Consider the following 254,881-nt stretch of genomic DNA (forward strand, 5'->3'; position numbering starts at 1 on the left):
GTGGGGAGGGCAGGGAAGGGTAGAGAGACAGAATCCCAAGCAGGCTCCGAGCTGTAAATGCAGAGCCTGATGTGGAGTTCAATCTCAAGAACCATGAGATCATGATCTGAGTAGAAATCAACTGACTGAGCCACCCACGCACCCCAAACACATATTTTTAATGTACAAAAAATTATGCCTCCCAAAGTAACTTTTTTTTTTTTTAGCATTTATTAGAATAGTATGTATGTTCATGTACCATGAGTTCTAGGATACTTCAACATATACTTGTATTTTGCTAATCCCTAAAGCTTGTACATATATGAACAAAAAAACTGCTACATATACATAAAATCTGACTTTAAAATTCAATTTTCAATTTCAATTGGAATATGGACTCCTAAATTACTTGCAAAAACTGCCCCCCAACCTCACCCAATCCTGATGACCCACAAGTCAGGAAGTACTACTATAAGATATTTAGAAACACTGAAATAGATGGAGACTGACATGATCAGATTCAGAGTTTAAAAAATACTTTGGTGGCAGTGTTAAGGATGGATTAGAGCAAGGTGAGACTGGATACACAATGGTCACTTAAAAGACTGTAGTAGACTACTAGTTATTTTTAAAAAACTATTATTTTGTTTTGTACACATGGCTGCTCAACTGCAGACTATTATTTCTTATCTTCTTTGTAACTAAAGCCATGTGACTAAAGTCACCAGTGTGTATATATGTAACATGAGCAGCTTCCACCTTACTTGGTTAAAATCCCTTCCACCTGCCCTGATTTAATTTTCTCTTTTCCTGTAAATAGAAACACAGATTACCCAGAGACCCAACTTTGACTATGCAAATGAGTACAAAGCTCTAGGACAGAGGTTCTTTACCTGCAGGGGTGGTCCCCATGTTCCCAAGGGATCCACAGACAGAATTAAGGGGGGGGGCAGTGTTTTAAATTAACCTTTAACTAAAAGTTAACATTTGTTTCAATCATGAATATAGGCACAAATCACTGAAGTATTAATAGTACGTGATTTTTCCCAGCAATAGAAATCAGATATTTGCATACATTATAACTGTTGGATATATAATTTCAAACATTTATGGACATCAATACTATGAAATTATGGTAATTATTAGACCACTGTACCTTGTTATGTGTTAAAAAGAAGCACCTATTTCTATATCACAAATTTGTACTTTTATATATTTTAATAACCATATTTCAAATACTGTTTCCTTTGTAATTCTGTGTATTGTATTTTATTCATTTAACAGTATTACAAGGGATCCACAGGCTTTAGATTGCCAAAGGTATCCACAGCATAAAATGGTTAAGAATCCCTGTTCTAAGATATCAGAGCAAAAAGTCTGAAGGAAGGTGGGTCTCTAAAGGAGTTCATAGACCAGATACCCTGATGCTTACACTGCTCCCCTCCAAACTATTATTTAAGAGAAACACTTGTCTTGCTTAAACCACTATATTTTTGAGTCTTTGTTACAGAATCTTTGCCTTTACCCTCACTAAGCTTATTAAAATATCTTGCATTAGTGACAATAAGTCCTCAATTAAGGAAATGACAGTCAAAATGGAAAGAAAATAAAAACGTACAATTTTTAGTAAGTAGATTTCATAAGAGCAAGTGATCTATTTCGTGTTTGAACTGAAGTAGAAGGTGGTAACCAGGTTTCTAGTGTGGGAGACTGAGTAGAATTGGTATGTACTGTTAAGATAGGGCTTATGGAAAGAGAAGTCAGTGTGATTTGAAGCAGTGAGTTAGGTTTTAGAAATGTTGGATTAGAGAAATCAGTGGTACAGAGAGAAAGGGGTACAACAGACAGAATTGCATCTGGAAACTCCAAAGAGGAATCTGGGTCAGGCTAAAGAGAAAATCTTGACTGTAACTGGCATACAAATGGTATTTGAAACTAAAGACACAGAAGAAATGAACTAGGAAACCCATATAAAGTAAGAAAAGAGCTTTGGACTGGCCCCTGGAGAATACTGACATTTAAGATATGGTGGAAGAAAAGGAGCCCCTTTGAATTTACATTTAAGTCAATCAGCTAAAGAGGAACAAAGGTATTACTTCTTATTTACATAGCACAACTTTCATTTATAAACAAAGGAACTATTTCAGAAGTTTTATTCAAGCATACCAAAGTTCTATTAATGAAAAGCATCAATCCAGAGTAGGAATATAAAGTAGTAAAAATTTCTTCAGGGCCTTCATGATTCTTACTTAGTACATATTTTTTGTTGCTTATTTTGTCTTTTTTTTTTCCTTCTCTAACAAAACCTGCTGTGAGAAAAAAAATGTAAAATTCACCAAAATAGATGTTTCATTAAATATAAAGGACTACAAATTTAAAAGGTTATCTTTTGTAAGGAGGATGTTATTTTAATGAAATAAGTAAAGATGAACTAAAAGAATGTAGCTTTAAGGATGAAATTTTAAGTATTATTTGGACATAGTTTCAGAGTGGGAAATTAAAACTCCTACCCAAGACGACTCTCTATGCAAGGAGATGCAGCACTAGTAATTTAAGATGGAAAATCGTACACATTTTATGTATTTATTTTTTTAAACGGTTTTTAAGTTTTAAATTTTTTTGAGGGGGGGCAAGGGTAGAGGGAAAGAGAATCTTAAGCAGGCTCCACGCCCAGTGTGGAGCCTCATGTAGGGCTCCATCCCATGACTGTGAGATCATGACCTGAGCTGAAATCAAAAGAGTTGAAAGACTGACACTAACCAGCTGAGCCACCCAGACACCCCTGTACATGTTTTAAATATACTTTAGCTTTGTACTTTTCCAACATTAACATTGTAAAAATTATTTCCTTATGAAATCTCCATTATGATTTTGCTTACTTTAAATCACTAGCAGCTTAACGTAATATACGGTTTTCATTCAGTCCAGAATAAGTAACATTTAACTTCCTTTTGTCCTAAGTATACATCTTCCCGACTTCAAAAAATAGACTTTCTGCGGCACCTAGGTAGCTCAGTCGGTTGAGCATACAGCTTCAGCTCAGGTCATGATCTCGCGGTTCGTGGGTTTGAGCCCCGCGTCAGGCTCTGTGCTGACAGCTCAGAGCCTGGAGCCTGCTTCGGATTCTGTGTCTCCCTCTCTCTCTTCCCTACCCACACTCACACTCTGTCTCCCTCTCTCTCTCTCTCTCAAAAATAAACATTAAAAAAAATATACTTTCTGGTCTAGTGATTTAATAATTAAATTTTTTTAAATTTTATTGATTTATTTTGAGAGAGAGAGAGAGAGGGGGAGATGGAGGGAGAGAGAGGGAGAGAACATGAGCAGGGGAGGGGAATCCTGAGAGAATCCCCAGCAAGCTCTGCACTGCCAGTGTGGATTCTGACATGGGGCTTGAACTCACAAACCATGAGATCATGATCTGAGCTGAAATCAAGAGTTGGACACTTAATTGACTGAGCCACCCAGGTGTCCCTAATAATTAAATTCCTGTTTGCCTTCTATTCAAACCATTCAGGATTTTAAAGACTTTCTTTCCTCTAAGCATGTCTCTGTACAAACTGAAAACTTTTACAGGGAAGACTATTCCTAATATTTGATTATTTTAGTTGTTTTTCTGTGGGCCATCTTTTATCTTCCTTTTGTTATGGCAAACACAACTAGCAAAAGTGTAGAAGGAAAGGAAGATATTTTCTACTTTGTTTCTATAACCTTCTATGTTATGTTGACCACTGCAAGAAATCATGTTGAGAGTTTTCAAGAATATTTTTTTTCCTCATGTGATAACACCAAAATATTCAAAAAGTATAGTCTGGATTATTTTCCTCGAAATGTACTTTTTGCCTTTGTGCAGGAGGAAGTTCACCTACTCCATTTCTGCCCATTCACAGCCTCTCAAAAATCTCTCGACAGTTTATCCCCTCTAGCTTAACATTCCTTTACCCACTAAAACTTTAAAATCCTGGGGATTTCAAATGTACTATCTTCTACGACATTTCTGAAAAACAAGACAGACTCTTATACAAAACCTTGGAAACCCTGTCTTCTGTCTTTAAGTCAGTTCCAAATTCTGACAAAAATTTTATTATTCTTTGCTTATTAATAAAGTTAGAATCAAGGGGAAAAAAGCTCATATGTAACAGTTTTAAGCTTTCTTTATTATCAATACAGAGTACACAAACTAATTTTTAAGAGTATATATTTTGTTCCAAGATATATTCACATTAGCCAGATTTTATTTAAAGACAAAAGCAGACATGCCATTTTATATCTTTTCTTTTACAACTACATGTTTATAGAGTCATAAAGTCATCAATTTTTTATGATCAGATCTAGAAAGTGTACTTATAACAGCTATATGATAACATAAATATACACAATACCTGAGCTGTCTTAATAGAGATGTTATAGAAGAAAGTTTACTTATACCCATAAATATGACATCTCCTGAGAAGCTTTTAAGAAATACTTAATATATCATATGATTTTAAATGGGAAGACAGTTATATTAAGAGAATAGCATTTAAAAAGAATAAACTTGCATATCTTAGATTTTAGCATTACACTTTTTAATTTTTCATCATAAAAGAAAAGAATTTTAAACACTGAAATAACATACTACTTATAAGTAAAATGTCACATTGAGTTTGAGTCTAAGTAAGTAGGAAGGAAACCCACATTTATCTGATTTTTAAAGCATATGCTTTATTGTAGAATTAGTACTCTAAAAAATACTGACAGTAATAACACACTATCAAATTGTATACAAATGGCAGCTATATAATTTGTATGTTTAACAACTTAAATATATGCATTTCTTAATTTAATCTCCTGATGAACTACCTCCAATATCAATATTAAGGAGTTCTTTAATTTTATCATATAGTACTAACACCAAAGCACCCCCTGTACCACGAAGGATATTGGAGAAGGCACCACGAAAAAATGCATTGATTCCTTCATGTTGGTATATCTTCACAAAGCAGTCTAAAGTTCCTTTATATTGCCGTTCAGCCTCACCACTCTATGTAAAGAAAGACAAATAATTTGTCATTTTAATATCTTTCGTCTTTAAAAAATTTTTTTTTAATGTGTATGTTAGAGAGAGACAGAGCAAGCAGGGGAGAGGCAGAGAGAGAGGGAGACACAGAATGGAAGCAGGCTCCAGGCTGTGAGCTGTCAGCACAGAGCCAGATGTGGGGCTCGAACCCACGAACTGTGAGATCATGACCTGAGCCAAAGTCAGCTGCTCAACCAAGCCACCCAGGTGGCCCAATATCTTTCATTTGAAGACATATTTTTTTCAGCATTAAGGATAGATTAAATTAACACTGTATTGAGTAAGTATGTTGAGTCAATGGGCATATACTGAATACTGTACCCAGTGGTTTGAGAATTCTCATCTTGAAAACTGACCATATGTTAGGCTTCACAAAGTTCAAAAGATGACATCACATACTATGATTTACCCTCTCACTACTTTGCAATTAAGTGAGAAATCGATAGCAAAAAAGATAACTAGAAAAATATCAAATGTTTGGCTATTAAGAAAAACACATCTGAGAAAATATTTAAAGCCTCATAATAACTACCAAACTCCTTAACTAAAATTAAGCTTGGGTAGTAACTTATAAGGAAATTAATGACTTTGAAATATCAGAAAGGAAAGGCTGAAAATTAATGAACAATCTAAACATTTTTAGAAAATAAACCTAGAGAAAGTAGAAATAAGAACACAGCCCAAAGAAATAAAGGAAATAGGAAATAAATGTAACAGAAAGTATACAAAGTCAAAGTTATTTACTTGAAATATTTTACTGAAAAATTTCTAGAAACACTATTTGAGGAAAAACAAGAAAGTCTCTAAATTTCTTAGAAACATCAAATGTAACATCACTGCAGATGATCCAGAGATTAAGAAAAAGCAAGATGATATTACAAACAATTTCATGATAATTGAAAACTCAGAAGAAATAGACAAACTCCTAAAAAAGCATAATTTACCAACAGAATAAAAAATAAAACATTGGAATAATACATGAAATTCATTAAAGTAATCCAATTAGTTGCTGAACATCCTCTCTTAGAGAAAACCATGTGTCCAGATGGCTTCAAATGTGATCCCTACTAAATATTCAATGAACATTTAATTCCAATCTTATGGAAGTTATTCTAGAGAAGAGAACAAGTGGAAGACTCCACATGTTTTATGAGGCCTGCATAACCCTGGTATCAAAATTAGACTAGGACAGTACACGAAGGAAAAATTACAAGACCAAATCACTGAAAAAATGCAAAACTCCTAAACAAAAACTAGCAAATCAAACCCAGCTAGAAATATAATACATAATGACCAAGCTGGGTTTATCCCAGGCAGATAAGATTTGTTTAGCTCTGGAAAACAGATTAATGTAATATAATAGGTTAACATATAAAAAATGAAATCATCTTAATAGATATAGAAAAACATGACCACCACTCATGATTAAAAACTACTACAACCCAAAACAGAAAAGAACAGCCATAATATGATAAAGGATAACTACAAAATCCCACAGGTAACATTTTTAAAAATTTTAAACAAATTTACTTTATTTTTTAAATGTTTATTTCTGAGAGACAGAGAGGGCATTCACATGTACATGAATGGGGGAGGGGCAGAGAGAGAGGAAGACAAAGGATCCGAAGCAGGCTCTGCACTAAGAGTAGGGAGCCTGATGTGGGGCTCAAATTCACGAACCTGAGCCAAAGTCAGATGCTGAAATGATTGAGCCACGCAGGTTCCCCCAGCTAACATTAATTTATGTAACACTGAAGAATTCAATAAAGGCATAAGATTAGCAAAAAAAGGTTGACAGTTATTACTTCTTTAGTATAACACTAAAACAGAAGTCTCAGCCAGTGCAGAAAGGCAAGAAAAGGAAATAAAAAGTGCAAGAATTGGGACACCTGGGTGGCTCAGCTGGTTAAGTGGCTAACTCTTGGTTTCGGCTCAAGTCATGATCTCACGATTTGTGGGATGGAGCCCTGCATCAGGCTCTGTGCTGGTGGCATGGAGGCTGCTTGGGATTCTGTCTCTCTCTCTCTCTCTCAAAATAAATAAATAAACACCAAAAAATTTTTTTAAAGTGCAAGAATTGATAAGGGGAAGAAACACAGTATTATTCACAGATATACACCTACATTTAAAAAAATACAACTTCAGAGTGTAGATATAGACTAGTATTTGTAATAGGGTTTAACAAAGTTGTAGAATATAAATGAAAATACAAAAATTAAAGAGTACTATTATAGGCTGCGCTGTGTCCCCACAAAATTAATATACTGAAGTCCTAATCCTCAGTACCTCAGAATGTGACTAAATTTGGATATGGAATCTTTATAAAGGTAATTAAGATTAAATGAGCTTATTAGGGTAGGGCCTAATCCAATTTGCCCATCCTTATCAGAAGAGAAACAGAAAAAAGACCATAGGAAGACACAAGGAAAAAGACAGCCATCTATAAACCAAGGAGAAAGGTCATCAGAAGAAATCAGCCCTGCTGGACTCTTTGATTCAGACTTCTAGCCTCCAGAACTGTGAGAAAATAAATTTCTATCATTTAAGCTACCCAGTCTCTAGTACTTTGTTATGGCAGTTCTAGCAATACACACACATATACCTAAAACCCCTAGGGGTGCCTGGGTGGCTCGGTTGGTTAAGCGTCCGAATATGGCTCAGGTCATGATCTCATGGTTCATGAGTTCAAACCCCACATTGGGCTCTCTGCCGTCAGTGCAGAGCCTGCTTTGGATCCTCTGTCTCCATCTTTCCATGCCCCTCCACGGCCTCTTCTTTCTGTTTCAAAAAATAAATAAAAATTAAAAAAAAAAAGCTTTAAAACTCCATACACCCACAATTTTTTTCTGAATTATTGTGAGAGTAAGTGGCAGATTATCATGTCCCTTACCTTCAAACACTTCTATGCGTATTTTCTAAGAATAAGAATATTTTCTTGCATATCCAAAGTACAGTTATCAAAATCAGAAAATATAACATTGATACAGTACTATTTACCTAATCCATAGTCTATATGCAAATTAACTTTCCATTTAAAAAAGTTTTTCAATGTATTAAACTACAGCTAGATATATCAAGAGGAAACACAGGAGTAAAAATAGTCTGTGAGTGAAGTAATAATAGGTATGCTTTACTTTTTCAGGTGGCCTAAAGGATTTGTAGACATAAAATGAAGATAATGATAGTAACTACACCTCATGGCATTGTTCTGTCAATTAAATGAGTTAAAGTGCAAAATGCTTAGGACAGTATCTGGGACACAATAAGCACTCTATTACTATTCTAGCTTTCTGGGCTCATTATTTTTTAACTGCCCTCATGAAACCTATCATCTAGGTATACTGAACTACTTCTCAAGCCATACCTCTACATATGTTTCCCCTCCTCTGTTTAGAATGTTCTCTCATTATCTAGAGAAAAAAAATCTATTTACAGACATTTAGCTCTCCAAGGGGTCACATCTGATCACTTTAAATATTTAGATATCCATCCCTCTGTTGCATTCCTGGAACCTATGCACATTCAATTTATACCATTAACTGTATGCATTTAATACTATGCTATTAATTTGGAAGCAGATTCTACCTTATTTTGTGTCACCATAACGTAGCATAGATTAGGCACTCAAATATTTGCTAAACAAATGAATGTAGCAAGTAACATCAATAAGCTGGATGTACCAAAATTTTGATTTGGAGATTTATATTTAGAACATAGATCATTAAAACAAGTTTTCATCCTCAGAGTTAAAAATTATTTCCTTTATTAAAATATACTACAACAAATAATAACATGTCAATGGCTTGTGACAGGGCTTACTGCACTTAACCTAATATTCATTTAAGATAGACATACTCATCCAATCTGTGCCATCCTCCTCCAATCCCTGCCATCCCCCTCCACCTTTCAGATATGTTATAGGAGTGGAAAGAATTTCTATTTTGATAACAAAAGAGGAAGAAACTTTTGCTGGATGAAGTTTGTTTGGAGATAAGAAAGGATACAAGAACACATCATACATTTATTTTTAGTAAATAAAACAGACATCCTGCCTTTCGGCCACAATTTCTCTAAAATTTGAGTAAGTTTATATTTGAATAGCAAAGATATTAGAAAATTCAATTAGGTTCACAAATAATAATATAATACCTGCATCATCATGCGTCTTCTAACTGTGTCAAAGGGGTAAGAGAGAATTCCAGAGCATGTGGTCACAACTTGAGCAATGAAAAAGGAGACAAGAAACGGGGTTTCCTTTGGTTTTGGTAATAAGCCCTAGAAAAGAAAAACATGTCAAGTAACCATCTAAATTTCCAAAATACCTTAAATTCTTAAGTCAAAGAGTAACTCCTATAATGAGAGAGGGTTCAATTATACTTCAAATGCAACAAAACACAGTTTGATTTAATGTGGAAAGATTAATATTAGGAGATCAATAAGAAAGAAGTATGCCCTACATGGCTTCACTTTAAAAGCATACCTGAAAGAAAAAAAGCATACTTGCTATTATCAGAGATTTGTTATTAATGGCAAACACTAGGAGAGATAGCAGCCAGTGACCAAAAAAGTTCTTCCATGGCTCTTCCTCATAGAGTTAAAAATTAAAGAATGCCTGATATTATCATCAACAGTATTTGATAAGCAGCTTTAAAACTCTAAGCTAGTGAAGAAACACTCCTACATTTCACAACTACTACAGGTGATGATAGAGAAAAGCAGAGGAAGAACACACATAAAATTTTCCATTACTAAATAAACATACATAAAAGCATGTTAATTTCCATTAATTTAATCTGTCTAAAAAATACACACCAAATTAAAAGTAACATGTCCAGACCACAATAAAAATGACCTTCAGAACTGCTGGGTGGTTCAGTCGGTTAAGCGTCATGACTCTTGACTTTGCCTCAGGTCACCATCTCATGATTCATGAAGTGGAGCCCTGAGTCAGGCTCTGGGCTCCATGCTGACAGTGCTAAGCCTGCTTGGGATTCTCTCTCTCTCCCTCTCTGCCCCTCCCTAACTCACACTTGCTCGCTCTCAAAAGAAACTTCAAAAAAAAAATGACCTTCAACAATTATATTTATACTAATGAGGGAAAGCAGAAACAATATGTAAAACAAAATTTCTCTGAAGTCTTCATCTTATTTAGTAAGTAATACTGATATTAATTTCATTGCTTCCTTTTGGAAGTGACTGAGAACATGGGATTTTTGCCACTTAACATAAATTACTTAATGATTTCTAGATTGTTTATCTTCAATATGGGGATATTAAAAGCTACCCTAGGAAATTGCAAGAAAACACTTAACAAAGTTCCTAGAACTAAGTAGTAACTCAAAAAATGGTAGCTATAATTACAATCTTCCTCTTTCCTACTTTATGATAAGTGATAATAAAGTGAATGTAAAATCAGAAAACCTGTTAGAAGGTGTCTTTCTATATGCTAAAGATTTGATTATGATGTAAGCCTAATTAGCAGGTTTTCTATTTGTAACACAATATACAGTGAGTTGTTCAGTTGCAAACAGCACAAAAACTTAATGTTTGGGTTTATGCTTTATATGTAAAGTGAGATCCATAATCAAGTTATAATTTAATAAGGTTATGGCAAAGTCATGATTAAACAAAATTCTATGTCTCTTATTTCATCATTTATTTTCATTTCCATAATTAAAAGTAAACATATCTGCTGAACAAACTACTCATTAAAACAATAAAAAGAAACAAACCAGGTATTTAATATACAGCAGCTAAAGCCTCAAATTACCTTAACGGTGTCATATGCTCCAAAATAGGAGGCTCGGTACACAATGATGCCCTGAACTGAAACACCAAACCCTTGGTACAAACCAACAATTCCATCCGATTTTGCTATTTTTATAATACAGTCACCTAAACCCTTGAATTGCCGCTCTTCAGGACCTAAAATAAAACCATTTAAAATGTATTAGCAACGTTACATATCAGATAAACACTTTAATCAAAGTAATTAATCTTACAGACTTAAATGATCTGAAACTGCCATTTAGAAATCTTTCTAATAAAAAAGGACACAAATGAAAATCCTCTCATTTGTTTACAGAGAATTAATATTTCAAATAGTATCTTAAAATATTTTAACTGAAAATATTAATCTCTTATAAAAGCAATCTAGGGGTGCCTGGGTGGCTCAGTTAGTTAAGCGTTGGGCTCTTGATTTCAGTTCAGGTCATAATCTCACAGTTCATAGGATCCATCCCCACATTAGACTCTGTGCTGACAGCTTGGAACCTGCCTGGGATATTCTTTCTTTCTTTCTCTCTCTCTCTCTCTCTCTCTCTCTCTCTCTCTCTCTCCCTCCCCTTCTCATACACACTCTCTCTCTCTCAAAATAAATAAACTTAAAAAAAAAAAAGCAAATAAAAGCAATATATTTCAACCAATTTGACTTGCCTAAAACATTTCAACAAAATTACCAGAAGCTACTAACTAGGGTTCAGAAAAATAAAATAAAAATACTCCACAACTTACTTAAGTTGAAAAGCAGAAAGACAGACACAGCAAAAAGACAAAGCCAAGAACTAGCAATTTTAAGGATTAATAGTTTAGATGAATTATCATATTTTTCTAGTGTTTGCTGGTTTCATTTTTATTTTCCCTTCACCTAGAACTCCTTTACAATATTTTAAAGTAATATGTATATAGAATATAATCTTTCAAAATAAACTAAATTCTCCCAATTTTGAGAGAAAAATATTACAGAACTGAACTAAAAATAAGAGTTTTTTTTTCACTTTCTTAGCAATAACAAGAAAATTTGGACTGCCAGTTAAACATGATAGTTGGAACTCATATTTTCATCTTTATTCAAACTGCTACCCCTTCTGAGACATTTTCTCTGATCATTTATATAAAACTGATGTCACTCCCTGCTCCCTCAATATTTTTTCATGTCGTTTATTGCTAAATGACAGTATATTTTAGTCATTTATTCATTTTTTTTTTTTTACTTGTGTTTTCCCCTTGACCATGAGGTACATGGGCCATGTACCATGAGCTCCATGTTTTATGTGGGGTATCTATATGTGTGTCTCTAATCTCATATCTGAGGCAGGGCCTTGATCACAGAGGTACTCAATAAGTATTTGTCAAATGAATCTCTTGCTTTGAGAAATTCTACTAAAATGGTAATAAAAGAATAAAACAGGTTTAAAGGTATATAGGCAAGAACAGTACATGACACAGAATGAAATCCACAAATATCAGCAAGATGGAAAGGAGATGGAAGAGTGGTAACTCACTCAGTAGAGCAGAAAAAGTTGAAACTTACTTTCTTGCAGAGAGAAAAGCAAGCTGTTTTACCCCAATAACCTCAGAAAGACTTAGAAATTAGAGTATTGCTCTTGAGGTGAAAGCAATGTAACATATGAATGCTCAAAACCTCACCCCCAAGAAGCCAAGTGCCTTACTCCTCTGCCATCCTCAGAACTGAACACAAGGCTCCAGACTGAATGGGGCCAATTGATAGCCCCTACTGGGGCCAGTTCTTCCACAACTGCAGAAAAAAGCCTCACACAAAGATGTATCATTGTGAAATGTCAAGATCATTAGGGACAAAAGGTAATTAAAAAGAAAAGTCACATACAAAAGGATCGGCAGTTAAGAGATTGGTTTCTTAAGAGCAATATTAGAAATAACAGTCCAGAGAAATGTTTTCAAAATTGTGAAAGTGACTTTATTTTTATTTTTTTTTAATTTTTTTAATGTAAATAAACATTAAGTAAGTAAATAAATAAATTTTTGAGACAGAGCACTAGCAGGGGAGGGGCAGAGAGAGAGGGGGACACAGAATCTGAAGCGGGCTCCAGGCTCTGAGCTGTCAGCACAGAACCCGACACAGGGCTTAAACCCACAAACCGCGAGATCATGAGCTGAAGTCGGACACTTACCAACTCAGCCACACAGGCGCCCCAAGAAAGTTACTTTAACCTAGAATTGTAAATATGGTCAAATATTAAGTAAAAGGGTAAAAACAGAGATATTTTTAGACATTCAAGATCCCAATATATCTCCTATCTGCTCAAAAAGCTCAGGAGACTATATAAGAATATATCTACCAAAATAAGAGTGTAACAAAAACAGAGGAAGGTATGATGAATAAGGACAGAGGCAAAGGGAATCTCTGGGATTAGAACTGTACATGTAACCTAGAGAGGAGCCATAGTTGAAACAGGAATAAATTCAGGGAGGGATCTAAGAGATGGCTCTCTAGGAAAAAACTGGAAGTTACGAGCCATCTTCATATCTGCTCTTTTGTTACTGCAGTAATGGCCTTCTCCTTCCTTCTTTTGAGGGAAAAGAAAAAAGTAGTAATCTTTAGGCCCTATTATTCTACCATTTGGTTGAGATAAGATTTTTAGAATGTATTTCACGTTGCTACAGTATAACTCTACAATAAATAATACTTCACTCAAAACGCAAATAAGGAAGAGTAGTATTTTTGAAAATTCTATACCTTTTCCAATATCAGCACCTAATCGGGTTCGGGCAAAGTCTAATGGATAAACTACACATAAGGATGTTGCTCCAGCAGCTCCACCAGAGGCCAGGTTTGCCAAAAACCACCTCCAGAACTGAAACATATTAATTAAAAAGTGGTTATTAAACTATAGAATCTGTTTAAAATTTTTATTTTTATGAAGGTTAAAAAGTCAGATTTTCAAAATGCTTTTATAAAGTAAACATCCATGATAATGCATATCATATTGTGCAAAATATTTCCCTTCATGTTCACAAAGCCTGTTTCTTTCCAGGTAGTCTGGGAGATACAGTTTAAATGCTGATACACAGAAATTCCAAGACATTTTAATGGCCTCCAGCAAAAGTAGTCCAAATTAACAAGAGGCCACATAAGATAATTATCTCTTTAGACTATATAAATTTTTTGTCAATAACAGTATTAAGGGGCGCCTGGGTGATTCACTTTGTTGAGCACCTGATGCTTGATTTCGGCTCACATGATTCCAGGGTTGGGGGATTGAGCCCTATGTTGGGCTCTGCGCTGAGCGTTGAGCCTGCTTATGATTTTCTCAATCTCCCCCTCTGCCCTTCTCCCCTGCTCACACAGGTGCTCTAACATACATACATGAATGAATGAATCAATCAATGAATCAATGAATAAATAAATATTAGTGTTAGCTATGGCTAACATAGGTACCTATGGAGGCTTTAGTTATATTCTTTTTTGGTATTGGGGGGGGCAATAATACTTTATAATGCCACAATTTCACTTTGTAATTTTAGTTGATATTAAACAGCTCAAAAGTTAACAGCTCAAAAATATATTACGTTCAACTGCTGACATGAAAACTGGCAGAAACCAATTATAATATAGTTGAGTGGCATGTAAGTTAGGCCTTACTGATCTGGTTCACTTGGGCTATTGAGGTTCTTTTTTTTTAAAGTTTACTTATTTGGAGAGAAAGTACATTGGCATGCATATGCAAGCGGGGGAGGGTCAGAGAGAGGGAGAAAGAGAATCCCAAGCAGGCTCCATGCTATCAGCACAGAGCCCAACACAAAGCCCAAACTCATGAACTGTGAGATCATGACTTGATCACTGAGCCACTCAGGTGCCCTAAGCTATTGAGGTTCTTTTTGATAAACATTTAAAATGTGCCCTGCTTAGGTCCAGTAAACTTCTTTTTAACATCTAGAGCTTACTGGAGAAGAAAAGAATATTTGAATTGGAGTGGTTATAGAAAACCTAGGGTCCAAGGCCACTGTAACCATTTAAAATACATTAAAATGAATAATATTCTAGTCAGGTTCAGTTTTTTGCTTTATTCTCTGGCTTTTATTTCTAACAATAGTTTTAAGTCTCAGACAGCTTTGGAACTCTTGGCCTAGAAGGACCTTCCCATCATTTTTTTCCTATTTTTTTAAATACAAAAGTTACTGATTTATACTCTAATTCAAATTCAACTTCTTCCATGAAACTTCTGATCTCCAAACCCATTCAAAACTGTATGTAATCATCTCTCTCTCTCCATATACTTCAGCTCTCAGAGAATTAAAGGTGAATCCTATGACCAGTATGTAAAATATGTCAACATGTTCCAGATTCTCACTTAAATAGTATTTACAATCACTTTATTCTATTTGTAAGTATTTGTACTCATCTTACCTCCTACAGACTATAAATTTATTGAAGTCAGGATTATTATTTAACAGCTTTATTAAAATATAATACAATTTACCAATATAAATTCACCATACAATTCAATGGATTGATAGTATGTATATTCATTCAGAACTGTGCAACCATCAGCAGCTTTAGAACATTTTTATCACCCCAAATGCTATACCCATTAGCAGTCACTCCACATCCAACCCATCTCCCTGGGTCCTAGGTAACCATTAAGCCCCTCTCTGTCTCTATAGATTTGTCTATTATAGATACTTCCTACACAAAGAATAACACAGTAGATAGTCTTTCATGACTGGCTTCTTTCATTTAACATAATGTTTTTCAAGGTTCTTCCATGTGGTAGCAAGTATTAGCACTTCATTCTTTTTTATTGACAAATAATATTCCAGTATATGGATTTACATTTTATTTATCCATTCTTCAGTTCATGGACATTTTGGTTGTTTGTATTTTTTTGTGGCCAGAATTTTTTTTTAATGTTTATTCATTTATTTTGAGAGAGTGTGTATGTGCACATCCATGGGGCAGGGCAGAGACAGAAGGAGAGGGAGAGAATCCCCTCCCCGCACATAGTCCGATGTGGGGGTTGAACCCAGGAACCATGAGATCATGACCTGAACCGAGATCAAGAGTCTGAGTCTCACCCAACTGAGCCACCCAGGTGCCCTGATGCCAGGATTCTGAATTTACCTGTTTATTTCACAATACAAGTCATAGGACCTTACCCAGAATAATAGTAATATATTCAATAAATATTTGTTTAATGAGGTACTAGGAATGCCACATACTATCCTCAGACCCCTATGGCTCCTTTGCAGCAAAACTTACTAAGTTTTGTATGGGTAGCCCTGTTTCCTAATCACCCAGAGACAGTTAGATCAGGAGATTGCATTTGACCCCAAGGTAGCTAATCTATAATCTAGAAGATAATCTGTAACCTGGTAGAAAAAGATGAACAGGGCCAGAGTCTATTTCTTGGGAATGTGACTTTACAGTTCCATGCCAGTTAGCAGTAAGGACAAAAATGGAAAAGTTATTAAATAGCTCTTTTTTTGTCTTTTTTGAGACTGTTTCAAGTTATAGATCCTCTTCCAATAAAAATCACCTATGTATAAACACACTGTTAGTGGTTTAAAGTATTTGTCAAACATGCATGGATCTTAGGAAGGCAGACTGATGTGTTTCTGGGTGGATGATCATATAATTTATTATCCAAACCATGATACTTCTGACAGTGGAAGTGGGGCCTTTGAAAAAATGACACAGACAGACACAACATGGATAAATAGTGTGGCCAACCTTCTGATGGAAGAAAGAAAGAGAGAAGGAGGGAAGAATGAAAGAAGCAAGGAGGAGAAAAGAAGTATCTATGTTGAATGATAATCCTGCAAGTGTTCGTGTAACAAAATCTATAGAGGGATAGATTAAGCTAGTTAAGCTTGAAAATAAAATAGACCCAGAGGAGGTAATTTATTGATTTAAATGAGGGTTTCAGTTATTATAAATTAATAAATTCAGATATTACTATATTGTAAAAGGAGAGGGCAAGGAGAGGAATCAGGTTTAGACAAGAAGATGAAATAATCTGAAGGTTCTAGAGGAAAATAATCTTGTTTCTTTTCTCTCTCTCAAGTTTATTTATTTTTTTTTATTTCGAGAGAGAGATAGCACAAGTAGGGGAGGAAAGAGGAGGGAGAGAGAGAGAATCCCAAGTAGACTCTGTGCTGTCAGGGCAGAGCCCAATGTGGGGCTTGAACTAATGAACCTTGAGATCATGACCAAAATCAAGAGTTGAATGCTCAACTGACTGAGCCACCCCAGTGCCCCAATCTTGTTTATTTTCAACTGTTGACAAATAGATATTGTGTGACCAGACTCAATGATGCACTGAAGAACAAATGCCCTGGAACCAAAGTTCTTTCTAACAGAGCTTGTCTGGGCATGAAGGAAAGCTGGGAGAAGTTCTAATCTTCCCTGTTGATGGTTGTGCTGGAAGCTGCTAAAAGGGGGCAGAGAAACATTCTGTACCCAGGTTCAGCTAAGGTTCACCAAGTCTAGTCACCTTAGCTCAGAGAGGAGTAGAGTTCAATTGAAGAATCTGAATTTGGGAGCGAGGAAGACCTGAACAAATGACTTGGTCAAGTGCTCTCAGCTCTGAGTCTTGCTTTCCTTACCTGTACAGTTAGGATAAAAATACCTCAAAAGGTGAGGGGAACATTCAATGAAACAATATAGAGCTGAGCTCAATATAGGTGCATAGCTCCCCACAATGGTTATTTTTAAAAAAATTTTTATTTTAAAACAATAGCAGAATGTAATGTGTGAATCTGTTACAGATTACAGAGAGAATCTGTAAACTCTCCAACTAATTTCCCCCAATGGTAGTATTCAGCATAACTACAGTAGAGGAAATCAACATTGATAAAAACTTAGACCTTATTCAGATTTCACCCATTTTGCATGCATTCATTTGTGTGTGTACTTAGTTTTATTCGGTGTTATCACATATCCAGTTTCCTGTGACCATCACCAGTCAACAGTTCCATGATAAAGATCCCTCAATGCTATCCTTTTACAGCCACAGCCACCTACCTCAATCCTGGCAACCACTAATATGTTTTCCATCTCAATGATTTTGATATTTCAAGAATTTTATATAAATGGAATCACAGAACAAATAACTCAAGATTGTTTTCTTTCATCCAAAGTTCATGCATGTATCAAAAGTTTACTCTTCTTTAAAAATTTGTTGTAAAATATATGTAACATAAAATTTACCATTTTAGCTATTTTTAAGAGTATAATTCAGTGACACTAAGTACATTCACAATATCAAAAATATTTCTACTCTCTACTTCCAGAACTTCATCATCCCAAAATAGAAACTCTGTACCCATTAGATAAAACTCCCCATTTTCTTTCCTCCTGGCCCCTTAATTCTATTTCTTGTCTACGAATTTAATTTGCCTATTCTAGATACCTAAGTGGGATAATACAATATATGTTTTATCAACAGTTTGTTTCTCTTTATTGCTGAGAAGTATTCCATGGTGTGATGTACCATAGTTTTAACTATTCACCTGTTGAAGGACATCTGGGTTAATTCTAGATTTTGATCTATTATGAAATAAGCTTCTGTGAACATGTGCACGCTAGTTTTTGTGTGAATGTAAGTTTTTATTTTCTGGGATAATGCCCAAGGGTATAACTGCTGGGATGTATGATAAGCACATGTTCAGTTTGTAAGAAACTATTGTTCTCTTTTCTAGAGTGGCAGTTATCATTTACATTCCCACCAGCAATATAGGAATGATCTAGCTTCTCTACATCTTCACCAACATCTGGGGTTGTCACTATTTTAGCCATTCTGATAGGTGTGTAGTGCTATCTCATTGTGGTAGATCGATCACTTTAACGTTTATTTATTTTTGAAAGAGAGAGAGAGAGAAAGAGAGAGACAGAGAGAGAGAGAGAGAGAGAGAGAGAGAGAGAGAACGAGTGGGGGAGGGGCAGAGAGCGAGAGGGAGACACAGAATCTGAAGCAGGCTCCAGGCTCTGAGCTGTCAGTGCAGAGCCCGACAAGGGGATCGAGCCCACGAGCCATGAGCCGAAGTCAAGACACTCAACCAAGTGAGCCACCCAGGCGTCCCACAAAAATCACTTTTAAACTCATATACTATATTTGTTTTTTCTATCTTCCCTACTTCTTTTAAAACCAGGTAAAAAAACCAAAAATACTGATTTTTCTATTTTAATTATTCTTCTTCACTTTAGAGGGGTGGGCAAAGATGAAATAAAATTTTGATGTCCAAAGTCAGAAGTAAAAGGGTTATTAATATCCAAATTTAGTAAATAATACATATTACATTCTTACGTGTGACTGAATACCTTTACAATATAAATAAGATAGGATGTCTTTATAGAAATACTAAAGATGTTCTTACCTCAATTTCTAATAATTTGAAATTTATTATAAATACTTAGCAAAGATCAAAGTTAACTTTAAAACTTGTAATGAGATGTTATTTATACTGCTAGGAATAGATGTTAGTAACAAATATTCTGGTTAACTCAGGAGTTAAATTCTCCATTTGGCTTAGTCTTACAGAAATTATCTTTTGGGGGAGGTGGGGTGGGAAGTGTTCAGTAAAGACTTAACTCAGCAGGCCTGCACTGTCCAAACCATTTATATACTGAGATCTTCAGGACCCATCCTTGACCAGTTTCTTCAAGATAACATCTAAGCCCTTAGAAAATTCTGATTAGTTTCTTTGTATGAAAGAAAGCCTTAGGCTTTGGGCCACACCAGACAGTTTATGCTAATATGTGAATTTATGGTGAACACCTGTTTTGTATGCTCGGAACATTGGGCTAACTTATATGAGTTTGATCTCTTGGGTTAGGGAGTAGTGGCTAGAGTCTGAGTAGTTAAGGACACTCACATTCCTTGCCTATGCAACTGATCTCTCCAAAAAATCCTGGACTCCAATGCTCAAGTGAGCAATCCTATTTGACAACACATCATGTGTATTGTCACACATTGCTACTGGGAGAATTAAGTGCTGTCCATGTGACTCTACTAGGAGAAGACCACTAAAAGCTTGCATCTGGTTTCTCCCAGACTCTATCTGCCTTTTCCCTTTGTTGATTTTAACTATATCCTTTTTGCTGTAAAAAAAAAAAAACAAACAAAAAAAACAACCAACTCATGAGCATAATAGCTTTTCTGTGTTCTCTGAGTCCTAGTTAATCACTAAAAGTGAAGGTGATCTTGGGGACCTCTGATACAGGTTCTGAGTCAAGAAAAGTTCTAATTATTATAGCTAGCAGCTAAGAAAGACAGGGATATTTTTCTGAGTGCCTATCATCAAGCACAGTACTATGATAATAAGCACTTTATAAGTAATGTCATCTAAACTTCACCAATTATGAGGGAGGTATTATTATGTCCAATTTTTAGATGAGGAAAATAAGGATCAGAGACGTGACTTTCAAAAACCCACAAAGCTAAATAACACAGTGCCAGGATCCAAATCCAGACATTCTAAGCCTAAAGAATTTTCTTCATTACCTTTATATTTCCCACTACATATTAGATGGTGCAAAGTACTCCATAAACATTTCTTAATGAAATATAGACTGTGAAAAAAGGGGAATAAAGGATATACAAGGAAATTAAAGAAGACAGCAACAAACAAATATTCCACAAACAGTTGCTTTTATAAAGAACCCACTAGAGGGCGCCTAGGTGGCTCAGTAGATTAAGCATCTAACTTCAGCTCAAGTCATGATATCACCATTTGTGGATTTGAGCCCCACGTCAGGCTCTGTGCTGACAGCTCAGAGCCTGGAGCCTGTTTCAGATTCTGAGACTCCGAGTCTCAAACTTGTGCTCTGTCTCTGTCTCTCTTTCTCTCAAAAATAAGTAAACATTAAAAAAAATTTAAGATTCTCCCTCTCCCCCCTGCCCCTTTCTCCTACTCTCTAAATAGATAGATAGATAGATAGATAGATAGATAGATAGATAGATAAAAATAAAAAGAATCTGCTAGGACAGCTAGATTGGTTGGTTGGCTTTGGCTGGTTGGGGGAAAAAGAAAAAGAGAAAGGATGAAGGCAAAGATAGACTGTGTAAGGGCAAGGGGAAGACTTTGTAAGGTATTTAAAAGGGAGACCTTAAGAGTAATATAGGTGGTTTAGTGTATACAGAGGCAACAAAACAAACAGAAACCAAAACAAATGACATATAGCTCATATGAATAGGCAATTTTAAAACTGAAATTTTATAACCAAGGGAGTGATTATCTTGAAAAGAAAAAGCACTTTTTCAATTCAAAAAACAAAGGGGGAGGGTGCCTAAGTTGCTTAGTCGGTAAGCGTCTGACACTTGATTTCAGCTCAGGTCATGATCTCATGGTTGTGAGAGCAAGCACTGCACCAGGTTCTGCGCTAGGCATGGAGCCTGCTTAAAATTCTCTCTCTCCTTCTTACTCTACCCCTCCCCAGCTCAAGATTTCATGTGCTCTCTCAAAAAAACCCCAAAAACCAAAAACTAAAAGAAAAAAAAAAGAATTTTCTACCTTCAATTTATTGCTTCCTGTTTTTGTTTGATTTTCTTCCTATGCATTTTAATCTCAACTAGAGACTTAGTCATAAAAAAGAAAAAAGAAACAATGTACTTCTTTAAGAAATTAAATACCTCAGATATGTAGGAATACATACCTGTCCACTGCTTTAAAATTTTTTTTAATGTTTATTCATTGTTTGAGAGAGATAGAGAGAGAGATGGATTGTGAATGGGGGAAGGGCAGAGAGAGAGAGGGAGACACAGAATCTGAAGCAGGCTCCAGGATCCAAGCTATCAGCACAGAGCCTGACACGGGGCTTGAACTCATAAACTGAGAGATCATGATCTGAGCTAAAGTCATATGCTTAACTGACTGAGCCACCCAGGCACCCCTTTTATTAGAGGGAGAGAGATAAAGGGAGAGGGCACACATGCATGCAAGCTGGGGAGAGGGGCAGAGGGAGAAAGAGAGAGAACCTTAGGCAGGCTCCATGCTCAGTGCAGAGCCTGATGTGGGGTTTGATCCCAGGACCCTGGGATCACGACCTGACCCAAAAATCAAGAGTTGGATGCTCAACTAACTGAGCCACCCAGGAACCCCTGTTGACTACTTTTTTTTGCTGAACTTTCCTAATGCAGTAGAACAGTGATTATACCATGTAAGTTATATTAAAATTAACACTTATTCAGACAAATATTATCTTGGGACAAAAGATCCTTTAGTTATTAAAATCGTGTTAAGAGATTTAGAGAAACTTGTAAAAAATGTAATTCTATGTTTCTCAAATATAGTTTCTATAACATAATGCATATTGATATGTTAAAAGTTACTATGTCTTAATTACTATTTCTTCTACCACTTTAGCATCTCCTCCCCAAGTAAAATATCACAGGTTAAGACAAATGCAACTATTTCTTAGAAAATGATAGATATTAAAATGTCCTTACTGAGCGCCTGGGTAGCTCAGCTGGCTAAGCATCTTACTCTTGATTTTGGCTCAGGTCATGATCTCAAGGTTTGTGACATTAAGCCCAGCATCAGGCTCCAGTGCAAAGCCCGCTTGGGATTCTCTCCCTCTACCCTTCCCTGTTCACACTCTTGTGTACACGCTTTCTCTCAAAAATAAATAAATAAATAAACCTAAAAAAATGTACTTACCTGTTTTTCTTTATTAACTCCAGACATGAAAAGTTGTTTGTATTTGTCCTTAAAAGCAAAGTTTAGAGCTTGTGTTGGAAAATACCGGATAACATTTGCCAAATTGCCACGCCAATAACTGAAGAAACCTACCAAAAAACAAAAACAAAAACAAACAAAAAACATACTAAATATAAACTTGTATTATTTAAAAATTCCCATAGTTTTAACAAACTTAGTTATTTGAACTATCTAAAATTTATACTCTTTCTCATGAGAGAAAATTAAGTTTATGTGTGAATCCACTGAAGAAAACAGGCAGTGTTAACTCCATGTGCCCCATTCCAATTTTGTTAATTTCCAATAAAAAGCCTTAAATACCCCAAAACCTATGGAAAGTATTATCAGTTGAATACAGGGCTTTCTCCTAGTAGAAAAACAGAGCTCACCAGTATTTGTCAGAGAAGCTAGTAACCCTTAGCCTCATTTCCAAATCATGACATACAATTCCTATTATTAGAACAGAATTGGTTTGTATACATACATATGAGAATGAGAAAGCTGTTAAGAGTCTAAAGTATCCTCACCTTTATGTTCTGGAACCTAGCCAGAAAAGGGATCAATTTACAATTCAAGGCAGTCTCCAGAGGCCTGATGGAGAGGTTAGAGGAAACTTTCCAGGCCAATAATCTTCCCACTTCAAATCTCCATGGATTGACCAATCCTTAAAATTCAGTCATTGTGTTACCCCTATAATTCGCAACTACCTTTAAAATCCAGAACTGATCTAGAATACAATAGGCTATCTCTTAAGTAGCCATAGTTGTGTCTACTAGATTACAAATTGTCCAATGGTTTGATTCTGCTACTTTGAATAGGATACCTCTAGTCCAAACTTGGAGAATACCCAGAATCAGTCTTCTAAAGATAAAGATTCAAATGAAAATAATCTCTGTTGACTGGGCTGATGTTCAGAAACTGAAAGTTGTATTTATTTGCTAAATAAGAAAGTCTGCTTTGTGGGGGAAAAAAAAAGAATCTTGGTGAGTCCCAAACTGCATATAAAGCAATTACACAAAGATAATTAAGAAACATATTTAATAGCTAAGAAATAATCTGAGTATTCACAATTGATTCAGTCTCTACTAGGACATTTAACATGTAATGGTACTGAGTGCTTCCTAAGTACTTAGTATGTGCTGGCACAGGACAAAGGCTGTATATTTCATTTAATCACCACATTATGCTTATGATATAGACTCTCCTACAGTACCCATTTTATACATGCACAAAGTGAAGCTTTAAAAGCTTAAAAACTAAGGGGGCACCTAGTGACTCAGTCGGTTAAGCGTCTCTTGATTTCGGCTCAGGTCATGATCTCACAGTTCGTGAGGTAGAGCACTGCACTGGGCTCTGTGGTGATAGTGCGGAACCTGGTTGGGATTCTCTCTCTCTCTCCTTCTCTCTCCGGGATTTAAATTGAAAAAAAAATTATTTGTTTAAAAAAAAAAACTGAGTTTAGAAAAAGTGTCATATACCCAAAGATATTAGAATTTCCATTTTATACATGGTCCTTAAATATTAATAGTCATTTTGAAAATGGTTGACCCATGGGCGCCTGAGTGGCTCAGTCGGTTGAGCGTCCAACTTCGGCTCAGGTCATGATCTCACAGTGTGTGGGTTTGAGCCCCGTGTCGGGCTCTGGGCTGACAGCTCAGAGCCTGGAGCCTGCTTCAGATTCTGTGTCTCCCTCTCTCTCTGCCTCTCCCCCACTCATGCTCTGTCTCTCTGTCAAAAATAAATAAACATTAAAAAAAAAATTTTAGGAAATGGTTGACCCAGCTGAATGGTACTGAAATATTATGGGTTTTAGATTATAAGTTATTAGTCATAATTCTATAATTATGATTATAGTCTGAATTAATACCTCACAAAACAGTGTCATATTTAAGAGCAGTATAAAGGATTGTAACTTTGGCTAATGAATTGTATATAAATGGAAGATTTTGGAAAGACATCTGGAAATTAACATGAAAGCATAACATAGCACTGGATTTATGATTAAAAAGGTTTGTTACAGTTGGCTGAAGAATATTCTTTTTAGGAACCCTTTTGTACTGCTGGTAGGAATGCAAACTGGTACAGCCACTCTGGACAGTATGGAGGTTCCTAAAAAAATTAAAAACAGAACTACCCTACGACCCAGGAACTGCACTACTAGGTATTTATCCAAAGGATACAGGAGTGCTGATTCGAAGGGGCACATGCACCCCAATGTTTACAGCAGCACTATCAACAATTGTCAAAGTATGGACAGAGCCCAAATGTCCACCAACTGATGAATGGATAAAGAAGATGTGGTATAGAGATACAATGGAATATTATTTGGCAATCAAAAAGAATGAAATCTAGGGGCGCCTGGGTGGCGCAGTCGGTTAAGCGTCCGGCTTCAGCCAGGTCACGATCTCGTGGTCCGTGAGTTCGAGCCCCGCGTCAGGCTCTGGGCTGATGGCTCAGAGCCTGGAGCCTGTTTCCGATTCTGTGTCTCCCTCTCTCACTGCCCCTCCCCCGTTCATGCTCTGTCTCTCTCTGTCCCAAAAATAAATAAACATTGAAAAAAGAATGAAATCTTGCCATTTGCAATAATGTGGATGGAACTAGAATGTATTATGCTAAGCAAAATAGGTCAGAGAAAGACAAATATCATGATTTCACTCATGTGGAATTTAAGATACAAAACAGATGAACATAAGGAAAGGGAAGCAAAAATAATACAAAAACAGAGAGGGAGACAAACCATAGAGTCTCTTAATGATAGAGAACAAACTGAGGGTTGCTGGCAGGGTGCTGGGTGGGGGGGAAGGGCTAAAGGGGTGAGGGTCATTAAGGAGGACACTTGCTGGGATGAGCACTGGGTGTTATATGTAAGTGATGAATCACTGAATTCCATTCCTGAAATTATTACACTATATGTTAACTAATTTGGATTTAAATTTTTAAAAAAAGGAATACATCCTTTTTAGCAAAATTGCATTTGCATGAAAAAAACCTAGAAAATTCATCAAAACACAGGCCAATGTCTCAATGAAAATCTAGAAACAAATAAATCCCTAGAAGTATACCAGGAAAACTGGCAGCTCTTAACAGGTTATATCTGAAAAAAAATATAATCTCACATACATAAAATACTTTTGCATTATTTCACAGAACTCATGGATTCCTTGAAGCTACAGTGTCAGGTTAAGAACTCCTGTTTTAATCTTTTTCCATAGATCACCCTTAAAAACTTTATTCTTATTCCTTTCTTTGCATTTCACTGCTGTACCATGCTTTTAGGAACTTCAGTGTCCCTGCTAAGAGTGCAAAGGGAGAGAAACCTCGAAGTGAAATTCTGAATGCATTTTCTATAGGAATGTTATTTCCGGGGGCTAGGTTTCAGGGTTTTATTCATCTATAGTACACTAGGTACCTACACTAGGTAAGTTTCCTCAGAAAGATTACAAAAACCTACTCTATGTATAATGCAAGTTTATATCAAAGATACTCCTTTATAAATGAATACCAGGAATACATGCTTGTAAATTTAGGGAAGTATACATACTGATTAAAGAGTTAAAACTTATTGAGCACTAACTGCAACAGACACATGGTTGAATATTTTACAGGCATGATTTTGTTTAACTCTCACAACTATCATATCAGGTAGGTACTATTATTATACCCAGTATATAACTGGGGTGATTGAGGCTGAGATAGGTTAAATAAAAACTGCTGAAGGTCACAAGGTGAGGAAAAGGCTGGGACTTGATTCCAGAATCCAACTCCAAACCTAGATCTATTAAGTTTCTACTGCCTCTCTATAAAAATCCATTCTGGATAAAAATAGTATTTTTTGGTCAGATAATCCATTCTAGATAAAAACCAGTATTTTTGGTCAGAAAAAAACAAGAGAAAAGGATGATGTAAATGTAGGAGTATTTTGATACTCTCTAGTCATACAGAATAAAAGGGCAATTTCCTAAGATATAATCACAAAATTGGTAGGGAAAAACATAGTGATTGTGGTATCTTTCTTTGCTAATAACAAAATATCTAAGTTTTTGACTTAATTGCTAAGAAAAAAATAATTTCTTCAAAATTTAAGGCTGAGAGGGGCACCTGGGTGGCTCAGTCAGTTAAGTGGCTGACTTCAGCTCAGGTCATGATTTCACAGTCTGTGAGTTCGAGCCCCGTGCGAGGCTCTGTGCTGACAGCTCAGAGCCTGGAGCCTGTTTCAGATTCTGTGTCTCCCTCTCTCTCTGACCCTCCCCCGTTCATGCTCTGTCTCTCTCTGTCTCAAAATAAATAAATGTTTAAAAAAAAATTTAAGGCTGAGAAAAAACCATCATGAACTTAATTCTGAGAAAATAATTAAGAATTAAAATGGAACAGGGGCACCTGACTTCGGTTCAGGTCATGATCTCACAGTTTGTGAGTTCAAGCCCTTCATCAGGCTCTGTGCTGATCGCTCAGAGCCTGGAGCCTGTTTCAGATTCTGTGTCTCCCTCTCTCTCTGCCCCTCTTCTGCTCACACTCTGTCAATCTCTCTCAAAAATAAATAAACATTAAAAAAACACATTTAAATAAAAGAATTAAAATGGAACAAACAAATGAACTTGGGGGAAAAGAGAAGGAGAGGCAAACCATAAAACAGATTCAACTATCGAGAAAAAGCTAGTCATGGTGGGGGGATGGGTTAAATGGGAGTTGGGTATTAAGGAGGGCCCTTGTTGTGATGAACACTGGGTAGTGTATGTAATTCTACACCTGAAACTAATATTACACTGCATGTTAATAAACTGGAATTTAAGTAAATACTTGAAACAAACAAAAGAATTAAAATATAGACCTGATGGGAAAATGAGAAAAAGTTACTGGTCAACTTATTAGCCAAGCCATGATAATGCTAAACATGTTTGGGTATATATATTCTAGACTGGTGTGCTACTACATGTTTTGACAATATGCCTATCAGTAAAAACTATGTAAGGCTGACTCTCAAATATGTACACATTAAAAAGATTATATATATTTTCTACTATACTACTCTGCTATGCACATTTGTAAAAATACCCAAAATAGAAATTAAAGGATGTAAAGATTCTTCATTTAAAAACCTTTTATTTGGTACCTAGTACATAGTGGACCTGCTAGGGATAGCACTAAGGACCAAATTTCTTGGGTTTATGGAGCTTATATTTTAAGGGAGAGAGACCAGGGAGACAGACTATGAACAGATAAATATGTCAAGTAGCTTTAAGAACAAAAATAATATGTGGACATGGAGATTGAGGAAGGGCTATTTACATAGGGCAGTTGGAGAAAAAACTTCTAGATAGGAGATATTAGAGAATAACTTAGCATTCATTTGAACAATTAAACAATATATTTAGATATCTTGCTAATCATGATGTTTTCACACCATTATTTGCTATTATCTCAAAGCACCCTTGAGGTGAGGTTCATTCTTAAGAATAAAATAAAATAAAATATTTTTAAAAATGTTAAAGAATAGTGTACATGAATATATATTTCAAATAGTCTTCTTGATACTTTCAAATATTCAAACAGTCTTCTTGTCTCTATAAATCCAACTGAGCAAACATAAACTATGTTTATTACATAATAATTGAGAAAGGGTGCCTGTCAGCCCCTCTTTAGTATGCAATTCATTTTCTTTTTTTCAGAATGCCTTAGTGTCTTAGGATTTCTAACTGACATTTGGCCCAAGCATAGATACCAGTGCCAATTCATATACCAAATATTAGTAATGTTTATGTTTACTTTCCTATTTTATTTAAAATGATGTCTAGTATTTTCTTTCCATATCCCAAACCACTGTCTTCAAGATATAAAAAACCTCATAGCCAGAAACTCCTAAAAGAGGAAAGAGAGATCTGGTAGATGCTTAAAAATGAGCTGCCTAGATCAGATCTTTAAAATATTTGTTTACCATATATGAAATAAAACAATTTTTTAAAAAACAATTACTTTAAAATATTCTTACATATATGCCTATTGTGCCCAGTGAAAAATTATAGCACAGACACCAAAATGTTACCTGTGGGGATTTCAGTGGTGAGTTGTTTTACTTTTTGATTCTTTATATTTTCTAATTTTCTATAACATGAATTTTTCATGTAATAAAGGTTTAAACAGTACTAAATAAGAGTATGCATACAAAGTTTGAAGGTCCCACAAACAACTAAAGCATAGAATAAATCTTTAAGAACAGCATCAGTCAAGATAAATCCAGAAGCTTTTACAAGCCAAGGAAAGCTTATAGGGTGTATGAAAGATACCCAAAGAGATGTTGAAAGCTAAGTCCAGAGATTTAAAATGAAGAGATCTATCCTTGGTGTAGAAAGAAAGCAGAGATAAGTAAGAAGATAGTGAGAGACCATCTACTTGTGCCTTATGGGTTCATGTCTCTCAAGTTCATTTCATGTTGCCTAAAGAAAGGAAAAATTATCAGTAAAATTAGAGGAAACATGAAACACAAGAGAAACCTCAGAGCATTTGAGATGAGGATGTGCCTTGACTTTCAAAAAAGGGACAGGAGGTAAATTCCAGAAAATAACAATTTCAGAACTTCATTGCCCAGTAAAATTCCAGAATGATCTACCCTAGTGATTCTCAACCTTACCAGGCTCAAGTCCTCTATATAGAATAAATACTTAACATTACTTCCTTTAGGATCTAGAAATAGAAGTCAAAGACTGTGACTTCTTCAACAATTTTTTAAAAATCCATATAATGCCCTCTCTACCACACAGGAAGAGAAAATAAACGCATTTTAAATAAAATAGGGATTATATTTTATTTTTTAAATGTTTACTTATTTTGAAAGAAAGAATTGTACTGAGAGCTGTTCACCATTGTGAAAGCTCATGTCACCATGAATGCTTACACACGAGTGGGGGAGGAGCAGAGAGGGAGAGAGAGAAGCCCAAGCAAGCTCCACACTCATTTAGTTCCTGACGTGGGGCTCCATCCCACAACCATGCGATCATGACCTGGACCAAAATCAAGTGTCGGACACTTAAACGACTAAGCCACCCAGGTGCCCCTAAAATAGGCATTTTAATTAGTAAATTGGTGAGGCATGAACACACCACAAAATTGTCAGATGCTTGCTTTCACTTAATAATGAATGTTATACTTTAGATACCATTAACATTTCTTTTAAAAGGGCTTAATAAATATATTTGTGTATATGTATATATAATGATCATGAATTCAGTAGTTACAAATGAAGATGATGCTTAAGTGGTGATCAAATATCACAAGAATTGGTAACTAAGTTTTTACAATGGTGAACACCTTTCAGTACAATTCTTTAAAAAATTTTTTTATTGTTTGTTTGTTTTTGAGAGACATAGAGAGAGAGAGATCAAGTGCAAGCAGGGAGAGACAGAGGGAGACACAGAATCCAAAGCAGGCTCAAGGCTCTGACCTGTCAGCACAGAGCCCAACGCAGGGCTCAAACTCACAAACTATGAGTTCATGACCTGAGCTGAAGTTGACAATGGACTGAGTCACCCAGGCACCCCCTCTCAGTACAATTCTTAACAAAACAAAATACAATAGTCTTTCTACTCACAAGGTAGTTGAATTACTCAATCAGTATATATGGAAACTATGTCCCAGACAGTTTGTGTTTATGAGTAAATGAGAGTTAGGTTCTAAGCTTAGAAAATCATAAACAGGTTTTACTACTACATGAATGTCTAGTGGGAGAAGTGAGCCATTTAGGTTGCAGAATAAGTGTTTGTTGCACAGGACTGGCCATGTACAGCAGCAGAATGTTTAGCATCCCTGGATTTTGCCTTTTATATCATTGCAATTATGTATTATACCCTTCTATCTTTGTGCTAAACAAAGAATTCCCTCCAAGTTTGTAAAAATGCCCCTAGATGGCAATATTATCCTTGTTGTGAATTACTAGTCTCTTAGCATAGGATATACCATGGAGTGTGTATTCATAACAAGGCCTTGTTTATAGGAACATAAAACATCTTAAAGTTCTGCTTATGATCATCTCATTGGAGGGTAAAGAAAGCAAGCACTAGAATACTATTTAGAATGATCTCAATTTACAAGAGCCATATTGAATATGTTTAGGTTTAAATATTCTTTAAAACAGTTAAAATATAAAATAAATTAGCACTGATCAGCACAACCTGACTAGAATATTTAACTTTACCTGACTAAATATTTAAAGCAGATTAGCTAATAATAAAGAGTCCCCTACTTCTGTGAAGAAGTCTTAGAATATAAACCAAGTGGAGATAGGTTCCTACCTTTCCTGTAAAAACCTTGGGGGAAACGGGAAGCTTACAAATGGGAGTGGAGAAATGTGAAACACTATGAAAGATCTGAGCTCAGCTCTCCAGGTGAGTATCCTAAATTTACAGCTTAGATGATGCCTTAAGAGTTACACACCAAAAAAACCCAAAAAACAAAAAAAAACAGAAACAAAAAACAGTTCCACTCCACCCTAAATACCACACCCAACAGGCCTAGAGGAGTTGTAACTACATCTCTGGGGAGAGAATGGTTTTCTCATGGGAGAGTAACCTGGCATAGACTTAGGAGTAGAAGAAAGGGCAGGCCCTGGAGTTGAAGCCACTCCTTGTTCAGGCTACACAATAAACAGGCCTATTGCCTTTTTAAAGTTCTTGTTGAGTTTTCAACTGAATACAACTACATGGGTGATTTATAGAAGATTTTTGATAAATTTATCCTCTTATCTACTTAGCTAACTTAAGAGCAATTCTGCAACAGAAGGGTATTTAATGGTTAACAAAACGCTTTATTTATCCCTTGAAATCATTTCGGTATCACTGGAAAAAAACCTTTACAATGAAAAAAAAAATCATAATTTTAATTAAGGCAGGGCTGATACAAAAAGAAAAACTGGTAATGTTATTCTCGTCTTTATTTAAAATTTTGATATTTTGCTCACTTTGGATTTTTCAAATTAACTTTGATTTTTTAAAATACTGCACTAAAATATCATTTGTCTTTACTGAGTTTTGGGGTACCCTCCTCCAATTTGTGCACGGGTGAATGCCTCTTTAGTTTCAGCCCTGGTCTTCAGTAGTTCTGAAGAATGAACAGAACCTCTTTTCACTCAATAGGTAGCAGAGTATTGGGAGGCTCCTACACTACCATATTTGGAGTACTTCTAAGAATATTATTTCAACAAATATTTAAGCAACTTAAAGCGCCTGTTAACATGCCTAATGGCATCTCCCTCAATCCTGGGAGGTCAACCATTTTCCTTCTGACCTAGGCACAACTACAGCAAGGTGTAAATCCCGATGTGAAGGAGAAACTTAAGCGAAAGAAGAGAATGTGGTGGCCTCTCCTACCCAGGACTGGTCACGTTACAGGCCTTCCTGTCTCTGGAAAGGGGAGCCTCTTAGGTTAGCTAAGAAACTGAACTGTCAACGGTATAGAAACAAACGCATCACGGACAGGCACATCTGTGGTGCAGTTACCCACTCCCGCCCCTCTCCCCTTTTCTGACAAGCTGACCCAGACCGGGAAAGGTTGGCATGGTGGCCTCTGGTACGCACCCTGCTCGCGGGGAATCCGCACCAGGCAATCCACCATGCCTTTGTACTGAGACTCGGCGCTGATCTGCCGGGACGACGCCTGCACCTGCAGCAGCAGCTTCACCCGCTCGATGGGCGCCACGGCTGTCTTGGACACAGCCGCTGCGACCCCGCCGGCCAGTAGGTCCTTCCCGAAGGACACGGGGTCAAAGAGCCGCTTTTCCGACTTCTTCCCCTGCCTCCCCTTCGGAGGTTCACGCTGCATGGTGGGAGGACGGCGGTAAAAATGGGCAGCTGCACAAGGAAAAAAGCCTGAGAGAATCTACGAAGGGAAGCCTAAAACCGCTTCAGCTTCGTCCTGGCGGGAAAGCGACGCTCAGGTTGCCGCGAGATGCGCGCGCCAGGGCCTGGGGGAATTCGCCGAGCTGCGCAGGCGCCTCCAACCGCCTCCCGCCTTCTGGCACCAGCCACGTGACTCCCAACACGTGTCTCCTCAGCGCTGAGCGCTGCCTTTGACAAACCCGGGTCTGGGTTTTCCTTGCTGCCCGCAGTGTTAGCAGGCGATGGGTACTGAACCGCGGAGGTGCAGGAAGGGAGAGTGCGGTACTAGTCCAGTATAAAGATATTTAGTAGGCAAAACTAGAACATAGTAGAGTAAGCCAACGTGTGGGGTTAATCAAGTTTTAAAGTTTGGTTCCCAGAGTTACCCTTTCATTTTCTCTTAAAAGTTGCTTTATTTCTGCTCCTTGAATTTAGCAGGGCTTGTTTATCTAGTCACATTTTCAGTCTGGCTTTGCTGATTGCACCCCAATAGCTTAATTCGACGTGTTCCTCTTTCTTTTGGATTTTATTTAAATTGGTAATTTCATCTGGAGCAGTGTTTCTCAATCCAGACAGCCGAAAGAAGACAGGGCTATGCTGTTTTAACTAATGCTTGGGTTTGGGGAGGCTGAGAACCAAGGACCTATTCTAGAACAGTACCTCACAAACTTAATTTAGGATCGCTTTTCACTTTAAAAAAACTAAGACCACTAGGAAGCTTTTGTTTTTCTTATATATTGATACCATTTCAGAAACTGAAACTGCAAATTAAAAAATATTAATTCACTTAAAATAGCCCATATAAAAATAACATTTTTAAATAAAAAGTAACTGTTTTTCAAAACAAATGAGAATAGCCTTGTTTTTTATTTTTGAAAATCTCTTTAATTCCTGCCGTAATAAACGACAGCTGGATTTACATGGCTGCTTTTGTACCCAGTCTACTGCAATACCACACATCGTGGGGCTGTTGGAAAACTCCACTATGCACTGAGAGAATCAGAGTGAAACAGACAAGTAACGTCTTAGTATTATAAAGAAGAGTTCTTAGGGGCGCCTGGGGCTCAGTCCATTCAGCCTCGGACTTTGGTTTAGGTCATGAACTCGTGGTTCATGAGTTTGAGCCCGGTGTCCGGCTCTGTGCTGACAGCTCAGAGCTTGGAGTCGGTTTCTGATTCTGTGTCTCCCTCGCTTTCTCTGCCCCTCCCTCGCTCATTCTCTGTCTCCAAAAATAAATAAATGATGAAAAAAAATTTTTTTAAGTAAAGTTTTTATCTCATGGTGTCTCCGAGGAGGTCTTGGTGACATCTATATGCATACCACAGTTTTGAGAATTCATCTGGAGTGTTACCAGGTTCAGGTCTGACTCTGGGCAAGTATATGCAGTAGACATACATCTATCCTGGACATGAGGTCTTGCTGTATTTTCTTTCACCTTGCTTTTTTTCACTTTGTACATCCTGGAAATCTTTCTGTAGTAGCATCTAATATACTCCTGATTTCTTTCTTTATAGCTTATTTGATGGTTTCTAATAAAGAGATCCTATTTTATCATCTCTTACTCTGTAGGAGTTAGTTGTTTGAACTTGAGGTTCTAGTTTTTTATCTTATGTGTGCTATCACACTTTTAATACTACTTGTCACTAGTACAAAACCATATTTAGGCCAGGGTTCCAGAGCAGGAATTTTGTTTATATTTTGATTACCTCATACAAAAGCAGGTGGCAAGTCCTGCTGGTACCATTTTGGTGCTACCTTCCTTTCCATGGCAGCTTATTCAACCCTTAACTGGTTTTACGGCCAAATCTCTCCATTTTACATGCTGCTACCAGATTAAGCTTTCTGAAGCAATTGCATTAATTGTTCCTAGGCTTAAAAGATTTAAAGTTTTCTCATTGCACGGATTTCAAAACCCTTTGTGAAATCCATGCAAATTCAAGACGTGATTGATGTTTTATCTGCAAAAATATGAATAATAAAAGAGGTTTCGGTCTCCTTTATAGGATATTAAAGTATTAACAAGCACACAGGGAGAAATTTAAGGGGGCACAGGGAATGCTTGAATCACATTCCAGGCAAGATTGTGTTCTTAAGGTGCCAAGAGAGGTCAAAGGAAGATCGCCGGTCCCAAGGAACATATATATATCTCAGACAGAAAAGCAAGTGTTCTGTTGTTCCCCAGGCAAATTTTCTCTTCCTTCCTTTCTTGACTCCCTTTCTCCTGAAACCCCATTTTTGACCTTATAGTTGACAATGTTTATAGCACACTGATTTATCATATCCTCAAGCTTATTTCTGACATATATTCATTGACAGAAGATAGCAAAAGTGAAAATACTTAGAAATGTAGCTTTTTACCTTAAGAGCTGTGGATCAGCTCTTTTCTAAAGTCTGAGCTTAAAATGTTTCACCAGCTGCATTGCATTTTATTTACTGATTTGGGGATCAAAAAAAGTTCTGGTGGTTTACATGTTGATATAAAAGTACAGCATCTCAGGGCCTTTGAGCTGTTCACTCTGCTTTCCTTAGAAATCAGCATGGTTAGTTTCCTCTTAGTTCAGGTCTAGGGTCACCTCAGTAACCCTTTTTCTGGCTACCCTATTTCTCACACTTCCTATCCAATTTCTTCCTTCACTTTTTTTTCCCTCTTAGCTTTTATCAACATATTTTACTTATTTGTGGCCTTCCTCTTCCACTGGAACATCAGGTCCATGAACGTCCGTTTTTAGCTGTTTTGTTCACCGCTTTACCCCTGGCATCCAGAACAGGGCGTGGCACAGAGTAGAAAGTCAATAAATATTTGTTGGCTGAATGCGTGAAAGGACAACACAACTGCAAACATACCTCCAAACCATCTTTATTTAAGACTATCAATATAAAAATAGCTTCATTATATAGAGAAATATAACTCTAGAAAATTAAATCATTTTCACACAGTTTAGTGTATAGATTAAAGTTTTAATAACATTTAATAATGTATTTTAGAATATCCAAAGTATACATCCTTGTTCTCAAAGTGTTCAGTGCTGAATTTTTTTCTCAGATTTTTCCCAACACTTTGTACAGCAGCAGGTATGATTTAGCTGGCTCCTGGGTTTTCAACCAATGGATAATAATAATAGATGGTGGTGGTAGTAGTAGTAGCTAACACTTTTACAGCGTGTGCACCGTGCAGGCACTATTTAGGGGGAACTTACACAGATAACAAGTAGTTATTCACAATATTATTTCCAAGAATTTTCAAAGCAGACAAACCTACTAAATTGGTTTCACAACTTCTCCCATTTTTGTCAGAAATATAAAAAAGCAGGCACTGCAAATTTACTATCTTGCCAGTATGCATCATCATCAACAGTTTCTTGGCACAAATAAGAAACTCTCCTTTGCTAAGTACAGTTCTCTAACCCGACAGAAAGAAAACAAACGAAGAAAGGGGAGGAGGGTGAAGGGTGGAAGGTGTAGAATCTAAAACATAATTTTGGGGGGGCTACAAGATATATGGTGATGATAAAATAGTACCTGGTATTTCCCAAAATTGATAGTTCTATAGTCTTTTGCATTCATAGTCTGGTAAAAGGGAACATTTGCAGGATGCTAATAATAAAATCCAACTTAAGAATGTTTTTGTATCTGCTAAAACATACCTCTGGGGTATCTGCACTTTTACTTTGTCCCTTTTTTTAAAATAAAGTGGTAGATAGGCAGTCATTGGCCAATAGTCAGATTGATCTTTCAGATGTGCATCTCAATAAATCTGGAAAATGGGCAGCTAGATTTAGTTACAATGCTTACTTCAATATCCATTTAGAGATGACAACCACAATGTTTGGTTTTATTTCCTAAAAATGCAATGTCTCTGCAACATGAACATTATGCTATACATCTACAATGTAGCAAAGGATTTTCCTCTTATTAAGGTAAGTAGACTACTTTGTCTTTTTATTTTAGTTATTGAGTGGTGGTCTCAAGATTCTTTGACACCATTAAAGCAGTTCAAAAGACCAAAATTTCATTAAATGAAATTAAAAAAATTCCCTTATAATAAAACCTGAGATATTTTAGTTCAGTCTGTTTGAAAAGCTGAGGGGATTAATAGCTGCATTTATTAATACATCTCAGTATTGAAAATAGCACATGGTGTTTGGGGGACATATTAAGAAATTTAAGACATTTAATAAATACTTATAAACAAAGTTCCTTAAACTAATGCAGTGGTAAAGAGTCTACCATTCTGACCAATACTGTGATCTTAAGGGGAGGATATTTTAAGCCATTTTGTACATTTCAAGAACCAAAGTTTCTTGCCTTGATTTCAATGTTAAATTTAAGGCCCACAAGTCACTAATAGGACAAATATAGTCATTTGCACTTTAAATACCTGGGTGAAAATTTCTCAAACTGATTACAGAAAGGTAACAGTGTTTCTTTTAAGACCAAATATTTCAGGGGCGCCTGGGTGGCTCAGTCGGTTGAGCGGCTGACTTCGGCTCAGGTCATGATCTTGCGGTCCGTGAGTTCAAGCCCCGCGTCGGGCTCTGTGCTGACAGCTCAGACCTGGAGCCTGTTTCAGATTCTGTGTCTCCCTCTCTGACCCTCCCCTGTTCATGCTCTGTCTCTCTCTGTCTCAAAAATAAATAAACGTTAAAAAAAAAAATTAAAAAAAAAAGACCAAATATTTCAAATGGTGCACCCACTATGTTTTACAGTTAATTCTAACCTGGAGGGCTCATGTTCCAGGCGTCTGAGGGGAAGGAAAGAGAAACTGATTTTACATGTGTTGGCATAATTTTCCTTCCAAATCTTAAGTCCTGAAGAAGAAAAAACCCAGTATTGTAGTCTTAAGGGCATCTGAGACTTCAGGAGGATCCATTAGGTAAATAATAATAAAAAATGCAGTTATTATGTTTTTCCTTCCTTCTCAATCTACCAAATTGTCACAGTCAAAGAAAATTCTTATCTCATTAGTTTTCTTTCTCTACTAAAGGTCAAGTAAACTTTTGCTCATTAAGGTACCTCCCTCTGGGAAAACCCCACACATAATGAGACATATTTGTAAGGCAAAAATTAGTACTTAACAAGTCACCATAGGATTACTTTAATCCAAGTTTTTCAGTGTTTTTTAACATGATTAGGTTCATAAAAAGATTTACATACAGCTGTCTTGAAATTCATGAACTATATAAAATGTGTGTGCATACCTGAATATATTTCAACAAAAAGAAAAATAATAAGAGTTTATGGACACTAAATAGTTTAAAAACTATATTCTGGACAAAACAGAGCTGATCTGAAAGAGTAAAGAGAATCAAATAAATAGAGAAAAAAGTTTAATTTTCATTCCTTAGTTCTTCTACCCCACAGTGAGGTATCTATTAAAGCACTTAAACTAAAGAAAAGTATTTGATCTAATAAGGAGTCAGTACTTGGACATTACAAATTTAGATACTGATGAGTAGGCAAGAAGAAAAAAATTGCACATGTTACTTAAGAGGGACTTTAGAAGTCTCAATGCAGTCATCTCATTTATACATGAAGATTCTGAGCTCAGAGAGGTACAAAAACTTGTTCATGGTCACAGCACTAATTAGTTACAGGACCTGGTCACATCCTCCAGTTTTGTGATTCTTTCACCAGATATCCTCATTAGTCTTAAGAAAAATACACAAGTGAATTTACTTATGAACTGTGTATTTTTCCAAGATAAATAGTTCCTCAAGATAAATATTTCCTCTATTAATTTTATATAAAACTTCACATTATTTCAAACTAGTCAATAAATTAACATTACATACAAAAATGGAAATAAGTTAAAAATCCCTTCTTATTTTGATCAAGTATCTTTTCAAAAGTCTGACAATACTACGTAAGATTTAGTGCATCAAACCCAAGAGCATATCATCTCAATATTTAACATTATTATGTTCAAAACTGAACAGTTAAAAGAAGCTAAACCTTATCTTCTTGTGTATGTTTTCAGCAATCCTAACACTGTTCAATGTTCCATGCATAGTTGCTATGCATTAAGAAAACACAGCTACAAGGTTAATCCAAAGAACAATTTAAAAGCCATTTCTATGGCAATTTCTGTGACTGAATCATGAAAACAGACGTAAAGTTCTTGAAGTTTGGGACGAAGAAAGAGTCTCCTATAGAGGAAAAGAACACACTCATTTCAGAAATCAAAAAACAAAAATCAAAGGTAAAAACCTCCAATCTTTTAATATATCTTATTTTTGTTTTTGAAAGAATTACTAGTGAATTAAAAACCACTAGTCTAAATCTATAGTAGGGGGAAATATAGCTAGATTAATTTTTAAATAAATAATATATGTCTTAGGTCAATTATTTCTATTTTTCCAGAGTGTAAAAAGCCTATTTCATCAATATGTAATTACCATATCCCTCAGTTTTAAAATATTAAATGTAGTCATTATTATTACAACAAAGCCAATTGATGTTAACATCATTAAGTACAATAGTTACTGAACACTGCCATTTACTTTCTAAATGTTAATTATTATTAAAACATTTTAAATATATGATTTGTTTTTGGAGATAGTATTCAATTGGAAATACCATTGAAACTTTGATTTTTTTAGAGAGTTAAATTTTTGATATATTTATGGGGCACCTAGGTGACTCAGTTGGTTAAGTGCCCGACTTCAGCTAAGGTCATGATCTCATGGCCTATAAATTTGAGCCTTGCATCAGGCTCTGTGCTGACAGCTCAGGGCCTGGAACCTCCTTCTGATTCTGTGTCTCTATCTCTCTCTGCCCCTAGCCCTCTCACACTCTGTTGCTGTCTCTCTCTCTCAAAAATAAATGAACATTAAAAAAATTAAAAAAAATTTGTTTTGATACATTTAGTGGACATTAGTATATACAAATCAAACTATTTAAATCAGAGATAGTTTGCCTGACTTCCTTAAATTTCTCTATTCTTTTTTTTTTTAATGTTTATTTATTTTTGAGAGAGACAGAGTGCAAGCGAAGGAGGGGCAGAGAGAGAGACACAAAATCTGAAGCAGGCTCCAGATTCTGAGCTGTCAGCGCAGAGCCTTATGTGGGGCTCGAACTCACGAACTGTGAAATCTTGACCTGATCCCAAGTTGGACGCTTAACTGAGTAAGCCACCCAGGTGCTCCAAATTTATCTAGTATCTACATATCTGCATCATCATAATTCAATACCTCTTGATTCTTTCTATTCCAATTGTTGTGAATGTAGTTAAGGCTCCACTGCACATGTGCATGTATGCCTAACTGTTCTTATCTCTGTTCTCTGTGTCTACACTACTCCCTTTCCTGCTCCTAGTGTAATCTTACAGTAGCACATCTCTAATCAGACTACACAGAGTTGAGCTTATGCTGATGCTCCTCCCAACTTTGGTTGATTACACATCACAATCACAAGGAGTTTACTAAAAATATAGAGTCCCGCTATCCTAGATTCTGTTAGTGGGTCTGGGGTGGGCCACAGGCATCTCTGATTTTAATAAGTGACTCAGGTGATTCTAAATCTTATGGACCAATACACAGGATTACTTCTTCCACCAATTTTTTTTAGGTTAAATTTCGTTTTTTATTTATTATTTATTAATTTAAATATAATTTATGTTTAAGTTAGCTAACATACAGTGTATACAGGGTACTCTTGGCTTCGGGAGTAAATTCACATGATTCATTGCTTACATACAACACCCAGTGCTCATCCCAACAAGTGCCCTCCTCAATGACCATCACCCATTTTCCCCTCTCCCCCGCCCCTGTCAACCCTCAGTTTGTTCTCTGCATTTATGAGTCTCTTGTGGTTTGCCTCCCTCCCTCTCTGTTTGTAACTATTTTTTTCCCCTTCCTTCCCCATGGTCTTCTGTTAAGTTTCTCAAATTCCACATATGAGTGAAAACACATGATATGTTTCTCTGACTTATTTCACTTAGCATAATACTCTCCAGTTCCATCCACATTGTTGCAAATGGCAAAATTTCATTCTTTCTCATTGCTGAGTAGTATTCCATTGTATATATATATACCACATCTTCTTTATCCATTCATCAGTTGATGAACATTTGGGCTCTTTCCATAATTTGGCTATTGTTGATAGTGCTGCTATAAACATTGGGATGCATGTGCCCCTGTGAATCAGCACTCTGTATCCTGTGGATAAATTCCTAGTGGTGCTATTGCTGGGGTGTAGGGTAATTCTGTTTTTAATTTTTTGAGGAAACTCTACACTGTTTCTAGAATGGCTGTACCAGATTGCATTTGCACCAGCAGTACAAGAGGGTTCCTGATTCTCCACATCCTTGTCAACATCTGTTGTTTCCTGAGTTGTTAATTTTAGCCATTCTGACCGGTGTAAGGTGGTATCTCAGTGTGGTTTTGATTTGTATTTCCATGATGATGAGTGATGTTGAGCATTTTTTCATGTGTCTGTTGGCCATCTGGATGTCTTCTTTGTAAAAGTGTCTAGTCATGTCTTCTGCCCAATTCTTCACTGGATTATTTGTTTTTCCAGCGTTGAGTTTGGTAAGTTCTTTATAGATTTTTAATAATAACCTTTATCTGGTATGTCATTAGCAAATATCTTCTCCTATTCTGTCATTTGCCTTTTAGTTTTGTTGATTGTTTCCTTTGCTATGCAGAAGCTTTTTATCTTGAAGAGGTCCCAATAGTTGATTTTTGCTTTTATTTCCCTTGCCTGCAGAGATGTGCTGAGTAAGAAGTTGCTGCAACCTCAGTTGCAAAGGTCAAAGAGGTTGTTGCCTGTCGTTGCCCTCCTCTAGGGTATTGATGGTCTCCTGTCTCACATTAGGTCTTACATCCATTTTGAGTTTATTTTTGTGTATGGTGTAAGAAAGTGGCCCAGGTCCATTCTTCTGCATGTTGCTGTCCAGTTCTACCAGCACCATTTGCTAAAGAGACTGTCTTTTTTCCATTGGATACTCTTTCCTGCTTTGTTGAAGATTAGCTAGCCATATATTTGTGGGTTCAATTCTGGGTTCTCAATTCTATTCCATTGCTCTATGTGTCTATTTTTGTTCCAATACCATGCTGTCTTGATGATTACAGCTTTGTAGCACAGGCTAAAGTCTGGGATGGTGATGCCTCCAGCTTTGGTTTTCTTTTTCAACATTATTCTAGCTATTCAGGGTCTTTTGTGGTTCCATACAAATTTTAGGATTGTTTATTCTAGTTCTGAGAATAATGCTGGTGCAATTTTAACTGGAATTGAATTGAACGTGTAGATTGCTTTGGGTAGTATCGACATTTTAACAATATTTATTCTTCCATTCCATGAGCATGGAATGTTTTCCCATTTCTTTGTGTCTTCTTCAATTTCTTTCTTAAGTTTTCTATAGTTTTTAGCATACAGATCTTTTACGTCTTTGGTTAGGTTTATTCCTAGGTATTTTATGATTCTTGGTGCAACTGTAAATGGGACTGATTTCTTGATTTCTCTTTCTGTTGCTTCATTATTGGTGTATAGGAATGCAACTGATCTGTACATTGATTGTACATCCTGTGACTTTTCTGAATTCATGGATCAGTTCTAGCAGTTTTTTGGTGGAGTGTTTTGGGTTTTACATGTAGAGTATCATGTCATCTACAAAAAATGAAAGTTTGACTTCTTCCTTGCCAATTTGGATGCCTTTTGTTTCAATTTTTTGTCTAACTGCTGAGGCTAGGACTTCCAACAGTATGTTAAACAACAGTGGTGAGAATGGACATCTCCACTGTGTTCCTGATCTCAGGGGGAAAGCTTTTAGGTTTTCTCTATTGAGGGTGATATTAGCTGTAGGCCTTTCATATATGGCTTTTATGATGTTAAGGTATACTCCTTCTATCCCAACTTTCTTGAGGGTTTTTATTAAGAAAGGATGCTGTATTTTGTCAAATGCTTTTTCCGCATCTATTGACAGGATCATATGGTTCTTATCTTTTCTTCTATTAATATGATGTATCACATTGATTGATTTGCAAATATTTAACCAGCCCTGCAGCCCAGGAATGAATCCCACTTGATCATGGTGAATCATTCTTTTAATATACTCTTGAATTAGATTTGCTAGTATCTTGTTGAGAATTTTTGCATCCATGTTCATCAGGAATATTGGCCTGTAATTCTCCTTTTTTAGTGGGATCTTTGGTTTGGGAATAAAGGAATGCTGGCTTCATAGAATGAGTCTGAAAGCTTTCCTTCTGTTTCTATTTTTTGGAAAAACTTGAAAAGAATAGGTATTAATTCTGCTTTAAATGTCTGGTAGAATTCCCCTGGGAAGCTATCTGGCCCAGGACTCTTATTTGCTGGGAGATTTTTGATAACCGATTCAATTTCTTTGCTGGTTATAGGTCTGTTTAAATTTTCTATTTCTTCCTGTTTGAGTTTTAGGTATCTAGGAATTTGTCCATTTCTTCCAGATTGTCCAGTTTCTTGGCGTATAATTTTTCACAGTATTCTCTAATAACTGTATTTCTGTGGTGTTGGTTGTGATCTTTCCTCTTTCATTCATGATTTTATCTATTTGGGTTCTCTCTTTTCTTTTGGAGAGAGGACTGGCTAGGGTTTTATCAATTTTGTTTATTCTTTCAAAAAACCAGCTCTTAGATTCATTGATCTGTTTTCACTGTTTGTTTTTTTTTTAATTCTATATTGTTTATTTCTGCTTTAATCTTTATTATTTCTCTTCTGCTGGCTTTAGGGTTTCTTTGCTGCTCTGTTTCTAGTTCCTTTAAGTGTGAAGTTAGGTTTTGTATTTGGGATTTTTCTTGTTTCTTGAGATAGTCCTGGATTGCAAGGTATTTTCCTCTTAGGACTATCTTTGCTGCATCCTAAAGTCTTTGGACTGTCATGTTTTCATTTTCATTTGCTTCCATATATTTTTAAATTTCTCCTTTAATTGGCTGGTTGACCCATTCATTCTTTAGTACAATATTCTTTAACCTCCATGCATTTGGAGGCTTTCCAAATTTTTTCTTGTGGTTGATTTCAAGTTTCATAGCATCGTGGTCTGAAAATACACATGGTATGATCTCAATTCTTTTATATTTATTGAGGGCTGTTTTGTGACCCAGTGTATGATCTATTTTGGAGAATGTTCCATGTGCAGTTGAGAAGAATGTGTATACTGCTACGTTGGGATGAAAAGTTCTGAATATATTTGTCAAGTCCATCTAATCCTGTGTATAATTCAAAGACATTGTGTCTTTATTGATTTTTCTGCCTATATGATCTGTCCATTGCTGTAAGGGGAGTATTAACATCACCTACAATTACCATATTGTTATCAATAAGATTGCTTATGTTTGTGATTAACTGATATATATATATATATTTAGGTGCTCTCAAGTAGAGGACACAAACATTTACAACTGTTAGCTCTTCTTGATGGACAGACCCCTTAATTATGATAGAATGCCCTTCTTCATCTCTTTTTACAGTCTTTAGTTTAAAATCTAGTTTGTCTGAGACAAATATGGCTACTCCAGCTTTCTTTGGACTTCCAGTAGCATAATAGATGGCTCTCTATCCCCTCACTTTCAATCTGAAGGTGCCTCAGGTCTAAAATGAGTCTCTTGTAGACAGTATGTAGATGGATCTTGGTTTCTTATCCATTATGATATCCTATGTCTTTTGATTGGGGCACTTAGTCCATTTACATTCAGAGTGATTATTGAAAAATATGGATTTAGTGTCTTTGTGTTATCTGTAGGTTTCGTGCCTGTGGTGATGTCTCTGGTCCTTTGTAGTCTTTGTAGCATTCCACTCAGAGTCCCCCTTAGGATCTCCTGCAGATCTGGTTTAGTGGTCATTAACTCCTTCAGTTTTTGTTTGTCTGGGAAAGCCTTTATCTCTCCTTCTGTTCTGAAAGACAGCCTTGCTGAATAAAGGATTCTTGGATGCATATTTTATATTTCAGCACATTGAATATTTCCTGCCACTCTCTTCTGGACTGCCAAGTTTCAGCGGACAGGTCTGCTACTACCCTTATGTGTCTACCCTTGTAGGTTAAGACCCATTTGTCCCTAGCTGCTTAAAGAATTCTCTCTTTATCTTTGCATATTGCCAGTTTCACTATGATATTACATGATGAAGACCTGTTCTTGTTTATTCTGAAGGGAGTTCTCTGTGCTTCCTGAACTTGGATGTCTGCTTCCTTCCCCAGATTAGGGAAGTTCTCAGCTATAATTTGTTCAAATAAACCTTCTGCCCCTTTCTCTCTCTCTTTTTCCTCTGGAACTCCTATGATATGGATAGATATTATTATATTTCATTGAATCATTTAGGTCTCTAAATCCCCCCTCGTGGCCTACTATTTTCTTATTCTCTTTTTCTTGGCTTCATCATTTTCCATAATTTATCTTCTATTTCAGTTATTCTCTCCTCTCCTTTCTCCATCCTTGCTGTCACTGTATCTAGTTTATTTTGCACCTCATTTACAGCATTTCTTAATTAATTGTGACTATTAGTTCCTTGATCTCTGCAGCAATAGATTCTCTGCTGTCTTCTATGCTTTTTTCAAGCCCAGCTATTAATCTTATGACTATTATTCTAAATTCTGCTCAGATATATTGTTTATATCTATTTTGAGCAATTCTCTGGCTGTCACTTCTTCCTGGAATTTTTCTTAAGGAAAATCCTTCTGTTTCATAATTTTGGTTAGTTTTCTGCCTTTTACATGTTTTAATAGTTTGTTATGTGTCCTGCATCTGTGAGTACTACTATATCAAAAAGGGGTCATACACTGTCCAGGGCCTGGCCCTTCAGGAGGTGTTTTTGGAGTGTGTTGAGTGTTGTCTGTTGTTGTGACTCTGGTTGCTTTATCTTCCTATTTGTAGTGGTGGTTTGGACCTTCCACCAGGTGTGCTTTGATTTGTTCATTGAAATAACGTGGAAAAAATTAAGAAAGGGGGTGGTGGTGAAAGAAGCCTTATTTCATACAAAGAGAGAAATGACAGGGGTGGGGAAAAAAAAATGACCAGGCAGAGGTTCTGAGAAACTACATGGCTTAATCCAGAGAGAGAGAGAGAGAGAGAGAGAGAGAGAGAGGAAAATAAAGAGGAAGGAGATACAGAAGAGGTATAAAAAGAATAGATTAAAAATGTCGTTGTCTGATGGTGCCTTGGAACTGGCAGCTGTGCTGGTCTAGAGGAGGGGCCTTCTGGTTCAGTCAGTGTCAGTCTCGCTCTGGTAGATATGCAGTTGCCAGGCACGGAGGGGTGGGATTTGGTATAAACAGGTCCCGCCTCCACTGGGGGGGCGGTGGGTGCTGTCTTGTTCCCTGAGGCCCCACCAAGTTGGTGATGGGGAGAAAAACGGTAACACCCCAATCTCCGCTCCCCTGCCGGGTGTCACAAACCACACTGTTCAGACAATCCTCATAGCACCGTGCAGGTGCGAGCAGCCTGTTTGTCCCACTCCGCAGTCTCCAACGCCTCTGAGGCACTTGGCTGGGATTCAAACTCCAATGTCTGAAAGGATCCTGCTCCATGTGCCCCATAGTGCCACTCCACCCAGCTGACGAAAGGTCTCTGGCTGGTGCCTGCAGTCATTTGTCTTTGGAGTGGCAATATATCTTCTTCCCACAGCACTCGAAGGAGGGGACTACTCTCCCAATGCACCTCTGAGTTCACTACCTAGTCAGGGCTGGCTCCCCTACCCCCAGGGGCCAGGTGCAGGTACCACACCAGTAGCCAGGTCTTCCATCAATTCTTTACTGCAACTCAAAGAATGTTTAGTGGTTCAATATTTCGCTCAAAACTGAATTCCTGGGTCAGAAATTGGAGGCTCTTTGCAGTGGTCCTAACTTAGCTTTCCAGTCGATCTTTCATTTTATCTTTGTATATATCATTCCTTTACCATCCTGGCAAATCAGTCTACTCACTGTATGCCTTATGATTTCCCTTGTTTCGGTCTTTCTTCATCCCATCCTTTTCCTAGAATGTTCTATCCAAATCCAATTCATTTTCAAACTAGGCCAAATGGAATCTATAAGCCTTTCTTTGTAATCCCAACATAGGTTTTCACCCCTTCCTCAGAACTCCCATAGTGTTTGGTTGTATCAACTAATTCATTCTATCTATCTAAAAAAAATCTATATATCCATAAATAAATAAATAAATATATATATATGTTTGAGCATATTTTGTATTTCTTCTTCTAGATGTAAGACTGCTGATAGCTGTAACTTTATCTTCGTGTTTGCCATACCACCCTCCCACTACCACATTTTGCCAAGCACAACTCCATTTACTCAATTGTTACATATTTATCAAGTGACTATGTACAATGCTGTTGCAGGCACCAGTAGTGGACAAGACGGATACAATTCCTGACCTCATAAAGCTAATTTTCTAGTGAAGGGGAGGAAGACCATATACAAACAAGAAAACAAACAATAACTGAGAGGGAGGGAAACCATAAGAGACTTCAAAATACAGAGAGCAAACTGAGGGTTGATGGGGGTGGGGTAAATGGGTGATGGGCATCAAGGAGAGAACTTGTTGGGATGAGCACTGGGTGTTATATGTAAGTGATGAATCACTGGGTTCTACTCCTGAAACACACTACACTTTATGTTAACTAACTTGAGAATAAAACCCATGGATCCTCTTTTTGAGGCCAACATTGATCTGAATATCAAGGAGCCAGACATACAAAGGTTAAGAGGTAGAACATTTCACACAGAAGGACTAGCAGGAACGAGATTCAACGGATGCCAGTGAGGCTGTGCACAGTGGGCAGAGAAGGAATGATAGATGGAAACAAGTGGGCAGGAGCTACGTCAGGCAGGGTCTTGTTGTTGGTGGGTGGGGTGGGGAGAAAGAAGAAGGAAGAGGTAAAGAAAGGAGGAGACAGGGAAGAAAAGAAGTAGGGATGGATAGAAGGAAATAGTAAAATTGTGGAATCATTATCTTTTAGTGTATTAGTAGCATAATTTTATAAGATAACAAAATCAGCTTTTTTTAATAGAAAAAGACAACAGTCAGAAAGACAAATACCACATGATTTCACTTAAATGTAGAATTTAAGAAACAAAACAAAGAAGAAAAAGAGACAAACTGAAAAACAGTCTCTTAAATACAGAGAACAAATTGGTGGTTGAGTGAGGGGAGGTGGGTGGGAGATGGGTGAGATAGGTAAAGGGGATGAGGAGTACACTTATGATGAACACTGAGTAATGTATACAATTGTTGAATCATTATATTGTATGCCTAAAACTAATATAACATTGTGTGTTAATTATATTTGAATTTAAAAATACATTAACAAAAAGAAAGAGTAAAAAGAGAAATTCTTGGGAGGAATTTAAGGAGACGGTAAATAAAGCAAAATTCTAAAGTCTATTAAAATATTATAGTTGGATTAATAATTCCATGCCTACATCTTTTTTTTTTTTTTAATTTTTTTTTTAACGTTTATTTATTCTTGAGACAGAGAGAGACAGAGCATGAACGAGGGAGGGTCAGAAAGAGGGAGACACAGAATCCGAAACAGGCTCCAGGCTCTGAGCTGTCAGCACAGAGCCCGACGCGGGGCTCGAACTCATGGACCGTGAGATCATGACCTGAGCCGAAGTCGGCCACTTAACTGACTAAGCCACCTAGGCGCCCTGTCCACGCCTACATCTTAAAATGCTTATCTCTTTTACTGCTTTTCTAACATTTTACTTCACTTTCAAATACTTTTTTTCCCCACTTACCCTACTACCCAGTAAGCCATAACTGGTGGTGTTTTTCTCTGATCTGTCCACTTTTCAGGTGAGCATTCAAACAACACACCATGTTCTTTCACAGGGTGAAGAGAAGATACTGAATTTGTAGAACCTGAATGATCTTCACCATTTAGTGCTTTCTTTTTCTGTAAATTAAATAAGTATTATTAGTATTCACAGGTATTAATGTTACTTTAAAATGTTTTCACACAGAGATTTGAATTGACTGATCCTAATACTTAAGTGCCTAGAATGACACTCTTCTCATCGGTGGGAAAATTTTTATTCTTCTTCATACTTAGTATAAATACCATTTCCTAAAAAAGACTTTATAGATAAAGTGTCCTTGAAATCTCCCAGAAAACATTTTGCTCACAGCCCTATTTTATTAGTATTTATATTAATTATATTAGCAGTTTATAGATCTGTCTTCTCCAGTAGACTATATGCTTTTTGCTAGGGCACAGACAATATGATATTCATATTTGTATGTTTTGAAGCAGTAGGGCCAGGTACATAGTAGGTGCTTAATAAATAGATTACTAATGAATAGGTTACTAAATTAGTAGATGATTTTGTAATATACTTAGAACAGTATTGTCTCTTCCTTTCTTAAAGTTTATTTATTTATTTTTTAGAGAGAAAGCAAGAACGCATGCATGAGCCGGGTAAGGGCGGACAGAGAGAGAGAGAGAGAGAGAGAGAGAGAGAGAGAGAGAGAATCCCAAGCAGGCTGCAGGCTGTCTGCATGGAACCCAACATGGGACTCAATCTCACAAATTATAGGATCATGACCTGAGCCCAAGTCAAGAGATGGCTGCCTAACCCACAGAGCTACCTAGGTGCCTGTGGTCTCTTCTTTCATGCATACTCTAAATTTCCCATTGATTAAATCATTAGCAAAAGAATGACTCATTTGGAAAAAAAAAAAAAAAGACTCTTTGTAAGGCTCAGGCTAAAATCATGGAGTGATCCTTGATTCTTCTCTTTCTCTGAAAATCCTTACCTAATCTGTCAACAGATCCTTTTGGCTCACCCTCCAAAATACATCCAGAATCCAGAAGCCACTATCATCTTGCTTTGAGAATTTCTATAGCCTCCTAATGGAAATTCCTGGTCCCTGCCTCTACCCTTGCTACACTACAGAGCTTGTTCTTGGTACAGTAGTAGCTCAAGTGATCCTTTCAAAAATTTAGGATCATGTCCTTCCTCTGCTTAGAACTGAGAGCTTCCTATCTCCTTCAGAGCAACCCCAAAGTCCCTAAATATATCAGGCCATGTGCGATTTGGCCCTGCTAACCTTTGCCATCTCAACTCCTACCACCCTCCTCCCCAATGGCTCCAGCATTCTCAGCCACTCCTGCTTCTGTGGCTTTGCAATTGCACTCGTACTTGTTTTCTCTGTCTGGAAGCCCTGCCTTCAGATCGTTTCCTCACTTCATTCAGGTCTTTGTTCAAATATTACCTATCTTATTATTCCTGTTAAACTTATCCTACCTGACATATTATACAACTTGCCAATTAATTCGTCTTCTCCATTAGATATAGGTTTTGGTAGGATAGGCAGTTAGTTAAACGTGAGCAGGAGGCAAAGGCCTTGATAAATAGGTGACACATTAGAAGCCTAAGGGCATCACATCCTGACTTGTTGGCTTTTAATATCCTGGCCTTAAATTAAGGCATCCAATGCCCAGGAGCTGATAGACCAAGAGCCAAAGCTCTCCTCTTCCACCTCCCTCTGCCCCAGGGTAACCTACAGCTTCATTATAATATATTTACATTGTGGTTTCAACCTCTACACTCCCCACCAAGGAGGAAGATGGCCATGACAGTTGTGGCAAGAACCCTGCAGAGCCCAAAACTCCCCTTTCCAACCAGAGACTGTCCCGGCTATGACCTGTAACCTACACAAACATAAAAACAAAAGAGACCCCTAACCCAGGTGCAGCTACCACCTCTGGGCCTGCCCACTCTCCCACCTTGCCAGTGTACTGTCCTTAATAAACTGTTTTAAATAAATAAATAAATAAATAAATAAGCAAACTGTTTTATGCTTGCTACCTTCCTCCTTGGTGTCTTTATTTGAACACGGATCCTCATGTAAATCTTTCTGGAATACAAGAACCCAGACCTCCCTTCACACAATGTAGACTCTTCCACTGGTAATAGCTTCATGAAGAAAGGGACTTTGTTCACTGCTGTATCCCCAGCACCAGAACAGTGTCTGGTACATAGTAGATACCTCAATAGTTCAGTAATATGGAAAAGGCTAATTTACATTAGTAAGCATTGTAATACATTGCATTACTAAGCGTACTTACGCAAATGCTTATGCGTAATATTTATATTACATAAGACATAATAGTGTATAGTCGTACATAATATTAGTTCTAGGACTAATCCTCTATGGACCTCAACTGTCCGAAAGAGCTTAATCACCAAGCCTTGAGAAACCAGCAACCATTGCCTGAACTTGTACCTCTTCTCACACCGGGCCCATCTTAACCTGGGGGTTTCTATTGTGAAACTATACCTGGCATCTGGTTCTTACCTCAGGGCCATCAAATTCTTGACTCCAATCCTTCAACCCTCTCAAATGGGACATCTCGATGGACTAATGACTAATCAGCCCATGATCACACATAACTGTGGTGTCATGCACTTGGTATTTTTTAATTTTTAGGAGGGGAACTTGCTATGACTCAGCTATGACCGACCGTAAAGGTCTCGATGCAGTCAAATATCTTGTAGCTGGGCTTATTCTCTATGCGGGGTCTCCACACACATACAAATAAGGTGCAATTCAGTCAATGGTTACAGGACATACACTCCAATACCTGACGTCTCACGGAACACAGCGTGCATGCACCCACGTATACGCACACACGCATACACGTATACACGTACACTCACGTTTCCACATACGCATATATGCATTACACATGCACTTTAATTTAGTAAATAACTAGCTTAACCAAATCCCCCTTACCCCCCCCCCCGTTAACCTTATTAGTAAAAATACGCGTTTATTACTGTCCTACCAAACCCAAAAAACAAGACTAAACCTGTACCTAAATATAAGGCCTAAGAAGCAACATTTATAAATTCACCAAATCCCTGTTATTACTACTAATACTAATTTATATCTCTGTTCGCAGCTATCTATAGATACACTAACCTAAGCTCTAATTCGTCCCTATCGAGCAATATTTTTCCCACACCTAATCAACTTAATACAATACTTCCTCCCCGTTAATGTAGCTTAAATATACAAAGCAAGGCACTGAAAATGCCTAGATGAGTCGTCAGACTCCATAAACACAAAGGTTTGGTCCTGGCCTTTCCATCAGTTATTAATAAGATTACACATGCAAGCCTCCGTACCCCGGTGAAAATGCCCTCGAGGTCACTCAGCGACCTAAAGGAGCTGGTATCAAGCACACAACCACTTAACTCATGACACCTTGCTCAGCCACACCCCCACGGGATACAGCAGTGATAAAAATTAAGCTATGAATGAAAGTTCGACTAAGCTATATTAAACAAGGGTTGGTAAATTTCGTGCCAGCCACCGCGGTCATACGATTAACCCAAACTAATAGACCCACGGCGTAAAGCGTGTTATAGAGAAAAACTCATACTAAAGTTAAACCTTAACTAGGCTGTAAAAAGCTACAATTAACGTAAAAATACAGCACGAAAGTAACTTTAACATCTCCGACCACACGATAGCTAAGACCCAAACTGGGATTAGATACCCCACTATGCTTAGCCCTAAACCTAGATAGTTTAACTAAACAAAACTATCCACCAGAGAACTACTAGCAACAGCTTAAAATTCAAAGGACTTGGCGGTGCTTTATATCCCTCTAGAGGAGCCCGTTCTATAATCGATAAACCCCAATATACCTCACCATCTCTTGCTAAATCAGCCTATATACCGCCATCTTCAGCAAACCCTAAAAAGGGAAGAAAAGTAAGCACAAGTATCTTAACCCAAAATAGTTAGGTCAATGTGTAGCCCATGAGATGGGAAGCAATGGGCTACATTTTCTATAACTAGAATACCCACGAAAATCCTTATGAAACTAAGGACTAAAGGAGGATTTAGTAGTAAATTGAGAATAGAGAGCTCAATTGAATTGGGCCATGAAGCACGCACACACCGCCTGTCACCCTCCTCAAGTGACAAAAACCCTTAAAAAAAAAACTATTCAAACTACTAAACCCACAAGAGGAGACAAGTCGTAACAAGGTAAGCATACTGGCAAGTGTGCTTGGATAAACAAGATGTAGCTTAAACAAAGCATCTGGCTTACACCCAGAAGATTTCATATTAAACTGACCATCTTGAGCCAAAGCTAGCCCAAACACCCATAAATTCAATTAACTTTAGACAATAAAATAAAACAGTTACCCTTAAAAGTATAGGAGATAGAAATTTAACTTGCCGCTATAGAGAGAGTACTGCAAGGGAAAGATGAAAGAAAAATTAAAAGCACTACACAGCAAAGATTACCCCTTGTACCTTTTGCATAATGAATTAGCTAGAACAACCTAACAAAGAGAACTTTAGCTAGGTCCCCCGAAACCAGACGAGCTACCCATGAACAATCTTTACGGGATGAACTTGTCTATGTTGCAAAATGGTGAGATTTGTGGGTAGAAGTGAAAAGCCTAACAAGCCTGGTGATAGCTGGTTACCCAGAACAGAATTTTAGTTCAACTTTAAACTTACCCCAAAAACCTCCTAAAATTCTAATGTAAGTTTAAAATATAATCTAAAAAGGTACAGCTTTTTAGAACTAGGATACAGCCTTCCTTAGAGAGTAAGCATAAACATAAACCATAGTTGGCTTAAAAGCAGCCATCAATTAAGAAAGTGTTCAAGCTCAACAATCAAAACACCTTAATGTCAAAAAATGCAACCAACTCCTAACTCAATACTGGGTCAATCTATTCAACAATAGAAGCAATAATGCTAATATAAGTAACAAGAAATACTTCTCCTTGCATAAGCTTATATCAGAGCGGATAACCACTGATAGTTAACGACAAGATAAATATAACCTAACCATAAACCAAATATCAAACCAATTGTTAACCCAACACAGGTATGCAAATAAGGAAAGATTAAAAGTAAAAGGAACTCGGCAAACACAAGCCCCGCCTGTATACCAAAAACATCACCTCTAGCAATTCTAGTATTAGAGGCAGTGCCTGCCTGGTGACATTAGTTAAACGGCCGCGGTATCCTGACCGTGCAAAGGTAGCATAATCACTTGTTCCCTAAATAGGGACTTGTACAAATGGCCACAGGAGGGCTTTACTGTCTCTTACTTCCAATCCGTGAAATTGACCTTCCCGTGAAGAGGTGGGAATATAACAATAAGACGAGAAGACCCTTATGGAGCTTTAATTAACTGGCTCAAAGAGACCTCATCAATCAACCGACAGGGACAACAGACCTCTACATGAGTAATATTTATTTTGCGTCATGAGTATTACATGAATAAATTAATGAGACATTCCTTTATAGAATCAAGCAGTTATGTTACAAGGAAAGGGGGATCGTAAGACCACAAAGCACACAGAGATATATGGTCAGACATAACATTTTGCTGAATACTAATTTCTGATAGCTCAAAGAAGAAATCCTATCAGACACAGAATTAATTTATTGCTGAACAAGTTCTAAGACATAATTCAGCCCACTTACTTTACAGTAAGGAAGTAGGAAGAGTTGAGGCTCAGTCCAGGATTCCTTATTCCCAGTCCAATGTTCTACTTTAAACCCAAGTTCTTCACAAACTTAGCATTCTTAACACACATATTGCTGTATACATTACTAGCATCTTCAGAGAGGGTTTTGTGGTTTTTTATTTTTTAATTTTTTTTGGCTGTATGATATTTGACCACTGACAAGTGAATTTCTGTATGTTTATCCTTTTCCAGAAATCAACACATACTTTTCCCTGCCATTAAGATAATCTAATTGATTTTTTAATTATATACAACATTACTACTTTCCAGAGGTATAATATTAAATGAAACTTCATCCTGGATTAAAAAGCAAGCAAGCAAGCAAGAAATGAAACAAGTGGCTGAAACATTTACAACAGTCTTGTGTCTACTGCTATATTTTACCCTATTATATTACAAAATACCTTATATTACTGATGGAATACTTAAAGAATTATCAGAGTTACCAACGGGTAGATACTACTGTGCAAGTAATGGTTGACTCACAAATGTCAAATGTGGAGGCTAATTTACATTACAAACTACCATATATTCTACTTTGCTATAGAAGAACACAGGTCCACCATTTTCTGAAATAGTAATCCAGGACATCAAACTCAGTATTATGAAACAAAGCTTTGAAGTTAAATATGGTGAGTATAATCCTTTGGGCACTCAAGTTAGATTGGGTGCTCTAGTTAGATTGGGTGATTGTTACAAAATTTTTAAATAAAAACTGTAATTATTGGGCATACTGATTAAAGACCTTTTAGAGATAATATTTAGAGATCTGGGAACAAAACAGAAAAGTATACTTATGGCAGTATCCTACCTCTTCTACCAATGTCTGTTGGAAAATTGCACGAATGGAGAGACAACACTGATGGAAATTCTTTATTAGTTGAGGGTGGATAGAGCCACTTAGCTGTGCCACTTCTTCATGGGTAGGAGTAATAAAGATCCCTTGCACAGTTTCTAAGGCAACATAGTGGAAAAGTGTGTTCTCAGGACCAGATGTCAATCTTGAAAAGAACAAAAGAAAGAAAAAAAAATATTTAAGTAAGCTTAAAAATATTCCTTCATTTTGAATGTTTATAGACTCCTAAGTTTTTATCTACAATATAATATTAGGAGTGTAATTAGGACAGGGAAACTAGTACAAATATTTAATTCCCATTTCCTCCTTAACTAAAGTACAGCTAGGGTTATTATCAATTCGTTAATGGAGGCAAATACTACATGGTATGTGAGGATAAACACCAATTGCAAACCACTTAATTATTCCTTTGCTAAACAACCCAAATTGGCTAAACCCTTCTTTTTCCATGGTTGGTAATAAATAACTCAGCCCCTGTCTGGCCCAGATACCTACAAGTCATAAATAAGGTATCAGTCCAGAGTGGACCACATACAAGAACACCTTCCAACAAAATGAACACATTTAAGTTTGTAGCATAACAGTCAGACTGATGATCCTGAAGAAAAATAAAATTATTATTAGTGACTGCAAAACTGGGTTAATAATCTAGAATACTATGACAATTACTGGTAGTATTCTACTATTCACCATCACTGCCTTCCTTCCCTTACATGTTCTCTTACTATTTTCATTTCTCCATTCTTTCTTCCCCTATTTAGGTCTCAGACAAGTCAGTAGAATCTATAAATATTTATTTCTACCAATGGTAAGAAGAGCTGAAGAATAACAATGATAGCAACAACAAAATACTAATAGTATCACATACTGAATGCCCTCTCTGTGCCTGGGGTGGGAGGGGGGCTTTAAAATACCTTAGTCTTAATTTTCACAATGATCTTGTGAGATATTAAATAGTATTACTCCCCTCATTTTAACCACGAGGAAATCAGTGTTCAGAGATCTCAGATTAACTTGCTTGAGGTCACACAGGTAAGTGGCTGAGCTAAGCTAACTCTGAAGCTTACTCCACTATCCCTTACTTTTTCCTTTCTACTGATGACTTCTGACGGGCAATCTTTAAACATATGGACAGCAATTCTCCATTTGCATTTCAAACACTCAAGCTGCCCCCATTCTAATTCTGATGTCTATTTTTAAAACATTGTCTCAGTTGATTTTTTTTCCAGCCATAAGCACAGAGGCAGAGAAAAGGCATGTAACATCTCTTAGCCTGGATACTGCCTTTGATCATCCATGCTAGTTAAAATCCTGTTAAACTCTTAATTAGGAGGCATGATCAGAATAATTTCTCCTTCTTATTAGTGATTTATGGCTTTGGTTCTTTTTTCAGACCAGGGATAGACCGGAAAGGAGATCATCTGCAAATTTTTCTCATACTTTTCTAGAAGGTGGCTGGCTCATTAACAACTCAACTGGTGGCTGATCTTTTTCAATTAGTAACTCAAATAATCAAGAAGAGAGGAATTTTGATTATTCAAAAAGGAAAATAAATTAAAACATACATTTTATTTTAGAGGTCTTCAAAATTAAGAAAAGGTACAGAACAGAAACAATTCTTTAAAAAGAGAAATTAATAAGATTCCTTTTTAGGGAGGTTTAGAATCAACATTTTTGTTGTCTTTTTTAACTTTCTCTCTCTCAAAAAAAAAAAAAATCCACAACACAGTGAGGAAATTTAGCTCTTGAAAATCATAAACTCATTCAGAGTATATTAACTCAGTGGATACACTGCAAGTTTAAAAATCATCAAACAATTGCCCAATGGGAAGACAAAATATTTGTGAAAGCATAGATTAAGTCATTTATTATAGAGAAAGGTCACTCCTGCAGCAGAAAATGGATTCATGGTAGGCTGGGAGTTGGGAGACTGTTGCAGTAAAACAGGTAAGACAATGGGAGCCTGATCTACAGTAGGAACAATAGGGGTTGAATGGAATAAATAATTATTAGAATGTAGAGTATAGGACTTGGTTATTAAATGAACTGTTTTGTGTATATTATTTTTAATATGTTATATATTTTTATTTTACAAAAGTGTATACACAGAAATTAGGATAATCTACACTGGCTTATTTCATACTTTTAAAATTAACTACATAGTATGAACATTTTTCATGTCAATAAAGAAAATAAATATGCATCTGTAGCATCTTTAAAAAAATTTTTTTTAATGTTTCATTTTTTTATTTTGAGAGAGAGAGAGAGTACGAGTGGGAGAGGAGCAGGGGGAGAGGGAGAGAGAGAATCCCAAGCAGACTCCATGCTCAGCACGGAGCCCCAGGCAGGGCTCGATCTCATGACCCGGAGATCATGACCTAAGCCAATATCAAGAGTCTGATGCTTAACCAACTGAGCCACCCAGGCACCTCTGTAGGATCTTTTTAAATAGACAGCCTATGATTTACATTGTATATGAATTTATGTTCAAGCCTGAACTTGTAAAACATTTTCTTTTACTAGAGATAAGGTAAAAATAACACACACACATTTAAAAAGTAAGATGTGGGGGTAATAAAATTTCAGAGTGGTAGTTGTTAAATAGAAGACGAGGGTTTGGGAAAGTATTTCAAAGCTCTACAAAAGGTTTGATTTAGATTTGCTTAAAAAACATTTTTAACTATTAAAAAACTAACCATAGTTTTTGAAGGCATTAAATTTAACACATTAGATTCCCATTACATTATTTTATGCAGACAAGTTACCTTGTTTTTGCTCTAACGTCAGGAAAAAAAAGCCATTTCTGACAACTCTGTGACATATATATTTGAACTTATTATAAAATGTTTTGGGGTGCCTGGGTGATTCAGTTGATTAAGCGTCCAACTCTTGATTTCGGCTCAGGTCATTATCTCATGGTTTGTGAGTTTGAGCCCTACGTCCAGCTCTATGCTGACTATGTAGAGCCTGCTTGGGATTCTCTTTCTCCCCCTCTCTTTCTGTCTCTCCCTCTCTCTCTCTCTCTCTCTCAAAGATAAATCAATAAACATAAAAAATAAATAAACATTAACAAAAAAATAAACATTCATAATCTTTAAAAAGATGTTTCATGATTAAGAAAGTAATAGTGCTGAGCTTTTTTTGTGTGATTTATGTCTGCTTATTCAAATAGAAGTGTGCAATGGAGTTTGTTATACTAACTGATCCCACACATGACATCATAATTAAACATCAGGCAAAGCTCAGACAGCTCATCACCACATAATAGTTGCACAAGAAGTGAATACGTAACATTTTACATTTTAATAATTACAGAGTTTAATAATTATAGACATTTTATGTTTTAATAATTATAGACAAGCTCTTCTCACTCCGTTCCTTTTACTTCAGAATTCCTACTTAATGTAAGTTTGAGGTTTCATTTCTTTCCTAAAATGGGTGTTATAGGCTCAGTTCCTACCCCCGGACTCAGAGGGAGATGCAGCAAGGAAGTTTACTAGGGAGAACTCTGGGGAACAACACTTGTGGGAGGAAGTCCCACAAGTGTGGGAGGAAGCAGGATTGAGCAGAGGGAAAAGCTGAACCACACTGCAGTTGAAACAAAATCTCAGCAGATACCACTTGGAACTATGAGATTGGATGGCCTTTTAGAGTTGTCTCGAATTTAGGCCAAGTCTTTGTTCAACTTATCTATTAGTCCTTAGATGTGGGCTATTCCTAGGGAGAAATTGTCATCTTGGCTGAGTCAATAAACTTCCAAACAGAACAAGAGACTCAGCTGTGAGTAGTTAGCAGCCATTATCCCCAAACACTGGAAGGAGTACCCTGGGCTATGGAATATCTGTGCAGCAGACTGCAGCATCCACCAAAGTCTAAAAACAGTAAATACTATAATAAAAAAATTAGACATACAAAAGGGAGGTTACCTGTGGAAAAGAGATAAGAGGGGACTTTCACATTTTGAAACATCACTCTGTTTTTTTATCTCTTATAATAGGAGTACAGGTTCCCTATTGTATAATGAAAAACATTAGTGAATTAGCATAGACATTACCTTTAATATGTAAGATATATCACAATTACATTTTTGAGTTAAATCTCTATATGTTATGGATTTGTACTTTCTTACTGTAAAGTTTGCTTGAAGACACATGTTTTAAAAAAAAAAGAATACAAGGATGCTTCTTACTTCATTGTGTTATATATTGCCAGTTCTTTATCTGAAAAGTCCTTTTTCAAGTTCCCCAAATGAAATGGATTTGGAAGAGCAGACTTCCATTTAGTGACCTGAAAAATGCAGTTAAGTAGATCAGTTTGCATCTAAGAATGGAATCAAACAGCAGAAGTAATGTAAAAACTGAAAACTTTCTAAGAGAACTATTTAGTATTTTGCAATGTTTCCTTTAAATATGTTTGAGGCTAACTTATACCTCCTGGCTTATTCTTCGCTAACAGTGACCTAGGGCTATGTCATAGAAGGATGTCATAGTTCTTCCTGAAAATCTACCAGAGCCACTATCAAGTTTTGTTACACTTTTTTTTTCATTTTTTTTTCTTTTCTTTATCTTAGAGAGAGAGAAAGAGAGTGTGAGAGGGGAAGAGGGGCAGAGGGAGAAAGAAAATCTCAAGTAGGCTCCATCCATGTTCAGTACAGAGCCCAATGTGGGGCTTGATCCCACAACCCTGGGGTCATGACTTGTGCCAAAACCAATCAAATGAGCTGCCTATGTGCCCCAAGTTTTGTTATATTTTATGTGTAAATGTGCTTGTCTCCCTCTCTAGACTTTGCACTCCTCAAAGGCAGGGGCTATGTCTTACCCATCTTTGTATTTCTTCTGTATAGCATGGCCCTTGGCACATAATAGGTGTTCAATCAAATTTGTTGAATGGCTCGATTATAGAGATTATTTAATTTCTCTTCAGAGTTATTCATGGCTTCTTAAGCCTACTACTTCTTAAACTATGTTTCCTACCAATTTCACCAACTGGGACAATGAATATATAGGACGAATGCGGGTATTTTCTAAATATATCCACTTCAGACACCAAGACTGCTGTATTGTTTGGAATTAGAAGATGGAAGCTATGGCTATTTATGCCATGACACTCAGAATCTCATATTTTATTGGTGCCCCTTCTCAGATTCTATTTTATTCATGTCTTGTCTGACATCACTTCCAACAATCCAAATGACAAGCAAGTTTCAAAAGTGTTCTGAAAGTAGAGCATCACTAGAATAGTAGAAGACCTCCCGGGGTGATTACTTTGATGATCATTTGGATACATTATTGTATCCAAAAACATGGAAAAAGGATAAAAATAAACAATCTGAAAAATGAACATTCTCTTTGTTTTATAATCACATTTTAAATTATTGACAATGGAGACCAGCCTTTATAGATTCAGATAAAAACAAAATAAAACAAAAAAAAAAAACTATAAAAACCTATAGAATAACATGTATATACACATATATTTACATAAATATATTTTTTTAGGTTTCTGATTCTCTGTTTCTGCTGAATATTTTATTGCTTATTTAGTTAAATCAGGCATCTAAAATCCCACACAACTAGGATGTTCTCTGTTAACCTTGTGACAGAAGAAAGATGAACAGGGAAAGCAGGAAGGATTAAAGAATTTTCCTACTTGTAAGTAGTGTCAAGCAGTTGTCCTGGATGCTACCATTTTATTACTTGATATTTCTTTCTCTTTTTGGTTCTTTCTTTATTTTTTTTTTTATTCTTTTATTTAAAAAAATTTTTTTTTAACGTTTTATTTATTTTTGAGACAGGGAGAGACAAAGCATGAACAGGGGAGGGTCAGAGAGAGGGAGACACAGAATCTGAAACAGGCTCCAGGCTCTGAGCTGTCAGCACAGAGCCCGACACGGGGCTCGAACCCACGGACCGCAAGATCATGACCTGAGCCGAAGTCGGCTGCTTAACCGACTGAGCCACCCAGGCGCCCCTCTCTTTTTTGGTTCTAAATCACTGGTTTGCTAACAATAACCAAAACAAACACTAGATCAAATGAAGAATGATTTGCCATTAAAAATTTTCTTGCAATTATAAAATAAGAACTGGAAAGACAGTAGCTCCCAAATGTACACACTCAAATGAACACACACCTTAAGCAAGGCCCCACTTTCTTCTGAACCATCAGAGCCCTGAGGTTCTCTTTGTTGTTTCCGTACTGTATCTGGTGTAGAGTGGGGACTCAGGTGAATACCTTCTCCACCTTCACAACCATTGTCAGATCCTCCACTGCTTTGGGAAGGACTGGGCTTACGTGTCTTTAAGGAATAGTCACCAAAAAGAATTCTTCTGCATGTTGGAGAGGTTGCTACTTTGGAAGTACCTGGAAGCTTACTGAGAATAGGTGAGGTTGTCAAACTATCTAATTTTTCATGTGATCCAGTAAGGAACCAGTCAGCACAAGACAAACAGGGGCTTGGAGATGTTAGCCGTTCATTTATGCGACAATCTATTCCTTCCAGCTGGTGAAGAGTTGTTTTGACCTGATCCACATATATACAGTCTGGTCCAGGATTCCCAATAGCTTTGGATGCACAGCCTCCAGCTTCTAATAGTACACATAACATATAATGCTTCTATAAGACAAAAATATTAATAGAGATTTAGCTACATGAAAATGTTTATATGTAGTGTGCATGCATAAATTTATAAGTACGAAAAACATGGTATAATCATATGATTATTAAAAACTGCCTGTTTCTTAGTTACTCTCAATGCTTCCTGATCATCCTTGAAAACAAATCTCATATTGCCTTCTCTTGGTATACCATCAAAGACTACTTTCTGGTACATGGAATTCCCTAAGGTAGCTTTCAAAGAGCCACGGTGATTAGAAGTCCTTTTATCTACAATCACATGTTTTTTCTGATTCTATATTCTTTTCATGTCTCTCTTTCCCAAGACAAACCAGAGGATAAAACCACTACAGAAATGAGAACAAAAGATCTTAAGAACGTGATAAAATCTTATTCTGGGCTTCATTAATATTTCTTCACGAGTATTAAATGGATGTAAAAGAAAAGGAGTAAGGGACATATAACATTTTCTTGAATACTGGTATCTGGCACGCTCATAATTTTAAACTGTCATATTTGTTTGTGTATTTTAAGATAGTAAATGGCCAAAAAAAAAAAAAAAGCCACCCCAAAACGCACACACAGAAACCAAAGTAAACTTACCAAGCCAACAATTAGCAAAAAATATCTTCCTTCAGGTTCCTGAAAGACTTCAGTGTTTGAGTCTGTAGAAGGTTGGAGGTGATGTTGAGGAAACACTTCTCTCCATATAACCAACTGACCAATTCTTTGTTTTGCTGCTAACGGCAGTAGGCAATAGTGGCGACAGTATATGGCAATATCAATAAGGTCATCCTTAGGCAAATGACTGCAGATCAAATAACCCTTGAATTTAACCACAAAGAACAGAAGTCAACTATGTCATAATATATTTCTAAGAATTTTACAGGTACTTCAGTTAGCTTAAAATATTCCAGTTTCAAATAGAATAAAGACATAGCAAAGATAAATGTTCTTTTTCTGAGGTCAATTAGAGATCAAATATTTATGATAAGTTAAGTCTACCACAGACTTTAGCACAAAGCAAGATGGCCTGAGTAGTATAAACCTGACTATTTGGCAAAGTTAGAAAAGAACTGAATTTTGAGCACGGAAAGTGGAGAAGAGAAGTTACAGTGAGGACAGACTTACTTTTCACTGTGTACCATTCTGTACTGTCTGATTCTTTTTTAGATATGTTTTAAATCATGTTTAAAAATCTTCTTGAAGTGCCAAAACACTTAAATTCATTTGATGCTTAATTTGCTTTGCATGGAAGTCAATGAAATGTTAGAAGATATACTAAAAAGATATATGGTTATGTCTGAGGATAAGAAAAAAAGTGCACTGCTGCAAAAAGAAACCGAGAGAGTATTGCTCTTCTCTCCTACGCACTTGGTTCCTCCATTACTGTTTCTGCTTATACATCTGCAAATGCAATATATGTAATGAATGTAATAATATCAAAAATATTGTATTTGTAAATCTGTAGGTACTGGGCTTTTTTGAAGACCTTAATTTTATGGTAACTACATTCAAAGGAAAAGAGAGAAATGTATTTTTCATGTTTGTAGAAGTTTGAGAAAATTTACTTGAGGTCTCTTTATATGGCAGTTGGACATTTATAAAAATTTCAGCCTTCAACTTACCTTGTAAAATAGAGAAGATCCTAAAATTGTATACAGCCGCCTCATGTCATAGTAGTCCTCAGACTGGGGGAGCAAAACCACAGTGGATTTATATTCTTTGTTTTTCATGATTAAAAAAATCCTAGTAAAGCTATAATAATTAAAAATGGCAATTATATTCTTTAGTAACTGAACTTTTCATAGTGCCTTCTTTAGAAATGAACATACTAGGGTATTAGGGTGAAAAATAATGTGCATATATTTTTGACTGAAAGCGATCTTATTTTTTATTCTTATAAGATACTGTTGATTAGAGACATTTAAGAACAGAACATAAGTGGGGCGCCTGGGTGGCTCAGTCAATTAAGCATTCAGCTCTTGATTTCAGCTCAGGTCATGATCTCATGGTCCATGGATTTGAGCCCTGTGTCAGGCTCTGTGCTGACAGCTCGGAGCCTGAAGCCTACTTTGGATTCTGTGTCTCCCTCTCTCTCTGCCCCTCCCCTGCTCTCTCTCAAAAATAAATAAACATCAAAATAAATAAATACATACATACATACATACATAAAAATTAAATAAATAAGAAGTTTTTTAAGGCAAGGAAAATAAATTTTGTTCATGTCAAAATAGAGATCCAATGCTACGTATTTCAAGATTATTACATGCCCACTTGAAAAATATTTAGAATAATGGCTGATTTACAATATATGAAATCAACATTAAGCCTAAAATCCACTGGCTTTCTTACCAGTTCAGCAAAATCTGCAGACTCTAAGTCACTCAATGCTGTGTCTAGTTCCATCTATGTGGGAAAAAAACAAAAAACAAAAAACAAAAAACCACAACCATTTAACTCGGTTATTGTTTAGTAATGGCCTCATAAAAGTGCTTAATAATTACTTGAAGAATTGAATAAGTATCTTTCTCCTTTGTGATATTTAAGAAATGTCCGAAAATAGAACATGTTGTTTTAAGCTTTGCAATTACATGGAAAAAAATTATTTAACATATTGTCATTTTTCAATTAAATCTCAATTATTACAAAATGAACTTCACTCTGTATTCAATGCAAAATAACTTATGAAAGCAATTAAAAAATTGCTTTCTAGTTTTGAATTAGGAAATTTTTGAACCTATCAAAATTCTTACAGGAAAATAACCCATCTTAATGTACCCAATCTATTTTGAGGTTTTTTTTTCCCCCTTTATTGCTGTATATTTCTCAACAGTTAGATCCCCGGAAAATAAACATTCTTCCCTGTCTCTTTCCTAAGTTCTATATAAAAGGACTTTTAATCTTTATTTATGGATTAAAACATGAAGAAAAGTGTTCCCCTGGAACCTGGCACAGTTTAGCTTCCCTACAGGGTTATTAGAAAAATCTTACTTCGGATTTAGCTTTTGTTTCTATGGAAATTTCCCGAACTCTTTCATGTGTTTGTTCTTCCATGAAACATTCAAAATTTAAAAACAGAATAAATTTAATCTGTAGTTTAATCTGTAATACATATATATAAATTGAAAACTAGGCAGTTAAAGCTTGTGGCATAAATGCGATTTGTGGAAAAGAATCCTTTTTTTTCCTTTTCCTTTTCTTTTTAAAGGCCAAGGCACTCTCTGCAGGACTATTTCACAAACTGTGTCTTACTGAGATGACAAAAGCTTTGGAAACATTAGTCATGCCTTTCAATACTTTTCACACTCTATGACTTATTACTCATTTGTGACCTGCATTTTTCTGTATCTAGCAAATATTTCATGTACTCCTTTTTGTGGCTTTGGTGCTCTTGTAAAAAATAATAGACAACAAGAAAAGTACTCACTTGTTAATTCTGATCTCACAAATATTAATGCTTCCAGGTTGCTATTCCTGCTACTGAACTCTGTAGGCTAACGTACAAGGTTACAATAATTGTTTCTTCACATTCCTTAAGAGAACAAAGTATCTACTCTCTTAATTATTCCAGTGTACCTTAAGAAAAATGACATTAAAAAAAAAAAAAAAAAACATCTGGGGCGCCTGGGTGGCTCAGTCGGTTGAGCGTCTGACTTCAGCTCAGGTCATGATCTCGCAGTTCATGAGTTTGAGCCCCACGTTGGGCTCTGTGCTGACAGCTCAGAGCCTGAAGCCTGTTTCAGATTCTGTGTCTCCCTCTCTCTGCCCCTTCCCCGCTCATGCTGTCTCTCTCTGTCTCTCAAAAATGAATAAAGGTTAAAAAAAAAATTTTTTTTTTAAAAAGAACATCTGATAAACAAACAAAAGCAAGTCACACCATATAATTATGATTTCTGAGAAGTATTACAAATTTAGAAAATGCTTAAATGTTATAGTAAGATGAGAGAGCTAATTTCTGTTTAGAAAGAAATATTTGTCTAAGTTCACTGTACTGGATCACCTACTTCATCAATCAATGGCTTCAACTCTTACCCACAATCCTGAAAATACAAAAAGGCTAAAAAAGAGAGAAGATAAAAAATTACAAGGCAACTGGTTCTGATTTTTATTTACGACACCCAGGATTACCTTGATTTCCTGTGGAAGTGTGAGCCACCGAACTCCGGGGAGACTGTCTAAAAGCACTGCACTGGAAGCATCATATTGTTGTGCGTACAAACTGGCACTGGAATGCAGTTTAGTAGGCTGAAGTGCTCTTTGAAAGAACAAGATGAAAAAATGATCCAGACGAGGAACATTCTCAACCTGGCAAAAGGCACTGAAGAAACAACAGCTGTAAGTCAGAAAAACATATGGAAATAGTGGTCATCTTTTGTATGTCCCTAGGAGAGTGGATCTTTCCCACATACATAGGCTCTCTTCCTTCCTCCTCTCCCTTATGAAGAATTACTGCTTGGGGCGCCTGGGTGGCTCGGTCGGTTAAGCATCTGACTTCAGCTCAGGTCACGATCTCGCGGTCCGTGAGTTCGAGCCCCGCGTTGGGCTCTGGGCTGATGGCTCAGAGCCTGGAGCCTGCTTCCGATTCTGTGTCTCCCTCTCTCTCTGCCCCTCCCCGTTCATGCTCTGTGTCTGTCTCATAAATAAATAAAAACGTTAAAAAAAAATTAAAAAAAAATAAAAAGAATTACTGCTATAATGTTATTGCACCGAAAACCTACTTTCAAATGCACTGAACAGATGGTATTATGGAAGAACCACAGGGCTAACACAAGCGGTATATCTACAACAAAATGGACTGAAGTAACCTTTTTGTAAAAAAATGTAAGTTGCTTTTACCTTATCTCTTAACCATTTAACCTCTCAGTATCTTTCAGGCAGGATGGAATAATAAAGAAATTTTGAGCTTTGTAATAGAACATATTTGTCTTTGAATCTTATCATTGCTTTTACCAGGTAGTTATCTCAGGAAAAGTTCTTTGAACTTTTGTTTCCAACTCTAAAAATGGGGATAATACAATCTGACTTGCATGCAAAGTACTTAGTACTTTATTTATTTATTTATTTATTATACTTATTGCTTACTGAACACAGTAAGCACATAATTAGCCTAAGTTATTTTTCCCCTCTTCACTAATGTAGGCAACACTACTGAAGAACCAAAAAAGAGATAGAGAGACACACACACTAAACACTTGACTTTAGTTATGTAAAAATAATAGAGCATTGCCTGCAACTATTCATTGGAATAGCCTGCTTGATAACACAATAGCTAGTATATGTACCATTAATACATCAGAATAATATTCATGGATTCATTCAACAAATTGCTTGAGTGCCAACTATGTTCTAGGCACTATTCTCATTGCTGGAGGTACCGCAGTAAAAATATCAAGACAAAAGACAAGGTCTCTGCTTCTGTGGAGCTCATGTTCTAATGGAGAAAGACAACTAATGAACAAAGAGTAAAAACATGAGCTTGTACAAAGAGATATACAGAGAACAAGATCATGTGAATGGGTGATGTAACTGGTTGGTTATTTTACATCAAAAGTTGGGGAAGAGTCTTTGAGAATGGACATTTAGCTGAGATCCCAATGTCAAGAAGATCTAGGGACAGAAAAGAGCGCAAAAGCCCTAGTGTGGAACAAGTGTGGCCAGGGTGTCTACAGACCAGCCAGAGGGGAAATGTGGTTTGAGATCTGAAATCAGAAAGATATGTAGGAGCCACATTATAATGTAAAAAGACTGCTTTAACCGCATTTGGAATTTTTTTTTTAATAAACATAGTTTATTGTCAAACTGGTTTCCATACAACACCTAGTGCTCATCCCAACAGGTGCCCTCCTAAATGCCCATCACCCACTTTCCCCTCTCCCCCACTCCCCATCAACCCTCAGTTCGTTCTCAGTATTTAAGAGTCTCTTATGGTTTGCCTTCTTCCCTCTCTGTAACTCCCCTACCCCCTTCCTCTCCCCCGTGGTCTTCTGTTAAGTTTCTCAGGATCCACATCAGAGTGAAAACATATGGCATCTGTCTTTCTCTGCCTGACTTATTTCACTTAGCATAATACTTTCCAGTTCCATCCACATTGCTACAAATGGTCAGATTTCATTCTTTCTCATTGTCAAGTAGTATTCCATTGTATATATAAACCACAACTTTTTTATCAATTCGTCAGCTGATGGACATTTAGGCTCTTTCCATAATTTGGCTATTGCTGAAAGTGCTGCTATAAACATTGGGGTACAAGTGCCCCTATGCACCAGAACTCCTGTATCCCTTGGGTAAATTCCTAGCAGTGCTACTGCTGGGTCATAGGGTAGGTCTATTTTTAATTTTCTGAGGAACCTCCACACTGTTTTCCAGAGTGGCTACACCAGTTTGCATTCCCACCAACAGTGCAAGAGGGTTCCCGTTTCTCCACATCCTCTCCAGCATCCACAGTCTCCTGATTTGTTCATTTTAGCCACTGTGACCAGAGTGAGGTGGTATCTCAGTGTGGTTTTGATTTATATTTCCCTGATAAGGAGTGATGTTGAGCATCTTTTCATGTCCTGTTGGTCCTTTGGATGTCTTCTTTAGAAAAGTGTCTATTCGTGTTTTCTGCCCATTTCTTCACTGGATTATTTGTTTTTTGGGTGTGCAGTTTGGAGAGTTCTTTATAAATTTTGGATACTAGCTCTTTGTCTATATGTCATTTGCAAATATCTTTTCCCATTTCATCAGTTGCCTTTTACTTTTATCAATTGTTTCCTTTGCTGTGCAGAAGCTTTTTACCATGAAGAGGTCCCAATAGTTCATTTTTGCGTTTAATTCCCTTGCCTTTGGAGATGTGTCAAGTAAGAAATTGCTGCGGCTGAGGTCAGAGAGGTTTTTTCCTGCTTTCTCCTCTAGAGTTTTGATAGTTTCCTGTCTCACATTCAGGTCCTTCATCCATTTTGAGTTTATTTTTGTGAATGGTGTAAGAAAGTGGTCTAGTTTCATTCTTCCGCATGTTGCTGTCCAGTTCTCCCAGCACCATTTGTTAAAGAGACTGTCTTTTTTCCATTGGATGTTCTTTCCTGCTTTGTCAAAGATTAGTTGGCCATACTTTTGTGGGTCCAATTCCGGAGTCTCTATTCTATTCCATTGGTCTATGTGTCTGTTTTTGTGCCAATACCATACTGTCTTGATGATTACAGCTTTGTAGTAAAGGCTAAAGTCTGGGATGGTGATGCCTCCTGCTTTGGTTTTCTTCTTCAATATTACTTTGGCTATTTGGGGTCTTTTGTGGTTCCATACAAATTTTAGGATTGCTTGTTTCTAGATTCGAGAAGAATGCTGGTGCAATTTTGATGGGGATTACATTGAATGTGTAGATTGCTTTGGGTAGTATTGACATTTAAAAAAATTTTTTTTTTAAATTCACATCCAAATTAGTTAGCATATGGTGCAACAATGATTTCAGGAGTAGATTCCTTAGTGCCCCTTACCCATTTAGCCCATCCCTCTCCCACAACCCTCCAGTAACCCTCAGTTTGTTCTCCATATTTATGAGTCTCTTTTGTTTTGTCCCCCTCCCTATCATTATAATATAATTTTTATATTATTTTTGTTTCCCTTCCCTTATGTTCATCTGTTTTGTCTCTTAAAGTCCTCATATGAGTGAAGTCCTATGAATTTTGTCTTTCTCTGACTAATTTCACTTAGCATAATGCCCTCCAGTTCCATCCACGTAGTTGCAAATGGCAAGGGTTCATTCTTTTTCATTGCCAAGTAATACTCCATTGTATAGATATACCACCTCTTCTTTATCCATTCATCCATTGATGGACATTTGGGCTCTTTCCATACTTTGGCTATTGTTGATAGTGGAGTATTGACATTTTAACAATATTTATTCTTCCAACCCATGAGTATGGAATGTTTTTCCATTTCTTTGTATCTTCTTCAATTTCCTTCATACGTTTTCTTTAGTTTTCAGCATACAGATCTTTTACATCTTTGGTTAGGTTTATTCCTAGGTATTTTATGAATCTTGGTGCAATTGTGAATGGGATCAGCTTCTTTATTTGTCTTTCTGTTGCTTCATTATTGGTGTATAAAAATACAACTGATTTTGTACATTAATTTAGTATCCTACAACTTTGCTGAATTCATGTATCAGTTCTAGCAGACTTTTGGTGGAGTCTATCAGGTTTTCCATGTATAGTATCATGTCATCTGCAAAAAGTGAAAGGCTTGACTTCATCTTTGTCAATTATGATGCCTTTGATTTCCTTTTGTTGTCTGATGGCTGATGCTAGAACTTCCAACACTACGTTAAACAACAGCGGTGAGAGTGGACATCCTGTTGTGTTCCTGACCTCAGGGGGAAAGCTCTCAGTTTTTCCCCATTGAGGATGATATTAGCTGTGGGCTTTTCATAAATGGCTTTTATGATGTTTAAGTATGTTCCTTCTATCCCGACTTTCTCGAGGGTCTTCATTAAGAAAGAATGCTGAATTTTTCAAATGCTTTTTCTGCATTGATTGACAGGATCACATGGCTCTTATCTTTTCTTTTATTAATGTGATGTATCAAATTGATTGATTTGCGAATATTGACCCAGCCCTGCAGCCCAGGAATGAATCCCACTTGATCATGGTGAATAATTCTTTTTATATGCTGTTGAATTCAATTTGCTAGTATCTTGTTGAGAATTTTTGCATCCATATTCATCAGGGATATTGGCCTGTAGTTCCAAAACTCAAACGGGAAGTACTTCCAAAACTCAAGTACTTCCAAAACTCAAATGGGAAGAAACAAAATTTTAACAGACCCATAACTAGTGAAGAAATTGAATCAGTTATCAAACATCTTCCAAATAAGAGTCCAGGACCAGATGGCTTCCCTGGGGAATTCTACCAGATATCTAAAGCAGAGATAATACCTTTCCTTCTCAAGTTGCTCCAAAAAATAGAAAGGGAAGGAAAACGTCCCGACTCATTCTATGAAGCCAGCATTACTTTGATTCCCAAACCAGACAGAGACCAAGCAAAAAAAGAGAACTACAGGCCAATATCCCTGGAAATTTATTAAAGTGGCAAGAATGGAGATTGTTATAGCAGTGAGAGATGGTGGTGGCTGTACAAGGTGATAGTGAGGATGGAGAGAAATGAATGGATTTGAGATATGTTTTGGAGACAGACTATTTAGAGTCTGCTGATAGTTTTGCTAGGAATACTGGAGGAAATCTATCTTTAATATGATCACAATACTAAACTTTTTTTTTTTTTTTGGAGAGAGAGCATGAGTAGGGGAGGGGTAAAAGGAGAGGAAGAGAGAGAATCTTAAGCAGGCTCCACACCCAGCACGGAGTCCAATGCAGGGCTTGATCTCATGACCATGAGATCATGACCCAAGCAGAAATCAAGAGTCAGAGATTTAACCCACTGAGCCACAAAGGTGCCCCTAAACTTGTTAATACATAATCACTTTTCTGTGGCTCACAGGAACTAAACAGCTCACAACTTAAAAAAATAAAAAAATTAACTCTTTGGACTTCTTAATCTTTTCATAATTTTTCATAATGGGCCTTTAATATCTTTCATAATTAGAAAAAACCTTATTAAAAATTACTACAAAATGACTATTAACAACATCTTGGATCCATACTGCTTCTTGGTTGTAAGAACTCAATGGATCGTCACATTCATTATCTTAGTTTGTCTTTCCAATTCTCACTAGAACAAGAAGAAACTAAAATTCGCTGCCAATTTGGTAATACTTCCAAGTAAAAGAAAGCTAAATTTCAAAATGAAATTCACAGAAATGAAGAGTCCCTCTGCTCATAACCTCGTCCATTTGGAATTTGCAGAACAACCCCAAATGATTGTCTTAAGTTATGAAATTCATCTCAGGAATTTAATCTTTAATTATCTCTGTTTTTATGAAAACATGAAGCTTCAGTTAAGGTAAAACATAGCACGGTTTGCTACCCAGTGTAAATTTAAGGAAGTAGTTTACAACCATATCCTTACTGTTCATTGGTTAAAAGTTTCCTTATTAGTAAAAGTTAAAAACAATGTTGGTGGCTGCTTGGCCTTTTGTAGTTCACACATTTGGAAAAGTCTCACCAGTAATTAGGTTTGAGAGGGATGTGTCTCCTAAGAGGCTTGTTGAGGAGAATTCTGTACACTACACAGTCCCAATGTCACAGAAAGTTATTTCAGGCTGCTTTGAGAACAGTGGTAACAAAGATCCATAAGAGATAAACAGAGAGCCAATACCACTGTGGTTTGGAAAGACATATAAACTGTTTTGGATCTTTATACTTATATACTCTTAAGGCTTTGAAAGCAAAGGTATCATTTTAGCTCTCTGAAGTACTGGAACTTAGAAAATATCCCACAAACAGAAAAATCTTTTTTTCATCCATAATTTCATGTGTTCAAATCCTGAAGTTACCTCAAATTGCCTCCTTTAGATCAAGAAAGATGCATCATATTTTACTGTAATGTTAAAAAAACAAGAAGCAGGAAAATAGGCATAACATGAGCCCACACATATTTTAAAAGGGAATATATATACTGTATTCATATTGTATAGGAAACATATGACACACATGAAACTAAATATCTTTACTGTGTCATTTATATATTTTAATAGTGCTTTTTTTTTAATTTAAAAATTGGCTTAAGAAAGAAGAATCACATTTTAGGACAGTGCATTTGACACTGGTCTTATAATGAGAGAACAACACAACTTAAAATCTTCTTACTCCTTTTTGTATTTGTTTTGAAGAAATGCCCTTATATTTGCTTCTATAGAAATATATCAAGTCAGAATATAATTATGGTTTTATCACTATTTTACTTTATTTTGTTAAACTAACATGAGACCAAAAATGAAAAAGCAATGAATAGATCAAGTGAAAAAGTGCCTAGAACTGTAAAATGAAGCCAGTAATAAAAGATGAGAAAATCAGAGAAAGAAAGAAAAAAACAAAACAAAACAAATAACTAACTTGCCAAACAAGGAAAAGTATTAAATGCAAAAGGTGATTTGGAATCCTGTGCTTAAACTTGAGGTTCATTTTTTTAGGAGCACTGGTATCTTTATTATTTTTAATATTATTTTTTATTAAGTTATTTTAATTCCAGTATAGTTAACACTCTTTTATATTAATTTCAGGTATGCAATATAGTGATACGACACTTTCCTACATCACCCAGTGCTTATCACAGCAAGTGCACTCCTTAATCCCAGTCATCTATTTTACCCATCCTCCCACCTCCCTTCCCTCTGATAACCATCAGTTTGTTCTCTATGGTTAAAAGTTTTTTTTTTTTAAACAAACAAACAAAAAACTTGAGATTCAATTCATACTTACCTATCTAAAGAACCATACATAAATGTTAAGGTTTGGGCAACATCTTTTATCATACTCCTTAGCTGAGGGAGAGGAACTCTAAAAAGAAGAAAAATACATTTGTTCATTTATAACATAACCAAGTGATACATATCTAAAAGAAGCAGAACATCGTTCCATTTTATATATAAGGAATGTGAAAAGTCTGTGTCAACTGCGAGTATGGCTGTGTAAAATGGTTCACTGAATTAGCAACTGAAGACTCTGATATCTAGACTTGGAGTTCTAGCATGGGTCAAGTAAGGACTTTTATATCACTACCTACGTGGAAATTGTTTATACCTCCTTAGGGTTCGGTTTCCTCATGTATAAAATGGGGGAATAATCACTAAGCCCTTCTCAGGTTCATTTTGAGGGTTAAATTGATGCATATAAAGTAGTGCAGTATCTGAGCTCAGAAAAAAATGCTAAATTCTTGACACTTTCCAGTGTTACCCAGATCTCAACCGAACCTCCAACTTCTGTGACAAAAGACACCCCTAAACAAATGGGAGAAGGGAAAGAGAGTAGAGGAAAGAAATGGAATTAAATGTTTTCTTGGTAGCCTGATAAAAATTCTACAAAGTAGATCTGATTATTGCTATTATAGCAGTGGGTAAACTGAGGTCCAAGAAGTTAAGCAACTTGTACAAGGACTTAAAGGGAGTAGAACCTGCCTGTGGACATCCATCTTCTTAGCTCTAAAGTTACTCTCTCTACTACCTCACAATGACTTCCTGGTTGGGTCCCCACTATTCACTGCAGCCATCACAGGAAGATGATCTCCCCTCTGAAAACACATGTTCCTGGATTATACACCTGACCTGATCTTCTGTGGGGTGGCACTTTTCTCATTTTGCTCGTAAAAGGCATAGTGGCAAAGAAGGAAATGCATAGACTGGCATTTAAGACAAATGAGAGAAAAATCCCAGGCCTGCCACTTCCATTACAAACCACATGCACAGTGTTAGAGATACAAAGACCTATTAATTGACACTGAGGAGGTGCTTGTGCATGATCTCTCATACTCTATTTCTCAGTTTGAACAAAGTAGAATAATTCCTATCTTGCATGGCTATGTGAAACAAGATGGGATGAGGAAAAGAATCTGGTACAGAGTAGAATAAAGGGGATCTTCAAATTCATTCTAATTTATCAAACCAAGTTCCCCAGGATAGGAATGACTAATATTTAGGGTAGACACTTTCTATCCCCATCACCCAGTAATAAAGACTGGGAAATTGGCTAGAGCAGCACAACCTTAATTCAGAGCTCAGCTCAGCTGGGACAGCCTTTTTTTTTTTTTTTTTGGCTTCAGGGTAAAACCTTGCCTGGAAACTGTCTCTATCTGCATAATTAATTTGGCTGATAGCATCAGAATGTGGCTGAGCAGCCTCTGCTCAGTTCCTTAGCAGGGCCTTCCTTTTCCCTGTGTCTGTCTACACTACCTTCAGCTTACCATTGTATTTTCTGTTTTCTTTCTTTTGCTGTTTGGGCCACTATAAAAGTCTAAGCATAATTATTTTATCCTAAAGTAATTTATAATAAGTGTTCTCCAATTCCTGTAAACCCATACTTTCAAAACAACTCAGTTTTTTCATAATCCGACCCATTGACATAAGGCAGTATTCTAGCAGGGTTCATCATAGTCTCTTTTGAGTCAGAAAAATACAAATTAGCTGGTTAAGGGAGTCACCATGCAGTATATGTCACAGCACCATTATCCTTCAAGTTAAACATTTTGAAACACACAGGAAATACATGGAGACAAATGAAAATGAAAACACAATGGTCAAAATCTTGGGGATGCAGCAAAGGCTGTTCTAGGAGGGAAATTTATAGCAATACAGGCCTACTTTGATAACTAAAAAAGTATCAAATAACAACCTAACCTTACATCCTAAAGGAACTAGAAAAAGAAGAACAAAGCCCGAAGTCAACAGAAGGAAAAAAAAAAATAAAGACTAGAACAGAAATAAATGAAATTAAAAAATTTTTTGAATCATACATTCATGACAGATCATATAACCTTTTGTCCAAAATTAGACATGTTTAAAGCACAATCATTTGGATAATTTTTCACGATAGTCTCCTTTGGAGTTCCTGTTTGTGGTATGAAAACATGTCAACAGATTGTTCACTACTCTTCCTCTCAAGAGGTAGAGCTTAATTGCCCTTCCCTTGAGTGTGGGCTGGACTTAGCAACTTACTCCTAACAAATAGTATATAGTGGAAATGACTGCATCATTTATAAGACTAAGTCAGCTTCCCCTCTTTCTCTGTTTTGGAGAAATCTATTTCTCCATAACTTGCTTTGGGGGAAGCCAGCTGACATGTGAGGACATTCCAACAGCTCTACAGGAGAGACCCATTTGGCAAGGAACGAAGGTCTCTCAACAATGGCTATGTGTGTAAGCCATCTTGGAAGCAGATGCTCTAGCTTCAGTTTAGCCTTCAAATAACTGTATCCCTGGACAACATTTTGACTGCAAACTCAAGACAGATCCTGAGTCAGAACTACCCAGCTAAGTCGTTCATGAATTCCTGACTCACAGGGACACCTATGAGATAATAAATGTCTGCTGTTTTAAGTCCCTAAATTTTGGTGTAATTTGTTACCTAGGAATAGATAACTAATACACTGTTATATAATGAAAGAAATCTTGTTAACAAAATCATCAATAATAGAAAATAGTCATATTCATGTCTAGAGTAGCTGTATAATGCATTTTTTTGAGGTCTACTTTTTTCTTCCTTGGGAAGCATAAGGCAACACCAAAAGAAAAGTTATCTAAACTAGTATTCTCTAACGTTGTGTCAGTCACATAATATAGTATTTATTTTGATATTTGATTACTATTTGGTAGATAATATATGATAGTTCTATGCACCAAAAGGTTAAAACTAAAATGTGTTAATAGTTTAATAGAAGTTGTCCATTTTTTTTTTTTTAAAAAGCAGGGAAGAATCTAAATTACAAGTTTTAAAAAATCATTGAACAGGGACATAAGACTAGTCTAACAATAATTAAAAACCTCTCCTTGGGGGCAGTTCTCCATATTCCTACCCCATCCCCCCCCCCCCCCCCCAGCTTTTAATGTCTTATGACATTAGGGAAGCAATGTAGTTTCAGAAATAATTCAGAAAGACTCTCCTTCAATTTCCAATTCTGCTTCTTGTTAGTTTTGTGATCTTTAGCAAGTTATTTAATCTTCTCTTGGTTTCACTTTCCTCATTTATAAAACGGGGCCAGAGATCATGACGTACATCTGGAGCTGATTTTGAAGATTAAATGAGATTAATGAATGTAAAATACCTAACGTAGTCCCTGGGTTCACATTCTACTCATAAACATCAATCCAGCTCTTATGTCCAACTATAAAAATAATATATACATTAAAATTAAAAGTTAAGAAGGTGAAAATAATAATATAAAACATACCATTAGAGAAGTCACTTTAAAGTTAAATATTCATTACAGTTGACCTTTGAACAATGCAGAGGTTAGGAGTCCCTACACCCCAGGCAATTGAAAATCAGGTATAAATTTTAACTTCCCCAAAACTTAAATAATAGCCTACTGTTGACTGGAAGCCTTATGATAACAGTTAATTAACACATATCTTGTATGTATTATATACTGTATTCTTACAATAAAGCAAGCTAGAGGAAAGAAAATGTTATTAAGAAAATCATAAGAAGAGAAATTGATACCATAAGTTTGTATCATCTGTTTACAAGATGAATCATCTGTCAGTACCTACATCAATACGGTCTTATGCGATACAGAACACTGTAGATTTACACATATTACTAACACTAGACACCCAAAATGAAAAGATGTTAAAAAGAAATTCATATTTATTTACAGACAACTTATGTGTTGATAATGAAGAAAGAGCAATATGATTTCTTTATGGTAGCCTAGTATAATTGATAGTATTACTTCATGGTAGCCTAGCCTATAGACTAGAGTAAATCATTAAAAATTTTTTAGGGCACACTGTATTATATTCATAACACAATACTGGAAACACTGCTGCAGAAAAGCAAAAAGCAAAGTTATAAAGCAGTAAGAAAACTAACACGTTATTAATTTTATATTAAATATCAATCATCTTATGCCTCTATAAGGATAGACTATTCCCTTCCACAGAAATCTTGCACACGATGTTCTACAAGATGAATACTTATACAACGATGATGATGATACAGTTCTTGCTGTACAATTATTAGATTTTTGCAAATATTGATTTGCACGAAGACACACAAATGCACAACAGATAAGTTTATTAACTGTATGGCATAATGATTATCTACTATTCATTAAGTGGAAGTGGATCATCATAAAGGTCTTCATCCTCCTCATCTTCATATTGAATAGGCGGAGAAGGAGGAGGAAGAGGAGGGGTTGGTCTTGCTGTCTCAGGAGTGGCATAAGCAGATGTGGAGGTGCAAGGGGAGGCGGGAGAGGCAGGCACACTTGGTGTAACTTTACAGAAATATATCGTAATTTCTTTCTGACTTTTCTGCTTTTTCGTTTCTCTAAAAATATTCCTATATGTTATCAAAACTTCTTCCACCATTTGCTTTATTATTAGTGCCCATATCATAGAAGGGTTTGTGTCATAAAAGAGGTCAAAAGCAGTCCTGAATAATTAGAACGTTACGGCCGGATTGTCTACTGTCAATTTGTTTGCTGGCACTGGATGTGGCCATGTGTGGAGATGGCACATCTCCATTAAGTCATCTTCTGTTCATTCCTCAGGTGTGGTGTCTATTAGCTCTTGAAATTTTGTAAGATCTTTATATTGAAACCCTTCACTTCCCTGCCCTGCCACCTTTTTGCCAGATCCACAATCTCTTTCATGATTTCCCTAATTGGCTCTGTCATAAATCTTGTGAAGTCATGCACAACATCTGGACACAATTTTCTCCAGCAAGAATTTATTGTTTCAGGACTGATGACTTTTGTGGCTTTTTCTATAACAACAATGGCATCTTCAGTGGTGTAGTCCTTCCAGACTTTCATGATGTTCTATTGGGGTCCCCCTCCACGGCATTGACAATCCTTTCCATAGAGTACCATGTGTAATGATGTCTAAAGGCCCTTGTGACCCCTTGATCTAGAGGTTAAATTGGAGATGTTTTGTTTGGGGGCAATTAGACTGACATCTTTGGTACTGAACTCATGGGGTTCTGGGTGGCCAGGGGCATTGTCCAATATCAAAAGAACTTTCAAAGGCAGTCCCTTACTGGTGAAGTACTTCCTGACTTCAGGGGCAAAGCATCAACAGAACCAGTCCAGAAAAAGGATTCTCATTACCCAGGCCTTCTTGTTGTACAACCAAAAGACTGGAAACTGGTGTTTATCTTTTCCTTTCAAGGTTTGGGGCTTAGCAGCTTTATACATAAGGGCAGTCCTAATCATAAACCTGACTGTGTCTTCACAAAACAGAGTTAGCCTATTCCTTCCCACCTTAAATTCTGGTGCTCACTTTTCTTCTTAACTAATGTCCTATGCAACATTTTTCTTTCACCCAGAATAGGGCACTTTTGTCTGTATTAAAAACCTTGAGGCGCACCTGGATGGCTCAGTTGGTTGAGTGTCTGACTTCAGCTCAGGTCATGATCTTGGGGTTCATGAGTTCAAGCCCCACATTGGGCTTGCTGATGTCATTGCAGGACCCGCTTCAGATCCTCTGTCCCCCTCTCTCTGCCCCTCTCCCACTTGCACTCTCTCAAAAATAAATAAACATTAAAAAACAAAAAACAAAAAACCTTGAGGCAGATATCCTTCCTCCTCACTAATTTTTTTAATGACATCTGGGAAGTCATCTGCAGTCTCTTAGCAGAATCTGCTTCTCCTGATATCTTGACATTTTTAAAGCTAAACCTGCTTCTAAAATAGTCAGACCATCCTTTGTGCTGGCATTAAATTCTCCTGCTTTAGATCCTTAACCTTCCCTTTGCCTTAAGTTGTCATATCATGACCGCTTTTTCTTAAATCATATTAGTCTATAGGTATGCCTTCCTTCTAGCAATCCTGCACCTACATAAAAATTGCTTTTTCAATACGAGATAAAAAGATCTTTTCACAAAAAGTGCAATGTTTTTGCACGTGCTGGCCTAACTGTAGTGATAGCTTCAGGAATTTCCTTTCCTTTTTTACAATGGCCCTCATGCAGGATTTATTTATGTTGAAATGGTGGCCAATTGCAGCTGCAGATCTCAATCAATAGTACATATCAAGCAATTTAACTTTTTCTTGTAATGTCCTAACTTTTGTCTGCTTCTTGGGAGCATTTCCAGCATTACTAGTGGCATTTCATATGGGTCCCACGGTGTTATTCAAGGTTTACACTATTGCACGAAGAAAAATATGCAAGAACTGCAAGAAATCACTTTTTACTGCAATTTACTGGAAAGACAAACTGCTCACACAGAGATGATTAACGTCACGGGGGGTTGTAAGTAGGTAACACTTGAGGTCACTGCAACAGCAACAATAGGAGATAGCAATAAGATTATTCCAGTAGTACAGTATGTGCTATGGTTAATTTTATGCAGTTATGATTTAATAATGCAGCTTTACATTTGTTTACACTTCTCTCAATTGCGAATAGCTCCATGTAAGTATTTGTTTAAGTTTTGATAAATTTTAACTTTTAATAATAGATCTGTGTATATTTTATGGTAGTAAATGATAAAACAGACTGTATCTACACATATTTTATGCATTCATGACGTATGTAACTTTTTCTCAAAATTTTCAATATTTCTAGACTATGTAGTTCATCTGTGAGCTTTTTCATACTGTCACAAATCTCCAAAAAACCTTCTAATATATTTATTGAAAACAACCCACATATAAGTGGATCAGCACAATTCAAATCCACGTTGTTTAAGGGTCAACTGTATTTTGTCAAAGGTGCTCAACATCAGGGCCAAACACCTTTTTCCTTGACTTTTAATTTTCCAAAATCTCCAACAGTAAAAAACCGAACACACAAAATCCAAACCACGATCTTGTCAAAAGTTTGAGCAGAGAAGGTCATCTCTCAGCCACCTTCACACTGGCCACATCTCATAAGAAAGTGTGTTGAAAGTCCTTCTTCTTACTAATTGGTCTAGCTGGGTGTTCCCAGCGCTTTTTATATTTTTAATATCAAATTAACATAGGTAGCTATTGCACTAGTGGAACAGATATTTAAAACATAAGACTATTTTTTTATTAAAAAATTTTTTTAATGTTTATTCATTTTTGAGAGAGAGAGAGAGACAGAGCACAAGCAGGGGAGGGTCTGAGAGAGAGGGAGACACAGAATCTGAAGCAGGTTCCAGGCTCTGAGCTGACAGCACAGAGCCCGATGCAGGACTCAAACCCACCAACCATGAGATCATGACCTGAGCTGAAGTTGGAGGTTTAACCAGACTGAGCCAGCTAGGTGCCCCAACATAAGACTGTTTAAAGGAGTTTGCCTTTTGACAAAAATGTCATACTTTTAATGAAACAGATTTTGTTAGCAATATATTAGAAAAGATTTTAAGGTAAACAAAGATCTCAACTTACTCTTCAGCAGGCAGGCCAATTAACAACAACTTGTCAGATTCTTTCCAATAAGCCACATGGATTTGTTTCCCATTTAAAAGAAGGGATGAGCTAAGAAAAAATAGAGTGAAAATAACGTCAGAATATCTTTAAATGTCATAAAATTATAAACAGTCACTCATAAAAGATTACACATGGTATGATTTAAGAACCGCATGCTTAATAAGCAAGTTTCTTGGCATTTATCTGTCACACAAAAAAGGCAAGGAATTGTATAACAACAATAATGTACTCTGAAATATTCTTTTAAATATCTATAAAAAGCTCCAGGTCAAACAAAAGTAGTCACATTACAGTAAAAGGTATTGAAATTCTTTTGCTAAATTAAGTGACTACACATTATTTTTTTCCCAAAAGAAAGCTTCCATTACTGTGCTAATTTACCAAATCTTTTCTGATTGCCTATTTATTAAGAGAATTTATTAAGAGAAATTTCTATTTGTTAAGAGAAATTACAAAGAAAGGACAACATGGTTCCAGCTCACAAGTGATAATTCAATATGGGGCCCATGTACTTAAACAAAGAACCAAAATATAAGTCAGATTTAAACATGTACTCAAGGAAACTTTTGGGATAATGTATATATTCATTGTGGTAATGGTCTCAGGGTCATACACCTCTGTCAAAACTGATCAAATTGTATATTTTACATATATGCAATTTACTCTACTTCAATCAAGTTGGAAAACATATTAAATGTGTTCTAAAAAGAGATATAATAAAGAACTATGAAAGCAGAGTATGATCCTTCTTGTAATGCGGGTAGATGGTGTGAAGAAAATATATTCAGTGTTTGTTTTTGCTTTAAAGTTTATTGATTTTTGAGAGGGAGAGAGCATGTGCATGTGTGCAAGCAGGGAAGGGGCAGAGAGAGAGAGAGGGAGAAAGAGAACCTCAAGCAGGCTCTGCGCTGTCAGCACAGGGCCCAATGGGGGGTTTGATCTCACGAACAATGAGGTTATGACCTTAGCCAAAATCAAGAGTCACACACTTAACTGACTAAGTCGCCTAGATGTACCCCTTCCTTTTTTTTTCTTTAGTATTTTTTTTTCTTTAAGTGAGAATACACACATCAGTTTTCATTGGTTGAGTCCTTGGAATATAATGTATATTCTATACTACAATAGAGATAAGTGTGTGGGATTTTAAACATCAATTGCTAAATAGATTTTTTTCAAAAGAAATATTACTTTTGTCTTAATAAAGTTTAAAAATATATATGCTTTTTGACAAATATTAGATTCTTTTTATACTCAGACATTAATATCACTATAGTTTTAAAACTGTGTATACAAGACGTACATGTTGCTAAGGAATCCCTGAAATAATAATCATTTTCATATTTACTGTTTTACAAAAAAGTTTTTCTACCTACATTTACTGTTTTCCACATGTTTAATCCATATCTTATCATTAATAACAAGATCTAAACATCAAGTAAAATAACATCTATCCTTTAGAGTAAAAAGAAAAAATCAAATCCACATGGAGAAACTTAAAACAAAATTTCTTTCTAATAAGATTAAAAAGGAGGCCTGAACTTTGAAAACATTATCCTAAGAAGCCAGTCATAAATAAGCATGTATTATGATTTCATTCACATGAAATGTCCAGTATAGGTTTTTATTTGGGTATCATGAAAATATTCTAAAATTGACTGTGGTGATGGTTGCCAAATTGTATGCTTTAAATGGGCAAATTGTATGATAAATGAATGATGTCTCAATAAAGCTGTTTAAAAAAAATAAAAGGAGGGCACCTGGGTGACTCAGTCAGTTAAGCAACTGACTCTTGATGTCGGCTCAGGTTGTGATCTCATGGTCGTGAAATTGAGCCCTGTGCTGGGCGCCATGCTGAACATGGAGCCTGCTTGGGATTCTCTCTCTCCCTCTCTCTTTCTGCCCCTCCCTATGGGCATCCTCTTTCTCTCTCTCTCTCAAAAAAAATAAAGAAACATTTAAAAAGTAAAAATAAAAAATAAAAGGAGGCCTGCAACATATTTTTTCATATCATTATTTTAATTTTTTCTCTAATGTTTAATACATACTATTTGTTATTGTTATTATTTTTTATTATAATCAAGTGCATACTATTTGCTAGACATTATATTTTTTAATCTTTTTAACATCGTCTTCAGGCATTACTATCATTATATTTTTTAAATTTTTGTTAAGTTTTATTTAAATTCCAGTTAGTTGGGGCTCCTGGGTGGTTCAGATGGTTAAGTGTCCACCTCTTGATTCAGCTCAGGTCATGATCTCATTGTTCGTCGATCGTGGGATCGAGCAATGTGTCGGGTTCTTCACTGACAGCACAGAGCCTGCTGGGATTCTCTCTCTCCCTCTCTCTCTGCCCCTCCTCCACTTGTGCTTTGTGTCTCTCTCAAAATTAAATAACTATTTATAAAGACATAAAATAAATTTTAAAAATCCTTTAAATTCCAATTAAACATACAGTGTAATATTAGTTTCAGGTGTATAATACAGTGATTCAACACTTCCATACATCACCCAGCGTTCATCACAGCAAGTGCATTCCTTAATCCCGATCATCTATTTTACCTATTCTCCCACCAACTTCCCACCTGGTAACCAGCAGTTTGTTCTCTATAGTTAAAAGTCTGTTTCTTAGTTTGCCTAGCTCTCTCATTTTATTTTCTCTTTGCTAACTTGTTTTGTTTCTTAAATTCCAAATATGAGTGAAATCGTTTGGTATTTGTCTTTCTCTGACTTATTTAGCTTAGCATAATACTCTCTAGCTCCATCTGTGTTGTTGCAAAGATAAAGACTCCACTAAAAAAGAGAACATTAGGCCAATATCTCTGATGAACGTGTATGCAAAAATTCTCAATAAACTACTAGCAAACTGAATCCAACAACACATTAAAAAAAATCATTCATGGGGCACCTGCATTGCCTCAACTCAGTTGGTTGAGTGTCTGACTTTGGCTCAGATCATGATCTCCCAGTTCATTGGTTCAAGCACCACATTGGGCTCGCTGATGTCAGCGTCTGTCTGTCCCTCTTTCTCTCTGCCCCTCCCCCCTTTCTTTCTCTCTCTCTCTCTCTCTCTCTCTGAAAAATAAACAAACATTACAAAGAAATCATTCACCACAATCAAGTGGGATTTATTCCTGAGTTGCAAGGGAGGTTCAGTATTTGCAAATCAATCAACGTGACACACCACATTAATAAAAATTAAAAAATATCATTTCAATAGAGGAGGAAAAAGCATTTGACAAAGTACAACATTCACTCATGATAAAAATCCTCAACAAAGCAGGTTTATAGAGAACATATCTCAACATAATAAAGGCCTTATATGAGAAACCTGCAGTTAATATCATCCTCAGTGGGGAAAAACTAGAGATTTGCCTCTATGGTCAGGAACAAGACAAGGTCTTGCTGAGCTGTCAGCACAGACCCCGACACAGGGCTCAAACTCACGGACCGTGAGATCATGACCTGAGCCGAAGTCGGACGCTTAACAGACTGAGCCACCCAGGCACCCCTAAAGTAATCTTGAAAAAGAAAAGCAAAGCTAGAGACATCACAATTCTAGACTTTAAGTTTTATTACAAAGCTGTAGTGATCAAGACAGTTTGGTATAGGCATAAAAACAGACACATAGATCAACGGCACAGAATAGAAAAACCAGAAACAAACCCAAACCTATATGGTCAATTAATCTCCAACAAAGAGGAAAAAAAGAATATCCAATGGGAAAAAAGACTGTTTCTTCAACAAATGGTGTTGGGAAAACTGGACAGCAACATGGAGAAGAATGAAACTGGACCACTTTCTTACACCATACACAAAAATAAACTCAAAATGGATGAAAGATCTAAATGTGAGACAGGAAACCATTAAAATCCTAAAGGAGAACACAGGCAGTAACTTCTTTGACATTGGCTGTAGCAACTTACTTCTAGATATGTCTCCTAAGGCAACGAAAACAAAAGCAAAAATAAACTACTGGGACATCATCAAAATAAGCTTCTGCACAGTGAAGGAAACAGTCAACAAAACTAAAAGGCAATCTATGGAATGGGAGGAGATATTTGCAAATTACGTATCTGATAAAGGGTTAGTATCCAAAATACATAAAGAACTTATAAAACTCAATGACCAAAAAACAAATAATCCAACTAAAAAAATGGGCAGAAGACATGAATAGACATTTTTCCAAAGAAGACATACAGATGGCCAACAGACACATGAGAAGATGTTCAACATCACTCATTACCAGGGAAATGCAAATCAATACTATAATGAGGTATGACCTCATACCTATCAGAATGGCTAAAACCAACAGTACAAGACACAATAGGTGCTGGCAGAGAAAAGGGAACCCTCTTGCATTGTTGGGGGGAATGCAAACTGGTGCAGATGCTCTGGAAAACAGTAGGAAAGGTCCTCAAAAAGTTAAAAATAGAACTACCCTACCATCTAGCAATTGCACTAAGTATTTTCCCAAAGATTACTAAAACACTAATTCAAAGGGATATATACACCTCAATGTTTATAGCAACATTATCTACAAGCAACATTATCTACAACAACTAAATCATGGCAAGAGCCTAAATGTCCACTGACTGATGAATGGATAAAGAAGAGGTGGTATATATATACACAATGGAATATTACTCAGCCATAAAAAAAAAGAAATCTTGCCATTTGCAATGACATATATGGAGCTAGAGTATTATGATAAGTGAAATAAGTCAGAGAAAGACAAATACCATATGATTTTACTCAACATGTGTTTTTGAATGCAAATTTATATATTAAATATAGCCTCAGTTACTAGTGTCTGGAAAATGAGTCCCAGAATTAAACATGACTTTTATTTAGAAAACAAGGAAATTCTTCTTGCTATTATCCTGCAGATCTTATCTTTTAGAATCTTGGAGGTGTCATTTTTACCAAAAGATGGGAAAAGTTCCTTAGAAAATCCAACTTTATATTTCTAAAACTTTTGAAATATTAAGAAAGAAAAATGGTTTGTAATCCCTAGATTTATTTTATTAAAAAAACAAAAAACAAAACTCAACCAAGTTTTGAGCATCCTCCTCCCATAAGTTAACTGTGGCATTTCAAAGTCAGGGCTTACTAAATCGACTTTGAATGGGATGTGTGGCTCTATAACTGAGTATATGGTATATTTTATTTTTCAAAAAATTATTTCACATCAGTCTTGTTTATTCATCAAGTTAACTTGCACAGATGATACAAGGAACATTCTGGCTCCTCTTCTTAAAGTGTATGTGTATTGTGTTTTTTTCTGTCATTGTTGTAGAACAGACTATTTTGAACTACATGAAAAATGCAGTGTTCAGTCATTCTTACCAACCACAGGAGTATTGCCTAGCAAATTAATAATCAAGACAAAAACATGAAAGAGCCCAGACTCAACATAATGTCATGCTTAAGAAATACCACCTTCATGAATAAATGCTACAATATACGTCATTAGTCCAAATTTGTTATTTAAAGTATGCCAAACACCCAGATCTACAGCTGTATTGAGAACTTACACCTTATAGGTGACCAGTAGAAATGTTAGGTAAGAAACAAAATATCTGCAGACATCATATCTACTATGTAGATATCTACATTATAGATACAAATATATTTGTATAATAAGTACTTGTATTAGTATTTTGTCAGAACCAAGGTACAGAACTTGCAAGAAATAGAATAAAAGCTAAATAAAAATCAATTCTTACCTAGTAACTTGAGTCCCAGTTACATTTTCCAACATGTCACAGAGTGTGAGAAATATCCCTCTCACACTTTTCAGTTTCTGAGATGCATCAGAAACTGGATAATGATAAAGAATTTCCTGCTGTTAAATGAAAAGAAAGAGAAGTGATCAACCCCCCCCCCCCCCCCCCCCCCCCCCCGCAACTTTTCCAACCATTACTTTTGTCATGGAAACTTCAGGCTTTGCACTATTAAGAAAAGAACAAAAAAATGAATCCTTTCAGCTTCAGGGGAAGTTTCATTCAAACAAACACAAGAAAGGAAGTATGTCTGGAATTTTAACACATTACCTACTATTTAAAACACTACATTTGGAAGTCAGTTACAAACTGTCAAAATTGGTCATAATACCAAAATATATACTGAGTAGGACACTCATTAGTTAGAATAATTACAATTAATTTCAATGTTTTAAACTTTAATCTCCTTTACAATAAATTCTAATAATAATATTTTATTATATTTAATTACTCAAATTTTCTGATCTCCTGTGGTAGTGTATCTGTATGGATACCACATGTAGCTTGTAAGAGTCTTTAATTTTAATTACTTTCATTACTGACATTTAAAAGATAATCATCATCTTTGGTGAAATCATTAAATCCTTATTCAAACATAAGACGGTACTACAATTAAATTTACAAAGTAAGAATACAAAATGAAAGTAGTGCAAGTAGAGAGAAAGCAGTATTATAAAATTATAATATCTTATCTGTCTTAAATGTAAAAGGGTTTGCCCACCACAAATTAAACTTTAAAAGAAAGCACATTTTAAATTATGGAAAAAACTAGATCTATAAGATAATTCACAAAATGCTTAATATATATTTTTTTTCTTTCAAGAAAAGCATGTTCCCAAGAAACAAACAGTTTTCATAAAATAAAATAAATTTCAAAATCAGGATAGGCATTGTGCTAGACCTTTTACACAAAGGAATGAATCATTCTGTACCTCACTTTTTTGTTGTTAAAACAACATGCTATTTTCCTCACAGGTTAAATTAAAAGCAGGCAAAATAAAAATTTCTATATGAAATCATAGAGAATTCAAAGTAGCTCCCAGTTATGCTATTTAATATTTAATATCTGTAAATATTAATACAGTCACTATTGAAAAGCCAAACTCCTAACTTGGATCTTTTCCTTGATCCTCTCTCTAAAGAGTGTTCTACATCTTATTTTGATCTCTCGTTACAAGAAATAATTATGTGACTTAGAGTCCATGTCTTGGCAACTTTTACATCATGACAAATACAAATAATTAATAAACTGGACACACCTTTTTTTATACTTATTAAGCACATTCAATATATGCGAATTGCTATAGAATATGTTGGCCAAATACACTCTGCCTAACCCTCAAATTTTCTTGCAATATTTCTACTGTAAAACAGTTACAAAAATCCTATCTTTAAAAATTAAGCCAAACATCAGTTAAGCTCTTCTGTTATGCTTACTTAGTAAAGTTAAACCTTGACTAGTAAATACACTTATTGCATTTGGTCAAATACCAAACACCACTTTAAACAAATAACCATATACTCTTTGATTAAGTTTTTGAAATTTTCAAATCTTATAACTTGGAGAATACAAGTTATTAACTATGTAACTCACATGAAAACTAAATGACCCTATGACATTTTATTGTATGCTAAGTCATATTAGTAAAAAAAGTCATTTGAAAAAGTCTCTATTCCAACCTCTGCAGCAACCAGCCCAGAAAGCCTCACTGTTAAGGACCTGGCAAACTCAACAGTTTCTAACCAGTTTAATTAGCTGTCTTTTTAGGCACTTGCTAGTGGCATGCATTTGCAGCAGCTTCCACTCTGTTCAGTAAGAATAAAAAGCCTCTCCTAATTACAGTGTTGATACAAGGCTGTCAACAGACAGAAACTTGTTCATTTGAGAGACATCTACACACTTTCCCATGGAAAGAAAGGCAAAGATGACAAAAGGCCTCAGCAGTATTCTACTCCAGGATGACCTAGAAAGTTTCAGAGTGTTAGCATCCCAGGATTTTGTTGTGTGTTTTTATATAATAAATGGTTAAATTTCTCATTTAACTAGTAATACATGTAAGAAATCAGAATAATTAACTTTAGGTCTTTCTGTTTTCAGAACACAGAAAATTATAAAAAATACACATAAGTAAATCCTTTCTTTTCCATTTCAATTATTGACTAAATTTTGATATACAAAGAAGCAACACTTTTGAAAAAAATTTAAAAAAAAGAGAAGACGCAAGACGAGGAAACACACTCCTTGGATAAAATGGCTTTGGCAGTGAGAATATAGGCTGCAAGGATTTCAAAAGCAAAGAAATGTAAATTAGGTAAAAACTTTTTAGATCTCCCTTGTGCTTGAAGCATTATGGTAAACTAGATGCTTTGAGAGACCCTTACGCTGTAAAACAAGTAGAGTTACGGCTCGAACATAACTTGTTGAACTGCTAGATATATAAGAAGGACATCTTCTCCATACCCTTTCAAGCCCCTTCCCAGAACTGCAAAGTTCTGGGAGTGGTGGGAGTGGTGAGTGGTGGGTCGAAGGACAGAGGCAGGGTTGCTTTGAGGGTTGATGCCTACAATAGTGTCAGTCAGGACACTGAGTATTGAGCTAGTGGCTAGGTAGGTAAGCTGAACTTAGCACCATTGTGTTAAACCCGGATTCTTGAGTAAGGCTGAAGTACCCTAGGTCAGTGGCAGAAGCAGAAGCAGCAAATTCTCTCTGGAGGAAGGCATTCCCACTTTTAAACCACAGGACTCCCAAAGATAAAAATCAAGCAGTTAAGTTTAGTCAGTGAGCACCAAGGACACAAGAAGGCAAACCACCACAAGTCTTAGGACGTAGAGGACTCAGAGTTGGTAGAATGGGCAGGTAAAGGATACAGAAGAACACAGAATATACATGAAATACTTACAGAAATAAAGTATAAAATCACTAAGACAAGACTACCAGTAGAGAAAATAACTTTCTACCTGAATGAAATAAGCAATAGTATGCGTTAACTTCATCTTCTTCTCAGCCACATAGAAAAACTACATTTTCTTACCTCCTTGCATTGGGAGAGACTAGTTCTAGACACTGGAACATGGGCAGAAGTGATGTTCTAATTTTTAAGCTAGGACTCGGAAATGTCCCATGAGATATTAAATGCTTTCTCTCTTCTTTCATTGGTGAACTAGATGCAAAATGATCTACGGCTCTGAAGTCTTTGGAAATCATGGAACCACTAGATGAAGGGCTCTGACCACCGAGCAACATGAGCAGGAACATTTATATTGAAATAAGAAACAAACTATTATGTTAAGCCACTAAGACATCAGAGTTGCTACAACGATTGGCCTATTTTGACTAACACAATGTAGTAATAATTATAAAGCACCTTTCAAGAGGAGGTGAAAACAACATCATCAGATAAATAACAACAAAAAGTATTTATCATCAAGAGACTTTTACTAAAAAGAAATACCTAAAATATATGTCTTAAGAAGAAGAAAAATGATCAAATAAGGACAGCTAGAGACAGAAGAAAGATAGTAAAGAAAGTGGTAAGCATTTATGTAAATTTAAAGAAGGTCCATTTGTATGGAATACAATGTATAAAATATGCATTTTTATAATGTATTACTTACATATTTTATAATATATAAAATGTCACAATAATTAATAGTAGTAACACTAGTATAATTACACCCAATTTCTGGAATTTTTTAAAAAGTGATAGCATGAAAATACTGAGGAAAATAGCACGTATGTGAAGAGGGGAAATTGGAATTAAGGTGTACCAAGGGCCTTGAATTATTTTAAAAAAGAGTTAAGGTACTGCTTTAGAGTCTGCTAAAATAAACATGACAAAATTTTAAGAGCAATTACTAAAAAAATAGAAATAAAGACTACAGCAACCAATAACAGGTAAGAAAATATTATGGAAAAAATAGTTCAAATAGAAATTTTTAAAGAAGATGGTAGAAACAAATTCAAATATTTCAGTAATCTATAAATGGACTCATTAGGTTTGTCAATTAGAAGATTGTGTAAGAGACATACCAAAACCATAAAGACACAGAATGACTGAAAAAAGTGCTTATTATTCACCTGGAAGACTATAAAAGGAAAAGACTTATTCTTTTCCTTTGCACTTTTGAGAAGGCACTCACCTCTTCCTTTGATGTTTCCGAGTCAAGCTGTAGTGTGAGATACATAATGATATGAGGAGTGTTTAGGATATTTTGCTGGATCCCTTCAACCTCTTCTCCCCACAGAAGTTTGACTAAATCACTTGTGTTCGACTGTGTCTTTTTCTGTTTTGGTTGAGTTGTTTCCTTTTTCACAGCATATGCATTCTCAAATGTCAGTTTTACCTTTAACAATTAAACAATGTGTTGATTTTTCAACAAGGGAAAGTCAGCTGCAGTTTTCACAAAAAAGGGTCTGTACATGCATATATATTCAGGTACACACAGTATATCTAAATATCATCCTAGAATGTGAGCTCTTTACGGAAGGGACTATGTAGTCTATTTACATTTCTATCTCTAGCTCCTAGCCTAGCACATATTATTACAAATATTTATTGAGTAAGAATTTATAATTACGTGTACAAAAATTCATTTATTTAGTCACTGTATTCTAAGATACTGACAACAAAAGGAAATGCTATGGAAAAACAAGAATTCATATGATCTCATAATTTCAAAAACAGCAACACTATTACTATGAATGCTGATAGCACTGATTCATCTGGAGAAGGGAAAAAAGAAGATTTAGGATTAAAAGGAACTTCATAAAACCAGATTAGCTTTCCTTTCAAGCGAGGTGATAGTCAAACATTTTTCTTAGACATTCTTTGAGGTCCTTTAAATTGAAGACCAAGGAGGGGCGCCTAGGTGGCTCAGTTGGTTAAGTGTCCGACTTGGGCTCAGGTCATGATCTCATGGGTTTGAGCCCAGTGTTGGGCTCTGTGCTGACAGCTAAGAGCCGGGAGCCTGCTTCAGATTCTGTATCTCCCCTTCTCTCTGCCCCTCCCATGCTCATGCTCTGTCTCTCTCTGTTTCTTAATAATAAATAAATGTTAAAAAAAATTGTTTTAAAATAAAGACCAAGGAAAACTATCAATGTGCTGGATCTCGGACCATGACCTTGAGAAGATTATCAGTTTTATCAAGACAGTTTTATTTTCATGGTTGACAAGATTGGTAAGAGCCAGAATGTGGCCATCCATATTCCAGTTGCTGAAAGGAAGCTTCCACTTCTCAATTACCTTTCCTTGAAAAAGGAGATGTAGATAGTTGAGTTTGGCCATGAGTTGGCCAAAGATAACTCATTCATTTTAAAGAAGCACCAGTGTGTATCTTGACTAAAAGAAGTTTTCACTAGAGATAGCTAATTTGGTATAGTAAGGACATCATCATAAGCTATATAACCACAAAGTATTCCTGTGTTTAAAATCTTATCAGAATATAGATGAGTAAAACAGGATATTCTAACTGTAATAATCCATAAAGTTTCAAATTTAAACATTAAAGTGTAATGACTCTTTTAAAATTAGGTTAAATTTGAAGTCAGACGATAAATTCATGCTTGATCAAGAATAAAGAAGTCTGCTTAACATACTTTAATATGTATATTAAATCATCACACTGCATCCTTTAAAAGAAATCATGCACAACCTAAATATATACAATTTTTGTCAATCAAACCCAAATAAAGCAGGGGGAATGTCTAGCCAATATTTAAAAGCAGATAAAATTGTACACATTAAGTTATATTTTGAGGGGAAATCTTTAAAAGCTATTATCAAGATAGTAATATATCAAGATAGTAATAAATAATCTCTAATTTTTAATAATTTATTATAAGAGTTACCATTTTTAAGGCCAACTTTAAATACATGATGAATACCAACATATGTAGTCATTCTTTTTAAAAGTGAGCTTTATATATTTATGTTTTCATAAAAAATATTACGCATATTATTTTTAAAAACTCATTCATAATCACACCAGCCCATCTAATTATTGTTAGTATTAGACTATACAATAAATTTGTCCTGATGAATAAAACCTTCCAAAAGAAAAATGTCCTTTTTTGTTAGCAAGGAGGGACTATTTATGATTGTATTCCATTTTGCTTATCTGTAATTGTCTGTCTGTGGCATTTCAGGGGCACCATCTCTGTCTACCTAACGTGGATTTAGTTAAATAAACATCTTTTCTAAAATAAATCTCAGATTTATGGTATTGAGTAGAAAAGAGACATGAGGTGTAAATTCATCAATATGTATATATTTAAGGTAAACAGAAACTAGGTCAAGATCAGCAGTAGTCTGTATTGAAAGTAGGAGGGGAGAAATTCTTCATAAAATTTTCCTGAGGCCTGATAATCATGGTTTTCTTTACAAAACATGTAATTGTATTCCAAACAGAAAAGATAAACCTTTACTAAATTTTTCATGTTTGCCATAAACCTATGTTGAAAAATGGGCTCTTGATATTACAACACTGTGTCCAAAAAAGGCTGAATAGAAAATTGGTATATTTGGGGCGAGGGGTGGGGGTGGGGGGGGGAAATATTAGGCAAACTAAATAAAAATATAAAAAATTAGAGATCCTATATGGGAACAATCAAGCATTATCTGATGAAACTTAAGATGACGGTGAGAGATAGCTGAAGAGATGTTGCTTTAGAAAAGATCTTAGAAGGATGTGAAAAAGAATATTTGGTGTGAGAGGTCTTTTTTTTATGTTTATTCATTTTTAAAAGACAGAGAAAGACAGAGCACAAGCAGGGGTGGGGTGGAGTGGGGTGGGCACAGAATCTGAAGCAGGCTCCAAGCTCTGAGCTGTCGGCACAGAGCCCAACACGGGGCTCGAACTCACAAACCGCGAGATCATGACCTGAACCAAAGTCGGACGCTCAACCAACTGAACCACCCAGGCACCCCTTTGGTGTGAGGTTTTGATCCAAAAAAGCAACAGGTAAGCATTAGATGGCCTGAAAGACTATGTTCTGAGAGTTGCATCTGTAGTAGAGGGCAATGCTCAACATATGTCTGCATAAACAGAAATACAAACATAAGCATAGACATATAAAATCCTTGAACAAGGATCTCATGAAGTGAATGGCTTGGTGGTTGAGGGTCCTTTTATCTGAGAATGAGAATTTAAGTGTGTCCAAAAGAAAATATATGGAGCCTTTGGTGGTGTTCCTTGAAAATGTGAGAAATCCTAATTTGGGGGAATTCAGAACCTAGACCTTATGACAGGATAGATGGGAGATTTGAGATTGTCCCCAGCAGTGGGCTTTGGCGAGGAACCATATATATAAGTGGAGTGGGGGAGGAGAAATCTGACTGCAGGGAGCACATGATGAGTGACATCCTAGGGAAATAGGTGTCAGAGAGACAGGCTGGGTTTGTGTTGGGAGTGTCTGTAAGAGATATGCATACCAGTGGTGAACAAAGAGAAAGGTGGTCTTCAGAGAAAGAAACATGCTTCAGCACAGGGAGGGCATCTTTTCCAGCTGAGATTCTTGTGGGTGGAGAGGTCAAAAAACCAGGTGTAACTAACCAAAAATGATAAAAGGAAATGAGGTGGTAAACTCAAAATGAAAATTCACTAATTTTACTTGAGGCAGCAACAACAACCTAAAATTTAAGACTAGTTTGCTATGCTTAGTGAAAAATGACATACTTGAAAACGAATGTTATACTTGGCAAACAACTGCACTTCTTTTCGGTGGTGTAAGGACGTTTTCCCCTCACCATGTCACAAACTCAAACAAATACACAGACCGCAGAACCATCCATTAAAATTCTTTTAAGAACTATTTTAGCCACCATTCTTCTGATTTAAGTAAAGTTAGCTTCAAGTGCAAAGATAATTACACTTTGGCCAGACATTTTGAAAAGCTTACATGTTAGGTAGCTCTAAAATGTCAGGATATCTGGTTGCCTTGATAAAATGAAAATGGGTGAGACAACTAAATTAAAAGGTAAGTGCTATTTTTAAAAAGGGGTTGATATACATAGAATTTTTTATAGAAAAAAACTTTTATTAAGAAACATCTAATGTAAAATAGTTTACATGAAACTTCCTATAAAAGGGTTTTCATGTCTGTTGTTCCTTCCTAGATGTTAACCTGTGACATGTTTTATCATTCCTTGTTGTGGGTCTCTCTCAAAACATTTTTGTGTGTGTGTGCAATTTGCCCATTCTTTCTTTCTTCCTCTCCTTCCAGTTCAGGAGATGATGTGCCTTTCCTCAGGGTCTAAGGACATGCTCTCTATAACTCATCACTTCCAAAATCTTGTTTCCTTAATTACCCCCTCTCTACTTCTATCTTTAACCCTTCCATGTAACCAGCAATGTCTCTTCAGCCTCTGTCAAACAAGCAAATTCTTTCTTTCCATGCCATCCTCTTCAGAAATGGGAACAAGAGAGGTTGTCAGAATCTGAAGCAGCTCCAAGAGCTGACCAGTCTCTCACTTCTGCCTTATGGCCCTCACAGTCTCTCTCACAACACCTGGCTAGTATCTGCATGTCTGATCCTTTCTCCTTTGTCTGACAGAAGCTTTGAAAGTTCCTCCATCAAAATTCTGAAGGAATTGAGTCTATCTGAGTCAGCAAATTCTCTCCGCTTGATCCTCTTCTCTTTTGGACAATCTCATTGAGTTACTCAAGACAAAACCTGGAAGGCACCTTGGACTTCCTTTTATTCTGCAGGAAGTATCCTCTTCAATTCACATTATCTTAAATGTAATCTACTCCTTCTTCCATATCCACAGCCAAAACCTTGCTCAGGCCTTTATCACCTCTCTTCTGACTGCTGTGAAGCCAGTCACCTGGTTTCCCAAACTCCAGTCCCATTCAGAGTGAAATATTCCTAAAATGCAAATCTGACCAAGTCAGTCCTCCACTTTAAAAATATCAAGACTGGGTAGCTCGGTTGGTTAAGCATCTGACTTCAGCTCAGATCACGATCTCACGGTTTGTGAGTTAAATCAAACCCCGCATAGGGCTCTCTGCTGTCAGGGCGGAGCTTGCTTCAGATAATTTGTCTCCCACTCTCTGCTCCTCCCTATTCATACTCTCTCTCTCTCTCTCTCAGAAATAAATGAAAACATTAACAAATTTAAAAATAAAATATCAACACAGATGGTTACTTCTGGGTTCTGAAACAGAGAAGGTTTACACTTTTTTAAAAAATTTATTTATTTATTCTGAGAGAGAGAGAGAGAGAGAGAGAGAGAGAGGGAGCCAGCATGCTAGCTAGGGACGGATAGAGAAGGAGAAGGAGAATCCCAAGCAGGTTCTGGGCTGTCACTGCAGAGCGTGACTCAGGGCTTGATTTCATGAACTGTGAGATCATGAACTGAGTCGAAACCAAGAGTTGGACACTTAACTGACTGAGCCACCCAGGAGCCCCCAAATACATATTTTTAAAAATTTTGCCAGTCAATTTCCTAATCTTTCCACAGCATATATGAATATCATTTTTGTGTAACAAGAAAATAATAAAAGTTAAAAAATTCCACCCAAATATCATCTCCTTTAAGAAAACTTTTCCCCCCTCTCTTGGTCCTAAGAAGTACTTGAGAGGTAAGAGTCTGGGACTAATGTTCCACAGGCCGATCTCCTTAAAAGGAGTTGGCTCCCTCCAAATCTCCAGGAAAATGAACTATGGCCCAGTACTTAATGCAATCAACCCTGGTCAACTGCAAAATGTGGACACAAAAACCCTGATCAAGCCAGGAGTGGGTGGTATACTACCTGCACAATTATGTGCTTGTAGAATAAATGAGTGCACAGAGCTGTGGCAGGAGATCAAAATCACAAAAGTAGGTAATTAGAAGGGTACTTGCACCTTTGTTGTCATTTTAAATACCTAAAACCTCTTTTTTTCAAACCTACAACTTCTTAATTTAAAACATTTCAAACCTACAGAAAAGTTGCAAGAATATAATAATTACCCATGTATTATTCCTCATCCAGTTTTAACAATGCTTAACATTTTGTTACATTTCCTTTCTCCTTCTCTTCACTGTCATATTCCTCTCTCCTTCCATCCTCACTCCCACTCTATGTACTAAAAAAATATTGACTGGAACACCTGGGTGGCTCAGTCAGTTGAGCATCCAACTTTGGCTCAGGTTATGATCTCGTGGTTTGTGGGTTCAAGTCCCACATCAGGCTTAATGCTATCGGTGCAGGGCTTGCTTCAGATCCTCTGTTCCCCTCTCTCTGTTCCTCCCCTCTGTGCACTCTCTCAAAAATAAATAAAACATTAAAAAAAATTGACTGAATCACTTCAGAATTATCTGCAGACATTTTAATGTTTCATTGCTAAATACTTGAGCATGTATGTACTAAGGACTGAGGCATTCTCTTACACAACCAAATATAATGATCACATTTAGGAATCTGAATATTCAATACAATATTGTTCTCAAAGTCTGTGTCCAAATTTTCCCAATTGTCCCAATATGACTATTTCCCACTGCAATCCAGGATCAATTAAGGATTAGCCACTGTATTTAGTTATATGTCACTTCAGTCTGCCTTAGTCTATAATAGTTCTCCAGCCTTTTTTTCCTTTCATGATAGTTAAATTTTTGGACACTCTAAGACAACTGTTTTTGCAGAATGTTAAAACTTGGCTTTGAAAGAAAATGATTTGGGCTTTTTATATCTTACCTAGCGTATAGGCTTCACCTCTGGATCTCATTCTGGTATTTGGAATCTATTTGTAACAGAACTTATTCAAAAACCAAACACAGAACTGCAGAGTTGGAACTGGGCTCAGATATATTTGCTCAAATCTACTCTGATTATAGATGAGAAAACTGAAGCCCTGAAGAATCTGGCAAATTGCTCAGAGCAGGGTTTTAAAATGGAGATCTGACCTCATCCTACCACATTACCACATTGTAGGTATCTCCCAGGCCATATTCTGTCACATGAAGCCTTCAGACCATTTTTATACCCTGAGTAGAAGCTGAAAATGTTGCTGTTAGATATTTTCAAATTTAAATGCTAAAAAGTCTCCTATGGTATTCTTTATAAATTAGCATTCCTCTCCTCTTATTGCTTAAATAACTGTTTTAGATGCCATAGATACAAAGCAGGTAAAACAACTTTTTCTGGGATAAGTTCACCTCAGTTAGTTCTGACCCAGTAGGAGTGAAGACCCACCCAGGCTTTGTGACAAAGGGAAGGATTGTGCACTGGAGTCAGTTTCAGTTCCTTGAGTTATTAATTCTACTACCTAGGAGAAATCATTAAATCTCTCTTAGATTCTTTTTCTTCACATGTAAAATAGAAATACAATTACTGGCATCTTACAGACTGTTATAAAGAATAAGTGAAACGATATTAGCAAAACACCGACATATGCCTGGCACGTACAAACACTAGTTCCCTTCCCAGGCCTACTCTTACCCTCCCTGAGCCTCCTAGTTTACATGGCTGGTATAGAGAAGCTTATAGTTTTCCCCACTTTCAATACTAATGATGTAAGAAAAACGTGGTTTACCAATTAAACATTATTTCTAGTTAAAAGAATTTTAACTATGTTCTAAATCATTATTCAAGACATGTTGTCCCAAATGCTGGTGCCTGCTTTTGACTATGACACAGCTATAATACCGATTCTGCTAGTAAAGCAAACAAATGTATACATGTTTATACTCAAGGGGTTAAATTAGAATAAAGTATTCCAAAATATTAATACTAGATATCCTCAGGTGGCAGGATTTTAAAAGATTTTGTCCCTTACGTTTTCTTTTTTTACAGTGAACATGTATTACCTTTATAATAAGAAAAAATTATTTCCTTAAATAATAAAAAGATTTTAATAATACACATCTTAATCTTATATTTTCAAATTATATAGTGTCAAAATCACTTTCAATTTACATTAGGAAAGGCAAGAATGTGCTAGAGTACTGGAGCATTAACATATTCTCTCAATATGATAAATTCAAGCAACTCAAAACAGTTTTTCTTCCATCTTCAAAACAAACTGCTATTTCTTCATTTAGGTACAAGATGTACATATTGGCACATAAAAGCTGTGTGTGTGTGTGTGTGTGTGTGTGTGTGTGTGTTTAAATCCAGAACCACACTTCATGCAGCAAGATGCTCACGCTGTAAAACGCAAACTGGGCAAGGAGCAGATAAACGACTCCTACTTCACACTTAACGAGGACATGTAAATGGTGGGTGGAACTGGACCAAAATATTTAACATTACTTCTTCCTCTTCTTTTTCTTCTGAGTGCACATAGCTGAATTTGCAAATGACAATTAAACATAAGTATAATGTGACTCCACTGTAAACATAATTTTTCTTTTTTGGAAGACTGAAGAGACATGGTTGAACTGTGGCAAGACTGGCAGACACTAGCAACTGACAGAGGCAAGAAAGGAGAAGCCCTTACCCAGGGCTGACATACAGCCAGTTTACATGGGTGAAGCTGGTTCAGTTGTTAAAATACATAATTCTTCATTACTGATTGGTAAGTAGCTGCTATCTGAGCACCCTGAGGAACCACAGTACCTTGGCTGACCTCTCCACATCTGGCAACTAAAGGAGACAACAGTATACACTATTTCAGCAGTATGGCTGGTGTCTGCCTGATTGTTAATATTTTGAACACCACCTTGTCTCCATCGATATCTCTCTATCCATTCCTAAGCACTGCTGGTCACTAGCTACCATACTTATTCCAGCACTTTCATTTTGCATTTCCAAAGATAGCTACTTTTACAGAGCATCCATGTATATGTTTGGTGTGTGTGTGCTTTAAGAGAAAAAAGTGAAATAAGGGAAATGTTATTTCTTAGAAAATAAAGAATTTCATCGTGGGTGCCAATATTTCAGAATCTCAAATCATCCTGATCAATCCAGAAAGTTGCTTCATTCTCCCACAGTCTAACTTTAAAAAAAAAAAGTTTATTTATTTTTGAGACAGAGAGACAGAGAGAGAGAAACACAGAGAGAGAGAGAGAGAGAGAGAGAGAGAGAGAGAGAATCCCAAGCAGGCTCTACACTGTCAGCATAGAGCCCAATGTGGAGCTTGAACTCACAAACTGTGAGATCATGACCTGAGCTGAAACCAAGAGATGGACACTTAACTGACTGAGCCATCCAGGCACCCCAGCTAATTACTGATACTAACAAGAGCAAAGCATTCATAAATAGAAAGTATAGCACTTTAAAAATTCATCTAAGGACCTAAAAATGTCATCTATGATACAAAATGTCAATGCTTAGACTATCAAAATAACTATTATGAAAGAGATTTATTTTTACCTACAAGGAATGAAAAATAATTCACTAAATACCTAAATAAGAGCTTGGGAATAAGGTTAAACTAGATAACAGAAAAAAATCAACAAAATGGTATAGTTTTTAAAATAAACAAAACCACATTTTAAAAAACTTAATAGTGATTTTAATAAATTAGAGAAAAGAAAATTCCATGACTGTTCAAAATGACTTTTCTAGGAACTGGATTTTCATCAACATATATGGTAGTTATAATGACAGGTTAGTCATTATAGATCTTTTTATTATTGTCCTTGTTCCTGCTTACTTAGGATAAGTTTTTTTGTTTTTTTTAAGTTTATTTATTTATTTTGAGAAAGAATGAGCAAGCACGAGCCAGGGAGGGGCAAAGAGCGAGGGAAAGAGAGAATCCCAAGCAGGCTCAATGCTCAGCACTGAGCCCAATGTTGGGCTTGAACCCATGAACCATGAGATCATAACCTGAGTGGAAATCAAGGGTCAGACACTTAACTGATTGAGCCACCCAGGCACCCCAGGAGGAGTTTTATTTGTAGATATTTCTCCTCTATTTAGAATCATCTCCAAAAGCTAAAAATGTTAACAAGAGCCAAATTTTTTTAAATAGTCAAGTATGTAGGGGCGTCTGGGTGACTCAGTCAGTTGAGCTTCTGACTTCAGCTCAGGTCATCATCACATGGTTCATCAGTTCAAGTCCTGTGTTGGGCTCTGTGCTAACAGCTCAGAGCATGGAGTATGCTTCAGATTCTGTGTCTCCCTCTCTGTCTGTCCTTCCCCTGCTCACACTCTCTCTCTCTCAAAAATAAACATTAAAAAAAAAAACCCTCAGTCAAGTATGTAAGTGCAATTCACGTTATACATGGTCATTTTCAGAATCTTAAAAAAAGAAAACAGTACAAGATGTCCTTATTTTTAATTCATCAAAGAATATAGAAAAAGATTGTCCATACCTGCATGGGTCCAGGAATGCAAGACAGAACCCTTTCTATGTTTTCAGAAGTCACATCCACGTCATTCACAGCAACAAGGACATCACCTGAAAACACAGTAACAAAGGTGGTTGTATGAATATACAAAACCCAAAAAGATCTAGAATTAGAACATTAAAAAGCATCTATTCTGACCTCTTCAAAGTCTATGGAACTCATTATGTATTTTTATACACTTCATTAGCAGCAGAGGTAAGCTCCCACTCCACTCTTTTCTGACATAACACAGCCCAACACAGTGTCATAACTAAATACAACCTATGGAGATTTAAAGAGATGAATATTCTCATTTTGAATATAATTTGAGAGCATTATGTAAACTCAAAGGACAAGTACTGCACTTAGCAAAACTGAATCTATTCACTTAAACCCACAGTGAAAAAATTTAGCTAAAATTTTAATTCAATCCATGTGGCATAACTCAGTATGCTGCAGGATTTGCTGTTATTGATCTATGCCTTTGTTTCAAAGGCCCCAATCATAACAAAATGCACAGCACGTTTTGGTAAAAATCGCCTTCTCCATGGCTTTTCTTTAAATGTGTATGTTTATTAAATTTGGTGGCTTTCATAAAGTAAAGATCAATGTTAAAATGGAAATTTACTTTTACAACATAATTAGAGGTAATATCAAAATACCAATGAGCTTTATTAATAGAAATATATACATACAAGGGTTATTTTTTATCATTTCTAATCAATCATATCATTAGGAAATGGACCAAATAATTAATATTCATCCAACAGATATTTATTGAGCACCTACTATGTACCATTTACTGTTCTAGGCACTACAGATAGAGAATTGAATAAAACAGACAAAAATCTCTACCCTCATGGAACTTCATATGCTTTGGGGAAGACAGATAATAAACATGTATATAGATAATAGCGTTGGTAAACAATTCTCCATCAATCTCTCATGTTTTTGTATATCTTGTAAGCTAAGGCACTGAAAGTCCTTGCTCTGAATTATTTTTTCAAGGATGTTTATGTAGTGAACAGCCTTGGACAACATTGATAATGTTACAGGGAGTAATCATCTGAAAACATGTTTAACAAAGCTCTAAAAGTAGGAACCATACATATATCATCATAACAGGTATGAAAATTAATTTTAGAGTGAGTGTAGTATACAAAATATTTTTAAAAGTTTAGTAGAAAAATTTCTTTTTTTCTTTTTTTTTTTTTTTAATTTTTGAGACAGAAAGAGAGACAGAGTGATAGCAGGGGAGGGGCAGAGAGAGAGGGAGACACAGAATCTAAAGCAGGCTCCAGGCTCTGAGCTGTTTGCACAGAGCCCAATGCAGGGCTCAAACTCATGAATGGCAAGATAATGACCTGAGCCAAAGTTGGACACTTAACTGACTGAACCATGAAGTCGCCCTAAAAAATTTGTGTTTCTATAACAGAAGAGTTATATCCACTTTTCATTCTCCCAGATATTTGTTTGCCTCAAGTTTTTCTCAGCATCTCTGTGACTCAGAAATGGCAGGCTTCCTGGACATCGTATCACTACAGTGGGCAGTATACACTCCAGGAAAGTTCTTTCTCAACAAGGACACAGAAGTCATTAGTATGCACTGTCAAAGGCTAAAAGGAAATGAATTGCATGAATTAGTTTGAATTGTTAGGTAAGAAATGGTGTGTGCTGGTGGAAAATTTTATCGAGATACATTCAAAGTCAAATAAAATATAAAGAGGTAAAATCAGTTTATCACAGTGCTTAAATCTGTTCCTCAATGTAAAATTAATCATTTGAGAAAATCCATCAATTTCTCAGCATCTACTTAATATCAAATGTGTACTGAAGGGTACCAAGGCCCATGAAAAACTAAATGCCAAAGTTTGTTTACTGTTCTATTTATACTATATACAAAATGAATATACAGGTTAAGAAATTATTTTTAATACAAAACTATTACACATAAATACAGGAAAAAGAAAAGCTACATATAAAAATTTTGCCTTTGGGTGTATGTGCTTTTTCTCTTTTTGCTTAATTATATTTTCTAAACTGTCTACATTAAACAAATACTACCATTACAAAAAGAAAAAATTAAAACTCATTATTTTACCTAACAATCCCCACTGTGGTAGGTAGATTAGTGGTCTCCCAAAGTTGTCCACATCTTAATCACTGAAATCTGTGAATGTTACCTTACATGGCAAAAAGGACTTTGCAGATGTATTCAAGTTAAGGATGTTGACATTGGGAGATTATCTAAGTGGGCCCAATGTAATCAGAGGGTATTTATAAGAAAGGAGGCAGGAGGGTCAGAGGCAGAGAGAGACTTGAGGATACTATACTGTTGGCTTTGAAGTTGGAGGAAAGGACCACAAGGCAAGGAATTCCAGTGGCCTCTGAATGCTGGCCAAGGAAAGGGACTCTAGAGAATTCAGAGGAATGTAGTCCTACGGATACTTTGATTTTAGTGCAAGAGGACACATCTTAGACTTCTGACTTCCAGAACTGCAAGATGATAAATTTGTGTTGTTTTAAACCACTAAGTTTGTGGTAATTTGTCACAGCACAAATTACCTGCTTAACAATACAAAATGAAAATGAATACACCTGCCTAACAATACAAAGCAGTCTTGGCTAAGCACCAAATGAGAATCAGGAACTATAAATAATAAAGAACAGATCTGGATACACAGGTACATAGAGGTTGCTGGAGAAAAATAAATCTTGTTAGAGGAGAAAGACTGGGAAATATGTATGTGCCAGCGGTGTGGGACCAGACTGTGAATTTAAATTGGTTATTTAAATTAGGCTGAATCTGACTTCAGGGAGAAGAGAATCTGGCTTTTCAAACATAGTTACCATACTGCCATTTTACACTTTCAAGTTAATGTATTTACCATCAAGGCATTTATTGAAAAATTCTTAAGTTTTGAGAGAATTAACTTTATTATGTATTTTTTGAGCTTCAATACCAATCCTTCATTTATAATATGCAGGCATAAGCAGAAAATTAAGGTCCCTCCTAACCTATCATCCTAGAAATCCTTAAATAATGGTGACTCATATACTGTAACTATCATTCAAAAAGTTTGATTAAGTAAAATATCACATTACCTGATGAGGCTGGAAAAGAAATAGTGCAAGGTTTTTATTTCTCATTAAAATAGAAAATAATAATACAGAAATGTTGGAAAAGTTGTTGATGACCCCAGCATTGTAACCATAATTATTTTTGCAAATTATTTTTAGTCTTTACCTATATTGGCACAAATGAGATATAAAGGAATTTCATCCTTTTAAACCTCTCAAGTCGTAAGAATTCTGATGTTAGTTCGTTGTTTTTATTTATTTTTAATTTATTTTTAATGTTTGTTTATTTTTGAGAGACAGAGAGACAGAGCACCAGTGGTGAGAGGCGGGGAGGGGTGGGGACCAGAGAGAGAGGGAGACACACAATGCGAAGCAGGCTGTCAGCATAGTGCCCAATGCGGGGCTCAAACCCATGAACTGTGAGATCATGACCTGAGCTGAAGTTGGCACTTAACCGACTGAGCCACCCAGGTGCCCCACACTGTTTTTAGATTATAATTTTAATAGTCAAATAACACATGCATTTATTAAATTATAATTCAAATAACCATACTCCAGTTTGACATTTTCATGCTTTTTTATTTTTTACTACTAAAAAATGTTTAAGTAAATGTTTTTTTACGTTTTTTACCTTTTTTAAAGTTTATTAATTTTGAGAGACAGAGACAGAGACAGAGAGCATGAGCGGGGCAGGGGCAGAGAGAGAGACACACACACACAAAATCTGCAGCAGGCTCCAGGCTCTGAGCTGTCAGCAGAACCCGACACGGGACTTGAACCCACAAACCATGAGCTGAAGTTGAACGCTTAACCAATTAGCCACCCAGGTGCCCCTTAAATAAATGTTTTCATGTGCATAGTTTTTCCTTCTTTTACATTTGGGGTCAGCAAACTTCTGTAAAGGGCAAGATAAGTAAATACTTTTGGTTCTGCAGGCCATATGGTTTTGTTGCAGCAACTACTCAAATTTGCAACTGTAGCTTGAAAGCAGCAATAAACAATAAACGAATGTGGCTGTGTTCCAATACAATTTTATTTATAAACATTAATATCTGACTTTCATAAAGTTTTCTTATGTAATAAAATATTGTTCTTTTGATTTTTTTTTTAATCATTGAAAAAGTGAAAGCCATTCTTAGTTTGCAGACTGTACAAAAATGGGTGGTAGGCGTGATATGACATGCAGGCCATGGTTTACAGATCTGTTTTAGGTTCTTTTGGATAAGTGTCTCAAAATGGATTAATTGGTTTAAAAAGTACATTGTTGTAGCTTAATCCTTATTTCCAAATTACATTTTGAAAGGATTAAATAATTTCTTTTCTTTTTCTTCAAAGAGAAATCCTTTGGCACTTCCCCACCCCTTCAAGTGAACACTACAGCAAGTAAAAGAACTTTGTGAATGGAAATCAGAACTTGTAGGTCACAGCTTTATCACTGACTGCCCTTGTTCCTGGGTAAATCATGTAATCCCTTTGGTACTCAGCTGTAGAAGGAATTAACTGCATGAGAAGGTCTCTAGGAAGGCCTAAAAACTCTAAAATTCTATCTTTCCAATGAACTCACTGCTTCAGTTTCTTTCCTTTACTGCTGAGTCGAGTACCACAGGCAAAATGTGGGAAAGAAATGTGAGGAAGGAGAGACAAACACAGGAGAGTTCCCTTCAATGAGAAAATTGAAATGTTGCAAGTATTACAGAAGGTGAAAATAAAAATGTGTATCAAATAACAACATGCAAAATATTAAAGAATAAAACCATCCATTATATACTCATAAAAAAAATCCATCTTTTTTAAAAAAGCACATCAGGGGTGCCTGGGTAGCTCAGTTGGCTAGGTGTCTGACTTTTGATTTTGGCTCAGATCACGATCTCATGGTTCATGAGATCGAGCTCCACGTGGGGCTCTGACAGTGCAGAGCCTGCTTGGGATTTTCTCTCTCCTTCTCTGCCTTTCCTCCCCTGTTCATGTGCACTAACATACTCTCTTTCTCTCACTCTCAAAATAAACAAATAAACATTAAAAAAAACTGTTTGGTTTAAAAAACAAAAAAAGTACTTCAAATGTTTTAACTGGAAACAACCAGAATGTCCATCAACAGTGAAATGGAAATATAATAGTGTACATTCCAATGGGATACTATATAGCAACAACTTGGATATTTCTCACAGATTATAATAAAGAAAATAAACACATGGGAATGCACACCATATATTTCTATTTATATGAAGTTCAAGAAGAGGCAAAATAAAACAATAAGAAAAGAGGAGGAGGTAAAATCAACTCTATTGATAGAAAACTTGACTTTCACATTACCTTTGGGAGAGGGTATTAACTGGGAGGAGGCACCATGGAGACTTCTGGGTACTGGAAATGTTCTATATCTTGATCTGGGTGGCAGTTACACAGGTACATACATATGACAAAATTTGCTGAATGTACACTTAAGATTTGTCCATCTTATGAATGTATGTTATACCTCAAAAAGATTTTTAAAAAGCAAAAAAGAAAACTTCAAAAAATTTAAAAGAGAAATAGCACAATATGTCATATAAAAAAAGCTATTCAGTGATCACAGGTGAGAACATTAGAAGTTACATAATAAGAGCTTAAAATAAAAATTTTAGGGATACCTGATTGGCTCAGTCAGTACAGCATGTGACCTTTGATCTTGGGGTTGTAAGTTTTTTTTTTAATTTTTTTTCAATGTTTATTTATTTTTGACAGAGAGAGAGTGAGAGAGAGAGAGAAAGAGAGAGAGAGAGAGAGACTGAGCATGAGTGGGGGAGGGGCAGAGACAGAGGGAGACACAGAATCAGAAGCAGGCTCCAGGCTCTGAGCTTTCAGCACAGAGCCTGAAGCGGGGCTCAAACTCACGATTTGTGAAATCATGACCTGAGCCGATGTTGGGACACCTAACCAACTGAGCCACCCAGGTACCCCTCGGGGTTGTAAGTTTGAGTCCCATATTGGGTAGAGAGATTATTTAAAAATAAAATCTTTGAAATAAAAAAATAAAAACTTTGTGTTATTGTTGAACTGAAACAATCTGCTGGGGGTGTATGTGTCTAGAATATTAATGTGTGATTTCTCTAACCCTATTCTTCCTAATCCTTAAAAAAACACCTAGTTAAACAAAAATGGGTCATCTTGAAGAAGAAAAAGTCACCAAGGTGACATGCAGTTTCTAGGGTGTAGGCAAAAAGAGGATTTGCTTTGGTCTGGGGATGGAGGCTGGTACTGGTAGTCAAGAAGCAATCAGCTATCAAACTTTAAGAAAAACTCAGAAATAAAAATAAAAAATAAATATGCAAGTCGGTAGTAAGAAGAGCAAAAATGGCACTGAAAAATGCAGCAAAATCCCCAAAATCCAGGTACAGAAGAATCAGAATAGAATAGAGGTCTGCTGTCTTGAAAGGACAGAATGAAAAGAGTCACCAGTCTCACTGTCTTGGCTAATGGACTTTAGGCAAAGGAGGGTCATCCTCCAGCTAGACAATAGCAGAAGTCACCCCAGCAAACTGCGTTACCAGGACAAAGTTTTCATGATCCTCCTGCCTATAGGGTTACCTCAGAGCTCACCCACAGACTTCAGTGTGAAATGAAAGTATGAAAGAAACAAATGAGAAATTCCATTTTGTGGAATTATCAAACTGACCATGACATTAAAATAGTCCATTATTTATTCCCAAAGTATCAACTTTATTTTTTTTGTAACTTTAAAAATATATAACATAATCATAAAATTAAAAATCTGAAAAAATAGAGAAACAAATCAACCATAATGTATCCACACTAACCCAACACTATTAGCATTTTGCTGTATTTCTATTTACATCTAATTGTTTTCCTTACACATATTTTTTAGTTTATGCATTTATTCAGTAAATGTTTTTGAGGGCTTATTTATCAACCAAGTGTTTTGCCATGCACCAAAGATGAAATAATCATTTTATTCTGACAATTTTTTAACCTATTAGTAAGTCATAAATGCTTCCATTATGGAAATGAAATCATGAACCTCATTTTTCTAACTTTTCATTGTTATTCAATACACATGCAGAAAAGTGCACAAATTGTAGTGTTACAACAATAAATGATCAAAAACTGAACACATCCATGTAACCACATTCAGGTCAGAAAGTACACTACCAGCATCCTGGGTATCTTTAATTATTTTAAAGATTAACAACAGGACTACCTAGTAGTTTCTTCCTCTCTATAGTTCATTCTCTTTCTTCCCATACAGTTGGTGCAGAAAGATCAGGCCTAGAGGTAAGGCCTAGGTATTAGGAGTGAAGATCAGGGGAAAGAAAACATGGAAGTGCATGCTCACTGACCATAACCACCTCTCTACTAGGTTTCAAGAGGGATGAGTAAAAAGAATCTTAGAGATTTGTCTATAAATCAGTCCAAGTAGGTCCCGAGCAGAGGCCCCAGATAAATACAGACAGTACATTAGCTGGAGTTTCCCATCACGTGGTACCTAGAATTACGGTGGTTGGCACGACCAAGCAGGATTTCATAAGCATGAATCCTGGCCTCCTCTGATAGAATGAAAAGAATAAAACTTAGACATATTTTACAAAAAAGAAAGCTGAGGACCTGAGAGAATGTAAGCATGCATTAGCTTCTTTTCCAGCTATCCGTTGCTGCATAATGAATGACCCCAAAACTAAGTTGTTTAAAACAACAACCACCATTTATTATCTTTCCTGGTTCTGGGGTTGACTAGCCAAGGGTCTCACTCAGGGTTCCTCACAAAGTTGCAGCCAGCTGGAGCTGGAGTCATCCAGAAGACTTCTTCACTCATGTGTGGTAGCTGATGTTGCAGGGTGGCTGAGGCCTCAGCCAGAGTACTACTCATGGCCTCTTTATGTACACCGGCCTTGCTCCTGTACAGAATGGCAACTAGATTCCAAGAATACAAGGCAGAGGCTGCATCACCTTTTATGATCCTACCTCTGAAATCACATAATACTATTTGAGCTGTAGTCACAGGCCCATGACACGCGCCAGGGGGTATAGGCGGTGACACAAACACTGTAACTCTCCATGGGAGGAGTATCAACATTACTTTGTAAGATGAGAACGTGGAGATCTTGTTGCAACCATTTGGAACACACACTGCACAGATGCTCATCCTACATGATTCATCCTCGTAAACCCCCATGATGGCACTTATCATACTATGTGAAACTGTCTGCCTGTTTCTGACTCATCTCTTCCACCAGAGTATGAGCTTCCTAAGAGGAGTAACTAGATCATTAGAGTAATCTTTGTATTCCTGACACTTAGCAGATGCTCAAAAATTTAATGAATCAATGAACAAACAAATGCAACTCAGACTTAAAGAAATATTTTTTAGGTGCGCCTGGGTGGCTCAGTCAGTTAAGCGTCCTACTTCAGTTCAGGTCATGATCTCGTGGCTCGTGGGTTCAAATCCCGCATCGGCCTCTGTGCTGACAGCTTGGAGCCTGGAGCCTGCTTCGGATTCTGTGTCTCCCTTTTTTTTTGCTCCTCCCCTACTTGTGCTGTTTCTCTCTCTCTCTCTCTCTGTCTCTGTCTGTCTCTCTCAAAAATAAACATTAAAATTTTTTTTTAATATTTTAAAAACATGTTTCTAAAGTATCTATAAAAGTTCCTTTATCTAAATCTTATAGGCTGAGTCAACCTAAAAAACTGTCAGCTTTTAGATTTATTAATAATTTTTAAGTTTCATTAAGAATATATTCTCACATCTGACTAATATAGCTTTCCCTAAGTAATAAAGTTGCTACTGATGCAACCATTATATCCAACAGCTAAAAATGTATTAGCAACACAAAATGCTCACTTTAATATACATTCAGAATAACTTCGGGATTTATTTTTTTCCCTTGAAATTGATGAGATATTTTATGACAAGCACCCTTGAAAGGAAATTTACGTACAACATCACTGTGGCTAAATATGCCAAATGAAACAATTTAAAACCACTCCAAGAACTTAGTGTACTCAAGTACAAACATACAATTTAAAAGTATTTTTATTCATAAATTACATATTATTTTATGCTATTGGGTATAGGTCATTCAAATCTAACTTATCACTGTAAAATCAACTTATTTTCTTTTTCTTGTCAGGAAATATAACCAAGATGAAATAAAATTATATAATTCAAAACTCAAAAATTAGTTAAGCTATTCCTTGGCCTAAACAAGGCACACACACATTCAACTCACCAAAGTACTTATTTAAAGAACACTATGCCTTGCAGTATACCAATGCTTAAACAATTTCACTGCTGTCCCAAATATCATCAAGCAGTCCTTAATCTGTTGAGACTTTGGATATAATTCTGTTTTGATCACATGTCTCAAAAGGCATTACTAATCATGAATCTCTGCAAACAAGAACAGATGTTCACCAACAACACTTACCAATTAATATCTGACCACTCTTCATAGCAGATCCTCCTGGCAACAGGCCATGGACCACAAGTCTCTCTCCACTGCCCTGTTTTCCAGTTTTTTTCCAGCTCCACTTGGTCTGATGAATAATCCCAACCAGTACTTCCAGAAGCTTCAGCTGCTCTTTGGCTTTGGTCACAGTTAACTTTTTGGGGTTTACATAAATATTCACGTCTTTGTATCGCTGTTGGACAACCACTCCTGTTTTCTGGTTGGACTGATGCTTTAGAATGGACACTGGTTCATTGTCATTGCTATTTTTTTTATTGTAGCGCTTGGGTAAAAGGCTTTTACTTTTTAAAATTTTCGTAAACCGCTTGAGTTTAGGTTCATACTTTTTTCCTTCTTTGTAATCATCCTCTTCAATTATAATCTCATTTTCACTAAACCTGACATGGTTCACAGTAGGAGTCTCAGGAAGAAGGCTTTCTTCTTCATCCTCACTCAATTCCAAATAAAATAATTCTCCATTTTTCCGCACACTGTCCAGCCATTCAGGTTCAACATCACTATGAAAAAGAGAAAAGATAATCTGAATAGCAGCCAACATAAGAAAAATAGCTACGTCTTTTGGGCACAGGTGGTACAGAGAGGTGGGAGGTGGTGAAAATTCTTTGATTCTTTCAAAGTCTCCTTGCTATTTCTAATTTATTGTAAACATCAACATTATTTCCTAGGATACTTTTTGTAGAGTCTTGAAGAAGTGGGGTTGGAGGACAGGGATCAAAAAGGCACCAGTGATAGAAAAAAAAAAATAAAAAGGAAATGGCCTCCTTCTAGAATCTAAGGGTATCTTTTATTATTATTTTAATTCAGCCTCTGTATGGTTATTGTTCACTTTAGACATTTCACTGGATAATAATTTACATTAATAGTTGATTATGCAATTATATCCAGACATAAGCCATTTGGAAACTGGACACAAAAACATCGTATTTGCACAGAAATAATTCATCGTGGCTGTCATGTTAAATGAAAGCTAAAGCCTACCACTATTAATAAGATTTGTTTATACAATAAACTTCCAAAAAAAGAAACATTCACCTCACCATAAAATCCTTGCTCAAAATGACCAGTTTATAATCACAGTTAGTAACGATTGCTTCCATAACTTATAATTTCTGTAAAACTCCTTTTTGTGAATAATTGTAGTAAGAAAAGTAAACCACATATTACATAATTTGTCACGTGATTGCTTAAAAAAAAAAACCTTTTAACTGGGAAGTAGGCCACCGAAAAAAAGCAAAAGTATTGCTATTAAAATGACTGAAACAGCGTTAAAAAACAAAATGCTCATCTTAAGGTAACAAACCTAATCATGAACTCTACCCTGCCTGTTCAATGTTACGAACACCCTACCTTTCAAACTGCTATTTTTAAAAGCAAAACTGGTTACAGTGAAAAATATAATATGTAAAGAGAGTCTTTCCGAAACATCAGCTGTAATATCCTGATGTAAAAGGGTATAATTTGTGTTCTAATCATTCCATCAAACAGACATTTCTGTTTCTGCAGTGTTTATTAGCAACTCTGGTTCTTTTAAAAGTTAGCTATCTCTCTAAAAACTATGAAAATTAACCTCCTAAAAATGTACTCTTCTATTACGCAACTCTGAAACTAACCACTGATCTTGTTTGTGGTTGGTCATTAATACATAATTTTCAACTATATACTAATGGCTAAAAAAAGGCATAACTAGTCCCAAATATCAAATGTGTGGCATCATTTTGGCACCACTTAGCACCAGGTATTAACCATTTATCAGTTGGTTTAACCACATCTATCTGCATCCACAGAAATTAGTATTTAATAACTCTGCAATTCTACTCTGAAGATTCTAAATAAATGTCTCCAATCATAAAAAACTTAGATAACCATGTATCATAATTTAAAATGGCACAATGTACATATCATGATTATATACAATTACTTATGAAGATATGTATCAATTTAAAAAAATGAATGAAATTATTTGCTTTATAATCTCACTCTTTTAATTTGGTATGTTATTTGTATTAGAACATGTGACCCCAAAGAAATATTTTTCTCCCTATGCTAAACATGAAAATGTTTCATCTTAATCTCTAAAATTTGAATGTGAAACCATTTTTAGGCTATAACTTAAAGACCTTTTTAGGTGGGGGACAGGGGGCACAGGGCATTTCATCATGAGCAAATTAACAGTGCCAGGCGCTTGTAAAGTACTAGAATTATAATGATTAAAACATCAGTTCCTTCCCTTGTCTTGTGGGGAAGAGGAAGTGAGAAAGAATTCACAACAATACATAAGGTAGATGCAAGATGGAGGTCACCCAGTTTAGCCTGGGAAGGAGGGTGAGGTTGGGGAGAATTTCTAGCAGAGGAAACACAGAAGTTAAGTCCTAAAAGAGTAAGTTGCTGGGAGGAGGTATGGTGGGGGTTAAGGGGAAGAGGAAAAGAGAATTCCAAGCAGAAGTAACAGCATAAGCAGAAGCCTTGAGGGACAGTCTCCATGGCCTATGTGGACAACTAAAGCTTGTTGATGGTTGCCAGAGTAAGGATAGAGGGAACATACCTCAGCATCATAAAGGCCTTATATTAAAAACCCACGCTAATATCATCCTCAATGGGGAAAAACTGAGAGCTTTCCCTCTACAGTCAGGGACAAAACAGGGGAATGCCCACTCTCACCATTGTTATTTGACAATGTAGTGGAAGTTATAGCCTCAGTAATCAGACAACAAAAAGAAATAAAACGCATCCAAATCAGCGAAGAAGTCAAACTTTCACTATTTGTAGACATGATACTCTATGTAGAAAACCTGAAAGACCACCAAAAATTGCTAGAACTGATTACAGTAAAGTCATAGGATACAAAACCACTGTACAGAAATCTTTTGCATTTCTATACACCAAATGAAGTAGCAAAAAGAGAAATCAAGGAATTAATTCTATTTACAATTGCACCAAAAACCATAAGATACCTAGGAATAAACCTAACCAAAGAGATAAGAGATCTGTATGCTGAAAACTATAGAAAGCTTATGAAAGAAATTGAAGAAGACACAAAGAAATGGAAAAACACTCCATGATCATGGATTGGAAGAACAAATATTGTTAAAATGTCTGCACTACCCAAAGCAATCTATAATGCAATTCCTATCAAAATACCACCAGCATTTTTCACAGAGCTACAATAAACAATCCTAAAATTTGTATGGAACCACAAGACTACCCGAATAGCCAAAGCAATCTTAAAAAAGAAAAGCAAAGGTGGAGGCACCACAATTCCAGACTTCAAGATTTATTACAAAGCTGTAGTGATCAAGACAGTATGGTACTGGCATAAAAACAGACACAGAGATTAATGGAACAGAACAGAGAACCCAGAAATGGACCCACTATTATACAGTCAACTAATTTTTGACAAAGCAGTAAAGAATATCCAATGGAAAAAAGACAGCCTCTCCAACAAATGGTGTTGGAATAACTGGACAGCAACATGGAAAAGAATGAAACCAGACCACTTTCTCACACCATACATAAAAATAAATTCAAAATGGTTGAAAGACCTCAATGTGAGACAGGAAACCATCAAAATCCTAAAGGAGAACACAGGCAGCAACCTCTTTGATCTGTGTCATAACAACTTTCTCCTGAGGCAAGGGAAACAAAAGCAAAAATGAACTATTGAGACTTCATCAAGATAAAAAATCTTTACAGCAAAGGAAACAATCAACAAAACTAAAAGGCACCCTTCTGAATGGGAGAAGATATTTGTAAGTGACATATCAGGTAAAAGGTTAGTATCCAAAACCTATAAAGAACTTAACCGAACTCAACACCCAAAAAACAAATAATCCAGTTAAAAGTGGGCAGAAGACATGAATAGACATTTTTCCAAGGAAGACATACAGATGACCAACAGACACATGAAAAGATGCTTGATATCACTCATCATCAGGGAAATACAAATCAAAACTACAATGAGATATTCTTCACACCTGTTAGAATGGCTAACATTAACAACACAGGAAAATAATAGATGTTGGCGAGGATATGGAGAAAGGGGAACCCTCTTACACGGTTGGTGGATGCAAATTGGTACATCCACTCTGGAAAACAGTGTGGAGGTTCCTCAAGTTAAAAACAGAATTACCCTACAATACAGCAACTGCACTACTCGGTATTAACCCAAAGGATACAAAAATGCAGATTTGAAGGGATATATGCACCCCAATGTTTATAGCAGCATTATCAACAATAGCCAAATTATGTAGAGTCCAAATGTCCATCAACCAATAAGTGGATAAAGAAGATGTGGTGTATATGTATGTATATGTGTGTGTGTGTGTGTGTGTGTGTGTGTGTGTGTGTGTATATATATATATATATATATAATATGGAATATTACTCAGCCATCAAAAAGAATGAAATCTTGCCATTTGCAATGATGTGGATGGAGCTAGGTATTATGCCCAGCAAAATAAATCAGTCAGAAAAAGACAAATACCATATGATTTCACTCATATGTGGAATTTAAGAAACAAAACAGATAAACACACGGGGAAAGGAAGAGAGAGGGAAATCATAAAACAGACTCTTAACTATAGAGAACAAACTGAAGGTTGCTGGAGGAAAGGTGGGTGGGGAGTGGGCTAAATTGGTGATGGGTATTAAGGAGGGAACTTGTGATGAGCACTGGGTGTTGTATGTAAGTGATGAATCACTAAATTCTACTCCTGAAACTACTATTACGTATACTGTATGTTAACTAACCAGAATTTTAGTAAAATCTTGTACACAAAACAAAACAAAGCTAGTCAATTGTTGCCAAAGGTGGGGCGTGACAGGAAAAGTAGTCAAGTCCTCATTTTGCAAGACCTTTTAGACCATAGCAAGGGGTTTGGATTTTGTAGCATAAGTAAGAGGGCATCAATGAAGAGTTTTAGGTAGAGATTTAGGTGTCAGATATCCCTGGATAGATCTACTTTGACAAGAGAATGGAAGAAGAATTTAGGTAGTTAAGACTCAAGTCAAGAGAATGGTTAGGGAACTGTTTTAGTAGTCCAGGCCAAGATGGTACCTAAAGCAATGGCAGAAAACATGGAAAGTAAGAAAAACATTTGAGAAATGCTTAAAAATCACTGGACTTTGAGACTGTTTACATGAGATGATGAGAGAAGGAAGGAATTAATGTCGACTAGATTTCTAGTTGGTGACTTTATTTTCATGCATCTTTTTATACGTACATATGCACAGACTCATTTTATATAAATGTGACCATAACTATAATACATGTTATCTTCCCTACCTACTTTTTACTGACATAAACAATATATCCACGATACCCATGTTCTTAAAATCATAAAATCATATAAAAACATAAAGAGGATTATTCTGTTATTGTTTTTGAAAAACCAGAATTATTATATACTCTTTATATATGATTGCAATTGCATACATTTTTCAAAAGTGTACATACATATGTATATGTATATGTATATGTATATATACATACATACCTTTATCATTTATCACTGAACACTACAGTTTAGAAACCCCTAATGGCTGCATTAAACCCTATCAAGGATGTAACACTTCTGGTCATTCACCTCCTGATTAGCTTTGTGTTCAGTTTTTGTTTTGCTCTTATGGATGATGATACAGCAACCACATATTTATATTTATATTATTTATATTTATATTTATGCTTATACTTATATTTATACTTATATGTTTTTACCCAAAGACCATATCAATTCACATTTCCACCAGCAATGAATGAGATCCTTTTTCCTCACCTCTAAATTTAAATAACACTTCACTTTAAGAGGAAGAAGAAATTAAAAGAAGAGAGATAAGTGGAACAGGAATAAAGACAAGGAAATGAATGTATGAGACTCTGAAAACAGAAGGCAACATGTATAGTAAAAAGAAAATGAACTGAGAAGTCACAAAGACCTGGATTCAAATTCTGTTCTATTGACAATTTTTTACTTCTCTAAGCTTTACTTCATCTCTTCTAGAAAACAGATTATAGCAACTTCACATGGCTGTTACTAACAGTAAATTAAAAAATGTTAGTTCCTTTCCTCTTGCTTGGCAGAGTCAAAAATGTAGAGAAACTTACAACTTTATTAGATACAGCACTCATACTTCTGCACTCTTCCAACCCCTGGCAATAAATGAAGATGTCTCCAGTGATCTCTACTTGCTGGGTTCCAGCCTAAGTGCTGTTGGCATAAAAAGCAAAAGATGCTGCCTCTATGGCTCCCATAGTTCAGTATTCCTGGAAAGCTCCTTATTCCTACTCTGAATGATTAATTCCTATTTAGATGCATCAAGAGCATAACTAATTAAGTGCTAGAAAGCTTAACAGAGTTGTAAAGACTGTACTCCAAACTAGTTCTAACAGGAGAGGGTATATTAAAAACAACTACAAGGAAAACCCAACCTTTCACTGCAACTATTATTCATAACAAAATTAAAGAAATTATTGTTATATGTTTATACTCCCTACTCCAGGAGATGGAGCTTAATCTTTTCTCCCCTTTAACGTGAACAGGACTTAGTGACATGCTTCCAAAGAAGAGAGTATGGAAAGTGAGAAATAGTAACTTCACAGTGATGAAACCTTGCAGACATTACCTTAACCAAGTGATCCAGGTTATGAAAAACAAGGAACAACTAAGAAACTGTCACAGACCAAAAGAAACTAGGGACACTTAATAACTAAATGCAATATGCTACCCTGGATTAGATCCTAGAACAGAAAAAGGACATAAGTAGAGAAATGGTGAAATCCAAATAAAGTCTGGAGTTTATTTAACAGTACTGTACTAACGTTAATTAATTTCTTAGTTTTGGCAAATATACCATAGTTGTGTAAGATGTTAACATCAGGGGAAACTGGGTGAAGGATATATGGGAACTCTGTACTATGTTTGCAACTTTTCTGAAAATTTAAATTTATTCCAAAAAAATGTTTATTTTTAAAAAGGCATTAACTCTAGCTGCTTTAATTCAGATTTTTATAATATAAGAATGCTTTAATCTCTTTTCTGAGATCCTATGGTACAAGCTGCAAAGTTGTCATTGTGTAAGTGTCTTTCAGTGAGATTACTTTGTTTATTCTACTTGTTTTCTAAACAGAAATAACTGTATATTCAGTCTGCTCACAAAGTTTGAGAACACTTTAATTGGTTTTCAAGGCTCGGATGTAGTAAACATGAGTAGAATCCTTCTTCCCAAAGACAGACTTGCTAATTTGCAAATAAACAAGTTCACTTACATAAACTGTAACATAACTATATTAAAGAAAATGAACTTCAGATAATGCAAATAAGTTTCTCAATTCATATTCAAGAATTCTATACTAATACTAATTTTTTTCTTCTAAATTATTGAATCTCTCAGGTCTTTATGTTGTCAGTATTTTTCATCAATTGGTAATATTAGAATTTTCTTAGCCATTACAAGAAAAGTTATGAATAGTCAAACCTACTGGTTCATTTCCTGAAGGAAAACAGACTTTTGCTACTACTCCAACCCTGTTACAGAATTTTTTTTTTCCTTTTTAGTAGGCAAAAGCACACCAAAGTGGCCAACACACATAGTTACATGGTGCTAATATGCACAGCAGGACAATTCTAGGGACAGAGAAAAACCACACACAATAAAAACATCATGACAAATGAATACCGTTTCTCTCTGGTGTTTGTTCAGTACTGGTCTATCCATGCTTTTCTGTGCTCTGCCTACCAGCAATATCTAATTTTCACCTATGAAGTCTTTTGATTGTTTTCTAAAAGAAAGCCATAATTTTAATGGTTAAAATCTGTCATAGCAGCTTGAGGGGTGGGGAACCTGGGATGGGCTGGTATTCTTTCTAGCCTAGCCACAGTCACCATTTATAAACGTAAAGCATATTAGAGAAAAGGAGGGGATCAATCAGTAAACTAGTCACTGTGTACTCACTGCACGAAATAAATTTTTACATCATGAACACATCTCCATTGGAACTATGCTAATGACCCTGTTCCCAGGACCACATTCCCTACCTCCAACTCTTTCAGCTTAATGGAGCATGTTACATATCACTAAGTTTAGAGATAAGATCTGACCCTGAAATCATAGACCAACAAAAACATTTTTTGATAGGGCATTTTTGCCCTTTTAAAGATGTCAGACAGACAGAAGGCTCATCACCTAGCTTAAATGCAAGTGCCAAAACAGAGGAACAAAAACTGCTATAAGAAAGTTTGGAGAAATTAAGTCTAAGAGGTATCAAAAAAGGCTGTAGGAGAAGGTAGCACTTAAGTGGGACACTGGATGATTTTGAAAAGATAGGAAGCAAAGGTCTTTCAGAGAAAACAAAGTAGGTAAAAGTGTAGGTGTGAAAGTATACAATAGGTATGAGAGAGGGTGTATATTTCCATGTAGTAATGTTATGTACTGAATGTTTGTGTCCTCAAAATATGTATGTTGAAACCCCACCACTCAATGTGATGGTATAGAGATGGGACCTTTGGGAAGTAATGAGGATTAGATGAAGCCATGAGGATGGAGCCTCGTGAATGGGATATGCTCTCCTAAGAGTCTTGAGAAAGCTTGTTCATTCCCTCTGCTCTTTGCCATGTGGGGGTACAAATAGAAGTCATCAATCCACAACTTGGAGGAGGGTTCTGACCAGAACCTGACCGTACTGGAACAGTGATCTAGGACTTCCAGCCTCCAGAACTGTGAGAAATAAATTTCTGTTGTTTATAATCTACTCAGCCTAGGGGCACCTGAGTGGTTCAGTCAGTTAAGTGTCTGACTTCAGCTCAGGTCATGATCTCACAGTTCATGGGTTCGAGCTCCGTGTCGGGCTCTGTGGTGACAGCTCAGAGCCTGGAGCCTGCTTTGAATTCTGTGTCTCCCTCTCTCTGCCCCTTCCCTACTCACACTCTGTCTCTCTCTGTCTCTCAAAAATAAATAAACATTGAAAAAATAATTTAAGCTACTCAGTCTATGCTCTTTTTAAAATAGCAGCCCCAGGTAAGACAAGTAAGAATACAGGTAGCTTTAAAGAAGGAAGATCATCAAAACTGAGATCAGAGAGGCTTGGGACAGATCTAAAACAGCTTTAAAAGAAAATATGGAATTTATTTGGGAGGCCACCAAGCTTTTGAGTACTATAGAAAAATGATTTAATATACTCTTTTTTTTAGAACCATTTTAAGTTCATAGCAAAATTGAGCTAACGGTACAGAGATTTCCAATATACTTTCTTCCTCCTACATGCACAGCCTCCTCCATTATCAACATCCCCCACCAGAGGGATACATTTGTTACAACAGATAAACCTATATTCATACATTATAATTACCCCAAATCCACAGTTTACATTAAAGTTCATTCTTGGTGGTGTATATTCTATGGGCTTAGGGAAATGAATAATGACATGTATCATCCATCACTACAGTATCATACAGAGTAGTATCACTACCCTAACACAATTATCCTATTATTTTAAATTTTAAAATAAAAACCAGAATAAATGAAGGCCCGTAAAGCTTCTCAATACCAGGAAGACAGTTTTCATGTTAAAGGAAAGCACATAGGGGACTTCTTTCTTCTTTTGTGCATATTTGAAAATTTTCAGGAAAAAAAGGTTTGATTAAAAGGAGGAAAAGCATGTCTTTAATAGGTCACCTACACAAAGATTTCATAGAAATGCTTGCACATTCAGGCTTTAGCTTTCTCTTTAGCCACACTGGCCCTTAGAATACATAGCATTTTCCATCCTGGAGATATGGAGGACGTTGGGAAACCTCTGATGAAGACGAGAAAACTTGCTACAAGAGGCAACTCTGGAGCACCTGGGTGGTTCAGCTGGTTGAGCATCTGACTCTTGATGTTGGCTCAGGTCATGATCTCACTGTTGTGAGACTGAGCCCCACATTGGGTTCGAGACTGAGCCCCACAATGGGTTCTACACTGACAGTGCACAGCCTGCTGGGAGAGTGGGAGAGACAGAGAGAGAGAGAGAGAGAGAGAGAGAGAGAGAGAGAGAGAGAGTCTTAAAGCAGGCTCCAAGCTTAGCACAGAGCCTGACAGGGGACTCAATCACACGACACTCAGATCATGACCTGAGTGGAAGTCAAGAGTTGGACACTCAACCAACTGAGCCTTTCAGGCACTCCTGTACACTTTAAATACATGAAGTTTATTGTATGGTAAAAAATCTCAGAAAAAAACTGTAAAGGACATATTTCCCTTCTCCAGTTATTCTTATTTTCAGTGGAAGTTCCTTAGCTTTGTATAGCTAAATTCTCTTGTTAAATTATCCCTCTTTCTACAAGTCAAGCTTTTAAAAAATCTAGCAACAACAAAAAATTCACTTTGAAAAAACAAATATCTAGGTTATAAAATTGAGACTCTGACCAATCTATACTAACCAATGTTGCCTCAAAAGTTGAATAACTGGAAAACCACAGCAAAGGATGCCAACCACAAACCTAAACCCTAACCTTAACCCTGACCCTAAACCTAACTCTACCCCTAACTAGTAACCCCTAAATTCTACCCTAATCCTAACTGTAACACCAAATCTAACCTCTGGAGAGGTCTCTGAACTGCAGGGTATGAGGCATATACTCTCACCCTAAACCTAACCCTAGCTCTAAACCTAATTCTAACCCAAACCTGAACACTAACCCTAACCCTAACCCTACCTCTAAAGCCATTCCTCTGGAGAGATCTCTGACCTGCAAGATAACAGGCACATAACCTCACCCTGGCCCTAACCCTAACCCTTATTTTAGCCCTAAACTGAACCCTAATCCTAGATCTGAGGGGAAAAAAAGAGTTGGTATATACACACACATACACATCCACAATGGAATAGTATTACTCAGCCATAAAAAAGAATGAAATCCAATGACATGGATGGAACTAGAGAGTATTATTCTAAGTGAAGTAAGTCAGGGAAAGACAGATACCGTAAGATTTCAGTCATATGTGGAATTTAAGAAACAAAACAAATAAGCCAAATGAAAAGAAGGAAACAGAATTTTTAGTATTTCTGAAAATAGGTGTGTACAGATCAAAACAGTTAAAAGAGAAGAAAACCACAGGAAAGGAACTTGGCATTATTAAAAGTAAATGTATGATTTCCATTGTTTCAATACCAAAACTAGTCATTGATTTCCTCAACTCATCTACCAGTATTATCTCTGAAGTATCCCCAGGGACTTGTCAATGTGTTTTCTAATCTAAAATTGTCCTCTTATATAAGTCTTAAACAAACTTACTAAAAGTACTTCACCAGAACATACCCTAAAGTAATTTTATCCCCAAAATGATCACCTTATTCTGTATTGACAATCACATGCAGCTCAAACTGGTTTTTGGTTAGAAAGCATGTATGAAATAATAATTACCAGAAAAAATATGCAATAATTAACTATTAGGACACTGAAAGTTAAGAATATTTTATATGAATAAACAACTAGCATAAACTTCCTTTGAAAAAAAATTTTTTTAATGTTTATTATTTATTTTTGAGAGAAAGAGAGATAGAGCGTGAGCAGGGGAGGGGCAGAGAGAGAGGGAGACACAGAATCCAAAGCAGGCTCCAGGCTCTGAGCTGTCAGCTCAGAGACCGATGCAGGGCTCGAGCTCAGGAACTGCGAGATCATTACCTGAGCCGAAGTCAGATGCTTTAACCAACTGGGCCACCCAGGCACCCCTAGCATACTTCTTCAATATCATCCATGTAGGCAATGAAAAACAATGGGCAATTCGTATCTCTTAGCTTCGATGAGAACGATTAAGTTCACATCCCAATGCCTTTGATCAAAAAGTGATCTTGTCCTTGGGACGCCTAGGTCGCTCAGTTGGTTAGGCATCTGACTTTGGCTGAGGTCATGATCTTGCGGTTTGTGAGGTGAGTTCTGCATTGGGCTCTGTGCTGACAGCTCAGAGCCTGGAGCCTGCTTTGGATTCAGTTGTCTCCCTCTTTCTCTCTGCCCCTCGCCTGCTTGTGCTCCGTCTCGCTCTCTCTCTCAAAAATAAATAAACATTAAAAAAAAAAAAAAAAAAGAAGTGATCTTGTCCAAACTGGGAAGATCACCTCTGCATTGCTGACTCTGCAGATTAGATAGGTAAATAGGAGCAGAACAGAAGCCTACCTGGTCAGATCAGCAAATCAATTCCCATGACCTACACATCAAGAAGGGGTAGACATAAAATCTGAATCTTGATAGGACTTGAAACATAGACCAGCAAAACATTTTACAAAAGGGACTTACTGTACTTTTACTATTAGGAGGATAAAGACACTGGAACATCTGGAGTGATGAGTGAATGACTAATGTAGAAAGCTTAATGACCATTTAAATATATATATATGAAATACACACATGTATTTTGATTTACAAAATGCTTTGAATTAACAAGCTTTCCTAACACAAGGTCTCCAGATTACTCATTTCCTAGGAATTTAAGTGAGGACTAGCTCATTTGTCTTCATTCTATTAAAATCAAGGTACTACATTCGAAATGAGGCCTCCTAAATCTCTACACTGATTTAGCTGTGTGACCATGGGCAAATTACAGATTCCCTCTGGGCTAAAAGTGTGTGATTCTAAGATGTAGAGAAATCAAGAGCTTGAGTCTCACAAGATCTATGACTCCCACAGCAAGACCAAATAAGGTTTCCCATAATCTATATTTCCTTCCAGTGCCTCTCTTGATAACCATAATTTTGTAATTATTTTTTAAATGACCACAGCAGATTACACAAAATACTTGACCCTCTAAAATCTGTTCAAGTCTTCAAGAATATAATCTGTCCTCATTGAGTCTCTAGAGTATGGTAAGCAGCCATTAGTGACTGCTCTTCCCCTATGCTTTTAACGATAATGGTAAAATTTTTTTACATACCCATAGGTGAAAATAATTGCCAAGTAACTTTTAGTCCTAAATACACATTAAATACTTGTAACCATTTATTCCTAAATACACTTAAAATGTCATCCTAAAACTGAATGTGCATGGTAGTCTATTATGGGATTGCTTGATGTTTTGGCACCTAAACCTTTTCACTATTAGTCATTTATTTCAAGCTACCACTAATTTACTTTTCCAAAAAGGTCTTAATCCATAGCAGTAAGGGATAGATTCCTTCAAAATTAAAGAGACACTGGGTCTTATGAATCAAAATAATTTTTTCATTATTATTAAAGATTAAAAAGTGGAAAATAATATTTAGATATTTTGTATTTTAAAAATTATGTTATGACATTAAGTAGAAAACCAGAAAACCATGAGAACGTGTAGGAAAATACAGCAGAAATACCCCAAAATGATGAGAGGTTGTCCTTGACGGTGAAGACTATCAGTGGATTTTAGTTCTTTTATATATATACATTTTTATAACAGGGAAAAAAAATCTAAATAAATAGTTGACTTATAAAACGTGTAGGGTATCCCTCCACTAAAGTCACAAAGATTATAACACCAGAGAAGAAGACACTGACATAGGAACGAAGAGTTTTGTGAACATTCTAACAGATATACAGTTAAATATTACAGAACACTCCACAAAGAGGAGAACCTTATCTGATAATCATAAAAAACCTACAACAGCAAAGAACGGCACGTCATTTCGGCTCACGTCCCTCACAATTGGAACGTGGCTCAAATAAATCCCACTAATTATAGAACCTCAAACACTCAATCCCAACTACTCCAACACTCTGGCAGGCCGGCCCCCCCCCCCCCTCGCCGCCGCCGCCCAAGTATACACTCTGGATTGAAAGAATGGACTTAATTGTCCCTCTTAAAGAATCTTACTCATAATCACTACTGGTTGAGGAATATGAACCCGAGTCGTTGACCCGATCTTCATAATCGCAATCCTCATCTTCTTGTGAAGAATGGTCTCCAGGGAGCTCATCTGGGCTCTGACGGGAACCATACGAAACCGGAGACGCCATCATCAAGGATGCAGTAGTTACTAGTAGTGTTAATTCAAACCTCGCAGCAATGGCTCGCCGTAGCCGCCATGTTGTCTCCGCTAGGGAAAGGGCAAAGGCCACGTGACCGCCAATCCTTGGCTGCAATTGGTGGCTGCTTGAGTTGCCAGGGAGACTAGGAAGCTTTCCCGAGAGAGAGAGAGAGAGAGAGAGAGAGAGAGAGAGAGAGAGAGAGAGAGAGAGGGAGCTAGCTACTGAAAGAAGCCAACGAGATGAAACTTCCAGGAGGGCGTCTCAGTTGGAGGAATATAAGTAGTTAAAAACTTCACCACTTAGAGTCTCCTAAACGCACTCCTTTAGAGTACTATAGTTTATTAACAGCGGAGACCCATTTTTTTCTTCCCTTTTTCTAGTTTGCACTTTGCCCTATGTTTCTAAGCCGAACAGCTGCCCAAAGCCTTAGAGGCACTCAGCTTGGGGTTCCCATGAAGTAAAGGAAACTCCTCCGTACCTTTCCCCAGGGCCTCTGCATCTGTGCTGGGAAGGGAAGCTTTTAAGCAAAGTCCACTAGGTGTAAATGTAAATACGCTCCAATGTTTCTTTGGTTTTCTTACTGTTTCACAGTTGCAAACATTTGTATAGTTTTCCCTAGCAAATGTTGTAAATTGCTTAAAATAAGAGGCAATGTGAAATCAACTGCACATTCATTTTGTAATTTTATAATTTGATGAAGTATTATCACTGAAATTGGAAATGTAAACTGGTAAATTTTATCGGTAATTTACGAATACCTACAAGTATTTTTTTCTAAGTACAAAATAATAGCTAGCCTTTATTGAGAGTCAGCCATTTCTCAAATTACTTGTTCTATTGATATACTATACTACGTATTCACATACTATGAAGTAAAGATCCTTATACTAAAATAAGGAAACTGAAGCTTGGGTTATTCATCTTAATGGTCACATGGCTAGAAGGCAGCCAAGCCACACAAAAATTGAACCTGTCATTAACTACTTGATTATATTTCATCCTCAGGATCTAGTAATTCAACTATTACAGATCTATTCTAAGAAAATAAAGGTTGTAAAAACAATTATAAAGTTTATGAAATTGGAAAGCTGAAAGCAATCTAAATATTCAACAATAGGGGAAAGTTAAATAATACACTTTTCTATATGAAATATAAATATTATGATAGAAGTATTTTTAAAGAATAATGCAAGGGGGAATATTCATGTTACAACAAGTTAAAGGATATAATATTTTATGATCTCAATGGATGAGTGCTGGAGATTCAACTTAAATTACATTAATTCTAAATGTGTTTTTTTCATAGTTGTATAGCAGCTATTGAATATTGTTTTGTCTTAATTTGAATCAATTTATAAAATTGTTTTTATCTTATATGAGAGCTATAGAGCATAGAGCTTATAACTGTTTATTTACATTATAATTTTAAAAAGTTTAATTCATTCCTGGAAGTCCACAACAGATTTTTCTTTTTTACTTAAAAGAGGTCTATCTATCATTCAGACTGGAGCACAGGGGACTAGTTCATAACAGGATAATGGGGCAAAAGAGGTCCTTGAGGTAGCAGGAGAATCTGGTGTCTACCAGACAGATGGAAGGACATGACCTTGCTGACATGTCTTCTTTAAAACTGGATCCTAAATGAAGGTGCAGGTGTGGATGCTGATTTGCCAGTTTTAGTCAGGAAGTTGAGACACTCTCCATACATAATGGTGTTTATTTTCTCAGGTAAGTAGAAGGTAACCTTGCCAGGTGAAAACGAAGGAGGGCAATGGAGTTAGAAGTTTGAAGAGAATGGATCCCCAAAGGAAGGGAAACAAATATTTCCATCAGCACTGAGGTCCAAAAATGTAGTTACTTTTAAAATCAGAGAAACAATATTATTTTTTAAAAAGTTGGAATCAATATAATAGTTATACTTGTTTCATGTTAAAATATACATACTTATTCTCACCACAATCTCCAGTGATAAAAATGTTAATATTTTAAAAGCATCTTTTTGGAAGTAAAAAAAAAAAAGACATTCTAAATATTAACAAAAAAACCCACATTTCTGCATATAAATGACACTCTTTTTTTTCTCTATAAACAGCTAATGATTTCATGCGCTGCTCAAAAACCTTCAACGCCACCCCATTAGAGAATAAATTCCAAACTAGGTAGTCTCTTAAAAAAAAAAAAAAGATGCCAATTCTACAAACAATTGAGCACCAATTAGGAATTAGATGCTTTATTTCCTGCATTAATCAAGTTAATCAAGTGTGCCCAACTTACCAGATCAAAAGAACCCCTGGGGTTCTTGTTAAACATAGAGATTTTAAGACCTGTCCCACCTCAAAAGGATCAGAATCTCCAGGGAAGTTGCCCTAGAAATCTCTGTTTTAAACAAATGCTCTCACCCCTCAATGATCCCTAGATTAAGGTAAACTTGGGAAACACTGCCCCAAGCCTCCCCTCAGTTCTAATTCTTCATATCTGCAGGCCCACTGACCGTTTCCACAATAGGCTAGAAACCACTCCCACCTCCTGATTTTGAGCCTGGCAGACAGAGCAAATCAACCTCTCCAAGCTTCACTTTCTTTACTGGTAAATTCAGATATTGATATGTACTTCATAGGACTGTTTGGAGGTCTAATAAGTCAATGTATGTAAGATACCTAGCACATAAAGTATCAATATAACTTAAAACTATTTTATGGATCATTTATTTTACTCATGCAGTTCTCTCATTGTGAAATGCTACATTTTCCTTCAAGACCCAATTCTAATAGTACCTTTTTCAAGAAGATTTCTCACACTCTTTTCCTATCTCAGTGACAATTCTTCTTTCCACCTTCCCCTCATATCTAATAAAGTTTTATAACGAGTATGTCTGCCTAATGTCTAAATTATTTAGGAATCTTTGCTACCAAACGACAAATTCCTGGAAGTTATAACTGGGTCTTTTTTGCTGTTGTTTTCAATCTTTCATCTTACATAAGGTTGAACAAGAGCAAGAGGTGCCACATAAAAGTATCTTTTACGAAATCTTCACACTAGATATGTCTCTGAGTTAACTTCCTTGGCCAGTCTACTTCCATATGTTAGATTAAAAGACAAAATCTGCACCCCCAGAAGGATATCACTTTCCTGATCTTTCACAAAAGAAAAAATAAGAGCAATCATTTTATATTCTTATTTAAATCTTCAGGGTGTGAAGCTTATCAGATTTCTAACTTTATATGTCATATTTGTACTAAATTAATATTTAACAACCTTAGATATACTAGAGAGGATGGAGAATGGAAAAGATTAACTTGCTATTTTCAGGGCCTTTTAAAAAATACTGACTTTGTTTTATACTTAGCAATTGCTGGTGACTTACAAGAGACTGGGGTATATTCTCCATTTTTATTTTCCATTACACAGATGGCCAGCCATCTCTGAGAACTAAGTATGTTTAGTTTAATATATATATATATGACATAAAGTCCTTATTTTCATATTTTACTCCCTCAATTAGGCAAACAACACAACTCTGACATAAAATACACCAGATAAGAACATAATTAAATATTTAGTATTTTTGGCAGGTTCAAGAGTTCTTTGCCTGGTGGTAACGGAAGCTAGCAATGAGATGTAAATGAAAACAGGGCCACATGAGGTCATGTCCATTAAAAAATTTTAAACTGCAAGGTAAAAATTTACAGAACTTAGCATTGTTAGAAACTAATACCATCTTAACTATGAACGTCGAAACAATTCATGAGGGATGTGGTAATCCTGACAACCCCAATCATTTAAAAAATGATGAATAATAATTTGGTAGACCAGCAAAACAGCATTTTAAAAACTGAGGCATCGTAATGTAGGATTTTTAAAATTTGAGATAGTCATAAATGAATAACATTTCAGCAATCCAATGTTTATAGAATTGGATTATGATCTAAGATTCTAATTTTCCTTTATAAAAATTGAATTGCCTGTTAAAATGTTTAGAACTTGTTCCATAGAAATCATGCATTCTCTATTTGAATAATAATGAAATACAGATGAGAACACAGAGGTAAACATAAAAGTAACTGAGGTAGATGGCACAAAGCTCAACCCCAAACCCTTCATTTACTCCTAGTTATTCTCATTTTATACTTTCATTTACAAATTGTAAAAAGTTGATGAAATGTTCTACCACCATAGATCAGTAGCTGCCAACCAGAAGGAAGGGAGGCCTCCTTAAAACGGGAATACAATAGCAGCAGAAATTGTTGATGGCTGACAATCTGCCAATGAAGAGCAAAGTCAGAAACAAAAAGCAGACACAAGAATTACAAAAAACCAACTCCCCCCCAAACTCATAGCGTATAAATGAGTGCCAAGTGCCCTCAATAGCATCTAAAATAAAAAAAGAAGAAAGAAACAAAATTACTGCATTGTCGAACCCTACAGTAATTTGATAAGACCGTGAAAATGCTTGATATTCCCTAAGTGCCATGCATCCTCCAGTCAGAGAATCCACATTCTCATCCTGATTTTGGTACTAATAACCAAGTGAATATGGACAAAGTCAGTTTCATCTTCTGAAAACTACAATAATAATCCCCGTGTACTGTACAGGGTTGCTAAGAACCAAATGTCCTTGGAATCTAATGTCCCACACTTTAAGAAATAGAGGAGTGTGTGTTATATGCTATATTTAAATGTTTTTGATTTTGGGGCACCTGGGTGGCTCAGTTGGTTAAGCATCTGACTCCTGATTTCAGCTAAGGTCACAATCTCGAGGTGTTCGTGGGATCAAGCCCTGTGTTGGGCTCTGTGCTGACAGTTAGGAGCCTGCTTGGGATTCTCTCTCCCTCTTTCTCTGCCCCTCCTCCTGCCTCATGTGTGCCACTGTCTCTCTCTCTCAGTAAACTTAAAAAAAAATAATAAAATGTTTTTTATTTCAGTATTTTTTTTTAGTTTTTACTTTTTGAACTTATTAAAGGATATTTTATTCATCAGGACTATTATCTAATGGGGCACATCTTTACCCCTGAGGCTTCTGGATATTTGAGATATTTTAAATATGCTATTTTGCTATTGGCAAAAGTATGAAGTTTAGGTTATCAAACATTTTCAGAGACTCACCTCTTGCTCATTTTCTTTGCTGGCTTAGATGTTAAAACACACTAGCACTCTGGCCTGGACCAGCCCCATATATTAGCCATTAGGCTTTGGGCAAAACTCACTTAGCTGAATTTTCTCAGAGTCTCTAAGAATACCTATTGTTCTGTGTTTTGTTTTAATTTTTTAGGACACTGGTTAACATAATCCTTTGTATTTTACAGATCTTTAGTTTTTTACAGCACTTACATATCTGAAATTCACACCACCACCCAATGAAGTGGGTATTATCCCTTTATATTACAGGAAGAACAGGAAAATATAAACAAATCAAAAGTCTTGTAAGTCACACAACTAGTGCACAACAGAAATAGGACTCCAAGGGAATGTTTAAACTGCAATAGCTTTGTACCTAGTTTTTTGTTTTTTTTTTAAGTCTGCAAAAATACTAATGAGCCCTAATATGATCATTTGGGTACTTCTTATAATCAAGATGATACAAATATGTGTTAATTTACTTAAAGTAAAAGTAAGTGAGAGACAATCTTGAAGCTTTTCCCTGACTCTGACAACCTATATGTAACTTTTAATCAAAAAGCAGGATGGTCTTTTATCCCAGCTATTGTTATTTTAGTCTTGACCATATTTTGTAGCTAACACTTTACTCATGCAGAGAAAAGTTTGCAACTTTGCTTCACTTTGGGTTTGGCTGAAGTATCTTTTTAAACGCACAGCAATCTAAGGGCACCTGGGTGGCTCAGTCAGTTGGGTGGCTGACTTTGGCTCAGGTCATGATCTCACAATTTGTGAGTTCAAGCCCTGTGTCTGGCGTGCTGTGCTGACAGCTCAGAGCCTGGAGCCTGCTTTGGATTCTATTTCTCCCTCTCTCCCTGCCCCTCCCCCATTCAAGCTCGCGTGCTCTCTCTCTCTCTCTCTCTCAAAAATAAACAAACATTAAAAAAAAGCACAGCAGTTTAATGCTTTACATTTTGAAAACCATATTCACAACAGAACATACATAATTAAAAAAACACTCAGAAGATTTATCCTTTAAAATAAGATGTAAAAACAAAATAGAATCATCTTGCTATTTTTCTCTTGTCTATACATTTCCTATGGCTCAAGGCTATTGTTTTCTTTAATGCAATTGCCAGAATTTTGTGGATATCTTACAAGGGACATTTTAAAGGAAAAACATAAAAATTTTATAAAACTGATATAAAAAAAATAGGCCATGCTCTGGACTAGTCAATGAGAGCTATAGTGAGTAGATAAACATGATTTAAAAGTTATCCGGTTTCTCTAAGTTCTATTACACTATGTCTAAATTTATATATACAAGTAAAAGACATTTGATGAAATAGGAACTTGTATGATAATATAGCTTCATTAAATGAAAGAGAAACCTCTACAGATGTCTCATATTTTTTAATAAGTATGTTTGAAAACATTAAATAATAACCACTAATGAAAATGACACATTGCAAAAGCAAAAAGACTTTCACACCATGTTAAAAATAAAGCGCCATTAGCCATGATACTGACAAACACGTTTATAGTTTCAGATTCCATTGGTTCCTATACCATGTGGGAGCAGTTATTTGTAATTCAGATAGAGTAGTAGAGTAGTTTTTCATATGAGCAGGTTTATTCCAGAAACACTCCACTATTTACTTCTGAAATAATCATTTCAGTCTTAATGACTATAGTTTAAACATATTCTTTCACAGTGGTTCATTCAGATGCATTTGTGCTTTGGATCTGACACCCTGTAGTGTTAATCAGTTTGGAATTTTTTGGCACCTGACATTTAAAATATGAAATTCTGTTGCAACAGGGTCTTAAGCATTTAAAACAAAAACCCGTCCCTGCTTTATCAAAGTCATGCTGTGAATGAGGTTCTAGTTAATGTTTTGGGGGATTACTGCTGGACTGTAATTTTATCAAATGTAGGGGGGATCTGTCTTTGGGAAGTTAGCAGAAACCCCTTTTAGCTACTCATTTAACAATATTTTATAGTATATGGCAGGGGCTCTCTTGGGGGAGGGATGAAGGAAATCAACTGTGGAAAATTGCAGGTTTCAGAAGACGGTTTTTAAATCGAAGAGACCCAATTTCTTTCTTGCACAATGTCTTTTTTTACTCACACTTCCAACAGAACAGGATTTCTACAGCTCATATGGTTTTGTACAAAGACTTAAAAGGGTCACATGAAACGTTTACAGATGAGAGAACTCACATAAACCTCCCCCTGACAGATATGTACTAAGGGCCACTTACTCTTTCTCACCACAAAAGTATTCAAGAGATACTTTTGATATATTTCTAAAAGTTTTCCCCATATTATGTCTTAAGAAGGCCCGGCTTTCCTGGACTTAAAGCAGCATTAAGTGCCTGACATTTCATCCATCCTCTCTTAACCTTAAAATGGAAAGAAAATTTGCTCTCCATGTGGATTCTTACTTCTTTCTGCTCTATAAACGCATCATAGTTACCATGTAATTTAATATTCTTTGGTCTATTTTGCATAAAGTATACGGTTGGACGAAGGTACCAGCAGTAAGTTAATACACTAACAGTTTACGGAAAGTTGGGGTTCTTATCCTTCTTAGAGGAACTCTTAAATTTCCTTTGTGTAGTTTTGCGTGTAGACGCGCGGGCGCGCGTGTGTGTGTGCGCTAACGATTTAGATTTGTTAAAAAGTGACTCATTCTAACTCCAATCACAACCAAAGTCCAAACGAAACTCTCAGCTATTTTTTCCTGGAGAAAGTGTAGAGGTGTTTAAAGAACAGCTTTGCTTGTTTTTTCTCTTCTTTAGAAAGTGGTGTTTTCTGGAGGAGGGTGGATAACCCGGTACCGGGACCAGACTCCCAGCGGCGAGACCGGCTGGATCCGGAGCATCCAACTATGGAAAAGGTGGGGGTGCATGTCCCAACGGCTTCCCGCGGCTAGCAGCACAGCAGGAAGAATCCCAAGACTCTTCCCGCAGGACCGCCCCCCCCCCCCCCACCCCGAGCCCTGCAGGAAAGTTGCCCCTCCCCTCGCCATAATCCCCCGGACCAGAGGGCAGTCTTTCCCGGGCCCAGCACTGACCTGTGTAAGAGGACGCGCTGTACAGAGTCCAGGTCCTCCAGGTTCCGGGGGGCAGGTTTGGGGATGCTGGACCTGCCCACCTGAAACATGCCCACTTGAGACTCGCTGCAAAAAGCGTACAATAGGTCACAGGCGAGGTCTCTCCCGCGGCACTCGCAGCGCCGCCTGCCTCGGGCACAGCTGGGGACGCTGCTGGGGAACCCCGAGCTGAAAGAAAAGGCTGTCAGCTTTGGACACTCAAAAACCTGAGACTGAAAGGCAGCGGTGTGCAGCGACGGCTGTCCCCGTCCTTCGCCCTCTTGGTAACCCGCGCGGGTCTTGGAGCCCCGAGGCGGGCTGCGCGGCCACCCTGGCGCTGAGGCCCCGGGGGCAGGTGGGTGCTCTGTCGGCCGCCACCTCGGCCGGGGCTGGCCAAGCCCTCGGTCCCCCTCTTCCGCGTCCTGGTTCCTCCACCCCTCCAACTTGTCGGACCACGCTTCGAGGTCCCTTGCACGCGCGACGAGCCGGCCAGTGCCTCCGGCCCGGCTGTCCAAGGCTGAGCTCTTTCGCCGCCTAGTGCTCTTCACTCCCCCTTCCTGGACAGTAAGGCTGTCCCGGGCGAGGGACACCGGTGTCCAGGCACCGCCCCCAGAAAAGGAAGCTACCACCTGCAGCTTGGAGGACCATGAGCAGAGGAGGAGTGGAGGAGGCAATTAAAGGCTCCCCGTGGCTCTGGCTGCCCAAGGAAGAGTGGAAAGGGAGTGGGAAAAAGAGGCGAGTTAGGTTTCAGTTGTTGGTGGGAATTTAAATTCTGCCTAAAGAAGCGACATACGTTCATAAATCTTGGTAAACATATTGGTTACCTGTGATGTGCCAGGCTGAGTTCTAGTCTTCAGAGATAAAAGGACGAATAAAAAGTGGCTGCTGTCCAATCTATGTCCATATTCTCTTTTGTGATCTGTGAGCTTTAAAAATACACTTCACCCTGGAATATAACAGGGGAAAAATGTAGGTGACCTTGGATATGGCGATTTTTAAATGCAACACCAAAAGCATGAGTCATGAAAAAAAATTGATAAATTGGACTTCAATAAAATGAAAAACTCTGCAAAATATGCTGTCAAGATAATGAGAGGACAAGCCACAGACTGGGAGGAAATATTTGCTACAGACATATCAGAAAGAGGACTCTTATCCAAAATACACAAAGAACTCTTAAAATTCAACAATAAGAAAAGGGATAACCTGATTTAAAAAATGGCAGAAGACCTGACGTGCACCTCGCCAAAGAAGATATACAGATGTTAAATAAATGTATGAAAAGATGAGCCACAGCGTATGTCATTAGCAAATTGCAAATTATCACAATGAGATACCACTATACACCTATTAGAATGGCTAAAATCCAAAACACTGGCAACACCATACTGATGAGGATGTGTAGCAACAGGAGTGTTCACTCATTGGTGGTGGGAATAAAAGATGGTAAAGCCACTCTGGAAGAGAGTTTGGAAGTTTCTTACAAAACTAAATATGGTTTTACCATATAATCCAGCAATCACATTCTTCAGTATTTACCCAAATGAATTGAAAACTTATGTTCACAAAAAAAGCCTGCGCGTGGATGCTTATAGCAGCTTTATTCTTAATTGCCGAAACTGGGAATCAACCAAAATGTCCTTCAGTAGGTGAATGGATAAACTGTGGTATATCCAGACAATGGAATATAATTCATTGATAAAAGGAAACGAGCTATGAAGCTGTGAAAAGACATGGAGGGATCTTTTTTTAAATTTTGTTAATGTTTTATTTTAATTTTTGAGAGATAGAGCATAAGCAGGGGAGGGGCAGAGAGGGAGGGAGACACAGAATTCAAAACAGGCTCCAGGCTTTGAGCTGTCAGGCTCAGGGCTTGAACCCATGAACACGATATCATGACCTAAGCCAAAGTTGGACACTCAATCGGCTGAGCCACCCAGGAGCCCCAAGACATGGAGGAATCTTAAATACATATTATTAAGTGAAAAAGCCAATTTGAAAAGGCAACATACTGAATGATGCAGCTGTATGACATTCCGGAAAAGGCAAAGCTATGATGGAAGTAAAAAGATGTGATGTTTATAGGAGTTTTATTCATGATTGCCAAAACTGAGAATCAGTGATTTCCAGGGAGAGTGGGGGGAGATGAATAGGCAGAGCACAGAGGATTTTTAGGTCTGTGAAATTATTCTGTCTGATACCATAATGGTGGATAAATCACTGGTTATAGATTATAGATTGCAGATTAATTATTAAGTAGTGATAGACTTTAAGATGTAGGGTTATTAGTTAGGACTTGGCTATTTGTTGTAGGATTTCCAAATGTCACTATATGTAGGACTTTTCTCTTGGGTTAGGTTTTTGAATCCTGGCTGCCAGTGTTCTGGGAACCAAGTGGATAAAGAGGATGAGCGATGGCAATCTCATCTCTTAATAAATACAGACTTTCACTTAATCCTTCTGTCTTAAATACATACTTTGTCTTGTTTCACCTCTGCTCTACACTCTGCCTGGTCCAAGAGTTTCAAGAATCTAGAAATGTCTTTTGATTCAGAAATTAATCTTTTTTTAAAGGTTTATTTTATTTGTTTTTGAGACAGAAAATGTGAGCGAGGGAGGGACAGAAAGAGAGGAGGATAGAGGATCTGAAGCTGGCTGCGTGTTGACAGCAGCAAGCCCAGTGTGGGGCTGGAACTCATGAACTGAGAGATCATGACCTGAGCCAAAGTTGGATGCTCAACCAACTGAGACGCCCAGGTGCCCTGATTCAGAAGTTAATCTTAAAGAAATAATAAAAAAATGAAGATCATGATGTTCATTACTGTATGTCACCATAACAAATATGTAAAAGGTATGAGTATGCAAAACTAGTGTAATACTTAAATAGGTTAAAGTCCATTCATACAATGAAACATATGTATTTACTAAAATGAAATTTAGGGGCGCCTGGGTGGCTCAGTCGGTTAAGCGGCCGACTTTAGCTCAGGTCACGATCTCGCGGTCCGTGAGTTTGAGCCCCGCGTCGGGCTCTGGGCTGATGGCTCAGAGCCTGGAGCCTGCTTCCGATTCTGTGTCTCCCTCTCTCTCTGCGCCTCCCCCGTTCATGCTCTGTCTCTCTCTGTCTCAAAAATAAATAAAATGTTAAAAAAATTTTTATATGAAATTTAAATAGAATGCTTAATGGCGTGAGAAAATATTTATGATTTAAACTTTAGCAAATATTTAGGAGACAAAACCATATATTCAGACTTTGTTAACTATGTAAAAATTAGGAAATTGGATGGATATTCACCAAATCTTAAAAATGATTGCATCTGGAAGTAGAATTGTGATTTTAATTTTCTCCTTAATGCTTTTCTGTATTTTTCAAAGTTTTATGCAGTAAATATATATTACTTTTAGAATCAGGAGGTCGTCCCATATAAATATGTAAAATGAATCATTTGAAGAAAATTTAGTAACTGAATTCTACCGGTGAGAATTTTCAGTGATCTCTTTTAGATTTCCATTCTCAGATATACATAAGTGGTTTTGCAGAATATTGTACTATTTAAGGATACATGGATAACCTGTTTTTTAAAAAGGCCCATTACAAATCTTTTATATAAGAATAATTATTGTGTAACTATACTGGATAATTACTTCTTTATCTTAAGGTTTTAGTAATTTATCTTTTGTTTGTAATTATTAGATAACTTTTCCCTCCTTTTTAAAAAAAAATTTTTTTTTAACGTTTATTTTTGAGACAGAGAGAGACAGAGCATGAACAGGGGAGGGGCAGAGAGAGAGGAAGACACAGAATCGGAAACAGGCTCCAGGCTCTGAGCTGTCAGCACAGAGCCCGATGCGGGGCTTGAACTCACGGACCGTGAGATCATGACCTGAGCCGAAGTCGGATACTTAACCGACTGAGCCACCCAGGCGCCCCTTCCTCCTTTATGAGAAGTCTATAGTGTTACAGATCACTATTCAATTATGTTTTCATAATAAATCTGGGTTTACATATGTTATACTCTCTTAAAGTGAGATGTACCTGTAGCTACTTGTTTGCTCTTAAAAGCAAAAAGCTCTCTCTGACTGATGGCAGAAGAGGAAGTTAGAGAGTTCCACATGAGAAGAACTGTCCAAGACATCGCTCATTTAGAGACGGAAGGGACTATTCACGAAGGAAAGTGGGGACCTCTAGAAGCACAAAGTGGCCCTGGCTGACTGTCAGCAAGGAAATGGGAACCTTGGCCCTACAAGCAACTAAACTCTGCCAATAACCTGAATAAACTTGGAACAAGATGTTTTCCCAGGCCCTCCTGTTAAGATTTTACCCAAAAGAAATCCTGATTTTGCTTTTGTGAAACACAAACAGAGAACCTGGTTGAGCCCTCCTGGACTTCTGATCTACAGCATGGTGAGCTGATAAATGAGTGTTGTTTTAAGGACACCAAGTTTATGGTAATTTTTTTAATGCAGGAACTGTTTGCATAATAGAAAACTAATGCAAAGCGTTTTCAAGGTTGGTTATGAGAAATTGTCTATGGAACCCGTGGGTCCTGTGGGTGGAAATATCTCTAGCAGTACTTGGCAGCTCAGATGCAGGCATGCTCTCCCAGACACTACACTCTCCTGGCTTTCGTCTTGTTTTATCATCAGATTCCTCTGCCTTCTCACAAACTCTAAAGGTTGGAGTGCTCCCCTCAAGACATACAATAAATGCCTTCAAATATCTGAAAGGCCATTATGTGGAACAGTGATTGTTTTATCCAGTACAGCTTCTGAGGTTAGAATTAGGATATGGAGAATTTTTTATATGAAGGCGGATTTATACTTAATATATACTGCAAGCTGGGATTCTTGGGAAGCTGACTCTGAGATGGAGATTTCCATGTAGGAAGTTTACTGGAAAGTGCTGTTGGGATCAACAGTGGGGAGAGTGAAGGGAGCAGGACTGGGCAGAGGAAGAAGTTGAACTTCAGTGCAGCGTCAACAAGGGCCACACTCAATCCTGTGGGCTTGATACGGGATTATCCTTCAGAGTTGCCCTGAGTTTAGGCAAAAGGGATAGGCTTTTTTAAATCTTCTTATCATTTCAGAAAAGAGATATGATGTTGGGCAAAGTGACTCTCCAGCTGAGGGCAGTTTCTGAAGAGGGACTCAGCTGAGAGTCTCACCAGTCAGCATTCCCAGCAGGGTGGAGAATGAATGCCTTCCTCCTAAAAGGGGCAGAGAGGGTGTGGAAAGAGGATTGTGGTGGTGCATCACAGCATCTAATACAATATAACACACTCACTAGAGTGACAGGGCCCTCCATCACTGGAGGAGTTATCAATGGAGGCTGCAGGGTCCTTGCAGCTTTGAGGTGGTGACCATTTGTGTACTCTCTGACTTAGGAAAAAGACATAACATGGGTGAAAGCATAAAGTGGAGTCTTACTTCGACTCCCTCAGACATTACAAACATAAGATGTTTAGATTTTTTAAATTATAGAAATATCTCGATCTTCACCTGGAGAGATTAGCTTTCTTAGTCTTTTCTAATTGGCAGAACAGGTTCCTCTATTTTCTTTTACACCTTATCATTTAGGAGGAGTCTTTTAGCTTAAAGATAGATTGAAATTATTTTCAATTATCAGGACAGTTTTATTTGTTGACTAATTTGTTGACTAATAACTAATAGTTGACTAATAAGTCAACTAATAAGTTCTTTATGGAGAACTTGAGAATCTACTATTGCACTAGAAAGTGGAACAAAAAAAAAAAACTTTGCAAGCCCTGATCACAAAAGACACCAGAAGGATGGGTCCCTGGTAGGGAAAGGATGCAATAGGTGAGAAGTGACAGGGAGGCTGGGTAGGAATAAGGAAGAAAAATAGGCTTCTGGGTACACACCAGCCTATCTTAGATAGTAAAAAAATGTTTTGTACCCTTTGGACTCTATGTGTGTTTATGATTGAATTGTAAGATTGTCTTCTTTCTGCTAATGACTGATACCTGTTTATATTTCTTCCAGACATTAAGGGGGCAGAATGGGAAAGTTATAACAATTTAGCATTTCTGACTTTTTTTCATTTATTTAACAAATATTTAATGAGTACTCCTAAATGAATATGACTGTGTTGTCATTTGAAGATCCCTTAAAAACTTTCTATCACTTGGTTCCTTTTTCATCTTCTTAACTAGTGGAGGCATCTTGTTTGATGCTCAGCAGGCATCCTGGCCGCTTTTTAAGGAATTGGCTCTATGCTCAAACCTACCATGTTGTGCCCTGTCTCAGGCTGTTCCCACTGCTCTCCTACTCCTAGTAGGAACATCTATCTATACTTCCATTATATGACATTCTATTGATACACACTTGCCATTCCCCAAACCACTGAAACCACATTTAGGCTTTCTCATCCAACACATTTAATAAATGTGTGGAGAGATAGACAGAATGATAGGCAGGTAGATAAAGCTTCATTTGCCTGGATCCAAATCCTTTTTGTGTGCAAGCCCTCAGAACAAAATAGGTGGGAAGAACTCCTCTCACCTGTTCCTCTCCCTGGGGTCTGGCGTATACTTCCCTCTTCAGGAGCTGGGGATCATCTGAGTGGTAGAAAAACTGCTAGTGATACCCCTACCTTCTTGAGTTGGAAGATATAACTCAGTCTTGGAATATGGGAAAGGGTTTTGAACATGCTCGTGGGTTCTCTGTGTGTTTGTGTGAGCCTCTGACAGTAATGTTGTTTAATAATGGACTGTACCACTCTTCACTCTACTTTTAAGGGCTCCACAGAGATGAGGGTGAGGTTAGCCGTAAGAATGTGTAAGAACCTGTGTGGGAAGAATAGACAGGGAAGTGCTACAAAACCCCTGTGCCTTTGTGAAGTACCTTTTAGTCAGTCATGGTCCAAATACAAATAATGACAGGGTAAAGTGGTAAAAATAAAGATGATGTGTCCACATAACTGAGAATTAAGGAAATGAGATGAAATCTAAAGGGAAATAAGGCAATGGCCACACAGAAAGCTGGTGGTTATCACATCCAGCTCATGTTTATTTTGGGGGCACATTTATGAATGAAGACAGATAAAAACAATATACTGAGTTGAGGAGACAGAGTTAGAATTTGGGGAGGTGAGGGTGGGACAGGAGTACCAGAGAAGAGAAAGATGCTTGGAGAGGAGAGGGCTGTGCAGCTATTACCAATGCAGTCTCTCTTTGCCCTCTGTGTACAGGGGCCAGTTTATAAACCAACAGGTATTCATTGATGATTCATATTTATTTTCTCATTCTTTCATTGCTTATTCATTTATTAGCTGGCATTCTTCTGTAAAAATGAGCTCCCTCCACCACATTTTCAAAGGATTACTGTGTCCTTGTGGATTTTTTTTTAAATATTTAATGTCTTATAATCTATTCTATAATTGCTGTGTCTGTGTCTCTCTCTCTCTCTCTCTCTGTTTCTCCCCAGCTTGTACTCTGTCTCTCTCTTTCTCTAAAATAAATAAAGATTAAAAAAATTTTAAATAAAATTTTTGTTGTAGAGAGAGAGAGTAAGCAGGGGAGAGAGAGAGAGAGAGGTGGAGGGAGAGAAAGAGAATCTTAAGCAGGCCCTATGTTCAGCACAGGGCCTAATCCCATGACCCTGGGATCATGACCTGAGCCGAAATCAAGAATTGGATGCTCAACTGACTGAACCACCCAGGTGCTCCTGTACTCACTCTTTTTTTTTTTTTTTTTAATTTTTTAAAAAAATTTATCTTTGACAGAGAGAGAGAGAGAGAGAGAGAGAGAGAGAGAGAGAGAATGAGTGGGGGAGGGGCAGAGAGAGAGGGAGACACAGAATCTGAAGCAGGCTCCAGGCTCCAAGCTGTCAGCACAGAGCCCCACGCAGGGTTTGAACTCACGGACAGTGAGATAATGACCTGAGCCAAAGTCGGATGATCAACTGACTGAGCCACCCAGGTGCCCCTGTACTTACTCTTTTTGATGCTCAAATTGTCTTAGCTCCTGTGTTCCTTTGAATGTATTCATCAGTTTTTCAGCCTTCCCTTACTTTCTGACACACTAAGACATTCCAGACTCACCTGCGCTTTTCCTGCCCCAAACTTATAATCAGCCATTTATCAAAGTGGTCTTTTTTTTTTAAAGTGGGGAGTGACATTTAGACAGCAAGATCTGGGTGTTGGGAGACAATTCTCCATGGTTCTCTCATGTTTCTGTACATCTTGTGAGTGATGCTGTAATTGCCTTTTGTTCTAGACTCTTTTTTCAAGGATGTTTATGTAGTGAACAGCCTTAGAAGGTAGAGATAAAGACTAGTTTGCTTACTGTCCAATATAGTAAAACTAATGTCCTCTGGGGTGAATTATGTAGAATGGAATGGAAATATCTGCAAGATAGCCTTCTCATTCTATAATATTTGGATTCCTTAGGTTCAGGGTCCTTTTGCAACAGAATCCATTGCATGTACAGACATCACCTGGTTCTTTCCATCTTGTCCTGTGGGAATTGGGGCTGGGGAGCTGGCACAAATGCTGATACTCTGGTGATTGCTATTTCTGTGATAAATCGTCTGTTGCTAACCCAAGAGTTCCTTGTGTTCTGCTAGCATTCGTGAAACTATGGCAGGCTAGTTTATTAAGTTGTAAGTAAGACAAAATCTCACACCCTGTACAGTTCTCGAGATGGGGAATAGGTGTATTCACTGACACTATTGCTTCTACACCCTTTCAATGGGAGAACAGGAAATATATTGAAAAAATAAGTTGATATATTAATACCTCCTATTCCAAAACAGTGCCACAAGGCTCTTCCTCTCCTTCCTCTAACCCATATTTACAGTTTTCTTCTTCCACAGAGAGAGAACTTCAGTTCCCAAAATATCAATATATTCACTCCTTTGTTCTCTCCTACAATTAGGATATGATATAAATTCAGATTAGAATTATTATGCCAACTAAAACTAAATCTTCTAAGCAGTTCTTTTTGTCCTTGGAGTATGTCAACTAAGGATACATTCAGATTACTATATTTTATTTTATTTTTAAAAATTTTTTAGGGGCGCCTGGGTGGCTCAGTCGGTTGAGCGTCCGACTTCAGCTCAGGTCACGATCTCACAGTTCGTGAGTTCGAGCCTCGCATCAGGCTCTGGGCTGACGGCTCAGAGCCTGGAGCCTGCTTCCCATTCTGTGTCTCCCTCTCTCTCTGCCCCTCCCCCATTCATGCTCTGTCGCTCTCTGTCTCAAAAATAAATAAACATTAAAAAAAATTTTTTTTAAATTTTATTTTAGAAGAGAGATGTAAGCATGAGAGAGGAGCAGAGGGAGAGAGAGAGAGAGAGAGAGAATCTCAAAAAAGTTCCATGCTCAGCACGGAGCCCAATCTGTGGTTCAATCCTGCGACTTGGGGTCATGACCTGAGCCAAAATCAGGAGTTAGATGCTCAACCTACTGAGGCATGCAGGCACTCCAGATTACTATATTTTAAAGATACTCTAATTAATTCTCTTTTTCTGTGATTATGTTATCAATTCAATGTATAATTAGGTTCATTTGCTTTTATTGAAATACAACTTTAGAGCTACTCAGTTGTATGGATGTTCAATAGTTTATTCAACCAGACTCCTATGGATGTGCATTTAGAGCATTCCAAATATTTTGCTATTACCAGTAATGCCACATTGAATAAACTCTTTTTTGTGAGGGGTGTATCTTCAGAGTAATTCCTAGAAGTGAGAATGCTGAAACAAAAAATAAATGCACATACAGGTTTGGCAGACAGTGCCAGTCCCCACCCAATGGATTATACCATTTTGTACTACCACCTAGCAAGTTTATGAATTCTTGTTTCTTCGTAATTTCAAGTGTGTATTGAAAAGGTCCTAGGGCATCCGGGTGGCTCAGTCAGTTGAGTGTCTGATTCTTGATTTGGGCTCTGGTGATGATCTCATGGTTCATGACGTTGAGCCCTGCATGAAGCTCCACACTGGGCATGGAGACTGCTTGGGATTCTCTCTCTCTGTCTCTCTCTGGCCCTCCTCTCTCACATTCTCTCTCTCTTTCTCAAAATAAATAAATAAACTCTAAAAAATAAAGAAAAAGAAGAGCTCCTCAATGTTTGCCAATATGAAAGGTAAAAATGACATCAGTATTGTGCATTTCTTTTATTATTGGTGAAAATTATGCATTTTTAAATATGCTTGAAAGGGTATTTATTTTTCTTTCTTTTCTTTTGGGTTTTCTCTCCCTCTTATTTTTTAAAAATTTATTTAAGACTTATGGTCTTATTGAGGTATAATTGATATACAATAAACTGCACACATTTAAAATATCCAATTCGTTGGGGGTCTGGGTGGCTCAGTTGGTTGAGCATCCGACTTCAGCTCAGGTCATGATCTCACAGCTCGTGGGTTCGAGCCCTGAGTCAGGCTCTGTGCTGACAGCTCAGAGCCTGGAGCCTGCTTCGGATTCTGTGTCTCCCTCTCTCTCTGCCCCTAACCCACTCGCATTCTGTCTGTCTCTCTCAAAAATAAATAAACATTGAAAGAAAAATTTTAACAATATCCAACTTGCTGAGTTTTAACCTATGTATATGTATAATGAATAGTCTAATTACCCTGAAAAGTTTTGTCTTTGTAATCCATCTCTTTTTCATCCCTTATTCCCATCCCTGGGCAAGCACTGACCTCCCTTCTGTAACTTACAGATTCTTATTCTACCAGATTTCCCACTTACTTTGAGGTTTCTTTGCTCTGGCTAGTGGGGACATAAGCTATTCCCAGGGCTGTAAAAGCTCTGAGTAATGTTCCATCTGCTCCTTTCCAGTGGTTCCTTCTCTGGCCTCAGGAGTTTCCCTCACATGCATGTTATTCCTAGTACTTAGTTAAGACTCAAGAGGAATCTTCTTTAGATCCCTGGACTTCTCTAGCTACACAGCCCTCTCCTCTCCATGCATCTTCTCCTCTTCAGTACTCTGCCCCATCGTCACCTCCCCAAATTCTAACTCTGTTTCCTCAACTCAATAGACACAGCTTGGCTCTGTTTGGGCTCCCCCTCTCTTTGTTGTGGCCTGGAAACTCTTCAGGCAGAAGCTGGGGCCATCAAAGGCATGACTTCATTTGTTTTGCTTCTCTCAGGGATCATGCCTTATGCTGCTTGTGGTCCAGTGTCTGAAAACCATTCTTTTATGTGTTTTGTCTGATTTTCAGCTGTTTCAGATATAACAGTAATCTAGTCTCTGCTACTCCATTATGGCTATGGTCGTAAGGTTCCCCTCATTTTTATGAATTTTTTACATATTGGAGAGATCAGTCATTTATATATACTATTTGTTCAAATATTTTCTCCTAGTTTGTCATTTATCCTTTGACTTTGTTTACAGTGGTTTATTTTTCATGAAAAAGCTTTTTTTTTGAATGCAGTCAAATTTATTTAACATTTTCTTTTGTTGCATCTGCGTTTCAGATCACCTTCACATTTTGTTCTTTTTAGGGGTGCCTGGGTGGCTCAGTCAGTTAAGCGTCTGACTTCCGCTCAGGTCAAGATCTCAAGATTCGTAGGTTTGAGCCCTGCATCAGGCTCTCTGCTGTCAGCACAGAACCCACTTTGAATTCTCTGTCCCTCTCTGTGCTCCTCTCTCCACTCATTCTCCCTCTCTCTCCCAAAATAAATAAATAAACTTAAAAAATATTGTTTTATTTTGAGAGAGAGACAGAGACAGAGACAGAGACAGAGGGAGAGATAGTGTGAGTGGAAATGGGCAGAGACAGAGGGAGAGACAGAATCCCAAGCAGGCTCTGCACTGACAGCATGGAACCTGATGCGGGATCCGAGCTCATGAACCCTGAGATCATGACCTGAGCAGAAATCAAGAGTCTGATGCTTAATTAACCTACTGAGCCACCCAAGTGCCTGCAGGTCACTTTTAGACAGCTTTTCCCACACTCAGATTATATAAGATTTTCCCTTATTTTTCTACTCCTTATATGGTTTCTTTTCCTTTTCTTTTTATATATGAGTTGATTTTATCCATTTGGAATTTATTATGGTGTATGGTGAAAAGTATGTATCTAATTTTATCTTCTTCCAAATGATTATACAGGACAGCATTTATTAAAAATCTTATCCTTTCCTTGTGATTTGAGATGCTACCTATGTTACAGTAACAAAATAACTTTCATATATACATGGGTCCATTTCTGGAATTTCTGTTCTTTTCTACTGGTCTACTTCTCATTAGCATCATGCTCTTTTCATTCTAAAACTTTTTATTATATTTCAGTTTCTGGTAGAGCTATTCTCTTCTTATGGTGGTTACTTTTCAGGATTTCCTAGATATTCTTCCATGTTTATTTTTCCACATGATGCTGGAGACCAGCTCCAGCAACCAGGGGTTTCTGAAGGAAGAACGGCGTCGGTGAAAATAAAATAAAACTAAAATAAAAAAAACTAAAATATAAAAAACTAAAGTAAAAAACTAAAACTAAAATAATAATGGACACAGACAACAGCAGTGTGTTCAACTGGCCGATTTATTGTAGTAAATGTGGCATTTTATATGCTAGCGATTTCCTTGTAGCATACATCATCTATGTTTTTCTAACATTACCTAATTTTGAAAATGTTCCTATGTGTAAACAACCTTTAAGAAATAACATGGCGATTTTCCCCTAATTTTCCTGCATACCCTTTGATTATTGATTAATTTCTTACATTATTCCATTATGCATCTGCGTTTATCTATAATCTGCGTTTGCTGTTCTCATGAAAGGCCCTCCATTTCTCAACACCTCAAGCGGAACAGTTACAGGGACATGACCTCCTAACCACATGAGGCCAGAAGAACAATGTGTTTGCCTCAGTCCGAGGCGCCAGGAAGGGGCCGAAAAAGTCTTAGAAACCCATGCTTCACACATTCTCAGAGAGACAATGCACCTAGGAACCAATGAATCATTCTGTACATTAACCGACTAGGTTCAGTCATCATCTGGAATGCCTCCGGGGGGGCCAGGTGGGCCTAGGGGTTGAAGTCACCTGTGCCCAGAGATACACTCCTTAGTTACCGGAGTGGGGCTTTCAAACCCATATGTCTCTCCTTTACTGGCCTAGGTAAATTTCCCAGGAAATTATTCAGTTCTTCTAGTTCACATTCATTTACAAAGTTATCTCTTATAACTTTAAAATTACCCTGTTTTAATGGTTATTTCCCTGTTATAATTTCTTATTTTGTGGAAGCTTAGTTACATTTATTGACATGTCTTCAGCATTGGCGATACTATTTAATTCCTGAAATCCCTACCATAAAACATACCATAGTGGGTGGTGGAAGAGGGTGCAAAACAGTCATTCTTAGAAAGGTGCATTCTTTCTACACGATCTTCATCAGTTTTACCTGAAGAAGCTTCATGATTATTTTGCACTTAAAAATAAAGTTATAGCAATTGAAAACAACTTCAGGGCAAGATAAAGCATTAGAGAGCTTTGAAACACATGGAAATAGCTGACAAACTACAGAGCACAGATCTTTTGGCATACAGAGGTCTGCTTAGCAAAATGTTGGATCCTCCAGACGTGGAGCTCAATTCAAATGCACTCCATTTGCAATGTCCCAACCAGAAATGTATTGAGTAAACTAGTGACTGTCTTTCTAAAACTGAAACATTGAAATATCACTATTTACAGTGAATTTAATTAGCATGGGTTGGGAATAAATATAATTATAACAAGAAAAAAGAGTCTGAAAAGCAATATAACTTTTTAAGAGTTGTTATGATAAAAAGTCATTGAAACCATCAGTCATTATATGAATTGAGTCTGTATTTCAATGTTATTGCCCTAATGGATTAGAAACGTGAAAATGACCACATCTAAGTAGTTTATTTTGTTAGAGATATTGATCATTCATCCAACATACTGCTCCTTTAGACACTGAACATTTCTTAGCCTGGTTATCACATCCTTTAAAGTTGTAACTTAGAACCTTGATTTATACTTCCAATTGTTCTCGGATAAAATTCCCATTTCTTAATTCATTTAACAGATCTTACAATCCAGTTCTCACAAATCTTTCCAAATCTTTGGTTTTTCTCCCTTCCCCCAAGAACCTTGTGTTTTAGCTATGCTGAAATGCTCTATCTCATCCCCAGGACTTTGTAAAAGCTGTTTCTTCACCTTAAACATCCTTAAAACCTTTGGTTTTCCACCTCATTTTCTCTTACAGAGGAGTCTCAGCTTAAATTTCACTTATTTGGGAAGGTCTTCCTCTGTCTCTTAGATCAGGTCAGCCATTAAGTTCCCTTGCTCTGTGATCCGCTAGTACTCTGTTTTTTTTTCTCTTAATTACAATAGCCTATATTATAACTGCTTGCTTCATTGTATGTCTTCTGAACTCTCATGCTCCAAGACAGCAGGCACTGTTTGTCTTTTTCCTCCCTATCTCTTCAGCATATGGCAAGCTCCCTATAAGTATTTCTTGAATGGATGAGAGAATAAATAGATATATAAACTACTGCAGCAAATATGTTCCTTTAAAGGTATGTTAACTTTACCATTAAAAAATTACTTTTTGATTGCAAAGACTCATTTATTTGTATCTGTATTTGTTGCCCTGCAATGAATATGAAAGAACTCTGAAGCACAGGCACAGAGTAATGCCTCCCAGGTGTCACAAGTTACTGGTGAAACAGCATGTCTACAGTAGAAACATAGCTAATTTAATCCTTTAGGTTCTTCTGAGAATTGGCATAGGAAAGTTGTGAAAATATTATACTTTATCTTTATAATCTAAAACCTGCTTAGTATCTGTCCTATGGAGAAGGTATTTTGCATAAAAAGAGAATGATTATGGAGCAACTTGAAGACTTGGGAGAGGATTTGCAGTAGCTGTTGATTTGTTTAAAGATTGACTATGAGATTTAAATTAGGTTCTTAACTTTCTTTTAGAAGAATGTAGACATTTGAAGTGGTATTATTTACAACTTTCTTTTAGAGATTTAACAGTATTTTTAGCCTTAGTGGCCTTATTTTAGTAACATTGTAGTTTGATCTAGTCTGTGGTATTTGGAAAAAAGATCAGATTTACAATGGTGACATATATGGTGTGAAAGCACTCACATGATTTTAAAAGATGACTTCAGAGGTATGCATAATCAGCCTAAACCTGTATTAAATTAAGAAAAAAAAAATTCTCTTTCACTGTTTTAAAAAGCAAAAGAGCTCCACCTGGTGTTGAACAAAACTATTGAACAATTTTTATTTGATGATTTAGAATTTTTCATTTTCTACAAATTATAATTCAGAATGCTTTGCTCAGTATTCTATTCTATTTATAGTAATGCTAAATATTGTTCCTAAACTAATTCATTTCTTACAAAAATGGGCTTCCTCTAATGTTTCTTTTTTTAAGTTTATTTATTTATTTTGAGAGAGAGAGAGAGAGAGAGAGAGAGAGAGAGAGAGAAAGTGTGTGGGGGAGGGGCAGAGAGAGAGGGAGAGAAAGAATCCCCAGCAGGCTGCACGCTGTCAGCACAGAGCCCAGTGTGGGCTTGAACCCATGAACCATGAAATCATGACTTTAGCTGAAACCAAGAGTCAGATGCTCAACCAACTGAGCAGCCCAGGCACCCCTTCCCTCTAATGTTTTAAAAAGTTTTAGAAAAGTTTCTCTCCTAAGCGTGTCCTTTATATCTATCTGTGGTAGAAGAGTAACAATGCCTCTCACAGAGGGAGGGCCCCAGCAACTACTATTTGAGATCCATCCACCCCTTGGTTTGCTCCAGGCTATACTTCTCATTGGTTGCTCCATCCAAGGACTGAATACAGTGATGTATTGAGCCCCATTCTCAGTTCTGGAAGATAGGTGTGATTCCTTTATTGGCCCACTTTGACTCCAGTACTTCCCTAGGGTTTTGCCAAACCTTCCTTAGACTGCACAGCAGTCTCAGATGTGTCCATTCAACCATTCAACCATCTCTTAATCTTATTCTTAAAAAAAAATTTTTTTTAATGTTTATTTTTGAGAGAGACAGAGTGTGAGTGGGGGAGGGACAGAAAGAGAGGGAGACACAGAATCTGAAGTAGGCTCCAGGCTCTGAACTGTCAGCACAGAGCTGGAGGTTGTGCCTGAACTCACGAACCACCAGATCATGACCTGAGCCAAAGTTGGACACTTATCCGACTGAACCACATAGGCGACCCCCTGCAATCTTATTCTTTCAGATTAAACTTGCATACAGTCTGACAGCTCTCCCAGCTTTCTCCAGCTCCCTCCTTATTTCTTTACACACAGGCATTTCCTTCTAATAAAATCCTTGCATTTTTTCATTTATTTATGCATTTTAAATAAAGATTGTGTATAACTTAAGGTGTACAACATGGTGGTTTGATACATATATGCATGGTGGCATGACCAGAGTCAGGCTAATTAACATTTCACCTCCTCCTCATACAGCTACTATTTTGTGTGTGTGAGTGCCCCTGAAATCTGTTCTCTTAGCGTATTTCCAGTAATCAGTACAGTAACATTAAATATAGTCATCTGCCTGTACATTAGATCTCTGGCTTATTCATCTTACATAACTGCATATTTGTACTCTTTGACCAATGTCTTCCTATTTCCTCAGCCCCTGATAACCACTCTTCTACTATCTGCTTCTATGAGTTCTACTTAAAAAAAATTATTGAAGTATAGTTGACATACATTATATTAGCTTCAGTATATATCAATATATGCAATATATTGATCAGACAATTCTATGCATTACTCAGTGCTCACCATGGTAAGTATAGTCAGTCACCATTTGTCACCATACAATGCTATTACAATATTATTGACTATGTTTCCTCTGTTAACTTAGCTCTGTAACTTATTTACTTTATACCTGGAAATTTGTACTTCTTAATCCCCTTCATTTATTTTGCCTATCCTCCTACCCACCTCCCATCTAGCAACCACCAGTTCTCTGTATTTAAGAGTCTGTTATTTCATTTGTTTTTGTTTTTTTGTTTTTTTATGTTTCACGTATAAGTGAACTTATATGGTATTCTTCTTTCTCTACCTTATTTCACTTAGTATAATACCCTCTAGGGGCATCCATGTTGTCACAAATGGTGAGATATTATTCTTTTTTTTATGACTGAGTCATATTCCATTTTGTCTGTGTGTCTCTCTCTGTGTGTGTATACCACATTTTCTTTATCTATTCATCTATCAAAAAATACCTTGAAGATACTTCAGTTGCTTCCATATAAATAATGCTGCAATAAAGATAGAAGGGCATATATCATTTTGAATTACTGTTTTTGTTTCCTTTGGGTAAATACCCCATAGTGGAATTAGTGGGTCATATGCTATTTCTCTCTTTAATTTTTTGAGGAAACTTCATACTGTTTTCCACAATCATTGCAACAATTTACATTCCTACCCATAGTTCATGAGGATTCCCATTTCTCCACATTCTTACCAACACCTGTTGTTTCTGTGTTGTTGATTTTAGCCATTTTGACTGGTATGAGGTGATATCTCATTGCAGTTTTAATGTACATTTCCCTGATGATGAATGATGTTGAGCATCTTTTCATGTGTCTATTAGCACATGTATGTTTTTGGGTAGTATGGACATTTAAACAATATTAATTCTTTGAATCCATGAGCATGATATATCTTTCCATTTGTTTGTGATGTCTTCAGTTACTTTCATCAATGTCTATCCTTGCATGTTTTTCAATGTTTGTTTTTGAGAGAGAGAGAGACAGGGTGGGAGTGGGAGAGAGGCAAAGAGAGAGGGAGACACAGAATCTGAAGCAGGCTCCACGCTCTGAGCTGTCAGCACAGAGCCCGATGTGGGGCTCGAACCCACGAACTATGTGATCATGACCTGAGTTGAAGTCGAATGCTTACCCGACTGAGCCACCCAGCTGCCCCTATCTTTGCATGTTTAATCCTGTCTTGGTCTTGCTTCTTAGAGATTCTGGACTAACACAATACCACTCCTGGAAGTTTTGTGGAAAATATGAAAGTGGAGCCATATCTATGAATACCTAATGTTAATAATAATATTATCTAATATGTAATATTCTAGTGGCTGGGTTGTCTAAAATCTGGTTCTTATGTATTAAATTAGATTTTGACATCTTAAAATCAGGTCTGGGTCTCTCCTAGCTTGGTTAATTAGTGTATGTAAGGAAAAGGGCATGTGTCCTTTGAGGACACTCAGCTTTGAGATTCCATGGCCACATGTTGGATTTCTAAGTTAACCAACAGTCTCATTGTTTGTATCAGTCAAAATGGCATTTGGGCAAGAGTGATGATTAATTCAGGCAAATCCAACACCTCTTCTAGAAAAATACCTTCAAAGATTTTTTTTTAATGTATGGAGGGAAGGACTTTAACATCATCTTTGTACTCACACAATCAATTATATTCAGTATTACAATTTAATATTAAGTGCTGGTGATGATTCAAATGTGGATTCAGATTTGTTTCGCTTTATCATTGAAAGGGGGCATACATTATTGGAATATTCTGAAGAATAATCAATGTTATAGAGTGAAAAACATTGCAGTTTTGATAGAAAGGCACTGGGCACTGGAAACTTACAACTCCTGGAAACTGCCCAGGGGTCTTGTGTCATGGCTATGTCCTTGGTTTACTTTTGACTCACTGATACTAAGTATTACTGATGGTAAGTATAGTGATAGTATCACTAAGAGGTAATACAACTCTAGGAAAATAAAACTTTACACTACTTTGTAGCGTGGCATAATGGAAAGAACCATAGCCTGAGAGATAGAATATCTGGATTCGAGTTGGCTTCACTACATGATAACTCTCAAGTTTGGGTAAGCCACTTGCCTTCTTTTGGCCTCAGTTTCCTTATCTGTAAGATGGTGGTACAAATCTTTGACTCACATAGTCATTAGACTTAAATGAAATAATTCACACGGAAACATTTGGGAAACCAAAACACCATATTAAAGTTATACTATTGTTGTTTAATTGTATTTCTTTCTTTTTCTTTCTTTCTTTCTTTTTAAAGATTTTATTTTTAAGTAATCTCTACACTGACCGTGGGGCTCAAACTCATAACCCAGAGATCAATAATCGTATGCTTTACTAAGTCAGCAGGGCACCACTGTTGAATGGTATTTTTCTTTTTCTTTCTTTCTTTTATTTTCAATGTTTATTTTTGAGAGAGAGAAACAGATAGAGTGCGAGCCAGGGAGGGACAGAGAGAGACGGAGACACAGAAATTGAAGCAGTCTCCAGGCTCTGAGCTGTCAGTACACAGCCTGACGTGGGGCTTGAACCCATGAACTGTGAGATCATGACCTGAGCTGAAGTTGAGCGCTTAACCAGCTGAGCCACATGGGTGCCCCCTTTGAATTGTATTTCTAATGAAAATATCTGCTAAAGAAGGCCGGTAGGTATTCTGACCTTTTATAGGAGATATGGACTTTATAGTCCATGCTAAGAGATTTCTTAAATAAAAATGTTCTTAACTATTTAAATAAAAAAATTTAATTAAAGTATAATTAACACACATAAACAGTTTAAATAAACAAAAGTGGCCTTATTTTGCTTTGCTTCTGTCACATAAAATATATGAATTATTTAGTAATGAAGAAAAAATTTTATCATGGAACTACCCTTTGAAAAGCTAAAAATGTAAACAAAAGTGAGTATAAATTTAAACTGAGTGAATGATTTGGATGATATTGAGAAATAATTCTCTTAAAGTTTGAATCGTAGTGATGGAAGAAGGAGGACATATTTATACCTCCTGACAACTAAAGCAAAGAATGAAAGAAGGCATTTTTATTTATTTGCAAATATGAGCATAAAAAATATTTTTGCTCTAATATTTTTTTATTGTGCTTTTTTGGGAGGTTTTCATGAAAGTATATTGATAGTGTAACTTATCTCCACAAACTCTGTTTTAAAAATTTTTTAACGTTTATTTATTATTGAGAGACAGAGAGACACAGAGCGTGAGCACGGGAGGGGTAGAGAGAGGGGGAGACATAGAATCTGAAGTAGGCTCGAGGCTCTGAGCTGTCAGCACAGAGCCTGACGCGGCACTCAAACTCACAAACTGTGAGATCATGACCTGAGCCAAAGTTGGTCGCTTAACCAACTGAGCCACGCAGGCACCCCTCACAAACTCTGTTTTAAACTGTAGCTGACAATGTTATTCTATAATAATACAATATTGCCTATGAATTATTCATTTATAGTTAAAACACAGTTCTACCACTTTATTCTTTATATTTTTTGCAACCTAAATGTGATAAGTGTAACATTATTATTATGAAGTAGTTCTCTTAGAAATTCTTATTCTGGTTAACATAAGGAAAATGAGAAATTAATAAGATACAGGTATCTCACACAGATTCCAAGGAAAACTTGACCATCTGTGCCTTATGATGTGCAGGAATAGGCAGCTCTGGAGATCTAAGGAGCAATTTTGCATCCTCTTTTTGTTCTAAGATTCATATTTCTCAAGTTAAAGTCTGGTAAAGGTTGCATTCTGTGCCCACCTCTTAGCCCTGTGAAGGTAAAATATCCTCCATGCAATATCAGACCCATGCACCAGAGAGGGGTGGTGCCCCCCAAAAGGCAAAGAGATACCGGGAAAAGAAAAAAATAACAAATACCAATGCTTGATGTGTTCAACTCAAATGTTTTCTAATGTTTTTTTGTTTGTTTGCTTGTCTGTGGTAGTAATAATCATTTTCCTTAGTTACAGAGATAAGAATGCAGTAATCTGTTAAGTTGTGACGAACTCAGGTATCCACCAACATGCTTTTTTGGTGCATTTGCTCCTTCTCTCTAAGCAAATACTGCATTAGATAGATCAGAGACTGGCTCTTGACCACTGAGGCATTGGCATTTTTTTAATTTTTGGTATGAGTGCCATTGTGTAAAGTTAAGGCAAGGTACACTGAAACATTGCAGGTTTTACACATGCCCAAGTAAATTGTGTTCCTTTGCTCCTTTCTATTTTCATCGTGGCCATTACCAACAGGGGGACAAGAGCACAGGCAGAAGATGGTCATGGAAACAGTGTTTCATCTCCAGGGTTAGAAGCTCTGTATAGGCATGCCCATGGACAGGGCACAAGTGTGGCTTTTGGGACTAATTACTTGTATATTGCTGTTTTAAAAAATAAGTCCTGTAATGACTTTAGTTTGGAGTTAGCTAGAAAGGCATTAGAAGAAAGGCAGGATATGTGTTTCAGGAGTGTCAGCTGCCCCATATCTGAGTAACTCTCAGAACAGCTGTGATTTCTGTCACCCTTCTGTATGCAATATAATGATCTATTCTTTACTTAAGACACCTTTTAACTAAATGTCTAGCCACTCCATTTTTGGTGAAATTTAAAGCATTATACACATTCAGATTCTATTGTTTGTGAGTTTACTTTTTAAGTAGCTATAAAAATATCATATACGTATTCAATTTATCTTATCAAAACTGATATTCTAACAAGAAACACTAGGGGGCATTCATTGCTCTGTTCAAAGACATTTGTATGCTTTATTTTTATACTTTCCAATGCAATTTGTTCATACGCTTGAGAAATAGAATATGAAAATTTTCATTTTCTAAAATATGTCAGCATACGGAATATTGATAGTAATTACTAGCAGGGCAATTTAAAAATAATATGTGTTAGAAAATGTAAAAATGTTGGTTACTGAATTTGTATTTTAAAATAGTTTAGATTTATATAAAATCAGCAAAGCCAGGAGTTTACAGAAATAGCATACCACTGAATACTAAACAAACAAACAAAAGCAAAAACAAAAAATGGATGAGTGGGCAATAGGGCACAAGAATACTCAATATATACTGAAGTTTATAATGGAAACAAAGCCTTAAATAATTTGACAGTCTCTCTTAAAATATATCAACAAATAATGCAAAATATCATTTTCAGAATTGCCAGCATAGAAAAACAAACCTGACATAACATTTGTCTTACCTTTACTTAAATGCATATGGAATTTAAAAATATAAACATAAATTATGATGTAGAAGTAACATCAATGAGTTAAATGAATTTATGCACTCTTCAATTGTCATTTTAATATAAAGTATCACTGAAGTTGCCCCACTTTTATTTACATTCTAAATCCTCCTTATTTAAAAAATATTTTTTTAATGATTTATTATTTATTTTTGAGAGAGAGAGGCAGAGCATGAGGAGCAGAGAGAGAGGGAGACAGAATCTGAAGCAGCTCACAGAGCCTGTCCCGGGGCTCGAACTCACGAAATGTGAGATCATGACCTCAGGTGAAGTCAGAAGCTTAATCGATTGAGCCACCCAGCCACCCCTGAATCTTCCTTATTTTATTTTCCTATTCTTGGCGCCTTATACCATTTAACTTGTTCATTTATGAATGCAACTATTTTTTAGGGTACATTCTGCATTCACAAGGTATTGTGGTATTGTGTTGGGTATCGCAATTCTCAAATATTGTGTGTATGTCACAGCAAAATGTGTTCAAATAATTTGAGGATAAGTATAAATCCTCGCAGATTTTGCCTTGAAATGACCGAAAAAAGTAGTGATTTCTTTTAGCCTCGATTTTTTTGGACTAGTCATATGATTAAATATTTATTTGCTTGATTTTAGACCACAATAGGTAAAGTCACACTAACAATTTTATATACAGGTAACTTTATAAAACTACATGGTTTAACAAGAATCCAAAGAAACAAACATTGTCTTAACATTTTCAGATTATGCCATAAATTATGCATTTTAAATAAAATTTAATTTATTTATTAAAATTTATTAACTTTAATTTAATAAAATTATTTAATTCAATAAACTTAACATTTATGCCATAAATTTTGCATATATATGAAAAATTTTTTGACTCCAAGTGTCATAAACATGAATCTTAACATGTCTCACCCCTGCCTTTAGAAACTCATTTTTTTTCAGATCAAGGAGGAGTCTACTGAAAGTTAAATAAATTGAAATAATACGTAGAAAGTCCCTTTAAAATTATAAAGTGCTCTTTAACTGCACAACGTTGCCACTTTGGGGTTTGAATTCTGACTTTGATATTTATTAGGTAACTGTTTTTATCTGTAAAAAACAGGGATGATAACTCATTTTATGACTTCTTCCCTCCTTTTTGCTTCACTGCTTTCCTGAGAAATGACAATCTAGTTGATGGATAGTTTCTAGGTACATCAGAAGGTGGAAGAGAAAGGCAAAGATAAAAACAAGGGAAAATTATGTCAAATGAGGGAAAATTACAGAACTATAAAAATGATTTTTTCAATTGTCTTGTAATGCTACCAACCTACAGGATGAGAAAAAGATGGCAAAAAGTTATTTCCATTTTTTAAGTCACTAACCTTATAATATCTTGGGTCTCAAATTTCTGTATTTGGGTTATCTGTTTTTTGGATTATTCTAACATGTTTGGAACTTCCACTGGCTTCTTTCAATCAGCACTGTTTCTGGTCTGTCTCCATATTATAAATCAATGTAGGATTAGGAAATGCAGCAATAGATTAAACATAATTGGAAAAGTAAATCAGTTAGCATTCCAAAGTAAGAAATACAACTTTTGGATTATTCACTGTTATTTTTTATTTCTGCATTTAGTTACCCTTTTTAGTGCAGATAACTAGAAAGTTTGACTAATAAATTTGCTGTCCTTTGAGTATGGAATTAGGTCTGAGGGAGCAAAGCACTCACTGTTTTTGTAAACAATGGCTCTGTTTTAGAGTCAGTGTTTTTGTGCAAATATTGTAGATGTGTCTGGTGTGGGAGGGGGGTGAGGTGTATTCTGGAAAGTAGCTGGTGGTGACATCAGAATCCAGAAGATCATATTTAGTTCTTTTTTTTTTTAGAGTTTATTTATTTATTTTTAGAGAGAGAGAGAGAGAGTGGCGGAGGAGTGGGGGAGATGGAGAGAGGGAGAGAGAGAATCCCAAGCAAGCTCCATGCTCAGCACAGAGCCTGACACAGGGCTCAGTCTCACAAATGGTGAGATCATGACCTGAGCTGAAATCAAGAGTCAGGCACTTAACTGACCCAGGCATCCCCAGAACAGCATATTTGGTTTTAAAAAGCATATTTAATTGTATAATTACTTTGACGTATTCTTTTATTTTAAGTTTTTATTTTAATTACTCAGTGCTCACCAAGACAAGTGCACTCCTTAATCTCTATCACCTATTTCATCCATCTCCCATTCACCTTCCAGTTTGTTCTCTAGTGAAGCCCAGGAAACACTTCTCTGTTTTCTTGCGTAGGCAATCAATAGCCACCACCACCACTTCTATCTCCACCACAATTGCCACCAAGTGTTGGCTGTGTATAACAGGCCAGGTCCTGTGCTAGGCACTTTGTGATGTTTCTTCAAATCCTCACAAACACCTATGAGGCAGATATTATTGTTTCCATTTTACAAATAAGAAAACTAGGGCTTGACTACCCCAAAGTTAAACAATAAGTAGCAGAGCCAACATAAAAAATATAAATCTTGAGTCGCCTAGGTGGTTCAATTGGTTAAGCGACCAACTCTTGATTTCAGCTTAGGTCATGAGCTCAGGATCATGAGACCGAGCCTGCATTGGACTCCACGCTGGGTGTGGAGCCTGCTTAAGATTCTCTCTCTCCCTTGGGGTGCCTCGGTGACTCAGTTGGCTACGCTTTCAACTGTGGCTCAGGTCATGATCTCATGGTTTGTGAATTTGAGTCCCACATTGGGCTCTACTGTCAGCTCAGAGCCTGGAGCCTGCTTTGGATTCTGTGTCTCCCTCTCTCTCTGCCCATCCCCTGCTTGCACTCTCTCTCTCTCTCACAAAAAATAAGCATAAAAGAAAAAAAGTTTCTCTCTCCCTCTTCCTCTGCCCTCCCCCCCACTTGCTCTCCCCCCTTCTCTCTCTCTCAAAAAAAAATCTTAATGTATCCTAAAAATAGAAAGGCTTTGAAGTTAAAATCTGAGGCAAATATCTTGTCATCTGGGGAATAAAGATCAGACTTACAAAAGTTCTTAGGGACTTTTGAGAATTTTTCAAAGAACAAAAACTATTATTCAAAACTTATCATATGTCTTTCTATTATGTTCAAACTTTAGCTGTCATTGAAGTGTTACAAAGTGCCCTTAATAGATCTTTTAATTTTTTATGTTTTAAAAATATTTGTGCTTTTTATTTCCTCTGTAGTTATTTTTTATTTAAAATTTTTTATTTTTATTTATTTAATGTTTAATTTAAAAATTTTTAATGTTTGTTATTTATTTTTGAGAGAGAGACGGAGCACAAGTAAGGGAGGGGCAGAGAGAGAGGAAGATACAGAATCCAAAGCAGGCTCCAGGCTCTGAGTTGTCAGCACAGAACCCCATGCAGGGCTTGAACCCACAAACTATGAGATCATGACCTGAGCCAAAGTTGGGTGCTTAACCAACTGAGCCATCCAGGTGCTTCCTTTAATTACTTAATTAGTTAATTAATTAATTAATTTGAGAGAGAGAGAGAGAGAGTGCGAGCATGAATGGGGAAGAGGGGCACAAGGAGACAGAGAGAGAGAGAGAGAGAGAGAGAGAGAGAAAGGATTCCAAGCAGGCTCCATGCTCAGTATGGAGCCTGATGTGGGGCTCTATCCCACGACCCTGAGATCACAATCTGAGCCAAAATCAAGTTCGACACTCAGCTGACTGAGCCACCTAAGCATCCTCATAGTTATTTTTAACCAGTGGATTTGGAGACTATGTATAGAAAAAATATCCTTTTTAGCATAGTATATATAAAGTAAATGGCATATTTGGACAGTAAAAGGGAATAAAACACTAAAAAATATTTTTTTTTAAGAGAGAGAAGTAGTTCCCCAATCAGAAATAGATAACTGACAAGAAATGAGATTTCATTTATTTCAGAAATAAGTATATTGATGCCAGAGTACTTAATCATATGTTACTTGATTTTTTCCTGTTTATTCACTTATTATTATTAATTATGCAAAATCCATACACTTAATGAATTATTCTTTAAGGTTGAAAAGTATTTCATGCTGTATGCACCTTTCAGCTAAAATCTGTATGTAGATCAGAGCTATCAGGGGAATTACTTTGATTAAGTTAATCCTTCTAATGTATACATAATATATGCTTGTGGTATGATCTGGAATCCATTTTTATCATAAAAATAGTATCTGAGATTTTAAAAATATTAAGACCATTAAAATACATTACTTATTTTTAAAACTTGGAAAATTGCATAAATCCTAGGTCTATCCCAGATAGTAACTAATCCCAGATAGTAACTATATTTCTTGGTCCTGAAACGATTTCTCCCTTTTTTTCTCCCACCATCTCACTTTGTTACAGCCATTTTGCATAACATTTAATGACAATGTACTTATCCATTGGTAAATGTGGCATTTTCCCTCCCTGTATTCTTTCCTTTCTTCCTCCCTTCCTTCTTTCCTTCTGTAATTAGTTATTGAGCACCTGCCATGAGGATATATACTTGAATAAGATGAAATTCCCATCTTTCCAGAGGTCCAGGGTCAGTTCACCCGTAGGGAGGTTGTGAAGCTTCTGGATTTTAATCAAGATTTTAATCATTTTGTAGAACACTTCTTTCCAAAATCTTTTCCTCTATTTCTTTTTTTCCAGAATCCATGTAGACTCTAAAGTATGTCATAATGGGGGAACTTTGTGGAAAGCACTGTTGGTGGAAAGGGCTTTCTATACCAACTGCTATTTGCAGCTCAAACTGCTTATAAGAGGGAAAAAACATGGACGCATTCATTCAACACATTTACTGATGTTTGCAGATCATGACATTAGGTACTTTAAACACTAAAACACATTCACTTGACTTGGTGTGAACACGTTATAAGTAATTAGGTTTTTATTAACCTCACTTTTGCAGTCCAGGTCTAAATTTCTAAATTAGATAATTTAGTGTTACATAGTGTTATTTGTGTGCCCCACAGCCACCTCCAACTTGGTAAGGTCTAACACTAAGCCACCCAGGCACTCCATTCATGATGGATATTATGTTATTAAAACAATGTTTTAAAATTATAAGGAGGATTTAATGATTTTTATAATGTTAATTAAAAAATCATGAGACAAAATGTGATTATAACTTTTAAATCACTTAAGTGGAAAAAATGTATATTCAGCAAAATGTTAGAAAAGATATCTTGGGGTTGTATTTCTATTGCATTTTCTACATTTACATTTCTCAGATTATCCTTAAGAAGCATGTATCACTTTTATAATAGGAAAAAATAACATTCTAAAAATGATCATTCTGAATTTTTAAAATATCATGCTGGACATTTTATTTTTATCAAGCCAGTTAATTTCCTAATTTTTTGCCAATAAATTTATAAATTTATTATTAAGGACATTAAAATGTTTATGGCATGGTCACTATCATAATAAGGTGGAAATATACAACTTACTTGGTACTCTTTTATGAAAGGCAGAAAAAAATAAAGGTCTCAGATTAGTGTTTCTTTATTATAGGTGGAAAGAAGAAATTCTCAAGCTAATTTATTTCTATAAATTTATTTATTTATTTATTTTTTAACATTTATTTATTTTTGAGACAGAGAGAGACAGAGCATGAATGGGGGGAGGGCCAGAGAGAGAGGGAGACACAGAATCTGAAGCAGGCTCCAGGCTCTGAGCCATCAGCCCAGAGCCCGACGCGGGGCTCGAACTCACGGACCGTGAGATCGTGACCTGAGCGAAGTCGGATGCTCAACCGACTGAGCCACCCAGGCGCCCCTCTATAAATTTATTTTGCTTTAATAAAACCTTCAAGAGAAAAGTTCAGAGTTATAACAGATGAGTTCCTTAATGCAAATTAGACTTTTTGGAACTGACAAAAAATTCCTTGAAATGAATTGTCATTGCACATATGATCACGTGGGAAGGTTGTATATACCCCCTTTAGGATATTGCATATTTAATTTTAAGTGAAAACTGCACAATACAAGACTGTATGCCCTGTATAATCCCAACTATGTGTAAAGTGTATGTTTGCCTAAGTGTGTATGTGCTGTGCATGTGTGGATGTGTGTGTGTGTGCATGTGTGTGTGTGTAATACAATAAATTAAAAAAAAATTATTGTTTATTTATTTTTGAGAGAGAGAGAGAGAGAGACAGAGGGTGAGTGGGGAAGGGCAGAGAGAGGGAGAGCCAGAATCTGAAGCAGGCTCCAGACTCTGAGCTGTCAGTACAGAGCCCGACGTGGGGCTCGAACTCATGAACTGAGATCATGACCTGAGCCAAAGTCAGACACTTAATGGACTGAGCCACCCAGATGCCCCTACAATAAATTATTAACAGAGATTATGTGTGCATGGTAAAACTGTTGTTGTTTCTTTCTATTTTTTCAAAACTCTTTGCAGTTCATTACTGGTATAATCATATAAGCATTCTTTAAAAATAGTCTTTAAAAATTCATGTAACTTTTCAAAATGTGCACATAACTTTTCTGGTATGCATGCGGTATGTAAGAGGAATCTATAATGTATTATGTAAAAAAATGAGCTTTTGTATTTTGTAAATAGGATGCAGAAAATAACACAGGTGGAACTCAAGGATTTTGTGGCAAGAACTAAGAATATTTGGTCATAACAACGCTTTTTAAAAATTTTTTTTAACGTTTATTTATTTTTGAGACAGAGAGCATGAACAGGGGAGGGTAAGAGGGAGAGGGAGACACAGAATCTGAAACGGGCTCCAGGCTCTGAGCTGTCAGCACAGAGCCCGACGCGGGGCTCAAACTCACGGACCACAAGATCATGACCTAAGCCGAAGTCGGATGCTTAACCAACTGAGCTACCCAGGTGCCCCAACAATGCTTGTAGATAAGCATTCAATAAATGTTCAGTGAGTGAATGATGTCCACACGCCCCTGCCTGTGTCACATGCCACCTCCTTCCAATCCTATTGATTATTCTGCACTACCCTTTACCACTTCCTATCATCACACTCCTCTGTGTCCCCTCCTAGGCTGAAAACTTCTTATGGGCACCAGCTGCTTCAGATACATCCATTGTTTCTGGTATCTAGCCCCGAACTTAGGGCATATGGTAGTCAGCAAAGGGTTGCTGAAATAAGCCATTGTATTTATCATTGATAAAATGGTACATATAAGAGAATGTCTATAAATATAAACATTCTTCCTTATGACTGCTTTTTTTGTTTGTTTTCAATATCAGGAACTCTTGTTTGTTGGAGTATTAGCAGGAACAGTGCAGAAAGGCAAGACCCATAGGACTAAACCATTATACTAGGAATTCTTTGAAAAGGTGTCTTTCTGACAGATTTTGTCCCCTCTTCATGCCAGCAGGAACATAATAAAGTCAATTTTCTATTTGGGAGTACATATGAAAAGAATTGTCTTTACAAATTTTCCTTGGGCCTGGAATTAATTTTTTTTGGTAACACTTTTTAAAAATATTTATTTTTAGAGAAAGCAAGAGAGGGAGAGAGAGAATCCCAAGCAGGCCCCACACTGCCAGCTCAGAACCTGTGGCGGCGCCTGATCCCATGAACTGTGAGACCATTACCCAAGCTGAAACCAAGAGTCAGAAATTCAACCGACTGAGCCACCCAGGTGCCCCTGGAATTAAATTTATAACACTTGCTTAGATTATTGAAGCAAAATTAAACTCATTCCTGGTTGTTAACTTAAAATTAAGAAAAAAATCAGAAAATTTTATCGTGAATAAAAACAAAAGTGATTGTATTTCTATGTTATGGGTTAGTTCCCGTCTTCATTTAGCTCAAGGTAAAGAAGACAAAGAACATCAAAACCCATTTTTCCTCCAACTTTCTGTTCAAAGAGGGGCAAGCAACCCCTTTAAAGAGAAAAAGACAGTAGGTCTCCCAGCTGGTAGTGTGGAGATGGGCTTCCATATTTCCTAAAGACTCACAACTTACAGTTTTCTCCTCTTTACTTACTTAGCAGGACTTTTATAGCAGAGCATCTTCACAAAGTTGGCTAAGTAAATTCTGGCCCAGTCTAAGACACTCTTTCCTTCAACTCTCTACAACCAAACATATGCTTGAATTAACACTGTTCTTTCTTGCTTAAGCTAGAAGGAAAAAAAAGAAAGAAAGGAAAAAAGTGCATATGAGTGGAAGTAATTAAGGCTCCTAATAGATTGTATACACATTTTTAGAAAAGGAATAACAGATTACCCTTTTAATCCTCTATCCATTCTTCATGGGTCTTTATTTCTTTATTTCCTTCCTTTCTTTCTCATACATTCATCCATCCATCCATTCATTCATTTATTCATTCAACTGTCAAATGTTTACTGAGTTCCTACTATATACCAAGCATACTTCCAGACTCTGGGGATCCAGGTAGGGACAGGAATAAAATATATCCCATTATGGAAAATACTTTGTAATGAAGGGCATGAACAGAAACATATGTAATATACAGAGCAATAAATACTGAGGATATAGGGATACAGACTGATAACATAGAGGGTTGTGGTCAGGGAAAGCCTTTCTGATGGGAGACTTGTATGAAATGAGGCAGCAAGACTTGTGAACATCTAGAGGAAGGACATTCTAGGAAGAGGGAACAGCAAGTATAAACACTCTGAGTTGGGATTGTGCACTGCGTATTCAGAGGAATAAAAAAGAGACTACCGAGGCTGGAGAGGGCTAAGGAGAGAGAGTGTTGCAGAAAATGAGCTCAGAGAGGTGAAGATAGGGGAAGAGATCATGTGTTTGAATGTGTATGTTCTGAGGGTGCCTGGGTGGCTCAGTCAGTTAAGTGTCCAACTTCGGCTCAGGTCACGATCTCCCAGTTCGTGGGTTTGAGCCCTGCGTGGGGCTCTGTGCTGAGAGCTCAGAGCCTAGAGCCTGCTTCAGATTCTGGGCCTCCTTCTGTCTCTGCCCGTCCCCTGCTCATGCTCTGTCTCTGTCTCTCTCTCTCAAAAATAAATAAACATTAAAATAATTTTCTTGAATATTTATGTTCTGTACCTCATTGGGTTAAATGGAAATTGAGAACTCAGTTGTTAGTTACGGTGACAGGCATTTAACCATGATGATCTGTTTATCTGAGAATAGTTTACAAGTGAACAACATATATATTTTTAAAGCTAAAGCACTATGATTAAATCTCAAGTGTAGGGCCAGATTTTGTACTTGCAAAAAAGAGGGAATGCGAGTGGGAGAGAGGAGCCGAGGGAGAGAGAGTCTTAAGCAGGCTCCATGCTCAGCGTGGAACTTGACTCAAGGCTTGATCCCATGACCATGGGATCATGATCTGAGCTGAAATCGAGTTGCATGCTCAACCAAGCCACCCAGGTGCCCCCGCCGCCAATCTTTTTTTTCTCTACTTGCACAATATTTATTTATTAAAATTTTTTTTAATAAAAAATTTATTTATCTGGAGACAGAGAGTGTGTGCACATGAGCAGGGGAGGGGCAGAGAGGGAGGGAGACAGAGTCCCAAGCAGACTTAGTGCTGTAAGTGCAGAGCCCGATGTGGGGCTTGAACTCACGAATGGTGAAATCATGACCTGAGCTGAAATCAAGAGTCAGACCCTTAACTGACTGAGCCACCCAGGCACCCGACTTGCACAGTATTCTAAATGTAAGATACTTGAATTACAATTGAAAAATTGAATTAGGAGATGCTGTAGTAATAAGTAACATCTTATATCACAGATGAGTCAATTGTGATTTAGTAAGGATAATCCTAATAATATAATCATAGCTATAGCATTCTGTGTCAAGCACTCTACTGAGCACTTTATACATTTAATCCCCATGACAACCATGTGGGGTAGACATTATTACCCCCTATTTTAAAGATAAGGACACTGAGGCTAAGAGAACTAAAGAAACTTAGACAAGACCAGAGTCTCAATAAACAGCAGACACAGGATTCAGAGGTAGAGGCAATTTTCCTCTTGACTGGCAGTGAGATTGCTATAAAAAGACGCTTTCTGACAATTAATGTTTTTGTTTAGATACTAAAAAAATTCCGGTATCCAAGCTTCTTGAGTTTTGGGACAAGGCTTTCTATTTTTCCTTTGCTTGATTTGAAAGCTGGGCTTTTGACCACCATACTCTACTGCTTCTAAATGACAATGTGTTCCAAGTTGATAGTTGGAGCAGTTGGGTCTTAAACCACAAACCAAAGCTGTTATATTCCCAGTTTGGTGTTCTTTGCAGGATCCCACTTCACTCTTTGATCACGTTCTTGCCCAACTCTTCCAACCAGCAAGCTCTGGACCACTCAGGGAGGTGAAGGTTGAAGCCTTTCTCTGTTAGTTCCTGCCATAGTTCTGCCTTCCAATCACCAGTTCCTCTGACAGAACCAACCAAGAGTGATTACTTGAATTTTGGTCAAGTCTGATTCACCTTTTCCACTTGTCCTAAATTATTTTGGATGTTGGTCTAGGACTATTTCCAAATTAAAACTACACAGAGATTACGGAAAATAATTCTATCAGTAAAAAAAAAAAAATTTTTTTTTTCTGGAGAGTTATTAAGTAGGGGAGAAACTGGAGGAAAGACAGAGCACATTTAATGGGGCAGATCATACTGTTCTGCCAGAAATTCTTCCTTGTTTTTAATTCTTTTCTTTTCTCCAGAGACAACATTTTGTAGAACATTTAGAAAGAAGACATAAAAGGCTAACATCTTTGGAGAAGAGAAATATGTGTTATCTGAGCAAAATAACCTGGACCATTATTTGCAAATGACATAATAATCATCAGAAATGCTGAAACCAAAGAATAGCAGGTTTTAGCTTTCCAAAGTTTTCTTTGAGATTTTGCCGTGTCTTTGTTTTGTTTTCCTTGTGGGAGAAGACCATCATGCACACATCCCAAAGGATTCAGATTAGCTGGCTTGTTCTTTCTCTGTCCACACCTGGCTAAATACTCTTTGGCACTATGCAGCTTGGGTAATACTTGGATTTATTGACCAACAGGGTGGGGATGACTGTATTGAAATAATGCATTCAATCATTTTCCAGAAAGTCAAATAAACAAGAAGATTCCAAAGAGTTAGGAATCTTGAAAATTGGAAAAATGACTTAGCAATACCACATCTAGACATTTATAGTCAGGAAGTAATGCAGCAGGTAAACAAAGTTGTAAATACAAAGCTGCTCATTGAAGAGTTGTCTATAATAGCAAAAATAAGAAACAGCTTAAATGTATATGGAAATATTTAGGGGAATTAAAAAATATTTTAAAAATTAATTATGGGAGTGATGTAAGCCTCATAGTGGAATAGGATGGTTCAATATATGCAAATCAATAAACGTATGGGAATGCGAACTGGTGCAGCCACTCTGGAAAACAGTATGGAAGTTCCTCAAAAAACTAAAAATAGAACTACCCTACGACCCAGCAATTTCACTACTAGGCATTTATCCAAGGGATACAGGGGTGCTGTTTCGAAGGGACACATGCACCCCCATGTTTATAGCAGCACTATCAACAATAGCCAAAGTATGGAAAAAGCCCAAATGTCCATCAACGGATGAATGGATAAAGAAAAGGTGGTATATATATACACAATGGAGTATTACTCGGCAATCAAAAACAATGAAATCTTGCCATTTGCAACTGTGTGGATGGAACTGGAGGCTATTATGCTAAGTGAAATTAGTCAGTCAGAGAAAGACAAAAATCATATTACTTCACTCACATGAGGACTTTAAGAGACAAAACAGATGAACATAAGGGAAGGGAAAAAAATAATGTAAAAACAGGGAGGGGGACAAAACAGAAGGGACTCATAAATATGGAGCACAAACTGAGGGTTACTGGAGGGGTTGTGGGAGGGAGGATGGGTTAAATGGGTAAGGGGAACTAAGGAATCTACTCCTGAAATCATTGTTGCACTATATGCTAATTTGAATGTAAATTTTAAAAAATAAAAAATAAAATAAAAAAAATAAATGTGACACACCGCATTAATAGAATGAGAGATCAAAATCACATAATCATCTCAATAGATACAGAAAAAAAAACATTTGACAGAATATAACATACTTTCATGACAAAAACTCTCAGCAAGTTAGATATAGAAGAAACAACCCTCAACATAATAAAGCCCATATGTGACAAACCCATAGCAAACATCATGCTGTGTAGTGAGAGATTGAAAGCTTTTCCTTTAAGATCAGGAACAAGAAAAGGGTGCTCACTCTCACTACCCCTATTAATATAGCATTGGAAGTTTTAGCCAGAGCAATTAATCAGGAAAAAAAGGAAGGAGTAAAATGAATTAGAAAGGAAGAAGTAAAATTGTATTTGTTTGCAGATGATATGATCTTATATATAGAAAATCCTAAAGACTCTACCAAAAAAATGTTAGAACTAATCAACTAATTCAGTAAAGTTGCAGAATACAAAATCACAGAAATTAGTTCACTAGTTCACTAGTTCACTAACAATAAACTATCAGAAAAATAAAGAAAACAGTCCCATTCATAATAGCATCAAAACCAATAAAATACTTAGGAATAAATTTAAATAAGGAAGTGAAAGATACGTACACTGAAAAACTTTAAGATGTTGATGAAAGAAATTGAAGAAGACACAAACAATAGTTTGTTCTGTTTATATATTCTGTGTTCTTGAATTGGGAGAATTAATATTGTTAAAATGTCCATACTACCCAAAGCCATTTGTATACTCAATACAATCTCTATTAAAATTCCAGTGGCATTTTCCACAGAAACAGATGAAACTATCCTAAAATTTGTATGGAGCCACAAAAGATCCTGAGTAAGTAATCCCAAGAAAGAAGAACAAAGCTGGAGGCATCGCACTTTGTGATTTCAAACTATGCTACAAAGCTATAGTAATCAAATCAATATGGTACTAGCATAAAACAGACACATAGACCAATGGAACATAATTGAACATAACAGAAATAAACCCTAACCTATATGGATAACTAATATTTGACAAGGAAGCCAGAATACTTAATGGAAAAAGGATAGTCCCTTCAATAAATGATATTGGGAAAACTGAAAAACCACATGCAGAGGCATGAAAAAGGATTGTTATAACACTCACAAAAATCAACCCAAATTGGATTAAAGTCTTAAACATGAAACCTGAAACCATAAAACTCCTAGAAAAAACCCACAGGGGAAAAGCTCCGTGACATTGGTCTTGACAATGTTGTTTTGGATATGACACTAAAAGCACAAATAACAAAAGCAAAAATTAGTAAGTGGTACTACATTAAACAAAAAAGCTACTGCACAGCAAAGGAAACTATCAACAAAATGAAAAGGCAACTTACCAAATAGAAAATATTTGCCAGTCATATATCTAATAAGGAGCTAACATCTAAAAGATATAAAGAACTCATACAACTCAAAAGCAAAAAAACCCAACAATCTCATTTAAAAATGGACAGAGGATCTTTATATATAGACATTTTCCCAAAGAATATACAGAGAAAGCCAAAAGGTACATGAAAAGATGCTCAATGTCATTTGTCATTAGGGAGATGCAAATAAAAATCACACTGAGATATCCCTCACACATGATACAATGACTATCATCAAAAAGGTGAGATTACAAATGTGGTGGTGATGAAGAAAAAAGGTAACCCTTATGCACTATATGTGGGAATTTAAATTGGAACAGCCACTGTGGAAAATAATATGAAGGCACCTAAAACAAAACAAAAACAAAAACAAAACAGAACCACCATATGAGCCAGTATTTTCACTTCTGTGTATATATCCAAAGGAATTGAAATCAGGATCTTGAAGAGATACCTGTACCTCCATGTTCACTGCAGCAGTACTTATAAATAAACAAGATATGGAAATAATTTAAATGTCCGTCAATAGGTGAATGAATAGAAGTGTATGATTATATACGTATGTATAATATATATCAGGATTATATATATATGTGATATAAATATTCACATATATAATCAGGATTGAATATTATTGAATATCATATAATCAGGAATATATATATATATATATATATATATATGATATAATTGAATATTATTCAGCATGGGAAAGAAATCCTGCCATTTGCAACAACATGGATGGCCCCTGAAGGTACCCTAAGTGAAATAAGCCAGTATGAAAATATAGTATATTATCATTTATATGTGGAATCTAAAATAGCTGAATTCATAGAAAAAGAGCATAGAATGGTTGTTACCAGGATCTGCGGGGTGGGGGTAATGGGGAAATGTTGGTCAAAGTACACAAACTTTAAGTTATGAGTAAGTTTGGGGATCTGATGTACAATATGGCGATTATAGTTAATAATACTGTATTATATACTTGAAAATTGCTGAGAGTAGATCTGAAGTGTTCTCACCACAAAAAGGAAATGGCAATTATGTGAGAGGTGATGAAAGTGTTAGCTAACACTACAATGGTAATCATTTTCCAATATATGTGTATCAAGTCAACACATTGTATCCCTTAAACTTATATATAAATTATATCTCAATAAAGCTGGAAAAAGTAAATTATGGTCCAAGTATTTAGTGGAATATTACCTAGCCATAAAAAACAAATTTGGGTATATATTTGTTTGGATGGAAAATTTCGTAGTGTATTATTAAGTGGAAAGCAGATTTTTTGTTTTTGTTTTGTTTTTATTCCTTTGTCCTCCTAAGTTTTTATTTAAATTTCAGTTCATTAACATACAGTGTAATATTAGTTTTAGGTGTAAAATTTAAAATTTAGTGATTCATCACTTACATACAACACCCAATGCTCATCACAACAAGTGCCCTCCTTAATACCATCACCTATTTAATCCATCTCACTGCCCACCTCCCCTATAATACCCCTCACTTTGTTTTCTACAGTTAAGAGTCTCTTATGGCTTGTTTTCCTCTCTTTTTTCTTTTTTCCTCCCCTATTTTCATCTGTTTTGTTTCTTAAATTACATGTAAGAATTAAATCATATGGTATTTGTCTTTTTCTGACTTATTTTGCTTAGCGTAATACCCTAGCTCCATTCACATCATTGCAAATGGCAAAATTTCATTCTTTTATTTTTTTATGTTTTATTCACTTATTTTTTTTTTTTGAGAGAGAGAGAAAGAGAGAGAACACAAGCAGGGGAGAGGCAGAGAGAGAGGGAGAAAGAGAATCCCAAGTAGGCTCTGCACTGCCAGTGTGGAGCCAAATGTGGGGCTTGAACTCCTGAACCTGAGATCATGACCTGAGCTGAAACCAAGAGCTGGATGCTCAACCGACTGAGCCACTCAGATGCCCAAGATTTCATTCTTTTTTTTGTTTTAATTTTTTTTAATTTTTATTTAAAAACAATTTATTTTATGTTTATTCATTTTTGAAAGACAGAGAGACAGAGCCCAAGCAGGGGTGGGGCAGAGAGAGAGGGGGACACAGAATCTGAAGCAGGCTCCAGGCTCTGAGCTATCAGCACAGAGCTCAACATGGGGCTCGAACTCACGAACCATGAGATCATGACCTGAGCTGAAGTCAGATGCTCAACTGACTGAGCCACCCAGGAACCCCTGTTTTAATTAAAAAAAATGTTTTTTATTTTTGAGAGAGAGAGAGAGAGTGTGTGAGCATGGGACGGGCAGAGAGAGAGGGAGACACAGAATCCAAAGCAGGCTCCAGGCTCTGAGCTATCAGTACAGAGCCCGATGCAGGGCTTGAACTCATGAACTGTGAGATCATGAACTGAGACAAAGTTAGAGACTTAACCCACTGAGCCACCCAGGCACCCCAAGATTTCATTCTTTTTGGTGGCAGAGTAATATTCCCTTGAATATATATAATACAACTTCTTTATCCATTCATGGATAGATGAACATTGGGCCTTTTCCATTATTTGGCTATTGTTGATAATGCTGCTATAAACATCAGGAATTAGGAATGTTGTATTCTTTGGGTAAACACTTAGTAGTGCAATAGCTGGATCATAGGGTAATTCTATTAACTTTTTGTGGAACCTCCATACTGTTTTCTAGAGTGGCTGCATCAGTTTGCATTCCCACCATCAGTGTAAGAGAGTTCCCCTTTCTCCACATCCTCTCCAACATCTGTTGTTTACTGTGTTGTTAATTTTAGGTATCTTGATAGATGTAAGGTGATATCTAATTGTAGTTTTGATTATATCTCCCTGATAATTAGTGATACTGAGCATCTTTTCATGTGTCTTCTAGGCAGCAGATTTTTATATATTATATATTTACACATGGAGTAGTTGGGTAACAAGGGCATAATTTTTCATTCTGATCACCTATGCTTTTAACTTTTTTCTACCCAAAACTTAGATTAAGAAAGGCTTAGTTAGCATAAAAGCAAATATTTAAAATCATCTTTCATGAGATTTCTTTAGATCCTTTGTCCAAGTAAAACACATTTGTACATGCATGTATTTGTAAAAATAAAATATCGGTTTTGAGGAAAGCTCTCTAGTATCTTAGTATTTAAATAAGGGAGAGGCTTTGAATTGTAAAAGTCAATTCATGTCATTTCTCAGCTCAAAACCCTCTAAAATCTTCACATGTTACTTTAAGTAAAAGCTACATGTCTTCAAAATAGCTCACAAAGTCTCACCTGAACCCATCCTCCATTGCTTGTCTGACTGCATTTTCTTTTTTTCTTTTGTTAACGTTTATTTATTTTTGAGACAGAGAGAGACAGAGCATGAACGGGGGAGGGTCAGAGAGAGGGAGACACAGAATCTGAAACATGCTCCAGGCTCTGAGCTGTCAGCACAGAGCCTGACACAGGGCTCGAACTCACGGACCACGAGATCATGACCTGAGCCGAAGTCGGCCGCTTAACCGACTGAGCCACCCAGGCGCCCCTCTAACTGCATTTTCTAGTACTATCCCCCAAGTCACTCACTCTGCTCCAGTCACACTGTTCTCCTTGCTGTTCCTAGAACTCTCCAACCTTGTTCCTTCCTTAGGTCTTTTGCACTTGCTGATCCCTTTGATTGGAATGCTGTTGCCCTAGATTCTGTATGCCTAACACCATCTCTTCCACATCTTTGCTCAAATACCTTCTCAATGTTGTCCAAATTGACCACTGTATTTAAAACTTTTTTTTTTTTTAAATTTTGAGAGAGACAGCCTGAGTGGGGGAGGGACAGAGAGAGAGAGAGGGAGGGAGACAGAGTCCCAAGAAGTCTCTAAGCCATCAGTGCAGAGCCTGATGCAGGGCTTGAATCCACAAAACTGCAAGATCATCACCTGACCAAGAGTCAGATGCTTAACCGACTGAGCCACCCTGCCCACTATATTTAAAATTGCATCCTGTCTCATTCTTCCCAGCATTCCTGAGCCCCCTTGTTCTGGTCTAATTTTTTCTATTAGGCAGCATGCTATTATTTAAGTGGAGGATGCAGTGGTGATTAATTATCATATTTAAAGCATTCCAAATCTTATGTATTCTTTAGTTGACAGTAAATATATTGATTAATTTCAGATTTTGTTAGATTTAATATGTATTTAAGTTTCTGGGGAGATGGAAGAAAAATAGACATAGAATATACATATTCCCAGTCATTAGAGAGAAATGAAAAAAGAAGAGGGGAAAAATCAATCAAAGAAAAAAGAAGACAAGGGAAAAAAAGAAACAGAAATATAGGATAAAATGAAAGTACAAAATAAACAATAAATCCAAATATATATGTTTTCCATAAGTATATGTGTTTTCAGTGAAAATAAGTTAGCTGAATTCTCTAGTTAAAAGCAAACATCGTCAGCCTGGAATACACAGGCACACACATACACACACTCTCTCACACATACATCCTTGAGGGTATAAAGATACCAAACGTTGAAAGTAAAAGGGTATCAGAAGATAAGGAAATATGTATGAAATGAAAGCTGGCGTAGCCATATTAATGTTGGACAGAATAGATTTTAGTATCAAAGAGTGGAAAAGAAGATCAGCACATAATTAATTTTAAAAGGTTTAATTTATCATTCCAAGCTTAGATGTATTTAATAACATAACTTTAAGTATTAAAGCAAAAATTAGTAGAATTATAATTAGAAACTGATATATTTACTATGTATCCATCATTTATAAAATTGGCAAATATCACTGAACACTAGGGGAAATTTTTAATAATTCAGTAATTTATAGATTAAGCCAAAAAAAATTCAGTGAAGATATAAAAGATTTAAATAATAATTAACAAGTTAAATCTAATGGACATATATAGAAATGAACCCTACAATTGGTGTATATACATTCTTCTCAAGCTCATGGGTCATTTATAAAAACTGATTATATTCTGGGACACAGAGTAAGAATTTAAGGAGTCAGTATCATATAGTTCATGCTTTTTGACTTCAAGACAGTTGTTAGAAATCAATAAGATTATAAAACAATAAGGTAACAAAATAACCACCTTATATTTGGAAATAAAAAAACCCTTTCTATAGTTCTTTGATCAAAGAAAAAATCTTGTTAGGAATGAGGAAAATTTGTTCTGGAATAAGAAAGAACTTGCAGGAAACTTATAGCCTTAAATACTTTGTATTATAAAAGAAAAAAATTAAAAATTATTGACTTTATCAAGTTTCTTTAGAAATTAGAAAAGCACAGGAGAATGGTATACGAAAAGTAAAAGTAAGAAAACAATAAAGGTAAGTGAGAAAGTAATAAAATTTAAAAAAGATACAATAAAGGTAATCAAAAAGTCTAAAGTTGATTCTTTGAAATACTAGTAACATTATCAAGTACACAGCAAGATTTGTATCAAAAAGAGAAAGGTCACAAAGAATGAAAAAGAGGACTAAGTACAGATACGGTGGAGATTAAAAAAGACATGAGAAAACCACAAACAACTTTATGCCAATAAATTTAAAAACAAAGTGGACAAATTCCTAGGAAAATGTTTACCATAATTGACTTAAGAAGGTTTTAAAAACATGAGTTATTGTATAACCATTGAAGAAGTTGAATTAGTAGGTATATATCTTTCCACAGAGAAACCATGAGGCATGGAATATTACTCTATCAACATGCTTGTATTAAAATCAAGATCCGTTTATCAAAAGATACTTTAAGTGAAACACAAGACTTAATTTGAGAGAAGAATTTACCACATATATAACTGACAAAGAAATGTTGCCTAAAATATACAAATTCCTTTTAAAAGATCAATAAGAAAAAAGTAAGCAACTAAACAGAAAAATGGGCCAGTACATGACCAGCCATTGCTCAGAAGAAGAGACTTAGGTAACCAAAAAATTATGAAAAGATGCTTAAATCCATTAGTAGTCAGGGAGATACAAATTAGAACTACATAAGATACAATATAGTACTGTTTTATATACATTATAATGGTAAAAAATAAAATGTATAATTCCAGTGGTTGCTAAGGATGTGAATAAAGTAGAAATTCTTACACACTGATGTTAGAAATATAAATTTGTACAAAATCTTAGAAAATAATAAAAAAATTATCTAGTTTTGTTGAAGATGTATAAATCTTACAAGCTAGTAATTACACTCTTACTTTTATGCCTAGGTGAAACTCTTAAACATATGAATCAGGAGAAATGTACAAGAATATTTATAGTTGCATTGTTTACAATAGTGCCAATCTGGAAACAACCCAAAGGTTCAATGTCAGGAGACTAGACAAACAAATTGTGGCAAATTCATATTGTGGAATACTATACTGCAGTGGAAAATGAAGTACAGCTACTTGCATCAACATGAATACAGCTCACACACAAAACAGGGAGTGAAATAACAAGTTGTGGCAGACTATGAACAGTATGATTCTGTTTAAAAATTATACAAATTAGGCACAATTAGGGGCGCCTGAGAGACTCAGTCAGTTAAATATCCAACACTTGATTTCAGCTCAGGTCATGATCTCACGGGGTTGTGGGATCAAGCTCTGAGTCGGGGCTTCGTGCTGGGCATGAAGCCTGCTTGGTATTCTCTCTCTTCCTCTCTCTCTGCCTCTCCCCGACTTGCGTGCATGCTCTTTCTCTTAAAATAAATATTTAAAAAAGTAGGCAGAATTAAACTATTTTTTTAGAGTAATAAAGATACATGGTAAAATATCAAGAAAAGTAAGATAATGACAAACACAGTTCAGAATGGAAAGGAGAGATGAGCTGGGGACAGGCTCTCAGGGGAACAACTCCAGGGGTCACCCTTTCCACTATATTCTATGACTGCTGGAGTTGTGAAGCACAGCAACCCTTGGGGAGGAGAGTACAGGGATTTCAACATCTAAGCTAAGATCAGTTTCTTAAGCTGGGTGGTTGATCATAATGTACATCCTTTTGTAGGTAAAAGAAAATTAATAAAATAGAAAAAGAAGTGTAAAAAACTGTGGATAGAGAATGTGTTCTTGTTCCAATTCCACCTCTAATATAAAACTATGTCATCCTTGGCAAGTTACTTAGTCTCACTGAGCCTCATTTTTCTCATTTTAATAAATGGTTATAAGAAATCCAGGCCTACCTATTTTATAGGATTGTGTGAGGATCAAGTGTACTTGAAAGCATTTAATATGTTATTAATGAAATGAAATATTCATATGTAATAGAGTTTTTCTACATATGAACTCAAAGGTTTATCTCTCCAAGTAATATTCAAAATCCACATGATGAAAGGTGAGAATGTTCGATGTAATCGTGCAGCTCTTCTTCTGCCAGTTGAAATGTTCTGCACGGTTATTAGCCAAAGTCTGTCTAAGCTGCAGCAGTCGTGGGGTAGCTGACCGTGGGGGGAATACCACCTTGGAATTAGAGAACTGGGTTTTGAATCCTGGCTTTGTCATTTACTAACTCTGAGATGTTGGCAATTCACTTCCCACGTCTGCCCTTTGGTTTCTTTACCTGTGAAATAGTTTTACTGGCATTGTTCTAAAGAGGGAATTGCAGTCTCTTCTTTAGAGACAGTGGGGCTCTCCATCCTCTGAATCCACGTGGGCAGCAAAGATGGCGGCGGCAGTTTCCAAATTGGTGGTGGCTTTAACAATACACCCAACCTGATTGTTTTCTTCTGTGTTGGTGTCTTCTGTGAATCGGCTATTGTCCGTCTACAAAGACCTATTCTGACTTAATTTCGGCTTTGTGGACCCATTTGTAAGGCAGTGAACACAGCTTCTCTTGTAAGAAGCTGCCACTTTCCTTTTTTTGCTCCTGTGTGCCTCACGATTTTTACCCAGCAGCATACAATCCAACCAAGGTGATTCTAATTCTTTCGATTGTAATCATCTCATATAATGCTGCATAATGCAGCAACCAGGACTGGGCAAAATTAATGAGACCTGGGATCGTTGTTCCAACTTCATGAGAACTGTTATGGGTTAAGGGTTAGTATTAGTATACTGCATTATTTTGATGACTAAAATCCAGAGATAATTTTTTAAAATTAAGCTTCTCATTTTGAGATAAATATAGATTCAGACACCATGGTAAGAAATAATACAGAGAGATGCTATGTTATCCTTTACCCAGTTTTTCCTAATGGTAACATCTTATAAAACTAAAGTATAATATTACAGGTAATACACGGATCTTTTTCATATTTACTGGCACTTAGTTTTTTTCAATTTATTGTCACATCTGTAGGGTTGTGTAACCAACCAGAGATAAAAGAAAGATAAAAAAAAGTTTCATTACCACAAGGATCCCCTGTGTTGCCCTTTTACAACATTCTCCTTCCTCATTCCTAATCTTTGGCAACCACAAATCTGTTCTCCATTTCTAAAATTTTGTTATTTTGAGAAAGTTATATAAATTGGATCATACACTAAGTAATCTTTGGGGATTAGCCTTTTTACTCAGCATAATTCCCTGGAGGTTCATCTATTGCTGCATGTATTAATACTTCATTCTTTTTTACTGCTGAGTGCAGTTGCTGTGTCATGTGGTAGTTGCATGTCTAGTTTTATAAGAAACTGCCAAACTGTTTTCCAGAGTGTCCATACCATTTTACATTCCCCCAGAGCTGCAGGAGTGGTCTAGTTTCTATGAATTCTTGCCAGCATTTAGTGTTGTCACTGTTTTTTATTTTTGCCATTCTGATAGCTGTATAATACCATCTTTTTTAAAAATGTTTTTTATTGTTATTTAAAAAATTTTTAAAAATGTTTATTTATTTTTGAGAGAGAGAGAGAGAGAACCAGCAGGGGGAGGAGCAGAGAGAGAGAGAGGGAGACACAGAATCCAAAGCAGGCTCCAGGCTCTGAGCTGTCAGCATGGAGCCCAACGTAGGGCCTGAACTCCCGGACTGTGAGATCATAACCTGAGCCAAAGTCAGACGCTTAACCAACTGAGCTGCCCAGGCGCCCCTATATAGTACCATCTTATTATGGTTTTAATTTGCATTTCCTTAATGGCTAATGATGTTGATCTTCTCATGTGCCTATTATTCTTCTGCATATCATCTTCAGTGAAATGTCTTTGGCCCATTTTCTAATTGGATTTTATTTTATATCATTGAATTCTGAGAGTTCTTCATATATTCTACATACTAGTTCTTTTTCAGATATGTGGTTTACAAATATTTCCTCCCAGCTTGTAGCTTGTCTTTGCATCTTTTTCACACAGTCTTTCGCAGATTAAAAGTTTTCAGGTTTGATGAAGACAAATTTATCCATTTATCTTCTCATGGATTGTGATTTTTGGTGTCAAGTCTAAAAATTCTTCCTCACCCTAGATCACAAAGATTTTCTCCTATGTTTTTATTTTCTAATCTTGTAATTTTAGGTTTTACATGTAAGTATATGATCCGTTTTGAGTTAATTTTTGTATAAGGGGTTAGATTAGGTCTAACTTTGCTCTTTTGCCTGTGGATGTTCAATTGCTTCAGCACTGTTTCTTTAAAAGGCTATCCTTTCTCTACTGAGTTAACTTTGCACCTTTGTCAAAAACCAGCTATGTGTGTTTGTGTGGGTCTATTTCTGGGTTTTCTACACTATTCTATTGATTTATGTATCTTTGTCTCTACCAATACCACAGTGACCATAGCTACATAGAAAATTTTAATATTGAGTACAGTGATTTTTTTGACTTTATTATTTTTTTTTCAAAATTGTTTTAGCTAGTCTGTGCTCTGAGCCTTTCTATAGAAATTTTAGAATAAGTTTGTTTATGTGTATAAAAATGCTTGCTGGGATTTTGATAGAATTTGCATTATATCTATAGATCAACTTGGGGAGAGTTGATATTTTTACTCTGTTGATTCTTCTAATCCATGGACACAGTCTATGTCTCCATTTATTTAGGTCTTTGATATCTTAAAATGTTTTTTAATTAAAAAAATTTTTTTAAGTTTACCTTTTGAGAGACAGAGAGAAAGAAAGAGGGTGATACAGAATCTCAAGCAGGCTCTGAAGCAGGCTCTGAGCTGTCAGCACAGAGCCCACCTGTTGCAGGGCCCAAACTCACAAACTTTGAGATCATGACCTGAGCCAAAGTCAGACGCCTAACCAACTGAGCCACCCAGGTGCCCCTGGGTCTTTGATATCTTACACGTAACTTATGAACCATGCTAAGTGAATTCTAATACTCAAAGAACCTCACACTGATTAGAATTAAAATATTATAGAACATTTTTAGGACAACTCTATTACATTTTGGGATAAAATGGACTCTACATATATCCTTTGGACCATGGAATTGATAAAAACAGTTTGCAAGCCACTTTCTATGTTTGTGGCATTTGGTCATCTGTAGCATTAAGGACAGTTTTACACTAGTAGAAGTATAATGTAACACTTATTTTTGAAATTTCTATTTTCATCTGCTCTTGTTTATTTATTTACTGATTTTTAAAAAATTTTATTTATTTTTGAGAGAAAGACACAGTGTGATTAGGGGAGGGGGAGAGAGAGGGGGTGAGAGAGAGGGAGACACAGAATCCAAAGAGATCTCCAGGCTCTGAGCTGTCAGCACAGAGCCCGATGCAGGGCTTGAACTCATGAACGGTGAGGTCATGACCTAAGCCGAAGTCGTATGCCTAACCAACTGAGCGACCCAAGCTCCCCTATTTACTGATTGATTAATGTGCAACAAAGACTTAAGGGTAAATACCTGAAAGAATACACTGTAGCCACTGTGGGAATGGTTTTATGCTTCTTGCCACAAGTGCTTTCTATAGACAAAGCTCTTGCTCTGCGTTTGCCAGTTTGCTTCTGTATATTCCAAAAGAGACTATAAACTGCATGAAGATACCAATATATTTCCAGTCCTTAGCACAGACTTGGCACATAGTAGACATTCATTACACATTTCTAAAATCTCTAGTAAATCATGGTATTTGGGGATTCATTCTTGGTTGATTTCCTCCTTCATGTGCTGGATTAGGTTTTGTTGAGTTCTCTGTGCTATTTGAAACCATCTCTATCCCTTACTTCCTAGAGTATTACATACTCCTGATTTAGTCCCTACTTTTTGACTTTTCTTTTATTAGCCTTTTATTGTGAATATTGTTTTAACTTTTTTTGTAGCCACTCTGTTTTTCTCTTTTTCACACTTGTGGGAAAATACCTGTCATCACTTTGCCTGTTAGGTATCTTTTCTTTTTAAGAATTGTCCCTTTCTCATGCCAAAGGATTACAAGTGGGACTTTCATGGTTGGCACCTGAGCCAGATTAGAAAATTTGTCTTTCTTGAACATGGTTATTTGTCTAGGTATGGACACATTGTGAAAGCAGGACTAATCAGAGTCCATTTGGGATTTTTATATGGATGCTGGGGGAGGGAGGGCCACTTTTTAAAATCTGGGATTATAAAATGAAATTCATTTACCAAAGACTTATTGACTGCATACTCTGTGCCAAGCACTGTGCATGGACTCTGAATGACATGAACCGGGACTTGTCTATAGCCATCAGTACTGCCACAAGGAGAGGGGAAGGCTTACCCAAGAATGAAGTTAACACAAGAAAAAGCAGCTTGAAGGAATAGAAAAGAGCAGCTACCCTTGTGGTCTTCTTTGAGCATCCAGATCCAGGTATGCCTGATGCTTATGTTGGCCTTCCAGTTAATGAGGAGCCATATAATTAAAATTTTCATTTAGTCTTTATCACTGAGTAAAACACATGCCAAATTCTAATCATTTTAAAATCTGAGTTTTCAGTTCTGTCTGCTAGCACTTACTTTTGTTTCTAGGTGTCTACTGTATACTGCCAGTTGACTATTCCAGTGGTCTCTGAAATAAAACATATCTGAAAGTAAACTCATTATCATAATTTACCGGGCTATAAGTTCTGTGAAGGCAGGGACCTTGTCTTGCTCACTGTTATGTCTTAGTGCCTACAAGAGTGCCTGGCACATAATAGGTCAACAAATATTGTTAAAGTAATTAAATCCAGACTCCCTGAAACCCTCAGATTATGATATATTTCCAGTTATCATTAATTAGTGCTTTTCTTCTCAAAGATGTTGAAATGTAGTGGTTTGGGATGTGAGTTTATCAGAATCAGCCAGGGAACTTTATGAGTTGAGAACTACTGATTATTAGAATTATAAATAACAAAAAATAAATCAAGCCTTGCATGAAAAAACTCAAATTCATGTTAAACTATTTTAGAAAGTGAAGAATCTTATAAATATTCTAGTTTTCCAGCTTTGGAAATGTTTCAGTTATCTTTTGCCATTGTCTTAAGCCATCCTAGAGTATGGCAGCTTGAAACAATGATTATTGTGTTATATTTCATGAATCTGAGATTCAGGCAGGGCTTGGCTAGGTGATTCTATGTGGTGTTTATGTTGGTCACTTGTTATTCAGCTGCCTGATGAACTGGTCTTGTGTATCTGTGTACCTGGTGCACAGAACAGATAATTGTTTAGAACATTCTATTCTCAGTAACAACATGAAATGAAACTAACAATGCCCACAAAAGAAATGGAGATAGTGAAAACAAATTTTCATTGAATTTTGTATAAATAATCATACCAGTTAAAAAAAAAAAGATACTACATACAGTACAATAAAAAAGGGAAATGCACAACTATTTATTCAGTAGTTTTTCTGTCTAATCTACATAGTTTGAACTTTTGGTTACAGTGTGATATAATAATATGTTAAGTAAATAATTGTTCAACCACTAATAAATGAATTTTATAACAGTTGAAAAGTCTGCAACTGGTACAGTTTGGGCAACTACTAAATTGTACTATTGATATATATAATATTGTATTTTCTTTATTTGTTTTTTAAGTTTAAAACAATTAAAATTAAAATAGAAGAACAAACTTTAATTTGTAGAAATATTATTTAAATTGAGCCAGTTTTCATGTATGAATTTTCACTTACCAATCGTTAATATTACACTTTGCAATTTGCACTTTGTTTCAGTGTTTTAGATTTTTATTATTTTATTTTATTTTTTTGAGAATAATTAAGGTAATTTTATTTTATTTATTTATTTTTGCTCATAATATCTTTTTTTTAATATATGAAATTTATTGTCAAAATGGTTTCCATACAACACCCAGTGCTCATCCCAAAAGGTGCCCTCCTCAATACCCTTCACCCACCCTCCCCTCCCTCCCACCCCCCATCAACCCTCAGTTTGTTCTCAGTTTTCAGTTTTCAACAGTCTCTTATGTTTTGGCTCTCTCCCACTCTAACCTCTTTTTTTTTTTTTTTTTTTTCCCTTCCCTTCCCCCATGGGTTTCTGTTAAGTTTCTCAGGATCCACATAAGAGTGAAACCATATGGTATCTGTCTTTCTCTGTATGGCTTATTTCACTTAGCATCACACTCTCCAGTTCCATCCACGTTGCTACAAAAGGCCATATTTCATTCTTTCTCATTGCCACGTAGTATTCCATTGTGTATATAAACCACAATTTCTTTATCCATTCATCGGTTGATGGACATTTAGGCTCTTTCCATAATTTGGCTATTGTTGAGAGTACTGCTACAAACATTGGGGTACAAGTGCCCCTATGCATCAGTACTCCTGTATCCCTTGGATAAATTCCTAGCAGTGCTATTGCTGGGTCATAGGGTAGCTCTATTTTTAATTTCTGAGGAACCTCCACACTGCTTTCCAGAGCGGCTGCACCAATTTGCATTCCCACCAACAGTGCAAGAGGGTTCCTGTTTCTCCATATCCTCTGCAGCATCTATAGTCTCCTGATTTGTTCATTTTGGCCACTCTGACTGGCGTGAGGTGATATCTGAGTGTGGTTTTGATTTGTATTTCCCTGATAAGGAGCGACGTTGAACATCTTTTCATGTGCCTGTTGGCCATCCGGATGTCTACTTTAGGGAAGTGTCTATTCATGTTTTCTGCCCATTTCTTCACTGGGTTATTTGTTTTTCGGATGTGGAGTTTGGTGAGCTCTTTATAGATTTTGGATACTAGCCCTTTGTCTGATATGTCATTTGCAAATATCTTTTCCCATTCCGTTGGTTGCCTTTTAGTTTTGTCGGTTGTTTCCTTTGCTGTGCAGAAGCTTTTTATCTTCATAAGGCCCCAGTAATTCACTTTTGCTTTTAATTCCCTTGCCTTTGGGGATGTGTCGAGTAAGAGATTGCTACGGCTGAGGTCAGAGAGGTCTTTTCCTGCTTTCTCCTCTAAGGTTTTGATGGTTTCCTGTCTCACATTCAGGTCCTTTATCCATTTTGAGTTTATTTTTGTGAATGGTGTGAGAAAGTGGTCTAGTTTCAACCTTCTGCATGTTGCTGTCTAGTTCTCCCAGCACCATTTGTTAAAGAGACTGTCTTTTTTCCATTGGATGTTCTTTCCTGCTTTGTCAAAGATGAGTTGGCCATACGTTTGTGGGTCTAGTTCTGGGGTTTCTATTCTATTCCATTGGTCTATGTGTCTGTTTTTGTGCCAAGTGTTTTAGATTTTTAAAATACAAAGAAACCTCCAAGTGTTCAGATAGAATGATTAAATTGAACTTTTGTTTCTTTGTCTTTGCAACTACTGTTCTATCATTGTTTATTGGAGTCTATCCTCTAAATGCAGGAATATGTAGTCCTCCAGAGACTGGAGAACACACAATATCCACATAGAGAGTGTGAAATTATAATCTATATCTATATCTATATCTATATCTATATCTATATCTATATCCATCTATATCTGCCCCACTTCCTGGCACAGGGCTCCTAAAACTCTTGTAGACACTTATCCTAAGTGATATGAGCACTAGACACATCATTTGTTCTATTGAGGTCATTCTGTGTGCACTCCTGGAAGGCTTTTGGATGGGGACTGGTGACCATAAGGACCAAGCCATGAACAGAAGCTTGGAACTTTCAGCCTCATCCCCCATCCTCCAGAGAGGGGAGAGGAGCTAAAAATGAACTTAATCATTGATTGTGCCTAGGTGAGGAGGCCTTCATAAAATCCCAGTAGTAGGGGTTTGGAGAGCTTCCAGGCTGGAAATACATCTACACCAGGAGGATGATACACCCCAACTCCACAGGGACAGAAGCTCCTGAAGTTGGGACCCTCTCAGATCTTGCCTCATGTATGTCTTCACGTGGCTATTTACCTATATCCTTTATCATATCCTTTAATAAACGTGTTTTCCCTGAGTTCTGTAAGCTGCTCTAACAAATTAATTGAACTCAAGGAGGAGGTCATTGGTACCTCCAACTTGTAACTTATTGGTTAGAAGCACAGGGAATGACCTGGACTTGTGACTAGTGTCTGAAGCATGTGCATGTGGAGGGCAGTCTTGTGGGTCTGAGCCCTTAACTTGTGGGGTCTGATGCTCTCTCCTGGTAGTTAGAGTCAGATAATGAGTTGCATTGTAGGACACTCAGCTGGTGTCAGAGAGAATTGCTTGTTTGGGGGAAAAACCTCCACACATTTGGTGACCAGAAGTGTCAGAAGTGAAGTGTTCTGTGTGAGTATTAATGGAGACACACAAGAAACACCTGGTAGGGAAGAACTGGGTCTTTCCCTACATAGGTGAAAATCTGGGAGATTTTTTCCTTTTTCGAGAGCTTGAAATGATCATGCTTTTGCTGAGATTGGATGTGTTGGGGGTTGACTGTATAACTGGGAATTCTCCACATTGACTTCCATGTAGAATATAGTGTTTGTTGAAGGATAAGTAACACAAATATGCTAATTTGAAGTTTACATGCATATTATTAAAACTAAACAGTAACCATAGCAATTATTTATAAATTAGGGCAATAGAAGATGTCTTTAGGTAGTAATAGTTTATCACTGACATTGATAAGAATTGCTAGTTCATGGTGATAATAAAAAGCAGACCAGCATTTTGTTTGTTTTATTATTCTTTTAAAATTCTGTGCATATAACGAATCCATTTATTGCCTGCATTTCAGACAGATTGGTACACTATAGGTTTGGAGTGTCCCGGATGTTTGGGGCCTTCTCAGGGATGGCTGAAAAGTTGTGCTCAGCTGACAGTATCAGCTGGACCTCCTACTTGTGGCCTCTCCAGCATGGCAGCCTCTGGCTAGTCAGACTTCTCACATAGTAGTACAGGGTTCCCAGAGAAGAGTTTCCTAAAAGACCCACGCAGAGCTGCAAGGCTTCTTGCATCTAACTTTGGAGGTCAGAATATTACTTCCTGTGCATTCCACTGTTCAAGCAATTCACTGATTCCAGTCCAGATTCAAGAAGGAGAGAAATTAACCTCCACCTCTCAATAGGAGGAGTAGCAAAACATTTGCCACCATCTTTAATCTTCTAGAGTCAATGTAATTTTTATTTAGGGGGCATACCTCCTTTCATCATTGCATTCATATTTGCTCCCCTCTCTTGACTTCTTATTTAATAAGTACCCAAGTCTGCTAGTTCTTTCTTTGCCAGGCACTTAAAATTTATGAATTAATTCTTTTTTATTTTATTCCTTTCTCACTTTTATTTATTTCTCAAAGGCCTATTTGAGTCAGTGAGCAACATAGCATAGTATAGGTGAACAGGCTCTGGAACAATGCTGGCTAGGTTCAAATGATAAGTATTTAATCTTACTGTGCTATAGCTCCCCCATCTGTATACTGGGCCTAATAATGATAGTATTTACCTTATCCAAGGAATACATATAAAGCTCTTAAAACAGTGTCTCTCATATGACATATGCTGAACAAATGATAACTATTATCATTACCATATGTCTTCAAGTGGCAGCTCTTGAAACAAAGATCTGAGTGCAAGTAGTTTATTTGGGAGATGATCCCAGTAAACATCAGTAAGTCAGTGAGGATGTGAAATAGAAGAGAAGGCAGCCAATAAAGGCAAGTTACCACCCTGGAAAACTAGGGCTTCATCCCACTGGAAAATGCTGGGAGCCAATGTTGAACATACATTTCACAGTGATCTCACCCAAGGGGCAAGAGAACTGGGTATTTTTTACCAACTGTCATCCATCATTGGGTAAAGACTTCTCCTGGGAGGTGTTAATTCCCTGATACTTCCTTTCTGTTGTGTGAGAAGGCCCGCAGGCAAAGAGATGCAGATGTTATCAGTTGGAGGTCAGGCCAAGGGCACAGGACTGATAAAGCCCTGTCCCAGGCGATATGGGAAAGGCACCGATGGCTTCTACCATTCTATATTCATCTGCTCACGATTTTAAAGTGGGTTTCTGTATGTGTCAACCACTCTGAAAACTGGCCAAATATAACTTGGAGAGAGAGGGAAGTCGTTTCTGTAAGTGTGAAGAGAGAAAGTAGTAGAGGAAGTAGAAGTAAGAGATGGGAATGTGACAGTGCCAATGATAATTGGCTCACATAACCACATGGATATCTTTATGGAATATTCAAGGCCTCATATCAATTGGACTCTGTTATTTATCCACTTAATTTAAAAAAAAAATTTTAATGTTTATTTATTTTTGACAGAGAGAGAGAGCGCGCGCGCGCGCGCGCGCGCTCACATGAGCAGGGGAGGGACAGAGAGAGAGACACAGAATCCGAAGCAGGCTCCAGGCTCTGAGCTATCACACAGAGCCTGACATGGGGCTCGAACTCATAGACCATGAGATCATGACTTGAGCCAAAGTTAGACGCTCAGCCGACTGAGCCATCCAGGTGCCCCTATCCACTTTATTTTTTTAATATTTTCTTTTATTATTCCTTTAGTTAGTAAGGTTGAGCTACTTGCCAAAGCATTCATGAATGTTGATCATTCCCACTTTCAATGTAGAATGATAATATCATATGTGTAGTAAAGTAGGAAAAAAATACTCCTTACCAACCCAACACAGATTTATGCCTGCAAACATAGTCTGTAAACTACACAAAGCACAAATTTTTCCTCAAACCCATATTCAGGTTTCATAAATATTGAGAAAGTTGTCATAACCTACAGACTAATATTTCAAAACCTGATGAAAGCTTACAAAAAGTCACTCAAGACTACTACTGATCAGTTAAACTTATGATTGGAACCTTGCATTCAGACATTCAGGGGCCTTCCCTGAAAGCCACACAACAAAACATTGTAAATTAATTAAACAATGAGGCCATTGGACTGAGGTGGCCCTAATGCCATGTTGGCCTATGTAAGCAAACCAAAATCTAAGACTGTAAATACTCAAGGTTATGCAACTGAAACAGAAGAAGAACCAATCACAAAGAGCCAACTAGGCTTTAAACTATAGCCAGTGAATAATTTCCTTACTTTGCTTCTGCCTTTTCTCTATGAAAGTCTTTCCCTGAACTCCTGTCTGTGGAGTGCTCCTAACCACTTCTGCTTTGGTACTGCCTTATTCGAACAAATTTTTGTTCAACCCTTAAAAGTTTTAATACGCCTCAGTGTATCTTTTAAGAGTAGGAAGCACGGTCAGGGAAAAATCTTGAAGGAAGGGCATTGCATTCAGCATATCTCTCTGTCTTGTATCATTCAGGGTTGATCTTGGATCTGATCTGTGACCCAAGAACAAAAAGGATTTAGGGCTGGGCTGATTTTCACAAAGGAAAGCTACCATCTCCTACTAGAGTTATCTGGGGTGAACCACACTAGGAATGTTTTTGAAGTGGTATGCTCATTAAGAAAAAATATCAAAACCAGAAGAAATCATAGGAGTAGAGCATTTCAAATCACTTCTGTTTATTTAGGCAGGTTGTCACCACTGTGCTGGCAGAGGTTTCACTTTTTCAGTTTGGAATTAATCCCCTGAAACCAGAGCTAGCCTCTTCCGATGTTCAATAAGAGTGTTCAAGGAATATACCATGAATGTGGGGAGGGTATATGAAAAAAACCCAAACACTGGTCTGGAGAAGTTTATAATTTCACAGTCAAACTAGTATGTAATCAAAATAAATGTAGACTTACACATATAGTAATTGCTGATGTGTATGTAGGGAGAGTGGCGAATAAGAATGGAGCTGATGGGTTGAAGAAAAGGCAGAATGAGGTGTTGAAAGCTGCAAAGACACATGTTCTTGACCCAACCTCCTCTTTCCTGATTTTTCTCATTTAGGCTCCAAGGGAGGCTGTTAACTACCAGCTGATGAACAGCCACAAAATACTTTGGAAAGAACTTTGAAGAGGTGTGGACCAACAACCATTCAGTAGAACTTTCTTGCGATGATGGAAATATTCTGTGCACTACTGTAGCCACTAGTCAGTGAGGGTAATGACCACTTGAAAAGTGTAAGTGGAACAGAATTATTTAATTAAATTTAAATTTAAATAGCCATATGTGGCTGGTGACTACTGTACTGGACAGCACAGGTCAAGACAATGCTTTCCTCTGACAGTCAGTCATCTCCTGAACAGCAGGAACTAGAGAAATAGACAAGAACATGGGCTGATGAGAGACTACGTGGCTTAGACAGTAAAAGCAAACTCAAAGGCTGCTATTTGTGTAATGAAGGCCCACTTATCAGTCAGGGCCCAGTGTGGAGGTGGAAACCACACCAGCTATTTGTTTGTTTGTTTGTTTGTTTTTATTAAAGTGAAATTGTCATAACATAAAAGTAGTCATATTGAAGTGTACAATTCAGGGGCGTTTAGTACAATATGGAACCAAGGGATTGGAATTATTAAAGATTAGAATTATTAGCGGTGCCTGGGTAGCTCAGTTGCAAGTTAAGCGACCGACTTCAGCTCAGGTCATGATCTCAAGGTTTGTGGGTTCGAGCTCCACATCAAGCTCTGTGCTGACAGCTCAGAGCCTGGAGCCTGCTTCAGATTTGTGCCTCCCCCTCTCTCTCTCTGCCTCTTCCCTGCTTGTGCTCTCTCTCTCTCTCTCTTTCAAAAATAAATAAACATTAGGGGCACCTGGGTGGCTCAGTCGGTTGGGTGTCCAACCTGTGTCAGGCTCTGTGCTGACAGCTCAGAACCTGGAGCCTACTTTGGATTCTGTGTGTGTCTCTCTCTCTGCCTCCCCCCCTGCTCATGTTCTCTCTCTGTCAGAAATAAACATTAAAATAAATAAATAAACACTAAAAAATATTAGAATTATTAAAACTTAGAAACTTGCATGAGCCCTGCAGAGTTGAAACTCAGACCTCTGTGGAGGGTCTATTGCTTGGTTGGTCCTGGAGCCTTTGAGGGATGCTTGAGGCTGGTTCTGAATATACTGGAAAAGTCACAACTGTAGTCAAAGCCTGTTAATGGGAAGGAGCTGCTGCTCCTGGGATGAAGAGGTGGAGTTGGGAACAGCAAGAAGATGGGAAGCCTATAGGAAGCAATAAGGAAGGACCATGTCTCTTTTCCCTCCTTCACCTTTTCAGCCTCCCCTAACTTCCCCCACCCACCACCATTGGAAAAGCCTAAACAGGGAGTTAGCTGGCAAAGCTGATGTGTGGTTTGCAGAGTGCCAGTCCTAGCATCACAAATCAGAGCATAGAAGAGTAGTTTTGGAGTCAAGACAATTATTTTTTTTTGAGACAATTATTTAACAATTGACACAGGCCATTAAAGAAGAAGACTCAAGGCTGCACTGATACAGCTTGGGTACACAGTAGGAAATGTGAAGCACCCAGATACAGTTCTCCATACCAGCTTGGAGTTTCATCCTTCTTTCATTCTTTGCTGGGTGTAAGAAAAGGATCTCTCAGGCCAAGGCAGAATGAAGCATAATATATTTTATCACATTTACATTCTCCAGATTCTTTGCACATGCTGGTCCCTCTGAAAAATTCTTTTTTCCCTTTTGCTAACTGATCCCAGATCAGGGCAAGTCTAGATGAATCCTGTTGTGTTATAGACCTTTACACAACTGTATTTCTTTCAGACTATTAGTTTGTTTGTAATTATAAATTTATTAGTGTGTTTACTGGTATCCTCCAAACTATAATTGTGGGGTTTTTTTTGGAGTACTTTTATATTCTCAGTGTCTGATACAGTCCTGGCACAAAGGCAGAAACAAGAAGTTATGGTTGAAGGAAAGACTGCATAGTATTATGGAATATGGAGGTAGCATAATATATTTCATCAGTTTATAACATATTTGATCATATTGAGGGATATGCAAGTTGTTTATACATTTCCTATATTAACAAATACTTGATATTAACTTTAAAACTCAATTAAAAATACGGTATTATTCCTGCTATTGGAAGTTCATGGATCTGAGTGTTTTGGAAACAAGAATAGCATAACCTGATTACTTCAGCAACTTCTTGAACTAGACAAGAAACAAACTAGTTATTATATACTAGTAAAAGGGAAATTTAATCAATAAATCAATAGTGCCAAATAGTACCAAATGCAATGATTTAGTATCAACAAGTTAACATTTTATTTTGAATCAATATAAATGTATACATTATTATTATTATTATTGATTCAGAGTTTGAGTAGTCATTGTCATTATGTTTGATGGCATGAAACTTGTTATCTTTTCATGGGATGGCACACCTGGTAGGTATTAGCATTTTCAATCTTGTTAGGATTATTTTGACTTAACTGGGAGAAAAATATACACAAGACTACATCCAAAACTGTCAACACTCATAAAAGAGTATGACAATAGGTGTTAAATTAAAATATGTATTTTCTTTGATCTTGATGCCTTTGCTTTTGGAACTCTATTTTAGCAATAGAAGCATCAGTATCAAAGAACATATATACAAAGATACTAAAGTAGCATTATTTGCCATGGTCAAAATGTTGGGAAAAAACCTGTTGCACCAAAACCATAAGACACCTAGGAATAAACTTAACCAAACAGGTAAAAGATATGTACTATGAAAACTATAGAACACTTACGATAGAAATTGAAGAAGACAACAAAGAAATGGAAAAACATTCCATGTTCATGGATGCAAGAACAAATATTGTTAAAATGTCTACACTACCCAAAGCAATCTACACATTCAGTACAATGCCTACCAAAATAACATGAACATTTTTCACAGAGCTAAAAAACAATTCTAAAATTTGTATGGAACCAGAAAAGATTACCTGAATAGCTGAAGCAATCTTGAAAAAGAAAAGCAAAGTGGAGGCATCACAATTCCAGACTTCAAGCTGTATTACAAAGCTATAATCGTCAGGACAGTATGGTACTAGCACAAAAACAAAGATCAATGGAACAGAATAAATAACCCAGAAACTGACCCACAGGTGTATGGCCAACTAATCTTCAACAAAGCAGGAAAGAATATCCAATGGAAAAAAGAGTCTCTCCAGCAAATTGTGTTGGAAAACTGGACAGCAACATGTAGAAGAATGAACCTGGACCACTTTCTTATACCATACACAAAAATAAACTCAAAATTGATGAAATACCTAAATGTAAGACAGAAGCCATCAAAATCCGAGAGTAGGAAACAGGCAACAACCTCTTTAACCTCAGCTGCAGCAACTTCTTACTAGATATGCCTCTGGAGGCAAGGGAAACAAAAGCAAAATGAACTATTGAGACCTCATCAAGATATAAAGCTTCTGCACAGTGAAGGAAACAATCAACAAAACTAAGAAATGGACCCACAACTATATGGTCAACTAATGTTTAATACAGCAGGAAAGAATATCCAATGGAAAATACAATTTTTAACAATCTTTAGCAAATCGTTTTGGGAAAAGTGGACCACTTTCTTACACCATCCACAAAAATAAATTCAAAATGGATGAAAGACCTAAATGTGAGATGGGTGTGGTGGGAGGGGGTTAGAAAAAAAATACATGTGAGACAGGAAACCACCAAAATCCTAGAGGAGAACACAAGCAACTACCTCTTTGACCTCAACTGCAGCAACTTCTTACTAGACACATCTCTGGAAGCTAGGGAAACAAAAGCAAAAATGAACTATTGGAACTTCATTGAGATAAAAAGCTTCTGCACAGCTAAGAAAATAATAAAAAAACTAAAAGGCAACCTATGGAATGGGAGAAGATATTTGTAAATGACATATCTGATATAGGGTTAGTATCCAAAATCTATAAAGAACTTATCAAACTATAAAGAACTTATCAAACACACAAAAAAACCAAATAATCCAGTGAAGAAATAGGCAAAAGACATGAACAGATTCTTTTCCAAAGAAGACATGCAGATGGCTAATAGACACACAAAAAGATGCCCAACATCACTCATCATTAGGGAAATACAAATCAAAACCACAATGGGATACCACCTCACATCTGTCACAGTGGCTAAAATGAATAATCAGGAAACAACAGATGTTGGCAAAGATGCAGAGAAAGGAGAACCTTCTTTCACTGCTGGTGGGAATGCAAACTGGTGCATCCACTCTGGAAAACAGTATGGAGGTTCCTCGAAGAGTTTAAAATAGAACTTCTCTATGACCCATCAACTGCACTACCAGGTACTTATCCGAAGTATACTGATTCAAAGGAGCACATGCACCCCAATATTTATAGCAGCACTAAAAACAATAGCCAAATTATGGAAAGACTCCAAATGTTCATTGGCTGATGAATGGATAAAGAGATGTGGTATCTATACCTCTATATCTATCTATCTATCTATCTATCTATCTATCTATCTATCTATCTATAATGGAATATTACTCAGCCATCAAAAAGAATTAAATCTTGCCATTTGCAACATCGTGGCTGGAACTAGAGTGTATTACGCTAAGCAAAAAAAGTCAGTCAGAGAAAGACAAATACCATATGATTTCACTCATATGTGGAATTTAAGAAACAAAATGATGCACTAGGGGAACGGAAGGAAAAATATAAAATAAGTTAAAAACAGAGGGGGAGGCAAACCTTAGGAGACTCTTAACTATAGAGAACAAACTGAGGGTTGCTGGTGGGGGGGTGGGAGGGGATTGGGCTAAATGAGTGATGGGCATTAAGAAGGGCAATTGTTGGGATGAGCACTGGGTAGTACATGTAAGGGACGAATCACTAAATTCTATCCCTGAAAACAACCAACCAACCAACCAAACAAACAAAAAACCTGTATTTTTATCAGTAGGGAGATTGTTGGATTGTTTGTAGAGCATTTATACTACAGATTGATTATACAGTTATTAAAAAATGAATTGGAAGTAACATATCTATTAATCCAAAGGGACATCCATGATCTGTTATGTTTAGGAAAATTTTCCAAAACTTGGAAGTAAGTTAAAAAAAAAACAAAGATGATTGCATGCTCTTAATATCTTGCTATAGCATTTTCTAACAAGCCAGTCTGAGGGTCATCTAGCTCTTTCTTGAGGAAGAGAGATTTGACTTGACTTAGTGTTTACAGTTGATTAGGGCCCAGGCATTTCACAACTCGGTAAAATTAAAGGTTAACTTGTAGAAATCCAATAAGGTGTGATGATGATTTTTTTCTGCAGAGTAAAGCAGATAACCCCAAAGGTTATATTTTATTTCCCCGTAGGACAATGACCAATTTTATATTTAATCTAGCAGTCTTATTTATAGCATTCCTTTTTCACTGTTCATTTAAGTCCAAGTTTCTTGTATTGAAATGGAATCAATGTTGTTATTCTGCTGACTCCCTCATTAGTGAGTCAAATGAAATTTAAACATGTTCCCATACTATTTATGTGGGGTTTTGTTTTAACCAGTTTGAGAATTAAATTTTAATGAATGTTAAATGAAAAAAGCAAGTTGCAGAGTAATATATATAGATTTTTTATATAATGATACAAAAATCCCTTTTCATATGTCTGCATGTCTCTATATACTTGTATGAGTGTGGGTGTAGGTGTGGAAAAATACAGACAAGGATGTTAACATTACTCTTGTTACCTTGGGAAGTGAAGTGCAAGGGAAATTATTATGAATATATATACATATATTTGCTTCATTTTGTGAATTGATTCCTAATTTAATACTTAAATATTTTAACGAAGGAAATTGAGTAGGCAAACCATTTTAAAAGATTATGCAACAGGGGTGCTTGGGTGGCTCAGTCAGTTAAGCATCCGACTTCAGCTTAGGTCATGATCTCATGTTCGTGAGTTCGAGCCCCATGTCGGCCTCTGTGCTGACAGTTCAGAGCCTGGAACCTGCTTCAGATTCTGTGTCTCCTTCTCTTTCTGCCATTCACCTGCTTGCACTCTCTCTCTCTCAAAAATAAATAAACAAAAAAAAATTTTTAAAAGGGTTCTGCAATAATTTATCATCCACTGTGTATATAGTATATGCTATGTGTTAATAATTAAAAGTTTATGTTTTCAAATTAAAAATAATTTTATAAAATTGTGGTCCTATTGGACTAGCTGCATATACCCATGCTTGTATGATTATAAAATGAATTGTAAAACGAACTTATTTTGAAATTTATTAATATGATTTTCTCTTTTGCTTTTCTGAATACATAAACTTAGCTCTGGCTGGTTTAGAAATCCATTTACTTGGGGCGGGGATGGAGAGAAGGTATGGAAGAAATGTAGCTCCTGAATTCAAATTTGCTCCAAGACCATAGTATTGCAAGCCAGGTTATCAATGAGAAAGCGTTTTTCAAAATCATGTTTCCCCCCTTTATCATTAACAAGGAACAAATTTGGAGCACTCCTTTCTAGGGTAGAGGGGGTGCCACTTGCCTGGCCATCCAGAACATGAGTCGTGCTGCTCTATACTAGAAGAGTATGCTCTAAAGGGACCACTAGATGCTACCTGTGGAGACAGTTAAAATTATTGGATTGCACTAAGGTTTAAACCAGACTTGACATTAGTAGTTTTTCTGCCTACTATACACAGTGTGGGGGCTGATGAAGAAAAACCATATTAACTTCAAAGTGAAGAAGCCATGTTATCTCTGTAACACTTGGGCTGATATGTGAGTTAATTTAGAATGCTTTCACATTTTTTTTGTTTTATACCTCAGATTTAGTTGTGCAGGGTATAGTAAAATGGGAAGGGTTGGACTTTGGAGTCTGCCTGACCCTTTAAAATAATGTTCTATAGTAGGTAATTTATTGTGACCTATAAGAACCTCAGTTATTTGTAAAGTAATAATGCATATAATGTATCTAATACTGTGCTTAGTCCAAGGTAGGCTGGCAGAAACTGTGACCTTCCTGTCTTTTAGGGTGAAGTGTCAAACCACTAAATTCTGGTGAGAGTCTATAAAAGACTGACTTTGCCAGTACAGTGTACATAATGGATATTGCCTATTACTGTTCCTTGGCTCAGAGAAAGCACCCACTACTTAATATTTAATAAGACATTTGTAATGGTTGCCATCTGTTTTGTTAATAGAATGTTTTCTCTCATTAGAGTAGATGAGAAAAGCTGACTGTATTCTGGGGAATGGGTGTGTCCTGCTGAAATCAATGGGAATCTTGCAAGGGAAAGTCCATTGGGATTCTAAATATGTGAAACTGTGGTTTTGGTGGTTTGAAAATGTACAAAGGACTCCTTTTCTGGGGCTCTGTGATACTTATATTGGCATAGACAAAGGGGTGTTAAGGTTTGAAGTAATGATTTAGAAAACTGGACAAAGTAATCTTTAATGAGTAGTTTCTCTTATATGGACTGCCCTCTACAAATATATTTCCTTTTGCCTGTTTAAATGTTTGCAATTCTATTGCCAAAATTTCCATGCTTACATTTCTGTTGACCAAATAAAGATTCACCAATGTGAGAGGATTATAGCTTTCTAAGGAATAGTGTTATGAAAAACTTAATTAGTGTTTTATGTAGTCACTGAGTCTTTTGATCGACTTTTGAGGCATGTTTGGACAAACTGGCAATGTTTAGTGAAACAATGGAAATGTTTAGTGAGCCAATCAGATTAAGATCTGAATAATAATTCAATTCATAAAGGATTTATTGATTTCTGTTAAATGACCTCCAGATGTGTTTGCATTTTTTTCATAACTTATTACAACCCATATTATAATATTTATAAATAATGCAGAGAATTCTTTGGAGATGATGCTATATATAATAAGTTGATCTACAACAGATGGCATTAGGTAAGAGGCAAATACTCTTAAAGACCTATGTGGTGTAAGATTTTAAGTAATTCTCAAGCAAGTCATAAAATACCAGATATCTAAATTTTAAAAATGTTCATCACTTCTAGAAGGAAAACTTTTGCAGGTTTAATCAGACTCTCATCTCCTGTGTGAGACAGTTTTTTGCTGTTGAAGTTAGGAAATGCTACCGCAATCTCAACCTTACTATTGATTCTGTAACTCAATAGCAAGTGATAAAGTTTACAAAGACCCCTTTCCTAAGCTACTAGGTAAAGATTCATAGAAAAAGAAGTCCTTGTTTTTTGTGATGTACCTATGTTATGTGATAAGTGAAGCTGCATTGCAAAACATATTGTATGTAATATTTATGTATATATATGTACATATACATAGGTTCACACACACGCACACACACATAGTTGTGAGTAGTTTGAGAAAAGCATAGGTGCAGAGAGAAAAGAATCTCACCTAAAAAGAAATAAAGGAACTAATTTAAGTAGTTTAAATATAAAGCAATTAAAGTTTACTGGGCTACAAAATATTGAGAGATTACAACCAAGAAAAAGAAGGAAGAAAAAAAAGGAAGAGAATTCCTTTTGGAAAATAGCACAGTTAACAGAAACCAAACATAAAAAAGTGCTATTTTCTCTGTAACTCTTCCAGACCCTCTGTAAAATCACTAAGTGCCATTTTTGGAGATGTTGCTAATTCATTTCTTGAGGCTCATTCATAATGAGAAATCTGATCATTATTTTAATTCTGTCACTTTTGTGATTATATTTTCATATTATGTTTACAAGATTGACATGAAGTCTGTCCATTTATGGTGCCAGGTAAATTCTACCTCAATGAACATCATCACAAATACCACTTTTTTCTTTCTTTCTTTCTTTCTTTCTTTCTTTCTTTCTTTCTTTCTTTCTTTCTTTCTTTCCAGAAAAATACTAATCCAATGATCAAATTCTGAACTAAAAAATAAAAATGAAGTTATAAAGTTGCTTTACTGTGTATGGGATATTCTTGATAATATTAATTTAATTCTAGCTTAAGATATTTTCAGGCTTCTGCTTTATAATGAGAAAAGTAATTTCTGCATACATGGGAGGAAGATTGTGATTTCAGGCCCCTTCTCTTCATCCCCATCCTGATTACCCTAGTTGGATTCTCATCATTTCTCTGCTAGACCATTTCTATATTCCACTACCTGGTTTTCATATTGGGAAGTCATTGCTGTCTGCAATCTGTTATGTACATTACAGAAAGAATGATATATGTATTTGAAATATGCACCTGACCATTTATACCCTGAGATGGGCTCTGTGTTGAGGTATTTCCCAAGAGTTTGGGAATCAGATTACCGTTTGGGAGGGAAAGTTTAATATTAGCACAGAATGATCCGACTGTAAAAATCCAAATGGCCCCCAGGTGAGCCAGACTTCACTGTAATCTGATTGAATGTATCCTCTCACTTACGGAAAGCACTAGTCAGTCATGGAAGCTAGAAAAAGCAGAGTTAAAGAGTCCGCTCATACTGTAAAGTGCAATGGCCTGTTAGCCATTAGGTGTTCTGGTCCCGATTATATCTCCTGTGGAATTAAGCACTACCATTTTCCTTAAGATACCACAATGACTCTATCTTGTGGATATGATGAAGTGCAAGTTCTTATCTCTTGACCTTCCCTTTCCTTTTCTTTTTCTGCCTCACTCATACTGGTTTAGTCATCACTTCCTCCAAGAAGCCCTCCCCTCCTAGTCTGTTGAATGCCCTCTTCTTTACTCTCATAATTCTCAGACACTTAGCACAGAACATTCAACGCAGAACATCTCAATTTTTAAGAATTCTTTATATATTAGGGATATTAGCTTTTTATCTGTGATATATGTTGTAAATATTTTTCTCATTTTGTCAGTTATCATTTTACTTTTTTAAAAATTTTTAATATTTCTTCATTTCTGAGAGAGAGAGAGAGAGAGAGGGAGAGAGAGAGAGAGAGAGAGAGAGACAGCAGAAGCAGGGGAGGGGCAGAAAGAGGGAGACAGAATGTGAAGCAGGCTCCAGGCTCCGAGCTGTCAGCACAGAGTCCCACGCGGGGCTCAAACCCACGAACTGCAAGATCATGACCTGAGCTGAAGTCAGATACCCAACGGACTGAGCCACCCAGGCGCCCTGCCTTTTTTTTTTTTTTTTTTTGCAATGTAGTTGTTATCCTTTATGGAGTCAAATTTATCAATCTTTTAAAAATTGCTTCTGGGACATTAAAAAATTTTTTTTTTAAAGAAAGGGGGCACCTGGGTGGCTCAGTCGGTTAAGCGTCCAACTTCGGCTCAGGTCATGATCTCACAGTCCGTGAGTTTGAGCCCCGCGTCAGGCTGTATGCTGACAGTTCAGAGCCTGGAACCTGCTTCCGATTCTGTGTCTCCCTCTCTCTGCCCCTCCCCTGCTCATGCTCTGTGTTTCTCTGTCTCAATAATAAATTAAAAAAAAAAAATTAAAAAAATAAAAAAAAAATTGCTTCTGGGTTTTTAGTCATGGTTAGAAAATTCCTATGACAGGCTAATGAAGAATTTAACCATGTTTTTTTTTTTTTCTAGTACTTGGATAGCTTTATTTTTTACATTAAGCTCTTTATTCTATTTGGATATGTGTATATGTGTGTGTAGATACTCTGGTGTATGGATCTAATTTTATCTTTTCTTTTTCCTTTAGATGGCTCAACAGTTGCTCCAGTCCCATTGATAATAAAGTCCATTTTTGCTGTTGTGAGTTGAGAGGCCATTTTTATCATATACTAAAGTTTAATATTTTCTGAATCTATTATTTGAATTTCTGTTTAGTTTGACAGGTCTGTTTAAATACCAATGCCACATTTTTTTTATTAACATGGTTCTATAGTATGTATGTATGTATGTATGTATGTATGTATGTATGTATTTATTTACAAGAGACAGAGGGTGCAAGTGAGCAAGGGGCAGAGAGAGAGAGAGAATGAGAGAGAGAAAGAGAGAGAGAGAGAGAGAAGCAGGGCTTACCTGAAGTGGGGCTCGTGTGTTTTTACCCAAAGTGGGGCTTGAGCTTACCCGATACGGGACTAGAACTCACTAACTGCAAAATCATGACGTGAGCTGAAGTTAGATGCTCAACCAACTAAGCCACCCAGGTGCCCTCTATAGTATTTTAATACCTGGTAGAGTTAGTCACTACTCCTTCCATCATAGCTTTTCTATGTTTTTCTGACTATTTTTACATGTTTATTTTTCCACATGAAGTTCAGTATCAACTGTCTAGTCTAGTTCCATTGAAGAGCTTGTTGGTATTTTTACTGAGAGATTGTATTAGATTTCTAAATCAACTTAGAAACAACTGCCATCTTTAAGATGTTGAGTATTTTTATCCAAGAACAAGGAATCGCTTTCTATTTATTCAGCTTTATGTCTTTCAGGAGTGTTTTAAAGTTTTCCTAATACAGGATTTGCATATTTCTTGGTAAATTTTTCCCAAGAATTTTAACTTCTTTGCTGCTATTGTTAATGGTTTTGTTTTCTCATTTACATCTTCTAACTAACTGGTTATTGATTGTGTAGAGGAGGACTACTAATTTCCATATGTTAAATCATAAGTTATTTTGAATAGGAAGACATGGTGGTACAAAAATAATCTATAATTTCATTGAATATAAATAAAAAGTTGAAAACACATTTTGGGTAAACTCTGACAAAATTAAATTTTATCTGAAAGAAGAAATATGTGATATCTAATCACATATTAGAAAATTTCTTAAAATAAATTTTAATGAGGGGATACTTGATCAGTCACATATTAAAATATATTATGAAGCTTTAGCAGTTAAAATAGTCTGGTGTATTAGTAGCCATATGGATTAATGAAGTAAAATTCAGATATAGACTCTTGTATATATAGAAATGTAATTCATAATGAATTGCAATTCCTAAACTTCTTAAGGAAAATATAAACTATTTAATGAATCATGTTGGGAAAGTTGATGGTCATTTGGAAAAAAATAGCTGGATTTCTTCTCTTAGTCTCTGCCCTTAAATGAATTTAGATGCATCAAAGTTTTAATTACAAGAAATGAAGCCATAAGACTAACAGAGAAAATGTTGAATATTTTTATGATATGGGGGTTAAGAAAACTTCAAATCTAATCAAGAAAATAAAAGAACAAATTTAAAGATCTGTAAGGCAACAAATAAAGAAACAAAGACTAAACCAAAACAACCCATAAAAATATTGGCAACATATATGACAGATATGGACTAGAACATAATTTTTTTTTTCTATCAAAGGTTTTGACTTTTGAGATTATCTTCTGTACTACAGAAGTGGTTATCTTGGAACTTAAAGTCAAGAATTTGAATTTTTTCTTTTCATCATGTTTATCACACTATTGAAGCAATGTCTCATTGTCACGATCTAGTTTGAATTGTGGGAGGGCCTTGAGGAGAAAGGGAATTTCCAAAATGGAAAACAAAAATGAGCATTAGATAAGTATGTTGTTAATTTTTAAATGGGTTTTAAACATTGATAGGAATAAATAAATCCACTGATTGAAAAGTGGACCAAATGATAAAGATATTATTCACAAATGGAGAAGTGCAAATAGCCAATAAATATACATAACAGACATTCAACTTTGCTTATAATCAGAGAAAAGAAAAAAAACTTACTAAGATGGACTTAATAAGTCCCTTATTAAGGGACTCTTTGTGTAGACATACAGAGACACCAATCTCAGGGAGGCCCATCCACATAGACTAGGATGTGAATAGTGCCCCCAGAATAGAGCAATGTAGTAGCCCTGATAGTGTGATACTATTTTTGTTGTTGTTGTTTAAAATTTTATATATATGTAGAGAGAAAAACTAGTATTTAAATGATGCGCTCAGAATTCTCTGGGAGAAAACAGTGATTGTTTTAGATGGGTATGCTCCTTCATAAAGATGAGGCTCCGTTGGCATAGCTGTTACAGGTAGGAAAGGGATAAAGAGAAAGCTGAACTCTTCTATGGAAGAAATTCAAAGGAATTTTGGGATTAGATGCTAGCCAGAGAGGGTGGAGAGCGAAGACATAAGAAGGTTATACAGCAGCAGGGAAGATGGAATATGTGGTAGGTAAAAATTTTCTTGGAGAAGAAATGGCTTAGGGACTTCTTCAAAAGAACAGGATGCATAAAATGAAATTTTACATTGATTTCTTTTTTATTTTAGAGAGAGCACGTGAGCACGGAAGAGGGGCAGAGGGAGGGAGAGAGACACGGTGGTGGGGGGGGGGGGAGAGAATCTTAAGCAGGCTCCACATTGAGCAGAGCTTGATCCCACAACCCTGGGATCATGACCTGAGCCAAAATCAAGAGTGGAATACTCAACTATTGAGCCCAGGATTACTTTTCTTGATTACTTTTCTCTGCTCTCCCTACTGTTGTCTTAAGAATCTGTGGTTTATACTACACGTATAGCCTTCATTAGGAAGTATTTTGCATAGTGAAGAGGTAGAGCAGTGGCCGCTGGGTCACTATGCATAGAATCACAGAATGGAGGTGGGGAAACAGTGCAGTTAGGGTCAGTGCCAAAATATACATGAGTCTCACCAGTCACGGGGACTGTAGCTAATGTTTGGGTTAGATATTCACAGAAGTTCATCAACATAAAAAATGATTTTTTTTTTCTGGTGGTGGAATTTGGGGTAATATTTTACTTCTGTTTTTAACATACCTCTAAACTATTTATAATGATTATAATAATTTTTTTTAAATTAGTAAAACACAATAAAAATTTTTTCAGGTTAGCATAATGAGAATGTACTTAACTATATGCTTACAAAGGATTAGGATGGTAAATTTCATGTTATGTGCATTTTATCACAATTGTAGAAAAACTCATTAATGACAAAAAGACGGATATTTGTCACGAATCCTTGTGGTTTAGAGGAGAAGGAAAAATATAGATAAAAAATATATACCACAATTCCTCTGGGGTAATGGAATGACTCTGAAATTTCCTGTGCTGTTTGTTTTGGACTACTGATAGTAGTAGGAGGGAATATGTATTGAGGAGGCAAGAAAATTACAATTAAAAAGTGTGCTGGCAGTCATCTTGGAAGTATTAGTGTTAGTACTGGAAGCATTAGTGGAAGTCATCTCATGGTTTTTGTTTCATGGCTTCCACATTTTAGTTTTGCCCTTGTCTTTGCCCACATATTTCTAAAAACTGCCACCAGGGAGCAGGAGTGTGCCAATGTTAGCTGTCCAAACCCACCAGATTTGGGATTCTTTTCATTGTGCCCACAGGGGAATTACTGTTCCTATTATACAGGTAAAGAAACTAAGGCACAAAATATGAATAGTAGGCAGCCTAGCTTTATGTGAGTTGCAGAGGTAGGATTTAAATATTATTTTCAGTTATTCATTGGTTAGGCTTTTTTAGAGCTCACCTGAATTTATAGCTATAATTTCCACATTAAAAAAATGTTTTACAACCCTCTTTTATTAAAGGCAATAAATTAAGCAAATTTTAAATAACCAAACAAAAAGAAAACAGGGGCATGTTTCCTTCATGCATGGCATGGTGGTAGAGTCAGAATTAATGTGAGAAAGTCACAAGTAGAATGTAAAACTCAAGGGATTAAATGAGGTTTTGCTTGTTCTTTTGCCTGTTTTGAAAGTTTTCTTTCAGAATTTATATTTGTGAAAACCTTGGTGGGTTTTGTCTTTTTAATGCAAAAATCTGCATTAAACATGGCAGCAACAGTTGATTAAAATGACTTATATCCACAGATAAGAATCTATTTTATCAGAGTAAAGTTTCTCGAAGGACCACTGTTATGGGCAGAATTATGTCCCCCCCAACACCCCCGCCTCCCGATTCATATGTTGAAGTCTTAATTCCTAGTAGCTCAGAATGTGTATTTGGAGATCAGGTCTTCAAAGAGGTAACCAAGGTAAAATGAAGTCATTAGGGAGGGCCCTAGTCCTCACAAAAAGAGGAGGTTAGGAGACAGATCACACAAAAAGCTATATAAAGATATGGGGAGAAGATGGCTGTGACAAACAGAAGAGAAAGACCCTCAGAAGGAACCAACCCTGCCTGCACTTTGCTCTTGGACTTCTAGCCTCCAGAACTGTGAAGAAATAAATTTCTGTGGTTTAAGCCACCCAGTCTGAGGTACTTTGTTATGGCAGCCAGAGCAAACTTACATTAAACAAACAAACAAACAAACAACAACAAAAAACTATATCAAAATGACACAGGAGACTTGTAAAGAATGAGAGTCTATCCGTGAATGATTGGAAAAAGAAAGGAAAAATATTAAAGAAAATGTCTAGGGGCGCCTGGGTGGCTGGCTCAGTCAGTTAAACGTCTGACTTCAGCTCAGGTCATGATCTCATGGTCCATGAGTTTAAGCCCCGCGTTGGGCTCTGTGCTGACAGCTCAGAGCCTGGAGCCTGCTTTGGATTCTCTGTCTCCCTCTCTCTCTTTGCCCCTCCTCAGCTCATGCTGTGTCTCTCTCACTCTCAAAAATGAATAAATGTTAAAAAAAATTTTTTTAAATAAATAAATAAAATTCAAAAAAAAAAAAAAAAAGAAAATGTCTATACCTGCAAATAATCTGGACACAAGTGCTGTCAAAAGGATGGTACTGACTGGTATAATTTTCATTCTTCAGGAACTATAATCACATTACCATTTGAGCAAACCACACAGGTTCTTTTTGGTTAAAAAAGTATGATTTTCTACTTTTTAGATTAATACTGTTACCTATGCATGAATATACATCCAAAGAGGCAATTCCACATTGACTGGAGTTTCTAAAATTTTCTTTTACTGCATTTACACTTGGATCTCCAGGCCAAAACCTTGGGACTTAGACCTGACTCATGGCTTAATATGTGAATTTTTTTTTTAATGTTTATTTATTTATTTTGAGAGAGAGACTGAGAGAGCAAGCAGGGGAGGGGCAGAGAGAGAGGGAGAGAGAGAATCCCAAACAGGCTCTCTGCTGACAGAGCCTGACGCAGGGCTCAAACCCACAAACCCATAAACTGTGAGATCATGACCTGTGCCAAAACCAAGAGTTGGATGCCTAACCGACCAAGCCACCCAGGTGCCCCAATATGCAAATTTTTTAAAGTTCTGACTGGTAGATTTACAATGAAATTTATTTGTGTGTATCTCCAGACACAAATAGAAGATCCTAAAAGTGCCTAAGCAAACAAATATTAGTTGGTCAGTTAAAGCATAATAATTCTGATAACCTTTGCTTTTTTTTTATGGTATGTTAATGTTCTGTTTGTACTTCTTTTTCATGGCTCTTCCTGACTCCTCTTCCCTCTCCTTTCCTCTTCCCCCTTCATTTCTTTTCTTTCTCTTGTTCCTGTCCTTTACATGCTCTGTGACTGCTGTAATCCAATTCACAAATCCCTGAGCTAATTCCACTACCAGTGCCAATTAAATTAGTATTCCACATGAATCACGAGTATCTACATGTGGAAGATGATTAGTGACATTATTCTCTGAATGTTTTCTTTTTAAAATTTAGAAGTGAAAATGTATATAAATAAAAGTAAAGCAAAAAAAAAAGTTTGCTTATAAAGCATGCTGTGCTTTTTGGATGGCATTAATTTTACAACAACTCAGCAGGAAAGGAGGAAAGGGAGTTGATTTTCAGCTACATTAAATGCTTTTGTAATATTCTTATAAATTTCTCTAAACAAAATTAATATGAATTCTCTTTAATATTTAATGATGTTTTGACTAGGATTTGTAGAACTCCAAAGCCTTTAATCCTAAAATCATGTATTATGCACTTAATGAAGCTGTTTTGTAGCAAGTTCTATAGAGATGATCTCTACATTTAGTACTATCTGAGAGGAGTGATATAAGAAGGTCTGAATCTATTTTTATGGGGAGGAAAGGAAAAAGGAGAAAAGACATTTTGAGAGCAGATGAAAGAGGGCTGGCAGTGTGACCCGTGGAAGTTAATCCCTCTCCTTATTTAAAGTTGGAGACATGGAACCACAGGGTCTGGGGGGAGAAGCCAAGCCTGGCTATTTGAATCCAGAAGGTGCAGGGAGGTAACAGCTCAGTTGCCGTGAAACAGGTTTTGTCTGCCGGGCTCTGTGTCATACACTGAGGGTGGCCCTGGGACAGGACTGGGCTACTGACCCCAGATGCATACATTCATCCTGGAACAGAATGCACATTGAGGTTAGCACATATTTTTCAGCTCTGGGAAGGTTGGGAAATGGAAGAAGCAAGTGGATGCAAAAGTTCTTAAGCACATAAGGGAGATTTCCCATTCCTGGTTTGAAGATGGAGAGAGCTGAGAGTCTGGGACCTGAGAATAAAAAGATGCTGAGAATGACCCCTGACCAGCAGCCAGCAAGAAAATGGGAATCTCAGTCCTACAACTGTGACGAATTGAATTTGGCCAGTGGCTTTAATGAGCTTGGAAGCACATTCTTCCTCAGAACCTCTGGATGAGGCCAATAGTTTGAATGTGAGACCTAAAGCAGGGAACCCACTTGGGCACCTCTAGGACTTCTGACTTATGTAATTGTGAGAATAAATGGATGTTGTTTTAAGCTGCTAAATTTGTGGTAATTTGTTATACAGCGATAGAAAATTAGTACAGTGACATAGCATTGAAAACTGCTTCTTTAAGATATGTTGGTGTCCATAAATCAGCCTCAAACTAGCACTGTGTCTTACTAGCTGTTTGATCTTAGGTAAATTACACAATCCTCCTGAATCTGTTTCTTCACCTGTATAGACAAAGGAAATAATGACTACCTCCTTAAATCGTTTCTAGGTGAAGTGAATTAACATTAATGAAAATTCCTAGCAACTTTCTTAGCGTGTGGTAGACACTCATAAATGGTTTGTTCTTTCCTTTCTCCCATTCCTTTTTTTACAGGCCATTCATGCCCTAGTCCAACAGTTTTCAAAGTATGGGAGTATGGGGTCCTGTGGGGGATCTTTCAGACTCTTTTAGGGAGTCCTTGAGATTTAAACTATTTTGATAACAATGCTAAGATGACATTGGCCTTTTTCACATTTATTCTTTCATGAGTGTACAGGAGAGTTTTCCAGAGATTACATGACTTACACAATAGATGTAATGCAGAAGCAGATATGAGAATCTAGCTGTCTCCTATTAATCCGGACATTAAAGAGATCTGCAAAAATCTAAATGCCAATCTCTTCAGAAAATATTTTTGTTTTGGAAAATAGGTTTTTTTTTAACAAAAAATGTTATTTATGTGAACATGTAACAAGTTTATTACTGTCTTTTTAAAAGAATTAATCAAATTTTAAATTTTCTAAGTTTTAATTTCCAATGTGGCAAATATTAATAAACAAAAGCCCTTTGGGGTCTCTGATAATTTTTAAGAGTGCAAAAGAGTCCTGAGACCAAAATACTGTGCTTTAGCACAGAACCCAATATTTCCTCATACATATTTGTCTTCCATGAGGAGATAAAGTGCTTAGAAAAAGAGCTCTACCAAATTATAAGAGACTCTTAAAAACTGAGAATAAACTGAGGGTTGATGGGGGGGTGGGAGGGAGGGGAAAGTGGGTGATGGGCATTGAGGAGGGCACCTGTTGGGATGAGCACTGGGTGTTGTATGGAAACCAATTTGACAATAAGCTTAATAATAAAATAAAATAAAACACAGTCTGCCTTGGAAAAAAAATAATAAAGACATTACAGGTCCAAAAGCAAGATGTGGTTGGAAGTGAAGAACTAAGTGAGTTCCCACGTGTCCACAAGTAATGCTTCTAAATGAGCTATAGACGGTTATAATTTAGAAGGGAAACATGGGTTTTCACCTTCTAAGTAGAGTTAGTAATGTTATCAATCACATTGGCAATGTTTTGGAGTCTAAGGAGGAAGCATGCACCCTTTTAGATGCTCATCTGCCATGTTGGAGATGAGACACAGGAACAGACAAGGGAGGGCCTGACGTTTCAACCTGAAAGATTTACATGGAACCTCTGGAGAGGCCATAAAGACTAACTTGCCATTCTTACTAAGTGACTTGCAGGGAGAAAAAAGACCAACACCCAACCTTTAATTCCCAGAGTGTAGGTTATTATTAGCATAGTCTCAGTAAGAAATTTTAACCACCATGTACTAGTCCCTCATCCTAAGAGTGAAAAGAATGATTATGATCCATATGAATTTATCCTGAAATCTCAACAGATCCCACCCTCTTTTCTTTGTAAGTATCAAAACATGAGCTTACACATACACACACACTGTGGAAAAGAACATTTGAGGGACTCCAGGCTTTAAACCTAACTACTTGGATCTTAAAAAAACAAGAAGATTCCCAGAGGTCCTGTTGGTATTGTTGATTGCTGTTTTATTCCCAAATAAATAGTGAACTCTTTGTATATTTTGAAAAAAAAAAAAAAAAAGAAAAAAAAAGAAAAAAGAAAAAGAGCTCTATGGAAAAATGAATTTAGGAAACATGCAGTGTATTCACCTCTACTCCACCCCTTTCACTGCAAATTAGAGGACTTCTAGAAATACAAATACAGTTTAAATTTGCTTCATTATGTGTTTCTTCAACTTAAACTGCTCTTGACTATCAACTTAAAAACTTAGCCGGAATTATTTTACCAGCCAGTGAGTGAGACCAAGATTGAGATGTAGGCTCAGATCATGAGAGAGTGATTTTATTTTTTTTACTTATTTCTTAAAAAATTTTTTTTAATGTTAATTTATTTTTGAGAGAGAGACAGAGCATGAGCAGGGGAGGGGCAGAGACAGAGGGAGAGTCAGAATCTGAAGCAGGCTCCAGGCTCTGAGCTGTCAGCACAGAGCCTGACTTGAGGTTCAAACTCACAAACTGTGAGATCATGACCTGAGCCGAAGTCGGTCACTGAACCAAAAGAGCCACCCAGGCGCCCCTAATGTTTATTTATTTTTGAGAAAGAGAGAGAGAGAGAGAGACAGAGCATAAGCAGGGGACGGGCAGAAAGAGAGGGAGACAGAAAATCTGAAACAGGCTCCAGGTTCTAAGCTGTCAGCACAGAGCCCAAGCGGGGCTTGAACTCATGAACCGTGATATCATGACTGGAGCTGAAGTCGGCCGCCCAGCTGACCAAGCCACCCAGGTGCCCTGGGGATTTTTATTTTTTAAACAGAATGCCTGTCAAGAGATCAGCCTGTAGATCACAAATTGCAAGAGCTACTCTAGCGAAGTCATCCTCATTGCATTTTACCCACCCTGGTCTGTCTCTGCTTCTCTATGCTTATTAACTGTTTACTTCTTTTGTGCACATAGTCTACTGCCCCTGCCTCTGTCCTCCGACTTTGTGTAAAATAAACTTTCAAAAGATATTCTTTTTTTTTTTCTGTGTTGAAAGAACAACCACTGTTTCTAGAAAACGTTTTTCAAAGCCAAATATGTCCTCTGAGATGACAAAGAATGGCTGGAAGAAGAGAGGTTAGTTATTACTGATTCTCTGTTAATTCCTCATGCCCTGGTTGCATCCCTAATTTCTCTCTTTATTTTTTAACATTTATTTTACAGAGAGAAAAAGAGAGAGAGAGAGCATGAGCAGGGGAGAGAGGTGGAGCCTGAAAGCAGGGCTCGATCCTACTACCCTGGGATCATGACCTGAGCCAAAATCAAGAATTGGGAGCTACCCAGGCGCTCCACATCCCTACTTTCTTGCATCTTCAGTCTTCCCTGGCCTCAGATTCAGGGCTGTCATTACCCTGAGGAGAGGGCCCCTACGGAGACCAACCCTTGGCCCCAAGCACAGAGAGCAAAAGCTGCAAGGGTGTAATGAAGGGTGTGAAATTCTTCCCCTTGTTCTATTTCTGTAACAGCTCAATTCTGTGACATGAAAATCTCCCTCTCTATCTTAAAATAGTCTGTAAAAAAGCCTCAAAGCTGTAAATCATTAAATGTTGCCCCCAACTGATTGCTATGGAACCTAAACATAACGGAGGAGGGTGATGGGAATTTAAGGAAATTCTTTCATACAAGGAAAAGAAATAGAACTAAAGCAGAGAAACCTCAACCAGTGATTGGGGATTAGGGAACTAAAGGGGACATGCTGCTTTTTGAGAAAGCCTGCAAACACTAGCCAAAGGGGTCTTGTGTGGAAAGCATTTGAGCATTAGCAGACCCTGGGCACATGCTCCTCTTTGTTATGAGTATCCTATTCTTCCTTTCTGATCCTCCTGAGTCTCACTCTTTTTCACAGTGGCTGGTCACACAATCCCAGCTAAGATTTTGATGGTCAAGAGCAGTTTAAAATAGGGTTGGTGCCTTTGGGTATTTATATTTGGAGGTTGGGAAGGAGGGTGAGAGGAACAGATTGGTGCAACCAAACCCTGACACTGGTTGTGTAACACCACTGGTGTCAGTGCCTTGGGTCAGGGGACTCCAGTGGTAGCCTCTCAGATGTTGTCTCCACAGAGAGAATCCACCTCCAGGTAGAGAATAAATCCTCTAATGTAGGGTTTATTCTCATTGTTTCTTGCTTTTTATTTCTATTGTTTGACTTAGTCTACATATGCTTCCTGACAGAGTTTTTTTTTTTTAATAAATTTTTAAGAAATGTTTATTTATTTATTTTCAGAGAGAAAGAGAGAGAGAGAGAGAGAGAGAGAGAGAGAGAGAGAGAGAGAGCAAGTGAGGGAGGGGCAGAGAGAAAGAGAAAGAATACCAAGCAGGCTCCACATTGAAAGCATGGAGCCTAATGGGGGTCCCTATGCCATGAACCATGAAATCATGACCTGAACTGAAATCAAGAGTTGGACACTTAACTGACTGAGCCACCCAGGCGCCCCCGAAAGCAGGGTTTTATGTTGCCGTGATCATTGCTGGAGCCCTGCCATATCGTAGCCCATTCTGTGTATTCCTAGACGATGTCCTCAGTAATACTGCAGGGAGAATCTCAGTATACCCTCTCATACAGTGCCAAACAAGGTATTCAAAAACTAAACGATTTGTCAAGATGTGTAAGGTTCGTGTTTTTCATTTTCTGCTTTCATTTAAAATTCTCATTATATATGCAAAGTGGTCATAAATAGGCATATATGAAAGACTGAAAGTGTACTACATCAAGAGTGAAGTAGAAACTTGAGATTCATTCCATGTCCTACCCATGAAATATCGTGAATGAGGATTATTAGTTTTCTTAATGTAAGAGTAAAATGGTCAGGATGCCTGGGTGGCTCAGTCAGTTAACCGTCAGACTTCAGCTTAAGTCATGATCTCGTGGTCCATGAGTTTGAGCCCAGCGTTGGGCTCTTGTACTGACAGTTCAGAGCTTGGAGCCTGCTTCGGATTTTGGGTCTCCCTCTCTGTCTGCCCCTCTCCTACTCTCACTCCATCTCTGTCTTTCTCCCTCAAAAATAAATAAACATTAAAAAAAAAAAAGTAACATGCTCTTCTCATCTTGACCTTTCTGCTGCAAATTTTTGGATCAAAGATCGACTGTCTACTGATACCAAATGATTTGGTGGTCAGAGTGTATTTTCTACACATTTGTAAAATATGTAATACTCAGAATATGTACAAAATGCAATCGTTATTTAGAAACTGATATTAGCACAAGAACTGGAATGAAATTGAATGTGCTTTAAGACCAAAAAGTAGGGATCACTGTACTGGTAGCAAAGTAAATTTTAAAATTTAGAATGGAAATAAAATGTGCTTGACTTAGTGTTTTTATTGTTTTAAAGAATGATCTATTTGCTAATGGATTTGTTTGGGACTAGTCTCTTGGAAACCTGAAGGGCACTCAAATTTGTCATCTTTTGTTCTTTGATTAGGACATACTTTTCTTTAGGAAATAGGATCTCCAAGTCTATTTTTCTTATTGCCTGAGACATTTTATTCATCTCTTTTGTATTATCCTACAGGGTTAGGCGATTAGGTACATTTATTTTTTTTCTTCTCTGAATGGATTTAAATTCCTTTACTTAGAAGCTGTCCCTTTAGGGAACGAAGAGAGCTTATCTTTGCTGGCCATGTGGATTCCTGTGAACTCTCTCATCCAGGATGAAAGCAATTTACATTCCAGTAATGCTGAGCTATTTTGTGTTCCTCCAACACTGGTGATTTCTCAGCTGCTTTCTCTTCTGTCTGGGATGTCCTTTCCTAGCTGCTAAACACTTTGTTTATTGTTCAAAACACTTTTTATGAATCAATTCTTTGTGAAGCCTTTCCTTTCCAACTTTCCTGCCCCATAATCTTAAACCAGAGTTTACTGTAGCTTTTTCTCTGGTATCTCCCCACCATAGATATAGTTTTATATTACATTAATCACACTATATTGTGGCCGTAATGCTAACTCTCTTAGTTTCATTTAGCTTTCTAGGATGAAAGTTGTTGATCTTTCCAATCTCTATAAGCTCTACCCCAGGTGTCCCCATAAATCTCCTTAATAATAAATTATATTTGATAACAGCAACTAATATTTATGAAGTGCTTCTTACCATATTTTATCAATTCTAAGGTGCACATATTTTTCTTCCATGTTTAACCATCTATGAAATCAGGATGCATCTTAAAATTGATGAAGTCTTAGTTTTGATGGAGTACAACGTATACTAGCCACTGTACTATTTTCTTAATATTACATTTCTTTGTATTATTTTTTTAATGTTTACTTTTGAGAGGAGGAGAGGGACAGACAGAGAAGGAGACAGAGGATCCAAAGCAGGCTCTACTCTGAGAGCAGAGCCCTATGTGGGGCTTGAACCTATGAATCCTGAGATCATGACCTGAGCCAAAGTTGGACGCTTAACTGACTGAGCCACCAGGCACCCTCTTAATATGACATTTCATCCTCAATAAGCCCGTGAGGTAAGTACTATTAAATACTAAGTTTGTAGATGAGGAAACAGAGGATTAGAATGATTAAATAACTGGTTCAAGGTCACATAGCTACTAAATGGTAGAGCAAGGACTGAAATTTAGGTATATATGTCTTTATCACCCATGATCTTAATCACTATGCTGGGGAAGAGTGGTAAGAATGGAAGAAAACTAACATTTTAGGACCACTATTACGTGGCAGCCGCTGTGCTAGGTACTTTATATACTACCTCCCATTTCATGCTCACAAAATCTTTATGAGGTAGATACTATAGTCTTTGTATTATTGATGAGGAACTTGAGGATCGTGTTAGATAGCTTGTTTGCAGCAGCACAGGACGGAAGTGCTGACACCAGAATTCAAACACAAGTCTGGTGTGTTCCAAAGATCTTTTTACCACAATTTTAGCAGTGCTCATTCAGGGTAAGGGAAACCACCCACTGATATAGGCAACGTAAATCACACAAATGATATAAAAATCCATTTCCCAAATGGCAAGACTTGGTAGTAATTTTTTGTATGATGACATTAGAGTGTCTTAGACTCTTGACTTTCCTTGAAGATAAGAAAAATAAGCACCAGTGATGACTCTGCTGATATGACCTGTGGACTAGTCTCAGACTGTTTTCTTGGCCTGTGTAGCAAAGATAATGCTCTTTAGTTTCCACTGCCTCATCCTGTACCCCAGCAATGTGTATGCAAGGTGATACGAGGGCTCTAATTAACTGGACCCTGCCCTATAGCTTTGCTTGTTAGAGGCCAGTGACCTGGCACTTTAAACACTGTGTAACTGATATTTCATTTGTTAAGCTGTTTGACTTGTGGCCCTATGATCCTGGTTTTAGAGGCTTACTAATTTAGCTTGGGCTAGACCATTATTTTGCCCTTAATAAAGAAATTCCCTTTCCCCACTTTTTAGGGAAAAAGCAAGATGCTTTCACAAATGTATAGCACGTGAACATATGACAATGTTTTCATTTTTCACTTGGATAGATTTTGATATGTAGCCAGAGTTAATAAATTTATTTTATTATTATTATTTTTTAAGTTTATTTATTTTGAGAGAGAGGCAGAGAGAGAGAGAGAGGTGTGAGCTGGGGAGGGGCAGAAAGAGGGAGAGAGAGAATCCTAAGCAGGCTCCATGCTGTCAGTGCAGAGACTGACATGGGGCTCGATCACACGAACTGTGAGATCATGACCTGAGCCAAAATCAAGAGTTGGATGCTTAATCGACTAAGCCACGCAGGTGCCCCCAGAATTAATAATTTTAAATGTAGTATTCTAGAGTAGTGGTTCCCAAAATGTGTTCCCCCACATATTAGTTCTAAGAGTTGACCTTTGAAAAATGGGATCCATGGTCAAATAAATATGAGGAATGTAGCAAATCTATTCCTCCCTCATTGAGTTTAACTGTTAGTGTATCAGGGGTGCCTGGGTGGCTCAGTCAGTTAAGTGTCTAACTCTTGGTTTCTGCTCAGATCATGATCTCACAGTTCGTGAGTTCGAGCCCCAAGTTGGGCTCTGCACGACAGTGCAGAGTCTGCTTGGGATTCTCTCTCCCCTTTCTCTCTGCCTCTCTTTCTGTCTCTGTCTCAAAAATCAATAAAAATTAGAAAAAAAAAAGTTAGTGTATTAAAGGCTCTGATAAATCCAGATATAAAGAACTTATTTATTGGCAAGATGTGGACATCTTACAGAACTAGTGTTTCCTTAAACCACTTCAGGATATACTGTCTACGGCAGAGGCTGCAATTTTCCTCCAGTACTTATTCTCTTTGTTCTTTTAGTCAGAGAACCTCTGAATTTTAGGTAGGCACATAGTCTTTCAGCTAAACACTATATTTTCCAGCTTCTTTATAACCAGTTGTGGCCCTGCAAATAAGTTTTTGCTAGTAGAATGTGAGCAAAAGTGATGGGGACAACTTGTATTACTCCTTTAAAAGGAAGTTGCTTGCCTTGTACTTTCTATCTTTCTCCATTCTTGCTGGCTGGAACACCCAATTGCTGGTAACTCAATTTTGACCATATGGTGCAGGACAACACTTTAGGAGATGCAGAATAAAAAGATACAAGGAACCTGGGTCCCGGGTGGTTTTGTGGACTAGCCATCTGTATCTGAATTGTTTCATGGAAGAAAAATAAAATTCCATTTGTTTGAACCACTCTGTTTTGGATGTCTTTGTTATAGCTGTTTAATCTAAACCGTCACTAATCACTGTCTTAGAATTCTCTAAGAATTTTATGCTTGGGTTAGTATAAACTTCCTGAATTCTATTGGCTGTTCTTAATAAATGTTTTTTAATGAGAAATTCCTAACTGGTTGAGAGGAAACTCAAACCTAAAAATGTAGGTCAAATAACATTTAGAATGAAGCTAAGTTGTAGACCTAGCACTAAAATACAGAATGAATGCTTGAATCACGAAACATTTGCCCAAACTGAGCAAGTTTAACGACTGGACTTTCTAATGAAAGAAGATGAGGTTTTAAATGACTCATGTTATGTATAGTATCACTAATTCTTCTAAGTGTGTTTATACATACACGTCTCAAGCTACTGAAATAAATGAATGATTCATATTATCTTCAAAAAGAAAACCTTTGGGGTTTTCTGTTTCTGCTCAGTATTTTAACATGTCATTATTTAGAGGCTTATTCAAGACTTTTAATAGCAGACACACTGGCAACAATGTCAATTCTGACCTCAGTCAAACATAATAGGAGAGAGCAAATTGTGTTTTCTTCGGAAAAGAAAACCACAGCATATTTTCCTCCTGGAATAATTTGATTTCCTTTTGCTGTAGAGAGTCCAGAGAAAATGCCTGCAATTCTCTCATAAGCTTCACAAGTTGAAACTGAATGTCTGTGATTTTACTTCCCATGATGACTTTTCTACACTAATGCTTGGGTTTCCATTTTAGGGCCTCTGATTACTAGATGTGCTGCAAGATTTTAATGTAACTAAGCATGCTTGGCTTGGCTCTGCTTCGGGGCAATGGCATCTTGCCGGCTTCTGTGATGAATGTGTCTAGAGCTTTAGCCCTGAAAACTCTAGTCTCCAAGGAATAGTTGATTTTGTCTCTGACATTTATGAAGGACACCTGTGTAATGTCTGACCATGGCCCAAACCTCTGTATCTCCACATTTATCACAGTACCTGTGTTTATCTGCCAGCCCAGCAATGGAAAGGAGCAGTTTACTAATTGGAAACTGTAACAGGTTTTGACTTTTTCATTGCCTCATCTGTGAAGTAGTATGAGATTCGATTGGTGTCTAAAAATCTTTATTTAATTTACTACCAAAAGCAGATCAAATTTCAGATTCCTTTTGCTGGAATTAGAATCAGGATAAATCCTTTCTAAGGGTATACAGGAATTCTAAAGAAAAAGTAAAACCAATCTAAAAAAAGATTTTCCCTGTTTTATGTAAGGTGTTTTAGAAATGAAAAAGAATGGTGTCTTGGGAGAAAGTTTCTAACTTGTAGGGAAGGAAAAACAAGAAGAACCATGATATTGCATATTTTTAGACTCCTGAAGGCTAATTTTGATCCATTTCCTGTTCTTCATTCAGATCTTTGCAGGTCATCTCACCTCTGGGGCACATTCTCACTCAGTTATCAGTGAAAACCAAAACCACGTGCGCGGGAGTAAACTATTCTTTGAAGGACTATCACAGATTCACTATCACAAAACAAAATAGCATATATCCTCTACCTTATTACATCTTTTGAGAGATTTGTGAGGCCTTTGGGTGCATATGCTATGAAAATCCAAAATGGTGGTAATAGATGATGTAAAGGGAAAAGAAGGTTTCTATACAGTCTTGTTACAAAAGAAAACAAAACATGTGTTGTATACAACAATCAGTATAGAGGACACCTGCTTCTGTACCTGAATGCTAATTTTTCCTTTTTCTCATTCTTTATAAATAGAAACTTCTAATTTCATCCTTCCATTCCTAAAATGAGCTCTTAACCTACTTTACACTGCAGAATTCTGAAGGACGTGGGTCATGTTTGTAAAGCCTTCTTGAAGAGCCTTAGTGTAACACCATTTGTGAGTAAATGCTTAACAAATAGGGTTTTTGATCATGATGTCTCTTAGGTTTTAGGGAAAAACTGTTTCTTTCACTGAATAGCTTCAGGTCGCAACTCTGTTAAATTAGTACCCAGCTGCCTCAAATCCCTTTTGAAATGCAGTAAGATTTATTCACTGAATAAAGTAAGAGATCCACTCATCAGTGCAACAGTAATTCGTATTTTAACAAGGCTTCCTCAAAGCATGGTGTTAGGTTTGTGTCATCATTTGTGTTATGAATCAGCGGGCACCAACGAGGTCACATTAACTCTAACAACTCAAATCTTACTAGACTTTGAGAGCATTAGCCTCCTGAAAATTCCCTCCCAAATATATTGTTAGGTATCTTTATCTCTCCAATGCACCCATAAAGCCATTCTGCTCAATGCTGTTCCCTGTTTGAGAAAATACCTCAGTGCTATTGTTGCCTGCTGTCATCCCCCAAGCTACAAACTTGAGAGACGAGATAGAGTTGCATGGCCGCAATTGACCCTGGCCCAGATACAAGCTGTGTTCCACACAGAATATATTTTGTTAGAGGACACACAAAGAGGGTTTTAGACAGCGTCTCCTAAGTTCCTTAAGGAAAACAGTTTTTTTCGTTTTGTGCCCTGTAGTACCTCTCTCTCCTTAGAGCTCAAATATGAGTCTATGAGTCTTGAGTAGGATAGCCACCATGGTATTCCCTTCAAGTCCCAGTCTCCCAAAATATGCCTTGAAAAACCCTGTTCTCTGCAGCCACAGTGCAAGTCTAGGTAGATCAATTTGTACAGACTCCTGTGGGCTGCTACTACCTCATCAGACATGCCAAGATGTGTCTGAACCCCAGCAGAGGTGACAACTTAAGCTGAAACCAAAGCCCCTGTACATGCTTAACAAAAATGCACATAGAATACTATGACACACAAACTCTGTTAGCAAAAAAATGCCTCATATTAATTTAGTTCATGCATGCATGCTTCATTTATAATCCAAATAAACTCCTAAGCCCCATATGGCCCCGTCTTGGCACAGTACCACATTAAAGAAACACAGTCTAGCAACCAAAAGTAATTCCCACATTTATTTGGGCCTCCTTAAGAATAAGAAATGAACAATGAGTTTGTAACCCTTAGTAACACTTCTAGAAGCTCTTTTCTTCTTCCTGCTTCTCTCATGTCCCTGTCTCTCAAACCTGGCTCTGTGTCTCTTAATTTTCTTTGTCTTCTCTCTTTGCTTTTCCAGTTTGTCCCTCTCTCAAAATCTAAGAATTTCTTGAAAAACTGAACTCATCTGGATGGGCCAAAGTGGCAGGGAAGCTAGCAGATCAAGACAAGATCCATTCTGTGAGCAGAAAAGGTGGGGATCAATCAGTATTCTACCTATTACACATTCATCTGACATCTACTGAGTGCCTATTACATATGGCAGGTGCTGTGGAGGCACTGAGGACATAAGTGAATAAGGTATTATCTCCAACATCAGGAAACTCAAGTTCAAGAGAGGGTACAAGCATATCAGACAAATGATTGTAATCAGTGGCACAGGCATATTAATGGAGTTGCATTTCAGTCATAGGTGACACCAAACTTGGTTAGGTCAATAAAGGCTTCACAGAGCAGAAGACCTGGGCTTTAAGGATAAGTTGTAGTTTTTCAAGTGGATAATTTTCTAAGCTAGAAATGGAAGAGTCTTCCTAGATTCTTTCCATTCCTTTATTCTCTACAAATGCCTTCAGTCTTTATGGTTGATTGATTCTATCTCCTTAACATCTCTTTTATCCATCTCTTCTTGTCATCCACATTGCTATTATGTATGTTGGCATACCTTTCACTCTGAAAGTATCCAACCTAGCTTCTTGCCTATAATCTGGTATTTTTAAAAAATATCTACCATATTGCCTATAGTCTAGATAAGTATTTTTAATTTTTTTGTCTCAAGAATGTTTTACACCCTCAAAAATTACTGAGAACCTGAGAAAGCTTTTGTTTATAACAGTGATAGAAATATTTTCCACATTAGAAATTAACACTGAGAAATTTAAAAATTCAGTTAAAAATTTTAAGATGAAAAAAATTTCATTTCATGTTAACATAAATATTTTTATTAAAAATATATTTTACAAAACCAAATAAAATTTAGTGAGAAGAGTGGCATTAAAAAAAATTTTTTTTGCAAGTCTCCGTAATGTTTGATTTAATAGGAGACAGATGGATTCACATATCTATTGCTACTTTCAATCTGCTGGGGTGTCAAATGTTATGTAGTCTCTGTAAGTCTTCACTGTACACTCATAAAAGAATGAGAGTAAACAGTATTATTATGAAAATATTTTTGACTTTGCAAACCTTCTAAAATAGTCTTGGGGACCTTAGAGCTTCTTACACCACCTTTCAAGAACTGCTGGTATAGATCCTTTTAAAGTATAAATCTGATCATGTTTCCCCTGCTTAAAATCTTTCAGAGGCTCTTTTTTGTCTATAGAATAAAATAAATTAAGGAGTGGGAAGACACTAGGAGGACACCTAGATTTTAGGCTAACTAGATAAACTAAATAGGAAAAGCATATTTTTCACAGCAATGAAGTTGATCAATTTAGGTTTTTTTTTTAGTCATGGCTTTTGAGGTGAGTACCAGTTAACTGCTGTGCATAACAAATAACTGAAAAAATGTAGTGTCTTAAAACAGCATTTGTTATACAACACCAAAGATGTTATCTATGAAAGAAAGAATTGAAGCTGAACCTCATTAAAATCAAAAACTTCTGCTCTGTGAGAGACAATAACAAGACAATTAGAAGACAAGCCACAGACTGGAAAAATATATTTGTGAAAGACACATCTGATAAAGGACAGCTATCTAAAATATACAAAGAATGATTAAGCTCAACACTAAGAAAACAAACATTCTGTTAAAAAAAAATGGGCTAAAGACCGAAGCAGATTCCTCACCAAAAAGAATATACAGATGGCATATAAGCATATGAAAAGATGCTCCCCCATTTCGTGTCATCAGAAAAATGAAAATGAAAAAAGCAATGAGATATCACTACACACCTATTAGAATGGCCAAAATCCAGAACACTGACAACACCAAATGCTGACAAGGATATGGAGCAACAGGAACTCCCAGTCATCGCACATGGGAATGCAAAATGCTACAGTCACTTTGAACATAGTTTGGCAGTTTCTTATAAAACTGAAAATACTCTTACCCATAAGATCCAGCAATCATCTTCCTTGCTATTTCAACTCAAAGGACTTGAAAACTTATGTCTAACAGAAAACCTGCACAAGGTTGTTTCTGGCAGCTTTATTCATAGTTGTCAAAACTTGGAAGCAATCAAGATGTCCTCCAGTTGGTAAATGGATAAACTGGAGTATATCCAAACAATGGAATATTATTCAGTGTTAAAAAGAAATGAGGTATCAAGCTATGAAAAGACATGGAAGAAACTTAAGTGCATATTACTAAGTGAAAGAAGCCAATATGAAAAGGTTACTTACACATTGTATGATTCCAGTTCTATGTCATTCTAGAAAAGGCACAATAGGGAGACAATAAAAAGGTCAATTGCTGCCAGGGTGTGTGTGTGTGTGTGTGTGTGTGTGTGTGTGTGTGTGTGTGTGTGTGTGTTGGGGGAGAGAGGAACAGGCAGAGCACAGAGGATTTTTAGGGCAGTAAAAATACTCCATATGATATTATGATGGCAGATATATGTCATTATACATTTGTCCCAACTCATAGAATGTACAATACCAAGAGTGAACTCTAAACTTAACTGTGGACTTTGGGTAATTATAATGTGTCAATGTAAAGTTATACTTGGTAAGAAAGAAATATACCATTCTGGTGAGTGATGTTGATAATGGGGGAGGCTGTGTGTGTGTGTGTTGTGAGGGTAGGGGGTCTATGGGAAATCTCTCTACCCTTCTCTCAATTTTGTTGTAAATCTAAAACTATTGTAAAAAAAACAAAGCTTTTTTTTTTTTTTTTAAAAACCAGAATTTTTGAAATTACTTCTTGCTAGAATACAGGTTGACTGGACCAAGCTAAGATGATTCTGATCAACTTGCTCACATTTTTTCCAGAAAGTCAGAGCACTGCAAGGGGCCTGACCAGTATGACTTCTTTGGGTTACTTGGACATATTTTAGAATTCCATTTTTAACTTATTAAATGCATTTTTGAGTATTTTACTTCAGATAGTTTTCTTAGTGATTGCTCTAGCTATTACAATATGCATACATAATTAACTACAACCTACTGCATGTCACACTATATTACCACTTCAAGTGAAGTACTGAAACCTTATTTCCATTTAGGTCTCTTTGCCTTCCTCACTTTTTGAATACAAGTGTATTGTCTTAAGTATTTCCTCTCTAAATATTGAGGTCTACATCAGATGGTGTCATAGTTTTTGCTTTAACTATCAAATGATTACAAAAATTAATGAATAGGATAGTCTACTATATTTACCCAGATTTTCAACCATTCTGATTTTCTTTCCTTTCTGACATTCCAAGCCTTCTTCTGTTGTATCTTACCTGTCTGGAGAGCTTTTTCAGCCATTCTTTAAGGGTATGTCTGCTAGTAATAAATTCTCTTAATTTTTTTCTTTGTCTTTATTTCCTCTTTATTTCTGGCGGATACTTTCCCAGATATAGAACTTGCTGTCAACAGTTTTTTTATTTCAGCGCTTGAAAATGTTGTACTTCCTTCTGGCCTCCACGGTTTCAGATGAAAAAAGCTGCCTGCCATCATTAGAACTGGTGTTTCCCCTATAGGCATATGTGTTGTTTCTTTCTGGTTGCTTTTAAGATTTTTTTCTTTGTCTTTCGTTTACAGAAGTTTAATTATGATGTGTCTTGGTATGGATTTACTTGCACTTACATTAGTTGGGGTTTTCTCAGCTTTTTGAAACTGTATATTTCTGTCTTTTTGCCAATTGAGAAGTTTTCAGCCATTTTTCTTCTCTGAACACTTTTTTTAGCCCTACTTTTCTCCTCTCCTTCTGGGACTACAGTAATACAAATGTTAGACCTTCTGTTAACGTCTTAAAGATCTCTTAGGCTCTGTTCATTTTTTTAAATCTGTTTTTTCCTGTTCAGATAGAATAAATTCTATTGATTTGTCCTCAAGTTCACTGATTCTATTTTCTGTCATCTCTACTATTCTACTGAGCCCATCCAGTAAGTTTTTTTGTTTTTTGTTTTGGTTATTAGACTTTTCATCTCTAGAATTTCCATTTGGTTCTTTTTTTTTTAATAAATTCTCTTTTCTGAGATTTTTCTATTTTTCATTTATTTTTAGAGATTTTGTAATTGCCTATTCAAGAATCTTTGCCATGATGGTTGTTTTTAAATCCCTCTTAGATAATTCCAACTTCTGATTCATCTCAGTTTTGGTGTTAGACAAGTATCCTTTCTTATTCAAGTTATGATTTTCTTGTTTTCTGCAATGATGACTGCTTTTTTATTGTATCCTGGAAATTTTGGATATTATGTTGGAAGAATCTTGATTTTTTTTTTTTTTGAGAGAGAGAGAGAGAGAGAGGTAGGGACAGAACAGGCTTCACGCTCAGTGCAGAACCTGATGCATGACTCTGGGATCATGACCTGAGTGGAAATTAACAGTTAGATGCTCAACCAACTGAGCCACCTAGGTGCCCCAGAAGAATCTTGATTCTATTTAAATCTTCTCTTTTAGCCACAGTCACCTTATTTAGGTGTTAGTGTGCAGGTTCTGGCTTACTTTTGTGGAATGTCGTTCTAACGACATTTTAATTTTCAGAATGCTTTCAATGCATTCTGGTCTGCTTTGTTCTTCCTACTGCTTGGGCTCCCATTTGGTCCCTGCTGGTGGCACTTGTGGGGACAGAAAATCTTCATTGGGCCTCCCTTGTTACTAGATGTTGAATGGGGGATGGAGGACTTTTTGGGATGGAAAGCATTTCACCTGGCCTGTTCTTTGGTCAAACAGTGCCAGCGTGTTTCCTGCTCAGTCTCTGCTTTTGCAGGAAGAAAGTGCCTCCTGTGGCTGCCTTCTGCCACTGGTGAAAGGTCAAGAGACATTGTATCTGGGTTACTCTTTGCCACTGGGTGGAGGACCAGAAGACAACAGCAGTGTCTTGCTGATGTGTGGAGGACTGTGAAAGCCTGGGTTTGGTGGTTGCCTTCTGCCACTGGGTGGAGGGCTGGGAGGTATCCTATTTGCTTTTAATGTTCCTCCTCCATGTTCTCACAATGTCCTGTATTGGTATTTATAACATTACATATTAATCACTGGCTTTTTTATTCAGGCAGATACTGTGTCCCCAACATTCAACACAATGCCTAATAATTGTAGGCACTTAATAACTGTTTGAGAGATAAATGGATGGTGAAATTTGATATTATGCAAAGGAGGCTAAAATCAGGAAGTCATTATAGACTTCTGAATTATGACATGATAAGAGTTATGTTATAGGAAGATTATACTACTATTATGGATGTAGTGAGAAATACACTCCTCTTCCAGGATAACAACTACCTTTTTTCTTCCCCTTGGAAGATTTACATTATAATTAGTGTTTTTCATGTATTTAAACACAATTACATAGTTTGGGCAGTAAAACTCACAGATATATAAATCTGTGAAGCTACTGAATTAATGAAAACCAGTGAACTATCATCCAAATATTTCCAGTGAAAGTGTTAATTATGTAAATGAACAATGGCCAGATCATATATGACACTGGGAAAAAGCCCAGGAAGCCAAACCATACCTCAGGGCTGGTCAATGACAACCAACTTTCCTATTTTTGCCACTACTTCCAAATCAGGACCAATTAGAGAAAGCCAAATATGTTCTCCAAACCAATAACATGATATAGCTCATCTCCAGCTTCCCTATGTCAACAACTTCCAATTGGAGTATACCTGAAGCCTTTCCATTTTTTTCTTGCTATAAAGCTTTCTCACTCCCCACCTGCTTTTGCATCTTTGCCAAACACAAGAGATGATGACTGACTCCCTTGATACAGCAAACTCTGAATAAATAGCCTGTATTTGTTTTCATATGGGTTATCTTCATATATTTCCACACCAGGAAATGAAATGGCCCATAGGAGGCTGAACTAAGGTAGTTAGTGGTCAACTGTAACAAACACCATCCTGAGCAAGGGGTCAGTCTACACAATTGGGGAAGCTGTTTTATCCCAGTTGCTTTATATATTTCAGTAGAATTGGTGGTAAAGAGTTCTAGTGCATAAATCTTAAATCAGTTGTCATAGTTCCAAATCATGTCAGTGGAATAAATCAATGAAAGCATTCTTTTGTTAAACTGCCACCCAATGTTTTATCCTCTGGAAGTTCTGCCTTATGGTTGGTGTTAAGTTCTGTTGATTTGTCAATTAGTATGTCTTTTAGATTTTTTTTTCTTCTCTGTCACATTGTCACTTACCCTCATCCATGTTTTCATGATCTCACATTGAGCAATCACCTAAGTGACCCCTGTGAGCCTCTTTCCATTCTAAATCACTGTGCATGCTAAGCTTATGTTAATCTTCTATCATGTTAGTAATTTCCATAAGAACTTACTCTATCTGTAAACTTTGACATTTGTGCCCTCCTTCCCATGGCTTCCCTAACTAACCTAGCAACCTGTGTCCTCTTGCTCTCCTACAGGTTTTGGACTCCTATCTAAACTTTGTTTATTCCACTTTTGTGCCTTTGGTCGCTCTGTTGCTTCATCTGGAATGCCTTCTTCCCTCCTTTCTGTGTATCCTTGCTTAACAAGTCCTCTAATTCTTACTTCATCTCTCAGTAGTCTAATCTCTTGTGCTAGATTCTTCTATTATAAATTTGCTCATGCTGTGAACTATGTTTCATGGTAAGATTCTAAGTTAAAGTTGACCATAAGTGAAGCTGTAGGAGATTTGAGAGGCAGAAATTAAAGCAGCAGCCATTATATTTGGAAAGTTGTCGTCAGTTAGAGGCAGTGAAGACAGATGCCAAGATGCCAGCAGTTTCCAGTTCATACTTGTACTTCTCCAATCTGCTTTTATTTCTTCTTCCTGACTGCCTGCCCTACTGACCAACAGCATCCCCAGGCCTACCACCAGATGCTTTACTGTAAGTTCCAAGGAACAGGAGCCCCAAAGAGTTAACAATCTCCCATAGCAGATAGAGCAGCCTGCTTTACAACATTGCTCCATCTGAAAATGCCTAGCTTCTAGGTCCAACTATGATTTGGGAACAGAGTACTGGAATCTTTTCTCCTGTACCTACTAGCATCTCACACCTGGCCATATATTCTCTGATCTTTTTCTCTCTCATTCTCACTGAATTCTTATCACTTTGGGAGCAAAAAATCTGATTTTATGCTATCAAACATGCCTCCTTACTCTATATTCACAGTATATATACTAGGTTTTGAATATATATATATATATATATTAAAATTTTTATTTTATTTTTGAGAGAGAGAGAGAGAGAGAGAGTGAGTAGGGGAGGGGCAGAGAGAGAAGCAGGCTCCAGGCTCTGAGCTGTCAGCATAGAGCCCAATGCAGGGCTCAAACTCACAAACCATGAGATCATGACCTGAGCTGGGTGCTTAACCAACTGAGCCACCCAGGCACTCCTGAATTTTGATATTTTTAAGGAAGTTAATCTTAAAAAACAATTCAAGGGCGCCTGGGTGGCACAGTTTGGTGTCTGACTTGGTGTCTGACTTCGGCTCAGGTCATGATCTCATGATTCATGAGTTCGAGCTCCCCATCGGGTTCTGTGTTGATAGCTCAGAGCCTAGAGCCTGCTTCGGATTCTGTGTCTCTGTCTCTCTCTCTGCCCCTTCCCTGCTCATGTTCTGTCTCTCTCAAAAATAAACAAAAACATTAAAAAAAATTCAAAACACTGTTACTTTCTTGTACCTTAGCAGTGCAATTCAGAGCCAGGACTATGCCACAAATTTATAAAAGTCCACTTACCAACCTGAAAGCCAAGAATTTGACTGTTTTCTTGTGTAACTGCTCTAGCCCAGGGACAGTTTATATGGAAAGCTACTGCTAGTGCCTCAGAGTTGAAGGCAGTGCTGGAAAACTGGTTGTAGGATGATGGAAATCTTGATTTGATATCTCTAAATATTATCTTTATATACAGGAATAAAATTTAAACTTTTCATGGAATGAATGGATTGCGTATCCTTTCAGTAATGCTATTTTTTTTTTTTTTTTTTGTAGCTAGGCTTTTGATAAAAATTGGTTAATAGGCAACAGGAGGCTGCATTTTTTGGCAAGGAACCTAAGTTCATGTGTTCTGTGCTCTTAAGAGTAGATCTATATACTTAGAAATCAACTTGGGGAAAAAAGAGCAAAAGATAGGTTTGCAATTGTCTTGTAAAAATGAGATGATCCAACCACCTTTCTTGTCTGAATAGATAATCACCATAATCTTTGTCTTCTAACCTAAAAATTGTTGTTTTTTTTGAGAAAAAGGAATATTCTACTTTCTGTATCTTCATCATCATTTTCTTGCTACAGAGAAAGAGGGATTGTTGGAGATGATTGTTCTGATCTCTGACTCATATAGGCTTTAGACTTCCCAATACCCCAGATTCTTGAAATAACTTTTTAATTGAAATTGGCAGTGACATTTTGTATGTTTGGAAAGTAGGATGTCCCACACTCTATGAACATATAGTTAGGTAAGTCATTAACTCAGAGAACAGAGTTTTGAGGGTCTAGAAAAGTGAAGGAAAAATAATACTCAATGCTGATTTCTGCAGAATTGTTTTCTAAGAAAAATTTTGGCTCTCCTCTGGGCAAAGGGAGCCTATCAAACAGTGGCGATGTTTGCAAAACATTGCACATGTAATTAATGATACTTAATACTGGTTAAAATGGCAAATTTTATGATATATGTATGTTTTACCATAAAAGAATTCCATGAAAAAGAGGACCCATCTCCTCATACAAGTGTCTTGGATAAGCTTTAGAAAGTTAATGGATTAGTGATTTATATATTAGAGGAAGGAAGTAAGACTCTACTCACAAGAAAAAAGTGATTTATATAAAGTTCCTGGAAAAGGATTCTGTGTTACTATTTCATGAGCAAAGACTGATTTTTAGGTTACTAACTTGGAAAGAGAGACTAAATTTCTTTTTCTTCATTTCCATTTTCAAGATTCTGGTGTTTAAAAATATTGTGAAATTAATTCACTTATTCATTCATTCTTTTCTCCTTAGCAAGTGCTACCTCTAATTTAGGAAATTATGTGTTTTATTGTAGGGTAGGATATAATCATTTGAAAAGTAACTTACATGAAAATACCATGACATGAAAAATATGGAATCAACAATATGGTCTTTATGGTTTTGAATATGCTGAACGGTTACAATCTGAGATTTCCAGAGGAAAGATTCTTCCAATTTTTTTTTAATATGAAAGTTTTGGGATATGTCCCTACTGATTTCCTGAACATTTATAATGTTTTATTCCTTCCATTTCTGTTTTTATTGAGTAATTATTTTCATAACCTGGAGACAAACTACCTTTGCTTACATCACACATTTTTATGATGAATGAAAAATCACATATATGATGTAAAGCTTTAGTATATATTATCATATTATTTCTGCAGACTTCAACTTTATCTCCGAGTAATGTCTCAGTTGCTCCATGATAGCTAGATGTGAAATGCATAATTTTTATATTACAAATGAGTTTCCATCTCGATTATCTAGATGGAGATTATCCTCCAATTGTTGCATCTTTTAAAAAATATTCTATCTTGGTTTACAGAAATTAAAATAATTCTACTTATATTTTTAGCTGGATTTAAATGTGAAGGTTTGAGTCTGGTGGTGGAAACTAATGTCTTTAGAAGATCTTGATTCTGCTAATACTATAATATTGAGCTGTGTCAAAACACATAAAAGAAAGTGGAAAGATGGCTAATTCCCTGTAAATATAATGATAAAATTATCTGTAAGTATAAATGTTCCAAATATTTGAGTTCATATAATTCATATATTGGAACCATCACCATTTTTCTCCATGAATACACAGCAGGTTGTATTATTGTTCTTCTTCCCCAAATTATCTAGGCTATTTTTAATCTTCCACTTTAATCTTCTAGGGTAGACATGGTCATACAGGAGGTATACAAACACACTGCCAACTGAATATTCAAGCTTTATTCTGCTGCCAAGATATGATTTGTAACAAATCTGCTGATATGATTTTGCATTCTCTGCAGAAATCACTCTGTGGTAAACCAGGTTTTTTTGGCCACAGCAGTATCCCCTGCTAAGAGCTAAATAAGCCATAGTATTGAGAAACCAGGCTGGAATTTAGCTGTTTAATTATTTTCATGTGTTTGCATTAGAGTGGGTATGAACCCTGACTAGTCAACATAGGAAGATTGCAGTTGGAATCAGGGTCTCATTCTCATAGAGATAAAGCTAAAATGCTCCTTTAGCCTAATTTAGCAGGCTCTGTTTCTCAGGGAAATGACTTCTATCGCTTTTGAAGGAAAGCAAAGTTATTTTAAGGGAACACTCTCTAGTCCAGTTATACTTCCACTTCCTCTTTTCTCTTGGCATTTCTTAGAACCTTGCAATAATCCAAGTAAAAAAAGCCAAACCTTTACTACCAAAAACTAGCTTTCAGACTATTCATGTGGCACATACTTTATATTCTTCCATATATCTCCCAAATCTACTTTCTGAGGTAGGGATATTATACCATATACTATTTTTCAAACAGCTTAATTGGGGTGTGATTGATAATGAAAGAACTGCACATATTTAATGCATATAATTCAGTGGGTTTGAACATACCTAAACACCTGTGAAACCATCACTACAATCAAAGCTCAATCAATATGTGAGCCAGTAGGGCTTGATGAAGTCTTTATGACTTCAAAATCCATGCACTTTCCATTTCAGTGATGCCAAGTTATATTTGCACCTGGACTGATGCTTATGTGTTGGCATAGGACTTTCTAGAGGTGATAGGATGGAAGACCTAGATTTTCTCCATCAAAAATTAAGACATATAAACACACTTATAAGACACAACCTTTGGAATTGGGCTGTCCAAAAAATCAACAGTATGTTCCATTCAAGTAAAAGTCACTTTACTCAGAGATAGAGACAAGGAATTTACACTGTTTGATTATGTGTTTTCCTTAGCTATAAAGACACATGGGGCATTGTATAGATAGTGGGAATGGGTCCAGAAGGCCTGCTTTCCCAAATTGCCACAGAATCACAAATGGATGGGTCATTCTTTCTAGGGGATATGGTATCATTTTATTAATACTTCTTTAAAGCAAGAGAAAGTTTTGTATGTGTATATATGGTATTAAATGTGTTAAACTGCTTATTATACTTTATTTTCATATATTTGTCTTTCTACTAATTATGTGCTTATGGCAACATGTACTGAAATTTGGAGGTGTTGGAATCACTGAAAATATAATCTTTCTTAAGTTTCCAGCATATTAACACGCCACACGAGGGGATAAAGTTAAATTGAAAAGAATGTTGATTTTTTTCTAATAATAGAAATAATACTTTTCCTTTTTTTCATTTTTTAAGTTTATTTTCAGAGAGAGAGAGAGAGAGAGAGAGAGAGAGAGAGAGGACACAAGGGGAGAGCGGGAGAGAGAGAATCCCAGGCAGGCTCTGCACTGCCAGTGCATACCTCCATCCCACAAACTGTGAGATCATTACCTGAGACAAAGTCAAGACTCTGACGCTTAACCAACTGAGCTACCCAGGTGCCCCAGAAATAGTAACTTTCACTGGAAGATTTGGTCACTGTAAAAAATGTTTTGAAAAAAGGTAAAAATTAGTGTTAACACCACCAACCAGATACGACTTTTGCTATTATTTGGTGTGTTGATAAAGTTATTTAGAAGAAAACTTTATAAATGGTGCTATATGTATGGAAAATGAGTGAAGAAATAAATGTTTGATATTTTACACCATTCACTGTATAGGAATTAAGGTGTGCAATAGAAATATATTCTAGCATTTCATAGAAGAACAAAACAGTTGTATTTATTTTTATTTATACATAAACATTTTCATGAAAAAACAAGCTTTCCTTTTGAGTATATGCTGAAAACCTAATTTCATGTAGCAGTCAGGATTATGGATCCACAATTTTGAAGTCATGGTTAAAAAAATAACAAAAAACAAAAAAAGTGGCTACCAAGTATTAAATGTTGGCCCCACCCTCTAGCCCCCACTGGGATCCTATTTCAATGGCCAATGGTTTGTTTCACTTCCTGCTTAAAAAAACAAACAAACAAAAAAAAAAACAACAAAAAAACTCAGAGAAAGAAACCATATGGAACAAAGTCTAAAAGTAATATTAAGTAGCAGATTGTATTTTTGACAAATTGTTGCAGAATAACTCTCTGGTATGTACTTTTAAAACCTTGCCACTGACCCATAAAGTGTCTAATTCACTCCCTTGCCTTGAATTTGGGTGGGATTGCGATTGTTTCACATACAGAATGTAGCTGAGGTGACTTTTCATGATACTAGCTAAGAACAGACTATAAACTTCTATTTGGTTCTCAAGGGATGACTGCTCTAGAGGAAGTCAGACCATGTAAACTGACCAAATCCCCTGATACTGATGTGCTGTGAGGAAGCCCAGATTAGCCACATGGAAAGAGCAGAGAGAAATATTGAATTTGCATGGAAAGAGACATAAATCTAGCCATCTCAGATGCTCCAGCTCCTTATTGTTCCAGTCCAGCTACTGTGTGACTACAAATGAGTGACTGTGCCAGAACTGTAAGTTGAGCCCTTTCTGAATTCCTGACCTATTATCATTAAAGATAATAAAATATTCTTGTATTAAGCAACTACATTTTGGGGTGATTTATCATGCAGCAATAGATAATTGGAGTAGAATTTGATGCAGAAATGGAGTGCTGACATTGGAAAAACCTAATGTGGACAGAATCCTTTAGGAAGAGACTGTTAGTGAAATCCTGAAGCACCTAGGGAGGATGTTACTGAAAGCTGGAAGGAACTTGAGGAGTGTTAGCAGAAGCCTACAGGGCTTCAAGAAGTCTGTCTGTGAGGGCTTAAAGCAGAGTGAGGAAAACATAATTGGAAGTTGCAGAAAAGGGAACCCTTGTTATGTACTGGCAGTAAGTTTAGCAAAATTCTTGCCTATGTGAATGTGGAACATAGACCGTGGGCCTCATGAACTCAGTGATGTGGCTTCCTTTGCTGCCTATAATACAATGAAAATAGAGTGATGAACTAATGAACAAATTATTTAATTTTGAATGGAAATCATAGAAAATGCAAAGGATTCAGAGCAGGCTTTTCAGATAGCAAATCATTTTCAGATTTGAAAAAGGACAAAGACCTAAGGGATAGATATGGCTAGAGTATTATTTGTAAGACTTCAGAAAGTTCTAAGGCATCATAAAATACATGCTATACATGAGAGGCCCAAAGCCAGAATCCCCCAGATGAGACTTCCCTAAATTCTTGGCCCATAGAAACCATGGAAAATAATAAAATGATTGCTGTTTTAAGCCACTTCAATTTAGAGTGATTTTTTTTGGTCAAAATAGATAACCAGGACATATTCAAAGATAAGAATTATATATCAAGTAATTGGTACTCATTTTTAATTATGATTTAAAATTTTAATTTTAAAAATGAGTTAACCACCAGGAAGTAGGGTAAACATTATTCAAGTATGTGTTTATTAAATAAAAGTAACTTGTCTTATTTTACCTCAGAAGTCAAAAATTAAAGTAAAAATAAAAACCTTGTATTTTAAGATTAAACTATATTTTATTTAAATGTTGAATCATATATATGTTCTTTTCTTTATTCTTTCATCATTAAAACAGAATAGAAATATTTTTAGCATTTGGCTTTCACACTATGGGTGTTGTGATATATGACACCATTTTCAGAACGATGAGTGTTACAGACAGGGAGCCCATAAAAGACCATTTTAATTAAGCACTTAATTTTCACCCAGAAGTGAAAGTTTCCACATGTAGGTAAAGTTTCTCACCTTGTGGGCTTTCACAATGACTTGTTGAAAAAAATGATTGTAACTTTTACATAAAATTAAAAATGAAAGGTGACTGACACTTTGCTTTTAATCAATGGTAGATATATATTTATTTTAAAATAGCAATTTAAATACACTCTACTGATGAAATTCATATAGTGTGTATAGTTGAACTTTGCAAAGGGGTTAGTATTATAGGATATCATAATATTCCAAATCTTCTATAGGTTTCTTTTTCACAACCTTTTTCTCCTTCACTTCCCCTGCCCTCCCCCACCTTCCTTTTTCTTTCCTCCTCTTTCTTCTCCTTCCTCCTTCTTCTGTGATTTTAAAAGATAATTTTTTAAATGATAGGTCAAAATTGTTTCTCTTGTCTCTGGTCCCTTTATCATTGTATCTATATAATGTGTTTAGCCTAGTTGCTTGCTGTATTTAAGAAGAAAACCCTTCATTGTGTTAAAGACTGGTGACCTCGGTAATTATTCCTGAATTTAGGGAGTTCATATTTTATTATAGTAAATAGTCATGTATTGAGTTCATCACAGTATTCTCAGATACATACAAGTCAAATGAATAATGTGCTCGAGACCACAGAAAAGAGAGTGATTAATATTTTGGAGTGAAAGTGAGGTTTTAGCAGTGGTGTGCTAGAGTTGGCTTGCACTGATTCGGGGATAATTTTATGGAAGGAATGTCTTTTGAAATGGGGTTTGAAAGATAAGTAGAAGGGCTTTTGCCAGGTTGCAAAGGAGAATGGGCTGAGGAAGGGCTATCTAGGTGATAATCATGGCTACTATTTCCTGGGTACTAACTATAGCCCAGGCACTTCCTAAAGAAACACTTACATACACTATTGTTTTTTCTTGAAAGGTCCTGTGAGGTAGATATTACTAACTTGATTCTATATAGAAAATGGAGGCTCTGGGATTTTAAATCATGTCTGTCATCTGAAAGGTTTACCACTGCACTTTACTTCCTCATAAGCAAATAAGTAGATATGGGGAAGTTGTGTGTGTGTGTGTGGGGGGGGGGTAGGCTAAGTTTAAGAAAACACAGTATTTCTTTTCACCACTTTACATAGCCTGCTATTTTCTAACATTATGTATTCCTCTGGCTGGGGCAAACTTATTCTCTGGGCAAATTCATTGGTAAATCCTCAATATTATAGAATCTGACAGCCTTTAAGGTATTTTGTATTAAGGTATTTGTATTTTGTATTAAGATATTTTATTCAGAACATTAAATACTAGGATAGCAGCGATAAGACTGAAATAGCTAACACATAAAGTTGGTTGAAGTTGTGACCTGCCCGATGTTTTAGATTGAGAAAGTTGGGTGGACTGCAAGGAAAGGGAAAGTATTAGGCAAAGGCAACCGACAGGGACAGACTGAGAGAAGACATCTGTAGCATGTATAACCAGAAAGAGATTAATACCTAGAATATATAAGAAACTTCAGCAAATCAGCAAGGATAACATAGGAAAACCAATTTAAATGGGCACAGTGCACAAATAAGCAATTCACAGAAGGAAAAATCCCAAATGACCAATGAGTATGTAAAGAGATGCAAAACCTTACTAGAAATCCAAAATAGGCAAATTAAAAAACCCAGTTTTCAGCCTCTCAAAGAAGTGTGTCCAAATATATAAATCATTTATTCACAAACATAAAGAAACTCATTGATAATAATACAGTAATAGTAGGGGACTTTAACACCCCACTTACAACAATGGACAGATCATCTAAGCAAAAAATCAACAAGGAAACAATGGCTTTGTATGACACACTGGACCAGATGGACTTAATGGATATATTCAGAATATTTCATCCTAAAGCAGCAGAATACACATTCTCCTCAAGTGCACATGGAACCTTCTCCAGACTGGGTCACAAATCAGCCATCAACAAGTACAAAAAGATAGATATCATATTATAAATATTTTCAGAACACAACACTATGAAACTTGAAATCAATCACAAGAAAAAGTTTGGATAGGCCACAAATACTGGAATTTCAGAACATCCTACTAAAAAAAGGAAGCAAGTCTCAATATACAACCTAACTTTACACCTAAAGGAGCTGGAAAAAGAACAGCGAATAAAGCCCAAAACCAGCAGAAGAAGGAAAATAATAAAGATTAGAGCAGAAACCAATAATATATTTTAAAAAAACAACCCAGTAGATCAATGAGACTAGGAGCTGGTTCTTTGAAAGAATTAACAAAATTGATTAACCTCTAGCCAGACATATTAAAGACAGAAAGACAGAGAGAGAGAGAGAGAGAGAGAGAGAACCCAAGTAGATAAAATCATGAGTGAAAGAGGAGAGATCACAACCAGCACCACAGAAATACAAACAAATGTATAAAAGAATACTATGAAAAATTATATGCCAACAAACTGGGCAATCTGGAAGAAATGGATGAATTACTAGAAACATAAACTATCAAACAAACAGGCAGAAATAGAAAATTTGAAAAGACTGATAACCAGCAAAGAAATTAAAACAGTAATCAAAAATCTCCCAATAAACAAAAGTTCAGGGCTGGATGGCTTCTCAGAGGAATTCTCCCAAATATTTAGAAAAGTGTTAATACAGATTCTTTTGAAGCTGTTCCAAAAAATAGAAATGGAAGGGAAGCATCCAAACTCATTCTAAGAGGCCAGTGTTACCTTGATTCCAAAACCAGACAAAGACCTCACTAAAAAGGAGAATTACAGACCAATTTCCCTGATGAACATGGATGCCAAAATTCTCAATAGGATACTAGCAAATTGAATCCAACAATACATTAAAAGAATTATTTACCATGATCAAGTGGGAAATATTCCTGGGATGCAGGGGTGGTTCAATATCTGCAAATCAATCAACATGATACATCATATTAATAAAACAAAGGGTAAGAACCACATGATCCTCTCAGTAGATGCAGAAAAAGCATTTGACAAAATATAGCATCCTTTCTTGATAAAAACCCTCAAGAATGTAGGGACAGAAAGAACATACCTCAACATCACAAAAGGCCATATATGAAAGATCCACAGCTAATATCAGCCTCAATGGGGAAAAACTGAGAGCTTTACCCCTAAGGTCAGGAACACAACAGGGATGTCTACTCTCACCACTCTTGTTCAACATAGTACTGTAAGTCCTAGCCTCAGCAATCAGACAACAAAAAGACATAAAAAGCATCCAAATTGGCAAGGAAGAAGTAAAACTTTCACTCTTCACAGACAACATGTTATTATACATGGAAAACCTGAAAGACTCCACCAAAAAACTGCTAGAACTGATACATGAATTCAGCACAGTCACAGGATATAAAATCAATGTACAGAAATCAGTTGCATTTCTATACATTAATAATAAGGCATCAGAAAGAGAAATCAAGGAATTGATCCCAATTGACCAACAACCATAAAATACCTAGGAATCAATCTAATGAAAGAGGTAAAAGATCTGTACCCTAAAAACTACAGAAAGCTTATGAAAGAAATTGAAGAAGACACAAAGAAATGGAAAAACATTCCACGCTCATGAATTGGAAGAACAAGTATTGTTAAAATGTTGATACTACCCCAAGCAATCTACACTTTCAATGCAATGCCTATCAAAATAACACCAGCATTCTTCACATAGCTAGAACAAACAATTCTAAAATTTGTATGGAATCACAAAAGACCTAGAATACTCAAAGTAAAGTTGCAAGAGAAAACCAAAGCTGGAGGCATCATAATTCCAGACACTTCAAGCTGTATTATAAGGCTGTAATCATTAAGATAGTATGGTACTAGCACAAAAACAGACACTTAGATTAAAAGAGCAGAATAGAGAACCCAGAAATGGACCCACAAATATATGGCAACTAATCTTTGACCAAGCAGGAAAGAATATCCAATGGAAAAAAGTCTCTTCAGCAAATGGTGTTGGGAAAACTGGACAGCAACATGCAGAAGAATGAACCTGGATCAATTTCTTACACCATACACAAAAATAAACTCCAAATGGATGAAAGACCTAAATGTAAGACAGGAAAGCATCAAAATCCCAGAGGAAAAAACAAGCAACAATCTCTTTGACCTCAGCCACAGCGACTTCTTACTAGACGTGTCTTCAGAGGCAAGGGAAACAAAAGCAAAATGAACTATTGGGACCTTATTAAGATAAAAAGCTTCTTCACAATGAAGGAAACAATCAACAAACCAAAAGACGACCTATGGAATGGGAGAAGATATTTTCAAATGACACATCTGATAAAGGGTTAGTATCCAAAATCTATAAAGAACTTATCAAACTCAACACATAAAAAAACAAATAATCCAGTGAAGAAATGGGCAAAAGACATGAACAGATACTTTTCCAAAGAAGACATCCAGATGGCTAACAGACACATGAAAAGATCCTCAACATTGCTCATCATCGGAAATACAAATCAAACCCACAATGAGATACCACCTCATACCTTTCAGAATGGCTAAAGTTAACAAGTCAGGCCACAACAGGTGTTGGTGAGGATGTGGAGAAAGGGGAACACTTTTGCACTGCTGGTGGGAATGCGAACTAGTACAGCCAGTTTGGAGAACAGTATGGAGGTTCCTCAAAAAGTTAAAAATAGAAATGCTCTACAACCCAGTAAGTGCACTACTAGGTATTCATCCAAGGGATACAAAAATGCTGATTCAAAGGGACACATGCATCTCCATGCTTATAGCAGTGCTATCAGCAATAGCCAAATTATGGAAAGAGCCCACATGTCCATACACTGTTGAATGGATAAAGAAAATGTGGCGCACACGCACACACACACACACACACACACACAGACACACACACACACACACACACACACACACTGGAATATTACTTGGTGATCAAAAAGAATGAAATCTTGCCATTTGCAACAAGGATGAAACTAGAGTGTATTACGGTAACCAAAATAAGTCAGTCAAAGACAAATACCATATGATTTTACTCATATGTGGAATTTAAGAAACAAAACAGATGAAAATGGGGAAGAGAAGGAAAAATCAGATAAAAACAGAGAGGGAGGCAAACCACAAGAGACTCTTAAATACAGAGAACAAATTGAAGGTTGCTGGAAGGGAGGTGGGTAAGGGGATGGGCTACGTGGGTGATGGGAATTAAGGAGGGCACTTGTTGGGATGTGCACTGGGTGTTATATGGAAGTGATAAATCACTGAATTCTACTGAAGCCATTATTACACTATATGTTAACTAACTTTGATTTAAATAAAAGAAAAAATAAAAAAAGCATGTCACAATTTTGGTTAAACTAATACTCAGTACTTGTGTTATAATTAGTGAAGATTATTCATATCTATGATTACATTTTATTTGATTTATGGCTTTAAAAAACAGATTTAGTAAGGTATGATACACAATACATTAAGGTACACATTTAAAATGGAAAATTTGATAAGATTTGACCTATGTTTTTCACCCATAAAACCATCAACTACAATCAAGATAATGGACATGCCTATCACCCTCAAAAGTTTCCTATGTTTCCCCTTGGAGTCTCTCTGTACTGCCCATCACCTGATAGGCAACCAGTCATATGCTTTTTGTTGTTTATATTATCTTTCATTTTCAAGAATTTTACATAATCAAATAATTGAGCATTACACTATTTTGTCTGGTTTTCACTTGAGATTTCACAATTATTTTGAGATTCCTTCATGTTGTTGCAAATAACAATAGTTTATTTTTATTGCTGAATTTATTCCGTTGTATGGATGTACCACCATTTGTTTATCTATTTACCAGTTGATGGGCATTTGGATTCTTTCTAGGTTTTTGCTATTACAAGTAAAAATATTATGAACATTCATGTACAAACCTTTGCATAGAAATATGTTTGATTTCTCTTAGTTAAGTACCTAGGGGTGGAATGGTTGTATCATATGGCAGGCCAATATTTAGCTTTTTAAGAAACTGCCAAAAATTTTTCCAAAGCAGTTATATCATTTTACATTAATATTAGCAATGTATGAGAGGTCCAATTCTTCCACATTTTCTCCAATACTTAATTCTGTCATTCTTTTGTCTTTTGAATTTTAGCCCTTCTAACAGGTATGTAGTTGTATCTCACTGTGATTTTAATTAGTGTTGCCACAGTAACTAATGATATTAAACATCTCTTCATGTTATTTGTATATTTTCTTGAGTGAAGGGTATTTTGAAATCCTTTGCTCATTTTTAAAATTGAGTTTTTAAAAATTTTCTTATTGTTGAGTTTTAAGTTCTTCTTTATATATTATTTAAATCATATATCAGATCTTTGATTTATAAATATTTTCTCCCAGGGGCACCTGGGTGGTTCAGTCTGTTAAGCCTCTGACTTCGGCTCAGGTCACCATCTCACGGTTTGTGAGTTCAAGCCCTGTGTCGTGCTCTATGCTGACAGTTCGGAGCCTGGAGCCTGTTTCAGATTCTTTGTCTCCCTCTCTCTCTGCCCCTCCCCTGCTCATGATCTGTCTCTGTCTCAAAAATAAATAAACATGAAAAAAAATTTTTCTACCAGTTTGTGGCTTTTCTTCATTTTCAACTTTTGAAAAGCTTCCAAAAGGCAAAAGCTTAAAATTTTGATGAAGTCTGTTTTATTAATTTTTTGCTTTATAGATTGTGTTTATGGTGTTGTATCTAAGAAATCTTTTCCTAATTCAAGGTCACAAGAATTTTCTTCTGAGTTTTCTTCCGGAAGTTTTATAATTTAGGTCTTACATTTAGGCTTATGATCCATTTTGGATTAATCTCTGTGTATGATATGAGGTATAAGTCAAAGTTCTTTTTCTGTGTGTGTCTATGCATGTGAATTTTCAATTGTTCTAGCAGCATTTGTTGAAAGGACTTTTCTTCACTGAATTTCCTTTGCATCTTTATGGAAATCAGCTTTCATATATATGTGGGTCTATTTCTAGCTCTCCATTCCATTCCATTCATCTATTTACGTATCTTGACTCTAATATCACATTGTCTTTTTTAAAATAAGCTTAAAAAGTTTTATGTTTATTTATTTTTTGAGAGAGAGGGAGAGAGTGAGTGAGCAAGCAAGCCAGGGAGGGGCAGAGAGAGAGGGAGAGAGAAACCCCAAGCAGGCTCCATGCTGTCAGCACAGAGCCAGATATGGGGCTTGAACTCATGAACTGTGAGATCATGACCTAAGCTGAAACCAAGAGTTGGACGTTGAACTGATTGAGCCACCCAGGTGCCCTATAATATCACATTGTCTTTACTGTAGTTTTCTTTTTTCTTTTTAGCTTGTCACAGTGAAGTTTATGAAAAAACACTGGTGTGGAGACATGGAGATAGACAAATACATTTACATGGCATGGCTCAGCTGAAATCGTGGCATATTTAAATTGATGTCATATTTGCTGAGGGCAGAGGTCAAGACCTTCATGGTTAGCATGTACTTGTGGTCCTTTCTTGGCAAGAGTTTGTGCTCTTCATTTTGTAGTACTGCAGGACATCACTGGCAATATCTGAGATGAATTTCTGGGCATCTAGAGAGATGATGGATTTGAGGCCCCAAAGCCAGCTTGGTTCAGGGAGTAGCTAGCCACTGTATCTGGGATTTTAGGTGTGTAACGCTCCAGCTGCACCTGGAGGTTCACTAGAGGCTTGCCGAACACTTCCACTTTCATGTCTTTGTTGGCTATGCTTGGCAGTGTATAAAGCCTACTAGATGCAGCCCAACCCTGGGGTGGAGGGAGGCACTCCAGGGGGCAGGAGGGAAGGGTAGGCAGTCACTGCTGAAGCCCTAGTTCCCTCTACTGTCCCTGAGGGTCTGGTATTATTTTTCTGAAAGTTCGGGGGGTCTAAGTAGTTTCTCTACAGCCTTTTACTGTGGTTGTAGCATGAGTCTTGAAGTCAAGAAGTATTAAACCTTAAAGTTTATTCCTTTTTTTAAATTTTTAAAAATGTTTTTATTTATTTTTGAGACAGAGAGAAACAGAGCATGAGCAGGGGAGAGGCAGAGAGGCGCCCCACCTTAAAGTTTATTCTTTTACAAAATTGTTTAGCTATCCTTTGCATTTACAGTAAATTTTAGAATCAGCTTGTCATTTTCTAGAAAAACCCTGCTGGGATTTTTCATTGGATTTTAAAAATGTGTACGTCAATTCCCACCAGCAAATGAATGAGCACTCCTGTTGCTCCATATTCTCATCAGTACATGGTGTTGTCAGTGTTTTGGATTTTATCCATTCTAATAGGTTTGTAGTGGTATCTCATTGTTGTTTTAATTTGTAATTTCCTAATCTTGTATGAAGTTGGCAATGCTTATTTGCCACTGACACTCCCCCACCCTGATTTATTGAGATACAACTGACATATAGCACTGAGTAAATTTAAGGTGTACAATGTGTTAATTTGATATGCTTACATATTGCAAAATGATTACCACCCTAATGTTAGATTATACCTGCATTATGTCACATAATTACATTTGTGTGTGTGTGTGGTGAAGACATTTAAGATATGGTCTCTTAGCAACTTTCAAGTATATAATACAGTATTGTTAACTATAATCACCATGCTGCAATTAGATCCCCAGAATTTGTTCATCTTAAAACTGGAGTTTAGACTCTTTGACCAAAATCTTTCCTTTCAGTCCACTCCTAAGCTCCTGGTAACCACCTTTGTAATCTCAGTTTCTATGACTTTTCTAGATTCCACATATAAGTGATACTTACAATATTTGTCTTTTTTTGTTGTTGTTGAGTCTTTCTCTTTCGTGGCTTATAGCATGGTGTATTTTGTGTGCACCTGCAAAGAATATGTATTATGCTATAGGATAGAACATTCTCCCACAGATCACTGTCTTTTGTTGCCTACTGTCCAGTTCTTGAAAACCATTGTTTCATGAATATTGTCTTTTGTTTGTTTGTTTGTTTCAGGTGATATAATAACTTCAGGCCCTGTTAATTCATCTTGTTTGGAAGCCCAGGTTCTCTTGTGTAATTTTTTCCCTTTCTTTTGGAACTTTCCTTTCCTCCTTTTTGGTTCCCTTAGTTTTCTTTGTAGCTGTCCCTAATGTCCTTAAACTTCATGTCAGAAATTTGAATTTCCTCTCTGTATGTATTGCTTTTAAGAAGACTGACATTTTTTATTCTGATTCTTTTGTATATAATCTGTTTATCTCTTTGAAGCCTTTTAGGATTTTCTTTTTATCCTTAGTGTCAGAAAATTTGTCATTGATCCCAATTACTTAGAACTTTTTAATTCTAAAATTTATATTTAACTTCAGCAATAATCATTTAAAATTTTCAGGAGATTGTTTATTTTTCAATGTTCTTTTTCACTACATTCTATTTTTGCATGATACATTTAATATCTTCTCATCTCTCTGAGGATATTAATTTCAGTATTTAAAAGTTTTATTTTGTTTTTTGTATTGACTGTTTTCTTTTTATTTATTTTTGTCACTATCTTTCATGTCAAAGATTACTCTTTACATACCTGGTAAAGTTTTGCCTGTTCATAGTTTAAGAAGATTTAAGAGTTCACTGAAATCTATGTGTGTGTGTGTGTGTGAGCTGACTGACAGGCTTCTCTGTAGGTTATTTGGGTGGAGAGTGTGCTGCTTCACTGTTCAGACTGAACTTTGAGTAGGTGGATCTTTTCTTTATCTATGTTCAGTTTTCCCAGGTAGAAATCTTTTACCTTCTTGGCTAGTGGTTATAAGGGTTACTGGGAACACCCCAAGAGTTAGACTGCAATGATTGTAAATAGATACACTATCTATTTAGTATATAGAATTTCACTCCATATGGCATCTGTTTTCAGCTGTGCCCAGTGACTCCTAGTCCAAGGTTTCTAAGTTTCAACTTTTTAGTCTTTTGCTGCAGTGATGGAGGGCATTTAGGTATTTAACTGCTTCTTATACAGATTGATAATCAACCCTTCTATTTTTAGTCCCACCAGTACCTGAACTTCAGGAGTACTTGTTACACCCAACTCTTGAGCCTTTTCATGGTTTTTCAAGGTTTGCATCTTATTTCTCAGTAGGAATTTGGTTTTCTCTTGTCTTCTAAGTCAGTTATTACAAGTCCATGTACTTTCCACCTTCCACATTTCTCTTTTCTCTATTACCCTCTTCTGTTCTTTTTGTTTTGTGGGTTTGGAAATAAAAAATCCTTTCAATGTAATTTTAATGTATTCTCAGGAGACAGCAGAAACCAACGAATGGTTGAGGTATGTTCTCTCTCTCTCTCTCTCTCTCTTTTTTTTACTGTGAAATGCAACAAATGTATAGAACGTATACCAAGAATATAGTTTGCTGATTTTTACAAAGTAACCAGTCAGGTTAAGACATAGAGCATTGCCAGACTACTAGAATCCTCTCATGCTGTAAGAATCTTCATCCCATCACAATAAGCATCCTGAAATTTATTCTATGGTTTCCCAAATGTGTCACTTGATAAGTAACCCCAAATTAGCTTCTTTTTCTATTTTCCTAGTGTCTATTGTATGGAAAAAAAATTCCATATAATAGATAATATTCAGAGTTGATATAGAGCAAGATGTAACAGATCTTGCTGAGTAAGATTTATCTTAGTTAATAAGTACGATGTTTTGTTTAGGAACATTTGTATGCAGGTACAACTTGACTTCATCTAAACACAGCTGCATCTAACACAGAAAAACTGTTCCTTCTTGAGATGTTCATTCTGTAAGACTAATCTAATTTTCCAATATGATTTCTTTTTCTATTTTAGCAGGTTCTGGAGAAACACTGAAATTAGACTGTGATATAGAGCCAGTATAAAATAAGTTGAAAAGTAATATTTTTTTGATAATATCATTTACTCTTTTACTTACTTGAAGTCTAACACCCTTCCTTTACAAAGGCCATAGTTTTCTATGAACCAAAAAAGCTATAAATTTTACCAGCTGGCTTCAACTGGAAAGAAATATCAAAAAAATTTCCTCCTGTGGGCTCTATAAACGCTGAGATAGTAGACTGACACATGAAATATACTAACAGTAGTTATTCATGCCTTTCCGTCCCCAATCTCAAACATGTCCTAATGATTTGTTATTCTACTTCATTTATAAATAGCCATGGAGCAGAGTCTCACTGAATGAGAAGCCTGCTGTTTTTTCTTAATGTAAAGTGTCAAGTGAGTTGAATATTTTTGGACACATAAATCCTTGTTCGGCACCTAAGCAGAGAACAAGTTAAGGATTTAGCATATGAAGGGTAAATTGGTTATCAAATTTTGTCTACATTTAGTCTCTTTTTTCTCCTTTAGGAATTAAGTTGAAATTGGTATATATATATATGTATACATATATATATATACATATATATATACATATATATACACATATATGTATACATATACATACATATATATGTATACATATATATACATATATATATGTATACATATATATATATATATACATATATATATACATACATACACACACACATATGTATAAATTTGGAATTTTACTCTCTGCAATCTAAAGAAAAAAGATGGGAAAAATAAAAAAATATATTTAATATTTCTTTCCATGAATGTGCAACATTGGGAAATTTCTCATGCAATGCATGAGGCATTCTTCTGCATGAGAAACAGGATGCTAGATTAAATCTCCAAAACCTTTTAGTTCCCGTACTTGCTTTGTCACATTCAATCTCCAGCAGTTTGTGTTGCCTTTTTCCTATTTAAGAGTTTTAGATCAGCTATTGAAATGGACATCCAAAATGTAATCTCAGGGAAAACAATTTGCATAATATTATATTAGAGGTTTTCTAATCTTGCGGAGCATTAGAATCCCCTGTAGGGTTTGTTGAACAGATTCTTGTGTGCTGCTCCCAGAGTCTGATTTTCTGGCCATTATTGATAATGCATTTGGTTTCTGCTCCTGTAACAGTGTGGTGAAGGGGCTCTTTCATTATAGCTTCCCAAACTCTGAAATTCAAACACAATTTTCATTACATTGCTTCTTTACTCCTTAGAGTAGCAATTTTAAAGTACTAGAAATCTCTCAAGGAAAGAATAGGGAAAGATAATTTGGGGGCATGAGGCTCAGTGGAAGAGAAGGGCAGGCTGGAGGGCAGAGGACATGGAGTCCTGTGATATCAGATCTCTTAGCAACCACTCTTGGGAAAGAAATGCAGAAAAGGAGAGTGGAGGGCAACTGTGAAGAAGCCATTTCCCCTTTCTAACCTTACTTCAGTAAGCACACATGTGTGTAGCCACTCATCCCTCAGCTCAGCCAGATGCTTGAGAGGTTCTGTCCAAATAGCTTTGGAAGCAGCCCCAATAATCCATCAGTATGGCAGCTCAGTATTCTCCCAAGGCCTGCTCTGTGGGACATAGGTTAACTCCAAGTCCACTGGGTTCATGACTCAAGGAAACATTTGAAAATATGGGGCTGAGGAAAGCACACCTGAAATGGGAGTCAGGAGACAAAAATTCTAGTTTTAGTTCTGTTGTTTATTACCAAAGTGACTTCCTTAATATCCATGAGCATTAGTTTTGTTTGTTTGTTTGTTTACTCAAGAAAGTTTGCACGAGATGGTCTCTTTTAGGTCTTAATGTCCAATTTAGGTGTTAATCTATTATGAGAGGGCTGAGTCTGTGGCAGGAAGCTGGTTTCTGATCAAAGTTCTGCTGCCTGCTGTTGACAAGTAACTGTTGCCCAACTCATTTGGTGAGATTCTGTCTCTTCGGAAAAAATCAATGGTTTTGATGAGGTTGGCAACATTGCTTATTTCTGCTATTTGCTGAATATTGGCACACCTTCTGTTTTTACACACTGTAGATTAATCTCTTTATGTTGCAAAGTATAACATTAAAGAGGCTGGGACTTGGAAATGTGATATGAGTTGTAAACCAATCACTGGATTCCTACCTGTTTGAATAAACGTTGAAAATTCTCTTGTACGGTTGTTCAATTTCCTGATAGAGTCTCAGGATTTTGTTTAGTCTGTTTTCTTTTAATATTGTAGTTATTAATGCTATTAGTATTCTGATGGATATAGATTCATAGGTAAAATCTTTTATTTTCAGGAATAATTAATAGCTTAAACTCAATCTGCCCTAAATAAAAAGATCTTTCGCTCTAAATGTGCTTCATTTCCTGTATTTCCTAACATTTAAAAAGAGATACCTTTGTAATCACCTCTGATCCTTTCTCTTACTAAATTCTCCACATTTTAATGAAAGGCCAATTTTGCTTGGCTCTACCTCTGAAGTATCGTTATATGAGCCTTACTGCCCTTGACTCATTACTTCTTGCTTATACCACTGCAATAACCTTCTCTCTATCTTCAATCTTTATCCACACCACTTTATCATCAGTAGGGTAATTTTTCTAATGCACCATTCTGATCATCTCTCTCTGCTTAAGAAACATTAATGACTTGGTATTACTTATAAGATTAAATCCAAACTTTCTAGTGGGACTTTAACATTTTTCTTGTTTGGACATGGCTAACATTCATACATTTATGTGATTCGTACATTTATGCCATTCCTGTGGTCTTGAATGTTGTCTCCCCATCCCTACTTCTGTCTGGCAAAGTCCTACTTATCCTTCAAGGTCAAACCCCTAAGTGTCGATCATGAATACTTACCTGAGCATTTTACACCTAAATAAATGCTCGTTGGGCTAAGCTCTTATAGTAGATCTTATTGCTTTAATATTATGCTACTTTGTATTACTTCCATTCTTATTTTTTCTTGAGTGTTAAGTGCTCCTAGTAACCACTGGATAGACTCCAGCCCTTAAAACTGATGCAAATTTTACATGTATTTGTGTATTTCTGGTAAGAGCAGCTGTATCTTTAATCAGATTTTCAAAAGATTCAACAACTCCAAATGGTTGAGAAATAATACTATATTGTAAACTCTTTGATAAAAAAAGATGAATTTTGCCAAGTGAAAATTTAGTGCAATATCTTCAACATAATCAAATAAATAATTTCTCAGTAAATAATCAGCTGGGTAAGAATTAAATGAATATTACATTTAAATACAGTTTAATTGAAGAATCCTCTAAATTTGTATTCAGGATCATGTATTGGATTATTGTTAAAACTTGCCCATGTTTCTACATATCTAGGATAAAGAGGTTTGATACAGGTGGATACTGTTTTACAAAAAGGGCTTGTTGCTGTTTGTTTGTTTTACTAAGATCTTGTGGGATTTGAACTTAACTAGGATATATATGGTATATTTGGATATTATTAGAAATCCCTTTGGGTCCTTTGAACTATTCTTATGGCCTCTGATTCAGGTGGTAGTCTACATTAATCTTCAAGTGGAGACCTAGGATCCAAGGCAGATTTAAATCTGTCTGAGTGTCTATGGTGTGGCTTTGGACTGAAACTAGTCTTGGCTCTCTGTCTTCCCCTTGCACTCATTCAATTCCATCATACGAATTTATATTTAGACACACTCTTGTTTCTCACAAGCCAACACATGAGGATGTACTCTTGGCAGATATGAGCACCCTCACCCTCAGCAGCAGTTTCTCCTGTATTTACCCTCAGCCTACTTTGCAAGAGAGTTTAGAGGATAACCAGGCCTGAAGAACCAATGTAGAAGCAAGAGATGGCTGGCAATTTACCTGTTGGTTGGCCTGCTTTTTCTTGTCTTTGAAATTAGGGAGTGGGAATTATTTGCAGATTTACGGAGGGCTTGCCAAGGACAGTAGGGAGTGATTACAGATGACGGAGAAAGTGCTGGCAGCCTGAGAGGGGTTCCACATACTCTGACTTATAGTTTCTTTAAATAGAGGGCTGCCTCTAGTATACAGTAAGTATAAGTGATAACAGAGACAATAACTCTCTTGAAAAATACATTTTCTTTTTTTTTTTAGAATATTGCTTAACTTGCAATATTTACTTATAACAAACTAGAATTAATCTAAGGGCTTATAGTTTATTCAGTTTATACTCAAGAGGAGACCATTTGGGATTTGTAGCTATTCATACGTTTTCATATATATTGTCTCATTTACTCTTGACAATAATTCTTTGAGGCATGTAGGGACAATATTATTATTCACAATATTTATAATTAAAAAATTGTTTAATTTTTATTTATTTTTGAGAGGGAGGGAGGGAGAGAGAGAGAGAGAGAGAGAGAGAAAGAGAGAGAGATTGAGAGAATGAGCGAGCAGGGGAGGAGCAGAGAGAGAGGGCGACAGAGAGTCTGAAGCAGGCTCCAGGCTCTGAACTGTCAGCACAGAACCTGACATGGGGCTTGAACCCATGAACCGCGAGATCATGACCTGAGCCAAAATCAGAGTCTTGACCAACTGAGCCACTCAGGGGCCCCTTTTAGAATTTTTTTAAATGTTTATTTATTTTTTGAGAGAGAGACAGACAGAGTGTGAGTGGAGGAGGGGTAGAGAGAGAGGGAGACACAGAATCTGAAGCAGGCTCCAGGTTCTGAGCTGACAGAAGTGCCCAATGAGGGGCTTGAACTCACAGACTGTGAGATCATGACCTGAGGCAAAGTCGGACGCTTAACCCACTGAGCTATCCAGGTGCCCCATTATTCCCATTTTTTAAAAAAGAAATGTATGCTTAGCAGAATAAATAACTTAACCAAGAATCATAATTAAATTTCAAATCCCCTAGTTCTGTGCTTTTTCAATTACATCATATAATAACAATAACTATTCTTAACTCAGTTATAGCAATCTGTAACTTGTGGGTAATTTTGGGCGAAGAAAAATTTCTTGGACAAAATAAATGGCACAGGCATTTACTTAGGGACCATAAATACTTGTGAATCCTCTGATAATATGAACATAAATATTACTATAAAGTATTCCCATTTAAAGATAATAACATTAATTTCATATATCTCTACACTAAAAGTTCTTTTTATTTTGAGTGAAGAAGGGAAGCAACAAGATCTTACCCTCTAGAGATATTTGTGTAAAAGATATGGGTACTTTTCAAATATTTTGAGATAATTCTAAATGCAACCAGTGTTGAGAACTAGTGGAGGAAAGGTAAGGTTGGAAACAATCAGAGAAAGATTCCAAAGGCTGGAACCATGATAGTGGCAGAGGAATGGGAGAGGCATTTCTAAACTATTTAAAAGGAATGTTGATCAATTGAGAATAAGGAGAGAGGTCTATGTTCAGTCTGTAGTTTCAAATCTGCTTACAGAAGTGACTAATCTTGGCAGTAATCTGGTTTGATGGGATGGGAGTAGAATAGAAAGACATTGATGGCCTGATTTTAGACATAAGATAGTTGTGGAGATATTGTTAAACATACAAGAATAGACTATTCCCTGAGTGATTTGTTGTAAACCCTCTTCTATTAGATTGACAGTTACAAAAAATGACAGCTTTTAAAAAAAATTAGTATTTGATAGACAGGTTCTTGCAAATGTTCGCATAGGTCCATTCTAAATTGAATAAATTAGCAAGTACTATCCTATTATTCCTCCCTCTGATGGATTTAAACTAAGTAGAGCTGATGGGAGAAGAGGTATCCTTGAATGGTTCTTGCCTAGAAAATATTATCATAGGGCACCTGTTCATATTTCCACTCTGAAGTAACTTAGTTTCTTAGACCATAATTATATTGGCCTTCATGCGTAGGTAGTGTAGATACTATTTTTACATGTACAATGGCCTCATTATGTGACTTGTTATTACTTTTGTCCTTTTTGGGGGGCACAGGGTTAAATTTCGGCTGGGTGGGACCCTCTGTGTATATTTTGTGGCTACAGACAAAGCAGTATGAGGCGTTTCCTTCTGTTCATTTTCCAGGGTATTTCTGGGAAATCAGACCATGAAGTTTGCCCCAGGAAATTGTTTCTTTGTGGCCAAGACCAGTGTTTACACATTCTCATTGAGGCAATCTTTAATAGGCTGTTTCATTTGCACACAAATTGCCCAAAGAAGGTATTTTTACTCTCTTTTCTAAAACCTTGGCATTATAAGAATGTATTAAAACAGTGGCTCAATTGTGAGAGGTTATCCAGAGCTGAAGGTTTGAGGTTACTTTTTAAGAATGCCATACATTTAAGCATCTAAAATGGCTTAATCCTGTAGATTTCATGTATATCCTTCATTGGAGGGATGATTCCTTTTTATCTTTGGGGTGAAAAAATAATAAAATGTTTAAAAACTTCCCAGTTCCATGTTTGAATTTCAAAAAAATTTAAGAGGAAAGTATAGGAGAATATTTAGCTCTATTTTACCAATAAGAAGGGCATGACCTTGGCCTGGAAAGGTTAAACCACTTTCTCAGTGCTCCACAGGAAGTCAATTGTCCAGCTGAAATTAGGACCTTGGAGAAGGATCTTTGGCTACTTTTATTCCTTTACATAAAAAATTCTAAAATATTAGGGGCACCTAGGAGGCTCAGTTGGTTAAGTGCCTGATTCTTAATTTTGGCTCAGGTCATGATCTCAAGGTCGTGACATTGAGCCCTGTGTTGTGCTCCATGCTGAGTGTGGAGTCTGCTTAAGATTCTTTCTCTCTGTGTCTCTTTCCCCCTTTGCACCTTCCCCACTTGTGTGCATGTGCAGTCTCTCTCTCAAAAAAATATTTCTACAATATTATATCTTGCAGAAGTTTAACATCAATCTTGAAAAAGTGTAATGATATACTGTGAAAGTTTAGGCAGAAAACAATCAAACCTCTCTTTGTGTTTAAAGCAGGAATATGACATTATCCACTCAAGAGAGAAGCCTTGAATGGCCTGGTTAAAATGACTTTCTCTTTGTTTCTTCTTTGTCTCAACTAATTGTTTTATAGTACATCTGCTTTTATCACATTTTTTTCTCTGCACTATTTTATGACCCTTGGTAACATTTATTTAATTCGAGATCTTCCAAGTATATGGTGACATATCAAAGGATAGGGAGAAGATAAGGATGAGGTGGACACTCACAACTTTTCTCACTGGAGGTTGTTATATGGTAGGAAAGTATAGCATTGTCAGAAGAATGGAGAAGATATTATATTAGACCAACATTCATCAATATAATGTTGGGAAAAAATTTCTCTTCCAAGTTAGATTTGTACTGGGACATTTCCTCTCTCTTCTGAGTTGATGAGAACTATGTGGTCCAGAAAATCTAATTCTCTCCTCTTTGAAGTTATTCTAGACTCCAATTATCCATGTTGGGGAGGATGAATCCTAATAAGAATAACATACTTGGTTATATGTTTTTTATCATAATTAAGGATAATTCTGCTGGAAGCATTTTTATTCCTTTTTTTGTTGTTGTCAGAAAGATTTGCAAGAGTTCAGTGATGACTCAGATTTATTGTTTATATAACTATCTTCCTTATTTTTTCATTGGGATCTGCAGTGAGAAAGCTAGGAGAATGGGAGTTGTATGTGAAGCTCTTTATCTGGGATCTAAGGGTAGGGTATGTTATTTATATCTCCAACCAATATTTCTGGGTTTCCTGCCAGAAATTAATTTTCCCCAATATTTTTTTCTTATCGAGTAAAATGAAAGATGAACAGGTTCTGTCTTCCTCCTATATTGATATAATTAGACATCACAGGATATTGGAGAAAAATGATTGCCATCCTCTTGCTCATATGTTTTTTTAAAGTTTATTTATTTTGAGACAGAGAGCGAGAGAATGAGGGAGGGGCACAGAGAGAGGGAGAGAGGGAGAGAGGGAATCCCAGGTAGGCTCCATGATGTCAGCACAGAGCCCAAAGCGGGACTTGATGCTGTGAACCGTGAGACTTTGACCTGAGCGAAAACTAAGAGTCAGACACTTAACCAACTGAGCCACCCAGGTGCCCTGATCATATGTTACTTATAGAATTCTCACCCAATGCTGCATTGTGAGAAGGGCATGTGGTTGGTCCACTGATGGTCTAATGATTTTGATTCATTCTCAGGTCTCCTCCTTTTCTTAATTCTTTCCTTATTACCCTTCATCAACTATGTGATCACATAACATGATCTAGACATCTAAAATATTTGAGCACACAACCCCAAACACATATTTTATTTTCATTATAAGATTATATATATATGTATATATACATACATATGTCTATATTTTATAATAATTAAAGAAGCAAAAGATAAATCTAAATAGAAATAGAAGTTCTAATAACTTCTTATGTATATAAAGCACACAAACACAATGGGGTCCAAGGAATAGTTCTTGGTATCCAAATTCCAAAAAGACCCTGGGTTATGTGCATACTGTGGCTAATGAAAACGTTACCCATGGTAGGCCCTCCAACTTATATAATTTCCACTGAGACTCATGGCAGTTTTACATATACATTTATAAGGGGAGACTCAAACACTACTACTGTTCTATATCTAAGGGGCTAAAGTACTTTCAGGAAAGACTGTTTAATCTTCTTGTGTTTGAAAAACATAAAATGAGGTGATGACTGGCAAATGAGAGCAAGCCTGTTTAATATTAAGATTATGACGTAAATTGACAAAAGCTCAAGCATTCCAAGTCCAAGTTGCTAGGCACCTTCTTCTTGCTCCCATCTGAGTATAATGATGTATTGTCAGCCTTAGCTGAGGTACAAAAGGGTTATTGGACCTTGGAGTCCATCTGCTCCCTGTGCAAAGGAAACAATTGAACTAATACTGCTTTCTCTTTTCCTTGGTTTCTTGCCACCTTAATTATAGTTCATCTGGGCTATATGTGTACTTGCTGCCTTGAGTAGAACATTTTCCAGAACTCTAAGAAAGCAGAGTGAAAGCTCAGGTAAGGGAATTGAAGCAGTTTGCAGTTAAGGCTTGGGGGAGGGTGTTCTCTGATGAGTCATCCAAGCAATCAAAGCAACAGCACATGGTATCCACAATTCATGTTGCCTCGATACTCACTATTGCCGGACTATTTTCACCGAGTTTTAAATTCAACATTGGTCTTGGTTTTTATTTTTAAATGTTTTGTGAGGGTGTGTATGTATGTTTTTTGTCAAGACTGGTATATCAGGAGTTATTCCTTTAAATGGCAGGAATAAGATATGAGCCATCCTATCTTCCATTTTTATTTGCCTATAATTTTTTAGATTAGTAGTCATCTTCCTGTTTCCTGCTGGGGGACACCTGGAAGACGTCTTGATGCACAAAGTGAGATAGGTATACCAGGCAATCAGGTCCTGTGGCTTGGATAAAATAGATTCTGGTGATGCAAATCTCCTGTGAGTTAATGTAACTAATTCTTTGTACCATCAATTTGAGACAGGTTACTGTACCACAAATAAAAATTGCTGCTCTAAGAGTAAAATTCTGGTAATTCAAGGAAGATTTTGCAAGAGTCTTTCCTTATCTATTTATAAATGTTTTCACTGTGTCCAGAGTGGCTGTTCCTTACTCTGTGCAACTAAGGACTCTTGAGAAGGCTTTGGACAATCTTTTCCTTAAAACAGAGCTTCTTGTTGCATTAGCTCCATCCTCCCCAACCTGCTGCCCATAGTATCAAAAATACTATGTTTGGATCTGATTTTGTGTTGTGTGAGCTCTAAGAAATTTTGATTCCTTTAAATAGGAATGTAGTCGAAAAATGTGAACAAGCTATTTGCAATGAATATAGGTAATAATACCTTCACTCTGCTCATTGTTGGTAGGTCTGACTACATTATTTTATAGCTAAAATTTTTTTATTAGTAAATTTATTGTTTAAGATTCATTTTTTCTCAAGAAAATTAAAAAAAATTGAACTTGAACTTGAAATTTGTCAATAGCAATTGGATTGCTTGTAATAGCCAACAGTATATGAAGGCTCTGGTTCGCATTTGGTTTTAAGAGTGCTGCTTATGTGCCAGATGATTGAAATGATGCAATGGGAATAAATTAGTAGTTTCCCATACTGTCAGCTCATAAGAATCACCTGGGCCTCATCCTCAGGTGATTTGGATTGGAAAAAGAGGGAGGCAAGAAGTTTGTCTTTGATTAGTCCAGGTGATTCTGAGAATCAAACAGATATGGAAACCTCTGGAGGGATGGTAAATATTTTCTCCTTCTAGTTCTAAAATTCATGACTATTCTCTATTTCTTATTTCAAAATAATAAATATTTAGAGCTAGAAAGCATCTTAGAGCACATTTGGCCTGAACTTCTCATTAAAAATAAAATATTTTTACTCATTCTGCCACCAGTCTCCCCTCTGGTAACCATCAGTTCTCAATAGTTAAGAGTCTGTTTTTTGGCTTCTCTCTTTTTTTTCTCTTGCTTGTTTGTTTTGCTTCTTAAACTCCACATATAAGTGAAATCATATGGTATTTGTCTCTGATTGACTTGTTTCATGTAGCATGGTACTCTCCAGCTCCATTCATGTCATTATAAATGGTAAGATTTCATTCTTTTTTTTATGGCTGAGTAATATTCCAGTGTGCATGTGTGTGTCTGTGTACCACATCTTCTTTATCCATTCATCTATCAATGGATACTTGGTTGCTTCCATAATTTAGCTATTGTAAATAATGCTGCTATAAACATAGGGGTGCACTTATCCCTTTGACATAGTGTTTTTGTACTTTTTAGGTAAATACCCAGTAGTGTGATTATTGGATTGTAGAGTAGTTCCTTTTTAATTTTTTTTTAGGAATCTCTATACTATTTTCTGCACTGGTTGCACCAGTTTGCATTCCCACCAACAGTGCAAGAGGGTTCCTTTTTCTCCACAACCTTGCCAACACCTGTTATATCCTGTGTTGTTAATTTTAGCCATTCTGACAGGTGTGAGGTGATAGCTTATTATAGTTTTGATTTGCATTTTCCTGTTGGGGGAAATAGGTGATGGGGATTAAGGAGTGCACTTGTTTTTTTTTTGAAGGCTCAACACCCAATATGGGCTTGAACTCATAACCCTGAGACCAAGAGTTGCATGCTCTACCGACTGAGCCACGCATGCAACCCAGGAGTGCACTTGTTGCAGTGAGCACTGGAATTGTTGAATCACTTTATTGCACACCTGAAACTAACATAACACTGTATGTTAACTATACTGGAAGTAAAATAAAATAGCAAGTGCAAAAATGGAAAAGTAGTGGTCAAAAGCAAAAGCTTAAAACTCAAAAATTTCCAACTTTTTTCTTTTTTAGAGAGAGAGAGCATGAAAGCAGGGGAGAGGGGCAGAGGGAGAGAGAGAGAATCTCAAGCAGGCTCCACACAGTGTGGAGCCTGACACGGGGCATGATCACACGATGGTGAGATCATGACCTGACCTGATATCAAGAGTAGGATGCTTAACCAACTGAGCCACTCAGGGGCCCAAAACTTTCCAACTTTAAAATAAAATTTTGCAAAAGTTAAAAAAAAAGTGAACCTTAATTTCTTAAAAATATAAAATATTTTTAGAATTATTTATAGAAAATTTGGAAAATGGACATAAAAAAGAAAAAAGAAAATAAAAATTGTTACCTCCATTCTCACCACTCTCTACACATTATTATTATTATAACTTTTAAATTTGAGTATCTTTGACAATTTACATTAGTGTCAGTTGTGCAACATAGTGATTCATCTTCTCTATATGTTATGCTATGTTCACAACATAATTATTATTTATACATTAGCAATTTTCCTTCCTTGTTCTTAAATATATATTTCTTTTAAAAATGGGAGTGCACTATACATATATGAATGTAGTATGTCTCTAATCTGCTATTTCACTTAATATATTTGGGAACATTTTTCATGTTATTGGTTCTTTAGGATCACAGAGTTTGGGGCACCTGGGTGGCTCAGGTCATGGTCTTGTCTGACTTTGGTTCAGGTCATGATCTCGTGAGTCTGAGCCCGGTGTCAGGCTCTGTGCGGACAGCTCAAAGTCTGGAGTCTGCTTTGGATTCTGTGTCTCCCTCTTTCTGTCCCTCCCCTGCTCACACTCTGTCTCTCTCTCAAAAATAAATAAACATAAAAAAATTAAAAAAAAGAACACAGAGTCAATGGCTTGTCTTTAACATAATCATTTCAATGAATGCCCTATTTTTGGTCAGTTAGATTATTTTCCATTTTTTTTCCTATTAGAAATGATGCTGAGATTAACACCCTGATTGAAAATTCTTTGTGTACATCCTCAATAATTTTCTTAGGGTAATTTCTCAGAAGATGAAGTTCTAGAAGTATAGTGTAATAGTTTGCAGCATGGACTCTGAACCATACAGCCTGGGTTTTTATCCAACTATTGATTTTGTAAAGTTGGGCAAATTTTAGTGTCTTGGTTCCCTGATATGTAAAATGTAGCTAAGTATTAGTACAACCTTACAGAATTTTTGTGACTATTAAATGAGCAAATCTACTTAGAGCACTTCAGACAGTATATGGAACTGAGTAGGAGTTCAATATTGGCCATTATTCTGGCATTAAGGCGAAGTACATTGGGAATCTTCTGTTTTTTGAGAGTTATTGCCACTGTACTTACAAAATTGTTAGAGAATTATTGCCATATTTTTCCCTCCAGAAAAGCTGTAGAATCAGTGCTCCCACTAGAAATGTTTATAGTCCATTTCCCTGCATCCGCACCAATACTGCCACCCTTTTTTCATTTATAGAGGAAGAAAAGTGAGGTTCAGTGGGATCAAATTCCTTAGCACTGGTCTCATTGTCAGGCATGGACAGATTTGGGACTGTAATACAGCTCTAGAGCGCCACAAACCTGTCCTTATCACAAGTCTCAATTAAGAATTTTACATTTGTACATATTAATGTACAGTATGTTGATTTGTAGGATTGATTGGAATTAAGCCTTTTTTTCCCCTCCAGATACAATGTAACCGTGGGAGCACTGGACAAGAAAGGGAGTCATTCTCCAGTGTACTGTGTAGCTAATTGATTGTAACTTACACTTTCCCACATCAGAAGTAGAAAATGGCATTTATAAATACGTGTGGAAAAAAAACTCGCTGAAAATGTGTAAGACTCCAACATTTTGTTCTCGGAGACTGAAATAAAAGTTGGTCTTATCAATGGGTCACTAGAGGGCACTGTGACCCTTCAAGTTTTCAAGTTGTACTGTTTGGAAAAGAAATTCTGCACTGTTTTTGATTTTAGGGAAGATTTTTGCTGGCATCCAAAAGAGTGAAATCAAATATGAAGAGTGTGAGAGGCACACAGAAATTGATACAAGACTGTGTATGAGCTGATCAGGAGGTTACCTTTTTTGGTTACAGGAAAATCCAAGTTTTAGGAGCTTTTAAAATATGAAAATGGTATGTTTTGATCTACCTTCCTTTCATTGCACGACAGTGTTCTGGTCTTGAGACTTCTCATTGTTTTTCCCCTCTGGAAATATTTTATGTTACTGTTGTAGCTGTGAGTGTCACCACATGGCATAAACCAGTACTTAGGAAATATGAATTTATATTGTAGTGATTTTAAAGCATGTTAGTTATTATATAACAATTTTTCCCCCACAAACTGACCTGGGTCTTTAGTAGGTACGTTAGAATTCATCTGAAATAGCTTCAATGGCATCCTTATTTTTACTTCTTTAAATCCTGTGCTGAAGAGAAAGCTCTTCTTCCACTTGATTTTTCCACTCGATTGCAAAGCCTGGGATTAAGTTAACAAAATTGGTTAGCAGCATTGCTTTGCCCTTCAAAGTAACTTTCCTGAAGGACTTCCTACTGAGTAATGCATCAAGAAGTATCTTTGTTAACAATTTAAACTATGCTTTCCATTCACACAACATAAAAACCCAAGAACATTTGAAGTTAATTTGATAAAGTTGCAAATGATTTACCAAATTTTTTCTATTGTATGTTTGTCATCGTGTAGTAGGTTGTTTAGAGAAAAAAAATCCACACATCATTAAGTTTGAGTTTGTTCTGGCCTTATTAAAGGGACATGGTTTAAATAAAGAATGGTTTTATACAGTCTTCAACAATCAGATGCTGGGTTCTTTCTTTTTTCCAATAAATAAATACATACATACAATAAAACAAAGACCCTTAATAGTATATTTAAAATATAAGATACTTCAAAGTATATTTAAAAAATAAAAGAAAGGCTCTTTCTGTTCCTGCTCCTATCTGGAAAATAATGGATTAAAAGTTATCTGTTCAAACTGATTTCCTTATGTTTCCTAACCAAACTCACCTTCCAAAACAGTTCGCCTCCCTCATCCCCTCCACATTCCCCTTATCTCAATTCAGAATTTATGTTGGGAAGATTCTTTAATTCTTTCCCTTCCTTCCTCCCTCTCTTTCTCTTTCCCTCTCTCAATAATCACTCTAACATGCTGCAGGACTCTATGTCCAATTGTATGTATATTTATTTCCTCATTTCTAGAGTGAAATTTTCTTTTTTTTATGTTTATTTATTTATTGAAAGAGAGAGACAGAGAGAGAGAAAGACAGACAGAGAGAATCCCAAGCAGCCTCTGCACTGACAGTGATAGCTGTCACCAATTGTGAGGCCATTACTGGGCAGAAATCAAGAGTCTGGCGCTTACTCCACTGAGCCACCCAGGCCTCTGGAAGAATACTTTCTAAAAATAGCCAAACCTTGTCATATAGCATGTTACCTTACCTTGGGTTCAAATCACCTTTCTGCGTATGGTTCATTCCTTTTACTGTCAAGGAAAACATTTTAAACAGTCGTGACAAGTCTTCCCCCCAGTATCAATATTATAGTTTCCCTTACGGAAAGTGAGATCAACAGTGAGTGTGTG

General features: G+C 36.5%; 2 protein-coding genes and 1 long non-coding RNA gene across 4 annotated transcripts; all 3 read right to left on the bottom strand.

Annotated features, from left to right (window-relative positions):
• Positions 1 to 4,677: 4,677 nt before the first annotated feature.
• Positions 4,678 to 32,465, bottom strand: SLC25A31 (solute carrier family 25 member 31). Its single transcript, XM_015086612.3, has 6 exons — positions 32,059 to 32,465; positions 22,457 to 22,584; positions 13,536 to 13,653; positions 10,809 to 10,963; positions 9,188 to 9,313; positions 4,678 to 5,002 (listed from the first exon to the last, which is right to left on the bottom strand). Exons 1-6 carry the CDS (start codon positions 32,300 to 32,302, stop codon positions 4,802 to 4,804), a joined length of 972 nt encoding a protein of 323 aa, XP_014942098.2. The 5' UTR covers positions 32,303 to 32,465; the 3' UTR covers positions 4,678 to 4,801.
• A 4,972-nt stretch (positions 32,466 to 37,437) lies between these two features.
• On the bottom strand, positions 37,438 to 123,981 carry INTU (inturned planar cell polarity protein). Of its 2 annotated transcripts, none has more exons than XM_027065760.2 (16): positions 123,687 to 123,981; positions 109,833 to 110,371; positions 100,318 to 100,403; positions 90,218 to 90,421; positions 86,021 to 86,139; positions 80,253 to 80,342; positions 72,662 to 72,739; positions 65,437 to 65,641; positions 63,661 to 63,714; positions 62,934 to 62,996; positions 61,909 to 62,130; positions 60,823 to 61,305; positions 58,882 to 58,979; positions 54,648 to 54,837; positions 48,062 to 48,219; positions 37,438 to 38,504 (listed from the first exon to the last, which is right to left on the bottom strand). In XM_027065760.2, exons 1-16 carry the CDS (start codon positions 123,830 to 123,832, stop codon positions 38,393 to 38,395), a joined length of 2,847 nt encoding a protein of 948 aa, XP_026921561.1. In that variant the 5' UTR covers positions 123,833 to 123,981; the 3' UTR covers positions 37,438 to 38,392. The 2 variants fall into 2 exon arrangements, with proteins under 2 accessions (XP_026921561.1, XP_014942099.1); XM_015086613.3 differs by having other exon boundaries at positions 65,437 to 65,626; positions 123,687 to 123,978.
• Positions 123,982 to 240,735: 116,754 nt separating this feature from the next.
• Positions 240,736 to 253,763, bottom strand: LOC128314464 (uncharacterized). Its single transcript, XR_008296139.1, has 3 exons — positions 253,632 to 253,763; positions 241,455 to 241,672; positions 240,736 to 241,191 (listed from the first exon to the last, which is right to left on the bottom strand). It is a non-coding gene; the product is annotated as an uncharacterized LOC128314464 (long non-coding RNA).
• Positions 253,764 to 254,881: the final 1,118 nt, after the last annotated feature.

This window comes from Acinonyx jubatus, chromosome B1 (assembly GCF_027475565.1).
Source record: "Acinonyx jubatus isolate Ajub_Pintada_27869175 chromosome B1, VMU_Ajub_asm_v1.0, whole genome shotgun sequence".
Taxonomy (NCBI): Eukaryota; Metazoa; Chordata; class Mammalia; order Carnivora; family Felidae; genus Acinonyx; species Acinonyx jubatus.

Coding starts and splice junctions, on each gene's coding strand:
- SLC25A31 (XM_015086612.3), bottom strand. CDS start 32,302: ATGCAGCGTGAACCTCCGAAGGGGAGGCAGGGGAAGAAGTCGGAAAAG. Junction 22,585..32,058: donor GCGGATTCCCCGCGAGCAGG/GTGCGTACCAGA, acceptor GTTTTTTGGTAG/GTTTCTTCAGTTATTGGCGT. Junction 13,654..22,456: donor GAGTTAATAAAGAAAAACAG/GTAAGTACATTT, acceptor AATATGTTTCAG/TTCTGGAGGTGGTTTTTGGC.
- INTU (XM_027065760.2), bottom strand. CDS start 123,832: ATGATGGCGTCTCCGGTTTCGTATGGTTCCCGTCAGAGCCCAGATGAG. Junction 63,715..65,436: donor CACTTCCACAGGAAATCAAG/GTAATCCTGGGT, acceptor TTTCCCACATAG/ATGGAACTAGACACAGCATT. Junction 62,997..63,660: donor CTGCAGATTTTGCTGAACTG/GTAAGAAAGCCA, acceptor TTGCTCCCCCAG/TCTGAGGACTACTATGACAT.